The sequence below is a fragment of the Nannobrachium achirus genome (assembly GCF_963921795.1).
Source record: "Nannobrachium achirus genome assembly, chromosome: 20".
Classification (NCBI taxonomy): Eukaryota; Metazoa; Chordata; class Actinopteri; order Myctophiformes; family Myctophidae; genus Nannobrachium; species Nannobrachium achirus.
Genome location: NC_137827.1, coordinates 52,534,079 through 52,822,436, shown reverse-complemented (window position 1 = coordinate 52,822,436; position 288,358 = coordinate 52,534,079). Strand labels below are relative to the sequence as shown.

The 288,358-nt window shown below is 40.4% G+C and overlaps 4 protein-coding genes across 5 annotated transcripts; 3 read left to right on the top strand and 1 right to left on the bottom strand.

Annotated features, from left to right (window-relative positions):
- Nucleotides 1-73,678: 73,678 nt before the first annotated feature.
- On the top strand, nucleotides 73,679-82,733 carry LOC308306239 (GTPase IMAP family member 8-like; the record flags this gene model as incomplete). The annotated part of the gene is made up of 4 exons (XM_080751138.1): nucleotides 73,679-73,700; nucleotides 74,559-75,503; nucleotides 81,395-82,059; nucleotides 82,701-82,733. 4 exons carry the CDS (start codon nucleotides 73,679-73,681, stop codon nucleotides 82,731-82,733), a joined length of 1,665 nt encoding a protein of 554 aa, XP_080607264.1.
- Nucleotides 82,734-96,718: 13,985 nt separating this feature from the next.
- Nucleotides 96,719-121,988, top strand: galcb (galactosylceramidase b). 2 transcript variants are annotated; one of them, XM_080751229.1, is made up of 17 exons: nucleotides 96,719-96,912; nucleotides 98,260-98,328; nucleotides 98,429-98,492; nucleotides 99,925-100,038; nucleotides 101,993-102,132; nucleotides 102,243-102,281; nucleotides 104,656-104,786; nucleotides 106,243-106,398; nucleotides 107,943-108,067; nucleotides 108,601-108,728; nucleotides 110,084-110,173; nucleotides 110,269-110,358; nucleotides 112,000-112,144; nucleotides 114,235-114,415; nucleotides 119,390-119,553; nucleotides 120,153-120,229; nucleotides 121,498-121,988. In XM_080751229.1, the coding sequence occupies exons 1-17, from the start codon at nucleotides 96,766-96,768 to the stop codon at nucleotides 121,645-121,647; spliced, it is 2,010 nt and encodes a 669-aa protein (XP_080607355.1). In that variant the 5' UTR covers nucleotides 96,719-96,765; the 3' UTR covers nucleotides 121,648-121,988. The 2 variants fall into 2 exon arrangements, with proteins under 2 accessions (XP_080607355.1, XP_080607356.1); XM_080751230.1 differs by lacking the exon at nucleotides 104,656-104,786 and adding an exon at nucleotides 102,935-103,062.
- LOC308305465 (oxysterol-binding protein 1-like) lies at nucleotides 115,204-117,471 on the bottom strand (the record flags this gene model as incomplete). Its single annotated transcript, XM_080750261.1, has 1 exon — nucleotides 115,204-117,471. The coding sequence occupies one exon, from the start codon at nucleotides 117,469-117,471 to the stop codon at nucleotides 115,204-115,206; it is 2,268 nt and encodes a 755-aa protein (XP_080606387.1).
- A 2,235-nt stretch (nucleotides 121,989-124,223) lies between the features above and the next one.
- On the top strand, nucleotides 124,224-282,004 carry ak7b (adenylate kinase 7b; the record flags this gene model as incomplete). The annotated part of the gene is made up of 18 exons (XM_080751137.1): nucleotides 124,224-124,322; nucleotides 125,789-125,959; nucleotides 126,647-126,755; nucleotides 127,442-127,536; nucleotides 130,077-130,187; nucleotides 130,328-130,411; nucleotides 130,647-130,735; nucleotides 132,422-132,512; nucleotides 273,835-273,888; nucleotides 274,322-274,471; nucleotides 275,394-275,522; nucleotides 276,489-276,594; nucleotides 277,665-277,793; nucleotides 278,283-278,348; nucleotides 279,458-279,658; nucleotides 280,262-280,482; nucleotides 281,245-281,403; nucleotides 281,966-282,004. 18 exons carry the CDS (start codon nucleotides 124,224-124,226, stop codon nucleotides 282,002-282,004), a joined length of 2,103 nt encoding a protein of 700 aa, XP_080607263.1.
- Between the last annotated feature and the right edge of the window lie 6,354 nt (nucleotides 282,005-288,358).

Sequence of the window (288,358 nt, the reverse complement as noted above, 5' to 3'; positions counted from 1 at the left end):
ACTGCAACCACTGTTATGGATGAAGACCGGAGGAAGTTAGCTAAGAGTTAGCTATTAGCTTCTTTATTTTTTAGAAGCCCGATCTGAAGCTATTTTAGTCGCAAAAAAACTTTGTCGCTGCACTGGGAACACAGTTCAGAGAAAAAGGTCTCTAAAGATGTGAGTTTGTATTGGAGTGGGCGGCGCGGTGCGGCGGCGTTGCCCGATTACGGGCCGATGTAAACAGAATCGCTATATTCCCATAATCATTGCGTTTGAGTCATATTGTCAATGACATGGGTTCTCTTCAGCTCTTTAGTGAACACGAATGACATCTTCAGCTGGGGATACCGATGTCATCGAATCAGGAGAGAGACTAAAAATGTGACCTTGCATTGTGGTCCGGGACATTTGTCCTTCCAAAAGCCCATCAATTGTGGAGGTCCTCCTCACCCTACCCCCAACCAGCATACGCCAATGTTTGAAACAAATCGGATTAAATCTGTGGAGTTAAATCGTGGAGACGACAGACAGTCACCACCTGGCTCCCCTGGGCAGATGCCACCTGCCTCAGCTGGGCGTGGGTGGAAAAACGTACAAAGGAGCAAAGCTAGTAAACAGGGGCGTCACACCAAATTCTGGGCCCTGGGTACAAGGATTCACTGTGGGGCCCCTGTGCTTTAACTATTGAAAAATAGCAGATATACAAGCTCACAGCGCGGCACCGAGTGCCGCGCTGCGAGCTTGTAGATCTGCTATTTTTGAAAAATTGTGAAAATGTGTGCAAGAAACTTATGTTTCTATGTATGTCAGTGATGCTCAAACCTTTTCATGTGAAGGACCCCCCATCTCAAAATATTTAGTTCGAGGGACCCCAGAAGCAAAATATGAGTTACAAGATTTGCGCACATTTTCACGACTTTTCAAAAATAGCAGATCTACAAGCTCGCAGCGCGGCACTCGGTGCCGCGCTGTGAGCTTGTATATCTGCTATTTTTCAATAGCTAAAGTTACTAGGGCCCCTCCACCTTGGGCCCCAGTAACTCAGTCCCACTTTCCTACCCCTTGTGACGCCCCTGGTAAAGACTGACAGGTGGCCGCTTGCATGGAGTGTGTCGATAGTTGAACAAAATACCTTTGATCGGATGAAATAGTAACGCAAATAGATTCAGGCACAAGTTGTGTGGGTGAACACAATATAATAGATACATTTTTAACATATGGTATTAGGACACAGAATTATTTTATCATATTGAAAAATAGCAGATCTACAAGCTCACAGCGTGGCACAGCGTGCCGTGCTGGAAATCTTGGAAAATATATTTTTCACAGCAAACTCAAATCTCTGCTTCCCTGGGGTTCCCTGGATCAACATATTTTGTGATGGGGGTCCGTGGCCAAATACATGACATTTTGGGGGTCATTGACATGAAAAAGTTTGAGAACCACTGATTCAGAAGAAGGATTTAGAAGACATTCATAAAATCAGGTCAAAATATTTGTAAAAAAAAAAATCTACAAGCTCGCAGAGTGGCACTCGGTGGCTCGCTGTGAGCTTGTATATCTGCTATTCTTTTGGATAAAATAATGGTTAAATAATGCGTATAATGCATTCCCAGTCTTAATGCGTTAATCATTGCGCACATTGAAATATAAGGCCGGCCTGTGACGAGCTGGCATTTAAAGTATACAACTATTCTCAGCCTGAATTATGAGAGACCCAGGTTGGTTCTCACTTCTCGGTCTGGGAGTGGAGTGTTTTGCCTCGGCAATGATTTAAGGGGCCGCTTAACCATAGGTAAACCGGCTCATCATTAATTAATTACACCCATTATCATCTACAATCAAAATGGTGTCACATTTTGTGTTTTCTGAAAATGTGGAGAAAAAAAAGGCACCCCCCCACACGCCTCATTACTGTTCTTCGGTCGCAGTTGCTCGTGTTAATTTGCACACGCAATACATTATGTTCCCTGGAACAGTCGAGGGGCACCCCAGTGAGATTAATAAGATACTTCATTATAAATGAAAATGCTTATTAGCACCGATGCTTCCCGGGGAGCCTGGCAATAGTCATATTTCATCAGACGAGCCCCCCGCGAAACACTCCCCTGCTTCCCCACACAGCCAACGCACAGCTGCTGCAGGCCCCCCAACGGAACGCCAGCACCACGAGAGGCAAGGCAATGGAGCCGTCTCCACAACGTCGGCAAGTCAGACTTTCGTAATTAGCGGCGGCAGTAAAAATGAGGCTCATTTTGGTGTGAACGATATAACACAGTCCATTTGACCAAAAAGGAAGTCGGACTTAATATTTATTGTCAATTAAAGCAGCTCTGGGGCTGTGCATGAGAATGGCGTCGCAAATTACACGCCACCAGTCGCTCATTATGCGCTGGGAGTTTGTGACACTTTTGAAAACAGTTCCAACTGCTTAAGCCCATTAAGCGCATAACTTCCTGAAGTTGCGACAGGGGCCGTGGTTTCCAGGGTTGTTAAGTAACGGATTACATGTAACACCGTTACGTAATCAGATTACAAAAAACGTGTAACTTGTAAAGTCCTAGGTTACATTTTAAAATGTGTAATCTGGATTACAGTAACGGAGGTGAATGACGGGGGTTACATGGTGGATTCCATTCTCCCCCTCCCCTCATGAATTTTACAAATAAGTTATAAAAACACCAAACAATAAAATACTCAAGTAGAAATACCAGTACACATTGTCACAGCATCGCTTCAGGGAACAGCAGCATGTTATGCTATGTTCAGTCGTAAGACGGTGGTGCGCATCGAAAATAGCAGATATACAAGCTCACAACGTGTCTAACCGCGACGCATTGTGAATTTGTAGGTCTGCTGACACCATTTCCACCCGGAACGTCTCTCTCTCAGCCAATCAATGACTACTATTTGACGTATCCCTCTCTGTGATTGGCTGGGATACCGGGTCCATTGTAACACGTTGTTGTTGTTTTTACTCTGAGCGTTACGTGGAGAGGTTGGTTGAAAACACTGGGCATTTATTCGTTTTCTGTTGGGGAATAAAAGCTAATAATCTTATTTTGGAACGCTGTTTCTGCCTTTAATTACAATGGCAGCACTGATAAGTTTAACACTAACAAATAGGTTCAGGGACGATTTATGGAATATTTACAACAATCCATCTGAAAGGAAAACTGCACACAAGACAGAAGGAGATACTGATATGATCGATGAAGGCTTACACATGCTGTTTCTACAACGGTAAGCGAAAGGCTGTCCTTATAAAGTTTCCCATAGCATCTGGCTAGTGTTAGCTTCAGGCTAAAGGTGGCTTGTTTAAGCCATTGGTTCTCAAAGTGGGGTCCGGGGACCTACATGGGTCCTTGAGGGAGTTCCAGCCCAGGGAGTCCCCAGCTAATTGATAGTTAGGAACCAAATGGACCCTTATGGGTCTGTAGAGTGTACACAATTTAAATGCACCCCCAGCTAAATGCTAGTTTGGAAACAAATGGACCATGGGTCTGTAACTCTCACTGTGTACAGTGAGAGTTAAAATTAACATTGATTTTACAATATAAATTGGGGTCAGAGATAGAATAAATGGGGGTCCATTGGCTAATAAGTGTCCATTTGGTGGTCCTTGACATGAAAAAGTGGTGTAACTTGGTGGGCGCTGGTTTAAGCTTTGCTTGTTTAGCCTTGGATCAAGACAGTCATAGGTCAGTCTTGTATCGAGGCTGGCTATGGATTGTTATGAGTAAAACATGATTTTATTTTTTATTTTTTTTGATGTGAGAACGGATGCTGGTCATTCTCAGCAAGAGTATGTCAGTGACAGAGGTTGGTTGTTTGCATTGAGAGGCGGCCGACGTCACAAGTGAATGCTTGGAATTGGAAATTAACAGTACAGCACCTTAATATACATATTTCTTATATGCCTACTCTATGTACAGTATACAGTATATATGGACATTAAACATTTGGCCATTGCTTAGAAAGAGAGTACCAGTCATTTGCATATAAAGCTATTAAGTCGTTTTTCTTTATTTTGTTTGTAGGTATACTTTTGCCTTCTGTGTGTACTGTGCCTGCATGCCTATGAATAGGATGGAGAAGGTGTACACTACTGTATTTTAACATCATATGGTGGTACTTGGAGAGAAAAATATTGTCTTGAGTGGTACTGGTAAAAAAATAAGGTTGAGAGCCTGATCTAACCTATTTTCTGAACATGCAGTATTTTGTGTGAATTACAGTATGTGTACAAGTGGTGTTATCCAGTATGCAAATCTTCAAAATTAGATATTTTATGATAATACTGTTATCAGTCATAATAAATCGAGTTTTGCTTAAAAGTAATCCAAAAGTAACTGAAAGTAACCAGTAGTTACTTTTTAAATTGTGGTAATCGGATTACGTTACTGACTACACTTTTTTGCAAAGTAACTTGTAACTGTAGGGGATTCCTTTTTAAAAGTAACCCTAACAACCCTGGTGGTTTCTGGATATGGCTGTGCATCCAGTAGTGCTTTTGTGGGTTTTGTGCTGGGAAAGCCCTGTTCAAACATCCATCCATCCATCCATCCATCCATCTTCAACCGCTTATCTGGAATCGGCTCGCGGGGGTAACAGTTCCAACTGAGACTTCCAGAGTTCCATATACTGAGCAACTTCCTCCACTCCCTCTGGGAGTATACCTAGGCGTTCCCAGGCCAGTTTGGAGATATAATCCTTCCATCTGGTCTTTGGTCTGCCAGTGTCATAAAAGTGACAAGCGCTCATTAGTGATCTCTCGTATCAATGAAAGCATCAAAGACAACTACCTGTTTGATGCCTGTCATAGAGGGGGAGGAGGGAATGTGTTTGTATACTCACAGACGTGTGGGTTCCCCTTGAGCTACCCTGTGTAATAGTATAGGAGGATAACACAATATTGGAAATCCTGTTATCAAGTAGCAACAGCAAAAGATAAAAACAAAAACAAAAAACCTAATTAAAATAGTTAAGCTTTAATTCTGGCACAAAAAAATCATTGTATCTGTACTGTATAATAAATATGCAATATATACTTATGTATATAAACAGTGAATGAATAATAGCCTTTGAAAAGTGACGAGTACGTTCAACAGTTGGCTTTGTCAAAAACAGTCTGTGCAGCAGTGTTGATTTCGTCGACTAAAACTATGACGAAAAATATGTGTCGACTGTGCTTTTTTCACTGACGAAATCTAAATAAAAACTAAATAAAAACTGAGCTGTGATGACTAAAACTAAGACTAATTATATTGACAATTTCGTCAACAAAATAAAAACTAAACTAAAACGTCAGGGAGGAGAAAGTCATTTTATGTTTGGTTGCTCTCAGGTGTTGCTTGCTGAAAATAGCAGATCTACAAGCTCACAACGCGTCGCAGCGCGACGCGTTGTGAGCTTGTAGATCGTCTATTTTCAGCATGCAACCACGTGTAAAATCAGTCATTACGATGCCATCAAGGCCTGCCAAAATCCATTTTAGTTGACTAAATCATCTGAAGATTTAGTCAACTAAAATCTCATGATATTTATTTATCGACTAAAGTTGGACTAAAACTAAAGCTTTTCAGGAGACTAAATTATGACTAAAACTAAATGAGATTTTATTCAAAAGACTATGACTAAAACTAAATCAAAATTTGCTGTCAAAAACAACACTGCTGTGCAGTTATGTAAGCCTCTATAGCATCCACATAATATTTTTGTTAACACGCTGCCAGCAGCATCCTCCTGTCCTTGGTGAGTGCAGATGGTGTTGTTTGTCTGAAGTGTCCTAATTAAAGAGCAGCTTAGAAGTAACGTTGCTTTTCATCAACCCACCAAGTTTACATTCGTTCGACTACATCATAAACATGCATGCGCCGCCAGAAAGGCACGAGACCAAGAGAGTCTTTTGGGTCTCGTTTTTGGGCACTGCAGTAGCGCTTCGACTAGCTATTGAGTAGATTCTATTGAGTAGGCCTATGTTAGTAAATCAATATTTTGTTTATTTTCAACTAAATTGATTTGTCCGATTAACCACTTAAGCCCTTTTGTTGCGACCGTTGGTCGCTACTTAGTATGATTACGACCAGATCCTGTTTGTCACTCAAAATCACTCATTACTTTGTCACTCAAAATCACTCATTAATATGTCACTCTTAATCATTCTTCTGACAATATGACATCACAATATAGCTGACCTGTTCTGACATCACCTCATCCCAGCTCAGCAGAAGGATATAGGATATATGTGACTGGGTCTGGTACTTTGTTCCTTATGTCTGCATTGGTCATTTTTCTTTTTTGTACAGATTATCCAAGTACAGAATCTAAGCTTTCATATGATGTATCATTTGTTGAAATTGGAGCATATTTGATATATGGACATTTTAAACTTGTTGCACCATAAACCCCAAAGTGCTTAAAAAGCCATTTGAATGCCAGGAACATTGACACCTCTAGGTAGCCAGAAGTGGGTGTGACAATGGGAGGGACAATAGGTACTTACCTACACCCCTAAATCACTCCCCCCAAGTCAAACCACACCCACAGTGGTATAGCTGTCAACTTCAAATGTACTTTTATTCCACTACAATTATTTAAAACTACTATTTAGTAGTAGACCTGTGGTAATATATTGTGCTATAGTGCTTGCAGCCATGTCAGAAATAGTGGCCAGTGGTCTTTTCTACCTCCTCCCCTCCTTATATGCTCATCCTGTCATTTTCTCCTTTTTGTAGTTTTTATTTTTCACTAAAATAGTGTATTACAAAAGAAAAAGTTTGTACAGTGTAAAAAAAAGTCTATTACAAAAGAAAGTGTTTACAGTGTACTCTTTAACGTCGGCTACGAAGCTTGCGGAGCATCTGCTGTACACAGCAAATAGTCCAGTCATTATATGAAAAAACCTAAAACAAATTGCAATAGTAGTGTATAGTAAGTGAAGGTAGGTAGGTCGTTTTCAAAACTTTCCCCTGATGGGATTCCTTGGGACTTTTTTTCTCTCACTAAGGACATATTGAGGATACAAAATCAGTTGAGTTTGCTACTATTGCAATTTGTTTTAGATTTAGCCTAATTTTGGCCTAAAATTACTGGACTATAAAGCAGACAGCTAAAGCAGAAACAGTGAAGCACGGTCTTCTACAGTTTGGATCAATGGATTTACACGTTTTCTTTCTTGGGAGCATTAGCAACACAGAGCACTTTTGCAGCACGTTTTGTATTAAGAACGTGGGAAGCGGAGGGCGGGCTTGCAAAACACACTTTTTAGGGCACTCTAGCTCGGACACAGAACGGAGAAACGTTCATGGGCTGCAGCAGACGAGAGACTCGGAGACTGAGATGTGAGATACGCTGTCCATTACGAGAAGATCTGTGGTTTTTCCCGCAGGACAGAGAATGCAGCTTTTCTTTCCTTTTTCTCCCTTCTTCTTGGTCGTAGGCTAGTGTGTTAAGCAGAAGCCTACTATGATTTGTAATGTAAACGCTGAGTAAGTGAGTTCAGAGTCTCTCAGCAGTTTAATGCTAAAAGCCAGTGAAACAAGGAGACGCTTGACGCTATGTCACCAATGAGCCCTTACGAGGCAGGAACGGCTGTGAACCCTCTCGTCTGCATGTAATAAACATAAAATACGGTTCGTTACTCAACAAAACAAAGACGGCGTAAGGGTGATGGAAGCCTACTTTACTTAGTGGGAACACTCAGAAACCCCCACCTCACGTCTAAAATACACTTTAATACACTTTTTTTTACCAGAGAATACACTTTTCCACCGGAGGTTTTAGTTACTCCACACCGCCCTCTACAGATCTTGTCAATAGAAATGTCCATTGCACATTTTGCCTTCCGGTGAAATATTCTGTTATCTGGATAAAAAAGTGTATTTTAGACGCGATGTTGGGAACTCTGAGTGTTCCCACTAAGTAAAGTAGGCTTTCAACTCCCCAAATCCGTCTTTGTTTTGGTGAGTAGCGAAACTGTATCTTTTATTTTCACTACAGACGAGTGAGCGTGTCGCCTGTAATGCCAGCACAAGGACTCATGATGACATAGCGTTTTCAACATGCTGCTTCAATTTTCCACGTTTTCTTTGTGTGTCCGAGACGACCGAGAGCGACTGAGATCACGATGTATACATAAAAAAATACATCCTTCCAGAATACTGTCTTCAGCAAACCGTTAACATTAGCGAGATGAAGTTAGTTACTGTGTAGACTGTTTACAAGCAGATAGCACGCTGTATGGGCGTGCTGAAATACGAGACAATGCATTCCTTAAACCAATCGTGCTCCCGTGAAATCGCTATGCAAATCTAAAGAGCTCAATTCTCCGCCTCCTAAAACAGCAGTAAAACTCTCCTAAAGAAGGCAACTTTGCTACACTAATGTTGCCATATACCGACCTAAACAAAGATATCTTATGGAATGAAAACCCTCTTCTATATTCAAACTGTTAATTATATACAAAAACGAAAAACAACGAAATTTTTAAATCAATCTTATTTTCGCATTTTCTGCCTTGTAAAATTGCCGACATTTGGCCGTTTCCACCAGCCTCGGACACATATATATATGGAGATATAGCCCCATGTGTGGGGAATCCCTGATTTCATCAATTTTGCGAGTTTGTGAAATCTTTGAGAACCACCAAGCTGTAGTGTACTTATCTCTAAGTTATGCCTATACATAATGCCTCAGCTCCGCTCACCAGGCTTTGTTTCAAGTCACAAATGGCATATTGCAGATATGAGTTCTCAACAGACCTGAAGATTAAGGCCCGGCCCTAAGGCCGGCTTTACACTGCAGTCAAATCCAGACCAAATCCGATTTGGTTCTCAAATCTGATCTTTTGGCCCGACTTTTCACACTGCATTTGCAAGTGACACAGATCTGATCTGTGCGTTCTGACTGATTTTAACAGTGTCAGCCCAAAGCTGCCCTGCGTCTACATATCTGCTTTGGTTACCGTGGTAACGACGTTGGCGTCATGACGTCACGTCACAACGTTGACGCTAGTTGATCACATGTTCAGGAAATGCGACATAACAGACAAGAGACAACAAAAACTTTTTCTCTCCTTTTCTTCACTCTTGTGTTTCGCTCTTCTCTCTGGTTGTATCTATTTAGCTCACGTGTTTTCTCTCTCCTCTCTTGTTTTTCTCATGTGCTCAGCGTGCTGTAATATGCGCTGTAATCAAATAGTAAATAATCGCGCTCTGTAATGACGTCGGGGCTCCGCTCTCGGGTTGCGCACTTGATGTGGCTTGCATGTGACCTGCATATAACTCAATGGGGTGGATGTGGTTGCTGCTTTCAGACTGAGTCAGATGTCCTCAGATCCGATATGGATCGGATTTGAAACTACCTCTGGATGTGGTTTTTCAAAATCAGATTTCATGTGACATGAATGTGACCTGTCTGGATTTAGACTATTTTAAAAAAATCGGATTCCACTTTTGAAGTGACTCAGATCTGATTCAGGCTAGATTTCAGTGGCAATGTAAAGCCGGCCTAACTGGGCCCTAACTGGGCCCTAACTGGACCGGCCCGAGGCCCTACCCGGCCTGAAAACGTTGGGTCAGGTCGGGTTTGGAAAGAATTTGAGAACTCTATCACAGAGTATTTGTAATAAAATAATAAAAGAAAACATATTTTCTTTTTTCATTGAGCCCGAGGCCCGGCCCAGCCCGACTAATTAGCATACATTTTAGGCCCTGCCCTACCCTAAATGTTCGGGATGGATTCGGGTATGGTCGGGTTCGGGCAGAATTTGAAAACTGAACTCTAATGCCTGTATCCAAGGATACAACTGAAAACTACAAAGTTCAGAAATGTGCATGACTAAGAACACATTTTCACTGTTGGACAGAAACCTTGTATATTTTTAATGAATGGCCTTTCACCAAAGACTTAACAAAGTTGTTTACATCATTGTTCATAAATAATGCATTAAAAGTACCAAAACATGACCCCTCACCCCTCGATGTCCATGCATATTATTATAAGAAGTATAACCATAACCCCACACTGAACAGGGGATTAAAATATGCTGGAATACAAAACAAAATTATGCATGGTTAATTTAGGGTGGCTAATTTTTGTATATTATCTGTTTGCCGTGTATAGAAATTGTGAAATGGGTGAAAATTATAATGCTAAAGAGAATGTATACTACGGTGATACATTGAATGCAGTAGGGGTGTAACAATATAGTAACTGAATCGAAAAATCTTTTTTAATTTGCAATGACCTACTATATCGATATGCAAAAGCAAATATCGTACCTTTTGGCTCAGTATATGGTATCGTATAGTTTTCCAATGCAAATGTCGTATATGGAAACTAAGCATTTGTGCCTAGTATTTAGCAATTTTAAGAGGGAAAATGAAAAAGAGGGGTCTAATTACTTTTCCATTGCATATAGCTACTCTTGGTCTATTGATAAATGTGTGTAATCTCTTGGTTCATGTCAAGGTGCGGGTTTTTCCATATATTTGCTAAAGAAACACAGTGTTTACTTATTTATATCCATAATAATAGATTTTTACCTTAAAAAAACTGCTCTATTGACACGTTTCATACAGATTTAATTGATAAATAGTTACTATATCGATTTTAAATCATTGAATCGAATCGTATCGTATTGCCATGAATGAACCAATATCGTCCATGTATCGTATCGTCAACCATGTATTGTGATGTGTATCGTATCGTTGTTCAAATGTATCGTTACACCCCTACTGTGCAGCAAATGCATGGAAAAAAAACCCTTACGGGTCCATTTGGAACCGCTTCAAGGAACCATGAGGCTACCTGGACCACATGTTGTCACACACTATGGTGTAGCAGAGTGTTTCCAGTGAGCCAACATGCACAATATCAGCACCCTGACTCTGTTTGACCCAATTGGAACAGACAGAGCCTTAATTAGTATAATAGGTAACACCTGTGAAGGAAGTGGCCCCAATTCTTTCCAATACTGTATGGCTGCAGCTGTCTGTGCATAGATCTACAAGCTCGCAGTGCTGCAAGCTATTTTTCAATAGTTAAAGCACAAAATAATGCGTAATAATGTGTTCCAAGTCTAAATGCCCCTAAACCCCCTCCCCCTATGAAGAACATTCATGGGGGGCCTGCAGTGAATCCTTGTACCCAATTTGGTGCGACACCCCTGTCTGTAATCAATCGTATACTGCAGTGTATGGAAACAAACCCAGGGACCCGTGGGTGGAATACACTGCGAGGTTCGCTCAAGACACACAGATGTTTTAGTCGAAAAAGAGAGCCAAAAGTTTACTCTAAAGAGTTTCTGCGAACAATCTACCGCCGTGGGATCGCGCCGTGTTTGCCGGTATACTTTTTATTTATTTAAGAAGGTTAGATAGAGCAGGTTGCAGTGGCGGGGGTCCATTCATTACTGGCTGCTGCTGTGGGTGTACTGTATGTGGGACAGTGGTCCCATGGGGGAGGGGGGGGGAGCATGAGTGAGCCAACAACAGGGTCACCCAAGGACTTGTTTTTTTATCTGTCTACCTGCGGGCCGCATGGGCATGGAATCAATTAGTGCATTAAGACCGGGAATGCATTGTTACGCGCTATTACTTTAACCATTGTTTTATGCTTTAACTATAAAATAATAGCAGATATAATAGCAGATATAATAGCAGATATACAAGTCAATTTGTACACGATTCTATAAATGTCTTCTAAATCCTTCTTCTGAATCAGTGGTTCTCAAACTTTTTCATGTCAACGACCCCTCCAAATTACATGTATTTGGCCGCGGACCCCCAATCCAAAATATGTTGTTCCAGGGACCTCCCAGAAGCAAATGTTTGAGTTACAAATGTTTAAAAAAAAGAAGAAAAAAAAATCTGATCTACAAGCTCGCAGTGTGGCACTCGGTGCCGCGCTGTGAGCTTGTATATCTGCTATTTTTTATAGTTAAAGGATAAAATAATGGTTAAAGTGGTTCCGGGTCTTAGTGAGTTAGAGATGGCCGCTTGTGAGCAAAGCTTAACTTCCAGAGAAACTTGTTGTTTGTCTGATCTACAGCGGCGATATTCCCCAACCGGTGTGTGTGTGCCCATGGACCAACTGGTGGGGGTTGTTGGAGCTCAGTGGTGGAAAAAAGTACTCATTTCTTATTCGATCGGTAAAAGCATCAATACTGCATTTAACATAGAAATGCTGTGTTACAAGTACAAGTCTGGAATTCAAAATGTACTTGAGTAAAAGTACGACAGTATTGGTATCAAAGTGTACTTACATGCTTGAAAATAGCATATCTACGAGCCCACAACGCACCGATCATCATTATAATGAACCATCTGGGCTCCTCAAAATGTTTTTAGTTTTTCTTTTTTCTTTGGGGGGGGGGGGGGGGGGGTAGAGACTAGAGGATGACATTTGACATGAATTCCCGTGGGTCACGTGATTCCAGTGGGATTCCTGCAGGACGGGAGTCAAATTTGTATTAATGCTGTGATCGGGTCGTGGCGCGAATGAAAAGACAGCGGGAGTGGGCAGGAGCGGGCCGGGCATCATCCCAGACCATTGTCAAACCGCAGAAATAAACAGCACCAGTCACAGCTGCTGCTTTTGGTCTCTTGCATGTCAAAGTACACTCCCGTTCCTACTGAAGCTGATCTACAAGCCTACAAGGTGGCGCGGAAGTAACGCATTGTAGTCTTAGAGATCTGCTATGTTAATATATGTGTTAATATATCACATTCCTACTGCTAATCATACATCAGACATGAGATGCATTGCACGACTCCACAGCGTTTACGTTGAACTGTCTGCAGTGGAGAGAGTTGAACAGAGCGATGGACATGAAACAAGTGTCAAAGTGAACTTTTACATTACTCCAAAGCTGCGGAGATTGTTAACAAAATGTCACATGACGTCCATCATATTGAAGTGGTTTGTTTGGATATCTCAACTCAAGTCAAAACTAAGTGACGCACGCAGCACACACCAGCTGTCGTCGGCGCAACGAGACTATAGAGAAATAGAATAAAAGCCATTTCTACCTTTAAAGATCTTCGACGTTCGAGAAGAGTATGAAAATGTGTCTGCAATATCCAAAGTATGTGCGCCAGGCCGCCAGCCCTGCTATGCTGTTTCATCCTTTAAGGAATACACAATCCCTGAGTAGTGAGTACAGTACAGCGGAGAAAGACAGAAGACAACGACTCCAGGTATGAACTCAAACTGTCTGCGCAGTGCTGTGTAAAGTTGCAGTAATCCTGTGTCTTTGAATGAATATCTGGAGCAATCATCTCCAGCCCTGTATGATTGATTTAATAGGCTACTTTATTATCAGTTTGGGAGGGGAAAAAAGCACAGGAAAGTGACGTCTTCGAACTGCCAACATTATACATTTAAGTTATACATTATATAATAATAAACATGATGTAAAAATATAATCTGCGCGCTACTTTTTCTTTTCTTTTCGGTAGTGGGAGGTGAGCGTGATCCATTCTGAGCAGGAGCGGGATGGGACCTGGAGACTTTGTACAGGAGAGGGACAGGACAGGATTTATTTTTATTTTTTTTTACTCTGGCCCAGGATTGGGACCGGACGGGATTTTTTCTGCGGGAGTGGGACGTGCCGGGGAGTGAAAATCCACTCGTGTGTCATCCTCTAGTAGAGACATATCTGCCAGTGGTGGGTTAGTTTATCAAAGATTTAAGGTACATCAGACCAGAGTTGCTACTCAGGCAGCCGAGTCAGGCTGCCAGCCAGCCTGCCTTCACATCTGACAGCCTGCACTGCCATCCAAAAGTAACCTTCAACAACAAAGCGAGGCCCGAGACGAAGCAGAATCTCTTCACACGCTGGCTTACACATCCAAAAGCTTTTTTGAAGTTGGGAAATGTGTGTATAGGCTATACTGTAGTGTCCCATACGATCTCTATATAACAGGGGTCTTCAACAGGGGGTCCGGGACACCTAGGGGGTCCTCAGAGTTACTACAGGGGGTCCTCCAAATATTTGAGTGATAGATTTTTGAGCGGTGGTCACAACGCTCCTATACGTGGCCGTGTGTGTGGGTCTGTCTGTCTGTCTGTCTGTATGCGTGTCTGTCTGTATGTAGCCTGTATGTAGTACCTTTTGTGACCACACATGTTAAGGGAGGGGCGCTGTTGTTCAGGCCAGGCCAGACACCCACACACACACACACACACACACACACAATATATATATATATATTTTCTTTTTGCTGTTGCGCAGCCTCCACGACCACCGCTCAGTTCACACGGGTGTGATTTTTTTCTCTTTTTTTATATTAACCACTTGAACCCTAGTGTCCATATTTTAGCCAAAAATAGCAGATCTACAAGCTCACAATGCCTCGCAGCACGAGGCATTGTGAGCTTGTAGAGTGGCTATTTTTGGCGAAGAGCTACCATTGGTGTGTGAATGTGGGAAGTGAGGACGCTGGTGTCGACTGTTCGCCGCTTCACTTCTCAATGCATGAATACATGAACCATTGAAAAGCGCTTTGAGCACTTGGAAAAGTGCTATAAAAATGCAATCCATTATTATTATTATTACTTACAGAATGTTTAGTTGTTAGTTCAACAAAAATATACCACTTAGATTACCTTCCAACACTCTGGGTTTCACTGTATAGTATGTCGTGCAAGCAAAGTTTCGCTTCACGTCAATTATCACAGACATGTTTTGAAACAGCAGACTGAGAGAGGCACGTACAGATGTAAGCAAAGCTGCCACATAGCTGTGATGTTTGATGTCGAGCTTAGCCAGCAAGGTGTTCTGCTGCTGCTGAAGAGGTGCGTGCACGCACGCACGCCAAACGCACGCACGCACGCACACACACACACACACACACACACACTCCTTGTACCCAGGGCCCAGAATTTGGTGCGACACCCCTGTACGCACACACACACACTTCGATTACAAACCAGTGCGCCGCACATCCACAGAGCGCCATCCGTGCTTCATTTGTTTTCTTTTGTTGAAACAGCGTCTTGCAATGAGCACGGCTGTGTTTCGCAGGAAACTTAGTCTGTTCTGTTCCCAGTCAACTAAACACTGATCTGATTGCTTGCTCATCGAGCGTGAAAACACTTACACCTGTACTCTCTGCTACCGTCATATCTCTCTCCCTCCCTCTCGTACACACGCACGCACGCACGCACGCACGCACGCACGCACGCACGCACACACACACACACACACACACACACACACACACACACACACACACACACACACACACACACACACACACACACACACGTGCACAGCACACAGCACACTCGCACACAGAGCTCCGGTAAGCACGATTATTTCGTTATATGTTTTTAATTTGCCATATCTCCACTAGTACCTGAATGCATGGGATGGAAGTGTGTGTGTGTGTGTGTGTGTGTGTGTGTGTGTTTGTGTGTTTGTGTGTGTGTGTGTGTGTGTGTGTGTGTGTGTGTGTGTGTGTGTGTGTGTGTGTGTGTGTTTGTGCGCGCATACATAGTATATGGAATCTCTGGAAAGGTTATGGGGGTCCCTGCTTCATCGCTCTCTCTCAACTAAGGGGTCCTTGGCCTGAAAACGTTGAAGACCCCTGTTTGAGGTGTTTGGTATGCTTGAGGTGTTTGGTGTGCTTCTGCTTGCTATAGTCCAGCAATAACAGCGTAACAGAGCGCAAGCGGTGAGGTGGCCGTTGCCGGTGCGTACAATCGATGCTCCTGCTACACACACAGACCCATCGATCCACACAGAACCCCATATACCTAAGCCTGTGTCAACACCACTCTTATTTGTGTTTGTTTGAAGGGATACATTAAGGATCCTCTCAGCTTGGGGACATGAGTGCCTTCGTGTGTGTTTCTGTATGTTTTTCTGTACATCTAGGCTTTTAGCCATGTTTACATGGCTTTTAGCCACACACCTCTCAATTTCACATACAGTACAAATATAGTATAGGCCTATATATATCGTCACTGTCGGGCAGAAACCTTGTATCTCCAAGTTTCAAGTGTGTATGTTTTTTCGTGAAGTAAAGCCCTGCTTCATCAGAAAAGGCTGTCGCACAACTGTAGTGAAAACAGCCGATCTACAAGCACACAACGCCTCGCACTGTCACACAACTGTAGTGGAAACAGCAGATTTTCACTAGTTTAGTTCATCTTTTTAAATGATAGAAACAATCGATTTTGGACATACAAGGTTTCCACCCGACAACGACGATATATAGTGTGTGTGTCTGTGTACATTCTCTCTGCCTATTGAATTGTCTGCCCTTGTTCCAAGCACATGGTACAGTACATTGCTTTTACCTATCAAGGCTGTTCTGGTTACAACAGATGGACTTTAATTTCATTTCATGTTTCTATGACTACATACAGTTTTTAACTGTAGGCAAAGTTAAAAACAAGGCCATTCAATGTGCTTTACATTAATCATTAATACATGATACAGAGCATCAATAGAGTGCAAAATGAACACACAACAGGATATTTGAACACAATAAAAAGTAAAGAAAAGAAAATACTATTAATGAATCCTATAAAAGGCAGTGGTAACAAAGGTTTATGGCTTTGATTTAGAGAAAAATATTCGTAGCAGACCTGCGGTTTTCTGGGAATTTGCTTCAGATATGTGGTGCATAAAAGTTTAACAGAACTGATTGAACAAGAACATAAAACAATTGCTGGGGAGGAACTGGTAAAGTTTAAGTTTTAGATTTTTGTTATGGCGTTAGGTATACTATATACAGTATAGGCCTATAGTTGAAATCTCAAATAATTGATAAAATAGATTTTTCAATGGATTCTGTTACTATTGGGCATGATAAAAACATACAAAGAATTCAGGGGAAAAGAACTACCTAAAAGGCATAACTTTCAAGATGGCGTCCACGATGGCTGCCAAGGGCTAAAAATGCCTATAACTGGGTTTATAGGCATTTCCTCTGCGGGTCTATACGACACATTTGAAAACTTTAGTTACTAGTTACTAAGACTTGAAGCATTACATTTTGCATAACACGGTTCTATTTTGAAAATAGCCGATCTACATGCTGCACAACGCCTCGCAACGCGAGCCATTGTGAGCATGTATCAGCTCAGAAGGAGCCAATACACTTTCCGGCACCGGCACCTGCCGCGGCACTGCCAGAAGTGCCGGCAACAGCCACGGCAATGATTCCTATGCCGCAGCAATTATTCTTAATCCGCGGCGTCTGCCGCATGTTGCGGAGGCTTCTGCCACTGTTGTTGAACCCCCCCCCCCCCCCCAACGATGACCACCAGTGGACCAGCTGCCGGGGACCACCGACACTGCCGCCGTACTGCCGGAGCCGCCGGGGACCACCAGCACCGCCACTTCTGCCGGCACCTATGTGGGGAAATCTTGTTCTTTCGAACGACCGTCATTTCGACAAAGGAGTGTCGGGAGGGTTAGCGACTCACCCCACGGAGGTTAGGTTTAGGGTCAGGGTTAGGGTTCCCACAGAGGTTAGGTTTAGGTTTAGGTTTAGGTTTAGGGTAAGGGTTAGGGTTAGGTTAGGGTTAGGGTTAGGGTTAGGGTTAGGGTTCCCACGGAGGTTAGGTTTAGGGTAAGGGAAGTCCTTCCTAATGGACGGTCAATCCAATGCCAAAGAGTCGCTTCTCCATGCCAAAAGTACAAAAATGATCCGTACTTTTGCGTACATTTGGCAAGGACGGGCGCCAAATGTACGCAAAATCTTCCAAATGGACGCGCCAAATGTACAAAATCTTCCAAATGGACGCGCCATCGTACATTTGGTCCGTCCTTTTGGCTAACATTGAGTCCGGTGCCAAAAAGACGGAGGTGTGCCGACAATCAATGGTCACCGTGGGGCAGCATCGAGTTCCAAAAATACCTTGTCCCATGTCAAATGTACACGCCAAAATGACACTCCCCTCCCCCACATGGGGACAATGGCCAAATGTACACTCCAAAGTGACACTCCCCTCCCCCACCCAATCCTTGATCTTTCCAAAAGCTCTAAGTATGTGTTTTGGTCAAATGTACGCCAACCATGCCAAAAAGACAAATTGGAGGAAAGGTCACGTGAATCACCTGAGACCCAATTTTGACTACGGTTTTGCTTCCACAACCACTATTGACCCTGAAACTCACACCGGGTGATGCTTTTGACAGCCCGAATCAGGTGTCGTTCACCGCTTGTCATTCCGTGGCCCCTGATGCTAAGTGGCTTTTAACTTGAGTCACCCGAGACCCAATTTTGGCTACAGTTTTGCTTCCACAACCACTATTGACCCTGAAACTCACACCAGGTGATGCTTGTGACAGCCCGAGTCAGGTGTCGTTCACCGCTTGTCATTTGGTGGCCCCTGGTGCTGAGTAGCTTTTAACTTGTGCTAAAGTCCACTTTCAAACGGGGCTACCGGCCAGTTATTCTAAGAGGTGGTTTATGAGGCTCTATTCAGATGCCCTGTACATTATCACTTCATTTGATGCTATTGTGGCTGAGAAAATGCAAAGTCAATTTGGCATGGAAATGAATGAGAGTTCATTCCCATGCCAAACGGACAGGACCACTGTGGGCCTTCCGAGACCCCCAGAGAGGTGAAACCACCACAGGGATGCTCTAAATAGAGTCCCGATCAACATATGTCGGAATCTTAACCTCAAACAACGTAGATAAAAAGTTTGGCCTAAATGACCAACTTTTGTTCCAAAGGCTTTTAAGGAAGCCTCTGAGACCATTCGGAGGCTCCAAAGTGAAGCATTTTTTTTCCACGGCAGTTACAAAGCCCAGCACTTAGGGTCTGATTAATGGGCAGGAGGAGTATCGCTGCTGAAAATCTGGGCTCCTCAGGTGGTCTTATGGCCGAGTTACGGTCAAAAAAGGTTTGACCCATCTTTCAAATCTGCCAAATGGACGCAGTCGATGCTCTTTTGCTCCTATTTCTTTTCTGGGCCCCCGAAAGCTACGAAAACGCATGTGCGCTATCTAGGGCTATTGACGAATACTAGAAGCTGGGCCGCCCAGCGTCTAGTCGGCGACCTGGCCAACTCGGAACAATGTAAATAGGGAATGAATGCCCCGCCCTTTAATGCAAACCCCATTATACCTGTTTTCATAGGACCCGTTTTGACCATTTGTCTGCCTGTGTCCATTTTTGCCCATATATGGAGATATCTGTATCTGTCTGTCGGTGTCCATTTTATGTCCATATATGGAGAACACTGCAGTTATAGTTCTGGGTCCATTTTATGCCCATATATGCCCATATATGGAGATATCTGTCTATCTGCATCCATTTTATGCCCATATATGGAGATCTCTGTATCTGTCTGTCTGTGTCCCTTTTATGCCCGTATATGGAGATCTTTGTGATTCTGCATCCATTGTATGCCCATATATGCCATATATGGAGATATCTGTTTATCTGCGTCCATTTTATGCCCATATATGAGATTTCTGTGTTAATGCAAACCCCAATATACCTGTTGTCATAGGACCCGTTTTGACCATCTGTTTGTCTTTGTCCACTTATGCCCATATATGAAGATCTCTGCACACACAGTACCGGTTGCGGAAAACTCTGATGTCAGACTTTATGCCCATATCTGGAGAACGCGCGTGCCGGTGGGAAGAAGGGTTCTCGAGATACGCGGATTACATACATACATACACATTCACAGAGATTTTGTGTTGACTCATGTGGCGTACGTGATGTCAGAGCCTTTTATGAAGTGATGTCACAATGACTCAGCGCTTGCGCCGATTTCCTCCGGAACAGCCTGATGTCAACAATCAGCTCCGCATAAGGAGATTCCGAACGTTTCGCGCCGGTTTCGGAAAACCGCGAGTCGGGTCGGATCGAGGCCTGGCACTGCACTCCGCGCGGCGGCGGGGAACGCGCGTGCCGAATCTGAAGCCGGTGGGACGAACGGTTCTCGAGATACGCGGATTACAAACAAACAAACAAACAGACAGAGATTTGTCGCATTTATAGATAGATAAGGTAACCGGCTGGCATCGTTATCTATCGAGGTTCCAGAACTAGAGACGATTCCGTTTTCAAAAACTTAACATGTAACCCATGCCAAATGGACGTCGGGCCTTCTCGGGACACGCTTAAGCCCCTTTTCTGATCCAACGGATGGTTTGTGGAAATCAAGCTCTGCATATTCTGAAAGAGCATCGAAAGATGATTATATCACTGCAGTTTGGTGCAGATAGCACCTCCAGAACTTTAAAAAATGAGCCCCGACCTTTTGCGGTGTACGGTTGACCTGTCATTTTGGCATGTATGCCATGTCCATTTGGCATGGAAAATGGACTTGGAAAATATTTCAGAGTCTCAACAAAGTGCGGTCCATGCCAAATGTACACAGCACCCATGCCAAACGGACGGGACCACTGTGGGCCTTCCGAGACCCCCAGAGAAGTGAAACCACCACAGGGATGCTCTAAATAGAGTCCCGATCAACATATGTCGGAATCGTAACCTCAAACAACGTAGATAAAAAGTTTGGCCTAAATGACCAACTTTTGTTCCAAAGGCTCTTAAGGGCTAAGCCTCTGAGACCATTCGGAGGCTCCAAAGTGAAGCATTTTTTTTCCACGGCAGTTACAAAGCCCAGCACTTAGGGTCTAATTATTGGGCAGGAGGAGTATCGCTGGTAAGTAATCTGGGCTCCTCAGGTGGTCTTATGTCCGAGTTACGGTCAAAAAAGGTTTGACCCATCTTTCAAATCTGCCAAATGGACGCAGTCAATGCTCTTTTGCTCCTATTTCTTTTCTGGGCCCCCGAAAGCTACGAAAACGCACGTGCGCTATCTAGGGCTATTGACGAATATAAGGTAACCGGCTGGCGTCGTTATCTATCGAGGTTCCAGAACTAGAGACGATTCAGTTTTCAAAAACATAACATGAAGCCCATGCCAAAAAGACGTCGGGCCTTCTAGGGACACGCTTTGGGCCCTGTTCTGATCACACCGATTGTTTGTGGGACTCAAGCTCTGCATATTCTGAAATAGCATTGAAAGATGATTATATCAGTGCAGTTTGGTGCCCATAGCACCTCCAGAACTTTAAAAAATGAGCCCTGACCTCTTGCAGTGTACGGTTGACCTGTCATTTTGGCATGTTTGCCATGTCCATTTGGCCAAGGACCGCACTCAGTTGAGACTTAGAAAATATTTCAAAGTCTCAACAAAGTGCGGTCCATGGCCAAATGTACATGGCAAACATGCCAAAGTGACCTTGTCTTTTTGGCATGTGTGTCATGTACATTTGGCCAAGGCCCACACTTAGTTGAGACTTAGAAAATATTTCAAAGTCTCAACAAAGTGCGGTCCATGGCCAAATGTACATGGCAAACATGCCAAAAATACAAAATGGCGGAAAGGTCGTCTGACTGACCTTGCAACCAATTTTGGCTACAGTTTTGCTTCCACAGCCACTATTGACCTGAAACTCACACCAGGTGATGCCTGTGACCCCGCCAGTCAGGTGTCGGTCACCACCTGTCATTTCGTGGCCCCTGATGCTAAGTAGCTTTTAACTTGTGCTAAAGTCCACTCTCAGAAGGGGCTACCGGCGAGATATTCTAAGAGGTGGTTTATGAGGCTCTTTTCAGAGGCCCTGTACATTATCGCTTCATTTGATGCTATTGTGGCTGAGAAAAGGCAGAGTCCATTTGGCATGGAAATCCATTCCCATGCCAAATGGACAGGACCACTGTGGGCCTTCCGAGACCCCGGGAGAGGTGAAACCACCTCAGGGATGCTCTAAAGAGAGTCCCGATCAACATGTGTCGGAATCGTAACCTCAAATAACGTAGGAAAAAAGTTTGGCCTAAATGACCAATTTTTGGTCCAGAGGCTCTTAAGGCCTAAGACTCTGAGACCATTCGGAGGCCCCAAACTGAAGCGTTTTTTTTTCACGGCAGTTACAAAGCCCAGCACTTAGGGTCTGGTTACTGGGCAGGAGGAGTATCGCTGCTGAAAATCTGGGCTCCTCGGGTGGTCTTATGGCCGAGTTACGGTCAAAAAAGGTTTGACCCATCTTTCAAATCTGCCAAATGGACGCAGTCGATGCTCTTTTGCTCCTATTTCTTTTCTGGGCCCCCGAAAGCTACGAAAACGCACGTGCGCTATCTAGGGCTATTGACGAATATAAGGTAACCGGCTGGCGTCGTTATCTATCGAGGTTCCAGAACTAGGGACGATTCAGTTTTCAAAAACCTAACATGAAGCCCATGCCAAAAAGACGTTGGGCCTTCTAGGGACACGCTTTGGGCCCTGTTCTGATCACACCGATTGTTTGTGGGACTCAAGCTCTGCATATTCTGAAAGAGCATCGAAAGATGATTATATCACTGCAGTTTGGTGCAGATAGCACCTCCAGAACTTTAAAAAATGAGCCCTGACCTTTTGCTGTGTGAGGTTGACCTGTCAATTTGGCATGTATGCCATGTCGATTTGGCATGGATAATGGACAAAGTCCCAACAGAGTGCGATCCATGGCCAAATGTACATGCCCAACGTGCCAAAAAGACACTCGCCCTCTGGTGGACGGACGGCGCCGTTGCTCTTTTTCGCTCCGTTTTTCCCGAAAATGCTGCGCGGCCTGGGGCGGTCCCCCGGGACGCGGCCGGTTGCGTCGCGTGAGGAAAAGGGTCCTCTTTCTCCTGGCCCCGGCCCCTTATTTTTAGCGCCCCCGGAAACGGGGGACGCGCTTGGCTGGCCCGGCTCGACCGGAGGGCCGGGTGCCGAGAATGAATGGAGTCCGGTGCCAGATGGACGCGACCTTTTGGCAGCGTCCTTTTGGCAGGGGGGGTGTCCATTCGGCGAACCTCGCCGAATCGACACCACTTCCCTAACGGCGGGTAAGGGTTAAGGTTAGGGTGTTGAACAGCTGACACGTAGAAACGGCAAGTGCGGCGGATCCGGCAGGTACCGGCAGGTGCCGGCAGGTGCCGGCAGATCCGGCAGGTACCGGCAGGTGCCGGCAGGTGCCGGCGGATCCGGCAGGTACCGGCAGATGCCGGCAGGTACCGGCAGATCCGGCAGGTGCCGGCAGGTACCGGCAGATCCGGCAGGTACCGGCAGGTGCCGGCAGGTGCCGGCAGATGCCGGCAGGTACCGGCAGGTGCCGGCAGATCCGGCAGGTGCCGGCAGGTACTGGCAGGTGCCGGCAGATCCGGCAGGTGCCGGCAGGTACCAGCAGAAGCGGCGGTGCCGGTGGTCCCCGACGCCTCCGGCAGTGTCGGTGGTCCCCGGTGGTCCTCGGCAGAGAGCAAGCGTGATGTGACTGCTTGTTGTAATACATTATTTATGTTTGGTGGTCCAGTGGTCGTGGTGTTGGGGGGTGGGCTCCATGCCGGCCGACTGCCGCTCTGTCCGGCTGTGCCACGGCATAGGAATCATTGCCGCGGCTGTTGTCGGCAAGTCCGGCGACGCCGCGGCAGGTGCCGCTGCCGGAAAAATGCATTCGCTGTCCCTCGCTATTTTCACTATTTCTGCCTCTATTTGACAATTTGGTCAATTTGACTTTTTAAATACCTCTAAAATGTCCTTAAATTGTCACTTTAGAAATGTGAAGATACCCTCTCTACACTTAAGCTTCATGTTGGTGTGTTTACTGTTCAGTGAGAAAACAATGGTGCACAATAATCTAATCATCTGGGGACCACCCAAAATAATTTGGGGCCCCCCCCATGTATGCCATGTCGATTTGGCATGGATAATGGACAAAGTCCCAACAGAGTGCGATCCATGGCCAAATGTACATGCCCAACGTGCCAAAAAGACACTCGCCCTCTGGTGGACGGACGGCGCCGTTGCTCTTTTTCGCTCTGTTTTTCCCGAAAATGCTGCGCGGGCCTGGGGCGGTCCCCCGGGACGCTGTATTTCTTCCTGCCGTCCACTGGGGCTGCTCTCCAGGTTGGTAAGCAGTCAATTAATCATGGCTGGCTGATATTCCCAGACATTTATGTTTATTGCTGAAGGGAAATTCCAGCCAATTACTGTTCATCGATCAAAGGTCTGTGTGCTGGTCAGCTAATTAAGGAGCAGGGTGTGTACGGAAAGGTTGAACGTCACCGTTCATTGGACTTTAGATATTTCATTATTTTGTGTCTTGTAGCACAGACTGGCCTGTATGTAGGGGGGGGCGGCAGTGGCTCAGGGGTAGAGTGGCCGTCATTAGAACACCAAGCGTTCCTGATGGGTTTCCACCCATGCAGTTCGATCCCGGGCTCCCCCAGAGTTATTGTCGAAGAGACTCTGAACCCCTATTTGCTCCCGGTGAGCAGGTTGGTGCCTTGCATTTCTGCGTTTCCTCTGCCATCGGTGTATGAATGGGTGAATGTAATGCACCATCTATGTAAAGCGCCTTGGATAAAGGTGCTATATAAATGCACCGTTTACCATTTATGTAAATGCAATTATTTTTTTCTATAATTTTATCTGTCATTTGCTGGTTTGTGATTTACTTGATTGTGTTCCGTTGTTCTTATACTTTTCTTATACTTCAAGATTGTGGCCAAAGACATTAGTACTTATTTAACCATTTAAACAATATCCGATCTACAAGCACACAATAGCAATGTGCTGTGAGCTTGTAGATCGGCTACTTTCACTATAAGGGAAGGTTGAAAGTGGTTAATTAATGTATGGTTGCAGACAAGAAAGTGTCTCACCCACCTTAACCCCATGTAAGGGCTGTGGAAGATTCACTCACACTAAAGTCATAAAGGAGTTGGAGAAAATGTGCATATATACAAAAGTGGTTTATTATGATAATGGAGTGATAATGTATGTAACATATTTACATGTGGTTTGTTATCAATAAAGATGTCAAAGTCAAATATACAGTTCTGTTATGCAAAGAGCAGCTACAGGTATAGGGAGCATTTTGGCACGTCTATATTGTCTCTGCGCTTAAGCTGCTTAAGAGGGCATGAGCTTTTGACTTGTTGTCCTTCAACAGCTCTTATTGCGTGGTGATTATGACCGCTGTGGACCGCTGTGTAGTTGTTTATCACCGAGCTGTGCTTCGGCAGTCAACACTTTCTGTCAATAAATTAAAGTGCCGCCTTTCAAAAAGAAAAAAAAAAGAAAGAAAGAAAAATCTGGTCCCCTTCACTCTCATTCATCACCTCATCGTCGCACCGCTGAGACACGCTATCCTAGGAACGTGAATCTTATTTTTATAAGAAGCCATCAGGCCGCCCCCCCTTCTCTCCCCCGCCTTTCTTCTTCCCCACCCAGGGACGTGCTGGCCATTGGGAAAAGCGGGACAACTCCCGAACAGCCGGTTCATTCCCGGCCGGTCCAGGCCGGCCATTAGGAAAAAATAAAACATAAAATGTCGGCCTTCGTTCCATTTTGGGGGCTGGGCGGCCAACAAAGTAAATCGTCACTGTCGGGCAGAAACCTCGCATCTCCAAGTCTAAAATGTGTAAATTTTTTCGCAAAGCAAAGCCCTGCTTCATCATACAAGGCCGTCACACAAAAGTAGTGAAAACAGCTGATCTACAGCTGACGGCGTCTAAGCACACAACGCCTCTTGTAGATCGGCTGTTTTCACTAGTTTAAATCATTTTTAAAACGGTTTTGGACATACAAGGTTTCCACCCGACAATGACGAAATAAAACTCATGTAATTGGCCCACTGGCTTGTCACTTGTCATGATCTGAAATGGCAAATCTTTGAGTAGCAGCAGCGCTATAGAGAGAGATCTCTCTCTATAGCGTGCAATGAGGGCCTCTACAACTCTTGTTCCCGGGCTGAATCAGGGGCCCAGCATGTCCCTGCCCCCACCCCTTCTCCTTCCAGTGTCAGGGACGTAGTATTGCACACAGTGCACCAATCATATTGTCAAATGTATTCCCCCGGCAGTGCAGGCGAGCAGGACGGGCCAGCGTAATGAGATAGATCAGTGGTGATGATGTACGCTATAGCCTCTTCCCCGGGCTCCGACGGCACCACGCTTTTGACCTCGAAAGCAATTGAGATCTTCTCCGAGCAAACCCCCGCTCCCTCCCCAACAACCCCCCCCCCCCCCCCCGCCTGTGCCTTCTTAAATGTACTCTCTTTTTATCATCCTTATCAGCAGACTCATCCCTCCTCTCTCTCCTTGTTCCCATTTTGTCAGCGTCATATCTTTGCCAGATATTGAAAATGACGTGCTTAACAACGTATGCCCTTTATACTTCGCCATATGAAGAGTAGAAAAAGAAAATGCCAACATACAAGTTCGCAAAGCGTCTTATCATGATGCATTGTTAGTGTATAGATCTGCTATTTTTGCTATTGGGGAAATTCTTTACATTTCTAAAAAACAGTTTGTCACGAACTTGTTTGACTACCGAATGAATGAATGAATGAATGAATGATTATATTTCCGTGTCTGGCTGCCTTTCGCAGCCCATCCCTTACGGAATTATTCAGACAAAATTTACATAATGTTTTTTTTTTTCCCAGTGCCAACAAGCTGACACAAAAACGAATAAATAAACAAAATAAAGTAATACTGCATACTTAATATCAAAAGTACATCAATAGTTGTTCTGAACGAGAGTGGAGGGCAAGAGAGAGAGAGAGAGAGAGAGAGAGAGAGAGAGAGAGAGAGAGAGAGAGAGAGAGAGGCACAAAGACAGAATGAACAAGAAACAGGACAAGAAACAGACTTGAGTAATAGGTTGGTATGATCCATCACAGTGCCATGACACTACCTGTCAAGTGCCACTGCCTTAATGCCAAAATGTTTGTATAAAAGCTATTCTCAGCTCTTGTATTTCATATGACTTGCCTGAGAGATTTTGCATCAGTGTCCAGTGTGGCTTTCTGTTATTCAATGTTGTTAACTTTGTGTTTGCATCTGGAAGCGTAACAGAGTGGGATGGGTGTAAACATGACCTACAGTAAAACAGTGGGATGAGTGTAAACATGAGTGGAGGAATAATGCCAAGGGAACATTGGTGTAGTGCATCGCTGTGATCACTGATGATATTGTCCATCAGGAAGCATTGTACTGAAAGAGCCAGTGTTTCTCAAAGTGGGGTCCAGTCCAGGAACCCTCATGGGTCATTGATGGGGTTCCAGAGGCCCCCAGCTTATTTAATACAGCATCAAAACCAGTTTAACCCCCTATTTGAACCAATTAGTAACGGGTATAATAGGTGTCAAATGTGAGATTGATTTTCAACCATTTGCAAAAAAAACATTCCCAATGGTATCAAACGAACTATGTCCGTGACGTTAATAGTGGAGTTCAGTGCGCATACGGACATACCGGGCTCATACGGACATACCGGGCTCATACGGACATCATAGGGACATGCATGGGGACAAAGCCAGGCGTATAGCGGTTAGCACCCCCCAAAATCCAAAAGATCTACAAGCTCAGGTTGAGAACTATTTTTGTGCTACTTGATTATATGATTCATAAAAAAAAGACATTGAAATAATAATCACCAGAAAAATCACTCTATTTGACAGCCAGGCACAATTGCCAACAGCGCAACCTTGAGGCTCATCAGCTGCGTTAGGGTAAATAAATTAACAAACAAAACAAACAAACTTGGTCTATCTATTCCAGCCACTTCCAGCTGCAGACTGGCTAATGCCTGGCCCCACAGTACACAATAAAGTCCTCAGTGTTAATCCAACTCTGAGAGTGTGTTTATTTTTTTCTCGTAGGAGAATCTAGAGAGACACAAAGCTGACGGTAGAAATAACCAATAGCATCAAAAAGCTATTGTCTCCGGCCAAACTCGAACAGGGGGGCGTTTCAATGATGTGGTCGACGACGACGCTCTATCCGCTATAAGCTATAGGCACGCCTCGTGAACGAATAGCTGGACGATGTTATTGTGTGTGTAGCACCCCTACTCTGGTACGGGCTAGTGTAGCAGGGGTTAGCTAACTTATTTCTAGGTCCTGAGCAGATAGGTGAAAGACTCACACTGAGACTGTAGGGACTGTACATTTGACCACAGAACAGCTGCTGGCAGATTTATTGCACAAGTTGCCAACAATAAACAAACAGTGGACAGTATATATTTAAATTGGACAAATAGAAATATTACCCCCCAAAAATAAAATAAAGCTCTTTGTTGAAAAATAGAAAAATGAATTGTCTTTGAGAAAAAATAGTGCACTCTACCCGGGTAGTAAAAGTAGAAAACACTTGTGTACTCCTTGTTTTGAATCTTGAGTGAGTATTCCTTGTTTCTGATTTGACTCAATACTTGCGACACTGGTGTCTGAATCAGCTCAGTTCAATTCACTGCAGAATCCCAGAACCGATGCAGTGTGGCCACCACTGCATCCAAACGCTCCTCCTGCAGATCTTCTTCACTGGGTATTAGCTCGCCATCTCATTCAGGGTTGAAACCAGAGTTCCACCAGGACACAAAAACCAATCTGTACATAGTACAGAATGAATAGAATCAGTTAGAATACTATTTTCTCAGTTATTTCTCTCCATATGGTACCATATTAACTTCTCTTCTTTATAAATCAAATCAGTAACTCATTTTTAACCATTACTCATGGATAGGAGTACTGTTATGTTCACATAGTGCTCTATGTCTGTCAGACATGAACAGTAACACTGATTGGCAAAACCACATTATGACAGCTTCACCTTTTTCAAGCATGAAATAAATGAATGAAATGAAATTACATCCATTAAAGGATTTTTATCTTTTTATCTAGTTACCTTTTTACCTTAAACCATGAACTGTAAATTCACTGTTTTTAATCAAAATGAAATGAAATGAATTGCATTTTTAACTGCATCAAATAAATAAATGAAATGCACATAGTGTTCCCTTTTAACATCATGAAATGCATAAAAGTGCTCCCTTTTAGCAGCATAGCATGACTGCAGTTCTACTGCATTGGGCTGAACACAGTAACATAACCAAAAACGTCCTCAAACCAAAACAAATAATGGCAAGATATCAAAAACATAAAATGTAAACTTTCCCAACAATATAACATCACTCCAATTGGTTTTATATAGTATCTTATCACCTTGTGTTGTTTTCTGTAAAACATCCACTCATTGTTCACAAAATGGCTGCTGCCATGTTGGCACACACAACAACAACAACTTACTGGAGTTCTTCAGCAACAAAACACAGAAACTGGAACAGGAACAGGGATCATAGAAGCAGCACTGGATGTACTGCTCATAGAGGTAGTTTCAGCAAGATTTGCACAGAAACAAAGCTTAATTATTTTCGTTTTCAAAACTGAGCAGGAGCTCTCTCTGTCTGTCTTCACTCTAGGAGGTTCAGTGCAGAATGACCGGATTCACCGGAGATTGCGCCCTCTAGTGGTCAACATGTGCATAGGTGTTGACTTGGACCACACAGTTAACCCTTTAGTTACAGCAAAATGCATTGAAACCATAAAATGACAGAAATTACAGAAAAAGAATTAGTGACACCTTATAGGGGTTACACACTCCCCTCTTAAATCAGCATGAGTCCCTTCATGTGCTATAACATTTTGACTCAGATTGTTATAACTTCATGACTGTCATAGTCATCACTGAAGGAATTGAGTGCTTGGTTAAAAGTCTCTAAAAGGCTTTGAGCAAAGGAGATGAGGGGTTTACCCAACTGTGGGTAGTCCAAACGGCCTGGTGCTCGCCGTAGCCTTTCAGATCGGCGTACCGTACGGTTTTCCCCACGGTTTACAGGTAAGTTGTTGGTTTCCTCAGCTTGGGCATCAGGAACTTCAGGAATGTCTATAGTTTCCTCAGCTTGCTCATCATGAACTTCTGGATTATCAATGTCATTTTCCTGTTCTCCATTTCCATTAGTCCCATCATCTAGATCACCCACATCCAGCAAGGGTACATCATCATCCTCCACAGTATCAGGTAGTGTTACAGGGTCTGGCTCAGGCAAGACCTCCCCTCCCCCCAGAGAAGGTTGCTCAGCAGCACTCTCTAACTGGTTATCTCCAGCCACCTCAAGACACGCCTCTGCTCCTTCAACAGGCAACGCAGGCTCATTGTTAGCAGAGGGCTCCACTTGTAGCTGGGTTTGTAGTGTCTCGCCCACTTCATTATCTGTGGTAGGATTGTCAGATATGACCAGCTGCTTTGGGATGTCATATACTCTTGTGAACCTCTCCTCGGTGAGAACTGAGGTTTCCTCAGGGAAGACTGGGTACTCCTCTTCAGACTCAGAATGTTCCTCTTCCTGGGCCTGAGGAGAACTTTGTCTTGTCCTGGGACGACGAATCCGCTTTGGCTGGACTGGTTCATCTTCCTCAGCTTCAGCCAAATGCCCGCATGGCAGCAGAAGATCTCTGTGTAAAGTGCGGATGGGACCATCTTCATCCACCGGTTGGACCATATAAACAGGTAAGTCTCCCATCTGTTTCAAGACACTGTACACAGCAGACTCCCACTTGTCAGCGAGTTTGTGCTTGTTCCGCAGCCGTACATTCCTCACCAGGACTGTATCTCCCACTTCAAGGGTGGATTCTCTGACATTTTTATCAAAGCGCTTTTTATTTCTTTCAGCAACTTTCTTGGAGTTTTCAACGGCTGTTTGATAACTCTCCTCCAGTCGAGACTTGAGGTTTCGCACATACTGCGAGTGGGAAACCCGTGTCCCTTCCCCGACAGGTAAGTTGAATGCAATGTCAACAGGAAGCCTGGGTTGCCTCCCAAACATTAATTCATAGGGACTGAATCCGGTGACCTCGTTCCTGGTGCAGTTGTAGGCATGTGTGAGCGGTTTAACGAAATCACGCCAGTGACTTTTCTCCTTCTCTTTCAGGGTACCCAACATGCCAAGAAGGGTGCGGTTGAACCGTTCAACCGGGTTGCCCCTCGGGTGATAGGGACTGGTTCTCACTTTCTTGATACCCGCTATGGCACAGAGTTCCTTGATAGTGTGGGATTCAAAATCCCTCCCCTGATCACTGTGCAGGCGTTCGGGAAACCCATAATGCACCAGAAACTGCTCCCACAGACACTTCGCAACAGTAGTAGCTTTTTGATCCTTGGTAGGTATGGCTACTGCATATTTCGTAAAGTGGTCTGTGATGACCAGGATATCCTTAGTATTGTGGGAATCGGGCTCCAGCGATAGGAAATCCATGCAGACCAATTGCATTGGCCTACTTGTCTGGATATTGACCAGTGGTGCTGCTTTTTCAGGCGGAGTCTTCCTCCTAACGCACCGGCCACATGTTTTGACCTTGTGCTCAACATCAGCAGCCATTCGTGGCCAGTAGAATCTTGACCTTACTAAGTCAATGGTACGGTCTATGCCCATATGCCCCATGTCGTCATGGAGACATGTGAGTACAGTAGCTCTGAGGGACTCAGGAAGTATGAGCTGATAGACCGTTTTCTCTTCACTTCGACGCTTCCTGTATAGGAGACCATCTCGCATCTCGAGGCGTTTCCACTCCTTGAGCATCAGTTTTAGTTCAGGGGAGTTAGAACCGATGTTCCGGGGTACTTTGCCTCCAGATTCCAACAGCTGAAGGACATACTTAATGGCAGGGTCAGCTTCCTGTCGTTCTCTGAGGTCATCCTCACTGAAGATGGGGACTGTTACTTGACCCAATAGATCTTCGTCACTGTAGACGTCTGGGACAGCGTCGGCATTGAGAGCCAGAGATTCAACCAGCGTCATTGAAGGTAAGTCGTTGTCAGGTTCTTTTATTAGGAGTCGGTGACATAGGGCTGTAACTGCATCTTCAGGTAAGTTTAGATGGTCAGGTGACGATGCTAGATGATGCGAGGTGAACTGTTTTATTCTCTCTCTTTCTTCCAGTGAAGCGTCATCATCAACCAACATGCCATGGGGTCGCCTGGAGAGACCGTCAGCATCCTGATTGCTCTTTCCAGGTCTATACTTGAGGTTGAAATTGAACGTGGAGAGGGCTGCTAGCCAACGATAACTGGCAGAATCTAGCTTAGCTGAGGTGAGTATGTAGGTTAACGGATTGTTATCCGTTACCACAGTGAAGTTGTTACCGTAGAGATAATCTTGGAATTTCTCTAGGATTGACCATTTTAAAGCTAGAAACTCCAGCTTGTGCGCTGGATATCTTGCCTCACTCGATGAAAGGCCCCTACTGGCATAGGCAATGACCCTTGATTGGCCGTCCTGCTCCTGGTATAAAGCAGCACCTAAACCAGTAGTACTGGCATCCGTATGCAGTGTGTAGGGGAGCTTTGCATTTGCGAACCCCAGGATGGGAGAGGATGTCAGCTTCCCTATGATGCATTCAAAGGCTGCCTGGCAAGCAGGTGTCCATCGTTCAGCGAACGGCTCTTTCGGGTTGAAGTATTTCCCTTTACAGGTCGCCACCTTCTGGCCTTTTCTGAGAGGTGGGTAGCCAGAGGTAAGATCGTTTAATGGCTTCACTATTTTAGAATAGTCCTTGACGAAGCGACGGTAATAGCCGGCAAAGCCTAAGAAGCTTCTCAAGTCTTTAAGGGTTTGGGGCCTTGGCCATGTTTTCAGCGCGACAACTTTCTCTGGGTCAGTTTCGACACCATCTCTTGAGACGATATGTCCGAGGTAACGTACGGACGTTTGAAAGAATCTGCACTTCTCGGGAGAGAGCTTGAGACCATATTCTCGTAGGCGTTGGAGAACGTGCAGAAGTCTGGCCTCGTGTTCCTCCAGAGATGCAGAGAACACGATGAGATCATCAAGAAAGACGAGTACCTCCTTCAGGTTAATGTCACCCATGCATCTCTCCATTAGGCGCTGAAAGGTACTCGGCGCGTTGGTTATCCCCTGGGGCATCCGGTTGAACTCCCAAAACCCCAGGGGACAGACAAAGGCAGTCTTGGCTTTGTCACTCTCTTCCATGCCAATCTGGTAATATCCGGACTTGAGGTCCATCACCGAAAACCACTGTGACCCGGTGAGGGCGGAGAATGCTTCTTCAAGGTTTGGTAACGCATAAGCATCCTTTATGGTTTGCGTGTTTAGCTTACGGTAATCGACACAAAGTCGGACATCACCGTTCTTTTTCTTTACCACGACTATGGGTGAAGAGTAGGGGGACTCGGACTCCCGTATCACACCAGCTTCCAGCAGTGTTTTAAGGTGTCTCCTCACAGCCTCATAGTCATTGGGATGTATGGGTCTTGAGCGTTGTTTAAAAGGGGTTTCATCCTTCAGTTTGATTCTGTGTTTGACTTTGGTGGCATGACCAAAATCAAGGTCATGATGTGCGAAAACATCAGAATAACCATTGAGTTTCTCTGTGATTCTCCTCTTCCATTCCTCTGAGAGAGGGGACTTGCCGAAGTCAAACGTCAGAGTGTTGTTTGTAGGCTGACTCTGGGGAGAAGTAGTACTACAACAGTTAACAGTGGCAGCGGTCTTGTCAGGTAAGTTACTTTTTTCAACAATTTTATCAGGAGCATGCAGTTCTGCGACAACACAGTTTGTGGGTAGTGTTATGTCATGGTCTGTCTCGTTTCTCAGCCACACAGACAACTTGTGTTGGGGCTGCTGTGGCAGAGTGATGAGGCAACAGTCAACGAAAATGCCACCAGGTAAGACAGACTTCCTTGGCTGCTCCAGAACTGCCCATTTCTCTGTATTAGCAGGATTTACATTGACCTGGCCTTCCACAGGTACTTTCTCATGTGCAGGAATAACTTGCTGTGGTTTTCCTTTCAGTGTCATTAGGCCTATTTTTCCAGTGGCTTTTAGCTTTTGTCTGAATTCAAGTGCACCAAGGATTTGTTTGTAGCCATGAACAGTTGAAGTGGTCTTTAGAGTGTCGCGTTGGCACTGTTCATCATACAACACATCAAGTAAGTTGGTCCCTATCAGAACAGGTAAGTCACTGTTGGAGCGCAGATCAGGGACAACTAATGCTAAAGTGGTTACTTCGTGTGCACTATCAATAAAGTCTTTAGGAAAACCAATACTGACTTCCACATAGCCAAGGTATGGAACGGACTGACCGTTAGCACCCTCTACATCAAGGAGATTGAACGGCTGGATTGGCTGTTCAGACAGGTGCTCTGTGTAGAATGACTTCGATATTGTGGTCACCTGAGACCCGGTGTCAAGAAGGCAGTTGCACTTTATTCCCGACACAGTCACATCGCTAATGCATTTGTTACCAATTAGCCCTTTTGGTATTTTAGATTGGTGCTTTGTGCTGTGTGAGTAACTTGAAACAGTGTGTTCAACATCTGGTTTGGGACTACTGTTAGTCTTTGTTCCTGTTTGTCCCTCAACAGGAACAGGATTCAGTTTAAAGTTGCCGGGTTTCTTTCTTCCCACAGCCTCTGTTTCTCTCTGAGGTCTTTGCGTTTAGCCTCAACAACCTCAGGATTAGGCTCATTGGAACAGGATGGGGCCATATGTCCATCTTCGCCACAGTTAAAGCAATACCACGGCCGCGGTTTCTTGTTGCCTTTTCGCGCAGCCCGTGGTGGTGTCTCCACAGACTCTGTCTCAGACTCTTGTGCCTTGGGTTTCTTTGGCTTGGCGACCTTGGTGGTAGCCTCTGAAGATTCACCCATAGACGCTTTCAGAGTTGCCAACTGGGCTTGGAGTTGTGCAAGTTGTTTTTGTAATTTCTCATTAGAGTTGTCTTGTACAGCAGATGCTGCTGTGGCTTTCTCATCTGTGTCAGAGTACACATTCACAGTGTTAGACTGCACTTTAGCTTTTTGAAATCCAACATGCTGCTTCATACGGCGGTATTTGGCAGCTTGTTTGTCTTCCTCAGTTCGTACTAAGAGCAACAGCTCAGAGAATGAGGGTGGGGAATCCTTCTGCAGCTGGGACAGCTGAAGGTGAGTGATTAAACTGTTGTCAAAGCATCCCCTGCAGAACTGTTTCAGCAGTTGCCGGTCTGCGTCGCTGGCGGCAATGCCATTCTTCTTGACTACTTTGCTCAATGCAGACTGTAGGCGATGCAAGTAAACAGAGGCCTTTTCACCAGGCTCTGCGTCGGTGGTAAGGAATGCAGCGAAGAGCTCATCAGCATCATCCACAGTGCCGAAGGCTGAGTCAAGAACACGCAGGTACTCACGGGGGCTCGACTGAGGACCCAGATGCTTAACAACGTTCACAGCTGGAGGAAGGAGACTTTCTACTATCCTTCTGACCACATGTTTGTCAGGGATTGTGGTATCACTGAAGTAGAAATCGACATTACTTCGCCAAGTGTCATAATCAACTTCCAGGCTGGGGCAAGGAGTTTTTCCGGAGAAAGGCCTCAACCTGGCGTGCTGTGTTGCAGACATGTCACTGCTTTTTACAATATGCTCAACGACCACTCTTTGTACTTCAGGTGTGCTAATTTGAGCAGTTGACAGCTGGAAGGGTGATCTGGCACCACTAGGTAGGGTCTGTTGGAGTGGGGCTGGGAAATTATCAGCATTCACATTTAAGCGAGTGGTGGAGTGAGTTGGTGTCTGGGCATTCACAGGTACAATTCTACTTCTCTGAGGAGTAGAGGATGGGGTTTGGTGCACTACAACCTCACCCAATCGATCTGGACGGTTCTGTTCAATTCTGGCCAACTCCTCTCGCAGCACTTTCTCGAAGTTTGTGCCACTCAATTTAGCAACGCCTTGCAGCTGAGAAAGGTAAGTTTGGGTTAAACATGAACTAGCATTAGCAGCATAAATGCTAGACAAAAGTTGCACACAGTGAGTAATGTTGGGATCTGAAGAAGGTTTGTTAAGTGGTAAAACACTCTCAATTGCTTCAATAGCTTCACCAGATTTAAACTCAACAACAGCTGTGTTCTGAAAAACAGCATCTGTACTGTCAATGTGAACCACTCTTTCAATGGACCCGTATTGTTTCAAAAAATCAATGGCCTCTTCGTCTACATCAGTACCAGATAGACCACTCAGTAGTACTGAATTGGGCACCTTAATGTTTGCAGATCGAATGGCTTCCATGTTGCATAAAGTGTACAGTCAGAGATATAATGAATTGTGAACAAAAGTGCCAGAGCTGTCCTACTGTATACTGTACAATATCAATTAAGAATCACTGCTCCTGGCTAGCTCGCCACTTTGTGTAGCACCCCTACTCTGGTACGGGCTAGTGTAGCAGGGGTTAGCTAACTTATTTCTAGGTCCTGAGCAGATAGGTGAAAGACTCACACTGAGACTGTAGGGACTGTACATTTGACCACAGAACAGCTGCTGGCAGATTTATTGCACAAGTTGCCAACAATAAACAAACAGTGGACAGTATATATTTAAATTGGACAAATAGAAATATTACCCCCCAAAAATAAAATAAAGCTCTTTGTTGAAAAATAGAAAAATGAATTGTCTTTGAGAAAAAATAGTGCACTCTACCCGGGTAGTAAAAGTAGAAAACACTTGTGTACTCCTTGTTTTGAATCTTGAGTGAGTATTCCTTGTTTCTGATTTGACTCAATACTTGCGACACTGGTGTCTGAATCAGCTCAGTTCAATTCACTGCAGAATCCCAGAACCGATGCAGTGTGGCCACCACTGCATCCAAACGCTCCTCCTGCAGATCTTCTTCACTGGGTATTAGCTCGCCATCTCATTCAGGGTTGAAACCAGAGTTCCACCAGGACACAAAAACCAATCTGTACATAGTACAGAATGAATAGAATCAGTTAGAATACTATTTTCTCAGTTATTTCTCTCCATATGGTACCATATTAACTTCTCTTCTTTATAAATCAAATCAGTAACTCATTTTTAACCATTACTCATGGATAGGAGTACTGTTATGTTCACATAGTGCTCTATGTCTGTCAGACATGAACAGTAACACTGATTGGCAAAACCACATTATGACAGCTTCACCTTTTTCAAGCATGAAATAAATGAATGAAATGAAATTACATCCATTAAAGGATTTTTATCTTTTTATCTAGTTACCTTTTTACCTTAAACCATGAACTGTAAATTCACTGTTTTTAATCAAAATGAAATGAAATGAATTGCATTTTTAACTGCATCAAATAAATAAATGAAATGCACATAGTGTTCCCTTTTAACATCATGAAATGCATAAAAGTGCTCCCTTTTAGCAGCATAGCATGACTGCAGTTCTACTGCATTGGGCTGAACACAGTAACATAACCAAAAACGTCCTCAAACCAAAACAAATAATGGCAAGATATCAAAAACATAAAATGTAAACTTTCCCAACAATATAACATCACTCCAATTGGTTTTATATAGTATCTTATCACCTTGTGTTGTTTTCTGTAAAACATCCACTCATTGTTCACAAAATGGCTGCTGCCATGTTGGCACACACAACAACAACAACTTACTGGAGTTCTTCAGCAACAAAACACAGAAACTGGAACAGGAACAGGGATCATAGAAGCAGCACTGGATGTACTGCTCATAGAGGTAGTTTCAGCAAGATTTGCACAGAAACAAAGCTTAATTATTTTCGTTTTCAAAACTGAGCAGGAGCTCTCTCTGTCTGTCTTCACTCTAGGAGGTTCAGTGCAGAATGACCGGATTCACCGGAGATTGCGCCCTCTAGTGGTCAACATGTGCATAGGTGTTGACTTGGACCACACAGTTAACCCTTTAGTTACAGCAAAATGCATTGAAACCATAAAATGACAGAAATTACAGAAAAAGAATTAGTGACACCTTATAGGGGTTACATGTGCATGTGTGTATCTCCACAAGCTCCTTCAGATGTCTCCTATTGCAGTGGTTCCCAACCTTTTCAGGCCGCAACCCACAAAATAAACACATTTTAACTGGGGACCCCCCACCCTGATCAGCACTAAGAGTTGAGGCATTAGATTTTGCATATCACAGTTCTATTGTGAAAATAGCCGATCTACATGCTCACAATGCCTCGCAACGCCTCGCAACGCTTCTAATATTTGATAATTTGGCCAATGTTTAATTTGTCATTTCAGAAGTATTATAAAGTCCTTAAATTGTCACTTTAGAAATGTGTAGATACCCTCTATAGTCTATACACTTAAACTTTGTTGGTGTGTTTACTGTTGAGTGAGAAAACAATGTTGCACATTAAGTTAATCATCTGGGGACGCCACAAAATAATTTGGGGACCCCACCTGGGAGTCCCGACCCACATATTGAGAACCACTGTCCTATTGCTGACACGGAGAATCCTCTGTAACATGTTGAAGATACAGAAAATCATGAATGGCACAATGGAGACAGGAGCCTGGCAGGGGGAGGAACAGGGAGTCGGTGAGATGGTGGAGTGCAGGAGTGCTTGTGGAGTCGAGGCAGAGGTGGCTGACAACTGGTATAGTATATTGAGTGGGAGGCGGGGGGCGTTAGAAGAACATATCGAGAACAAAAAGGTTGCATTATTGATTGACAAGCACTTCCCAGAGCTTGGGAGAGAAAAATCGGTGTGGAACAGCGTGGCTCCACTGTGCATATTAGAACTCATGTGGCCAGCCTGTGACATCAGTCATTTAACGTCAGTTGTCTGTGACGTATCTTTGACGTGTGGCAATTTTGTTTGCAAGATGTCAGCCCGATTAGAGCTGAAATACAACAGTCTTCTGCTATTCAACTTCAATTATAAAAGCAAAGTATTCAAAACATTTCTCCCCAATAATTGAGGAGAATCATTGAACTTTCATTTTAATTGGCATAATAACTAAATTATTTAGTCAGTTATGCCAACTAATTCCTCCCCACACACGTTTGTCTGTTGTCACTGCTGTTGTATCCTCTTGACTCACCCGCCAGTGAGGAGCCCCCACCGGGAGGATGTAGAGCCTCCGTCCTACTCCTCCCGCCCAGCACTACCTGCTGACAGCTGCCACCCCAGCCCGTAAGAGTACATGCGGTGACAAATATCACCCTCTCTGCCCGGCTTACCTCCCCCAAAACATGGGCCAATTGTGTTCGTATAGACGCTAGACAAAGCCGGATGCATTATATATTTTATGGAGGTACTTCTGCGGCACAGTGTGCATAAGAAAAGTGCAGCTGATCGGTCCAGTGGTTTGCTAGATTAGCTGCAGACACACAGACCGTCACCCTTAAAGGTGATACACCATGCATTTAAAAAGTATTTATGTCATATTGTTTATGTCCCAAAAAACGTTTTTCAAAAGGTTTGAGGCAAAATTACCACTGAGAGCCTCTCTCATTTTTGAATGGCTCTCAGAGCATTTCAGCTGCAGTACCACCTTTGGCCTGAACTGCGCCACCCCCCCCCCCCCCCCCCCCCCCCCAAAATCCTTTTGAAAAAATTTTTTTTTTGAAAAAAACTTTTTTTTTTTAAAAAATATTTTTTTGATTTTTTTTTTTGTGATGACGTCACAATCGGCAGATGACGTCACAATCTGCAGCAAATCTGAACAGCCTGTTTTGAGAACCCGTGGGATACTTTTAACCTTCGCCTTCTCAACTAGACCAGGCAGAGTTCGAGTTATGTGGGAGCCAGTGGGGTCTTAGCTCCCATAGTTAACTCTTATACTGCTTTGAACGTTCCTGTTCGCCCCAATTCTTGAGGTCGAGTAGGGCCAATACGGGCGTTCGTTCGTTTGATGTTTTTTATGGATTATGATAAAAGACGTCCTTGCGCAACTTTTGAATGCATAATTGGTCGTCAGTGTCGTTTTGAGGACAGCCGGAAACCTTTCATAAAAAAAAAAAGTAAACAGACTGTCCTGGCTCCGCCTGCCCAGAGCGACTCTGCACCAGCCTAGCTGCCAGGGGCGTCAATTGGGTATGGCAGGGGTATGCAGCTGCCATACCTTGACAGGGGGAAATAATAAAAAAATACTTTTCATCGTGCCTGTTGCTAAGGTATGGCAACATGACTGGTGTCTTCACCAGACACCAGTCATGTTGCCATACCTTAGCTTGTTCTGAACTGACGCCACTGCTAGCTGCTAGCAGCGTTGAGGGACTATATTGTTTTATGCATCGGGCTGTTAGTAGAGAAAGAGAGAGAGAAACGTTGGTAAAAGCGATCATTTTGTCGGAAATCAGTTGTTTTATAGTATTAGTAGTATAGTAATTGTAGTAGGTAGTAGTATTTAGCAGTACTAGAATATTGAGATGTATTAGGCCAACTCAGCCTCAACTTGCTGGTATCATTCCGCCGAAGTGCGACCCTCCCCCCCTGGCCGGAGCAGCAGCCAGCAGCAGAGCAGATCCACGGATAGAAACAAACTTTGTTAGAATTAGGATTACAAACCTACCCGCGTTGGTGACTCAGGACCAGGCAGCGCCCACGAATGGTGGTGGTGGTCGTGATGATGATCATGATGATGATGATGATGAAGAAGAGAAAAAGATCTCTGTAGCCGTTGGTATTGAAGATAAAAAGATTGAAGATGGTGCCAGTCGCGAAGAACCGGGGTCCAGAAGTGGATCAAGAGCCTCGTGATATTGTGGAAACCGATCCCGACGGAGCTCGACCCCCGTGTAGGATGGATCCCCCCGCCCGGGGGCTCACATCGCCGCAGCAGCAGAGACCCATGTACCGCCGCCACCGCCGCGAAGAGACAGACGAACTGGGCGATTTGGCCAATGAAGAATGGCTTCCGCGTAGAGACCCCTCGGAGAACAGAGGCCACGATTCTACTGTCCAAAGTAAGACTTCCAATCCAGTGCATGTATGTATTGTATAGTTGTATACTGTATATAGTTGTATACTGTGTGATAACAGAGCATCCGTGTGGAACTGGAAGCCTGGGATGGGGGGATGGTCAGTGATCAGTGAGATAGGGTAACGGTTTTCCATTGCGACGTGTTGCCACTCCGACATTGGGATCCGGTCTAGAGCCCGCCTACTGCATCCGGCTATTTACACGTACACATACATGCAAGAAATGTTTCCGTATCCGGACCGGATCAGTAACTTGATCCAAGCAGTTAGGATCCACGTGCTTGGTTTGTTTTTGTCGCTACTCAGGACACACGTGGAGTTCCTATCACGCGCGTGCACGTACCGCGTGTAGTGTACGTGCACTGCACAGCCTACTAGGATTATTTGATGGGAATTTAGGATTTATTGGCTTAGTTTGTGTGTGCGTGCGTACGATGTGTGTGAGAGAGAGGGAGAGGTTTCTTTTTATCGTCATCATCATCATCATCATCATCATCAGTAGCTGATGATGTAGCTTTTCAGTTCAATTCAAAGGAGCTTTATTGGCATGAGAAAACATACGTTTACATTGCCAAAGCAAGTGTTACAAATAAAAACTGTTGAAAATGGGGAACATATATACAGTTGGAGGGAGTACAGCTTTGTGTAAACAGAGCTATGTTGCATTGTGACATTTTATATAGGTATACAGGGTATAAAGGGAATTTCACTGTGACAGTAAATGCATGGTAACTATTTACTATAACTGCATTTTATGTTATATATGAACTTATTGTAAGTCATTTGCTAAATGTCAAAATTGTAAATTGATTTGTTTAGATATAAACTATTTGATATTTTCCTGGCTATGATTTTAGATGATGAGTCGACGTTGATGATGAGCCTACTTCTTCATTTCCACATCGTGGAAAAACAAACTTTTTTCTGTAAATCAGACTTAGCACCATGCACATGCTCACATAGACATCAAAGGGGGCTTGAGCCCCTGCCCTTTTATCCATCTGTAAAAAGTGCCCTCTCCAGACCATGAATGCTGTTTTTACATAATTACTATATATATATATATATATATATATATATATATATATATATATATATATATATATATATATATTTGTGTGGTAAGCAGGAAGTGCATAGAATGTTAGAGAGGCAGGGGTTGACATTTCTAAAACGGCCTTTTGATGAAAATAGTAGGCCCCCAACCTCCACGCATTCTGCTGTGACGCGTTGTGAGCTTGAAGGTGTACTATTTTTCATGTATTTTATAGTAATTATGTATTTGTATAATTTACAGATCGACCATGGGCTCGTGTACGAGTTCAGCAGACCCGGTGGAGCCCTTCCGGAGGAGCCTGGCTGGAGTGAAACAGAATGGAGCCCCAGGCCCTGTGCAGGCTGAATGACACACACGCACGCACGCACGCACGCACGCACGCACGCACACACACATATACACTCTGTACTGTAGACATGTAGTGTCACAGTAGTGTCACAGTGAGATAAAGAGAACCCTGAAAGCTGAAGCAGGATTCAGGCTGAAGCTCATGTCACTGTGTCAATGTTCTGCACTGCTCTTACTACTGCTCTTACTTCTCTTACACACTAAAAGTGTGTAAAAAGACACTTTTTCTTGTTTTTATTTTTTTGAATTTGTTTGTAAACAACCACTGATCATAGGTGTGATGTTACTGAAGCCAGCAATAAAAGGCTAAAGAGAGATTTCTGCCTGAAAATGTATTCTTCACAAAAATGCATTTTTCTCAGCTTTATGTTCTCAAAGAGCTGTTTTTAGGCCACATTCTGCAGCTTCTAGCTAATGAACAGAACAAGATAAAAACTCGAAATCTTTTTCTGTTGCAAAGTAGACATTCTATTCTTCGTTGCCATATAATTGTTGTCTTTATAGTCGAAACCAAATTTCTCCAGTAGGCCTTCAAAGATGAGCGACAATTCTCAATTTAGCTGGCAGTGGATTGAGCTTTTTGTTCAATTCTGTGGCAGTAAAAGAGTTAAAGTATGGGACCCCATAGTCAACAACCCCCTTTGGGGTCTCTTTTTTTCTAAGTGTGTTTTTTTTTTTTTTTTTCTCGTTTTTTTTTTTTTTTTATGTTCCATTGGAAGAATTTATATTATTTATGTTAACTAGATATACTAAATAAACATGTTAGACAGTAAGACTGAACAATGACATCACACCGTTTAATCCTACTATTCATTTTATTATTATAAATCAGGCGCATTTAATGTGGGGTGTGAGTCTTCCTTTACCGTCCGGGTTATAACACACTCGCTGCAATGGTTCCTACCTTTCCCCCAGGGCCGAGGAGGCCCTGGATGCAGACCTACCCAGCTGCGTGGTCTCGCCATGGCCTGGGCATAGGCTAAGCTAGGAACCACTGCATCGAGTCTTTGCACTTCTAGCCACGGCCCGGACGGCAAAGGAAGGCGGACACGCCGGACAGCAACAAAACAACCAAACAAAACAACGCTGTCTTAGCAAGACTGTAGCCTTAGTGTGCCTGTGCCCGTGACAATGTTTTTTTTAGTAAATAAATATGAACCCGACCCGCCTTGTTTTGAGAAAGAAAAATACCCATTTTAGCCGACTTTATGCTACCAGAACGGGAACTTTTGGCTGGATGGCTCAGAGCTCAGATCATCAGATGGAGGAATTGGGAACTGGAGGCTGAGCAATAATGGTGAGTTAATATGAACAGAAAAGACTGCCTGGAGTTGTCAACATAGCCAATGTGAAGCCCGAATTAATATTGTGAAAGGAAAAATATGATTTAATATAGGAAATACCCGTTTTAGCCGACTTTATATCCGCGAAATACCCGATTTAATATGATTTAATATAGGAAAGTACCCGTTTTAGGCGACTTTATATCCGCAATTACCCGAATTACCCTATTCTGGCGGCGCCGAAGGCTCCCATAGCTCTGTGGGTATAACTCGATCACTGAGACCAGGTCAACCTGGTTGTGCCAGACCCCCTGTCTGTCATCATCATTTATGACATCATACCTTTTGTAGGCATGTCATCATCATGTCATCATCATATATACCCTTTATATAGAAAAGGGACAGACCGACATTTGCTTATGTAGGCCTACCCATTTCATGGGTCTGGCAAAAACAGAGAAAGACACATCGGTCAGAAATGGGACTTTGTGAGGATAGAAGGTGCTAGTGGGACCCCAAAAAAAGGTTTTAAAATAGGAAAAGTGAAATTTCATGGTGTATCACCTTTAAAGTTATACCATGTAACTTTTTTTATAAAACAAATCTTAAAATTTTCCTAACTGTTAAATCGCTAAAGTTTTAGAACCCCCACTCTGTTATTTTCAGCTTCTGAAGCCTTCTCTTTATATGTTTTCTATGAGTTGTGAGGGGGGGAGAATTTCCCGGCAAAATGATGTCATCTCCCACATGATACACTACCGGCCAATCACAGCGCCGATCATACACCACCGGCCAATCACAGCGAGTCTTGCTGTCTCTAAAGGAAGTAGCTTCCCTCAGCAACTGTGTTTACATTGGGGAAGGAATCTTGCTTGCTACTCCCTCAATCCTGGTCTAAAAATGATGGGAGACGGCTCTACGGAATCGTATCGGCGAGGCGGAGGTGCTCGCGACGGCCGCGGGGGTCCGCGGACCCCCGTTCCAGTGGTCCGCGGCGACTCCGGCCAAAAAAAGCAATACCGCTACTGACCACTAGTTGAGCAGCTTCCACAGTACAGCTTTAAGCTGCAGACAGCTATAGGCTCCCGTCTTGCAGTAAAAAAAAAAGCACACAAATGAAAGTCTGACCTTGCGCCTCCCGTGCGGTGGAGATGTTCACGAGACGAAGGATAAAGTGAGGCACACGATGTGCCAAGAAAGAGCGCGGGCGGTGATTGAGGTCTGTGAATGGCGCTCCGACTGGAGGGGCGCTTTCACACAACTCGCACATGTAAGGCCTGCTTGTAAATGTAACACTTTGTGTGCGACAACACGCTTTTGTCACAGTGCACTATTCATCAGCGTGGGCACTCTAAAGCACATCTCTCTTTTATGTTTGTCTCTCCTGCTCTCTCGCTCCCTTCCTCTCGACCTCTCTCTACCCCGAGATGGGGGTGAAGGTAAAGAAGCGAGAGACGAAGAAGCGCAGAGAAAGGAGAGACAGAAGCACAGGATTTTTCATCAACAGAGCGAAAGTAGCAGATGGGAAGAAAAGGAACAATGTGACCGTGATGACGACTCACAGAGACGGAGACACGGTGTTCAAGGAGAGATCTTGAGTAATGAATGTGCAGCAAAATCAAATCAACCTTTACATTTACATCAACCCAAGCTGACCATGGTGCTATACCGTACATGGTTAAAACAGAACAATTGAAAGCATCAAAACAAATGCAAACAATTATGCATTAGAACAAAATATGCGAGAGAATTATGTGAAGAATATTCACTCGTGTAGATTGGCAGTTGCACAACAAATGCCAATTTACGTGTGAATATTTTATTGCAAGTGCAAATTTCTGCGTACACTCCGTACAGATTAGCAATTTTACAAATCAATTCTACACGCTCTTGAAAAATACGGTATCTACCTTCATACTGTACGGAAGTGTTTTCTTCTTTACATAGCCTTGTGGTTATGAGATTGAGAGAGTGGCAGAGTAACACAAAGCTCAAGAGAAAATCAGCTAGTCTCGGATACAGCAGAGAAAGGAGGAGGAGCACGGCTGCCGGCAGTGGAAATAGAGTGCATGAAGTATTGGCATTTAACACAGAGGACAAAAACATCACCACTGCCGACAGGATGATGTTCGAGGTAGGCGAGGACTTAATATATCTCGGGGCCCTGGACTGTTTCGACCGGACAGCATCTCAAGGTCCGCAGGGCACTTGCTGGAATGCTCCGCACCGCATGACGGGAGTGTGGGAATCTTAACCTGACTCTGCCAGATGATGGCGTATTGAGTTCCTCATACAGCCTCCACCTGGAACCGCTAAGAGATTGGTGCTGCACCGAACAGCACCAATCTGATTGGTTCCAACCAATCAGCGACCTGGACCTCTATACACGTTATTCCTGGCCCCGCCCCCGGCTTCCTGTTCATATCCTGAAAGAGGCAGAGGTTGAAAAAGCTGGCCTGAAAAACATCATTTGGTTTTATGTTGTCCTTGCATTAAAGTGTCAGTAGTTGGCGTTCTAGGCTCTCAATGTACCTGGATTGCCATGTCTGCTTATAATAAGCAATTTGTGTCTCTAAAAAAATAGTATAGTTGCTTATTGGGCTTACTTTCTAATATTTTTTAAACCAGTGGTTCCCAAATCTTTTCATATCAAGGACCCCAGATTAACATATTTGTCCACAGTCGCAGACCCCCATCTGAAAATATGTGGTGCCAGGGACCTCCACACAGATTTATGTTGTTCAAATTTCTTTTTTTTCCCCTCAATATTTTTTACATAGCAAATATACAAGCTCACAATGTGTCGCAATGTGACACATTGTGAGCTTGCTGATCTGCTATTTTCAATTGTAAATGTAAAGTACATCCTAGTTGCTTCTGTTGGGCTTATTTCTTTGGCAAAATCTGGCAACAGACAATTCTGTGTCACTTCCTTACTTGGGAGGAAGTGAAAAGATGTTTTTTGAAGCAGCACACAGAGAAAAACTCTCTAGCGCCCTCTGTAAAAGAAAATGGCAGCCTACATAGAGAGGGCCAGGAATATGGTGAATAGATCTATCCATGGGTCACAGACAGCAAGGTCAGAGAGAGTGGAATGAGGCTGGGTCAGGCACCTGCAGTAGATTAGAGTTTATCATGATTGATTATTTGTGACGTTATAGAGTAGATAAAGTGTTCATTGATTATATTAATATCTAGCCTAATGACACATCATTGATACTGTAAAGCTTGTAAGAGTCTAGATGTCTACCTAGGACTGAGTAGTTATTGTTTTGGTAAAGCCTATCTTGTTATGGTACAGCTCGTTCCAGAGGCCTTGAAGCCACAGTATAATTCTAGTGTTTGACCATTCTTCTTGGCAGAACTCCTTTACCACTGCCCAGAGTGTTAATTGTATTTCTGTCCATGATATCATGTTATATATAAACTTGACCACACACCACCTAATATAATTGTCTTGTCTCCTCATTTCTCATGATTATTGATTGATCTGAATTCCACCACACACCCAAAACTGGTGGCAAGCAAACAGACACTGTGGGACAGCCACGAAAGGATAGAGACGCACCACCACCTACGCAGATCACCACAGCGGAGCTGACAGCACTGCAGAGCTCAAGACCCAGGAGCGTATGTGGAAGGAAGGCAGCTATTCAGGAGTCCCGAGTTGGTGTTGGCTATGCAACAAGCCTACTTTTCAAACATAGTACATGTATGCACAGATCAATCGTCAGATCTTCCATCTCCACACACATCTCACCAACAGAGCTCAATTCCAAATGAGGAGTTCTCGTCTGGTAAAACTATAATCTTTCTTCAAATGTTTTAGAAAAAAAAACTAAAAGGAAACATTATTAAATCTCTGTATATTTTGTCTCGTGGGAATCCATCTTTGCCCGAGGCAGGCATATCATATGCCTGTGCTCATGGTTGGATAAGTTTACATATACCCATAGCCAATTTTATTCGCAATGACTATGGAGGAAATAGAATTTGACGAGTGCACATGGCTTGAATAAATCAACCTTAACGTAACCATGAATTTCTTATTTACGGCACAATGTAATTAGAACACAAATCCACATAGTTTTAACATTAGTACTCATAACTAGAATCGAATGATGTCAAGTGGCAGTACTTCCATGGCTTGTTGCTGCTGGACTCTGACTCTGCCAAGTCGGGTTGACGTTCTGTCAAAAAGTTTGGCTTAAGAACTTGAGCAATGTCCAAGATTTCACGTGGCGCCGTGGAGAACTGCTCCGGCTAACGGAGGGAGGGAACTGTTTGAAGACGCAGCGTGTGCTGCTGGCTACCGGCCTCACCATTAATTCCATTCATACTCCGTCGTAAGACGGGGCCGCTTGTCGAAAATGGCAGACCTGCAAGCTCACGACGCACCGCGGACGCGCTGCGCCGCAAGCTTGTAGATCTTGTAATTTTTTTAGTCCACCATGCCATTGTGCTACGGAGCATTACTTTGGCATAACACAGCCAATCCTGTAAGCTCTTGAAGGTCATTGTTTTCTGCTCTCTGCTTTCCGAGTTGAACTCAAGTGCCTTCTCCGAAAAGCAGCCGTTTTCGGTGTATGGGGTGCAACAGTAATTGATTAAAATGTTTTTTACTTCATTTTATTTTGTTATACAGTAGCAAAAATGGAAGTTCACAACAACCTCACCAAGTCACACATATTCAAGTATAATTGTAACATAATGAATCAAATTGCATGGAAGTGCACGTATGACTCTAAATATCTTAATATTGAATCAAACAACATTATGAGTTCATTTCATTAAGCGTCCCAAGCTTGGCCAATGACCCAAGTGTGGGACATATACTTACACAAACAGACAAAGCCAGATAGGAGCGGTTAGCACCGCTCAACAACTGTCTGGGGTGAACACAAAAGGCTGAAATGTATGTAGGGCTGAAGTGGCTAATGCATGTACATCTTTTTTTTTTTAGTAATAGCTTAATAATCAAAGAAGTAACTAAAGTTTTCAAATAATCGTAGTGGAGTGAAAGTCTAATATGTGCCTCTCTGAGATGTAGTGGATGAGTAGTAAAAGTATAGACATTTGGAAAGATTAAATTGCACTTAAACACAGTACTTGAGTAAATGTACTTCGTTACTTTACACCACTGCCTCCAGTGCACACATCATGCATACAGACAGAATCGCACGCAGGCAGAGGGTGAAAATATCCCATTTCTCCCAACTCTCAACCTTTAACCCCTGGACAGAGTGCTTTGCCAGTCACTCAGTGCCCGCCTGTAGAACCACACCGGACGGCCTGTCAGGTCCCTCTACTCCCTGCACACTTAGCACCGCTTCTCAAAGTCCAGATCAACATTAAACTGGAAGAGTGTGTGGCAGTGGGTGCAGCGAGTGCCAGGGACGTGCTGGGCCCCTGATTCAGCCCGGGAAAAATAGTTGGAGAGGCCCTCATTGCACGCTATAGAGAGAGATCTCTCGCGCTGCTGCTACTCAAAGATTTGCCATTTCAGATCATGACAAGTGACAAGCCAGTGGGCCAATTACATGAGTTATAGTCCGTCGTTGTCGGGTGGAAACCTTGTATGTCCAAAACCGTTTTTTTTTGTATTTATCATTTTAAAAAATATTTAAACTAGTGAAAACAGCCGATCTACAAGCACACAACGCCTCGCATCGCGAGGCGTTGTGTGCTTGTAGATCTGCTGTTTTCACTACTTTTGTGCGATGGCCTTGTATGATGAAGCAGGGCTTTGCTTTGCGAAAAAACGACAAATTTGAAACTTGGAGATACGAGAATGGAACGAAGGCCGACATTTTATTTTTAATTTTTTCAAAATGGCCGGGAATGAACCGGCCGTTCGGGAGTTGTCCCGCTTTTCCCAATGGCCAGCACGTCCCTGGCGGGTGCACACCATCCCCGCTGTGTGTGAGAGCATTCTGATTGATAAACCATGATAAACCACAAAGTCTCAGAGGGTTTTCCTGCTGTGCTATTAACCCAGTAAGACCTGAGGCCAGGCACGTGCACACATACCGGTACACATCAAAGGAGGCTTGAGCCCCTGCCCTTTTATCCGTCTGTAAAAAAGTGCCCTCTCTAGACCATGAATGCTGTTTTTACTATGGTGAAAGAAACACAAATGCCCTCTTTCCAGTACCTGTGAAGGCATGCAATCAAGAGAACTGCCTTGTCCAAACTCTCCTGAACTTGAATGTAGTATCTTATGTTGAAAGAATTGCCCTCTCTGTGTATAAATCCATGCCGTTATTATGCTTAGTTCAGTGTGGTATCAAGCACTGAACATATAGCCGACCTCCAAGCTCACAACGCAATTTCAGCCCCTGCCTCTCTAACATTCTCTGCACGTCCCTGCCTGAGGCTGATTCTATAAATCAGTAAATGGTGCATCTACAGCGCCTTTATCCAAGGCACTTTACAATATTGTACATTAGATTCACCCATTCCCACACATCCATACATCGATGGCAGAGTAAACCATGCAAGGCACCAACTTGCTCATCGGGAGCCACTAGGGGTTCAGCGTCTTTGCTCAAGGACACTTCGACATTAACTCTAGGGGAGCCCGGGATTGAACTGGGAACCTTCCGGTTGTCAAGCGGCCACTCTACCCTTGAGCCACTGCCGCCCCCCCCCAGTAGTAGTCTCACACCTTGAGCCCCCTATCTGAAAATGTTTAGTGCCAGGGACCCCCCCACCCCCCAGAAGAGAAGATTTTTGTACAAATAAAATCGAAATTATTCAAGATTGTTCAAAAATAGCAGATACAGTATATAGATATTTTTGAGAATCCCCGTTCTAAATCCTAAAAAATAGCTCAAATCTGAAATGACACAGACACTTTCCCGGTTTCAACGGATTAATCTACTGCTCCTCTCTCGAAAATAAATTGAGGTTTGGGTGAAGTAAACAACGGAGTGAAGAAGCCTCGCCATGATTTTTTTTATTTATTTTCTATTTTCCCTTTTTTTTTCCTTTTCATTTCAGGGAATAAAGTATGAAACGATGGCGTTGTCAGCGCGTTGACGAATGACACCGCCGCCGCGACAGAAAGCTGGATGAAACGTACCGCACTGTCTGTCCATCTCGCTGCTTGATTGTTGTGATATTGAAGCGGCTGGGGCGTACTGTACGTTCTCGGTGCGCTCAGACGCCAACTCAAAATCAATAAAGAAATCGTCCCGTCAAAAGCTGGAAAATGAGAAAATATGGAGACCTCGTTCGGTGCCCTTGAGGCAAATAAATAAAACAGATGCTGAAATGTGGGTGTATTAATGAGTTTGTTTTCATTACGTGTGTTCACGGTAGGTTTCTGAAATGCCTCGGAAAGTTAGACCAGAGAGTTTTTTGCTAAATCTGAATATGGAAATACTCTGAGTGCTGTGGACATCAACCACTCAAATATGCAGGAACACAGTAATACACAGTATTATGTATTTACTAATGTCTAATTGCTCGTGATAGCAATGTGGGATTGAATCCTGTAAATTTGAAGCAGTGTATACTCACTGCCAGTGGTGGAAGTATACTACATTTTTACTTCAGTAAAAGTATCAATACTGCCATGTAGAAATTGCAGCATGTCCCATTTCTCAGCTTTTCAACTAAAACTCTACTATAAACATCTTTTGAAACCAGATCTACAAGCTCACAATGTGTGTGTCGCATCGCAACACATTGTGAGCTTGTATTTTCAAATGGACGAAATGTATACAGGGTTGAAGTCTATGGTCGAAGTGGCCCTCCCCACACACACCCATTGTAACTTCAAACTTCATTTCATTTTTTCCATTTTTCCAAATAATTATTAAAAATAAATTAAAAGAGTTATGGAAAAAACACGGCCTGCTCACGTATTAGGAAGGTAAAATGAGTCTCCAGAAAAAATAATGGGTGTTTTTAATGAATCTATCATGGTTAAAATGGAGTTTGAAGTTACAATGGGTGTGTATGTGGAGAGAAGCCCTACCACTGCTCCCTGTTGAAAGTGGAATATCCCTTTAAATACAGTACTAGAGCAAATGTACTTAGTTACTCCACTGCTCACTGTCAATGTCAACTGTAATCAAGATCTGCCCCATCATTTCCCATTAGTCTGTCTGTACTGCACATTATCTGCATGCTGTCATTGTATTTATAAATGGCAGATGTATGACGCTGTTGTCAGGTGGAAACCCTGTATGTCCAAAACAGTTTGTTTTGTTATTCATCATTTTAAAAGTGACTAATAGATGAGTGAAAATAGACGATCTACAAGCACCCGAGGCGTTGTTGTCTTATATGATAAAGCAGGGCTTTACGAGAAGAAGAAAAAATGCAAATTTTAAACTTGGAGATAAGAGGTTTCCAACCGACAGTGACGTTGAGATGCCTAACAAATTCCCCCTCGGGACAACACAGTCCATCACATCACATCTGCACAGGTACCCATTCAAGCATGAGTTGTAACACATACTGTACCGTCACAACCTCCGCCCCAGATTTCTCACATGGCCCTCTTCTAGCGCCACCATCAGGCTGATTTTTGCAAAACAAATTTTTGGACACTGCTCCTACAGATTTTGCCCTAAAATCACGCAAAGCGGTACATAGTATCTCTAAAGTGCATGTCATCAACATGGATCTGTCCCATTTCCCATATTAACTCCTGATTGGCTATGATTGCCTTCTAAAGTTTGTGTATGCGACGTTGCGGTCGCTTATCTCCCGATTAGGGAGTCTTACTGATAGTCAAAACTGAAAACAACTACAATCATTCTCATAAGCTGAGGACAGGCAGTAATGCAGGATGAATCAGCATTGTTAAGAGAGTAGAGTCAGGCACATAAATAAAGGCAGAAAAAACATGACTTATGCAACATTGGTTGCCTAAGACACCTTAGGCAGATTTGCATTTTTAATTTCTTCTTTCCTGAAAACCCTTAAAAATTTGACTCTGGCAATTATGCTATGAGGCTATAACGACATTGAACATCTTGAAATTGATGAGAACTACTGACTACTGATTCAGAAGGCATTTGTAGAAGCGGCCTCAGGACTTAATGGCTTAAAGATTTATTGGGTCCTTTACACCGTCGTTGGACGTGACGTTTCGAGCCTACCGGCTCTTCATCAGTCTGATGGAGAGCCTTGGAGCATGACCCAGTGTTCGGACTTTATTCTCTTGTTAGGCTTTAGCTATTGAAAAAGAGCAGATATACAAGCTCACAGCGCAGCACCGAGTGCCGCGCTGCGAGCTTGTAGATCTGCTATTTTTGAAAAATCGTGAAAACCTTTGTAAATCTTTGAATATATATTTTTCAAAGCAAACTTTTGTAACTCAAATGTCTGCTTCTGGGGGTCCCTGGAACAACTTTAATTTCATGTAATTTTGGGGGGTCCTTGACATGAAAAAGTTTGAGAACCACTGATTTAGAAGAAGGATTTAGAAGACATGTATCCATCTGTTTCCGCAAGAATTTACTGTAGAATTATCTGTGGGACACATCCGGTTAACAGCAGGCATACAAGTTCACGTCGCGTCGCAGTTGCAACCGCTGTGAGCCTGTAGATCACACTCGGCTGCGACTCCGGAAATGCCGGACACCTTCTGCGCAATGCACGATGGGACGTTGGAAACTCGTGGATAGAATCGCGTCAAAATATTCAAAGACTTGCACACATTTTCATTTTTCAAAAATAACAGATCTACAAGCTCGCAGCATGGCACTCGGTGCTGCGCTGTGAACTTGTATATCTGCTATTTTTCAATAGTTTTGATTGATTGATTGAAGACTTTGTTAGAGGTTTGCATAGGAAAAGGTACAGTTTCATGACGGTACAGTTCACTGGTACAAGGTCTACTAAAAGGAGATCCATGAAAAGACTAAGCTTATTTCCACTGGAAACCATTAAAGTATCTCATATAACATTGAATGACAGACGGATAGAACACAGTACTATGCAGTAGATATGTAAATAAAATAAAATGAAAGAACAAAAAAAAAAAAATGAAAACAGTAAGTCTAAACAAACAGAAAGTATATACAAAGAAGGGGCAGGGGAGGGTAGGGCTGGGCTAGGTTTTTTTTTTTTTTACCAGTTGCGAACGGCTGCTATGTTAAAACATAAAATAATGGTTAGTGTGTTTAAAATCGAATGCGACACGGATGCGTTCCAAAAACCAGTACCAAATAAACCACCAGTATTCTTCTGGCCTTCTTTGAAGAGCGGTCATTGATCGAGTTGTCCAACTCAAGTCCCAACCCTCGGATGAGTTTCGATTCAAAGGCCATGAGGGACGGGATGTTTCAGGCGTCTCTGACTCTGTGTCATCCTTGTCCTTGGATCATTTTGAATCCTGTGCAAAGGATCGTTGTTCTCCCTCACGGTTGCTGACAGGAAGCATTGGATGCAGTCTAAAATATAATAGGGACATGTTAACTGCAGTCCCACATTCTTGCATTGTTTTAGCAAGTTTCAATGGAGGCATGTTCAATCCATCAGGTCTATTGAGAGAGCTGAAGTGAATGGCTTTGTCAATAACGCCACTGTCCCATGTGGTCTCTGGCATATTGTGCAGAACCCCAAACGGATTGCACAGGTGCATGTATGCATCACGTCCGACCAAGAGCTGACTAACCTATCAATATGTTTTAATTACGCTTTGCTGACCTGCTAGGTATGTGTTTCTTCATGTTGAAGTGTATTCTACATTCAAACTATTCAGTCTACATTCAAACTATTTCAAAACGTAATTTTGCTTGTAGATCAGCCATTAAAAAAAATCTTGAAATAATGAATGTTTTGGAATAATAATCTAAATCTACCAAGTAACTTTTCAAGTTTTCAAATAGTTAGAATATTTATATCTGAGATGTAGTGGAGTAGAAGTATAATAGGCCAGTCAATCTGAGGTGTGACCCAAAAGAAATTGCAATAGTGGGTTCAAGTTTGGGTCCCTTCACTTACTATAGGCTACAGGAAAAAAATACCCCAATTTTATTTCCTTTAAGTAACATGTGAGGGGTCTAACTAGGGTTTTTTTTCTTTTTTTTTTTTATAATTCTGGATCCATTGCAAGCATTTGTTTTTCACAAAAAACATTCCTCTGGCTAAAAACGGACCCCACAAAACTGAGCTGACCCCAGAAAAGTGACAACTCGTCACTAAACCATAGTTTTGTGGGTCCGTTTTTAGCCCGAGGAATGTTTTTCGTGCAAAACAAATGATTGCAATGGATTCAGAATCATGAAAAAAACCCTAGTTAGACCCCTCACATGTTACTTAAAGAAAAAAAGAATTGGGGTCTTTTTTTCCCCCTGTATAGTAAGTGAAGGAACCCAAACTTGAACACCCTGAATTTACCTTGATCCACTAAGAATATAATGGGAAACCTTTAACATGTTTTTTTGGATGACCTTAGGGATCATAAAAAACCCTGAATGATTACTATTGCAATTTCTTTTGGGTCAGGCCCTTTTTTTTTTTTTTTAGCTTAGATTGACTGGCATATAAGGTGCATCTCAAAGTACAGTAACAGTTACTTAGTTACTTTCCACCAATGTTGCATTTCCAAACTATCCAAGATATCAAGGAACTCCTGTGGATTGCCAGCATATAGTACAGTATGTGCAGACAACATAGTCTGTATGCCCCACCTAGGGTTGGGATGATAAGCGATATTATCGTTTATCGCGATAAAAAACACTCACGATAATCGTATCGTGGAGATTTAATATATCATGATATCGTCCTCCGTTATGCACTGGGATCAATTCACCTTTATTTGCACCCTATAATGGTAAAAGGTACTTATAATATACGTACTTGATACAGTAATTTTTTTCACTCTCTATCAAATGTCTTTGCCAAAAAAATAGCCAATCTACAAGCTCACAGCGCGTCGCGACGGGACGCGTTGTGAGCTTGTAGATCTATTTTTTGGCAAATGTTCCGCCCCAGGATAATGTATTTTGATTATCGCGATATCGTAAATCGCGATTTCTTTTGTCACAATAATCGTGATATGACATTTTCATATCGTCCCATCCCTTGCCCCACCACGGATTGGGTTTGATTCGACACCTGAAAGCTCTGGCTCAGAATATCACCGGATATAGTTCCCTCAAACATTCCTTTCATGGCGGAGAGCTTTGGACATCAAACATATGGATGCAAGGAGTGCTTCGGAAGCAGATGGAGCACTTACTGTATCAATAGCTTCCTTCATCGCATCATCTGCGTAATTAGTAAATAGCCAAACCCAAAATATCTTATGGAAGTGGCATTTGCAGCTGCATGCATCCGCAAGGCCCTAGGACAGCCTTCACTCCAACATTAGATCTGTCCATCGAGGTTTTTAAGTACAATTTAGGCATTTGGCAAGACGCTCTTAATCCAGTGGCAAGGTAAGCACGAGGTGATACATCAAATGCATAGATAGCAATCTAGGATTATAGGAAAACCAAAAAGAACCTACTGTATCATCAGTCTAAACCGGTATAATATCAACAACAACTAAAGATCTGTACATTCAAGCTCAGATTGTGAAATTGTAGATCGGTTATTTTCAAATGGCAAAAATGTATATAAGCTGAAGAGGTTAATGTATGTTTTGTTATAATAATCAAAATCTACAAAGCAACTAGTAACTAAAGTTTTTGAAAACCTTTAATGGAGTAAATGTACAATATTTGCCTCTGAGATTTAGTGAAGAAGATATTACAGTACAGCAAATTGCAAATACTCCAGTAAAGTAAAACAAACAAAAACTAAACTCAAAATTGTGCTTAAGTACAGTACCCGACTAAATGTACTTAGCTACATTACACCACCGGATTCGATGCCCTGTTGCAATTCAGCGTTTGTCAGCCTTCTGATTGGTCCCTGAGACTCCCTGACTGGCCAACCAGAAAAAACCATTCACTTTTTGCTATCGGGGGTGGAGTTTGTGCAGTGGAGAATGTTGAATGTGTCTTTCAAGAACTGTCCGCACTGCGCGACACGGAGTTCGCCCGGTACGGCCGTGGGAGGTGATAGCGACGGCAAGCGATCTCGCTCATCATAACGAATAAGCTTCAACAAACTAGTTCACATGGACCTTATCAATGGTCTAAGAGTCACGATTGGGTACATATAATTTAAATGGGCAGAATTACGAAAAGCCAGCCTATTATGTGAGGAGAACTATAATCAGCCTGTCCTCTTCCTACCCAAGATGCAATGCGCTTTCTTTTTCTATTTCTATTCTCTCTCTGATCCAGAGGATTAAACTAATTAAAACATATATTTTCGGGGGGAAATTACTGTTTTGCTATGTAATTACTGTACCTTTTTCTTCCCTTTTTATTAATATCACGTAGATGTGTTTTTTTTGGTACTTTATATAGCTGTAATGAGGCTATGAAGGAAAAAAAAATCCCATCCACTTCCACTATAAAAGAATCTGCAATAGTGATTCTGTCCCACTGGGATTAAACAAATTAAAACATATATTTTCAGGGAAACCCCCTGTTTTGCAATGTAACTACTGTACCTTTGTCTTCCCTTTTTATTAATATCACCTAGATGTTTTTCCTTTGGTACTTTATATAGCTGTAATGAGGCTATGAAAAAATAAAAAAAATCCCATTCACTGCCACTATAAAACAATCTGCCCAGGGTCAAATGTCCCATCATAGTAACAGGGCAGAATGGGGCGGGATTTGCAAACTAGTGAATTGGGCTTTGCCTTTGTTTGGAACGTGAAACATAAAAGTATAACCTGGCCAGTTAAGTCTGTTAAGTCAAAGCACCAACAGTATTGGCATCATACAGCATACTGTGTAGATTTGCTCTTTTCAATATAGTAAATGTGCAAATAACTGTAAAGTAAAGTTAAGAAACTGAAGCTGTCAAATAAATCTAGCAAAAATGCAATATTTGCCTCTGACATTTACAGTAGAGTATAAAGTATAAAACATCAAGACATTTACATACTCAAAAGCACCTTGAAATGTACTGCACTTGAGTAAATGTACTTACTATTTACAGGAGTCTCTCCTATGCCCTACTGACAGACAGCAATGCTCCACTCTTTCATTGCTCTTAAAATTGTGTTGCCGCCAAACAGCTCGATAAGGCCATATGAACTGGTATTGAGCTGTATGCCAGATACGGTTTCTTCTATTTCTGTCCCTGTGCACTGATGTATTATAGCAAGACTGCCAAAAAGAACATCCTTAAATGTGATTATGGCATTAATATATTATTAATAAAATAATAACACTGAAGTAGCCACAATCACAGAAAAACATGTCGCACCAGTGGTATTATGCCTATTATCCAACAGTTACCAATGCATTCTTCCTTGCCCACAAAGTTTTATTTGACTTAACTGAAGTATACTGGCACATAAGGACAAGAGCGACAAAGCCATGAAAGTTCACTAACTTGCTCTCCCTTTTTGTGGTGCCAGAACTGCAGACAATTACTTTTTTTATCTTTATTTCTTTCTATTTTTTCTATTTTTTATAAAGAAACCTGGCTGGATATAAATGATGAAATTGTATCGTATTGTATTTCCTTCACTGTAGTGGAAGGATGCCAATGTGGTGCCAATACCCAAATGTCACCCTCCTTCTGCAGAGTAACTCTGCCAAATATCACACTCCTCCACTGGCTAAACTATAGCAGAGAGTTTTGCATCATACTGTGTCAAGGCTATCACATATCTCTATCCTTTTGTTTGTAATCTGGAACACAACCACCCTAAGGACTACAAACCATGGATTGACATCTAGACCTAGGCCTACTGCACATACAGTATGAAACTGAGCTGCTACCTTTAAATGCATTTTGAGAAAAAAACAATGCTATTTGTTCCAAAAGCTTTATACCCTGTATATATATGGGGACTGCCCCATGGTCCAAACTCCCGTTGGTCCGAACAACGTCTGCAGGTTAGCTACTCACCAGCGTCGGCAGGTTAGCTACTCACCAGCGTTAGTTTTACTGAGGTTAGGGTTAGGGTTAAGGTTAGGTTTAGGCATAGTTTTACTGAGGTTAGGGTTAGGGTGAAGGTTAGGTTTACAGTAGGTGGTCGGACCAAAGGGAGTTCGAACCAAGGACATGTTACTTATATATAAAATGTCACAATGCAACATAGCTCTGTTTGCACAATGCTGTACCCCCTCCAACTGTATATGCTCCCCATTTTCAACAGTTTTTATTTTATTTGTGGCACTTGCTTTGGCAATGTAAACATGCATTCTCATGCGAATAAGGCTCCTTTGAATTGAATTGAATTGAATTGTAATGAAGCACACACAACATATTGTCAACACCACAGTCTTCTTCACCCAATTCCTGGTCAGTCGCTTCATTTGATTCGGCCCAAGACCGAAATAGCAAGACTCGCCATCTCCGGTTTACTTCACGTATCCGTGTGAAGTGGGTGGACGCCTTTTTTAGGAGACAGGACGGGACGGGAAGCAGGTTGGAGTCTGTTCATTTCCAATGGGAGAGCGAACATGGACAGTGAACACACTTTCTGAACCATTCTTTAGCCCCGTGGTCACTGAACCAAATATTGGACCCGATCATCACAAGCCACACAATATTCCCCAAATTGTCATACTAAAATGGCTTTTCTCAGAGGGACGAATCAAAAGAAAATAGATCCTTCTCTCTCCCAGCAACATACTCTCGCAGGAACCAACACCAGTAAACACAGGGCACGTGCAAGATTTCCATCAGACTCCTCTAGTGGCTCTAATTGAGATTGTGTATCTTCCTAAATTAAAAAATCTTTGATTTGGCTCAGCACTGCAGCAGATTTGAACCTATAAGGAGGCATGCTGCTGACTGATCCAATCAAATGAAGCTACAGGAAACAGACCCGGAACTGGAATCAGATAGCCTACTATGCCCCATGATAGCGATATCAAAGATATTTTATTAATGAAGATAGCTCATCCTCATTGGATCCACTAGAGTGCGACATGGTACACTAATCCTACAAATTGACTCCTAAGTGGGCGCCGGCTCTGACTGCAAATCTCGCGCAGGTCCTGTTTACTGGTGCTATAGATCCCGCGAGAATGTGTTGCTGGGACAGCTAAAGAGCAATAATAAAGTTGATTTTCTCCTTTGTTGTGTCGATGAACAAAGCCACTTTAGTATGACAATTTTGTTAATATTATGTGGCTTGTGATGATCTGGTCCAATATTTAGTTCAGTGAGCATAGCTTCCGAACTATTATTTTGCTCTGTGTTCACGTTAGCTCTCTCATTGTAAATGTATAGACTCCAACCTGCTTCCGCCTCCTAAAAAGGTGTCCCCCCTACGTCATGCAGAAACGGGAAGTACGGGTCTTTTGCACCCTCTTGCTATCGCCCTCTTGGGCGATATGAAGCCGCATTTTGACAAACCCCACCCTGCCAGCGTGTGATTGGCTGAAGTCCCTTTGAGCCGCATTCGGACGCAGAAGCAGTCCCCTGGACAATATTTACTATTCTGTCCCCCATTATATGTAACTCTAACGGCGCTGAGTCAGCTCATGCGACCTTGAACCGCTTGGCACCGGCGACTCGCTTGCTAGCGCTCGCTCGGCAGGGCCTCACGGGGCTCAAGGTCGCCTGAGACGGCGCGCCACCGTCATGGATAATAATTATACTTTATCGCCAAAAAAATAAAAAGTTGTCCGCCTTGGCAGAAAACAAGTGGCACAAGCAGGATGCAAAGGCAGCGTGCATGGATTGGGAGTGCAGTGACTAGTCCACTAAGCCACTGAGGCTGGTGCTAGGAAGGGGCATTCCTTTTGTATTAGTAGGCTAGGGGAAGAAAAGCCTCGCGTAGGGGAGGAGCCTTGCACGGTTGTCAAAACAACGCCAGCCAATCACAGCGCGTCTTTTCCAGGGCTTGTCAAAATGCGTAAATGCGTCTCTCTTTCGCTATTATGCTACTATGCCACCTTCTGGAAACCCGGAAGGACAGTTGTCCACGATAACATTCACGCTCATTATCATGGATCTCTCTCAGTGCCAGCCCACAGAAAAGGCAACAGTATATCCTGACCAACACCAAGAGGAGAGGCTGCTGTGTTCAATCAGTAAAGTATTTTTAATTAAGGATTTTCTTTTTTTCAACAGAGGCAGCTTGGGAGAGGGAACAAAAATGTTCTTCCCAAAACGGGGTAGGTCCAATAACACACAGAGTCTTTCAGCAGTAAACATCAGAGGTTGCATAAAGGAAGATGGACAATCCATTAAAAAGGATCTCAATTCAATCCATAACCTTCAGTAATAGTGGAGTGTGCAGCTTACTTGCCGACTATGCGACCCCCCTCGCCAAGGAGAGTGAGCCTCTGACTTGTGATGAGGCGAGCTTCAGTTTGTAGGCTGATGTAGGCCGATAGCTGATCAGAACACAGGTGCCGTCACTTGTTAATCAGACACAGCAGTCATCATTTTCATTCACAGCTGATTGAAAAGGTACGCTCAATCACTATCTGCTCACTCTGCTTATGAATAGTTGCTGTCTAAAGCAGTGGTTCTCAACCTGTGGGTCGGGACCCCCAGGGGGGTCCCCAAATTATTTTGGGGGGTCTATAGATGATTAACTTGTATGTTAGCTATTCCCACCATAAATGATTATTTGAAACCGTAAAGTTATTAAATATGTCAGACATTTCTTTGTATATTTAGGTTATTTGTCATATCTGCCCTGTGCAAGTTCAAAGCCAAAAAAGCCAAACTGATACATGTTTTGTTTCCCTCGAGGGGCCTGGCCCCGGTCTGTCACGCCGGGAAAAAACAAGTACTCCTCGTTCCACTTTTCATAACTGTAACTGGCATGATTTGGCACCAACAGGAATATGGTTTGATTAATCCAAAAGTAGAACAACATAGTAAAATGTCAATGTAGTTAATAAAGGACATAATAAGCATGGATTTACAAGACAATCTCAATCATCTCATCAATAATACCAGAACGCACAGCTGTGGAGACTCCACCACTTGCAGCTCAGCTGGTGCAGTGAAATGACTGATAGCAGGAAGGGTACAGTTGTATGCATCCTGGAGATGCAGGGATGCTTAGTTTAATGCATCCTTTATTAAAAGTATGTGTCAGGGATGCAGGATGCAGGGCTAGTAGCATCATGGCTGGTCTCACTACTGTCTACATCGACTTCTCACGTTTGATTTTATTGCCTATCATTTTTGCCTCTAATGATATGCATAAAATGTTAAATTAAATGTTCTTGTATGTGTGAAGTTTAGTCGATTCATCGATTTATTATCTTGGAGGTGGGCCCTGAACCAATCTCGGAGGCCGATGTCTTTAAAGCATTTTCTAAGGTTGACCACATGGGCCCAATGGGCTCCTCCTGACCACACAGCTGCTCTAGTATCCTTTATTGGCAGCTTTCACGAGTGACCGCACACCTCAGGCAGCGGGCCTGTAATGAGGGCACATAATCACACTGGCACCAATTAACAGGGGGCACATCCCAGGGCGCGCACATTGGTATTGGCATGGTATCCTTTGTATATTCCGGTGGTTCACAGCCTTTTTCTGCATCAGGGCCCACTTGAACATCTCTAAATGTTTTACTTATGTAAAAGCAGCAATACCACAATATAAAAATACTCTGTTACAAGTAAAGGGCCTGTGTTGGGTAAAAGTGCAAGTATTGGCATCAAAATCTACTTAAAGTACCCAAAGTAAAAGTATTACATGTTTGAAAATAGCAGATCCAGCAGATTGACTATTTTCAAATATCCAAGGTATAAATTAGGGATTAAGGTTAATGCATATTTTATAATATAATAATGTATATCTGAAAAGCAACTAGTAACTAGTTTTCAAATAAGTGAGTAACAGTACAATATTTTCCTCAAAGATGTACTGAAGTAGAGAAGTACCTAACATGGCTGGATGGCTGGGCCGTGTGTATTATCAGAGAATTGTATATCTTAATGACAAATCAACCAATAGTGTTCCAACTTGGATCAACTATTTATCTGTACCCACAGGTTAGGAACGGCTGCTCTATTCTAATAAAAATAACAGTCTAATAATAAAGTCTATCCTTTCCTTTCCTCTCCTCTCCTCTATAGTCTTACACAGTGCTTACATAATTCCACATATCCATTTATCACCCTGTCATTCATGCTATGACGTATATAGACCAGATTTGTATGAATGTACAGGCACACACCTGAGATATATTCTAAGCTCCTGTGAACATTAACATTCACACAGGGGCAGACAGCTGAGACGTGCGAGAGCAGAGCAGGAACTAGGTCCTCCTGCAGGGTGATTCCAACAGGGACCTCATACTCCTCACTGGGACAGGCTGGGATGGGATGGGATGGCAGCAGCAGCTGAGCACACACATGCATGACAATAATCCAGCTCCTAGGCATAGAAACATGCTAAGCATAGTTAACATGCTTCTGCAATAGGCTCCATACACAGCAACCATATTGGAGAGAGATTGTGCCTCTTCCACGTGCTACCAGTGATACTAATGAAGGCTCTGTTCCATTTAGTGTTGCACTTCTTAAAACTTAATTTCAAAGACCATCATAACTCTGAGAGTGTACTAAATGGAAACAAATGGACCCATAATAGTTCCATTTGTACAATCTCTGAGTTAAATACACACGCCATTTGGAACATCCTCAATGGACATTCAACCCAGAGTCAAGTCAGTCAAAGGGTCAAACTCGTTCTTCTGCTATACCACCAAAATGTGGAACGCCTTACCGAAGACCTTAAAGGAGTGTGGATCCCTATAGCATCTTTTAAAATTGCCCTGAACAACCACTTACAGGCGGCAGCCGTTGTAACTGGCGTTGTAACTGGCAATAAGAAACCTAACCTTTTGCACAGTTTTTGTTTTTGTTTTATTTTTATTTTCCTTTTTTTTCCTGACTATACAGTATCTACTGCATAGTTCTGTGTTCTATCCGTCTGTCATTCAATGTTATATGAGATACTTCAAAGGTTTCCTGTGTAAATAAGCCAAGTGCTATTCTAGGATCTCCTTTTAGTTGACCTTGTAGAGTCTTCTTCCTACTCCTCCCACCCAACACTCCCCACTGAGAGCCGCCCCATGCAGCCTATAGGAGTACACGCAATGACCAATATCACTCTTCCCCGCCCCCGGCTTCCCTCTCCCGAACAGGGGCCAAATTGTAGCATCACGTTAGCTATAGCCGATGTGTTTCCCTTCAACCCAAATGCATAAATAAATACATTAACAAAAAAAATTACCCACTGCAGCACAAAACCATTTCTTTTTCAGGTGCTTCCCGCAGCTACGGCGGCAGAGGCCCCCAGTGTGCATGTGGCTCATCATGTGTGACGCATTGCACTGCGGTAGGGAGGGAGACAACGCTGCGCGCTGTAGGGGCCTTCTCTCCCTGCGGACCTCCCTGCTCAGCACACTCCCAGGGGGATTAGACAAATCACTCCCCCGTCCTCCCCATCTCAGCTTCCCCAGGGAGCCTGTCACACTCTCGCCGGCAACCCCAAAGCAGCTAGCAGCCACCGTGTCACCCCTCACACAGCACGAGTCCTCTCGCGTTGCCATGTATCTTTTTTAGACCTTCCCCGAGCGTGTGGTGCCTGACTCGGTATGTACACAGCAAAGTCCTGCGGCGTTATACCGGTAGCTCTTTTCGGCTGCTAAAACCAAGCAAGCCGTTGCCATGGAGCGTATTTTCACAGCTTCTGAATTCGTTTCCACGCGCTACAGCTCAGATTGAGATAAGGTTCTAAGGAGCCCTGCGCAAGAGTAGGCTACTAATCATTCTGGGAACCCAGAACTAAGAAACACTTTAATTTAGTTTTTCTGCAGATCTACAAGCTCGCAATGCATCGTGTTGAGAGACGTTGCAAGCTTTTTAGATTGGCTATTTTGCCTTGTTTAATAAAGTTTCAGGTTATGGAAGGTTATGTGTTACCCTAGTAGTCAGGTTAACTCTGAACAAAAGGTCAATTCTTACACTCTTTACACAAATTAACACAATTTAATTGCGTATAGGAGCATGCAGATAAACGATCCGGTGAAGCTGCGTCTGTCATTGACCGACTCCTGTACTCCGAGTGGTCTCCCAGTGTGGTGTGTACCGTGCAGTAATTACCATCGATGTGAAAGGCCGGCCCGTTTGCGGTGTGCTTGCAAACGCATTAACTGGACTGTGTGAGATTGATTAGACCAAAAAGCGTCCATTTTGAGCACAGACCTCAAGAAGGTATACGCATACCCTTTTTTATAGTAATTACATTTACATTTTAGGCCGTCATCTAGAATGACTCCCAGCGAGTGCAGCTGTAGAATAAGTTTAGGTTCCTGGTACAGCAACACCGCGAGCGACTAATGGTGAAATATCACCGAGTGCTGTGTAAAACGGTAACCCTATCTGGAAAGCAGACAGAAATAGCAAGAGAAAGTCACCAGAAGCCTGTGCCGTTCACACTCGATTATCTTTAAACCTCAAATACCTGGAACGCGCCCAAGTCGCGTTAGATTTTAACCTCTTTAACCGTTATTTTATGCTTTACCATGCTTAACCATTAAAAAATAGCAGATATACAAGCTCACAGCGCGGCACCGAGTGCCACGCTGTGAGCTTGTAGATCTGCTTGAAAAATCGTGAAAATGTGTGCACGTCTTTGAATATCTTTGCCCCGATCTTTGACCCTACTTCCAAATACTTCCTCTAAATCAGTCGTTCTCAAGCTGCTATTTTTGAAAAATCGTGAAAATGTGTGCACGTCTTTGAATATCTTTGTCCCGATCTTTGACCCTACTTCCAAATACTTCCTCTAAATCAGTCGTTCTCAAACTGCTATTTTTGAAAAATCGTGAAAATGTGTGAAAGTCTTTGAATATCTTTGACCCGAATTCCTCTAAATCGTTCCTCTAAATCAGTGGTTCTCAAACCTTTTCATGTCAAGGACCCCCCAGAATTACAGGTATGTGGCCGCAGACCTATTTTTCAATAGTTAAAGCATAAAAAGCATAAAAGAATGATTAAAGTGGTTAAAATCGAACGCGACTCGGGCGCGTGCCAGGTATTCGAGGGTTAATGCAGAGAGAGTGGAGACAGGTCGAGCGCTAGCGCTGGTTTGGGGCATTTGCATGGGTTTGGGTTTGACAAACTCCTCGCTCTGGTAAGAACCAGCCGGTAATGTGAAAAAAATAAATATAAAGTGACAAATGTACAACTTTCTGCGAAGAGCCGAAAGTATGGAAAATGTCAAAACAAATGAGAGTCACGGGGGTGAGCGCAGTTTTTTTTTAAAGCCGCGAAGCAGACTGCCTGCCTGCCGAGGCGTTTCTTACAGGTTCTGAAATGTCATATTATGCAAATGCTTTGTAATTTCACCTACTGCTCTTAAAACCTTTTCAGACACTTCAGGCATACACAAATGTTCCCTCCTGAAAAACTAGAAAATCGCAAAAGTTGACCAAACCGCAGCTTGCCTGTTAGGATTATATAATGTGGGATTACGTAAAATGTTATTAGTAGTATTATTAGTAGGTAGCTATAGTATAATATGCTACAATAACATTTTCAAAGACAGTGGCTCAAAACAGCTCAACATCAACTCACCAAAACCAAAGTATACTAGAGAAATGAACAGGTCTCTCAGTGAAGCAAACTTATACTTTAACAGATGAGAAAATGTGATAAGCATCTAATCTGACTTAGAATGAAAATTGCATCGAGTAATGAAAATACCTAATGAATCACTCGCTTAACTTAATACTGAACAAGCTACAAGCTTTTCATATCATATCTCCATAGATAACAGGGGGGAAATCTAGGCTCAGACAGGAATTATAAAGATGAGGAAAGGGAGGCTGTACTACCTTTGTCTAACACTGCATCTTATGTGATCCAAGCAAATTGCAAGGTACTGCAACTCAGGCACATTTATAAGTGGCAAGATACTGATTGATTGATTGATTGAAGACTTTATTAGAAGTTTGCATAGAAAAAGGTACAGTTTCATGACGGTACAGTTCACTGGTACAAGGTCAACTAAAAGGAGATCCTAGAAAAGAATAAGCTTATTTCCATAGGAAACCATTGAAGTATCTCATATAACATTGAATGACAGACGGATAGAACACAGTACTATGCAGTAGGCCTAGATATAGTAAAATAAAAGTACGTTTTATGTGGTACGATACAGAACATGTTTAACTTAAGTGGGTTGAAGGCATCTTGGACTGTGGTGCAAATCAACAGTAAAGTCTGCCTAGCCTCAAGTCGTTTTTTTAATAGAGTTTTAATTGGAATATTCAGAGAGGAAGACCGTCTAATAAGTGCTGGTAATGGATCAAAGTGCTGCCCAAATTGAATTCCTTTGTGGAGGTGGCCATTTTTTTCTCCTCCCAAATGTGCATAACATGCACATGGGGTAGAGTAAATACAAACGCATTCAGCCTCTTTGAAAATTATCGGTGACTCCTGCAGACAGCGGACGCGTTGAGACTGCAGAGAGTGCTCCAATGAGCCAATCAGTGTCACACAAGTTTAAATTGAAAATCCTGGACATTTGAATGAGCATCGTCAGCATGCGTGTGTGTGCGCGTGCGTGCGTGTGTGTGTGTGTGTGTGTGCCTGTGTGTGCGCTTGTGCATGCATATGTGTGTGGATGTGGGTGTGCATGAACAGAGAAATAAACAGTCACTTGAGGTGGGTACTGGAGCTGCCGTCGACATTATGCTCAGACAACACTGACATCTAGTGGCAGGTCCCAGTAACTTCGCTCCAACAAACAAATGTAGCTAAATTGTCATGACTCATCATGATATTGTGTTATGTTGTTGTTGTTGTTGTTGTTGTTGTTTTTCAATCAATCAATCAATCAATCAATCAATCAATCAATCAATCAATCAATCATCCATCTTTAATGTCCACACCACTGAGGCCAATGGAATTTGCTTTTGGTAGGGTATGGTGGGCAAGCTAAATTCAACATTGTCAGTGGTATCAAACATAGGCAGATATCAACCTCTCATTACACAACAGGAACGGATCCCACAGACAGAATGCACAAAAAAGCCTAGTACAGAGCTCTGGGGGACTACGGTAATGACTGTATAGGGTTTAAAAAGAAAATAAACAATGAGTCATAAAAAAAAGAACTGTTGCTTCATACAAGGATGTACAAGTCCTTCCTGTGTACAGGTCAGTAGGCTAAATGTCAGTGTTTAATTTTGTCGACTCAAAGTATGACGAGAAATTCTCGTCGACTTCCTTTTTGCACTTACAAAAACAAAATAAAAACGAAGCTAAGATGACTATAGGACTAGGACTAAATATATTGACAATTTCATTAACAAATAAAAACTGGACTAACATGTTTGGTAGAGAGTAGTGGAGAAGAGTATCCAGTAGAAATAAGTCATCACAGGTGCACGCGGGCGTCACAGACCGAAAATAGCTGAGTCGCGTCTATTTCCGGCACGTAGCTATTTGGATGCCATCACGGCCTGCCTGGCAAAACATGTGACGACTAAAATGTTATGAACTTAAACTAGCGTAAAAGTAAAACATTTCAGGTGACTGACTAACATGACAAAAACCTTTTTATTCAAAAGACTATGACTAAAACTAAATCAACATTTACTGTCAAAGTCAACACTGGTAAATGTGCAGGTCTCTCAAGGAAGCGATTTATTTGTTGTGGCTTTTGTCCAACATACTTAACATTTCTTTTGCTTTGTTCCACCGTGTACATATGTTACGTAAGGAGCAAACAGGCATTTCAGGTACTTCTGTGGGCATGAATGACGGTGAAAGCATGTTCCGACTGACTGGAAATAAGCACACCGCGACAGACTCACCACATCACCAGTTCTCAAAGTAGGGCCCGGGGACCTCTGGGGGTCCTTCACAGGGTTATCCCAACAACATAAAATACATATAGCATCAAATCAGTTTCCTCCCCAAAATCCTGGAAATGTTTGAATATTTTAGAAACATTTTAGTTATCACAAATCTTGTATGGGGGTCCCTGGCACAAAACCTTTTAAGCTGGGGATCCCGCAGCCAAGTGCATTAATTTGGGGGTCCTTGAGATGAAAATGTTCGAAAAAAAAAAAAAAAAAAATGAGACCTAGCCAAAACCATTGTAAGAAAAGATAAAAACAGAATTACATAACAGTATATTAACTGATAAAACCCATAAATCTCTTAGAAAACATCATTTAAGCTCTCCAAAGTTTGCCCAGCAGACATAAGGGGATTCCAGACGGTACGCGGTCACCGCCTGCTAGTAATTCATTTTCAATGAGAGGCGGGCGGTTTTTTCGTCCGCGCAGCGAAGTTTAGAGGCGGCGAGGCGAGCGGGCGCAGTCCCGTGAAAATCCCCGCGAGCGTGCTCGTTTGTGCATGCGTACGCGGGCGGTGAGAGATGGATTGTGTTCATCTTTGTGAAATACCGCGCAGCGTTTACTCAAAGAGCGAGTGTGTTTGTGTATCACCACGGCGCGGTCCTCGCAGATCCAAGCGGGAGCCCCGGCGGCAACCGCTGTCCGTCTGTAGAGCGCCATATTTTATTGGCTAATTGTTAGACTTTCTGCCAAGTCTCTACACAGCACTGTAGGCCTACTCAGTGGTGGAAAAAGTATTAAAATGTTTTACTTAGGCCTAAGTAAAATGTCAATACTGCAATGTAGAAATACTCTGTTAGGGTACACACACGCCAAAATACCTATGAGAGTGGAATCCGCGTTCCGCCAATGCATTTCAATGGGAAGGGGGCAGTTTCATTATTTATGCTGGAGCTCCGGTTTTCCCCTACTGTCCAATCGGGTGAGTCAAAGGTGGATTGGGGAGGGTTCTTGAAGTGACTGACAGGCGCGTTGCTGCTTGAATGTGCTCGCTGCGTTTTTAGTCAGCAGCGCACAAAAAGAGTTTATCCGCTGGCAACCATATTTTGGTGTGTGTGCACCCTTACAGCTAGGTAAACGTCCCAAATAATAAAAAAAAAATACTTGAGTAAAAGGACAAAGGTATTGGTATCAAAATGTACCAAAAGTAGACGTTTTTAGATGTATAAAAATCTTGTTGTGAGCTGGTGATCGGTTATTTGCAGGTGGTCGAAATGTATAGGGTTGAAGTGGTTTTGTAATAATAATCTAAATCTACAAAGTAACTAGTAAAGTTTTCAAATAATTGTAATGGAGTAAAAGTACCATAGTTGCCTCTGAGATATACTGTAGTGGAGTAGAAGTAAAAGTAATGGAAATGGAAATCGGAACAACTCTAGTAAAGTAAAACTACCTCAGAATTGTACTTAAGTACGGTACTTGAGTAAATGTACTTAGTTACTTTACACCACTGTTCTTCTAAAATAGAGCAATCCTTGCACCAACCAGAAGCCCTGTAATGCCAGCAGTGGTGGACAACGTACTCAACCATCAGTACTTAAGTCAAAATACTCCTGGTCAAATATCACTCAAATACAAGTGACAGTTGAAAAGTTTTCCCTGTGGGATCAGTAAAGGTTTTAAGATAATGGCACACCCACACACACAGACACGCAGGACATTCGTGCCTGGCTGAGCAATGTAGCACCTACAAAGTCTCTCTCCCTCAACTAGGGGAGGCATGTGGCTCAGGAGGTAGACTGGCCGCTTGGGATCCGGAAGGTCCCCAGTTCGATCCCGGGAGTTAGTGTGGAAGTGTCCTTGAGCAAGACTCTGAACCCTTAGTTGATGAGCAAGTTGGTGCCTTGCATGGTTTCCTCCGCCATCTGTATATGTGAATGGGTGAATGTAATGTGCAATCTCTGTAAAGCGCCTTGGATAAAGATACTACTGTATATGAATGCATCATTTACCATTTAACTAATGAGGTCTGTGGCCTGACAAAAAAAACAACCTATAAATATAGCAATTTCTTACCAAAACATGAATCAGCTTACGTCTATATACACAAAGGAAAAGCAAGCACGCAGAGCTATAGCCCACTGTGACATTAGGCCATGCCAGCACTCCAGCATTTAAAGGTACGGGAGGGGGTGCTTTCGGTTGGCAGGCTGCGAGTGCCTGACAGGTGGATGCACCTGCGGTAGTGATGGATCCTGCAACACCGAACACATTGGCACAGCGTGAAGACGGACAGATAACACGACAGCCTCGACGTTATCGAAGCAGGTGGTTATTCAGCAAATCCCCTGTGAACCTACGGAGAAGACGCAGAGACACTTTATCGAACAAGGACGACCGTTTGGTCTCTCTCTCTCCCATACAGATGGGATGGGGGTTACTTACAAAGTAAAGAAAAAAAGAAAGAAAAATAAAACATTCAGCGAACAAAGTTGCTGTGTACCGTTGTTTCCTGTTGAGCTTGGCACATTTCCTGGGGCAAGCTGCCCAGATCACACATGTCACACAGGTCTTCTTATTTTTTCACTCTCAAAAAGCACCTGCAATGTAGTGCATTTGAAACTAGAAGCAGTGCTCTTCCGAGCACAGGTCTCCACCAGGCCAGGCAGCCTGTTATAGCGCCACCATAAGGCTGATTTGAAAAGTTTGATGTGGCATTTCTTCCTCAGCCTAGTGGGAATGTGCGTGCACAATTTCACAATAAGTGGAGTTATAGGTGAAAACATGAATCGGCCTGTTATAGCGCCACCATGAGGCTGATTTGATTTTTCTTAAGTGGCATTTATTCCTCTGCCTATTGGGAATGTGCATGCACAATTTCACCAAAATCGCACACTGCGTTCAGGATTTCAGGCATTTTATTCAAAACTGACCAATCCTGCAAACTTTGAAAGCCAGTTTTAGCCAATCAGGATGGAATATGGAGAATCTGACACATCCATGTCGATCACATGACTGTAGAGATACTGTCTACTGATTTACGTGATTTTTGGACAAAATCTGTAGGAGTACTGGCAAAAGTTAGTTTTGCAAAAGTCGGCCTCCTGGTGGCGCTAGAACAGGCCCATGTGACATATTTGGGGCAGAGGTTCTGAATTGGTATCGAGGGAGTGTGTGTGCACAGTTTGGCAGCGACCGGGCCAACGGCGCCGGAGATTAGCTGGTAACGGACAAACGGACGGACGGACGCACGGACGCACGCACGGACGGACGGACGGACGGACGGAGGGGAAAACATACTCTCCCTCAGCCTTCGGCTGGTGGAGACAACTACACTCCACTGCTCTCCATTCCAACATGTCTCCACTCCGACAGTGACTTCTTATTGTCGGAGTGGAAACACTTTCACAGAGGTTAGGATTAGGGTTAGGGATAGGGATAGGGTTAGTGTCGGAATGGAGACATGTCGGAAAGGAGACATGTCGGAATGGAGACATGCACTCGAAACTACATTGCAGTGCACATCATGGGGTGATCACTGCTTGCACCCTGTGAACTGTTTTATTCTTATTTTAGTTTATTTTTTGTTTATTTCGTTGCTGAGTGAGGTCAGCAGACAAAGTGAAGTGACTGAGATGTAAAAAAAAAAAAAAACCTGGGTGAAATGTGCCAATCTCTTGAATCTCAACAGGAAACATCGGTATGTGTAGTCTTTTGCTAAAGACAATATTTGCACGTCCAATTCGTTCAGATGCAGGTGTGTTGGACGGTGACAAATGAAGCAATCATGAACAAACATTTAAGAACAATAATCCCACGCTCTGAGCAAGAGCTGAGTGTTGATATGAAATGCACAGTTGATAAGAAACTGGACACGCAGGAACCGAAATACACAGAACGGAAAACAATGTTTTTTGACAGTTTACAGAACTAGGTGTCACGCCGCCGTTCCAACCGATATGTTTGAGTGTCGGGGGATTTATGTAGCCGTGGTCGGATCTAAGTAGCCAATTTGAATATAATGTGTAGGATGACTGTGTAATGGTGAATCTGGCAGCCAGCAGCACCTGCTGTGATTTCAATCAACTCCCTCTCCTCACACTGCTGGAGAATCCCAGCGGGACTGCCGTTTTGTTTGGCAGGGCAGTTCCTTCTTGACAGCAATATTGATCAATGCTATTGTGTCATTGTCTTTGTGAATGATATAACTGAGTGAACTGATTATCACTGAGTGATTGACAAACATGCATATACTGTACATACTGTATATTTGTACAGCTGTCAAAAGGATAACACACACAAGCACTACAAAAACAATAACTCTTTGCCTTTTGCTTTGCCTTTTGCCAAGGCCTCAGTTGGAACTTGGGAAATAAACATTTCTTCTCTTTTGCTTGGTTAAAAAAAAATAAAAAAATGAAATGCATCGCCACTGTGGTCCTTTGAGTGCAACAAGTGTGTGTAAACTGATTGCCACGTGTTTGAGGCGGGAATACGTCATGTGTTTCACGTGTTCCATGTTCCAAGCAGTCTCTTGATGCATCAGATTAGATGTGTATTTGGATAGGACAGTGTAGAGAGAAGAGCCGCTCACGAGGTATGACACTGGGAGTCAGATTCAAACATGATTAGTGCACTACCTGGTAGTTCTGTCACACTCATTACATAATTGACTGGTCGAACTTCCTTGAGCTTATCAGAATTATGTTTGCATGATCCTTAGAAGTGTTTCCATTCATCTGTATAATAAGAACCATAATTTCCGAAAAGCGGATCTATAAACTCAACGCATCGCGATGCGATGTCTTGTGCACTTGCAAACATATATTCATTTATTTATGTATATGTTCCAATGTCAAAAACAGAACTCATTAGTCATTTGTATGACTCATCATCAACTACAATGTCATGACCTTCCGTGAGAGCCCTACTGACTGGTTGAGCTACCAGGCACTCCTACAGATTTAATCTTTGACTGACTTGTGTAATACAAACGTGATAATGACACCAGCCTTCATTCCTTAATCAAGAGCATGACAAACAGTATGTGGGCAAACTGCAGTGGCTCATGTGCATCTTGCATCTACAAGCTGTGAGCTTGTAGATCGGCTATTTTCAAATAGCCTATGTATAAAATAGGGCTTAATTGATTAATGCATGTTTTCCAAAATAATCGTTTATAGGCTATCTTCAAAGTAACTAGTACGTAAAGTTTCCAAATAAATGTAGTGGAGTAAAAGTGCAATATTTGAATCCGAGATTAAAAGTAAAGTAAGTAAAAGGATTGGAAATTAGAAATACTCAAGTAAAGTACAAATATCTCACAACTGGTAATACAGTACTTTAAGTAAGTGTACTTAGTTACTTTACACCACTGGTGTCACGTGTTGGGGGAAGTGCTCCTTGTAAAGGAAAATTCCTATCTTGACAACCGGAGAACCGCCCTGTGTGAAGAAATCTAAAGTATTCAAAAGTACGAGGAAATAATTGTTACTTCCAAAGGAGACTACTGTACACATGTGACACAACTGTACTTGTGCTTGTGGATTTACAGTAACTGCAGGTTTTTAAAATGAGTGGTGTCGTCTACGGAGGTAGGTCTGACTTAATTTTTTACTGACAATTGTTTCATGTAATAATTTAATGGGATTTCAAGAGAAATTAATCTAAAGACTACGATTTGTTTGTGTTATATCAAGGGTCTTCAACAGGGGGTCTGGGACCCCTAGGGGGTCCTCAGAGTTACTACAGGGGGTCCTCCAAATCTTTGTGTGATAGAAACATTTTTTATATTAATCACTTGAACCATAGCCTCCTTATTCTGAGAACTTTGGCCAAAAACAGCAGATCTACCAGCTCACAACGCCTCGCAGCTCCAGGCATTGTGAGCTTATAGATCTGCTGTTTTCGGCAAAGACGTTTGGTGTAGAGGGGAAAAAGAGTAGGCTAAGTACAGAGTGAAACAATGAAACTATAATGGAATCTATTTAAAGGTTGTGGAGGTCCCTGCTTCATCTCTCTTTCAACTAAGGGGTCCTTGACCTGAAAACGTTGAAGACCCCTGTGTTATATGATTGACACATTTACTACTAAGAAAGGAATTGTGAGCCAAATTAATCGTGTGGTACAGTATCTTTTTCACTGTATCAACATCCAATACGACCAAAAACAAAAGGAGTGTTTATAGGTGTTTATACTGTAGTTATTGGTACCGTAGACTTGCACATACACAAGCAGGCTATCATGTTCCGCCAACTTATTATCATAATCTGCTTCCTACACCCAGAATGCCATCAAAAACTAATCTTGACATAAAACATATATTCAAAATTCAAAATGTCCAAACTTTCTCCAGGTGAGATCAAGATTTCTTTTTTGGGGATATGCGAGCAACATTACTTTTTCTGACACAGCCACACCATTATGACAAAGGGTATATTTCTGTCTGACAGGGCATGGAGGGATATCAGAGTTCTATGAACGGAGGATTGTTTTGGTTGGGAAGACGGGCGTGGGGAAGAGCGCGGCGGGAAACACCATCTTGGGGCGAGAGGCTTTCGAGTCGGAGCTGTCCCCGTCTTCCCTGACGTCTGTGTGCAAGAAGGCCAAGGGAGAGGTTGACGGTCGGAGGGTCGCCGTCATCGACACGCCGGGCCTGTTCGATACGAATCTCTCCCAAGAAGAGGTGCTGAGAAGGATCAAGATGTGCATCTCGCTGTCGGCTCCCGGGCCTCATGCCTTCCTGGTGGTGATCCAGCTGGGGAGGTTCACGCAGGAGGAGAAGGACACGGTCGAGATGATACAGACCACGTTCGGCGAAGCCTCGGCCAGGCACACCATGGTGCTGTTCACCCACGGGGACAAGCTGAAGAAACAGACCATCGAAGACTTCGTCTCGGAAAGCGAGGACCTGAGAGGGATAGTCCGCATGTGCCACGGACGATACCACGTCTTCAACAACGAGGTCAAAGACCATGGGCAGACCTCCGGGCTCCTCGACAAGATCGACAGGATGGCCATGGACAACGGAGGCATGCACTACACCAACGAGATGTTCGTGATAGCGGAAGACGCCATCGAAAAAGAGAAGGCCAGACTCATGAAAGAGTCTGAGGACGAGAGGCAAAAAGAACTGAACGACTTGCGAGTGAATCTCGCGGGAACGCTCCTCCACAAGGAGGAGAAGGTCGTACATCGCCGGTACGAGTCCAAGGCCAGGGCCCATGCCGAAAGGTCAAACGATTTTGTGAAAGCTCCCATCATCGCGGCCGCGGCGGCGGGTGGTGCCACCATCGGCTTTTTGCTGGGCATCTGCGGAGGCCCGATTGGCATGGCGGTGGGGACGGCGGTCGGGGCGGCCTTTGGTGCTGCCGTCGGTGCGGTGACCGTGGCCATCAGTGTCTCTGATAAATGCAGCGTGCAATGAGAGAATCAAATTCACTTTGCCCGTTCATCATTTGTTTAATTTAGCAAGCGCAAGCAACAGTCCGGGCAAGAGCAGCAGGAAGAATGACAAACTGGGTGGGCTTAAGTAGTTGGCAAATGATCAGCTGACTGCCACGTAGGGCATACATGTGCCCCCACCTTCACTTAATGCGGCCCGCAGGTTAATATTGGAATACTGATATATTATTGATTTCAGCTGTTACAATTCCAACCATTCAAACACGACTCACTTTAATTACTTCAGTCTATATTAGTAGCTTAGTATTTTTATGTCCAATGTATTTGAATTTAAGTTCATGAAGTTAGCATAAGAACAGTCATATGAATGCATTTGAAATTAAATAAAAAATATAAATTTCAGGATTCCAATTAAAATAGCTAAAAATAATTCCGGATTCCAATTCAAAAATAGCAAAAATAGCAGATCTACAAGCTCAAAACGTGTCACGCTGTGATGCGTTTTGAGCTTGTAGATCGGCCATTTTTGCTTTGTATGCATTGTGCCCTCTCCATCATCAAAGTTGCCCACCCCTGACGTAGGGTCTGGCTTAATAGGGAGCAGTAGTGCCCTTATACAACTGCAATGCAGTGTAACCTCTCGAGTATACCTGACTGAACTAACTTCGTAGGCTTCGCATGCTACGTGTCATTTATTTGATATATAATATATAATATATAATATAATTATTATTCATACTATGAATCCAGTAATCATGGTATAAACCTGTTTTATGTGCATACAAAGTACTACAGCATAAAGTGCATTTGAGTGAGGCTTGCCAACGCATTAGTTTTAAAAGATGGTTTTAATAGATATCTTTGAACTGAAATCAAATTGATTTGGAAAGAACACGAAGAGGGAAAAAAGCACATATCCCTTTAAAATGAATCCAGTAAAACCTGTCAGTGCGTTCAAATTAGGCTGGAAAGTGACAGAAATCTTCTCTTATCTATGATGATGCAAGAAAGTGCAATCCCAGTTGCTGAGCAGACTGCCAAGACAAGGGTGTGAGGAAAGCTACAGTAAGCCTGTACATTGAATAATCGAAAACATTGAATACAGTAGTGAAAAAAAATTATATCGATAAGTGTCGGTTACTGACCAAATTACTATGGTCATGATTGAGCAAGAGGCCTAATATCTGATTAAAGAAAAGTAAAATATCCATCTCAGGAGAAAGACTGAGAAACCACTGAGGCCGTTGCATTTCTCTGGAAAATGCAATAAAAGTGATTAGGGCTGTCACGATATGACATTTTACATGACGATTAATTGTCACTAAAATAATTGGCGATTAACGATTTAATTGTGTTTTTGTCGTTGATAATTACATTTCTGTTTGGCTTTTAGGCTTTGAAGTTGTACATGGTAGATATGACACACAAGCCTAAATATACAAAGAAATTACTGACATATTTGACAACTTACTACTTAAAAAATAACTTTGATAGTGGAAATAGCCGATCTACCAGCTCACAACGCGTCGCGATGCGACGCGTTGTGAGCTTGTAGATCTGCTATTTCCACTATTTCTGACATTTTTCAACATTCACGATTATGACGATTATGACAAAATAATTGCGATAATGTCAAATAATCACGATTAGACGATTATGTAATAATTGTGACAGCCCTAAAAGTGATGAGAGAACGTGTTTGGTCCTTGAAGGGGATCCAGAGGGTCCTCAGCAAAATTACTTATTAATAAAGCGTCACCATCACTTTAACCTTAAAAGGCTATTTTGAGAATAGCCTGATCTACAAGCTCTCAACTCGCCACTATGTGATTGTGTTTTTGAAAGGTTTTAATAACACAAGTGTTGCGTGAGGGTCCCTGGCACAAAATATTTCTCAAATGGCACACACCTACCACTGTTCATTTTAGGATTACTTTGAAGGAACTTTATGGCCCGGCCTCTACAGTAATTACATTTCATAGCAGGGGTCTTCAACGTTTTCAGGCCAAGGACCTCTTAGTTGAGAGAGAGATGAAGCACCCCACATAACCTATATTTAACCACTTGAACCGTCAATACTTAATTTTTCCCCTCTACACCAAACCTCTTTGCCGAAAATAGACAATCTACAAGCTCACAATATGCTATTTTTGTCTAAAGTACTCAGAATTTGGACACTGGGGTTCAAGTGGTTAATATAAAAAAGGAGAAAACAAGTTTTTATCACACACAGATTTGGAGAACCCCCCGCAGTAACTCTGAGGACCCCCTAGGGGTCCCGGACCCCCCTGTTGAAGCCCCCTGTTTTATAGTCATCAGCTCATTACCAATGTGTGTATATAGCCTGCAATAAGGCAGGAACCTGCTGGCTGTTCCTGAGTGGAAGCTGAAGACTATGGGCCCTATTATCGTCCATGCCTAAACTCTTTTGCCATTTTTTTACTATTTTGAAAACAATATATAATAATTCAAATATTTCAAATGGCTAATCTACAACAAAGCTCACAACATGTCGATGTAGATCGGCTATTTGAAGTATTTATTTTTTATTTTATTTTTCAAAATAGTAAAAGATGTCAAAGATGTTTAGGCATGGACGGAAATATAGCTCAAAGTCTTTGTTGAACGGGCTTCTAAAGTCTGGAACCATCTTTCTGAGGAGCTCAGGCTTGATAAATCACTTCTTAAAATGCATTTTATTGAAAGACCTTTCCATGATTTAAAAATGTGTTGTTATTGTTTGATTGTATTTCTCACTGCACTTTATATTTTATCGATTGTATGCATGTTTTTTTGTTTTTCTTTTCATTCTGTTGCTGATTTTATAAATTCTCTTCTATTTTTTGAATATTATTTTATGTTAAAAACTTTAAAAAATCATTATAATTAGGCTAATGTATATCATAACTCTACGGTAATTCAAATCTTTTGTGATGATTTAGTTTAAGAACATACATAATGATCAATAAATACATGTAAAACATTTATGTTTGAATTGTTTATTGAGAACTAGTGACTAGTTTAGACTTTTGAAACTCAGGTTGGCTTGCCCAAAGATGCTCAGAAATCAGTCAGAGGGAAGGTGTAGTGTGCCATCTAGTGGCTGAATGGTGTCTATGCAGTAACACCTTTAAATAGTTTTGGCTCTCTTCTCTGCTGTGTTGGAATGTTGGCAACATTGTCAGCCAACGCTGCAGGGTTGCATCAAAGCCTGCATTAGCTGTGCAGGACAGACTAATGGCTCGTTTACACCGCCATACAAACACATTATGAATCAGGCTTAAATCGACCAGGTTCTCATAATGACAATGTCAAGGGTACTATGAAGCTTTGTTTGTTTATTCAGCACAAACTGTGAAACTGTGCATGTGTGCTGGCGCTCAACACATAAGTGTCTTAAACTCATTGTATTCTGTATACATTGCCAAATTGGCTGTGCTGCAGGCTCCCACAATGGCCACTATGCATGCACTAATTGTTTTTTGAACAAATACATATACATATGGTACTGTATAACCAACCTCTATATTCTATACCATTATCCTGCAAGGTAATTCACCTGTTAAACAAACAAATACACATTTTGTTTTGTAATGATAGAAGCAGCCTATGTATGTTTTTCTATGATGTCATTAATTGTGGTCAAAAGTTCTTCATATTATGAGATGTCTACATTTATGATACCATGCAAAGCATTACATAATTCAATACTATTTTTCTTTAAAAACAAATTATAACAGTTTGGAACCTCAAATATGGAGTAGGCCTAATATAAGTATTGCCTCGCTCCCCCCTTTTTCGTTTCTATTTTGCATAGACAAAAAATATATGAAGAATTTGTGACTAGTCATCTTTAAAATGTCAGAATACTGCATTAATAATGCCACCCGCCATAAGGCATTTGGTGCTTTTATAACTGTGAGGTTTTAACAAAGGCAGGAAAAAGAGAATGAGTCTCCGAGTGTACAGAAACACAGTGGGAGGATAGCCTGGGAACCTGCTGAATCTGCTAGCTCGTTTTCCATTTGCTGTCTGGTGGTGCAGCCAGGCTAGTGGGAGGAGAGGGCATCACAACACACTAAAAGAAGGCTTATACTAAAAGGTTGTTCCATCAATGGTAAAAGCAAAACTTAAGGCTGATGCTTGCTGGTTGGGCGCCAGTCGAGCTCCATAATCACCAAGACTATAGCAGATCTACAGGCTCAGACACTGCGACACGTTCTGAGCTTGTGAAAAACAACCCTGCTAAAGAACCAAAAATACACACACCCCATCGGGCCTGTTATTTCTGCAGATCAGATTGTTCTATACACGACACAGAGAGGGCGGACCGCTTGAGGGGCCCTTCTGATCAAATCATTTTATCATTCATGAGTGTAAAATAGCTGACATCCTATCAAACGCAAAATACTGTATCATTCACTGAGTCAACCTGCAACCGACAAGCTTGTTCGATAGGACATAAAGAAGAAAACAGTCGCAATACAAGGGACAAGTCCATGTCGCTCTACAGTGGTTTTCAAAGTGGGTGACGGGGCACCCTGGGGTGCCGCGACGGCAGTCCATGGGTGCCGCGAGATCATTTGATAATATTTGGAATTTATTTGGACACTTGAAAAAATATTTAGTCTCATTTAAAACTTGAGGTACAAAGATATTTTCAGTCAATTCTAACCAAAATGGCTATTATCTCAACGCTTTCCTCGCAACATAATCACTAAAATATCGTCACTGTCGGGCAGAAACCTTGTAGTCTATCTCCAAGTTTCAAATGTGTACGTCTTTTTGGTAAAGCAAAGCCCTGCTTCATCATACAAGACTGTCTCACAAAACTAGTGAAGCGAGGCGTTGTGTGCTTGTAGATCTGCTGTTTTCACTAGTTTAGTACATTTTATAGATGATGAATACAAAGCGAACGGTTTTGGACATACAAGGTTTCCACCCGACAACAACAATATGTTATTAAATATAAGGTGCTGGGAGTGAAAATTATAATGTAGGGGTGCCTCGGATTAAACAAATATTTATGGGGTGCCCTGAGACAAAAAAGATTGGGAACCCCTTCTCTACAGTACTGTAGCCATCGATTGACACATTGCTGATGAACAGCGACACGCCATACCATTTTATACAGGGATAAAATATAGTAATTACTGTATAAGAGAGCTCAGCAGCATGCAGAGCCTGACCAAGTCTCCACAGAGGCAGTACTGTATATCTTAAGACCAGTGGTTCTCAGTGTGCACCGATAGTACAAATGGACCAATTTGGTTCCCTTTGAACACTCCTAGAGTTATAGGGGTCCTTGAAATTAAAACGTTTGGCCATTATACCCACTCTGCGGAGCCAGTGATAGATGTGAGCGTGAGGAGATGGAACATAGAATGTGAGTTGCGTTCTACAGTGTTGCATTCTCTTCGTTCCATTTGTTGTCTTCACATTGTACATTACATTCCGTCACTGCATTATGCAACAATGGCATGGCAAGCTACATTGTGGTTGACAAATGAGTTGTGATGTTGCTCTTGTACAATACTGTCCTGTCACACATTTTTCACAACGAGAAAGAGGTCGCATTGCCAAATACTGTACATGGCAGTGTAACAAATACATGATTCAACACACAATTCGTTGGTTGAATTTACATAAAATATTGAGCGGAAAACCATTAAAAAAGATCAATAATAATAACAATAATAATACTAATAATAAATAAATCAAACACACACACACACACACACACACACACACACACACACACACACACACACACACACACACACACACACACACAGTTTGTGTGTTTTGTCAACAGCTATTAAAATAGGTCTTAAGCTGTTAAAACGGGGGAAACTCTCAACTCATTCTTTTCATCTTTATACAGGATCCAGAAAGCCGAAAAGCGCCAACGAGCTACGAATCATTCTAGTTGGGAAGACAGGAGTGGGGAAGAGCGCCTCTGGAAATACCATCTTGGGCTGGGAAGCGTTTCTATCCGAGCTATCCCCGGCCGCCAAGACCAAGGAATGCAAGAAGGCCAACGGAGTGGTCGACGGACGCAAGGTCTCCGTTATAGACACCCCAGGCCTGTTTGACACAGAGCTAACCCAGGAGGAGGTGCTGAGAAGGATCGAGACATGCATCTCCCTGTCTGCTCCCGGTCCACATGCCTTCTTGGTGGCGATTCAACTGGGGAGGTTCACGCAGGAGGAAAGGGACACAGTCAAGATGATTCAAGCTATGTTTGGCAAGGAGTCAGGCAGATACACAATGCTGCTTTTCACGCACGGGGAGAGGCTGAAGAGGCAAACGATTGAGGAGTTTATTTCGAAGAGCGAGGAGTTGAAAGAAATCATTCGGAACTGTCACGGGCGGTACCACGTGTTCAGCAACGAGGTGAAAGAGCCGTCGCAGACCAGGCAACTCCTTCATAAGGTTGATCAAATGGTCGTGGATAACGGCGGCGGGGGCCACTACACCAAAAAGATGTTCAGAAAGGCAAAGAAAGACAGCAAAAAAGAAAGGAAGAGGCTTTCAAAAGACTCGCAGGTAAAGGAGAGGCAAGGGGAGACGGATCTGAAGGCAGAAGATGAGAGAGAAATGTATTATTCAGCAAGAGGGTCAAGGCGACGGATTCACAAAGACACATGCCTTATACAATAAGCCACAGGTTTTGCCATGTCCCCAGTTGTTGTAACTGCTCTATTGCTATATGATTTCCCTAATATATACTTTCACTTCAGCAAACCCGATATTACAAGTTGTTTTGTATGCTACAATTTGTTTTGAATAATACTAGAAATAATATACAATGCATGGTAGCCTACTACTCTTGACTGTTTGTTTCGTGGACTTTATTGATATACTCTAGTCTAGGGCTACCGCTGTATATATTTTCTTAATTAAACTTAAATGGGACATATTGCCTGTTCTCTTTCCACTTCAATATTCAATACTGTACGTAGTTCAAATTAAGTTACGTTTGGCTCAATGAACACAGCAAAGGGAATGGTGTTTTCTTTTTTTTAACAAAAGGGCAGCAGTACAATTTAAACATCACAACCACTATTCATCATGACACAGCAAACATTCATATTCATATCGCTATTGCGGTCAGCATAAGGCGCACAGCAACACTTGCATGAGAATGCTGCTCATGACCTACAGTTTGTTATTCCACACCACTGCAGCTTCCCAGATCAGAGGCCAAGAATAAGTGGTGATCCAGATATAAGATCCAAACTAAACAAGTGCCCTAAACCAGTGGTTACCGACCTTTTATCTGCCAGGGCACACTTTCCATAGTTAAAAGATCCCAGGGCACACCTAGATATAGCCTACAGTGTGGCTATTTTCTAAATGTTTGCCCCATTTTTATATTATTTTACAATTTGGCCAATGTTTTAACAGTTTTTTATATAGTTTGTTGATCACTTTTGATGCCGTAATGGTCTTTTTTCTTTTCTTTCTTGAGGTATTAAAAAAGGTTTAAAGTCCTTAAATTGTGACTTCACTGTCAAATTTCAAAGGGCACACCAAAGGTCTGCGTTACTCTGGTCGAGAAACACTGCCCTAAACAAAAAATACAAATATGGGTCCATCTGTTTCTTTCAAAAACTACACATGAGCAAGCAGGTTTTGGCACCAATGGAAATATATTATATTTATGAAATATTACAGCACGATGTTTAAAACATACTATGTATCAGTGTCACATTATGTGCATGTGACACTGATATGTGTACAGTTTATTCTATGAATTGATTGGCGAAAAAGAAGGATAAAAAGGGGGGGGGCATATTATGTCATCTTTCTGACTTCTTCAATAATTGTGTAAAAGTGATGGCAGGGGTGAGACTTTGAAACCTATGGGCCTCCGGGCTATAGATCCCCTCGTCAGCACACACACATTTTAACCATTTATTTATGTCCATACAAAGGTGATGCATACAAGGACACAGATATTATAGGTGCAGTAAAGTTACATTACAAAATCATGGTATGTGTCTTCATGATACAATAGCATGTCACTTGGTACTCTACGGGTATAAGTAGCAGCGTCTCCGCCATATGTGGCGGCTGCCGATTATAGCGGAGACGGCACAATACTTTGCCAGCCTTTTTGCCTCTTTTTTGGGCATCCCAAGTTGTTGAAACCCTCTAACAACCAGCCTGTGGGTATATGTCCTAGGCCAGTGGTTCTCAACCTTTTCAGGCTGTGACCCCCCAAATAATCACATTTTAACTGGGAACCCCCCACCCTGACTAGCACTTTGTATAACACGGTTATATTGTGAGAATAGCAGATCTACATGAAGCATGTAGATCGGCTATTTTCACAATGTCTGCCTCTAATATTTGAACATTTGGCTAATGTTTAATTTGTCATTTTAGAAGTATTAAAAAGTCTGTAAATTGTCACTTTGGAAATGTGCAGATACCCTCTAAAGACTTTATGTATGTTTACTGTTGAGAGAGAAAACAATGTTTCACATTAAGTTAATCATCTGGGGACCCCTCCAAATAAATAGGCGACCCCCCTGGGGATCCCGACCCCCAGGTTGAGAACCACTGTCCTAGGCTGCCAAATCTTTATATTACAAAAGAGTAAGTGATCTACTTCCGGGTCATGTATCGCTAACTTAAATACCAAACCACTTGGCCAAGATGTACTACATATGTACTAAATATAGCTTAAAAATTCAAACACCCATGTCACCTTTGCAAGATGTCGTTTACAAACCTCTGTATACAGTTGTATTCGTTATTACCCTCATATTTTGCCTCTGTATAAAATAGTCCGCCGGTCAAATATGTCCGACCGGAAACGTGCGCTGCGGCACAATAGTTCCGCCACAATAGTTCCGCCACAATAGTTCCCCCCCCAATTTCTTTTTTTTTTTTTTTTACGTTTTTTTTTTTTTTTTTTTTTTTTTAACTAGATGTGAGCGGCCCGAAGGGCCGCGACCCTCTAGTATAAATACAAATAGTCTGCACCCAACTCTGATGGTATGTAGGAGTGGTTGGCATTTAATTACCGTGGTCATGAAAGCTTCCTCTAGGCTAAGGTCAAAGGTGCTGCTCTCTCTAAGGGTGTAGCCACATATGCGTAGAAAAACTTGCAGCTCCCATCCACTCTCATGTTAAAAGAATAACCCGGAAGAGGTCTTTCATCTTTCTTTTAACATGGGAGTGGAAGGGAGCTGCAACTTTTTCTACGCATATCTGGCTACACCCTAATACAGACACCTACATGGACACTTCATCAACCACAACAACATCTGTTGTATTAGCTGTCAAGGATGCAAAGATGTCCGAGTTATCACAGAGATGAAACATGGATGGAATGACACAGGAATGTTTGTGCATTCTCACTGAGGGTGCATGATATTTTGATAACACACACACACACACACACACACACACACACACACACACACACACACACACACACACACACACACACACACACACACACACACACACAGAAGAAAGAATGGGCCTACATCAATCATAATGAACTAATAACGCCACCCTATCCTTCAACTAAGTAGCAGCCAAAACATTGCAGACATACTACAGATTTGTATCACCCCTCAATTACAAATGAGCATTTGGAATTAAAGCTCAAAAACCCCAGCATGAACTTCAGCCTTCAATTCCAGAGCCAGAAACAACAGTCACTGAAAGCCAAGTCATTGAGTTCTGATAGGCAATAATACAGCAACACTTGAGTCACATTAGTATGCATTACACAGCATACAACACAAGCAGCATCAGCAAAGAAAGAGAGAGAGAGTGAGAGTGCGTGCGTGCATGTGTGTGTGTGTGTGTATGTGTACGTGTGCGAGAGAAAGAGGTGTTGATCATATGAACCAATACAGCCACCCTATATCACAACTTCAACAGCAGCCACAACATATTTGTTATGTCAGAACACAACACCTCTACGTTAAACTTTAAAAGGTAACACATAGCAAACAATACACACAGGCTACCTGAAGTGACCACATAATGTATACAACGTACTGTACTGTATACACACCATCCATCACAACTGACTACAAGCAGCCACAACATAGTGTGTTGCTCACACCAGCCTTCATTTCAGAGCTGGAAAACAGTCAATGAACATTTTTTCATTCATTGGCTCCCAAAATGACAGCAATACAGGAGCAGCGCCTGAATCACTTCAGCGTTCACAGCATATCGTTGTTGTCGGGTGGAAACCTTGTATGTCCAAAACTGTTCGTTTTGTATTTATCATGTTTAAAATGATTTCAATTAGTGACAATAGACGATCTACAAGCACACAACGACTCGCGGTGCGAGGCGTTGTGTGCTTGTAGATCAACTATGTTCACTAGTCACTAGTTTTGTGTGACAGTCTTGATGAAGCTAGGGCTTTACTTTCAGAAAAAAAAGAAAAGCGTACAAATTTGAAACTTTGAGATACGAGGTTTCTGCCCGACAGTGACATACCGGTACACACAACACAAGAACCAGCAGCAAAGAAACAAAAAACAAGGTGCCTACTTTGAGCAGTCTTCATCATTAGTGTACAGCAGGGCCCTCTATCTCTCTCTCTCTAGGCCGTCCTCAGACGAGCCCTCCAGCGCCGTCTCCAGTGATCTCCATGTTGTATGTAATCACCTCTGTTTTCTTGGCATTTAGACCAACCTTGGCACACTCTGTCTCCCCTTGGTCAGGAGAAGTGGTGCCACTGCCTGCTCCACATGGACAGATAGCAGGCAGTACAACAGGGAGTTGTCTAGGCCTATAGGTGTCACAGTGAAGCTCTTCCAATCCTATAATGAAGAGGAAGGGGGTGACTCAGTGAGAACGTTGTTGTCATCTTGAATGCAAAACTTTAGAGACTATATTTGTCTGAGTCCAGTGGTACCAGTTCGTACCACTGGTTCGTATTCGTTCATTGGCTCCCAAAATGACAGCAATACAGGAGCAGCCTGAATCACTTCAGTGTTCACAGCATATCGTTGTTGTCGTGTGGAAACCTTGAATGTACAAAACCGTTTGTATTTATTTTTTAAATGATTTCAATTAGGGAAAGTAGCTGATCTACAAGCACACAATGCCTTGCACCGCGAGGCGTTGTGTGCTTGTACGTCGGCTACAGGGGCGCAGGAGGCATTTTAAAAGTGAAGGGGACACATCTGGGAGGTATGTGCGCGCGCATAGCGCGCGCGAAAAATTTTGGGGTATCCCCCCCACTTTTGGTGATATCCCCCCCACTTTTGCCCCGAGGAGGAGGGGACATATCCCCTCCACTTGAGCTGAATTACACAGTTGTTTTACGCAGATTTCAAGGCATTTTTTTTTCTTGTTACTGTATCCCCCCCACAGTAACAAGAGGAAACGTAACTTAAAATGTGTTGACAAACGAAATTGCATTTCCATTATGCATCTGTTCAAAGGTACTTACATTGTTGCTTGATTTAAAGAACGACGTTATCGTTTTTTGGTTTTTTGACTGAGAATGATGTGAGACTAGCCTACAGACACCAGCAGCAGGTCCAGCACCTGCAATGACGGTCTCCTTCTGCCACTGCCTGCCTGCTTGTCACTATCGCGTTGCATTAATTAAACTCATTCAGAACAGCTGAGCTGAGCTGACTGCACTGCACTGGTGGGACTGTGCCTCTAGAGGGCAGTAATACGCCTTGAAATGAGAACTACTCAGGGCCCAATTAAGAAGGCGGTAATTAACGCCCGTGCTAAGGAGATACCGACTGCCGACGATCGCGTTTGACGCATGAATAACGCTCAGCAGCTGATTATGTGATTTGCGATGATCGTAATTGTGCGCTCACCACGTGAAAAATTATTCATGGGTGTGTTTTCATGGAAACGTGTGAGGAAACCGATGGCATGACCGCTGTAGGTACATTCACCACTCAGAAGCTTGTCCGTCATTCCATTTAACTGGCATAAAACCAGAGGATGGGGGGGCTAATGCTTATTCACATATCACAGTGATATCATGCTTGTAAATATCTCACACTCAATAAGGTCTGTTTTATTAGAACCGACATTGTTTGCGTATAGAGAAAAAAAGGCGAGAAAGAGAGAGAGAGAGAGAGAGAGAGAGAGAGAAGGCTATATTAATATAATACTTTTTTTTGTCACGTCCACATATCTATTTGTCTCTCTCATCTCATGCCAGCGTGTCAGTGTGACATAGGCTGGCCTTGTTGAGTGAACAATGGACGCATAGTGGCCTATTAATTAATAGGCTACGGAACGGCGGCCTCCTGCCAAAAAAAAAGGGAATCTGATGGAACCAGTAGCCTAATTAAACGAAATAAAACATATCCCACCTGATTTAGTTTGATATTGAGTACAGTAATAATAAATACATTTCATTTATTATTTAGAAATTTACATTTGTAAAATTAGACCAAAAATTACAGAGATGTAAAAGAATAGGGCTGTTTAATTACTTAATTCAGCGCCTAGGTAATGGCAGCCAGACGGCTGCTGCATGTCCTTGAACTGTAGCACATAGGCCTACTGTACATGTGTGTGTCCGAAAAAAACATATTTAGACTTAAAAGCTGTCAACATGCCATGTATAGCCTATAGTGCTTCGAGAGCTTTTTTTCTTTTCTTATTTGGCTAAATTGGCATGACGCATCGCGATCAGCGATCACGCATCTATATGAAGCAAAGCAAAACTGCAGATTGATTCCTCATAGATCGGGCAATTATGAAGCGATTTTAAAAATTTAAAGAGCTCCTGAACACTGGAGGGGATATCCCCCCCACCCAAAAAAAGTGGAGGTGTTAATCCCCCCCGTCCCCCCCTACCCCCTGCGCGCATGGTCGGCTATTGTCACTAGTTTTGTGCGACAGTCTTGTATGATTAGATGAAGCAGGGCTTTGCTTTATACGAAAAAATAGAAACACCTACTGATTTGAATCTTTGAGATACAAGGTTTCTGCCCGACAGTTACGATATACAACACAAGCACCAGCAGCAAAGAAACAAAGAATAAGGTGCCTACTTTGAGCCGTCTTCATCAGTAGTGTACAGCAGGGCCCTCTCTCTCTCTAGGCCGTCTTCAGACGAGCCCCCAGCGCCGTCCACGATGCCCTCGCGGTCGATGCGTGCTTGTTGATTCCCATAGCACATCAGTCTGCTGGATGGGAGAACCTGGTGTCGATGCCAGTGACAGGCCAGCCTTGATAGCCCCCCATACAAATAGCATTCTGGTGCAGCACCAATCCAGGGACTTCTGTAGTGCAGGCTTCAGAGGCCAGCATTCACAGCCGCATAGAAGAACGGTCTTTGCAGTCGCTAAGAAGGGGATGAGATTGCATTCAGAGTAAGGCTGGGCAATATATCGAAAATGTACCTTCATCGAGGTATCACATGCAAGGTACATAGCGGCGAAGACAGCTTGAAATGAGATAGGCCTATTGGTATATGTGTCAAATTAATTAAGAGACACACTATGCATGCAAGCACATGCACAAAAAGCAGTCCATCTGTAACCAGGTGTGGTCATTTCAATGAAACCATTGTTAGAAATGAGGCATTTAATTTCTTTACTCTATGTGTACTGTGCAGTACATGCATGGATATGCTATTCATTATCTGGGTTATAGGCAGGCAGTGGACCTAAACTCCTAAAGCACAAAAAAATTAAAAACAATGCAATTGTTTTTACTAATATTGTGACGTGAGTAATATCGATATTGAGGTATTCAACGACGTTATCGAATATCGAGCCTTAATTCAGAGGCAGCCCTCTGTGCCCTTGTGCTTTCCTCACTTTATTTCTTTCAGTGCATTACCTTGTGTTAATAATGTGTGCACAAAAAAGGTGTATTAGTGTAATTGTTTCTCTTCTCTATTTTCCCCCCTCCATCCTGTGGCATTTATCAGCATGTGTGCTTAGAATCTGACTAGTGTACGCCTATGTCTAAAACAAATTAGAGATTAAATCGAAATCAACACTTGCTCACAATGTCACATTACCAATGATGGATTCATTTACTGAAACACTTCATGTTCATGCCAAGCAAGCAGTGTTGCTTTTAATGAAATATTGGTCTGTTGATCTACTGTACCAATCCTGGTTTCCACTAGGTGGGACCAGAGTCATGCTCATGATGACAGGGTTTTGGGTTTTAGTAAGCAGACTCTCTTGTTGACAGCTGGTGCTCTTATTCAGAGTATTAAATATGAGGATTCATACAAGGTCATTTGGTGTTGTGCCAACTAACAACCCAACAAAACATCATCATACTTAGATATAGGCCTATAGGGTGTGCCAAATGTAGTTCTAAGAGCGGCCATTTCTTGGGTAAACACAGCCTTACACAGGTGTTCTGATTAGACTATAGCATTAGTTCTATGCAATCAAACAATTGAAACACCCGTGTTTTGACCCAAGAAATGGCCGCTAAGGACTACAATGACGTAGCCGTTGGCACACACAATAGGACCCATGCACGCAGCAGCACCAAGTTCAAGCACAGGGTTAGAAATAGAATAATAATAACAACTGGCCTTTTGTTAATTATATTTTTTTCAGTGATGCAAAAAGTACTCACACGTTTTACTTAAGTAAAAGTATCAATACTGCAATGTAGAAATACCACAATAAAATAAAGTAAAAAAAGAAGTCCAGAATTCTAAATGTACTTGAGTAAAGGTACAAAAGTAGGCTATTGGTATAAAAATATAGGCTACTTAAAGTAGGCCTACCTAAAGTAAATATAGGCTACTCAATATGCAGAATGTCACATTTCACAATATTTCAAATTCAAATGTAGGCCTATATAAATATTTTGAAAATAGCAAATCTACAATAATAATAATAATAATAAAACTTTATTTGTATAGCACCTTTCATGACATGAAATGCAGCTCAAAGTGCTTTACAGAGCATAAAATGAAGCACACGTGCTTAACAGAGAAAAAGTAAAATAGAAATAAAAAATACATAAAAAAGAGATAAGTAAAATGATTACAATAAAGCAAGAAAAAATAAAAGCATAGAACATTGAAGAACAATTTCAGAGCCGTGCGGACGTCAATAGCAGCATAGGGATTAAAAAATTTAGCTAAAAGCAAGAGTAAAGAAATAGGTCTTGAGCTGTGCTTTAAAGCTATCCACCGAGGCTGCCTGTCTTAGGTGTAGTGGTAGTTTATTCCAAGCTGTCGGTCCATAGAAGCAGAAAGCTGCTTCACCATATTTTTTATATGTCATTGTTGGCACCTCAAGTAGGTCTGCACTAGAGGACCTGAGTGGGCGGGTTGGAACATATCTATGCAGGCAGTTATAGAGGTACGAAGGTGCCAGACCATTTAGAGCTTTATAAACAAGTAAAAGAATTTTAAAATCAATCCTAAAAACAACCGGGAGCCAGTGTAGCGACGCTAAAACTGGAGTAATATGTTCTCTTATCTTAGTTTTTGTTAAAACTCTGGCTGCTGCATTTTGAACAAGTTGTAATCTGTCAGTTGTTTTCTTTGGCAGACCAGAGAGAAGTGCGTTGCAGTAATCAAGCCGAGAGAAAACAAAAGCGTGGATCAGCGTTTTTGCATCGTTCAGCGACAGATAAGCTCTAATTCGCGCAATATTTCTAAGGTGAAAGAAGGCAATCTTCGTGACATGATTAATGTGTGTATTAAAATTTAATTCAGCATCAATGATCACCCCCAGGTTCTTAACAGAGGTGTTATTTTCTTTAGCCAGGTTACCAAGTCTATTTATTATTGATTCTCTCTGGGCAGTAGAACCTATTATGAGAACTTCTGTCTTGTCCTCATTTAGCTTGAGAAAGTTCTCACTCATCCAGCATTTTATGCTGGACACGCACGTCAGCAATGGGTCTAGAGCACAGGGGTCGTCCGTAGCCACCGAAAGGTACAACTGGGTGTCATCAGCATAGAAATGGAAATTCACACCGTGAGCGGAAATAAGTTCTCCCAGCGGCAGTATATAGAGGGAGAATAATAAAGGACCAAGAATCGAGCCCTGTGGAATACCAGAGCAGATGTTGTGTTTGTTTGACTCGAAGTCAGCTAGATTAACAGAGTAGCTTCTGCCTGTCAGATAAGAGCAAAACCAGGACAGAGCTGTACCTGACAGTCCTACCCAGTGTTCGAGACGTTGTATTAGAATTGTATGGTCAATTGTGTCAAAAGCCGCCGATTGGTCCAGCAGTAGGAGAACGGACACATCTTTGTTATCAGCAGCCACCCTAAGATCATTAATAACTTTTAAAAGTGCAGTTTCTGTGCTGTGTCCTTTCCTGAAGCCGGATTGGAATTTGTTGTGCACCTTATTGTTCTGCAGAAACACATCCAATTGATGAAAGATAATTTTTTCTAGGACCTTGCCCAGAAAAGGCAAATTAGAGATGGGTCGATAATTATCCAGCACGGACGGGTCAAGGTTGGGTTTTTTGAGTAAGGGTTTAACTACAGCCGTTTTCAGTGAGTCTGGAAAGACACCTGATTGTATAGAGCTGTTTACTATTTTTAGGATATCTTCAATAACACAGTCTACAACCTCTTTAAGAAACGGCGTGGGTATTGCATCCAGCGAGCAAGAAGACGATGTCATTTGCGATATGGTTTTACGAAGTTCCTCTTCATCAATTGCACAAAATGATACTAGGCTCCCCCTAGATTTATCGATGCTTTTACACATGGCACCATTAACCGCATTTGCATTTGTGACAGTATTATTCGTAATACCAGCTCGAATGTTAACAATTTTGTTGTCAAAGAAGGATGCAAACTCATTACACTTTGCTTTAGAGGCAGGGAGTGACTGCTTGTAGGACTGGGGGGGGTTTAAAAGGCATTCAATGGTAGAGAATAAGACCCTAGCATTGTTCTTATTCTCATTAATAATTCCGGAAAAATAGGCCTGCCTAGCCAGACGCATGGTTTTATTATAGGTGGCTGTTGACGCCTTAAATATCTGTAGGTGGATAGTTAATTTATTTTTTCTCCAAGCTCGCTCTGCTCTGCGGCATTGTTTTTTGAGTGAACGTATATGATCGTTTATCCAGGGTGTTACTTTGGAATTATATTTCTTTTTAGTTTTCATAGGAGCCACTATATCCAGAGCTGACTCCAATTTAAGATTAAAACGTTGAACCATATCATTTACTGAGGGAATATCAGGAAGGCGGGGTGCACACGCAAGAAGGCTGGCAAACTCTTCTGCTGCCGAGGAACCGAAAAATCTCTTTTTTATAGTATATTCTCTATTGTTTTTTTCTAGATCAGAGACAGTCATATTAAAACACAGTAAATAGTGGTCTGATAAATCAGGCTTAGCGATAATCCTGTCCATAGAAATATTTAGCCCTTTAGAGATCACAAGATCAAGGGTGTGGCCTTGATTGTGGGTTGGCCCGGTAACATGCTGATCAAAATCAAGGGAATGCAGTAACTGTAAGAAACTCATAGCTGTAAGATCAAGTTAGCTGTAACTACCTGTTACAGCTTGATATAGTTGTAGAATATCAAGTTAGCTTGATATTCAAAGGATGAAAAACTTCCAAAGGACAGGCACTTGAATTTAAAAATGTCAGAGAAAATGTATGCCAAGCCTCCGCCTCTTTTTCCTTCGCGCACTGATTGAATAAAGTGATAGTTTGGTGGGCAGGCGACGCCAAGTGCAAAAGCTCCATCGTTGCCCAGCCATGTCTCTGTTAAAAAGATTATATCTAATTTCTCTTCACAGATTATATCATTTACAGAGGAGGATTTGTTTAAAAGTGACCTGATGTTAAAAAGTGCCAGGTTTATTTTATGACATTTTACTGTACTATAGCCCCTACAGGGAATGTAAGTTAAGTTAGCTAAATTAGCAGAGCCACTGCTTATCCTGGACTCTCTATTTGAAATTACAGTAGAAATGTTGTGAGCCTGCTTAATAAAAGCGCTTGAAGGAGCATCGGGTCCAGATACGTTAGTTGCTGGGTATAATGGACCCAGCTGACATCAACGGCTAAACGTATTGTCCAGCTGGGAGGCCTGGGTCTTCTGTCGTTGTGGTCGTGGAGGGATGGGTGGGGGCGAAAACACCCAGGCCACAGATTTCTGGGGCACGGCCGGGGCAATTTCAGGCGTTTTCAGGGATGGTGGTTGTGGTGCCGGGCGTTTGTCCTGTGGTGGTTGTGCCGCCGGGCCATTGACCGTGTGTCTGGCCGGGGTCATTTTTAACGCAGTGTTAATGAGTTCATTCATTCCATTCGTGAATTCTAGAAGAGGCATTGGAGATAGGGAGAAAGAGGAGGATTGGGGTGATGGGGCGGTTGTACCCGCCCCCTCCTCTTCCTCTGTCAACTCTCCGTTGTCAGTTGCCAGTTCACTTTGCTCACTGTTCGGGCCAGCCACGGCTGAAGCAGGGAATCCACAAAACTCTTCTTCATTACTGTCCTCTTCGAACATTTCCCTGAGTGACTCCAACTCTGCATTCATTCGTCTACAAGCCCACAATGGTCGCACCCCATTAGTAAACATTTGAGTAGGCCTACGTTTTCCACCACTGGTTAAAGCACTGTAAGCAGCTATAATTACATAGAGGCTACTAACCCACCTGGAAATGCCCAGCGCCATTTGTTGTCGTCAATTTATCCAATGTCCAATGAATGACACATGCACATTTTTATTTAATTTAATTTTTTGCTTAGGCCTTCAGCTGCAGTCAAACAGTGGAACCTTACATTATTTATTATAGGCCTACTTCACGGAAATGGAGCGTGTCAAACTAAAATACACAACTCACCACTCCAGCAGGAGGGGCGGCGGGGCACAAAAAGTGGAGTCTTTGAAGTGGGCGACAGAGTGTTGGAAAAAGTAGCCTATAGGCCTACTCAAATATTTTACTTAAGTAAAAGTATCAATACTGCAATGTAGAAATACTCTTACAATTAAAAACAAGTCAGGAATTCACTTGAGTAAAAGTAGGCCTATACAACTTATTGCTATCAAAATATAGAGTAGGCCTACCAAAAGTAAAAATAGGCTACTCGACATGCAGAATGTTCCATTTCACAATATCTCAAATTCATAATAATTATAATTATAATTCCATGTAGGCTATTATAGGCCTATAGGCTTATTCTTAAAATAGCAATTCTACAAGCCCACAATGCGTCGAAGACTCGAACCATTAGTAAACATTTGAGTAGGCCTACCTTTTTCCACCACTGGTTAAAGCAGTGTTTAAGCAATTAATTAGGCCTAAGCGCCATTTGTCGTTGTCAATTTACCTTCTCTTTGAGTCCAATGACATGACGAAGCTTTTCTTTCTTTTGCTATAGGCTACTTCAGCTGCTATCAAGCGTCCATGTCTCGTGGAAACATACATTATTATGCCTAGGCCTACACTTCAAGTTCTTAGCCTATTTTAAATGGAAACGGAGCGTGTCAAACTCACACATCTCTCCATCTCTCCTGTCCACTCCAGCAGGTGCACCGTGGGGGGTGGGGCGCGAAAACTGGAGTCTTTGAAGTGGCCGACAGTGGTGGAAAAAGTACTCAAATATTAAATATAGCCTATCAAAAATAAGAATCAATACTGCAATGTAGAAATACTCTGTTACAAGTAAAAGTCCGGAATTACAAATGTAGGCCTACTTGAGTAAAAGTACAAAAGTGTTGGCATCAAAATGTACTTAAAGTAGGCTACCAAAAGTGGTTTATGTAATGTAGGCCTAGGTATTCATGGGTTGCATTTGTAGTCCTAAACTGGAGCACCGGACATATTGAGGACCAACACAGGTGTTCAATTTGTCTGATTGGCATAGAACCAATGTTCTATGTTAATCAAAACACCTGTGTTGGTCCTCAAAATGGCTGGTGTAGGACTACGAATGCAACCCATGATATGAATACTTTACACCACTGGTGGGCGAACTGCTTTCAGTGTTGCCAGATTTTGCGAGAGAAACAAGCAGACATGGTCTTCGAAAACAGGCCCAAAAGAAGAGACAATGCCTAGGCCTATGAAAAAGAATAAGTCCAGGCAGTGACAGTGCATTTTACACAAAAAAGCTTGCATAGGTGAATTGGTCAAACTTCACAGGGGGTTACACAAAAGATAAGTGTTTTGGATCGACACACTGTAGCCTATTTTTGATTGCTCACTGATGTTGACATATCATCAGCGTGTGGGTTATATAACGCTTTTGTCTCTCCATTGCTGTGATTGCATGCAATATCACAACCTATAGGGTGTGCCAAATGTAGTTCTAAGAGCGGCCATTTCTTGGGTAAACACAGCCTTACACAGGTGTTCTGATTGGAGTAAAGCATTAGTTCTATGCAATCAAACAATTGAAACACCTGTGTTTTGTCCCAAGAAATGGCCGCTAAGGACTACAATGACGTAGCCGCTGGCACACACTATAGGCTAGAAAAGACACCAAAATTAAAGTTGCATTGCTGTGATGTAAATATTTTAATATATGAATAAAATGTTAATACAAAATAAGTTACACAATGAGGTGGTTGTAACTATTTGGTGTCTCTGCTCTTTAATTGAGAGATGATCCTTTGTCCTGGATCGTGAAGAAGTAGACAGACTCTTCACACTTGAGCAGGAGACCCGGGTTCAACTGAGATTTGGGGCATTATGCCTCGAATTGTACTTTGCTGATGTGAGAATGAAAGCTTTCATTTTGTGGAAAACACTGCCATCGTGTGACTGTTTCCTTTATTGCACGAGCTCCTGACCATCAACCACAGCTACAGCTACTACTGCATATGAGTGTACTGTAAATACACAGGCACACACAAATTAATTGCATATCGGCCAATTGTCTCTTCTGTTCCAAATGGAACTTCCCGAACAATAATTACTTGTTGTAATGTTGTAATATGCACGTGGTTTGGGGTGGTCACATGACATAAATCTGCATTTGAATGATCCCATGGGCCGCAGGGACGGTTCGCTGTGATTGGCTACTTTCCGTTCAGATTAAACTATTTTTACAAGGTCACATTTCATAAAACTAGTAACAACTAAACATATTGTTTACACAAACTTTTGTTTTAATAGACAAGCGACATTACATACATTCTGATAATAATCGTTTCCCTGGCAACCAGCTAGCCAATCAAAACGTGACTATCGTTTCTCTGGCAACCAGCTAGCCAATCAAAACGACTGTACCTCCGGACAATGGGATGTAGCGGTATGTACGTACACAGCGAGTCACTGTAACTCCAGTAGAAGTTGGCAGCAGCAGGACAGGATGATCCCTCTATCACCAGCTGCCCTCCTCCAAGCTGTGTTATTAGTATCCTTCCAGTTGTGTGCGTGTGCAGAGAGCTACGTGTTGGACGATAAGGGCGGACTGGGACGAGTGTTTGACGGGATCGGAGGTCTGAGCGGCGGAGGGGTGAGAACCATAGAAACACTACACTTCCTGGTTCCACTTTCTCTGTTTATGTACACCAGTGTTTCTCAAACTTGTCTTTCACATGTCAAGGTCTCCCCTCGCTCCCCTTAACCCTGACAGTGTACAAATGGACCTTACTTACTTAGCAGCATGACAAGCTACAACACTGGTAGCCTACTGTGTAGAGTAGACCAGTGGTTCTCAAAAGCCCCTTTTCCACTGACATGGCCCTACACCACACCACTCGACACCGCCCACTTGTGTTAGGTTATCCACTACAAGAACCTGGGTAGAGTGGTGTGAAAGGGGTACTAAAAAGTATCCAATCCAGAGTAGGTCTCTGAGATAGGCCAAACAGGGCCAAACACTTCATAATGACTGATCACTCACTGAGTTTTCATTTAGACCACCAGGGTATAGTTATAATATATGATAATTGATAATAGATTATATTGTGTTATAACGACTATTATAATCTCTTATAGTGTATTATAGTTATCATAGTAGTAACATTAATACTGTATAGTGTATTATAATGACACTTATAATCCATTATAGTGTATTATAATTAGGACAGTTGTAATACCAATTTATATTGTATTATAATCACAGTTAAACGGGTCAATTTGTTTCTTACCGATAGGGGTATTTTTGTGTGATAGAAAATGTAGATATTTTTATGTGGTGCAGTGTGTGGTGAGGTGTAGTGTTGTGTAGTGTGGTGCTAAAACTGCAGTTGAAGTGGGGTCCACTCCGCAGGAACCCTCAGGGGGGCTTCTTGAGGGGTTTATGGACAGGTCTGTAAATCTAAGAGTATAGGCCTACTAAATGGAACCTTATGGACCATTAGGTCCATTAGGGTCCATATGTGTACACCCTCAGAGTATTGACATTTAAAAGTTTGATAACCAGTGGTGGACCGTAACTGAGTAAATTTACTTGAGTACTGTACTTAAGTACAAATTGCTTTACGTAGTGGCATCCTAGTTTCTTGAGGTGGACTCTATGTATCTCATATAACATTGAAAGACATATAGAACACAGTAGGCTACTTTGCATAGGGAATTGTCAGTAACAAAAGGGGAGAAAATAAAAAGCAGTCATAAGAAATAAAACAACAAGGGAAAAAGAAACACAAATAATGAAGTGAAATTAGGGATATTTACAAAGGAATTATCTCTGCATTCTACAGTATGTACTGTACGTGATTGCCTCCCTCTGGATAAGAGAATAAGGATGTTAAATGCCTACATTGTACTATGTACACCCTACAGGTGTATCAATTCTGCATTGATTATCACAAGAAGTATAACATATATTTTTTGTCACTGTCTTTCATTCATACAGGCGACGTCTCGTCTGCTCATCAACTATGCCGAACCATACCGCAGCCAGATATTAGATTACCTCTTCAAGGTACAGTGTGATGATCAGACTTTATGGGAATATTATATTCCTCCGTTACAATATTTAAAAAAACATATGTTCTTTTTTGTATTTTACTGTATACCTGCAGCCAAACTTCGGGGCTGCTTTGCACATACTGAAGGTGGAAATCGGAGGAGATGCTCAAACTACTGGTGAGATGAAGTTTAGACATACACATGTCTATACGTTATTCATTGTTTTGCAGCTGCAGGTATCTGGGTTATGAGGCCACTGTACATGTCATAAACTATGGGATAGTGTCAAATGATACTGCACTGACTGACTGAGTTTTTATTCCACTGGTTTTATAAACAGTAAAGTGATGTATTTTCTGAATTTACCTGAGCGTTCTAGTCTTTAAACTTAATTATTACCGATTATAACATAACCATTATTACCCATTATTTCCCCCCAAAAATCTCATTGTACATATTTTGTCAAAGCACACATTGTAATATCCATATTGTTGTCACAGTAGCGACACCGAGTTATTTGATATTATATATTATTTATATCTGATATGATATCGCTCAGCCCCACTATTATTACGTAAGTGTGCATCTGGAATGATAATATGTTGACCAGTGTATTTTAGTTTATGTTGTATGGCCTATGCAACAGATACCAAAGCCATATACTTTAACCAACACCAATGTTGCATCCAGTTAGCATCAGCATTACTAAGGAATGTTGTGTCGGAATTACAGTTACAGTATTTTGGCCACAATCTACTTGTATTATCTTGTTGTATATGTATTGCGCTTGTTAGCACAGTCTTGCGGAACAAGCCACGGCAACATTTCACTGCTCGTATCTGTGAGTGACCCCTGTTGATTGTTGATTCGTCTTGTATTGTATTCAGGGATAAGATCGACCTGATTGATATATTTATACGGTCTGTGTCAAATGCCCCATGACTAAATTAGTATTGATCTTAGTATTGACTTCATTCGAGTATCTTACTGTTTCACCTGACATACAGTAAGTCAGGGTTGTCCAAAGTACGGCCCGATGACAAATATTATACAGCCTGCGGCTTCATTCCTAAATTGCACTATAAACTGCCCGTCAAACACTGTCAAACAAGAATATTTTATAGTATAATTTGTCAAGATTCCATGTTCCCTGTTGTCTCATTTTGAAAGCGTCAAAGAAGGCTATTTTGTAACATTTCTTACCATGCACGTCTGGTTACATTTGGTCATGTGAGTTATTTGTGTTTTAGTCAGAGCACAAACCTGACAAAAGACGATATTGGTGATGATAGTTAAATAAAATATTATGATTGCAATGCATGTGTATGTGACTTTGTTATGGTCAGACCGAAAGTACATTTTGTCAATATAGTCGTCCCTTCAAGTTTTTTGTTTTGTTTTCTAATGTGGCTCCCTTTGAAAAAAGTTTTGACACCACAGTGCAACAAGTGATATACCGTATTGTCATTATCAACATACTGTATGCCAAATGTATATCAATCAAGGGTCCTTGGCTCGAAAAAGTTTGACATCTGCTGTATGCTATCTAAGCAGAGAGCACACTTGGTTAAAATAATTAAACCTTTTTCTTTTATCATTGTTTCTTTAGATGGAACAGAGCCATCTCACATGCACTATGAGAACGATGAGAACTTCTTCCGGGGGTATGAGTGGTGGCTTATGAAAGAGGCTAAGAAGAGGAATCCAAACATCACATTAATAGGTTGGCAAAAAATGTAATATAAAAAAGTGTTCTGCAGGTTGTTGCCTATGTTCAATTTACCCCCAACTTAAGAAGCCAAATTGAGCAAATTAAAGCTACTGTATATACTCTGACCATAATCATTGCCATAGATGAAGTGTTTGTTCAGTAACAGGGGACTCCCAGTCTCTCCAGCCCTCTCGTAAACAGAAAGGTGGGACTCCTACTGTATTTTCAACCCCCAATTTAGGCCATGGCTACACGGAGCTGGATATTTCATATATCCAGGTTTTTCAGATATCCACATAGAAAAATATCTAGGTCCGCACGGAGCTGGATATTTCATATATCCCGGTTTTTCAGATATCCACATAGAAAAATATCTAGGTCCACACGACAAAGATATCTAGGTCTAACAAGCACAAACACAGTAAAGTCTTCAGAGATATCCAGGTTCCATGTCTACACGGATCCAGTGAATCAGATATTTTTCAGTGTCTCCACTTATTTATCCGGATTGAAAAATATCCAGATTCATGTGGCTGCAAGCCCCAACAGCACCAAAAAATGTCTAGATTCACAAATATCTAGCTCCGTGTAGCCATGGCCTTAGTCTAGCTCGTAATCTCACTTGCCTATCCTGTATCGTGTATTGAGTTCTATATACTAGACCAGGGTTCCCCAATTAGTTTTCGCCAAGGGCCGAATTATGTCTAGGGTACCAATCCGAGGGTCACAACATTGCGGGTGGCGACGGCGGCGTTCCTGCTACTCCAGCGACAATTCAGATATAGGCCTACTAGTGCAGTGTTTCCCAAGCATTGTGCAGCGGACCTTTGGTGTGGCCTTTGAAATTTGACAGTGAAGTCACGATTTAAGGACTTTTAAAACCTGTTTAAGACCTCAAGAAATAAAATAAAATAGACCATTACAGCATCAAAAATAATAAACAAACTATATCAAAACTGGTAAAACATTGGCCAATTATAAAATAATATAAGAAAGAGGCAAACATTTTGAAAATAGCCACACACTATATATCTAGGTGTGCCCTGGGATCTTTTGGCTATGAAAAGTGTGCCCTGTTTCATATCGCACTCAACTTTTTTTTCCTTTTTTTTACTGGGGTTGGTGGGGGCTGGACAGAACCCCCGCGGCCCGTGGGCCGCCTATTGGGGAACCCTGTACTAGACTATATTCTATTAGCCTGGGATCCAGTCTGCTTCGCTATGTTTGCTGGATGTTTTTTCTCACTCGCTTCAAGTCTGGAAAGCCTCCTATATGCATGCACAAACAAGTTCTGATTGGTCCGTAGGTCCAATACTTGATAAGCAAAGTGAGAACAACAGATCCACGGAACATAGTGATTCAGGCTGGATCCCAGGCTGATATTCTATTACACTATTCTATACTCTATTATAAGTGGTCGCAAGTCTGGTTGTTCTTTAGCCGTTGTTTGAGTTGGCCTTTGAAGGTTTTGAGGGGCCAAAGGGCAGAAGCACAAACTCTTCATGTAAAACATGGGTAACAACACTGACTATTTTTTGAGTCTGTCTTAGTGTGCTGTGGCCTGCTCATAAATAGACTGCTGAGAGGGGAGTTGTCTTACCCCTATGATCTTCCCTGCAGTCTGAGCCAATCTGAACAATTTGGACCTTACATGAAAAACAGGCATGTGGCAGTTCCAGCTTAGGCTGCCTTTAATGGACATTTAGACATTTTTGTCTATGGTGGACCTCGCTCGCAGTCCCCTCTCTGACCTAGTGCTGTGTACAGTGTCTCTATTTTGTGGATGAATTCGGGCATTTGTAGATAAAACATGCACGTTTGTGTGTGTGTGTGTGTGTGTGTGTGTGTGTGTGTGTGTGTGTGTGTGTGTGTGTGTGTGTGTGTGTGTGTGTGTGTGTGTGTGTGTGTGTGTGTGTGTGTGTGTGTGTGTGTGTGTGTGTGTGTGTGTGTGTGTGTGTGTGTTCAGGTTTGCCTTGGGCCTTCCCTGGCTGGGTAGGCCATGGGACGAACTGGCCTTACGACTTCCCTGACATCACTGCCTCCTATGTGGTGTCCTGGGTCATTGGAGCCAAGCAGTACCACGATCTGGACATTGACTATATCGGGGTGTGTATCTCTCGATCTCATCCGTACGCTACTTACTCACTATAACTGTCATTATTGTGGACAAGAAGAACTTGTCCCCCCTCACTAATACACCCTTTCATCAAATCTAGATTTGGAATGAGCGGAACTTTGACAGCAAGTACATAAAGGTAAATATATCACCCTGTAATATATATCTTTTCCTCCATAGATGTAATCATGACATTTCACTATACAGCAGGGGTCTTCAACAGGGGGTCTGGGACCCCTAGGGGGTCCTCAGAGTTGCTACAGGGGGTCCTCCAAATCTTTGTGTGATAGATTTTTTTTTCTCTTTTTTTATATTAACAACTTGAACCCTGGCGTCCATATTCTGAGAACTTAAGCCAAAAATAGCAGATCTACAAGCTCGCAACGCCTCGCGCTGCGAGGCTTTGTGAGCTTGTAGATCGGCTATTTTCGTCAAAGAGCTTTGGTGTAGAGGGGAAAAAGAGCATACTAAGTACAGAGTGAAATATCAAGTTTATTAAGTATTGACGGTTCAAGTGGTTAAAATATCTGAAAACACAAATTGACATGAATCCAAAATGCACTGAAACTATGTGGTATATATGGGTTGTGGGGCTCCCTGCTTCATCTCGCTCTCGACTAAGGGGTCCTTGGCCTGAAAACGTTGAAGACCCCTGCCATACAGTATACTATAATAGCTTGGTGTTTTTTTAACAGAAAAATAAAAATAAAAACAGCCACAAACATTTGGTTATATTCCACAACTCTCGGTAGCTGCGTTCGCTTGAGGGCATCATGTCATTTGTCACTGAAGGTGCTGAGGGACACGTTGGACAAAGTGGGCCTAACGGGGATTGGCATCATCGCGGCGGACGGCGATTGGAGCATCTCAAACGCCTTGTCCGTTGACCCCTACCTCAACGATGCCGTTGAGGTGGTTGGGTAAGTAACAGATGGGGAATTCAGCGTGCTCGGAAGTGGTCACAAGGCTTCATTCACACCGAAATCCGAACTTGGTCAATATGACTCACTGTGATAATCACTTTAACCCATTTAGGCCTGAACACATTATGACGCAATATGTTATGCATTAAATATAAAAAAAATAGCAGATATACAAGCTCACAGCGCGGCACCGAGTGCCGCGCTGCGAGCTTGTAGATCTGCTATTTTTCAATAGTTAAAGCATAAAACATTGCGTCATAATGAGTTCAGGCCTAAATGGGTTAAAGTCATTGTGAGTCCTGATTACTGATTTCCAGATCTTGTGATGCACTGAATCAGAACGGTTTTGTCGTGACTAGTGGGTGCGTCATTGGAGTCGTTTAGCAGATTGGACTTTAGGCAATCTAGGAAGTTATACTTATTTGCATCTTTTGTCGATCAAAACATAGCTGAATGTTTGTGGCTGTTTTTTTCTTTTTCTTTTGGTAATTATAATATGTCGACTCATAACTCATAACCTGCAACTGTGCATGCTTTTTATATCATGATTTTGTGCATGCCACAGTTGTTGTTTTGTTTTTGCATGGTATTGAGATTACAGTACATATACCTGACTTTCACTCATCAGTAGCTAATATCTTATAACATATTAGGCATGGGATGATATGGAAATTACATTTCACGATTACTGTTGCCAACAATTATTGTGATTAAAGGACAACTTTAGTTTTTTACAACAAGGGTTCATATTTTAGATTGTAATTAAAGAATATAAAAAAATAAGTGTTAAAATTATTTCATTTACTTCTTTCTATTGTTTTAGAGATTCTTATTTCAGTGGTTGGGGGCATGCGTACAAGTGGCTAAATATGTAATTTTACACAGAATAAGCCCATTCCCAAGATACAAAGCTACCTTTCATGGTTGGATGTGACTTATGGGGGCTAGTAGTGTTACTGTAAATAGCAATAAAGAAACTGCTGGCTTATTGTGTCTAAAAATACATATTTATCCACTTGTACGCATGCCCATGCTTACGCATGCCCCTCATTTTAGCACGCCGGTAAACACGATAAAACAATAGAACGAAGCAAATGAAAACATTTTAACACTCACTTTTTCTTTTCTCTAATTACAATCTAAAATATGAACCCTTGTTGTAAAAAAACAAAGTTGTCCTTTAACAATATTATCGCCTTAATCAAAATATGCTTAAATCTTAAAATGGCATTTTTGTTAGCCACTTGGACCCCCAGCATCCCTCTCCTGGTTGGTTGCGCACACCAAAAAATATGCTGATCTACTTGAAAAACTGGTCCGTTTTTATCAAGTATAGAAGATTTAAGTGGTGCTAAATTTGCAGCTCAACAAACGCTAATTCATCCTCCTAGTGTATGACGGGACAATTTCACGATCAATGAAAATATCTTCGATACAATTATTATAATTATTTTGATCACGATAATAACGATTATTGTCCCATCCCTGTAAACCCATAGCCAATGAAGCTATCATTTCGTCCCTCCTCAACCGTTGTCTCTCCTCTTGTGTCCTGCCTGTCACTGTGTGGTGATGTGTATGCTACTGTAGCTGCTGCGCTACACTCTGGATAAGAGTGGCTTGGAGAGGGTCAGAATCATAGCCAGCGATAACCTGTGGGAGCCCATCTCCCTGTATGTGCTGCTAGACCAGGAACTCAGCACGGCTGTAGACGTGATAGGGTAGGACACCTTTCTGTGTGCCATGGACCTACTGTTTGCACCCCAGTTGTCTTGTCTGTCTCCGTACAGGATCCCTGGCTATTAAGCCAAATATACCTTCATACATTATAATTGCCCCCCATAACTAACATGTAACATTAAAAATACCTTAAATACCCGTCGCAAGTTGATGATTTGGCCTTGTGTGGTCTATCCCTATGGAATTCATGGAATACATGTGAAAATAAAAACATAAAATATTGATTTGATGCTATTAACCTTATGAAGTAGCTTTTTTTTTTTTTTTTTTTCATTTATTTTTCTTAAATTCCACAGGGAATTCCCACAAATGACATCAACTTAGGACAGGCATTGAGTGAAAGATTAGCTATTCCTCAGGAAAGGCAGGAAGCACATGTTGACTCCATAGCTTAGTGAACAGTGCCCTCTAGTGTCCAAAATAGGGAACTCCTCAAATCTCTTGTCTGCAGCTTTCTATGCAAAAGAATGACTCTTGTCATATTTTGTCTTACATTTTAGTTATCCACCTGTTTCCGCGGGAATTTACTGTAGCATTATCTGTGGGACACTTCCGGAAAACAGCAGACATACAGGCTAACGTCGCGTCGCAGATGCAACCGTTGTGAGCTTGTAGATCACACTCGGCTGCGGCGCTGGAAGCTGCCACACACCTTCTGCCCAATGCAAGATGGGACGTTGGAAAGTTGTGGATAGAGGACAATTATAATGTATTAAGGCGTATTTGGCTTTGTTAGCATGGGATCCTTTTAATCTTTGGGTACTAACATCGCCAAACTTACAGCATCTCGGGCATCTCTAACCAGATGTTTGGCTGCCTGTTAGATATTGTTTTTTTGATGTTTGATTACGTGCAAATGCTAAAACCCAGTTGATCCTTTTTTGATTCGAGCGCACGGTCTGTAACTTGCAATAACACTATTTCTCTTTGTGTGTGTGTCTCCCTTCACACCCTGTGTGTTCATACATTTGTCAATATTCTGTGTTTTGGTCCAAAAAGAGATATTCTCAAAATAAGTGAAATAAGTACATACAATAAATCATTATTTGCAACCATTAAGTAAATGGTCAAAGTACCTATGTTAACACTCTTGTTGTTTTAAATTGTAATTTTTGAAAGTGTGGTTGCCTCTGCAGGGCAAGCAGACTAGACACACACTTGGGCCATATGTTAAATCGACCGGCTTCATCAGGAATCAATTCCTTGCATTTTGCTAAGAGAGATAACGTTTCATAGTTTAATTTATAAACATAAACACAGACGTAATATTGCTTACTTCAATGGTTAGCACCGCTCTAATAGGGACTGACGATATAGACGGATATATAGATATTTGCAAGTGTGACTCGCATCACGACAACCACACTTTGTAGTATCTTTAGATGTTGTGTGTTGTGTGTGTGTGTGTGTGTGTGTGTGTGTGTGTGCCCCTCCCAGGGCCCACTACCCAGGCACCACCACGGTGATGGCGGCCCTGAAGACCCAGAAGAAGCTGTGGTCCTCAGAGGACTACAGCACCTTCAACGACGAGGTGGGTGGAGGATGCTGGGCGCGCATCCTCAACCAGAACTACGTCAACGGACTCATGACCGCGTAAGTGCACCAGGTACACTACATACACATGAACTCACTTTTAAAGGGATAGTTCACCCATAAAATGTAACATTTCCTATCGAATTTCCTATCGATTACTCACCCCATGGAGACTTGAATCCATTCATTCATGGATGGATTATTTATTCATTTATTTATATTATTAGCACCGCGAGCAAGCTCACAGCTTGAGCTTGTATATCTGCTATTTTTCACTAGTTAAAGTATAAAATAATGGTTAAAGTGGTTAAAATCTAACGTGACACAGTTCGTTCCAGGTCTAAATGGGTTAATATCTTGACAAAAATGATCCACAAGCTAACGATGTTGTGAGGCGTTGTGAGCCTGTAGAGCTGCTGTTTTGGCATAGGGTTCGTGTGGTTAAGGGCTGTCCACCCCAAGCACTATAACCATAATTATAACTATAAAGTTCACCACGCTTGTTGTTGTAGTTGTGGTGTCTGTGGACATCCACTTGGAAGGGTCCTTAAAGTTTGTGTGGACAGCCCTTTACTCTTTTGTCCATAATCACAAACCCTTTTTGAGCGGTGGTCACACCGTCTCCTATACGTGGCCGTGTGTGTGGGTATTCGTCCGTCCGGCCGCCCGGCCGTCCGGCCGTGTATGTAGCCTCAAGCCTGCAGTACCTTTTTTGACCACACATGTTAAGGGAGGGGCGCTGTTGTTCACACACACACACACACACACACACACACACACACACACAGGGGGAAGGGTGGGTCAGCATGTGTGGTGAAGTATTATTATTATTAACAAACTGAATGTTTTAGGGTCAAATAAATTAGAGTGTGTGAAGAAACTACAGCATTGTAAAGCACACTAACCCCGCTGCACCCACCCAGTAGTGCTGTTGCACAGCCTCCACGACCACCGCTCAGTTCACACGGGTGTGATTTCTTATGTACTGGACAAGCTGTAAACAAGTGTTCAAAATACACACAATACACTAGAAGACGGATCCTTTTTGGGTCGGCAGATATCACACGGAAACTGCACTCAAACAGGCAAGCATTTCAGCTTGCATACTGCCTTACATTATACTGTAAAGTTTTGTTATGATGCTTTGATTCCGTTGCACTCTAGTCAGAAGCCATAAAGGCTATATGCAATGAAAATGGGAAGGTGAGGTACAAGTAGGAACTCTTTACGTAACTTTGAAAATGACAGCCACACTGGTTTTACCTTTCTTACCTTTCTCCTCTGACACTTTTGTAACAATGTTTCTGACACCTATTCTCCAAAATAACAAGGTTGGAAAGTACTTGCTTGCAGTGGCATTAAAAACTGTAAATAAAAAATAAAAAATCTACCTCACATTATGTCAATCATGTTTGCACACTGCCTCCCATTTCGTATTTACTTTCGGACCAGGGTAGATTTTTTTTCTCTCCAGATTTTCTCCTCTCTCTCTCCTTGGCCTGAACATTTTTTTTAGTGAATTTCGGTTTCCAAAACGCAACGAAAAAAACTCAGCAGCGTGCAACCAGCTTCACTGTCTTTTGTTTTGTTGTTGTTGTTCTCAGAACTATATCATGGAACCTGGTTGCCAGCTACTACGAGGACCTGCCGTTTGGCAGAGATGGGCTGATGACGGCAGAGGAGCCGTGGAGTGGCAGCTACGCGGTGGAGTCTCCCATCTGGATTACAGGTCTCCACAGCCACCTTATTCCTGTGAATCGTGTTGGGGGGGCTACCGTTAATTGAATTAATCAACTTAATTGATACACACACAAACACTCAATTGTGAAAATCTACAAGATATCAACCCACGATGCGACGTATGTAAGCCATTTAACATGAGAGGGAGTGGGTTGTTGGCTGATTTACCACTGGGTCAGGGTTGTGGCACGAGGCGAAGCCGAGTGCCAAACAACCCACGACCCTCGAATGGTAAATTGCTTTTCTACCACTTCTACCATATAAATGAAAGAAAACACAGTTGTAACTTGCAAGGTTATTTAGTTTTACAACTGCAACACAACAGTGGGCGGGGTCCATGAGCCAACTCAAGGTTGTTGACTGATTTACCACTGTTTTAAGCCAATCAGAATCCAGTATCTGAACATGTGACCACAGCAAGTGGTAGAATGTGAGCTTTTTGATGGGCTACCGTTTTACGGTGAAGTATAAATAAGCTTAAATACAACGGAAATCTGTTTGTACTGTATGTTGTCCTTCCAGCCCACACCACCCAGTTCACCCAGCCAGGGTGGAGCTACCTGCAGACTGTGGGACATCTAGCGCACGGTGGCAGTTATGTGGCTCTGACCGACGGCAAAGGAAACCTCACCGTTGTTATTGAAACCATGGCAAGTTAATATGTTTCTCAGTTAAAGCTGTAACTTCATAATGTTTCGCTCTCGGTCTCCTGTGCAAGTGCTGCCATGTTTTTATCTCTGAACTGATAGAGCCTGCCCGCTTGCTCTTGGTAGAAATTGATTTATTTTTTTTAAAATTGGTTTCAAACCAGGAACAGTGTCAAAGGGCGTGTGCAACCTAGACCAGGGGTTTTCAAAGTGGGTGACGGGGAACCCTGGGGTGCCGTGACAGCAGTCCAGGGGTGCCGCGAGATCATTTGATAATATTTTGAATTTATTTGGACACTTGAAAAAATATTTAGTGTAATTTTAAACTTGAAGTACAAAGTTATTTTCTGTCAGTTCTAACCAAAATGGCTATTATCTCAACGTTTTCCTCGCAACATAAACACTCAAATATAGTCACTGTCAGGCAGAAACCTCTGTCGCACAAAACTAGTGAAAACAGCCGATCTACAAGTACGCGAGGCGTTGTGTGCTTGTAGATCTGCTGTTTTCACTAGCTTAGTAAATTTTATAGATGATGAATACAAAACGAACGGTTTTGGACATACAAGGTTTCCACCCGACAATGACAATATATGCCATAAATATAAGGTGCTGGGAGTGAAAATTATACTGTTGGGGTGCGGGTTAGGGTTAGGCATTTAATTCACACAAATAGTTTCAAAATACAGCTTTAAGGTCTTCCTGACTAATTTGATAGGGCTGGGCAATCTGGACAAAATCAAATATCACAATGTCTTTAGGCAAATCCCTCGATATCGATATTGTGATAACATTTTATTGTGTTGATAACATTAATTTCCTGTTTACATTTTCCAATTATTCCAAAATAGTATTGTTATTGGAAACGCTTTGGCACTTTTTGAAAGAACAAGATCAGGCTTAAGTGATTAACACCAGGACACTGTAATGCCAGTCACATTCACACCAGTGTGAATTTGATGTGCAATAACCAGAGCATAGTTCTTGCAATCATTAAATACGCTAGGCTGAAATCATTGAAGTTTACTTTGGAGGTTTAAGAGAATGTGTAAGTTGTTTGTTATTACTTTACATTCATTGCCCGCATTTATTGACACCAGCAAGAGATGGCTTTCAGAGGCAGTCCTTGGTCTTTTCAAGCAATTTATCTTTTATATCCTTATTTCAGTTAATTTCATTATTTTGTATGTAAATCCCCAATTGGCAGTGTTAATTAATATGTTTTTCTAACAGATGCAAATGTCTCCTCATCGAAAGAATAATAAGCAAGAAAACCAATTTGCGTTCCAATGTCAAGATGTCGCACAAGCACACAGGCTTCCTGATGTTTTCTTGTTTCTTTCATTCCCTCTCAACAGACTCATGATCATTCAGTCTGCATAAGACCTCCGCTCCTGCCCTTCAATGTCACGTCCCAGAATGCAACATTCCAGCTGAAGGGCTCCTTTGTAGGTATCTCTCTGCTCTCCCCCCAGACCGTGGGCAGTTGTTGATTGACGCACGCGTGCCCGTCTTATGCAAGCGCTCTTCTTTTCGCTCGCAGGCATCCATCAAGGAGCTGCAAGTGTGGCAGTCGAGGTTCGACTTCAAGACAAAGAAGCCCACCTTCTTCAAGAAGCTCCCCCCACTGAAGGTAAAGGACTCGGGGTGTGGGAACGGTTACGAGAATGCAACCGGCATTGAACTGCGGCCTTGAGACTGCTGTTTAAAGGCATCTAAAGCAGTGGTTCTCTAACGTTTTGTCTCGGGTCACCCCTGTTAATAACTTTTCCATCCACGGCACCCCTGAATTGCATCCTTATTTATGTCCATGGCAAAAACCTGAATATACACCCTGTTCTAGCAAGAAGTGGTGTATTGTTCCTAATAATGTTAAGCATGAACAACAAAAGACAATATTTATCCTTTACGGTTAACCATGATAATTGTTTATGCATCTCGATAATTGTTCATGCATCTCACTCACATTACGCTCTATTCTGTGCGATTTGTAGTCTCTAACGACTGCAACTCAGTAACTTGTGTACAAATGGAACCAAATGGACCACAGGTGGAGAATCGCTGATCTAAAGTAAAACACCTCTGGCGAAAGGCTTTGTGACGCCTCATCACCCTCTGTTGTCTGAGAAGGAACTCTGCATGCCGTCTGTCCTCTACCATAGTTCACACTAGGGCATTCACCAAATATTCGAATATTCGAATATCAAAGTCATTATTCGACGTTGTTCACCGAAGTCGAATATTCGCTTTTTTTTATTATTATTGTTTTCTCTTTAAGAAATACATATAGTTTATAAAGCTTGGCTAGATAGGAAGTCATAAGAATGAGTTGTCAATGAATTTGTTAATGCTCTATACCAGGGGTTCTCAAACCTTTTTAGGCCGTGACCCCCAAAATAAACACATTTGAACTGGGGACCCGCACCCTGACTAGCACTTGGAATTGTAGGGATTACATTTAATGTGACTCGGTTCCGCAGATAAATATTGCAGATCTACATGCAGATCTATGCTCACAACGCCTCGCAACGCGAGGCGTTGTGAGCATGTAGATCTGTTCGCCTCTTGCTTACTTAACCCATTTTGTGCCCCAGAAATTAACGGATTAAAATGTCCACGATGCCTCTCTCAGGCTGCATTCACTAGCGTTGTCTTATTTTGAAGGCCAGAAGTCCATAGCGTAAACACTTCCGGTCTGACGTCATCACGTCCTTCACCGGAATCGATCATTGTTTACGTGGTGTAATGGCGGATCGGATCAGTGCTTTTCAACATGTGTTATATAAGCGAGCATCTGCCTCCATCCTCACTTTGAAAGTGTTGTTTTGAGATAATGGACATTAAAGATGAGATTCCCCGTCTGCCTCAATGTTATGGGATTACTATTTTGTGCTCGTGGATCCGTGATGATGATAAATCAGCGAGGGAGATCGTCTCGGGACCTTCCGCGCATGTACCCGGTAGGATAACCGCCGTTACAGTAATATATTACTTTTCGCGAGATATCTCTGGAATGGCACTGCGAACATCAAAGGGAATTTCGCGAGATATCTCGGGAATGGCACTAAATCGGTTAATATTTGACAGTTTGGCCAGTCCTGTAGAATATTCGACTATTCGAATACTTTGAGGTAGAATAATTCGAATACTAAAAATCACTATTCGTGAATGCCCTAGTTCACACCAAACTGTCTACCGATGTTCCTACTGAGAATTGACGCGAGGTGTTTTCTTTTTCTCCTTGTCTTCTTTCCGTTAATGGTGGCTGTGGCAGCTTCTGGACGGCTTGTTCACCTTGAGTCTGGACGTGGATGAAGTGTACACCATCACCACCGTCACCTCGGGCCAGAAGGGGAGTTACCCTGACCCACCGCCCTCCGCACGCTTCCCCAACGTCTATAAGGATGACTTCAACGTTGGTAAGGACTGGGGCTGTCACGATTAATGACATTTTATGTGACGATTATATATTTCTTTTTTCATAAATGAATGCCTTATTTCAAGGGTTTTCAAGGGTCCGGGACCGCTAGGGGGTCCTCAGAGTTACTTTAGGGGGTCCTCCAAATCTTTCTGTGATAGAAACCTTTTTTATATTAACCACTTTTTATATTAACCACGTGAACCCTAGTGTCTTTATAAAAATAGCAGATCCACAAGCTCACAAGGCCTTGCGCTGTGAGGCGTTGTGAGCTTGTAGATTGGCTATTTTTGGCAAAGAGGTTTGATTTAGAGGGGAAAAAGTGCAGACTAAGTACATAGTGAAAGGTCAAGTTTATTAACAGTTCTACTGCCAGATGTTATTATTTATTTATTGGGGCTGGTGCCAGCAAAAAGCAGCTTACCTTTGCGATGTTATAGAAAATCATCTATTGATTCTTTCTAAACTAATTCATTTTACAATAGACTCTCAAATGTGTACTGCCAAACTGACGGCAGAGGGCAGCCTTTTGCAATAATTAATGTGAATTGGGCCGCTCCGCTTGCCATACATTCAGAGCATAGAAATGCATTTTCTAGATCAGATCCACAGAAAACAGCCAGGAAGTGATTTGGGACCCCTTATTTCTAATGTGCGGTGGATTTTTGAGAGCAGCGTTACGGGAGATGTTTTTACTGTACACGGCGACGCGACCCCTCATCAGCTTACAGTCATCAGACAAGGTAAAAAGAACGAGCCGTATTGGCAACGACCTGGGTTGAAAATTGGGGCAAACGGGAACGTCCGAAGCAGTAAAAGAGTTAAGTATTGACGGTTCAAGTGGTTAAATATCTGAAAACACAAATTGACATGAATCCAAAATACACTGATGATTGTGCTGTCAAACAATGAAACTATATGGAATCTATGAAAGGTTGTGGGTCCCTGCTTCATCTCTTTCTCAAACAAGGGGTCTTAGGCCTGAAAACGTTGAAGACCCTACGTTATACTTACCTATATGACAATGTTGCGCAAAAGTAGCGAAAATAGCAACCTGGTGCATCCATGCTGTGATCTTATCGCTCTGCTTGGCTATTTCTCCTACTTTTGAAACTTTTGAACGAGTTTGCCTAATGATGTCCAAAAGTGGGACACCAGGTTGAAAGAGGTCTTTCTGGGTTGTATAAATATCTAACCAATGAAAAGTTTTAACGAGAGCATGTGACTACTGTAAGAACATTAGATCCATTGTGATGCAGGTTATTTATTTGTTTCCATTTCCTGAAAAGTAGATTTTTTTGGACATGCAGGGTTTCCACCTAATCATGACAATATGCTATACTAGTAGCATTAGGCACACAGTACAGTTACGAGTGTATCGTATCAGTAGATGGTATGTATTAAAGGAGTAGCTCACCCCCAAAATGACTTTTTTCTATTGATTAGTCACGCCGTGGAGACTAGAGTTCAATAATATTTTTAGTTTTTTGTCGCATTCTAAGACAATAATGTGATAACAATAAATTTACCCCATCCAGAATCAATGGGGGTAAATTTACTCTAATCAAATTTTTGTCTTAGGAATGTGACAAAAACCCAAAAAATATTGTTGAACTCTACTCTCCATGGCATGAGTAATCAATAGAAAAAAAGTCATTTTGGGGGTGAACTACTCCTTTAAGGCTGGGTGATATTAGGAAAACCTTCGATATTCGATAACGTTGTTGACTACCTCGATATTATTCACAATATCAGTAAAAACAATTGCATTATATAGCTTTTAATGTTTTTTCTGCTTTAGGTCCACTGCCTGTCTAACCCAGATAATGAATAGCATATCCATGCATGCACATTGCACAGTACATACAGAATAAAGAAATAATTAAATGCCTTATTTCAACAACAATCCAACAATGTTTTTTGAAATAACAACACTTTGGTTACAGATGGACTGTTTTTTTGCATGTACTACGTAAATGCATAGTGTTTCGATATATTGCCCAGCCTTAGTATAGATGCCCAAAAGGCAACATAAACTCTACCAAAATCTCTACCAAATCTCCCTCTTTCTCCGGTGTCAACCCTCTGCAGTCAATCCGGCTTTCTCAGAGGCCCCGGATTTTGCCGACCAGACGGGCGTGTTCGAGTACTTCATGAACCTGACCGACCCGGGGCCGCACGTCTTCACCCTGCGCCAGGTGCTCACCCAGAGGCCCGTTACCTGGGCCACAGACGCCGACCAGACCATCAGCGTCATTGGAGACTTCAAGTGGTGAGATTATTGCGACCGTAGGTCGGAGTTTACTGTCAGAACCGTCACAGCTTGTCTGTATCTGTCCGGATGGACGGCTAACGCCTGACACTGTGGTTCCCCTGACACATCACTGTGACATCACAGATGACATCACAGTGATGTCATATACTCAGAGCAGGGATCTCCATATATGGACATAGAAGGGATTGTATGTTGTGATATCATGGGAACCACTCTAACAGAATATATTTTATGCCCACATATGGAGATCCCTGATTTCATCAATATTAAGCCCATATCTAACAGGATTTCATATGGGAATGCCCAGCACATATTATCTGTGTAGAGTTCCGATATACTCTCTGGCCAGACGGCCAAGACATGGCGCGACCTCGCCCTACATATATGTAGGTATTTGGTATTTGAATTTGTAAGTATTGAGGTACAGTACAACATTTTTATCGCACAGCCCCAGAATGTAAAGAAATAAGTGTTGCGCTGTAATTAAAATCGTCCATTATAAAACGAAGGACGATTTACTTTTCAGACAAGTGGGCATGACCCTTGGGCAAGTAGAACATGACCTCTACTTGCCCGATAGGCAAGTGCCTCTGAGACCTTAGTGTCAACCCCTGAAGCTTCACAAGTTTTCAAATCAGCCTGGCTCTAGATCAGGCTGCTTTACGTTTTGACCGCAAGTCTTACAATAAAAAAAACATTTCAAAATTCCCGTGAAATCCAGGCTCGGGGCAGCAAATAGTTATTGGACAGTGTTTCTGACCCTCTTCTCGGGTCCTAGATCCAGCTCATTCAGCTTTCTCAGTGGAAGAGAGTGTGACGCGATTCGACGACGAGTAGATGTCAGGGCACACGTCCCACTTGCCCTGGTCCTTGGCTTCCCAGTAGCCGCCTTTGTAAACGTACATGGACTCTCCGGATACGGGATCGTCGATCTTCTCGAACCAGGTGGCGCTATAGTTCTCCTGGCAGGCGACGCGTTGCTTCTCCTCCAGCCTCTGCTTCTCGGCGTTGGCCCTGTCCCAGTGGCCGGCCTCCATCAGCCTCTGGTCGGGCCGCCGGCGGCTGTCCGTCGGCGCCACGCCCTCCTCGGACTCGTTGAGCGTCAGCGCCAGCGAGGAGAAGTGGTACATGTCGGCCGCTCCCTCGGGCAGAGGGATCATCCTCCACAGCTCTTTGGCTTTGAGCGTCTTGTAGACGGTCCTCGGGTTGTCTTCGGCGTCGTTCTCTCCTTTGCTGATTTGCGCCACCTTGGAGAACTCCATCTTCTCGCCCCAGTTTCCCGACAGCACGTAGTGGACCGTGCCGTACTTGTCCGTTACCACACCCGTCACCTTTCTGTTGATGTCTCTGGAGAAGTAGCTGTAGGGAGCGAACTTGAGGCTGCAGCGGTCTCCTGTCCTGTGGTTCACCACCTCCGTCTCTCCCGACTGGTAGATCCAGAGTCTTCCCACGATGATATTATGCACTGTGGTGGTGACTTTCTTCCAAGAGTAGTGGTTGTTGCTCCTCTCGAAGAGGCATTGGATGGGCCCCAAGGGCATGACGGACAGATACTTTCCTCTAAACTTGCTGGCGATGGTGATGGTCTGCCTGAGGGTCCAGCCTCTCTCGGAGGTGGCGTGGTGGGCGGCGGCGGGCGGGTGGTGGCTCACCTGCTCGCAGACCGAGCGGTAGCCGCACTCCCGGAGCCGGTCCAGCTCGAAGGTCTCTCCCAGCAGCGGGTTGAAGGGCTTGCCCGTGCGGTGCACGGTGGTGGAGTAGGAGGACACGGTGAAGGCGGCCACGTAGCACATCTGCTCCAGCGAGTCCTGGCACTGGGCGGCCTTGTCCAGCAGCTCGTGGTACTCCAGGTCCTCGGACAGGCGCTGCAGCATGGAGAGGGGCTCGTTGAAGTGCACGGGCATGGGGATCTTGGAGAGCTCCTTGTTCATGCAGTTCTTCATGAAGCCCCAGAGGGAGAGGGGGTAGTTGGGCTTGTCCGGGATGCGCGTCCTCCGCTGTCTCACCGGCTCCACCTCCAGGGCCCACAGGGACTCCTGGTCGGTGGGCAAAGACTGCTCGTCAAGCGACCGGTCGTACATCACAAGCTCGCCGCCAGTCCCGCTGACATTACCGTCAGACCTCACGTGGGTGTCAGCAGGGACCGTGACCAACTCTACAGGGTCCTGCATGGCGTCAAAGAACTCGTTCTCGTCGTCCTCGTCACTGACATTGCCCTCCCCTAAACTGCCATAACCCTTGCTGTCCCCGACAGGGTCACTGAGCGAAGGGGCCGGTGTTGGTGCTGTAGCTCCTCTGACGGCTCTCTCCAAGTGGTTGTGCTGCTTGGCCAGCTGCTGCAGAGTGCCTTCCAGTCTCACCCTCTGGTCTCTCTCCGCTTGCAGGGCCTTCTGCCAGTGCTTACTGTGGGTCTGGGCCAAGGACAGGAAGTCCCGGCTAGCGTTGATCATGGCGTTGGAGGCGATTCTGAACAGCGTGGCTCTCTCCGACGCCTGTCTCAGCTTGTCTCCCGCGTCCTCCCCCTCGCCGACGTCCTCCAGCTCTGACAATGCCTTTTGCAGCACAGAACCTTGCTTGGCAATGAGGTCGTTGCAGGTGCTGAGGTCCTCCACCTTGCTGGCCAGCACGCGTAGCGACCACGGGGGCTCAGAGTCGGGGCTCCCTCCGCCGTTTCCATCGGCGCGGGGTTGCGTGGGACAATCGTCACCCGAGTCATCGGACTCTGCCTCCGTGTGGACAGCTTTGAACTTGGCCAGCTCTAGGGCTGTGATCCAGCGTTGACGCTCCACCTCCGAGCTGGCCTTCAGGTGGTAGGTCTCCGCGCCGGTATTGGAAATGACAAAGTTGCAGGAGTCTTCCACGGCAATGGTGGCCCTGCTCAGATTGATCGCCCTCCGGCAAGTATGGCCCATCTCTGCCTGGGTCCTGTAGTAAGACAGGAGGCCGTTGATCAAAACAAACCATCGTCGCTGGTAGCCTCGTACGTAGTTGGTCCATTTGAAAAGCCAACCCTTGTACGTGTCCTCAGGGATGGCAATGGGCGGCTCGGACATTTACAGATTTTCAATAAATAAATCTCCGGTAATGAATCAATTGTGTGCTCTTGAGTAAAACATGTTAAGTAGCCGCAGACTACAAGCGGGTCACACTAACGTGCGCTAGCAAACTCTAGTACTCTTTATCATGGAGTACATGGAGGTCAGTCTATTGTATGAGTCATCGATGACATCGGTGCCATGACGTCAGTAACCTCCAGGCTTATTAGGACACAAGTAGGCACACACACAAATTCCTGGAATTTTATATGCAGATCAACCAGTGGAAAAATGTGGCATGAAGTGCCATGTTATTAAGTTATTTACTGCTATTAACTCTTTCTGTGCCGATCCCGAACTAGTTCGGCTTTATTTCAATCCAATACAATTTTTTTTTAATTAATTCACTTACCCCGAGCTGCTTGTAGAGTCGTGGGTGGTCCTGGCTCGCTAGCCGCTAGCCAGCTAGCCATTCTACTCTGTCCGACGATATATTCCATTAAAAATGGTTTAAAATACATTTTTGAGCTCCCCAATGTTCACCCAATGTTCGGCGCCGCTTCCGATGAGTATACCAGTGTGCCGATCCCGAAGTAGTCCGGCTTTTTTTAATTATATGAATAAAATGATAAGAGGCCTTCTGAAGCCTGGCCTGATTTTTCTAGCTACTAGCCGAAAGCTAGCAACCTCCCGGCCGGCCGTTATTTGCGAACGAAATCGCCAATCTCCGCCTAATCCAATGAAAGACCACATCTTTGAAGGCTTATATCTCTGGATTGTGTCTTTAGGGAAGCGGCGCGAGGTTTATTTACGGCGAAATCGCCCAAAAATGATCTTTTAGATGACAAAATGGGAATAGCCATTCTGTTAGCATTATCATCTGGGAACTTTCCATGACGTGCATGAACGTGAGCACGTGAGGTCCTGGAAGGTGAGGTCCTGGAAGCTAAAGCGCTCGCCTATGAGAGATACCCTGGCATTCTATGGCCCCTAGAGGGCGCTGGCACAGAATGAGTTAAAAAACATCGACTTTCGGGGTTGACTGCCACGATGTCCTTACCTTTTAATGTGGGTTGGCAACTCTGCAGAGTGCCAACTTATCGACCCACATACATACAGACGGCACCGAACAGCATTGATCACAGTACTTGCACGCTCTGCTGGCGCACAAGTAGGCCATATACTGTATGGCCACGAGTGCACAAGGAGCAAGTTGGTACCTCAATAGAGTGCAGTCTAGATCCACTGGCAACGCGTCACTTATCGCATGGGTGAAATGGCTCCTGCTCCTCCCTCCATCTCTCTCGCTGAGTGAGCTCTGGAGGGCTGATGTCATACATAACCTCCCTCGCACACTGATCGAGCTCTGGTCTGATATCACACAAAACAGAAACTGTAGCTTAATAACGCTGATCTAATTATGCTGACTTGTGCTGATGTCCCTGCCACTCTCCCGTCCGCGACTACAGAGCATCTAGACAAGACAAACAGTTAAATTGAACGTTTCTGTAAGCCCAAAACCTCAAAAGTCCATTGAGTTCAATGGACATTTTCTGTCCCTTTTCTGACTGGACAATATAATGGATTTGAGGATTGACAATATATTGGCAACCACACTTGCAATTTCCCAGAATTTAACCTTTCTTTAATTTCTCTATATATATATTAATAATATAAGCACCTGGCCCTAATTCAAGTTAAATCTGATCGAAATCCTTGTGGTGCATTGTATGTTGTATAATTGCCATATACGCTCTCCAATTATGAATATATAATATCATGTTTAAAGATTTGAGCATTGTTTTAACCTCATGTTTGCAGCCTTGTGCATGTTGTTGTAAGCCCAGTCGTGCAGGGTGCTTCCAAGATGTACATACAGTAAGTAGAATGCACCAGATATTAATCAAACATGGTTTGTTGTTTTTTACATTCTCAGGCAGAACCTGACCGTCTCATGTGACGTTTTGATGGAAACGGTCAAGACTGGCGGCGTGTTCATCGCTGCCAGGGTGGACAAGGGTGGCCAGTCCATCCGCAGTGCCAGGGGAGTTTTCTTTTGGGTTTTCGCAGACGGCTCCTACAAAGTCACCAACGACCTGGGTTAGTAATGCTGTATGCCAGGTGTCTTCAACAGAGGGTCCGGGACCCCCAGGGGGTCCTCAGAGTTACTACAGGGGTCCTCCAAATCTTCCAATCCTTTTTTATATTAACAACTTGAACCCTAGTGTCCATATTCTGTAGCCAAAAATGGCAGATCTACAAGCTCACAACGCCTCGTGCTATTTTCGGCAAAGAGGTTTGGTGTAGAGGGGAAAAAGAGCAGACTAATTACAGAGTGAAAGGTCAAGTTTATTAAAGATTGACAGTTCAAGTGGTTAAATATCTGAAAACACAAATTGACATGGATCCAAAATACACTGATGATTGTGCTGTCAAATGATTAAACTATATTGAATCTATGAAAAGGTTGTGGGGGTCCCTGCTTCATCTCTCTCTCAACTAAGGGGTCCTTGGCCTGAAAATGTTGAAGACCCCTGCTGTATGCATTTGGGTCCATCAGACTTTGCACAAATAAAGTTCAAGCCTTGCTTGCATTCCAGACTGTGAAGGGTGATGTTCTGTATTGCGGGGTGCATCCTTGATCAACATTCACACTTTTGATGAATGATTAACGCTGTGCTCCTCTCTTCCCTCATTAGCGGGTCAGACTGTGCTTGCTGAGGGCCTGTCTGGCACCAGAGCATATGGCTGGCACACGTTAACACTCACAGTCAAAGTAAGTTCATACACCCCTCATGGCCGCTCATTCCTGTTTTTGGTTTTGGGTTTTGTTGTAAGTTTTCTTGTGGGAATTTAAAATAGTTTAAAATGTACTGCTATTTACAGTAAATGCCACCACTTTTCCCATTTAATGTTTCAGTGTCATGCTTTTTATAAATTAAGTGGTGTTCACTGCACTTTGTACTTACGTGTTAATGACTGCAGCTACTTTAACAATTATTTCCATTTGTTGATAAATTGGATTAAGCTTCTATAAAATGTCAGACCCAAATATAATGTGTCCACGACCTAGCCATAAACGATAACACTCGTAAGAGGACTTTTTATTGTGTAGACATTTTCACACTTACAAGGTTATAACGACCAGAGGCAATTTAGACTGTTGGCAAGCCCATTTGAGCCCCTAACTGCTCCAAACGTGTACAAATGCAAAATATAAGGCACCTGCTCCAAGTGTAATCTATCCGTCAGAAAGCTCTCCGGAATGTGTAAGTCCATATTTTTTCAATCAGTTTTACTTCAGCTTGTCTCCAGGGGCGCCACAAGGAGGGAAAGTTGGGACTGAGTTACCAGGGCCCAAGGTGGAGGGGCCTTCATTATTTTATACTTTAACTCTTGAAAAATAGCAGATATACAAGCTCACAGCACGGCACCGAGTGCCACGCTGCGAGCTTGTAGATCTGCTATTTTTGAAAAGTCGTGAAAATGTGTGCAAATCTTTGAATATATGTATTTTTTAAGCGAACATTTGTAACTCAAATTTTGCTTCTGGGGGGGTCCCTGGAACGAAATATTTTGAGATGGGGGTCCGTGGCCAAATACATATAATTTTGGGGGTCCTTCACATGAAAAAGTTTGAGCACCACCAAGGATTTGAAATATTCAAAGACTCAGTGCCCCGCTGTGAGCTGTGATCTGCTATTTGTCAATAGTTAAAGCACAAAATAATGCGTAATAATGCATTCTCAGTTCCCCTTATGAAGAACATACATAATTCAGAATTTAGTGCAACACCCCTGCTTGTCTCCTTGCTTTTCCTGAACGGTCACCCCCAGAATAGGGACGCTAGGACTAGGGTTAATGTGGTTGAGGTGCCGGCTACTGGGGAATCAGATTATTTTAGACCTAGATATCTTTGTCGTGTGGACCTAGATATTTTTCTATGTGGATATCTGAAAAACCGGGTTATATGACATATCCAGCTCCGTCTGGCCTAGGCCTTATGTCACAATTACATTTCCTTTCTTCCTTCCTCTCTCCCAGGGCCAGTATGCTTCAGGCTTGCTGAACGGTTATCCCTTGTGGAAGAATGCTGTGGTGGTGTCGCCCAACCACGGCTGGGCAGCCATAGGAACACACTCCTTTGAGCTGGCCCAGTTTGACAACTTTGCAGTGGAAGCGGAATCCACTTGACGGCGCGATTGTATCGTTGTGAATATGCCTTGACGAAATTAATTTATTCACAGCATTAATTCCTCTTTTACACCCTTTTAATGTGATGAAAACTACCTGAGGTGGATCTATTTTTATTTGTATTTTTTATTACAAAGCGGGGGAATTGTGATTTGTGAATATGGGTTTATGAAAAACGAACACTGGAATGTTCAGGGGATTATGCCAAAAAATAAAACATTTTTTTTTCCCTTTCTGAAATGAAGGACTTGGATGAAACTTTTAAAATGAATTCTTACTGAAGATTAATGTGTTTTTGCATTTTTAATTGTTTTTGTTTTGAATAAAGTGATTTTTCTTAATGTGTGTTTTGTCAAGACCAAGTCCGATGGGTGCCCAGTCCGAGTCGAGACCAAGTGTGGGAGGGGGTCGCGTCCAAGTCGAGACCGAGACCAACGGTCTGTAACTCTTGAGTGTGTACACATGGACATGTAGGGTCCATTTGGTCCCATTTGTACACACTCAGAGTTTCCAGGGTCCTTGACAATAAAGTAAAAATCAAACCTCGGTTCGAAGTGAAGCGGTGGACAGATAAAACCTCTATTCTGAATGTATTTGAAGCTTGACCAATCCTCAAAGTATCCATTCATCTAACCGGGAGGGACATCGACATTTTGCTTTTTGAAAAAGCCTATTCATTCTGGACTGATATTTTACACGTACGGGACAGGAAAAACCTGTTCATTCTGGCCTGGAGTGACCATATATGGACATAAGGTAACATAATTTGTGTTTTTGAAAAACCCTGTTCATTCTGGACTGAGATCACCATATATGGTAATTAAACGGACATTCTGTGGGACAGGAAAAACCTGTTCATTCTGGCCTGGAGTGACCATATATGGACATAAGGTAACATACTTTGTGTTTTTGAAAAACCCTGTTCATTCTGGACTGAGATCACCATATATGGTAATTAAACGGACATTCTGTTTTTGAAAAAGCCTGTTCATTCTGGACTGAAATGACCATATATGGGCGTGATACACACAAAGCCATTCATTGGAAGCGGTTTTCACCGCTTCAAAAAAGTTTGAGAACCACTATACTATACTAATGGACAGGGGTGTCACAAGGGGGAGAACAGTGGGAATGAGTTACTAGGGCCCAAGGTGGAGGGGCCTTAATTATTTTATACTTTAGCCATTGAAAAATAGCAGATATACAAGCTCACACTGCGAGCTTGTAGATCTGCTATTTTTGAAAAGTCGTGGAAATGTGTCAAGCTCACAGCGCGGCATATCTGCTATTTTTCAATAGTTAAAGCACACAATAATGCGTTCCCAGTCTAAATGCCCCTATGGGCAACATTCATGGGGGGCACGCAGTGAATCCTTGAAGCCAGGGCCCGGAATTTGGTGTGACACCCCTGCTATTATATGGGAAAATGGAAACAAATGAAATACAAAAAAGAATTATTAAAAATAAATGAAAAAAGTTGTGGAAAAAACACGGCCTGCTCACATATTAGGAGGGTATTATGAGTCACCAGAAAAGATAATGGGTGTTTTAATGCATCTATCATGGTTAAAATTAAGTTTGAAGTTACAGTGGGTGTGTGTGGGGAGAGGCCCTGGGCCTGTAGGGCCTGGTAACATTTACATAAAATATCTAAATATTGAATCAAGAACATTAAAAACTGTTGAGGGTGTTCATAAAAGCCTGATTAGACGATACAATTACCAAAAGTTTTTTTGAAAGTGAAATATCCCTTTACGTTAAAGTATCAATACTGCAATGTAGATGTAGCAGTTACAAGTAGATCTGGTATTCAAAATTGACTTGAGTAAAAGTACAAACGTTGTGGTATCAATGTACTTAAAGCACCAATAGTGAAAGTAGGCTACTCATTGTGCAGACTGTCCCATTTCAAGTTTTCAAATGTACAAACTTATTTTGAAAATGGCTATTTTCAAATGGTCAAAATGTTATACATGGCTGAAGTGGTTAATGTATGGTTTGTAATAACTAGGAACGAAACTTGTCATAAATGTAGTGGAGTAAAAGTACACAATTGTCTCTGAGATGTATAGTGGAGTAGAAGTAAAAGTAGGCCTATTGAAAATGGAAATGGCCTACTCTACAAATCCCTCAAAAGTGTACTTATAAGTGCGGTGCTTAAATAAATATTAAGTAAATATACTTGCACCACTGCTCTGGTCTATGTCAGTGGTTCTCAACCTTTTCAGGCCGTGAACATGTAGATCAGCTATTTCCACAATTTCTGCCTCTTAACATTTGAAAATTTGGCCAATGTTTAATTTTTCATTTAGTGGTATTAAATTGTCACTGGTGTACAGATAGCCTCATACACTTAAATTGTGTTGATTTGTTTACAGTTGAGTGAGAAAATATTGTTGCACATTAAGTTAATCATCTGGGGACCCCCGAACATAATTTGGGGACCGCCATGGGGGTCCCGACCCACAGGATGAGAACCACTGGGCTGGGCGGGCTGTGTGTGATCTGATCTCCACGGTGACGGTGCGTTCACAGAGCAGCAGGTGGTTGCATAGCAACGGAGAGACGCTAAAAACATGGCGGAACGGCAGGTGGACAGTGGAGTGAAACAACACGGTGCAAAGAGAGTTTTCATCAACAATCTAGATTCCTATGCATCCAAATGTATTGCCAAGGTAAGCGTGCAACGAGTTGGAGTAAATCAACAAGGTTTCTGTCAGCGGTGATAAGTACACATCAGTTGCTCTTGCATTGCCTGTTTGTCAGTGGTGGACTCACAACAAGCCTAGCCTACTACAAGTCTGGTTGACTTGAGTAGAAGTAGGCAGCTACAAACGTATTGGTATCAACATGTAGGCCTACTTAAAGTACCAAAAGTTAACAAAGTACTCATTATGCAGAATTTCCCATTTCATGTTTTCAACTGTATAAAAGCGACACCTTGTGAGCTTGTAGATCTGCTATTTTCAAATGGCTGAAATGTAGCCTATATTATAGGGCTGAAGTGGATGTATGTTTTGCTGGGGGGCGTGTTCCTCCACCCGCATCATCAGCACCCCAATCTGAGTTCCCAGAGGTAATTTTTTCCGCCACTAGGTGGCGAAAACTGAAAATTCAGCACCCACATAGGGGCTTTTAAGCCGTGACATCATTTTGTAGGCAGAGGAGAATCTGCCCCCAGAGCATTTTCTGTCCCTCGCTATTTCAAAAAACAACGACTAAAAAATAACGACTAAAGTATAATTCTAACACTTTCCTTTCAACAACAAAGAGAAGAAAAATGTGTAAATAGTAAAAATAGTAAAAAGATTCACGGAAACTGGGGGCAGAAATTCTCCTCTGCCTACAAAATGATGTCATACTTAACAGCCCCTGGTGAGTTTGCATGTTCTCCCTGTGTCTCCTTGGGCATAGGCCCTCACACAAAAACATGCAGTAGTCCTGGTTTCTATACTACCTCCCCCTAGCCAGCCGGGTGCTCCCCAATGTCCCCTGGCGTGGCAGGGGGAGAGCGGAAACCAGGACTACAGGTTAGGTAGTCACCGGGTGAGAAAAATGGGTTGCAAAAACCGTGGGATAAAAAAACATAAAAAAAAAATAAAAAATAATAAGGTAAACTCATCTAGTGGAGTAAAAGTACAATGTGTGTCTCTGACATGTAGGGTAGGCCTATAAGTAAAAGTATTGAAAATTGGAAATACTCAAAGAACAAATAGGCTACCTCAATATTGTACTTAAGTACATGTAGGCCTACTTTGCTTGTACTTTCTTCCACCACTGTTTGTGTGGATAGTATATTTATATGTAGGCCTATTTCATACAACTTAGAGAGGTTTGAATATTGGTTATTTAGTTAAGCAGCATCATATGCCCGCTGAGAAACATGCCTTTTGATTGATTGATTGATTGTTGATTGGGTGTTCACTTTATTAACAGTATAGTTTGCAAATAGTCTGGAAATATTAGGAAATACTCAAGTAAAGTACAAATAACTCAAAATAGTACTTAAGTAAATGTACTTAGTTACTTTCCGACGATGCTTACACCAATCTGGCTAGCCATAGTCAAAGAAAATGGAAAAACAGCGCCCTCTCTGTTTTGTTACTGTCTTACACTATACCTTCAATTCCCTTTGGGACAGGTCCTGTCGTCCTGTGTGGTCGGAGCGTCTCTGCTCGGGGACGGGGAGGGGGAGGGGGACGTGGGGGAGCAGGACGACCCCTCCAGGCCAGGACAGGACAGATTCCACATCGTCGGGACCGTTTCCAACCAGTCTGCAGAGAAACACCAGCATGTTCTGGAGCAGTACTGTGTAAGTCTGACATTCTCCAGTTTGATTTGATGCATTAGACCACTGGTTCCAAAACCTTTTTAGCTCAAGACCCACAAGAGAAATTAGACGTTATTCCCCGGGACCCGTAGTGAAAACTTCAAAGTAGTGAAAACTACTTCCTACATTTGGGGCCTACTTTCTAAACTTTAGTTTTTATTTATTTATGGAAATTATTTTTTTTGTTTAAATATTTTTAAATGTCAGAAACAGGAAAAAAATGAGATATTTTTAGAATTTGTAGTCACGACCCGTACAAATTGCTCTGCGACCCAAAGATGGGTCCCGGCTCACTGTTTTGGAAACAGTGAGCATTAGAGTATTAGAGCATTAGACTACCACAGATCCCCATTTGATGTTTTTAGATTGTTTGTTTGTTCTTCATCTCTGGGACCCCACGCTACACTGTAAAATCCAGTGTTTATTTAAGTCCAGCAAGCAGCTGTCTCTCGTGAGAATGTACAAATGTACGCATGTGGAGGATTCTTCTGTGTAGAGTGGTTACTTATTTCTTTGTCATTTAGCTCATTCAAAGCTTGCTAACAAAAGATACTTTGTGTGTGCGTGCATGTGTGCGCGTGTGTGTGTGTGTGTGTGTGTGTGTGTGTGTGTGTGTGTGTGTGTGTGTGTGTGTGTGTGTGTGTGCGTGTGCGTGCGCATGCATTCCAGCAACCGGAAAGGCCGGAGCTTCTCCGGCAACTGATGAATTGCGATGTCATCATCTACAACGTTACCCAGCATGCCGAGCAGGTGGATGAAGCCTCCTGGGCCGTCTCAGGTACGGAGGGGCAGACAGAGCATCAAATGCCTTGCCCGAGGGTTTGGCTGCTTAGACTAATACTCAGGGCCATGGGGGGGGGGGGGGACTCCCCTCTGGCTGACGGCTAGACACTAGACAGGCTGTTCCATGTTTCATCATGTTCTGACTTACATCATGTCTGTTCCCCCGTAGCTAGTGATTCTCAAACATTTTATTTATTCATTATCATTCCCAGTTTGGTAAGCATTATAGGACACAAACCGTCCGCAAAGTTTGGTGTCATTTGAAGTGTAACTTAGGGTAATTTAATGTGTAACACTGTTTTCTCACTCAACAGTGAACAAACCAACATAAAGTTTAAGTGTATAGTGGTACCGGTATGTGCACATTTCTAAAGTGGCAATTTAAGGACTTTAAAGACCTTTTTAGTACACTGGTCAAATTGTAAAATTTTAGAGGCAGACATTGTGACAATAGCAGATCTACATGCTCACAACGCCTCGAAACGCGAGGCATTGTGAGCATGTAGATCGGCTATTTTCACAATGGAATAGATCCAGTCAAACTAAATGCAATGCCAACTCCTACAATTCCAAGTGCAGGGTGGGGGTTCCCCAGTTCAAATATGATTATATCGGGGGTCACGGCCTGAAATGGTTGAGAACCACTGTCTGAATGTGTGCATGTGTGGTTGTTGTTTCCAGCCCTCCATAATGACATGAGCAGGTTCAGTGGTCCAAAGACGTTCATCCTCATCTCCACTGTGATGACATGGGCCCTCAGCAAGCCTGTGGATCCTGTGAGTACATGTAGAGCTACACTGCTCTGAATCAACAACAGTACATTGGTGGTGGAAAAAGGGCTATTGATGTTTTACCAGACCATTCGAACCCCAGCACGCCCCTATTCGAATACAGTCAAGAACGCTCGCCCCAAAACACACTCGACTCGCCCTGGCCGGGGCAAATCTGGCAACCTCAGATTTGGTCGCCACTAGGTATTCTTAAACAGGATAACCTCAGTAAAACTATGCGGAAACCTAATACAAGAACTGGGGGGGGGGGGGGGTCTGTGAAAAACATGGGGGTGAATGTGTTTTGGGTCGAGTGCTCCTGGCTGTTACCCCCTATCCTGGGGAGAATATTCGCAAGAAATAGCAGATCTTTAAGCTCACAAGACGTCGCAAAGGGATTTGGTGTAGAAGGGCAGGGTAAAAGTAGTAATACCACAATATAGCAAATACTCAGTTACAAGTAAGGGCCCTCTATTCAAAAGGTTACTTGAGTCAGTGAAAAGGTATTGGCATCATAATGAGAGTGTAGATCAAATATAGGGTGAAATAAGTGGTGAAATAGATTTTGATGCTATATTAAAAACCTCTTGAGCCCCATTGCCCCCGCCGGCGGGGGCAAAAGGTGTTGACCTCTGAACAGCTGTCAATAAATAGAGACCAAATCAAACTACAATTTCTTTGTTGATTATTGTTACAGTGGTCCTACAGCATAGTAATCAGCTGCCATTGTACTTTTCATCCATACATTACTCCTATTACAGTATTATTACTACTTATTGTTACTCGTTTTTATCATTTTTCACCCTATACTTTAACATTACTAATATTACAGCACTACTCTCACTAAAACATCTGTAGAGTTTACATAGTTTGCAATATATTCATACAATTTTGCCTATCAATTGGTGACACCTTGGTGAACAATTTTTCTATTCGCTATATATGTTTTAAATTAGGTCTTGAGGCTCATTCACTATTCAGAAGGCAAAATTTCCATAGGCGGAGGTCTTTTTCAATCATCTTTTCCTTGGTAAATGATCACAGCAGGACAATTTGGTCAGAGAAATGTGATGTTTTACACTGCATTTGTGAATTTTCAGGGGTTAGCTGACATTTGGTGAGTCAAGAGTAGCCACAATCATGGTAGTTTTGTGTCCACAACTGTTCCAATTTGGGCATACATTTTAGGCGGATTTTTCCCTTGGACCCCCCTGGGGCTTAACACATCGGGTGCCCACGTGGTGTCTACACGCCAATCTCTTTGATGTCTCTGGACGCCCAGCCCCAGTGCCCACGACGCGTTTGACGCGTTTTACAATACTGTAGTTACTGTACATTGCTACCGCAATGAAGGCTCTACCACTGTGATCAAACGCCAACAATATGGGAAAAACACTACATTTCCCAAAATGCAGCGCGGTACATGTGACCAGGATGTGCAGTCTCCCTGCAGCCAATCACAAGCTTCTGTTCCTATCCTGCACTGCACTCTATCGTCCTCCCCTCGCAGGCTAGCACGACTCGTATGTATCTTGGATACTAGTATTTTCCCAGTAACGGAGTCTCGGCGGAGATACACGTAACATGGCGGATTCTTCTCCTAGTCTAGCTTTTTCAATCACCATGTTCAATGCGCGGTCCTTTCTACCTACCGTGACACAAACGCTGTGGCCCAGGTTTGATAAAAAGATGTCCTGACTGAAAGAAAACTTTATCGTAAAAATAAACAGGACATCCGTGGATTACATTTACTCGTATCATGGATACTATTTTCCCAGTGACGCTGCGGAGGTAACGTAACATGGCGGATTCCTCTCCTGGTCTAGCTTTTTCAATCACCATGTTCAAAACGCGACCCTTTCTACCGCCCGTGATACACACGCTGTGGCCCAAGATTGGTAAAAAGCTGTCCTGACTGAAAGAAAAGAACATCGTGAAAATAAACTGGACATACTTGGATTACATTTACTCAACGTATTACGGATACTTTTTCCACGAAGCGAAGGTACGTAAATGACGTGTTGCCATGGAGACGATGGGCCCCTGTGAGGGTAAACCCTGAATTAACGTGGGCATCCGATGTGTTAAGAGGTTAAAGATGGGGTGCCATAATGTGTCCCCTCCGAAAACATGATGATCAGGTATTATGATTTTTCTCCAAAAAAGTGTACAGAAAGTGCTAAAGTTATGTTTTATATGGCCACACCCACCAGTTCATTAAGTATGCCTGGTTGTCAGTGGTGGTGACCCAGCTGAAGTTGGATGTATTGTAAAAAGGGGGGGGGGGGTGATTTTATGATGTCATTAAATCAGTGTTTTTCGATTGGGCCTTTTGACTAAGAGGCTTTCAGGAAGAAACCAAAAATACACAGGGAAGGCAAATGTGCACATTATAACCCCACCCGCTGGTCTATTAGAGTAATGTTAACTCCATATAGACACATACAAAACCGAAAAAAGTACACAAGTATTGCACCACCTCTTGAACATGTTGTCCCTGGGCTGGAACCCCCTCAAGGAGTCCACGTTGTTGTGTTGTGTAACAGGAGGACGTGGACATCCCATTCACTGACGAGGACTACCGCAGGAGAAGAGCACATCCCAACTTCAAGAGGCACATCGACCTGGAGAAGCTGGTGGTGAAAATGGGGAAAACGGTAGGTTTGGGTTCCCTGCTCCATAGTTTGACCATACTGTACTTTGAAGCCTTTGTGTATTATGAGTACTGTCTGCACCCGGCTGTACGTCTGTTTGTTAATTTTCATTATAGATATATTATTTTTGTATTTATTTCCAGAAAAGGACGTTGTTCTCAACTTATGTTGTGGCATCAGGACTTACTTATGGAATGGGGGAGCAAATCTTCCACTTCTTTTTCAAGGTATTTACCTGTCTGTCTGTCTGTCTGTCTGTCTGTCTGTCTGTCTGTCTGTCTGTCTGTCTGTCTGTCTGTCTGTCTGTCTGTCTGTCTGTCTGTCTGTCTGTCTGTCTGTCTGTCTGTCTGTCTGTCTGTCTGTCCGTCCGTCTGTCCGTCTGTCTGTCCATCGTTTCCTTTATTTATGTGTATTTTATTTTATTTTATTACATGTTAATTTGACTTATTTCCATGTTTCCAGACGTCTTGGCTGGGGCAGGCTCCAGTAATACCCGTCTTCGGTGAAGGAACCAACATTGTCCCCACCATTCACATCAGCGACCTGGCAAGGTGAGTCCAAGTCACAGTGTATTCCTCCGAAAAAACAAAAAGTACAGTCGCGTACGCCAACCAGGGCTGGACTGGGAATCTGGAGAAAAAAAGTTTCTATCACTCAAAGATTTGGAGGACCCCCTGTAGTAACTCTGAGGACCCCCTGGCCTAGGGGTCCCGGACCCCCTGTTGAAGACCCATGTACTAATAGAGCGTCCCACAAAAGCATCAAAAATAGCAGATCCACTAGTGCGTTTTGAGCTTGCAGATCTGCTACTTTTGCTGTCTTTGAATTTGAATCCTGAAAAGTAACAGATTTGGACGTGAGTTTTCCACCGACTAGAGACGTCTAGACAACTACAGTATTACCATCCTGATCTGGAGTCTAATTAGTTTTCCTTTATATAATATAATGGCTCATTGAGTCAGTTTTGCTACAGTAGTAAACTTAGAAGTGCTTTGGTGTGTAATATTTCAATGTAAGCTCAGCAATTAGGGGTGTAACGATATAGTAACTGTATCGAAATATCGTTTTTAACTTAAAAAATCGAAGTATATCGAAATGAAAACAGCACAAATCGAATCGTATCGTTTTATTTTGTATCGTATCGAATCGGCAGTGCAAAGAATCGATTGTATCGATACTACCTACTTGTGCATTATATTTTGCATTTTTAAGAAGAAAAAAATAAAAGGAGGGTTTTAATTACTTTTCCTTTCCATATAGCTACACTGGTCTATCGATAAATGTGTGTAATCTCTGGGTTCATGTCAAGGTGCAGGTTTGTCAATATACAATGACCATGTATTTGGCAGATAATCACTGTGTTTACTTATTTATATCCATAATAATACAAGTTTCCCTTAAAAACATGCACTATCCACACCTTTCACACAGATTTAATTTCTTTGCTAAATAGTTACTATATCGATTTTAAATCATTTAATCGAATCGTATCGTATCACCATGAATGAACCAATATCGTCCATGTATCGTATCGTCAACCATGTATCGTGATATGTATCGAATCGCTATTAAAATGTATCGTTACACCCCTATCAGCAATGCTCTCTTTGCGAAGGGTTGAAGGTTGGTGCTTTCACTCAGGTAACCGGGAAGTTAATAAGTGGTTATTACCTGCAGCTCATCAGGTTGGGAGGATGAGTAGAGGTACTTGGGGCGCACGGGGGTGGGGGGTGGAGATGGAGGAGGTGGGGGGTGGGAGTTCAATCTTGGGTGGGGGGTTTCTTATTTTTCACTTCTTCTGGCTTTCTTGCCTTTTTCTCTTTTTTTCTCAACTTTCCTCTATCTCTCTTTCTTTCTCTAGCTTCGGGGGTTAGGGGTATAGAGTAGCTGGGAAAAGGAAAAAAAAAAAAGAAAAACCACAAAGAAAGCACCAACCTTACTTTAAGGTCAACTCAAGATGTTTTAAGAAATGAACATACTTATATGCTCAATGTAATTTATTGCAAATGTCGAAGGTACAATGTAAAATATGCATGGTATGTAAATTAATAACTATGTGAGAAATTTGTGGAATAAAGTGTATTAAAAAAAAAAAAAAGTATTACCATCCTGATAAGCTACCATACGTGACTGAGGCTGGTCTGCTGAAACCTCACACCTGACAGCGTGAATCCATCAATCTTTTTCCATAATAATATCATAATTATAATAATATTCTCATTTATTTGTCTCCAAAGTGTGATCCAGAATGTGATCGACCATAAACCCAACACCTACTACCTGCTTGCAGTGGATGATTCCAAGAACACCATGGAGGACATTGTTAAGGTGCGTTTATACATACCGAATCAGGGGTCTTAAAAGTTTTTATTATTATTATTATTTTTAGGTCAAGGAGCATAGCTCATAGAGAAATTAAGCGGCGACCCCCTCATAATTGATACAATTATGTTGCAGCGCAAGGTGCTGTGAGCATTTAGATCTGCTATTTTCTGCTACGTTCGCCATCACACAAAGACTTGGCAGACCACCTGTAGTTACTCTGATGACCGCCTATAGGGGTCCCCTAATGAAAACCCCTGCTATATTATAACATTTGCTACTGAATTGTAATGCTATAATGCCTCTAATGCCTTTTCAACTTCCAAGCTTCAAGTTTACGCATGATATGAATGAAAATTGGTCAGTGTGTGAACGAAGTGCAGCGGCGGTAGCTTCAGAGCAGTGGTGGCTGAGTGGTTAGTGTCCACACCTAGGACTCCGGAGGCCCCAGAGGTCGCAGATACAATTCCCCACTCCAGCCACCACTGCTCCCCTTCCCCCTTGCGCTCCTTGTGGGCATCACTGGGTTGAGTTCAGCTGGGTTAAAGCTGATAAAAAAAGCAGCTGGGTTGTATATCTGAATTTCCCTCGCGGGAGGAGTAGGTAACTATCAACTATCAGTGGATAGAGTGGTCGTCTGGTAATCAGGCGGCCACTGCGTTATTAGTGAGAATAATTTAGAGAAGCTGAATAGACGATGCGTCAAATAGCCGATGACTATGTCATTTCACCAGTGTTCTTTTACAAGTTAGCCTGATATCGTGTTGGGTGGGTGGGACACTTTGTCATTGATTGGTCTGTGTCATTAAAGGCCAATCATTGTCATTGTAATGGTGATGTGTCATTGGCCAGTGATTTGTCTATAGCTTTTACATTCACATGTAATTCTTGCCTGGTTAATAAACCAGACCAAAAACAACAACACCCCCTGGCGGTAGTGGTGTTGTAGTATGGTCTGGAACCGATCCATTGAGATTCTATTTCCTCAACCAAGGGTTGGCCAATCAGGGTTGTATGCTTGGGGCACGTGGTAATTGGGGCTCGCGTCACTAGGCTTTAGCCCGCCCCCAGAAATGAAAGCTCTTCCTGAAATCCCAAACTTTCTTCCCAAAACGAAGTGTGTGATAGAGGCTGGCAACGCCAGGCAAATGTAATTCAGTCTGTGAACATAACAAGTAGGCAAATTAGGTCCTAGTGAATGACAACAGACAGGAATGTATCTTATTTTAACAATTTTTATCAAGTTCAAGCATAATCCAACTCATTCAGCTACTTTATTGTGTTTGTTTTCACACATCTGTAATGAAAAAGCCCATATACATTTCATGTTTATCGTTTATCAATTGTATTAAACAACTAGAATGGTTGCTCAGTACATATCTGCACCAGGCCTGGTATATACGATATATACAGTATCACATAATTATGCATCACGTTGCAGTGTTTTTGTGGGTGTTCTGATGTGTTTTCAGATTATCCTTTCTACTGTAACTCTTGTCACACTGTTCGCAGCGATAGGGTTTCTCTTTCACATGTGTGCGTTCATGACGTTGTAGATTTCCTGAAGTAGTAAAACTCTTTCCACATTGACTACAGTGTAAGGGTTTAAATCCTGTGTGTACTAGCTTGTGAACATTTAAATTACTCGAGTGACTAAAAGCCTTTCCACACTGTTCACGGTGATATGGTTTCTCACCAGTGTGAATTCTCTGGTGCTTTATTAATTCTGGTGTATTTTAAGGTAGGTCTTTGTGGTGAAGTGTTTTCCACACTGATCACATCCATAGGGTTTCTCGCCAGAAGGATGATGCAACACTGGATTGGAAACAAAGACAAAGAGTAGATAGTTGAGAAGATGACATGATTTAGGATTTCATTAACAACATTAATTCAACCAATGATAACAAAAAATTATCAATTACATACTAAGTTAACTAGCGATTACAAAATAATCCACAACAGACAACATCTCCAAATGCATATAATTACATTTTAATAAAATAGTAAAATTCGCAGTATTACTGAAAACACTTGGATTTTAAAGTGATGCAACACAAGAACAAAATGTGAGATATTAGAAAATACTAAATGTAACTAATACAAATCTAACCTACAATAAAGTTACAGAACAAATGAACAGACAAACAATCAAAGTATAACTTACATATATCTTGGGGGTCTTTGGGTTCCTCCTGTTCATCAGAATTGTTCCTGGTGCAGTCTAGAAAGTTCATCTTCACCAGAAGTCTGGAGTCCACAGTCAGTTCTGGTTGAAATTATTGATATCCTGGAGGAGTTGTGGAGACATTACAACTACACACTCTTCTTATACTAGATGGAGCACAACCTGCTTCAATGATTGGCCAAAGAGGAGAACAAAATAACCATCTGTTCACCAATCACAACATACGTGACTCTTTAAGTTCAGTCTTCCTACACTACTTTCATTAAGTGTGAACATTGATATAAAAATAGTATTGTAAAGATTAAAAGTCACCTAATTAGTGGGAACTAATACATATATACACACAATTAATACATTGATCAAAATATAAGTTAATTAAATACATACTTCATTTAGCTACTCATCCCTCAGGAAGGAAGTTGGGTGTGCCAATATATTGATGGGTACATGATAATGGGTTGTTATGCTCAGGGAATGAATTGTTTCCGTTCTTTATTGCAGGATGAACTGGTGACACATGGGATTGTGGTCAGCAGAGTTTTTAGTTTCAATATGTTCAAGTGCCTTCCTTATTTGTAATGTACAGCTTTTACCTTGTTGATGACCGCATACCCCTTCCCTACTTTATTAGTGTGTGCAGTGGTTTATTGGTGTGTGCACAAGTTAAGTCGCAGTTCCTCACTATTTACAATGTGATTTACCTCAGACAGTGCCTTTAGTGTGCAGTGTTATTATTGCCCCAGTCCATCAATGATAGTAGACGGTTTCATATGCTTTTTCACCTCTGTTGTCTTTACAGTTGTAAAGCTTATTGTTCACACAAAAGCCTCTGTCCATCTAATCAATCTTGTGTGGGGAGATTTATTTGGTCATAACAGTAACAGAGTCAATGTATTGATTCAGGTCTCCCACCCTGTAATTAGGAGTGGTGTAGTCACTTTAATTCATTCAACAGTATTATCAGTGTCCATCTGGTCACATAAATACAAATTCTACTCCTCCCTTTCACAAATGATGCCTTAGTTCAGGCAGATATACTTGAGAGGTTCACACTGTAAAGTACTCTGTGGGTGTATTCAGTGTTGAAAAAGAGCCATACGTCATGTGCTGACGTGTCAATCACCTGGCCAACTGGGCGGGTATTTAAGGTCACCTCAGAGTCTGTATTCATCCTGTGTTCCCTCTGCGTATGCTTCTGGTTTGGTTGCACCACCAGTGTGCTCTGCTATTAGTTCTGTTCCTGGGGGGTTGTTTATTAGCGTTATTAGTGAGAATCATTTAGAGAAGCTGAATATACAATGCATTAAATAGACGATGACTATGTCAGTAATTTCAAGTGGGTGTGACACTTTGTCATTGATTGGTCTATAGCTTTACCATTTACATGTAATTCAGTCAACCTGCTGTGAATATCTTAACTTTTAGTCATAAGAAATGTAAAACTTTCATATTGTGGTTAATGTCATTCCATTTTGATTTTGAAATGGCATAAGAATGTTTTAGTTATGAACATTGGTGTAGTGTGAACAGTAGTGTGTCTGATTTTAAATCTGAGTCTTTTCTTTGTATACATTTGTTTAAATATTTTTCTGGAAAATATATGCTGCTATTTGTCCCAAAAGTGACATAGTTCAGTTTACACAATGCTGTACCCCCAACTGTAAAGGCTATGAACAGTTTTATTATATTTTGACTCTTGCTATGTAAAGGTACTTGAGAAATGCCAATACACTCCTTTGAATTGAATTGTGTAATGATGATGGCTCATTGGTTAGTGATTGGTCTATAGCCTTTACTTTCAAACTGTATTGCAGTCAATGAACATAACAAAGGGACATCAGGTAGGTCCTACTAGTAAATGACAACAGACAGGGATGTATCTTATTTGAACAATGTTTATTAAGTTCAATTATAAAAATCCAACTCATTCAGCTACTTTATTGTGTTTGTTTTCACACATCAATTATGAAAAAGTGTAAATACATTTCAGTTTATCTTAACACTTTATGAATTACATTGAACAACTGATGGTTGCTCAGTACATATCTGCACAATGCCGGATGCACAATGTATGACTCCATATTTGGACATGGTTTTGGTGTACTCTGACCCAATTGGCCTTCAATATAAAATGAACCTTAAAAAGGTAAAATATCCATATTATGAAAATAGACAGGATGTGGTCTGTCCAACAGTTTACTGACTGCATACAAACACACACGGGTAAAAAAAAAAAAAAAAAAAAATCTCAGCCCTTGTCATCAGCCTAGTGGCGTTAACACTAGAAGAAGATGTATACAGTATCACGTTGCAACGTTTTTGTGGATGTTCTGATGTCTTTTCAGATTACTTTTACTACGGAAACTCTTGTCACACTGTTCACAGTGGTAGGGTTTCTCACCAGTGTGAATTCTCTGGTGTATTTTAAGGCCGGATATTTGAGAGAAATGTGTTCCGCACAGAACACATCCAAATGGTTTCTCACCAGTGTGAATTCTCTTGTGCTGTATTAGTTCAGCATCCATCTTAAATTTGCTCCCACATTGGTCACAGTGGAATGGTTTAATTCCTGTGTGAATTCTCTGGTGTATTATAAGATTGGACAATTGAGAGAAATGTGTTCCACATTGATCACATCCATATGGTTTCTCTCCAGTGTGAATTCTCTGGTGCTTTATTAGATCAGCATTTGTCATAAACTTGCTCCCACACTGGTCACAGTGGTATGGTCTTTCTCCAGTGTGAATTCTCTGGTGTCTTTTAAGGCTGAACAATTGAGAGAAATGTGTTCCACACTGATCACATCCATATGGCTTCTCACCAGTGTGAATTCTCTGGTGCTGTATTAGTTCAGCATTTGACTTAAACTTGTTCCCACACTGGTCACATCCATGGGGTTTCTCACCAGTGTGAATTCTCTGGTGTGATTTAAGGCTGGACATTTGAGAGTAATGTGTTCCACACTGATCACATCCATAGGGTTTCTCTCCAGTGTGAATTCTCTGATGTCTTTTAAGGTCTGCCTTTAAAGTGAAGTGTTTTACACACTGGTCACAGCTGTGGTGTTTAGGTTTAGTCAAGCTTCTTTTTTCATTTACGGCTGACAGGACAGGGAAGCCAGAAGGATGATGCAACACTGATTTGGAAACAAAGACAACGAGTAGATAGTTGAGAAGATGACATGATTTAGGATTTACGTTGGCCTCTAAAGTCAACGTTAATTTAACTAAGGATAACGAAAAATAGTCAATGACAGACTAACACATGATCTTTATCATACATAAATAGACAATTGTAATGAATTTCCTTTGGTAGTGTATAGTCAAAGCTAAGTTAACTAGCGATTACAAAATAATCCATGACAAACACCATCTCCAAATGCATATAATTACATTATAATAAAATAGTAAAATTAGCAGTATTACTGAACACACTTGGATTTTAAACAAACAACAAAATGTGAGCTATTAGAAAGGACTAAATGTAACAAATACAAATCTAACCTACAACAAAGTAACATAACAAATGATCAGACAGACAATCAAAGTATAACTTACAAATATCTTGAAGGTCTTTGGGTTCTTCCTGTTCATCAGAATTGATCCTGGTGCAGTCTAGAGAGTTCATCTTCACCTGAAGTCTGGAGTCCACAGTCAGTTCTGGTTGAAATGATTGATATCCTGGAGGAGTTGTGGAGACATTACAACCACACACTCTTCTTATACTAGAGAGCCTGAGGTGGAGCCACTAACTGCTTCAATGATTGGCCAAAGAGGAGAACAATAGAACCATCTGTCCTCCAATCACAACCTACGTGACTCTTTAGGTTCAGTCTTCCTACACTACTTTCATTAAGTGTGAACATTGATATAAAATAGTATTGTAAAGATTAAAAGTCACCTAATTAGTGGGATCTAATACATCATACACATAATTAATACATTGATCAAAATATAAGTTAATTAAATACATACAATTGTTCAATATGTTAGTGCCTTCCTTATTTGTAATGTACAGCTTCTACCTGGTTGGTGACCGCATACCCCTTCCCTACTTTATTAGTGTGCAGTGGTTTATTGGTGTGTGCACAAGTTAAGTCGCAGTTCCTCTCTATTTGCAATGTGATTTAGCTCAGACAGTGCCTTTAGTGTGCAGTGTTATTATTGCCCCAGTCCATCAATGATAGTAGACGGTTTCATATGCTTTTTCACCTCTGTTGTTTAAATACAGTTGTAAAGCTTATTGTTCACACAAAAGCCTCTGTCCGTCTTATCAATCTTGAGTGGGGAGATTACTTTGGTCATAGCAGTAACAGAGTCAACGTATTGATTCAGGTCTCCCATCCTGTAATTGGGAGTGGTGTAGTCACTTTAATTCATTCAACAGTATTATCAGTATCCATCTGGTCACATAAATAAAAAATTATGCCTTAGTTCAGGCAGATATACTTGAGAGGTTCACACTGTAAAGTACTCTGTGGGTGTATTCAGTGTTGAACAAGAGCCATACGTCATATGCTGACGTGTCAATCACCTGGCCAATTGGGCGGGTATTTAAGGTCACCTCAGAGTCTGTATTCATCCTGTGTTCCCTCTGCGTATGCGTCTGGTTTGGTTGCACCACCAGTGTGCTCTGCTATTAGTTCTGTTCCTGGGGGGTTGTTTATTAGCGTTATTAGTGAGAATCATTTAGAGAAGCTGAATATACAATGCATTAAATACACAATGACTATGTCAGTAATTTCACCAGTGTTCCTTCGCAAGTTAACCTGATAACTTGTTGGGTGGGTTTGACACTTTGTCATTGATTGGTCTATATCTTTACCATTCAAATGTAATTCATTCAAAGTATTGCTTAAGGATGGAGTTCCATTGTCATTAAAGACCGTCTTTGTTTTGTCTTTGTAATGATGATTGCTCATTTGTTAGTGATTGGTCTATAGCTTTTACATGCACATGTCATTCAGTCAATTAAGTAGTGTGTGGATACATTCACATTATACTTTACAATGTGTGGCCTTTCAGGACAACTTAATTTACATTTATGATTAGAGAACAAATACAAAACAAGATATATGAGTAAGTTGGCTAAGTAGGTCCAAATAGATAACAGCCAGTTCTTGTTGGCAAAGATAGGGGGAGTATTGAAGGCTTTGCCTATTGTAGGATCACTAGACAGAATGTGCCAATGTTGTTTTAAATAATTTGCTTAATATTTTGAGAAACAGGAGAAAAAGTAGTCGACAAAATAATAGATTGACCAGTAGTGGCAGTAGGGGGCTTGGGGTGAGACCGGTTCTATTCAAAGGCTTAATTCTAGACATACAATTCTTGAGAGTGACATCATCATACCCCTTTCTTTAAACCTGGCATTCATCTCTGAGGCCTGTCTCTCACATTCAGCCTCATTGCTACAGATTATTTTTAGTCTCAACATCTGACTGTAGGGTAACCCTTTTTTTAAATTAGAAGAGTGGTGAGAAATGTGTGTGAGATGTAGGCCTGTCCTCTAAAAATCGACGAATCGACGCGTCGTTTTAAGCCCCGGGAATCGACGCCAATTGATTGAGTCGAAGCGAAAATATATATATTTTTTATATCACCAGTTAGCCTACTGCGGTGTAACCTCGCATCACCAGGCTTTAACTGCGGTGCACTGCTGGACTGGTGTCATGTACTTCCAATGAGACGTAGCAATTGGCGAACAGTTATTTATTGTCTCGCACCAGCGTCGGGTTGAAAGTGAGACGGAACGGCCAGAACGGTTCAGAACCGCCGCTTCGTTAAAACATTCGGAGCCGCCAGTGTTCCGTTAAGAGGAGGAAGCAAGTGAGCACGCTGTCAGAATCCCATATTAAATAACCTCCTGCCACAGCACAAACGCACGTCCACGAAGTAAACAATCTTCTAAAGTCAAATTAACATACACAAGTGTAGGCTACAAGTTACATTTTCTAATTAAAGTGCTTCTGAATTGTTCCAGTGTTGTAATCCATAATGAATGATTGTGTTTCGCTGTGTTTGCGTCCATGACATGTCCACTGCTGGCTCTAGCTGGGAGCTATGCCTCCACCTTTTTATGATCAGTTTCTGAAATGAATCCGTTCTCGACACTGACTCATTACTCTGTCAGTGCTCTGTGTCCCGCGACTGCGGACTGGATCCCATCGTTCATTTAAAAGAGCCGTTCAAGAGAGGGGAATCGTTCGCGAATGTCTCATCTCTACTGCTCGCTGCAGAGAGACGGGGCAGAGTTGAAACAGCGGAGATGTTTTATTTGTTTTAATGGTGTGTTATAACTCTATGGTTGTACACTGCTATGCAGATAACATTTGTGCTCGCGCACCGATATCACCGAAAACACGGTGTATTCAATTAATCTCTTAATGTATTATGTTGACGTGGTTTAAAGCAACACTTTTTTTTTTCTTTTTTTTTTTTTTACACAAAGTAGACTATAAAACGATTCGTCGACGCGTCAGATTAACCCCCGCGACTCGAATCGACTTCATAAATCCTGAGTCGAGGACAGCCCTAGTGAGATGATGTTGGCCTGGACAACTCAACTGTCCTCATTGTTTAATTGTGGTCTCGTTGAAAGCGAGCAAACCCAATCTGGATGTTTTTGATGACATAATATTCAGACACAAATCACAATGTTAACACTTTCTTTCATATTGTGGTTAATGTCATTCCACTTTAAATTACATAAGAACATTTTAGTTAAGGATCATTAAAATATAAACTTATATTGTATAATGATCATCTGATTCTGACATGATTACATTACATATATTGTTTTGTTAACGACAGTATCCTCTGTTAAATGAAGCAGGACAAAACCTTACTTTATAGATTTACACACCAATTTAAGTTCAAACATGCAGGTAAATGATACAATATTCTGTTCACTCATATAAGACGATGTGACTAAAAGAGTGATTTCATGTTGTGTCATGTTCTCTGAGCTGTCACAGGATTTATAGATGTGTGATGTCTCCTGGAATGGAACACTAGATAGATATGTATCATATGACACATATTGATACAATGTTTACACACTTGTAAAGGTCAGCTCTTGTTCATTGTTTTCTAAAAATGGGCTTTTCATCGTGTACTATTTAAATCTTTTTTAAATAGATGCCGCTATTTGTCCCAAAAGTGACTTCATATGCTGTAGTGACACAGCGTAATATAGTTCAGTTTACACAATGCTGTACCCCCAAGTGTATACAAACAGTTTTATTATATTTTGACTCTTGCTATCCCAACACACTCCTTCGAATTGATTTGTGTTCAAGTTTTATTAGAAAATATAACAGCATGAGAACTTTGATGTTTCTTACAATTCAGCCCAATAAGACAAGAGGACAGCTCTATTACAAAAAAAAAGAAAAATCATCACATATCAAAATACAACAATAAAAACGTTTCTATTACCTCTGGTAAAGCTTGTATACTCTTGGGAGAAACGACATCGAGGGCCTTTGTGTGTGACAGGTTGTGTGAGTGTCCTCCCATTTTGTTTAGGTTGTAGCGACTTGTATTTGCAGACAGGCTCTGAATCATTGGACTGGTCCCTTCTCTCAGTAGAGTGGCCTCCTCTCTCCTCACCTCCAGAGTAAGGAAGGAATTAGTTGGTATCCCAATGATACAGTCTTATGATGATGTCTCATTGGTCAGTGATTGGTCTATAGGTTTTACATACAAAATATATTGCAGTCAATGAACATAACAAAGGGACATCAAGTAGCATAAATAGATGCTGCTATTTGTCCCAAAGGTGACTTTATATGCTGAAGTGACAAAGCGTAATATAGTTCAGTTTACACAATGCTGTACTCCCAAGTGTATACAAACAGTTGTATTATACTTTGTCTCTTGCTATGGCAATGTAAACGTATATGAGAAATCCCAACAAACTCCTTCGAATTGATTTGTGTTCAAGTTTTATTAGAAAATTTAACAGCATGAGAACTTTGATGTTTCTTACAATTCAGCCCAATAAGAGAAGTGGACCGCTCTATTAAATAAAAGAAAAAGAAAAAGAAAAATCATCACATATCAAAGTACAACAATAAAAATGTTTCTATTACTTCTGGTAAAGTCCCAGTCCTAGTAAATAACAACAGATAGGGATGTATCTTGTTATTTCAACAATGTTTATTAAGTTCAAGCATACACATCCAACTCATTCAGCTACTTTATTGTGTTTGTTTTCACACATCAATTATGAAAAAGCTTATATACATTTCAGTTTATCTCAACAGTTAGAATTGAATTGCATCAGTACATATCTGCACCAGGGCGGATGCACAATGTATGACTCCATATTTGGACATGGTTTCAGCGTAATCTGACCCCATTGACCTTCAATATAAAATGTACCCTAAAAAAAGTAAAATATCAATGTTACGAAAAAAGGCAAGGTGTGGTCCAGCAGTTTACTGAACGCATACAAACACACAAGGGTAAAAAAAATAAGAATATGAAAGAATCTCAACCCTTGTCATCAGCCTAGTGGCGATAACACTAGAAGAAGATATATACAGTATCACATTGCAGTGTTTTTGTGGATGTTCTGATGTCTTTTCAGATGACCTTTTATACTGAAACTCTTGGCACACTGTTCACAGTGATAGGGTTTCTCACCAGTGTGAATTCTCTGGTGCTTTATTAATTCTGCATTTGTCTTAAACTTGCTCCCACACTGGTCACAGTGGTATGGTTTAATTCCTGTGTGAATTCTCTGGTGTATTTTAAGATTGGACAATTGAGAGAAATGTGCTCCGCACTGAACACATCCAAATGGTTTCTCACCAGTGTGAATTCTCTGGTGATTTATTAATTCTGCATTTGTCTTAAACATGCTCCCACACTGGTCACAGTGGTATGGTCTTTCTCCAGTGTGAATTATCCGGTGTCTTTTAAGATGGGACAATTGAGAGAAATGTGCTCCACACTGATCACATCCATATGGTTTCTCACCAGTGTGAATTCTCTGGTGCCGTATTAGTTCAGCAACCGTCTTAAACATGCTCCCACAATGGTCACAGTGGTTTGGTCTTTCTCCAGTGTGAATTCTCTTGTGTGTTTTAAGATGCGATAATTGAGAGAAATGTGTTCCACATTGATCACATCCATAGGGTTTCTCTCCAGTGTGAATTCTCTGGTGCTGTATTAATTCAAAATTTGTCTTAAACTTGCTCCCACACTGATCACATCCATGGGGTTTCTCACCGGTGTGAATTTTCTTGTGTCTTTTAAGGCCTGCCTTTGTAGTGAAGTGTTTTACACACTGGTCACAGCTGTGGTGTTTAGGTTTAGTCAAGCTTCTTTGTTCATGTACTGCTGGCAGGACAGGGAAGCCAGAAGGATGATGCAACACTGGATTGGAAACAAAGACAAAGAGTAGATAGTTGAGAAGATTGCATGATGATTTAGGATTTAAGTTGGTCAATGTTAATTTAACTAATGATAACACAAAATAATCAATGACAGACTAACACATGATGATGCAACACTGTATTGAAAAAAGGAAAATGAAAGACTACATAATTTAGGAATTTAACTTTACATTATGAATCGTTTCTTGACAACAATCTTAACACACAATTTAACCCAATTGTAATACATTTCCTTTGGTATTGTATAGCCAAAGCGAAGTTAACTAGCGATTACAAGATAATCCACAACAGACAACATCTCCAAATGCATATAATTACATTATAATAAAAATAGTAAACTTAGCAGTATTACTGAACACACTTGGATTTTAAAGCGATGCAACACAAGAACAAAATGTGAGATATTAGAAAGGACTAAATGTAAGTACTACAAATCTACCCTACAATAAAGTTACAGAACAAATGAACAGACAAACAATCAAAGTATAACTTACATATATCTTGAAGGTTTTTGGGTCGCTCCTGTTCATCAGAATTGATCCCGGTGCAGTCTAGAGAGTTCATCTTCACCTGAAGTCTGGAGTCCACAGTCAGTTCAGCTTGAAATGATTGATATCCCGGAGGAGTTGTGGAGACATTACAACTACACACTCTTCTTATACTAGAGCCTGAGGTGGAGCCACAAACTGCTTCAATGATTGGACATAGAGGAGAACAAAAGAACCATCTGTTCACCAATCACAACCTACGTGACTCTTTAGGTTCAGTCTTCCTACACTACTTTCATTAAGTGTGAACATTGATATAAAAATAGTATTGTAAAGATTAAAAGCCACCTAATTAGTGGGAACTAATACATACATACACATAATTAATACATTGATCAAAATATAAGTTAATTAAATACATACAAACATTTAGCTACTCATCCCTCAGGAGGGAAGTTGGGTGTGCCACTATATTGATGGGTACATGATAATGGGTTGTTATGCTCAGGAAATTAATAGTTTTTCGGTTCTTTATTACAGGATGAACTGGTGACGCATGATATTGTGGTCAGCAGAGTGTTTAGTTTCAATATGTTCAAGTGCCTTCCTTATTTCTAATGTACAGCTTTTACCTTGTTGATGACCGCATACCCCTTCCCTACTTTATTAGTGTGTGCAGTGGTTTATTTGTGTGTGCACAAGTTAAGTCGCAGTTCCTCACTATTTGCAATGTGATTTAGCTCAGACAGTGCCTTTAGTGTGCAGTGTTATTGTTGCCCCAGTCCATCAATGATAGTAGACGGTTTCATATGCTTTTTTCACCTCTGCTGTTTAAATATGGTTGTAAAGCTTATTGTTCACACAAAAGCCTCTGTCCGTCTTATCAATCTTGAGTGGGGAGATTACTTTGGTCATAACAGTAACAGAGTCAATGTATTGATTCAGGTCTCCCAACCTGTAATTGGGAGTGGTGTAGTCAGTAATTCATTCAATTCTGGCTTTAAACACATTTTAAATCTGAGGCTTTTCTTTGTGTACATTTGTTTAAATCTTTTTTGTGGAAAAAGGATGCTGCTATTTGTCCCAAAAGTGACATAGTTCAGTTTACACAATGCTGTACCCCCAACTGTATAGGCTATGAACAGTTTTATTATATTTTGACTCTTGCTATGGCAACGTAAATGTATGTGAGAAATACCAACACACTCCTTTGAATTGAATCGTGTAATGATGATGGCTTATTGGTTAGTGATTGGTCTATAGCCTTTACTTTCAAACTGTATTGCAGTCAATGAACATAACAAAGGGACATCAAGTAGGTCCTAATAATTAACAACAGACAGGGATGTATCTTATTTCAACAATGTTTATTAAGTTCAATTATAAAAATCCAACTCATTCAGCTACTTTATTGTGTTTGTGTCCACATATCAATTATGAAAAAAGCGTATATACATGTCAGTTTATCTTAACAGTTTATCAATTGCATTGAACAACTAGAAATGGTTAATCAGTACATATATGCTCCAGGCCAGGTGCACACTCTAAGACATAGAAATAACAACAGACAGGGATGTATCTTATTTCAACAATGTTCATTAAGTTCAAGCATAAAAATCTAACTCATTCAGCTACTTTATTGTGTTTGTTTTCACACATCACTTTTGAAAAAGCGTATATACATTTCAGTTTATCTTAACAGCTTATGAATTGCTTTAAACAACTAGAAATGGTTAATCAGTACATATCTGCACCAGGCCAGGTGCACACTCCAAGACTCCATATTTGGGCATGGTTTCAGTGTACTCTGACCCCATTGAATATAAAATTAACCCTAAAAAGTAAAATATCCATATTATGAAAAAAGGCAGGATGTCGTCTGTCCAGCAATTTACTGACCTCATACAGACACACGGGTACAAAAAAATTCACACCCAATGTGAAGTGAGCGGTGGTCGTGCTTGCTCAACGTCTTCAGATTTGAGTCTAGGATGTACAGGCTATGCTACACACACACGCTGAGGAAAAAGGCTACAGACATATGATGATGACATCATTAGACAGACATGATGCCACGTACACACATTTTGCTATGTCAAAACGCTGAGGAAAAAGGCTACAGACACACGCACAGCCACGTATAGGAGTGGTTTACCACCGCTCAAAAAAAAAACATTAGAAAGAAAAGAATCTCAGCCCTTGTCATCAGCCTAGTGGTGATAACACTAGAAGAAGAAGCAGTATCACATTGCAGTGTTTTTGTGAATGTTCTGATGTCTTTTCAGATAACCTTTTATACTGAAACTCTTGTCACACTGTTGACAGTGATAGGGTTTCTCACCAGTGTGAATTCTCTGGTGTAGTTTAAGGCTGGATATTTGAGAGAAATGTTTTCCGCACTGAACACATCCAAATGGTTTCTCACCAGTGTGAATTCTCTGGTGCGTTATTAATTCTGCATTGGTCTTAAACATGCTCCCACACTGGTCACAGTGGTATGGTCTTTCTCCAGTGTGAATTCTCTGGTGTGTTTTAAGGTGGTCCTTCTTAGTGAAGTGTTTCCCACACTGATCACATCCATATGGTTTCTCTCCAGTGTGAATTCTCTGGTGCAGTTTTAATTCTGCATTTGTCTTAAACTCGCTCCCACACTGGTCACAGTGGTATGGTTTAATTCCTGTGTGAATTCTCTGGTGTGTTTTAAGATGGTCCTTCGTAGTGAAGTGTTTCCCACACTGATCACATCCAGTGTCCAGTCTCCAGTGTGAATTCTCTGGTGTGTTTTAAGATGGGATATTTGAGAGAAACGTGTTCCACATTGATCACATCCATAGGGTTTCTCTCCAGTGTGAATTCTCTGGTGCTGTGTTAATTCAAAATTTGTCTTAAACTTGCTCCCACACTGATCACATCCATAGCGTTTCTCTCCAGTGTGAATTCTATGGTGCTGTATTAGGTCAGCATTTGTCTTAAACTTGCTCCCACACTGGTAACAGTGGTATGGTCTTTCTCCAGTGTGAATTCTCTGGTGTCTTTTAAGGCTGGACAATTGAGAGAAATATGTTCCACACTGATCACATCCATAGGGTCTTTCTCCAGTGTGAATTATCTGGTGTCTTTTAAGGTCTGCCTTTGTAGTGAAGTGTTTTACACACTGGTCACAGCTGTGGTTTTTAGGTTTAGTCAAGCTTCTTTTTTCATTTACGGCTGGCAGGACAGGGAAGCCAGAAGGATGATGCAACACTGAATTGGAAACAAAGACAAAGAGAAGATAGTTGATTAGATTACATGATTTAGGATTTAAGTTGGCCTTTAAAGTCAACGTTAATTTAACTAATGATAACACAAATAATCAATGACAGACTAACACATGATGATGAGACACTGGATTGAAAACAGGAAAATAGAAAATGAAAGATTGTATAATTTAGGAATGTAACATTACATTATGAATTTTTTTCATACATAAATGCACAATTTAATCCAATATTACTTAATTCTATTTGGTATTGTATAGTCAAAGCTAAGTTAACTAGCGATTACAAATTAATCCACAACATACATCATCTCCAAATGCATATAATTACATTATAATAAAAATAGTAAAATTTGCACACTTGAATTTTAAAGTGATGCAACGCAAGAACAAAATGTGAGATATTATAAAATACTAAATGTAACTAATACAAATCTTACCTTCAACAAAGTAACATAACAAATGAACAGACAAACAATCAAAGTATAACTTACATATATCTTGAAGGTCTTTGGGTTCCTCCTGTTTATCAGAATTGTTCCTGGTGCAGTCTAGAGAGTTCATCTTCACCTGAAGTCTGGAGTCCACAGTCAGTTCTGGTTGAAATGATTGATATCCTGGAAGAGTTGTGGAGACATTACAATTGCACTACTACTCTTATACTAGAGAGCCTGGGTGGAGCCACAAACTGATTCAATGATTGGCCAAAGAGGAGAACAATAGAACCATCTGTCCACCAATCACAACCTACGTGACTCTTTAGGTTCAGTCTTCCTACACTACTTTCATTAAGTGTGAACATTGATATAAAAATAGTATTGTAAAGATTAAAAGCCACCTAATTAGTGGGAACTAATATATATATACACATAATTAATACATTGATCAAAAATATAAGTTAATTAAATACATACAAACATTTAGCTACTCATCCCTCAGGAAGGAAGTTGGGTGTTCCAATATATTGATGGGTACATGATAATGTGTTGTTATGCCCAGGACATTTGTTGTTTTGGTTCTATATTGCAGGATGAACTGGTGACACATGGCATTGTGGTCAGCAGAGTGTTTAGTTTAAAATATGTTCAAGTACCTTCCTTATTTGTAATGTACAGACAGCTTCTACCTGGTTGATGACCACATACCCCTTCACTACTTTATTAGTGTGCAGTGGTTTATTGGTGTTTGTGTGCACAAGTTAAGTCACAGTTCCTCACTATTTGCAATGTGATTTAGCTCAGACAGTGCCTTTAGTGTGCAGTGTTATTATTGCCATCAATGATAGTAGACGGTTTCATATGCTTTTTCACCTATGTTGTTTAATAGGCAGTATTGCGTTATAAGGAAAAGTGCTTAGAAAATGAATTTCGTTCCCACGTCTGGGCACTACTCATTCAATGCATTTTTGCATAGACAATACCCTTGTGGACTTTGGGTTAAAAGTTCTCCGCACGAAACCTGCACGACTTTTGTCACCAGCCAGATTTGTATATAAAAGTGGATAACAAAAAACGAAAATCTTGTGCTACTGTTTTTGCTTGTAAAATATACTATATTGATTTTGGCAACACACAATCTTTCTCAAATGTCATAAATACATCTACTTAACATCTGAAACAAGTATTGGTGCCTTTGTATTCTCATAAGTGAATTTAGATCGTGAAATATAGCAAATGTGTTGAAGAAAACGCCTCAATGTACAGTATGTGATTGGCACCCAGCAAAATGAAACATACACAAAGTAAATTTAGCTAAAAGCTTATGTCTCATACATAAGACATCTCACAGCCAACTGTGTAATGAAAGGTACCTTGGCCAGAAATGGATGAACATCAATCAAACTGCTATCACACCCCCCTAAATTGGAAAAAATCCCAAAATGGACAAGACTATAATAAATGCACAAAAGGTCATGTCAGGTATAAAATATGTATTTAAGTACCACAGAGTGTCCCAACATCTGTCATTTGTAGGCTACATCAAGACACCCCCAACTAGTCTCGCGAGGCCAGACTGTTGCCTCTGTGATTTGGGCAAATGCTCCCGGCATACAGTCTGGCAAACGGAAATAGAAACGATGAGTGCGAGATAAAGCGGATGTGGCGCAACCGCTCCCTTGGTGCAGTAGCAATAACATGTCCTACTGGAAGCGTTATGTCTCCTTTTAATATTTCTGGGGGCGTTATTTTGTCTTTCTCTGGTGTTGTTGGTGTTACCTCCATGATGTTTTCAAAAATGTTCTTAACCTATACACCCATAACAAGAATAGGCCGCTCGAATGACTTTGTCTGAGCTATTGTGTTTCTGTTATGTTTCCAATGGGACTACCAGGGGACTACAGTTCAGTGCAGCACTGGCTACTTCTGATACTCGCCGTTCGGGAGCTGCCGTTCCAGACTCCATATAGCATTCGGAGATTGTGGAATAGTTGTCTGGCTACGCGAGACTACCCCCCAACCAAAACAAAAACGCATACAAATGTTGGCAGCATAAGTAAACGTAAGGCTGTGCTGTGACAAAATACAGCAAATGTTAAGCTTTTTCCTCCCTCATGTATGTATTGCATAAGCAAATCTTGAAATAAAACAAGTATTTAGCAAATTTTACATGCTGACATGGTGCGTATATTACTCATCCCTATCACGTTCATCCAGGGGTCATCAATATAATATAATATCTGTGACATTTTGGCATAGTAGGAGTCCAACCAGTACTAGTACGCCCTTAACTCTGAGATTGTACAAATGGAACCAAATGGTGTTATGATAATTCAGGGCTTGCTCTTCTATGTGTTTCTGGTATATATTATTGTCATTTAGTATGTCAGTGGCAAAAAAGATATTTCAACATAAATCTCCACCAAAAGCCAGCATGGTGATGAGTGACCCTTTCTTAATCAGAGTCATCATTCCAGTTCTGGCACTCCGTTTCCGACCTGTTCTGGCACTGAAATAAATCAGTACAAGACAGTCTTGCAGACATACTGTACAGGTTTGCTTGTCTTCAACTATAGTGAACAACATGCAAAACACTTCCTTGGCATCAGCATTACAGGTATATGTCTGTTCCAGTAGCATGTCAAAAGAAACACTACTGTTGTGGCTGCCATCTGCTTGTCAGCCAACAAATACACCTGCCATCAGTGCTTCATGTACCTCTGAAGCTGTTTCCGGTAATTTCTTCATCAAGGTAAAGATTGCTGCCCGTACTTGTAGTGGCCTACTAAAGTGAGGTAGGGTAGCATTCTTGCTGATTCACAGAGATGTCCTGTCCAGTCACCTTCCCGCTCGTAGTAGATAAACCTTTGGAGAATATCTGAAATCACCAGGAAGTTTGCACAGAGGACTGCAGTTGGTTGCCCATTGAATGATTCCTGAAAAGCAGTAGCTGATCTCCTAGGACTGCCATCTCTGGATGCCTCATCATTTCTAACTTCTGCCAGTTATCTCTTTTTCAAACAGGACTTTGAGGGCATGTAAAGTTTGGTAGTATTATGTCTTTTCAACAAACATCTTCTTGACAGTTCCTTCTCGACAAAGACTTGCTGCAACAAGCAGATCATCTGCCCCTGCATCCCTGATAATCTTGCAAATAGCCTTCATGTTCAGTAGTTGTGAGCTTGGTGGAAGCCTCCCAGCAACAGGACTACATTGCCAAACTCATCTTGGTGCTGTCTGATCTCCAGTGATAATTGTGTACTTATGTAGTGAAGAGTCGTTTCATCTCTTTTCTGAGGACAGAAGGATCAGTTGACGATGCTGGGATGAGTGGAAGGTAGCCAATAATGCTAGCCTGTGGGTGAAAGTTTACACAGAATGCTGAAAAGCCAGGTAAACCAGCTTCTGCATCTGGAGGAGCATTCAGCAACTGTGATGTTGGAAGCTATTCTACCTAGAGTAGGTGCCACACAAGTAAAAGGTCTTCAGCCAAGCCATCTGAAGAAGTCTTTAGAATCTCCAACCTCCCAGTGCTCAGGAGACCTGGACATCTGTCTGTCTTTGCTTGCTGACAAGAAACACTTGGGAGTAGGTGGTTCAGCAATGTGATGAATTAAAAATGTCATCTTTAAGATACATTTAGCTGTATGTACGTTTTCTCTGATTTTTCTCTGCAATCATCCCCACAACTCTTGATAGAGGTAAAACTGACCAAATGTGTTCATATTGCTTTTGTCATAACAGCCAGCTGTCACTGTAAAAGTCATAGTAAAGCTCTCGGGTGGCGGGTGGCGTCCATCTTGGAAATATGTAAATTAAGATCCAGACACACCCAATCATGAAGATAAGTATTCCATTGAGTTTCTCTTGCTGTGAAATCCAAATAGACACCAAGTTTACTTGTCATTATAACAAAATCACTACATTGAAGCGTTTCCTTCAACAAATTTGCTACATTACATGATCTAAATTTGCATATGAGTATACTAAGGCACCAATACTTGTTTCAGATGTTAGGTAGATGTATTTATGACATTTGAGAAAGATTTTGTGTTGCCAAAATCAATATATAAAATTTTACAAGCAAAAACAGAAGCACAATATTTTCGTTTTTTTGTTATTCCCATTAAATACATTTCTGGCTGGTGACAAAGATTGTGCAAGTGACACGCGGAGAACTTTTTGTTTCTTACTTAACTCATTGACTGCGCCGCCACGAGTTTCCCGAGTTATTTCCATTGTCTGAGGCTGCGTCGCCCGAGTTTCACGAGTTGGGGCTGTTTTCAAGGTTTATGCAAAAGTACACTTTCCCCTAGCCTGTTACAAAATGTCATGTTTCTATGATAAAAGGGTGGTTAAAAATCACACATCAAAGTCAGCTTGTTTGAAAACAAAGGAGAAATCGACCTCCCCAGTCCCCATGACCCAAAGTGAACTCATTTATCAGGACACGCTTCAGTTCTGCCGACACAGTGCGGCGCGGCCGCAGCAGTGGTGAAACAAAACTAGCAGATCTTCAAGCAGACCATTCTGCATGAATCAAAAACATTTTCACTTGAAAAGCTGTGACCTGCTGCACTGGGTCACCCTAACTCTAACCCACACACAGCTCTTTACCCACACAAAAAAGTTCAAAGTTTCTACAACAAAAGTTTACCAAAACGGTAAGACCCAGCAAGAAAACAATGGCTACATCAGAGCCTCGTAGCAACCGCCCGGCCTCTCAGGCCTCTCTATACCAAAACAAGCCAACACAAACACATCAACAACACAGCAACACCTCCCAGATGAAAGCATTGACAAATCAACACTCAAAGTGTTATAAAGGTTTCAACATAAACTTACCTCAGTGTGATGAGGAGAGCGTTGGTGTAACACACACACACACACAGAGAGAGACAGATAAGTCCAGTGCCGTTTAGTGTCAGTAGATCAGTAATCCTATAGTTTCATTCGTGTAGTTTTCTTTTTCTGTTTGTGAGCGGGTTTCATGCCCTCACCACGGCACAGCAAGCGCCCGACGGCTAGCCATGGTTCGCCGGTCGCCTCTGATTCTGGTTCCCGTCGCGAACCAGCCCGATCCCTGGACGCGGGCGAGGGGCTAGTGGGCCTCCATCGAACCCCGGTCCTGGTCAGATCACCATGGATGCCTTTCTAATCGCCAATTTGCCCCGTCCGGAGACGGATACGGAGTACGAGACGGATGAGGCGGCGCCGCCGTCCCAACAACACACACCACGGGCAGACATGGCTCCACTGCCCGCACTCCTCACGCCGGAATCGGTGGCTTGCGTGAGGCCACGCGAAGAACGCTCTGCCATGCCCATGTCGCCGAGAGATAACATCGAGACGCTCTCCCAGTCCCAGAGTGAGATGTATGTATTATCCATATCATTGATCCATTCAAAAACAGCAGATAGCAGTCAATGCAAGTTCACAGCGCATCACTTTGTAGCCTACTTTCCTGACTAACTAACTTTCGCTAAATTATTCACTCGATCAAATGATGTGTACACTGTACAGCTCTGTGTCCGATGCAGATGATGTCATCGGCAGCACTGATGATTGTCAGAGCAGTATAATCAGAGAGTGGTGTCACCGCGGGGTCAGAAACAGCGCTGGTCACGTGGTTCATTGTCACTTTACACCTCATAGACTTCAATGCATTTTGTAAACTTCCGGTTGGCCGTTTATCACTATACGCCAATAGATGTGTGCGTAGAAGACCTGGCCCCATGAAGTGAACGGGAGTGACGCAACTCTCCATTCTAGGGCTCTGATGATTGTGAGTGGCACCCCCGGAGAGCAACACGCAACCGCAAAGACGACCCTTTCTATGCGCGTAAGTTGTGCACATGCAGCACACATTGCGCGCGCGTGCACAGACACACACACACACACACACACACACACACACACACACACACACACACACACACACACACACACACACACACACACAGTATATTCTGTATAATGTATTTATTTATTTAGATGAGTAACTAATCGCTCTGGGTCTACTAAATGCCTAAAACATTTCCCATGTCAATATGTTCAAAATAAAACAGCATAATGGCAAATATAAATGTATTTTTCTGTTCAAGTTATTCTAGTCAAGGTATTGATGTTTTGTCATTACCCATAACAGTAAAATACATATTCCCATTTTCACCATGCAGTACCCCTGCATACCCATAGTACACATACAACCACAGCAAACCTTTATGTATCTCATATAGCATTGATGCTTTTCACACACACACACACACACACACACACACACACACACACACACACACACACACACACACACACACACACACACACACACGGAAACAGAACTTTTCATTCAATTTGAGGAGTAAATAATGTATTTTATTTTGGTATGCGTTTTCAGAAGCTGATCAAGGAAGTGCTTCTCTGTCAGGCACTGGGACACAGAGACCTTCAAGCAAAGGAACAGGCAAAGGTAAGATAAAAATAATGATATTTTATATATATATATATATATATATATATATATATATATATATATATGTGTGTGTGTATATATGTGTATATAAATATATATATATATATATATATATATATATATATATATATATGTGTGTATATATATATATATATATATATATATATATATATATATATATATATATATATATGTGTGTGTGTGTGTGTGTGTGTGTGTGTGTGTGTGTGTGTGTGTGTATATATATATATATATATATATATATATGTGTGTGTGTGTGTGTGTGTGTGTGTGTGTGTATATAGGAGCTCCTGAGCTTCACCGAAGCCATTGTCGAAGCCTGGTGCACCCCGCGACCCACCCAACCCCTCTGGCCCGATCCTCGGAGTGTGAGGAGGTCAGCCCATGTCCCTGAGAAGATACCGCCCAGACCACGAAGGAGAAACCCTACAAGGGTCTGCTACATCTGCAGCAAAATACATAAGAAAAGGAGTGAGACCTCATTCTACTGCCCTCTGTGTCTTGTGCCTTTGCACAGGAGGCTTTGTTTCGAACGGTACCACGCAGAGATTGACTATGAGCATGCAAGCGGTGCTCGACGTCGACGATAGACAGACACATTTTGATGACATGAGTGTAGACATACTGTGTACCGATTTGTGTGATTTTAGGGCAAATTCTGTAGGAGCAGTGTCCAAAAATGTGTTTGAAAAAATCGGCCTGATGGTGGCGCTATATGGGACAGATCCATTTTGATGACATGAGTGTAGACATACTGTGTAGCGATTTGCGTGATTTTAGGGCAAAATCTGTAGGAGTAGTGTCCAAAAATGTGTTTTGAAAAATCGGCCTGAAGGTGGCGCTAAATGGGACATATCCATGTTGATGAGATGAGTGTAGACATACTGTGTACCGATTTGCGTGATTTGAGGGCAAATATTGTAGGAGCAGTGTCCAAAAATGTGTTTTGCAAGAATCGGCCTCATGGTGGCGCTAGAAGAGGGGCATGTGAGAATTGATGGGTGGAGGTTGTAGGTTGGCAGGCAAGGAGTGTGTGTGCGAAATTTGGCATGGATCGGGGCAACGGTTGCGGAGATACGATGTGACGTGCAAAAGTGTGACGTGTGACGGACGGACAGACAATGTGCCCATTACACTGTAAGAAAATATTGTTTTTGTTTCAAATCATAAAGTAAGCATCTGATGTAATAAATAAAGAGCTGTGAGTAAAAAAAAATGAGTTGTTTGCTTGAAAAGAGACCATTCACAAAAACTTCTTTTTCTCCAGTTGTTATTCTGAGAGGGCTTGGTTTTGGTGAAACAAGGGTTTTCAAATGGCTATAACTAAAGAAGTGTACATGATAAAAACATAATTATTTTTTCTGTGGAAACTAGAAGTTATCCTCTTTCAGCTGGGCCATGGCATGACATAGTCATCATTAGACAGAATAAAAAAAAAAATGGTAAACATGGTAAAAAATCAAGAAATGCTTGGCAACCTAGCTTGATAGTTCACTTTTAATGGTGGCAGTCAATGAGTTAATATCAATAGATCTTTCCAATGAAGCAAAGTTTATGTAGTGCCCATGGGGCGGGAATGAAACCGAACAATACCAGCCACGCAATACAGCCTATAAAGGACAACTTTGTTTTTTTACAATAAGGGTTCATATTTTAGATTATAATTAGAGAAAAGAAAAAGTGAGTGTTTTCATTTGCTTCGTTCTATTGTGTTTACCATGCTAAAATGTGGGGCATGCGTACGCATGGGGGCATGCGTACAAGTGGCTAAATATGTCTTTTTAGACACAATAAGCCAGCAGTTTCTTTATTGCTATTTACAGTAACACTTTTAGCCCCCATAAGTCACATCCAAACATGAAAGGTTGCGTTGTATCTTGGGAATGGGCTTATTCTGTGTAAAATGACATATTTAGCCACTTGTACGCATGCCACCAACCACTGAAATAAGAATCTCTAAAACAATAGAAAGAAGTAAATGAAATAATTTTAACACTCATCTTTATATTCTTTAATTACAATCTAAAATATGAACCCTTGTTGTAAAAAAACTAAAGTTGTCCTTTAAATACAGTTGTAAATCTTATTGTTCACACAAAAGCCTCTGTCCGTCTTATCAATCTTGTGTGAGGAGATTTATTTGGTCATAACACTAACAGAGTCAATGTTTCCCACCCTGTAATTGGGAGTGCTGTAGTCACTTTAATTCATTCAACAGTATTATCTGTGTCCACCTGGTCACATGAATAACAAATACTACTCTATTCACAAACAATGCCTTAGTTCAGGCAGATATACTTGAGAGGTTCACACTGTAAAGTACTCTGTGGGTGTATTCAGTGTTGAACAAGAGCCATACATCATATGCTGACGTGTCAATCACCTGGCCAATTGGGCGGGTATTTAAGATCACCTCAGAGTCTGTATTCATCCTGTGTTCCCTCTGCGTATGCGTCTGGTTTGGTTGCACCACCAGTGTGCTCTGCTATTAGTTCTGTTCCTGGGGGGTTGTTTATTAGCGTTATTAGTGAGAATCATTTAGAGAAGCTGAATATACAATGCATTAAATAGACGATGACCATGTCAGTAATTTCACCAGTGTTCTTTCACAAGTTAACCTGATAACGTGTTGGGTGGGTGTGACACTTTGTCATTGATTGGTCTGTAGCTTACCATTCACATGTAATTCATTCAAAGTAGTTCTTAAGGATGTAGTTCCATTGTCATTAAAGAACCGTCATTGTCATTGTTTTGTCTTTGTAATGACGATGGCTCATTGTCAGTGATTGGTCTATAGCTTTTACATGTAATTCAGTCAGTTAAGTAGTGTGTGGATACATTCACATTATACTTTACAATGTTTGGCCTTTCAGGACAACTTAATTTACATTTATGATTAGAGAACAAATACAAAACAAGATATATGAGTAAGTTGGCTAAGTAGGTCCAAATAGATAACAGCCAGTTCTTGTTGGCAAATATAGGGGGACTATTGTAGGATCACTAGACAGAATGTGCCAATGTTGTTTTAAATAATTTGCTTAATATTTTGAGAAACAGGAGAAACAGTAGTCGACAAAATAATAGATTGACCAGTAGTGGCAGTAGGGGGCTTGGGGGTGAGACCGGTTCTATTCAAAGGCTTAATTCTAGACATACAATTCTTGAGAGTGACATCATCATACCCCTTTCTTTAAACCTGGCACTCATCTCTGAGGCCTGTCTCTCAAATTCAGCCTCATTACAGATTATTTTTAGTCTCAAAATCTGACTGTAGGGTAACCCTTTTTTTAAATTAGAAGAGTGGTGAGAAATGTGTGTGAGATGATGTTGGCCTGGACAACTCAACTGTCCTCATTGTTTAAGTGTGGTCTCGCTGAAAGCGAGCAAACACATGTTAACCTCATTATTTGTTTATTTATATATATCAAGTTCTCCTCAAAACTTTGGCACCTATCTACTCCTACATACTTACACCGAAAAACATCATATAAAATGTAATGTGTTGAGCTTACTGTGGAGACGTGTGTGCTATTACCTTTTACAATAATTGGCCAAAGGGTGGCGCTGTAGGAAGCCTTTGAAAATGCAAACTTTAAACGGGTATAGCTCATGCTCTCTGCATATCTTACATTTTAGACATAGTAAAGAAATGTCCCCAATCTGGATGTTTTGATGACATAATATTCAGACACAAATCACAATGTTAACACTTTCTTTCATATTGTGGTTAATGTCATTCCACTTTAAATTACATAAGAACATTTTAGTTAAGGATCATTAAAATATAAACTTATATTGTATAATGATCATCTGATTCTGAAATGATTACATTACATATATTGTTTTGTTAACGACAGTATCCTCTGTTAAATGAAGCAGGACAAAACCTTACTTTATAGATTTACACACCAATTTAAGTTCAAACATGCAGGTAAATGATACAATATTCTGTTTACTCATATTAGACGATGTGACTAAAAGAGTGATTTCATGTTGTGTCATGTTCTCTGAGCTGTCACAGGATTTATAGATGTGTGATATCTCCTGGAATGGAACACTAGAAAGATATGTATCATATGACGCATATTGATACAATGTTTACACACTTGTAAAGGTCAGTCTTGTTCATTGTTTTCTAAAAATGGGCTTTTCATTGTGTACTATTTAAATCTTTTTTAAATAGATGCTGCTATTTGTCCCAAAAGTGACTTTATATGCTGTAGTGACACAGCGTAATATAGTTCAGTGTACACAATGATGTACCCCCAAGTGTATACAAACAGTTTTATTATATTTTGACTCTTGCTATGGCAATGTAAACGTATATGAGAAATCCCAACACACTCCTTCGAATTGATTTGTGTTCAAGTTTTATTAGAAAATATAACAGCATGAGAACTTTGATGTTTCTTACAATTCAGCCCAATAAGACAAGAGGACAGCTCTATTACAAAAAAAAAAGAAAAATCATCACATATCAAAATACAACAATAAAAACGTTTCTATTACCTCTGGTAAAGCTTGTATACTCTTGGGAGAAACGACATCGAGGGCCTTTGTGTGTGACAGGTTGTGTGAGTGTCCTCCCATTTTGTTTAGGTTGTAGCGACTTGTATTTGCAGACAGGCTCTGAATCATTGGACTGGTCCCTTCTCTCAGTAGAGTGGCCTCCTCTCTCCTCACCTCCAGAGTAAGGAAGGAATTAGTTGGTATCCCAATGATACAGTCTTATGATGATGTCTCATTGGTCAGTGATTGGTCTATAGGTTTTACATACAAAATATATTGCAGTCAATGAACATAACAAAGGGACATCAAGTAGCATAAATAGATGCTGCTATTTGTCCCAAAGGTGACTTTATATGCTGAAGTGACAAAGCGTAATATAGTTCAGTTTACACAATGCTGTACTCCCAAGTGTATACAAACAGTTGTATTATACTTTGTCTCTTGCTATGGCAATGTAAACGTATATGAGAAATCCCAACAAACTCCTTCGAATTGATTTGTGTTCAAGTTTTATTAGAAAATTTAACAGCATGAGAACTTTGATGTTTCTTACAATTCAGCCCAATAAGAGAAGTGGACCGCTCTATAAAAAAAAAAAAAAATCATCACATATCAAAGTACAACAATAAAAATGTTTCTATTACTTCTGGTAAAGTCCCAGTCCTAGTAAATAACAACAGACAGGGATGTATCTTGTTATTTCAACAATGTTTATTAAGTTCAAGCATACACATCCAACTCATTCAGCTACTTTATTGTGTTTGTTTTCACACATCAATTATGAAAAAGCTTATATACATTTCAGTTTATCTCAACAGTTTATGAATTGCATTAAACAACTAGAAATGGTTGCTCAGTACATATCTGCACCAGGGCGGATGCACAATGTATGACTCCATATTTGGACATGGTTTCAGCGTAATCTGACCCCATTGACCTTCAATATAAAATGTACCCTAAAAAAAGTAAAATATCAATATTACGAAAAAAGGCAAGGTGTGGTCCAGCAGTTTACTGAACGCATACAAACACACAAGGGTAAAAAAATAAGAATATGAAAAAATCTCAACCCTTGTCATCAGCCTAGTGGCGATAACACTAGAAGAAGATATATACAGTATCACATTGCATTGTTTTTGTGGATGTTCTGATGTCTTTTCAGATGACCTTTTATACTGAAACTCTTGGCACACTGTTCACAGTGATAGGGTTTCTCACCAGTGTGAATTCTCTGGTGCTTTATTAATTCTGCATTTGTCTTAAACTTGCTCCCACACTGGGCACAGTGGTATGGTTTAATTCCTGTGTGAATTCTCTGGTGTATTTTAAGATTGGACAATTGAGAGAAATGTGCTCCGCACTGAACACATCCAAATGGTTTCTCACCAGTGTGAATTCTCTGGTGATTTATTAATTCTGCATTTGTCTTAAACATGCTCCCACACTGGTCACAGTGGTATGGTTTAATTCCTGTGTGAATTCTCTGGTGTATTTTAAGATTGGACAATTGAGAGAAATGTGCTCCGCACTGAACACATCCAAATGGTTTCTCACCAGTGTGAATTCTCTGGTGATTTATTAATTCTGCATTTGTCTTAAACATGCTCCCACACTGGTCACAGTGGTATGGTCTTTCTCCAGTGTGAAATATCTGGTGTCTTTTAAGATGGGACAATTGAGAGAAATGTGCTCCACACTGATCACATCCATATGGTTTCTCACCAGTGTGAATTCTCTGGTGCCGTATTAGTTCAGCAACCGTCTTAAACATGCTCCCACAATGGTCACAGTGGTTTGGTCTTTCTCCAGTGTGAATTCTCTTGTGTGTTTTAAGATGCGATAATTGAGAGAAATGTGTTCCACATTGATCACATCCATAGGGTTTCTCTCCAGTGTGAATTCTCTGGTGCTGTATTAATTCAAAATTTGTCTTAAACTTGCTCCCACACTGATCACATCCATGGGGTTTCTCACCGGTGTGAATTTTCTTGTGTCTTTTAAGGCCTGCCTTTGTAGTGAAGTGTTTTACACACTGGTCACAGCTGTGGTGTTTAGGTTTAGTCAAGCTTCTTTGTTCATGTACTGCTGGCAGGACAGGGAAGCCAGAAGGATGATGCAACACTGGATTGGAAACAAAGACAAAGAGTAGATAGTTGAGAAGATTGCATGATGATTTAGGATTTAAGTTGGTCAATGTTAATTTAACTAACACAAAATAATCAATGACAGACTAACACATGATGATGCAACACTGTATTGAAAAAAGGAAAATGAAAGACTACATAATTTAGGAATTTAACTTTACATTATGAATTGTTTCTTGACAACAATCTTAACACACAATTTAACCCAATTGTAATACATTTCCTTTGGTATTGTATAGCCAAAGCGAAGTTAACTAGCCATTACAAGATAATCCACAACAGACAACATCTCCAAATGCATATAATTACATTATAATAAAAATAGTAAACTTAGCAGTATTACTGAACACACTTGGATTTTAGTTGTGCAACACAAGAACAAAATGTGAGATATTAAAAAGACTAAATATAACTAATACAAATCTAACCTACAACAAAGTTACTGAACAAATGAACAGACAAACAATCAAAGTATAACTTACTTATATCTTGAATGTCTTTGGGTTCCTCCTGTTCATCATAATTGTTCCTGGTGCAGTCTAGAGAGTTCATCTTCACCTGAAGTCTGGAGTCCACAGTCAGTTCTGGTTGAAATGATTGATATCCTGGAGGAGTTGTGGAGGCATTACAATTACACACTCTTCTTATACTAGAGAGCCTGAGGTGGAGCCACAAACTGATTCAATGATTGGCCAAAGAGGAGAACAATAGAACCATCTGTCCACCAATCACAACCTACGTGACTTTTTAGGTTCAGTCTTCCTACACTACTTTCATTAAGTGTGAACATTGATATAAAAATAGTATTGTAAAGATTAAAAGCCACCTAATTAGTGGGAACTAATACATATATACACATAATTAATACATTGATCAAAAATATAAGTTAATTAAATACATACAAACATTTAGCTACTCATCCCTCAGGAAGGAAGTTGGTGGGTACATGATAATGTGTTGTTATGCCCAGGAAATTTGTTGTTTTGGTTCTATATTGCAGGATGAACTGGTGACACATGGCATTGTGGTCAGCAGAGTTTTTAGTTTAAAATATGTTCAAGTGCCTTCCTTATTTGTAATGTACAGCTTCTACCTGGTTGATGACCACATACCCCTTCCCTACTTTATTAGTGTGCAGTGGTTTATTGGTGTGTGTGCACAAGTTAAGTCGCAGTTCCTCACTATTTGCAATGTGATTTAGCTCAGACAATGCCTTTAGTGTGCAGTGTTATTATTGCCATCAATGATAGTAGACGGTTTCATATGCTTTTTCACCTGTGTTGTTTAAAGGACAACTTTGTTTTTTTACAACAAGGGTTCATATATTAGATTGTAATTAGAGAAAAGAAAAAGTGAGTGTTAAAATGTTTTCATTTGCTTCGTTCTATTGTGTTTACCATGCTAAAATGTGGGGCATGCGTACAAGTGGCTAAATATGTCTTTTTAGACACAATAAGCCAGCAGTTTCTTTATTGCTATTTACAGTAACACTTTTAGTCCCCATAAGTCACATCCAAACATGAAAGGTTTTATCTTGGGAATGGGCTTATTCTGTGTAAAATGACACTTGTACGCATGCCACCAACCACTGAAATAAGAATCTCTAAAACAATAGAAAGAAGTAAATGAAATCATTTTAACACTCATCTTTATATTATTTAATTACAATCTAAAATATGAACCCTTGTTGTAAAAAACTAAAGTTGTCCTTTAAATACAGTTGTAAAGCTTATTGTTCACACAAAATCCTCTGTCCGTCTTATCAATCTTGTGTGAGGAGATTTATTTGGTCATAACACTAACAGAGTCAATGTTTCCCACCCTGTAATTGGGAGTGCTGTAGTCACTTTAATTCATTCAACAGTATTATCCGTGTCCACCTGGTCACATGCATAACAAATACTACTCTATTCACAAACAATGCCTTAGTTCAGGCAGATATACTTGAGAGGTTCACACTGTAAAGTACTCTGTGGGAGTATTCAGTGTTGAACAAGAGCCATACGTCATATGCTGACGTGTCAATCACCTGGCCAATTGGGCGGGTATTTAAGGTCACCTCAGAGACTGTATTCATCCTGTGTTCCCTCTGCGTATGCGTCTGGTTTGGTTGCACCACCAGCGTTCTCTGCTATTAGTTCTGCTCCTGGGGGGTTGTTTATTAGCGTTATTAGTGAGAAGAAGCTGAATATACAATGCATTAAATAGACGATGACTATGTCAGTAATTTCACCAGTTAACCTGATAACGTGTTGGGTGGTCATTGTCAATGTCATTGATTGGTCTGTAGCTTTACCATTCACATGTAATTCATTCAAAGTAGTTCTTAAGGATGGAGTTCCATTGTCATTAAAGAACCGTCATTGTCATTGTTTTGTCTTTGTAATGATGATGGCTCATTTGTCAGTGATTGGTCTATAGCTTTTACATGCACATGTAATTCAGTCAGTTAAGTAGTGTGTGGATACATTCACATTATACTTTACAATGTTTGGCCTTTCAGGACAACTTAATTTACATTTATGATTAGAGAAAAAATACCCAATACCCAAGGAGTTGTGGAGACATTACAAAAAATGTCATCTTTAAGATACATTTAGCTGTATGTACGTTTTCTCTGATTTTTCTCTGCAATCATCCCCACAACTCTTGATAGAGGTAAAACTGACCAAATGTGTTCATATTGCTTTTGTCATAACAGCCAGCTGTCACTGTAAAAGTCATAGTAAAGCTCTCGGGTGGCGGGTGGCGTCCATCTTGGAAATATGTAAATTAAGATCCAGACACACCCAATCATGAAGATAAGTATTCCATTGAGTTTCTCTTGCTGTGAAATCCAAATAGACACCAAGTTTACTTGTCATTATAACAAAATCACTACATTGAAGCGTTTCCTTCAACAAATTTGCTACATTACATGATCTAAATTTGCATATGAGTATACTAAGGCACCAATACTTGTTTCAGATGTTAGGTAGATGTATTTATGACATTTGAGAAAGATTTTGTGTTGCCAAAATCAATATATAAAATTTTACAAGCAAAAACAGAAGCACAATATTTTCGTTTTTTTGTTATTCCCATTAAATACATTTCTGGCTGGTGACAAAGATTGTGCAAGTGACACGCGGAGAACTTTTTGTTTCTTACTTAATATCAATAGATCTTTCCAATGAAGCAAAGTTTATGTAGTGCCCATGGGGCGGGAATGAAACCGAACAATACCAGCCACGCAATACAGCCTATAAAGGACAACTTTGTTTTTTTACAATAAGGGTTCATATTTTAGATTATAATTAGAGAAAAGAAAAAGTGAGTGTTTTCATTTGCTTCGTTCTATTGTGTTTACCATGCTAAAATGTGGGGCATGCGTACGCATGGGGGCATGCGTACAAGTGGCTAAATATGTCTTTTTAGACACAATAAGCCAGCAGTTTCTTTATTGCTATTTACAGTAACACTTTTAGCCCCCATAAGTCACATCCAAACATGAAAGGTTGCGTTGTATCTTGGGAATGGGCTTATTCTGTGTAAAATGACATATTTAGCCACTTGTATGCATGCCACCAACCACTGAAATAAGAATCTCTAAAACAATAGAAAGAAGTAAATGAAATAATTTTAACACTCATCTTTATATTCTTTAATTACAATCTAAAATATGAACCCTTGTTGTAAAAAAACTAAAGTTGTCCTTTAAATACAGTTGTAAATCTTATTGTTCACACAAAAGCCTCTGTCCGTCTTATCAATCTTGTGTGAGGAGATTTATTTGGTCATAACACTAACAGAGTCAATGTTTCCCACCCTGTAATTGGGAGTGCTGTAGTCACTTTAATTCATTCAACAGTATTATCTGTGTCCACCTGGTCACATGAATAACAAATACTACTCTATTCACAAACAATGCCTTAGTTCAGGCAGATATACTTGAGAGGTTCACACTGTAAAGTACTCTGTGGGTGTATTCAGTGTTGAACAAGAGCCATACATCATATGCTGACGTGTCAATCACCTGGCCAATTGGGCGGGTATTTAAGATCACCTCAGAGTCTGTATTCATCCTGTGTTCCCTCTGCGTATGCGTCTGGTTTGGTTGCACCACCAGTGTGCTCTGCTATTAGTTCTGTTCCTGGGGGGTTGTTTATTAGCGTTATTAGTGAGAATCATTTAGAGAAGCTGAATATACAATGCATTAAATAGACGATGACCATGTCAGTAATTTCACCAGTGTTCTTTCACAAGTTAACCTGATAACGTGTTGGGTGGGTGTGACACTTTGTCATTGATTGGTCTGTAGCTTACCATTCACATGTAATTCTTTCAAAGTAGTTCTTAAGGATGTAGTTCCATTGTCATTAAAGAACCGTCATTGTCATTGTTTTGTCTTTGTAATGACGATGGCTCATTGTCAGTGATTGGTCTATAGCTTTTACATGTAATTCAGTCAGTTAAGTAGTGTGTGGATACATTCACATTATACTTTACAATGTTTGGCCTTTCAGGACAACTTAATTTACATTTATGATTAGAGAACAAATACAAAACAAGATATATGAGTAAGTTGGCTAAGTAGGTCCAAATAGATAACAGCCAGTTCTTGTTGGCAAATATAGGGGGACTATTGTAGGATCACTAGACAGAATGTGCCAATGTTGTTTTAAATAATTTGCTTAATATTTTGAGAAACAGGAGAAACAGTAGTCGACAAAATAATAGATTGACCAGTAGTGGCAGTAGGGGGCTTGGGGGTGAGACCGGTTCTATTCAAAGGCTTAATTCTAGACATACAATTCTTGAGAGTGACATCATCATACCCCTTTCTTTAAACCTGGCACTCATCTCTGAGGCCTGTCTCTCAAATTCAGCCTCATTACAGATTATTTTTAGTCTCAAAATCTGACTGTAGGGTAACCCTTTTTTTAAATTAGAAGAGTGGTGAGAAATGTGTGTGAGATGATGTTGGCCTGGACAACTCAACTGTCCTCATTGTTTAAGTGTGGTCTCGCTGAAAGCGAGCAAACACATGTTAACCTCATTATTTGTTTATTTATATATATCAAGTTCTCCTCAAAACTTTGGCACCTATCTACTCCTACATACTTACACCGAAAAACATCATATAAAATGTAATGTGTTGAGCTTACTGTGGAGACGTGTGTGCTATTACCTTTTACAATAATTGGCCAAAGGGTGGCGCTGTAGGAAGCCTTTGAAAATGCAAACTTTAAACGGGTATAGCTCATGCTCTCTGCATATCTTACATTTTAGACATAGTAAAGAAATGTCCCCAATCTGGATGTTTTGATGACATAATATTCAGACACAAATCACAATGTTAACACTTTCTTTCATATTGTGGTTAATGTCATTCCACTTTAAATTACATAAGAACATTTTAGTTAAGGATCATTAAAATATAAACTTATATTGTATAATGATCATCTGATTCTGAAATGATTACATTACATATATTGTTTTGTTAACGACAGTATCCTCTGTTAAATGAAGCAGGACAAAACCTTACTTTATAGATTTACACACCAATTTAAGTTCAAACATGCAGGTAAATGATACAATATTCTGTTTACTCATATTAGACGATGTGACTAAAAGAGTGATTTCATGTTGTGTCATGTTCTCTGAGCTGTCACAGGATTTATAGATGTGTGATATCTCCTGGAATGGAACACTAGAAAGATATGTATCATATGACGCATATTGATACAATGTTTACACACTTGTAAAGGTCAGTCTTGTTCATTGTTTTCTAAAAATGGGCTTTTCATTGTGTACTATTTAAATCTTTTTTAAATAGATGCTGCTATTTGTCCCAAAAGTGACTTTATATGCTGTAGTGACACAGCGTAATATAGTTCAGTGTACACAATGATGTACCCCCAAGTGTATACAAACAGTTTTATTATATTTTGACTCTTGCTATGGCAATGTAAACGTATATGAGAAATCCCAACACACTCCTTCGAATTGATTTGTGTTCAAGTTTTATTAGAAAATATAACAGCATGAGAACTTTGATGTTTCTTACAATTCAGCCCAATAAGACAAGAGGACAGCTCTATTACAAAAAAAAAAGAAAAATCATCACATATCAAAATACAACAATAAAAACGTTTCTATTACCTCTGGTAAAGCTTGTATACTCTTGGGAGAAACGACATCGAGGGCCTTTGTGTGTGACAGGTTGTGTGAGTGTCCTCCCATTTTGTTTAGGTTGTAGCGACTTGTATTTGCAGACAGGCTCTGAATCATTGGACTGGTCCCTTCTCTCAGTAGAGTGGCCTCCTCTCTCCTCACCTCCAGAGTAAGGAAGGAATTAGTTGGTATCCCAATGATACAGTCTTATGATGATGTCTCATTGGTCAGTGATTGGTCTATAGGTTTTACATACAAAATATATTGCAGTCAATGAACATAACAAAGGGACATCAAGTAGCATAAATAGATGCTGCTATTTGTCCCAAAGGTGACTTTATATGCTGAAGTGACAAAGCGTAATATAGTTCAGTTTACACAATGCTGTACTCCCAAGTGTATACAAACAGTTGTATTATACTTTGTCTCTTGCTATGGCAATGTAAACGTATATGAGAAATCCCAACAAACTCCTTCGAATTGATTTGTGTTCAAGTTTTATTAGAAAATTTAACAGCATGAGAACTTTGATGTTTCTTACAATTCAGCCCAATAAGAGAAGTGGACCGCTCTATAAAAAAAAAAAAAAAAAAATCATCACATATCAAAGTACAACAATAAAAATGTTTCTATTACTTCTGGTAAAGTCCCAGTCCTAGTAAATAACAACAGACAGGGATGTATCTTGTTATTTCAACAATGTTTATTAAGTTCAAGCATACACATCCAACTCATTCAGCTACTTTATTGTGTTTGTTTTCACACATCAATTATGAAAAAGCTTATATACATTTCAGTTTATCTCAACAGTTTATGAATTGCATTAAACAACTAGAAATGGTTGCTCAGTACATATCTGCACCAGGGCGGATGCACAATGTATGACTCCATATTTGGACATGGTTTCAGCGTAATCTGACCCCATTGACCTTCAATATAAAATGTACCCTAAAAAAAGTAAAATATCAATATTACGAAAAAAGGCAAGGTGTGGTCCAGCAGTTTACTGAACGCATACAAACACACAAGGGTAAAAAAATAAGAATATGAAAAAATCTCAACCCTTGTCATCAGCCTAGTGGCGATAACACTAGAAGAAGATATATACAGTATCACATTGCATTGTTTTTGTGGATGTTCTGATGTCTTTTCAGATGACCTTTTATACTGAAACTCTTGGCACACTGTTCACAGTGATAGGGTTTCTCACCAGTGTGAATTCTCTGGTGCTTTATTAATTCTGCATTTGTCTTAAACTTGCTCCCACACTGGGCACAGTGGTATGGTTTAATTCCTGTGTGAATTCTCTGGTGTATTTTAAGATTGGACAATTGAGAGAAATGTGCTCCGCACTGAACACATCCAAATGGTTTCTCACCAGTGTGAATTCTCTGGTGATTTATTAATTCTGCATTTGTCTTAAACATGCTCCCACACTGGTCACAGTGGTATGGTTTAATTCCTGTGTGAATTCTCTGGTGTATTTTAAGATTGGACAATTGAGAGAAATGTGCTCCGCACTGAACACATCCAAATGGTTTCTCACCAGTGTGAATTCTCTGGTGATTTATTAATTCTGCATTTGTCTTAAACATGCTCCCACACTGGTCACAGTGGTATGGTCTTTCTCCAGTGTGAAATATCTGGTGTCTTTTAAGATGGGACAATTGAGAGAAATGTGCTCCACACTGATCACATCCATATGGTTTCTCACCAGTGTGAATTCTCTGGTGCCGTATTAGTTCAGCAACCGTCTTAAACATGCTCCCACAATGGTCACAGTGGTTTGGTCTTTCTCCAGTGTGAATTCTCTTGTGTGTTTTAAGATGCGATAATTGAGAGAAATGTGTTCCACATTGATCACATCCATAGGGTTTCTCTCCAGTGTGAATTCTCTGGTGCTGTATTAATTCAAAATTTGTCTTAAACTTGCTCCCACACTGATCACATCCATGGGGTTTCTCACCGGTGTGAATTTTCTTGTGTCTTTTAAGGCCTGCCTTTGTAGTGAAGTGTTTTACACACTGGTCACAGCTGTGGTGTTTAGGTTTAGTCAAGCTTCTTTGTTCATGTACTGCTGGCAGGACAGGGAAGCCAGAAGGATGATGCAACACTGGATTGGAAACAAAGACAAAGAGTAGATAGTTGAGAAGATTGCATGATGATTTAGGATTTAAGTTGGTCAATGTTAATTTAACTAACACAAAATAATCAATGACAGACTAACACATGATGATGCAACACTGTATTGAAAAAAGGAAAATGAAAGACTACATAATTTAGGAATTTAACTTTACATTATGAATTGTTTCTTGACAACAATCTTAACACACAATTTAGCCAATTGTAATACATTTCCTTTGGTATTGTATAGCCAAAGCGAAGTTAACTAGCCATTACAAGATAATCCACAACAGACAACATCTCCAAATGCATATAATTACATTATAATAAAAATAGTAAACTTAGCAGTATTACTGAACACACTTGGATTTTAGTTGTGCAACACAAGAACAAAATGTGAGATATTAAAAAGACTAAATATAACTAATACAAATCTAACCTACAACAAAGTTACTGAACAAATGAACAGACAAACAATCAAAGTATAACTTACTTATATCTTGAATGTCTTTGGGTTCCTCCTGTTCATCATAATTGTTCCTGGTGCAGTCTAGAGAGTTCATCTTCACCTGAAGTCTGGAGTCCACAGTCAGTTCTGGTTGAAATGATTGATATCCTGGAGGAGTTGTGGAGGCATTACAATTACACACTCTTCTTATACTAGAGAGCCTGAGGTGGAGCCACAAACTGATTCAATGATTGGCCAAAGAGGAGAACAATAGAACCATCTGTCCACCAATCACAACCTACGTGACTTTTTAGGTTCAGTCTTCCTACACTACTTTCATTAAGTGTGAACATTGATATAAAAATAGTATTGTAAAGATTAAAAGCCACCTAATTAGTGGGAACTAATACATATATACACATAATTAATACATTGATCAAAAATATAAGTTAATTAAATACATACAAACATTTAGCTACTCATCCCTCAGGAAGGAAGTTGGTGGGTACATGATAATGTGTTGTTATGCCCAGGAAATTTGTTGTTTTGGTTCTATATTGCAGGATGAACTGGTGACACATGGCATTGTGGTCAGCAGAGTTTTTAGTTTAAAATATGTTCAAGTGCCTTCCTTATTTGTAATGTACAGCTTCTACCTGGTTGATGACCACATACCCCTTCCCTACTTTATTAGTGTGCAGTGGTTTATTGGTGTGTGTGCACAAGTTAAGTCGCAGTTCCTCACTATTTGCAATGTGATTTAGCTCAGACAATGCCTTTAGTGTGCAGTGTTATTATTGCCATCAATGATAGTAGACGGTTTCATATGCTTTTTCACCTGTGTTGTTTAAAGGACAACTTTGTTTTTTTACAACAAGGGTTCATATATTAGATTGTAATTAGAGAAAAGAAAAAGTGAGTGTTAAAATGTTTTCATTTGCTTCGTTCTATTGTGTTTACCATGCTAAAATGTGGGGCATGCGTACAAGTGGCTAAATATGTCTTTTTAGACACAATAAGCCAGCAGTTTCTTTATTGCTATTTACAGTAACACTTTTAGTCCCCATAAGTCACATCCAAACATGAAAGGTTTTATCTTGGGAATGGGCTTATTCTGTGTAAAATGACACTTGTACGCATGCCACCAACCACTGAAATAAGAATCTCTAAAACAATAGAAAGAAGTAAATGAAATCATTTTAACACTCATCTTTATATTATTTAATTACAATCTAAAATATGAACCCTTGTTGTAAAAAACTAAAGTTGTCCTTTAAATACAGTTGTAAAGCTTATTGTTCACACAAAATCCTCTGTCCGTCTTATCAATCTTGTGTGAGGAGATTTATTTGGTCATAACACTAACAGAGTCAATGTTTCCCACCCTGTAATTGGGAGTGCTGTAGTCACTTTAATTCATTCAACAGTATTATCCGTGTCCACCTGGTCACATGCATAACAAATACTACTCTATTCACAAACAATGCCTTAGTTCAGGCAGATATACTTGAGAGGTTCACACTGTAAAGTACTCTGTGGGTGTATTCAGTGTTGAACAAGAGCCATACGTCATATGCTGACGTGTCAATCACCTGGCCAATTGGGCGGGTATTTAAGGTCACCTCAGAGACTGTATTCATCCTGTGTTCCCTCTGCGTATGCGTCTGGTTTGGTTGCACCACCAGCGTTCTCTGCTATTAGTTCTGCTCCTGGGGGGTTGTTTATTAGCGTTATTAGTGAGAAGAAGCTGAATATACAATGCATTAAATAGACGATGACTATGTCAGTAATTTCACCAGTTAACCTGATAACGTGTTGGGTGGTCATTGTCAATGTCATTGATTGGTCTGTAGCTTTACCATTCACATGTAATTCATTCAAAGTAGTTCTTAAGGATGGAGTTCCATTGTCATTAAAGAACCGTCATTGTCATTGTTTTGTCTTTGTAATGATGATGGCTCATTTGTCAGTGATTGGTCTATAGCTTTTACATGCACATGTAATTCAGTCAGTTAAGTAGTGTGTGGATACATTCACATTATACTTTACAATGTTTGGCCTTTCAGGACAACTTAATTTACATTTATGATTAGAGAAAAAATACCCAATACCCAAGGAGTTGTGGAGACATTACAACTACACACTCTTCTTATACTAGAGCCTGAGGTGGAGCCACAAACTGCTTCAATGATTGGACATAGAGGAGAACAAAAGAACCATCTGTTCACCAATCACAACCTACGTGACTCTTTAGGTTCAGTCTTCCTACACTACTTTCATTAAGTGTGAACATTGATATAAAAATAGTATTGTAAAGATTAAAAGCCACCTAATTAGTGGGAACTAATACATACATACACATAATTAATACATTGATCAAAATATAAGTTAATTAAATACATACAAACATTTAGCTACTCATCCCTCAGGAGGGAAGTTGGGTGTGCCAATATATTGATGGGTACATGATAATGGGTTGTTATGCTCAGGAAATTAATAGTTTTTCGGTTCTTTATTACAGGATGAACTGGTGACGCATGGGATTGTGGTCAGCAGAGTGTTTAGTTTCAATATGTTCAAGTGCCTTCCTTATTTCTAATGTACAGCTTTTACCTTGTTGATGACCGCATACCCCTTCCCTACTTTATTAGTGTGTGCAGTGGTTTATTTGTGTGTGCACAAGTTAAGTCGCAGTTCCTCACTATTTGCAATGTGATTTAGCTCAGACAGTGCCTTTAGTGTGCAGTGTTATTGTTGCCCCAGTCCATCAATGATAGTAGACGGTTTCATATGCTTTTTTCACCTCTGCTGTTTAAATATGGTTGTAAAGCTTATTGTTCACACAAAAGCCTCTGTCCGTCTTATCAATCTTGAGTGGGGAGATTACTTTGGTCATAACAGTAACAGAGTCAATGTATTGATTCAGGTCTCCCAACCTGTAATTGGGAGTGGTGTAGTCAGTAATTCATTCAATTCTGGCTTTAAACACATTTTAAATCTGAGGCTTTTCTTTGTGTACATTTGTTTAAATCTTTTTTGTGGAAAAAGGATGCTGCTATTTGTCCCAAAAGTGACATAGTTCAGTTTACACAATGCTGTACCCCCAACTGTATAGGCTATGAACAGTTTTATTATATTTTGACTCTTGCTATGGCAACGTAAATGTATGTGAGAAATACCAACACACTCCTTTGAATTGAATCGTGTAATGATGATGGCTTATTGGTTAGTGATTGGTCTATAGCCTTTACTTTCAAACTGTATTGCAGTCAATGAACATAACAAAGGGACATCAAGTAGGTCCTAATAATTAACAACAGACAGGGATGTATCTTATTTCAACAATGTTTATTAAGTTCAATTATAAAAATCCAACTCATTCAGCTACTTTATTGTGTTTGTGTCCACATATCAATTATGAAAAAAGCGTATATACATGTCAGTTTATCTTAACAGTTTATCAATTGCATTGAACAACTAGAAATGGTTAATCAGTACATATCTGCTCCAGGCCAGGTGCACACTCTAAGACATAGAAATAACAACAGACAGGGATGTATCTTATTTCAACAATGTTCATTAAGTTCAAGCATAAAAATCTAACTCATTCAGCTACTTTATTGTGTTTGTTTTCACACATCACTTTTGAAAAAGCGTATATACATTTCAGTTTATCTTAACAGCTTATGAATTGCTTTAAACAACTAGAAATGGTTAATCAGTACATATCTGCACCAGGCCAGGTGCACACTCCAAGACTCCATATTTGGGCATGGTTTCAGTGTACTCTGACCCCATTGAATATAAAATTAACCCTAAAAAGTAAAATATCCATATTATGAAAAAAGGCAGGATGTCGTCTGTCCAGCAATTTACTGACCTCATACAGACACACGGGTACAAAAAAATTCACACCCAATGTGAAGTGAGCGGTGGTCGTGCTTGCTCAACGTCTTCAGATTTGAGTCTAGGATGTACAGGCTATGCTACACACACACGCTGAGGAAAAAGGCTACAGACATATGATGATGACATCATTAGACAGACATGATGCCACGTACACACATATTGCTATGTCAAAACGCTGAGGAAAAAGGCTACAGACACACGCACAGCCACGTATAGGAGTGGTTTACCACCGCTCAAAAAAAAAACATTAGAAAGAAAAGAATCTCAGCCCTTGTCATCAGCCTAGTGGTGATAACACTAGAAGAAGAAGCAGTATCACATTGCAGTGTTTTTGTGAATGTTCTGATGTCTTTTCAGATAACCTTTTATACTGAAACTCTTGTCACACTGTTGACAGTGATAGGGTTTCTCACCAGTGTGAATTCTCTGGTGTAGTTTAAGGCTGGATATTTGAGAGAAATGTTTTCCGCACTGAACACATCCAAATGGTTTCTCACCAGTGTGAATTCTCTGGTGCGTTATTAATTCTGCATTGGTCTTAAACATGCTCCCACACTGGTCACAGTGGTATGGTCTTTCTCCAGTGTGAATTCTCTGGTGTGTTTTAAGGTGGTCCTTCTTAGTGAAGTGTTTCCCACACTGATCACATCCATATGGTTTCTCTCCAGTGTGAATTCTCTGGTGCAGTTTTAATTCTGCATTTGTCTTAAACTCGCTCCCACACTGGTCACAGTGGTATGGTTTAATTCCTGTGTGAATTCTCTGGTGTGTTTTAAGATGGTCCTTCGTAGTGAAGTGTTTCCCACACTGATCACATCCATAGGGTTTCTCTCCAGTGTGAATTCTCTGGTGTGTTTTAACTCATTGAGTGCCTATCCCGAATTAGTTCGGGATATATTATCGTATCCCAGAGTGCCTATCCCGAACTAGTTCGGGATATTAAAAAAAAAAAAAAAAAAAATTTTTTTTTTTTGAAAAATTTTTTTTTGAATTTTTTTTTTTGGACCCCATCAAATCTAGTGAACATGATTTCAATCGCGATTTTGCATGTTCCACCCCCATACAACCCCATCTAACATACAGGGCAGCCATGTTTGTTTACATAACATGTAAAACATAATGGCGATTATCTCAAGAATGCCTGAACGGATTTCCAATCGGATTTTTTTGTTTGAAAGCTGTGAACAAACTGCACAAATCCACTCCAATGCAATCCAGGATTGCATTGGATTTTTTAGAGCTCATTCTTCTCTGTTTTTTTCCCATGCATGAGGTGTGCAAGGTTTAATCATGGCTAAGTTGACGAAAATAAGGCTTCTAAAATGCTTGGTAGCCAATAGCTAACTTCAAGCTAACTTCATCCTCTTCCTGTACATGCACAAAGGAAAGTGTTCAGGCAAGTCATGGCTGCAGGGCTTCTGCATATACCAGCATATCTCTATGGGATTTTCTATGGCCACTGGGCGCCCTCTAGTGGTGAAAGGGGTGGCACTAAATGAGTTAAGATGGGATATTTGAGAGAAACGTGTTCCACATTGATCACATCCATAGGGTTTCTCTCCAGTGTGAATTCTCTGGTGCTGTGTTAATTCAAAATTTGTCTTAAACTTGCTCCCACACTGATCACATCCATAGCGTTTCTCTCCAGTGTGAATTCTATGGTGCTGTATTAGGTCAGAATTTGTCTTAAACTTGCTCCCACACTGGTAACAGTGGTATGGTCTTTCTCCAGTGTGAATTCTCTGGTGTCTTTTAAGGCTGGACAATTGAGAGAAATATGTTCCACACTGATCACATCCATAGGGTCTTTCTCCAGTGTGAATTATCTGGTGTCTTTTAAGGTCTGCCTTTGTAGTGAAGTGTTTTACACACTGGTCACAGCTGTGGTTTTTAGGTTTAGTCAAGCTTCTTTTTTCATTTACGGCTGGCAGGACAGGGAAGCCAGAAGGATGATGCAACACTGAATTGGAAACAAAGACAAAGAGAAGATAGTTGATTAGATTACATGATTTAGGATTTAAGTTGGCCTTTAAAGTCAACGTTAATTTAACTAATGATAACACAAATAATCAATGACAGACTAACACATGATGATGAGACACTGGATTGAAAACAGGAAAATAGAAAATGAAAGATTGTATAATTTAGGAATGTAACATTACATTATGAATTTTTTTCATACATAAATGCACAATTTAATCCAATATTACTTAATTCTATTTGGTATTGTATAGTCAAAGCTAAGTTAACTAGCGATTACAAATTAATCCACAACATACATCATCTCCAAATGCATATAATTACATTATAATAAAAATAGTAAAATTTGCACACTTGAATTTTAAAGTGATGCAACGCAAGAACAAAATGTGAGATATTATAAAATACTAAATGTAACTAATACAAATCTTACCTTCAACAAAGTAACATAACAAATGAACAGACAAACAATCAAAGTATAACATACATATATCTTGAAGGTTACATATATCTTTGGGTTCCTCCTGTTTATCAGAATTGTTCCTGGTGCAGTCTAGAGAGTTCATCTTCACCTGAAGTCTGGAGTCCACAGTCAGTTCTGGTTGAAATGATTGATATCCTGGAAGAGTTGTGGAGACATTACAATTGCACTACTACTCTTATACTAGAGAGCCTGGGGTGGAGCCACAAACTGATTCAATGATTGGCCAAAGAGGAGAACAATAGAACCATCTGTCCACCAATCACAACCTACGTGACTCTTTAGGTTCAGTCTTCCTACACTACTTTCATTAAGTGTGAACATTGATATAAAAATAGTATTGTAAAGATTAAAAGCCACCTAATTAGTGGGAACTAATATATATATACACATAATTAATACATTGATCAAAAATATAAGTTAATTAAATACATACAAACATTTAGCTACTCATCCCTCAGGAAGGAAGTTGGGTGTTCCAATATATTGATGGGTACATGATAATGTGTTGTTATGCCCAGGACATTTGTTGTTTTGGTTCTATATTGCAGGATGAACTGGTGACACATGGCATTGTGGTCAGCAGAGTGTTTAGTTTAAAATATGTTCAAGTACCTTCCTTATTTGTAATGTACAGACAGCTTCTACCTGGTTGATGACCACATACCCCTTCACTACTTTATTAGTGTGCAGTGGTTTATTGGTGTTTGTGTGCACAAGTTAAGTCACAGTTCCTCACTATTTGCAATGTGATTTAGCTCAGACAGTGCCTTTAGTGTGCAGTGTTATTATTGCCATCAATGATAGTAGACGGTTTCATATGCTTTTTCACCTATGTTGTTTAATAGGCAGTATTGCGTTATAAGGAAAAGTGCTTAGAAAATGAATTTCGTTCCCACGTCTGGGCACTACTCATTCAATGCATTTTTGCATAGACAATACCCTTGTGGACTTTTTGTTAAAAGTTCTCCGCACGAAACCTGCACGACTTTTGTCACCAGCCAGATTTGTATATAAAAGTGGATAACAAAAAACGAAAATCTTGTGCTACTGTTTTTGCTTGTAAAATGTACTATATTGATTTTGGCAACACACAATCTTTCTCAAATGTCATAAATACATCTACTTAACATCTGAAACAAGTATTGGTGCCTTTGTATTCTCATAAGTGAATTTAGATCGTGAAATATAGCAAATGTGTTGAAGAAAACGCCTCAATGTACAGTATGTGATTGGCACCCAGCAAAATGAAACATACACAAAGTAAATTTAGCTAAAAGCTTATGTCTCATACATAAGACATCTCACAGCCAACTGTGTAATGAAAGGTACCTTGGCCAGAAATGGATGAACATCAATCAAACTGCTATCACACCCCCCTAAATTGGAAAAAATCCCAAAATGGACAAGACTATAATAAATGCACAAAAGGTCATGTCAGGTATAAAATATGTATTTAAGTACCACAGAGTGTCCCAACATCTGTCATTTGTAGGCTACATCAAGACACCCCCAACTAGTCTCGCGAGGCCAGACTGTTGCCTCTGTGATTTGGGCAAATGCTCCCGGCATACAGTCTGGCAAACGGAAATAGAAACGATGAGTGCGAGATAAAGCGGATGTGGCGCAACCGCTCCCTTGGTGCAGTAGCAATAACATGTCCTACTGGAAGCGTTATGTCTCCTTTTAATATTTCTGGGGGCGTTATTTTGTCTTTCTCTGGTGTTGTTGGTGTTACCTCCATGATGTTTTCAAAAATGTTCTTAACCTATACACCCATAACAAGAATAGGCCGCTCGAATGACTTTGTCTGAGCTATTGTGTTTCTGTTATGTTTCCAATGGGACTACCAGGGGACTACAGTTCAGTGCAGCACTGGCTACTTCTGATACTCGCCGTTCGGGAGCTGCCGTTCCAGACTCCATATAGCATTCGGAGATTGTGGAATAGTTGTCTGGCTACGCGAGACTACCCCCCAACCAAAACAAAAACGCATACAAATGTTGGCAGCATAAGTAAACGTAAGGCTGTGCTGTGACAAAATACAGCAAATGTTAAGCTTTTTCCTCCCTCATGTATGTATTGCATAAGCAAATCTTGAAATAAAACAAGTATTTAGCAAATTTTACATGCTGACATGGTGCGTATATTACTCATCCCTATCACGTTCATCCAGGGGTCATCAATATAATATAATATCTGTGACATTTTGGCATAGTAGGAGTCCAACCAGTACTAGTACGCCCTTAACTCTGAGATTGTACAAATGGAACCAAATGGTGTTATGATAATTCAGGGCTTGCTCTTCTATGTGTTTCTGGTATATATTATTGTCATTTAGTATGTCAGTGGCAAAAAAGATATTTCAACATAAATCTCCACCAAAAGCCAGCATGGTGATGAGTGACCCTTTCTTAATCAGAGTCATCATTCCAGTTCTGGCACTCCGTTTCCGACCTGTTCTGGCACTGAAATAAATCAGTACAAGACAGTCTTGCAGACATACTGTACAGGTTTGCTTGTCTTCAACTATAGTGAACAACATGCAAAACACTTGACTTTGGAATCAGCACACTGTCCTGTAAATATGTTGAGCAAGGATGATGTGGTCACTGTAGATGGGTTTGTGTCCACTGCTGACATGGTGTGGGTTGGAGGGGTGGAGGTGGAGCATAGACTTGAGCTCTGCAGACTGCAGAGACAGGGCTGAGTGTAATGCCATCCAGACTGCTTGCTTCCTTGGCATCAGCATTACAGGTATATGTCTGTTCCAGTAGCATGTCAAAAGAAACACTACTGTTGTGGCTGCCATCTGCTTGTCAGCCAACAAATACACCTGCCATCAGTGCTTCATGTACCTCTGAAGCTGTTTCCGGTAATTTCTTCATCAAGGTAAAGATTGCTGCCCGTACTTGTAGTGGCCTACTAAAGTGAGGTAGGGTAGCATTCTTGCTGATTCACAGAGATGTCCTGTCCAGTCACCTTCCCGCTCGTAGTAGATAAACCTTTGGAGAATATCTGAAATCACCAGGAAGTTTGCACAGAGGACTGCAGTTGGTTGCCCATTGAATGATTCCTGAAAAGCAGTAGCTGATCTCCTAGGACTGCCATCTCTGGATGCCTCATCATTTCTAACTTCTGCCAGTTATCTCTTTTTCAAACAGGACTTTGAGGGCATGTAAAGTTTGGTAGTATTATGTCTTTTCAACAAACATCTTCTTGACAGTTCCTTCTCGACAAAGACTTGCTGCAACAAGCAGATCATCTGCCCCTGCATCCCTGATAATCTTGCAAATAGCCTTCATGTTCAGTAGTTGTGAGCTTGGTGGAAGCCTCCCAGCAACAGGACTACATTGCCAAACTCATCTTGGTGCTGTCTGATCTCCAGTGATAATTGTGTACTTATGTAGTGAAGAGTCGTTTCATCTCTTTTCTGAGGACAGAAGGATCAGTTGACGATGCTGGGATGAGTGGAAGGTAGCCAATAATGCTAGCCTGTGGGTGAAAGTTTACACAGAATGCTGAAAAGCCAGGTAAACCAGCTTCTGCATCTGGAGGAGCATTCAGCAACTGTGATGTTGGAAGCTATTCTACCTAGAGTAGGTGCCACACAAGTAAAAGGTCTTCAGCCAAGCCATCTGAAGAAGTCTTTAGAATCTCCAACCTCCCAGTGCTCAGGAGACCTGGACATCTGTCTGTCTTTGCTTGCTGACAAGAAACACTTGGGAGTAGGTGGTTCAGCAATGTGATGAATTAAAAATGTCATCTTTAAGATACATTTAGCTGTATGTACGTTTTCTCTGATTTTTCTCTGCAATCATCCCCACAACTCTTGATAGAGGTAAAACTGACCAAATGTGTTCATATTGCTTTTGAACAGCCAGCTGTCACTGTAAAAGTCATAGTAAAGCTCTCGGGTGGCGGGTGGCGTCCATCTTGGAAATATGTAAATTAAGATCCAGACACACCCAATCATGAAGATAAGTATTCCATTGAGTTTCTCTTGCTGTGAAATCCAAATAGACACCAAGTTTACTTGTCATTATAACAAAATCACTACATTGAAGCGTTTCCTTCAACAAATTTGCTACATTACATGATCTAAATTTGCATATGAGTATACTAAGGCACCAATACTTGTTTCAGATGTTAGGTAGATGTATTTATGACATTTGAGAAAGATTTTGTGTTGCCAAAATCAATATATAAAATTTTACAAGCAAAAACAGAAGCACAATATTTTCGTTTTTTTGTTATTCCCATTAAATACATTTCTGGCTGGTGACAAAGATTGTGCAAGTGACACGCGGAGAACTTTTTGTTTCTTACTTAATATCAATAGATCTTTCCAATGAAGCAAAGTTTATGTAGTGCCCATGGGGCGGGAATGAAACCGAACAATACCAGCCACGCAATACAGCCTATAAAGGACAACTTTGTTTTTTTACAACAAGGGTTCATATTTTAGATTATAATTAGAGAAAAGAAAAAGTGAGTGTTTTCATTTGCTTCGTTCTATTGTGTTTACCATGCTAAAATGTGGGGCATGCGTACGCATGGGGGCATGCGTACAAGTGGCTAAATATGTCTTTTTAGACACAATAAGCCAGCAGTTTCTTTATTGCTATTTACAGTAACACTTTTAGCCCCCATAAGTCACATCCAAACATGAAAGGTTGCGTTGTATCTTGGGAATGGGCTTATTCTGTGTAAAATGACATATTTAGCCACTTGTACGCATGCCACCAACCACTGAAATAAGAATCTCTAAAACAATAGAAAGAAGTAAATGAAATAATTTTAACACTCATCTTTATATTCTTTAATTACAATCTAAAATATGAACCCTTGTTGTAAAAAAACTAAAGTTGTCCTTTAAATACAGTTGTAAATCTTATTGTTCACACAAAAGCCTCTGTCCGTCTTATCAATCTTGTGTGAGGAGATTTATTTGGTCATAACACTAACAGAGTCAATGTTTCCCACCCTGTAATTGGGAGTGCTGTAGTCACTTTAATTCATTCAACAGTATTATCCGTGTCCACCTGGTCACATGAATAACAAATACTACTCTATTCACAAACAATGCCTTAGTTCAGGCAGATATACTTGAGAGGTTCACACTGTAAAGTACTCTGTGGGTGTATTCAGTGTTGAACAAGAGCCATACATCATATGCTGACGTGTCAATCACCTGGCCAATTGGGCGGGTATTTAAGATCACCTCAGAGTCTGTATTCATCCTGTGTTCCCTCTGCGTATGCGTCTGGTTTGGTTGCACCACCAGTGTGCTCTGCTATTAGTTCTGTTCCTGGGGGGTTGTTTATTAGCGTTATTAGTGAGAATCATTTAGAGAAGCTGAATATACAATGCATTAAATAGACGATGACCATGTCAGTAATTTCACCAGTGTTCTTTCACAAGTTAACCTGATAACGTGTTGGGTGGGTGTGACACTTTGTCATTGATTGGTCTGTAGCTTACCATTCACATGTAATTCATTCAAAGTAGTTCTTAAGGATGTAGTTCCATTGTCATTAAAGAACCGTCATTGTCATTGTTTTGTCTTTGTAATGACGATGGCTCATTGTCAGTGATTGGTCTATAGCTTTTACATGTAATTCAGTCAGTTAAGTAGTGTGTGGATACATTCACATTATACTTTACAATGTTTGGCCTTTCAGGACAACTTAATTTACATTTATGATTAGAGAACAAATACAAAACAAGATATATGAGTAAGTTGGCTAAGTAGGTCCAAATAGATAACAGCCAGTTCTTGTTGGCAAATATAGGGGGACTATTGTAGGATCACTAGACAGAATGTGCCAATGTTGTTTTAAATAATTTGCTTAATATTTTGAGAAACAGGAGAAACAGTAGTCGACAAAATAATAGATTGACCAGTAGTGGCAGTAGGGGGCTTGGGGGTGAGACCGGTTCTATTCAAAGGCTTAATTCTAGACATACAATTCTTGAGAGTGACATCATCATACCCCTTTCTTTAAACCTGGCACTCATCTCTGAGGCCTGTCTCTCAAATTCAGCCTCATTACAGATTATTTTTAGTCTCAAAATCTGACTGTAGGGTAACCCTTTTTTTAAATTAGAAGAGTGGTGAGAAATGTGTGTGAGATGATGTTGGCCTGGACAACTCAACTGTCCTCATTGTTTAAGTGTGGTCTCGCTGAAAGCGAGCAAACACATGTTAACCTCATTATTTGTTTATTTATATATATCAAGTTCTCCTCAAAACTTTGGCACCTATCTACTCCTACATACTTACACCGAAAAACATCATATAAAATGTAATGTGTTGAGCTTACTGTGGAGACGTGTGTGCTATTACATTTTACAATAATTGGCCAAAGGGTGGCGCTGTAGGAAGCCTTTGAAAATGCAAACTTTAAACGGGTATAGCTCATGCTCTCTGCATATCTTACATTTTAGACATAGTAAAGAAATGTCCCCAATCTGGATGTTTTGATGACATAATATTCAGACACAAATCACAATGTTAACACTTTCTTTCATATTGTGGTTAATGTCATTCCACTTTAAATTACATAAGAACATTTTAGTTAAGGATCATTAAAATATAAACTTATATTGTATAATGATCATCTGATTCTGAAATGATTACATTACATATATTGTTTTGTTAACGACAGTATCCTCTGTTAAATGAAGCAGGACAAAACCTTACTTTATAGATTTACACACCAATTTAAGTTCAAACATGCAGGTAAATGATACAATATTCTGTTTACTCATATTAGACGATGTGACTAAAAGAGTGATTTCATGTTGTGTCATGTTCTCTGAGCTGTCACAGGATTTATAGATGTGTGATATCTCCTGGAATGGAACACTAGAAAGATATGTATCATATGACGCATATTGATACAATGTTTACACACTTGTAAAGGTCAGTCTTGTTCATTGTTTTCTAAAAATGGGCTTTTCATTGTGTACTATTTAAATCTTTTTTAAATAGATGCTGCTATTTGTCCCAAAAGTGACTTTATATGCTGTAGTGACACAGCGTAATATAGTTCAGTGTACACAATGATGTACCCCCAAGTGTATACAAACAGTTTTATTATATTTTGACTCTTGCTATGGCAATGTAAACGTATATGAGAAATCCCAACACACTCCTTCGAATTGATTTGTGTTCAAGTTTTATTAGAAAATATAACAGCATGAGAACTTTGATGTTTCTTACAATTCAGCCCAATAAGACAAGAGGACAGCTCTATTACAAAAAAAAAAGAAAAATCATCACATATCAAAATACAACAATAAAAACGTTTCTATTACCTCTGGTAAAGCTTGTATACTCTTGGGAGAAACGACATCGAGGGCCTTTGTGTGTGACAGGTTGTGTGAGTGTCCTCCCATTTTGTTTAGGTTGTAGCGACTTGTATTTGCAGACAGGCTCTGAATCATTGGACTGGTCCCTTCTCTCAGTAGAGTGGCCTCCTCTCTCCTCACCTCCAGAGTAAGGAAGGAATTAGTTGGTATCCCAATGATACAGTCTTATGATGATGTCTCATTGGTCAGTGATTGGTCTATAGGTTTTACATACAAAATATATTGCAGTCAATGAACATAACAAAGGGACATCAAGTAGCATAAATAGATGCTGCTATTTGTTCCAAAGGTGACTTTATATGCTGAAGTGACAAAGCGTAATATAGTTCAGTTTACACAATGCTGTACTCCCAAGTGTATACAAACAGTTGTATTATACTTTGTCTCTTGCTATGGCAATGTAAACGTATATGAGAAATCCCAACAAACTCCTTCGAATTGATTTGTGTTCAAGTTTTATTAGAAAATTTAACAGCATGAGAACTTTGATGTTTCTTACAATTCAGCCCAATAAGAGAAGTGGACCGCTCTATAAAAAAAAAAAAAAAAAAATCATCACATATCAAAGTACAACAATAAAAATGTTTCTATTACTTCTGGTAAAGTCCCAGTCCTAGTAAATAACAACAGACAGGGATGTATCTTGTTATTTCAACAATGTTTATTAAGTTCAAGCATACACATCCAACTCATTCAGCTACTTTATTGTGTTTGTTTTCACACATCAATTATGAAAAAGCTTATATACATTTCAGTTTATCTCAACAGTTTATGAATTGCATTAAACAACTAGAAATGGTTGCTCAGTACATATCTGCACCAGGGCGGATGCACAATGTATGACTCCATATTTGGACATGGTTTCAGCGTAATCTGACCCCATTGACCTTCAATATAAAATGTACCCTAAAAAAAGTAAAATATCAATATTACGAAAAAAGGCAAGGTGTGGTCCAGCAGTTTACTGAACGCATACAAACACACAAGGGTAAAAAAATAAGAATATGAAAAAATCTCAACCCTTGTCATCAGCCTAGTGGCGATAACACTAGAAGAAGATATATACAGTATCACATTGCATTGTTTTTGTGGATGTTCTGATGTCTTTTCAGATGACCTTTTATACTGAAACTCTTGGCACACTGTTCACAGTGATAGGGTTTCTCACCAGTGTGAATTCTCTGGTGCTTTATTAATTCTGCATTTGTCTTAAACTTGCTCCCACACTGGGCACAGTGGTATGGTTTAATTCCTGTGTGAATTCTCTGGTGTATTTTAAGATTGGACAATTGAGAGAAATGTGCTCCGCACTGAACACATCCAAATGGTTTCTCACCAGTGTGAATTCTCTGGTGATTTATTAATTCTGCATTTGTCTTAAACATGCTCCCACACTGGTCACAGTGGTATGGTTTAATTCCTGTGTGAATTCTCTGGTGTATTTTAAGATTGGACAATTGAGAGAAATGTGCTCCGCACTGAACACATCCAAATGGTTTCTCACCAGTGTGAATTCTCTGGTGATTTATTAATTCTGCATTTGTCTTAAACATGCTCCCACACTGGTCACAGTGGTATGGTCTTTCTCCAGTGTGAAATATCTGGTGTCTTTTAAGATGGGACAATTGAGAGAAATGTGCTCCACACTGATCACATCCATATGGTTTCTCACCAGTGTGAATTCTCTGGTGCCGTATTAGTTCAGCAACCGTCTTAAACATGCTCCCACAATGGTCACAGTGGTTTGGTCTTTCTCCAGTGTGAATTCTCTTGTGTGTTTTAAGATGCGATAATTGAGAGAAATGTGTTCCACATTGATCACATCCATAGGGTTTCTCTCCAGTGTGAATTCTCTGGTGCTGTATTAATTCAAAATTTGTCTTAAACTTGCTCCCACACTGATCACATCCATGGGGTTTCTCACCGGTGTGAATTTTCTTGTGTCTTTTAAGGCCTGCCTTTGTAGTGAAGTGTTTTACACACTGGTCACAGCTGTGGTGTTTAGGTTTAGTCAAGCTTCTTTGTTCATGTACTGCTGGCAGGACAGGGAAGCCAGAAGGATGATGCAACACTGGATTGGAAACAAAGACAAAGAGTAGATAGTTGAGAAGATTGCATGATGATTTAGGATTTAAGTTGGTCAATGTTAATTTAACTAACACAAAATAATCAATGACAGACTAACACATGATGATGCAACACTGTATTGAAAAAAGGAAAATGAAAGACTACATAATTTAGGAATTTAACTTTACATTATGAATTGTTTCTTGACAACAATCTTAACACACAATTTAACCCAATTGTAATACATTTCCTTTGGTATTGTATAGCCAAAGCGAAGTTAACTAGCCATTACAAGATAATCCACAACAGACAACATCTCCAAATGCATATAATTACATTATAATAAAAATAGTAAACTTAGCAGTATTACTGAACACACTTGGATTTTAGTTGTGCAACACAAGAACAAAATGTGAGATATTAAAAAGACTAAATATAACTAATACAAATCTAACCTACAACAAAGTTACTGAACAAATGAACAGACAAACAATCAAAGTATAACTTACTTATATCTTGAATGTCTTTGGGTTCCTCCTGTTCATCATAATTGTTCCTGGTGCAGTCTAGAGAGTTCATCTTCACCTGAAGTCTGGAGTCCACAGTCAGTTCTGGTTGAAATGATTGATATCCTGGAGGAGTTGTGGAGGCATTACAATTACACACTCTTCTTATACTAGAGAGCCTGAGGTGGAGCCACAAACTGATTCAATGATTGGCCAAAGAGGAGAACAATAGAACCATCTGTCCACCAATCACAACCTACGTGACTTTTTAGGTTCAGTCTTCCTACACTACTTTCATTAAGTGTGAACATTGATATAAAAATAGTATTGTAAAGATTAAAAGCCACCTAATTAGTGGGAACTAATACATATATACACATAATTAATACATTGATCAAAAATATAAGTTAATTAAATACATACAAACATTTAGCTACTCATCCCTCAGGAAGGAAGTTGGTGGGTACATGATAATGTGTTGTTATGCCCAGGAAATTTGTTGTTTTGGTTCTATATTGCAGGATGAACTGGTGACACATGGCATTGTGGTCAGCAGAGTTTTTAGTTTAAAATATGTTCAAGTGCCTTCCTTATTTGTAATGTACAGCTTCTACCTGGTTGATGACCACATACCCCTTCCCTACTTTATTAGTGTGCAGTGGTTTATTGGTGTGTGTGCACAAGTTAAGTCGCAGTTCCTCACTATTTGCAATGTGATTTAGCTCAGACAATGCCTTTAGTGTGCAGTGTTATTATTGCCATCAATGATAGTAGACGGTTTCATATGCTTTTTCACCTGTGTTGTTTAAAGGACAACTTTGTTTTTTTACAACAAGGGTTCATATATTAGATTGTAATTAGAGAAAAGAAAAAGTGAGTGTTAAAATGTTTTCATTTGCTTCGTTCTATTGTGTTTACCATGCTAAAATGTGGGGCATGCGTACAAGTGGCTAAATATGTCTTTTTAGACACAATAAGCCAGCAGTTTCTTTATTGCTATTTACAGTAACACTTTTAGTCCCCATAAGTCACATCCAAACATGAAAGGTTTTATCTTGGGAATGGGCTTATTCTGTGTAAAATGACACTTGTACGCATGCCACCAACCACTGAAATAAGAATCTCTAAAACAATAGAAAGAAGTAAATGAAATCATTTTAACACTCATCTTTATATTATTTAATTACAATCTAAAATATGAACCCTTGTTGTAAAAAACTAAAGTTGTCCTTTAAATACAGTTGTAAAGCTTATTGTTCACACAAAATCCTCTGTCCGTCTTATCAATCTTGTGTGAGGAGATTTATTTGGTCATAACACTAACAGAGTCAATGTTTCCCACCCTGTAATTGGGAGTGCTGTAGTCACTTTAATTCATTCAACAGTATTATCCGTGTCCACCTGGTCACATGCATAACAAATACTACTCTATTCACAAACAATGCCTTAGTTCAGGCAGATATACTTGAGAGGTTCACACTGTAAAGTACTCTGTGGGTGTATTCAGTGTTGAACAAGAGCCATACGTCATATGCTGACGTGTCAATCACCTGGCCAATTGGGCGGGTATTTAAGGTCACCTCAGAGACTGTATTCATCCTGTGTTCCCTCTGCGTATGCGTCTGGTTTGGTTGCACCACCAGCGTTCTCTGCTATTAGTTCTGCTCCTGGGGGGTTGTTTATTAGCGTTATTAGTGAGAAGAAGCTGAATATACAATGCATTAAATAGACGATGACTATGTCAGTAATTTCACCAGTTAACCTGATAACGTGTTGGGTGGTCATTGTCAATGTCATTGATTGGTCTGTAGCTTTACCATTCACATGTAATTCATTCAAAGTAGTTCTTAAGGATGGAGTTCCATTGTCATTAAAGAACCGTCATTGTCATTGTTTTGTCTTTGTAATGATGATGGCTCATTTGTCAGTGATTGGTCTATAGCTTTTACATGCACATGTAATTCAGTCAGTTAAGTAGTGTGTGGATACATTCACATTATACTTTACAATGTTTGGCCTTTCAGGACAACTTAATTTACATTTATGATTAGAGAAAAAATACCCAAAAGATATATGAGTAAGTTGGCTAAGTAGGTCCTAATAGTGTAAAAAAAAACATCACAAGGATGCAGCTGGGACGTATCATCAGTGATGTAGCCTGGGGTCGACGGGTGTTTCGGGTCTCGCAACATCATACACCCTCGCCCAGGTGACCCAGCCGGGGTTGATCAAGTCCCGACTTACGTCCCAGTAGCTATCCACGATCAGTCCTATTAGGGAAAGACAGGGTCACTCAATGTGCAGCACCGGAACTACTCTGCCAGGATTGGGGAGCCATTCTGGCGCGTGGAAGAACTAGGCTCTATGGGTTGACTCCTGGCCGGGCTCCTCCTACGTCTTACCAGGTCCTCTCCTGCTCTCACCAGGTTCAGAACCTGTGCGTTGCACCAGACCCCAATCCAAACATTCCATTCAGCTGCTGCAGTTGAATGGCCCTCCTAAAGGCCTCACCGTGGATTTGTTGGGCTTCTTCCTCACGGAAGACACAGGCTGGGGCGCTAACCCAACCTGCTCCCGGGTGCCGTCTAAATTCCGGCCGTCAACCGAGTCTCCGGTGGTCACCAAACTATTCCTGGTTGTCACATAGTCTATTCCTATGAGCCACTATAAATAGAACTAATAGTGTAAAAAAACATCACAAGGATGCAGCTGGGACGTATCATCAGTGATGTAGCCTGGGGTCGACGGGTGTTTCGGGTCTCGCAACATCATACACCCTCGCCCAGGTGACCCAGCCGGGGTTGATCAAGTCCCGACTTACGTCCCAGTAGCTATCCACGATCAGTCCTATTAGGGAAAGACAGGGTCACTCAATGTGCAGCACCGGAACTACTCTGCCAGGATTGGGGAGCCATTCTGGCGCGTGGAAGAACTAGGCTCTATGGGTTGACTCCTGGCCGGGCTCCTCCTACGTCTTACCAGGTCCTCTCCTGCTCTCACCAGGTTCAGAACCTGTGCGTTGCACCAGACCCCAATCCAAACATTCCATTCAGCTGCTGCAGTTGAATGGCCCTCCTAAAGGCCTCACCGTGGATTTGTTGGGCTTCTTCCTCACGGAAGACACAGGCTGGGGCGCTAACCCAACCTGCTCCCGGGTGCCGTCTAAATTCCGGCCGTCAACCGAGTCTCCGGTGGTCACCAAACTATTCCTGGTTGTCACATAGTCTATTCCTATGAGCCACTATAAATAGAACTAATAGTGTAAAAAAACATCACAAGGATGCAGCTGGGACGTATCATCAGTGATGTAGCCTGGGGTCGACGGGTGTTTCGGGTCTCGCAACATCATACACCCTCGCCCAGGTGACCCAGCCGGGGTTGATCAAGTCCCGACTTACGTCCCAGTAGCTATCCACGATCAGTCCTATTAGGGAAAGACAGGGTCACTCAATGTGCAGCACCGGAACTACTCTGCCAGGATTGGGGAGCCATTCTGGCGCGTGGAAGAACTAGGCTCTATGGGTTGACTCCTGGCCGGGCTCCTCCTACGTCTTACCAGGTCCTCTCCTGCTCTCACCAGGTTCAGAACCTGTGCGTTGCACCAGACCCCAATCCAAACATTCCATTCAGCTGCTGCAGTTGAATGGCCCTCCTAAAGGCCTCACCGTGGATTTGTTGGGCTTCTTCCTCACGGAAGACACAGGCTGGGGCGCTAACCCAACCTGCTCCCGGGTGCCGTCTAAATTCCGGCCGTCAACCGAGTCTCCGGTGGTCACCAAACTATTCCTGGTTGTCACGTAGTCTATTCCTATGAGCCACTATAAATAGAACTAATAGTGTAAAAAAACATCACAAGGATGCAGCTGGGACGTATCATCAGTGATGTAGCCTGGGGTCGACGGGTGTTTCGGGTCTCGCAACATCATACACCCTCGCCCAGGTGACCCAGCCGGGGTTGATCAAGTCCCGACTTACGTCCCAGTAGCTATCCACGATCAGTCCTATTAGGGAAAGACAGGGTCACTCAATGTGCAGCACCGGAACTACTCTGCCAGGATTGGGGAGCCATTCTGGCGCGTGGAAGAACTAGGCTCTATGGGTTGACTCCTGGCCGGGCTCCTCCTACGTCTTACCAGGTCCTCTCCTGCTCTCACCAGGTTCAGAACCTGTGCGTTGCACCAGACCCCAATCCAAACATTCCATTCAGCTGCTGCAGTTGAATGGCCCTCCTAAAGGCCTCACCGTGGATTTGTTGGGCTTCTTCCTCACGGAAGACACAGGCTGGGGCGCTAACCCAACCTGCTCCCGGGTGCCGTCTAAATTCCGGCCGTCAACCGAGTCTCCGGTGGTCACCAAACTATTCCTGGTTGTCACATAGTCTATTCCTATGAGCCACTATAAATAGAACTAATAGTGTAAAAAAACATCACAAGGATGCAGCTGGGACGTATCATCAGTGATGTAGCCTGGGGTCGACGGGTGTTTCGGGTCTCGCAACATCATACACCCTCGCCCAGGTGACCCAGCCGGGGTTGATCAAGTCCCGACTTACGTCCCAGTAGCTATCCACGATCAGTCCTATTAGGGAAAGACAGGGTCACTCAATGTGCAGCACCGGAACTACTCTGCCAGGATTGGGGAGCCATTCTGGCGCGTGGAAGAACTAGGCTCTATGGGTTGACTCCTGGCCGGGCTCCTCCTACGTCTTACCAGGTCCTCTCCTGCTCTCACCAGGTTCAGAACCTGTGCGTTGCACCAGACCCCAATCCAAACATTCCATTCAGCTGCTGCAGTTGAATGGCCCTCCTAAAGGCCTCACCGTGGATTTGTTGGGCTTCTTCCTCACGGAAGACACAGGCTGGGGCGCTAACCCAACCTGCTCCCGGGTGCCGTCTAAATTCCGGCCGTCAACCGAGTCTCCGGTGGTCACCAAACTATTCCTGGTTGTCACATAGTCTATTCCTATGAGCCACTATAAATAGAACTAATAGTGTAAAAAAACATCACAAGGATGCAGCTGGGACGTATCATCAGTGATGTAGCCTGGGGTCGACGGGTGTTTCGGGTCTCGCAACATCATACACCCTCGCCCAGGTGACCCAGCCGGGGTTGATCAAGTCCCGACTTACGTCCCAGTAGCTATCCACGATCAGTCCTATTAGGGAAAGACAGGGTCACTCAATGTGCAGCACCGGAACTACTCTGCCAGGATTGGGGAGCCATTCTGGCGCGTGGAAGAACTAGGCTCTATGGGTTGACTCCTGGCCGGGCTCCTCCTACGTCTTACCAGGTCCTCTCCTGCTCTCACCAGGTTCAGAACCTGTGCGTTGCACCAGACCCCAATCCAAACATTCCATTCAGCTGCTGCAGTTGAATGGCCCTCCTAAAGGCCTCAACGTGGATTTGTTGGGCTTCTTCCTCACGGAAGACACAGGCTGGGGCGCTAACCCAACCTGCTCCCGGGTGCCGTCTAAATTCCGGCCGTCAACCGAGTCTCCGGTGGTCACCAAACTATTCCTGGTTGTCACATAGTCTATTCCTATGAGCCACTATAAATAGAACTAATAGTGTAAAAAAACATCACAAGGATGCAGCTGGGACGTATCATCAGTGATGTAGCCTGGGGTCGACGGGTGTTTCGGGTCTCGCAACATCATACACCCTCGCCCAGGTGACCCAGCCGGGGTTGATCAAGTCCCGACTTACGTCCCAGTAGCTATCCACGATCAGTCCTATTAGGGAAAGACAGGGTCACTCAATGTGCAGCACCGGAACTACTCTGCCAGGATTGGGGAGCCATTCTGGCGCGTGGAAGAACTAGGCTCTATGGGTTGACTCCTGGCCGGGCTCCTCCTACGTCTTACCAGGTCCTCTCCTGCTCTCACCAGGTTCAGAACCTGTGCGTTGCACCAATAGTTAACAGGACAAAGTTCAAGCAGAACATTTCAACTCATTCAGCAATTGATTTTGGACACAAACATCCAGTCCAGTCAATGGAACAACAGAACCACTGTATTCACTCATCCTAACAAAATGTTAGTCTAATTCATCAATGTCTTGTCTACTTTCACCATACTGATACATGCTACACCTGCTATGAATATCTTAACTTATAGACATGTACATTTGTCTTTCATATTGTGGTTAATGTCATTCCAATTGGACTTTAAATGGCATAAGAATGTTTTATTAACTATATTGTATAATGATCATCGGCCATTGTTTTTTTTTTGTTTAGTTTAGTTTATTTGATCATCATATTTTCATACAGGTCATACATTCATATAATCATTGTTACAGGTGATCAAAAGGAATAGGCTGAAGCTGAAAGCTTGTGAATGCCTATCCTACATGTTCATGAATTAAGACATTGATTAGTTATAAGTGTTCAGATTATTATTTATTTTTTTTCCAAAAAAAAGAGAAAGAAAAGAAAAAAGAAAAAGAAAAGAAAGAAGAAAAGAGAAAAAAAGAAAAAAAAAATGAAAAACTAAAAACAAAATGTATAAGGAAATAGACTTGATACATTCCATAATAATAACAATTCAAGAAAACAATTGCTTGTTTAAAATTGAGTTCCCACCTTAGATCGTAGCCACCCTCCCTATCACTAAACATGTTAAGAATGTTAGCTGGAAGCAGTTTATTTCTTGCTTTGAACATCATTTGAGCAGTTTTGAACTCTACTAGGTCAGGAAGTTTCAATGTACAAGACCTCAAAAATAGATTATTAGTGTGTTCATAAAACCCCACTTTATGTACTATTCTTATTGCCCTTTTTTGTAATATATGAAGGATGAATATTACTACTGTATGTGTTTCCCCACACTTCCAGGCAGTTTTGTTAAAAATTGTTTTTGTTTTGTTAAAAAAAGTATCCCCTGTTAAATGAATTAGGACAAAATATGACTTTATATATCACGTTTACACGCCAATATAAGTTCAGAAATTCAAGTAAGCGATTACTCTATGAGTGAACAATTTTCAGTTTACTCATATTCGACTATGTGACTAAAAGGGTGATTTCATGTCGTGTGATGTTTTCTCTGAGCTGGCATAGGATTTATAGATGTGTGATGTCTCCTGAAATGGAACACTAGATAGATATGTATCATATGACACATACTGCTACAATGTTAACATACTTGTAAAGGTCAGTCTTCGTCATTGTTTTCTAAAAAAGGAACATTGGTGTAGTGTGAACAGTAGTGTGTCTGGTTTTAAACACATTTTAAATCAGAGACTTTTCTTTGTATAAATGTGTTTAAATATTTTTTGTGAAAAAAAGATGCTGCTATTTGTGCCAAGTGACATAGTTCAGTTTACACAATGCTGTACCCCCAACTGTATAGGCTAAGAATAGTTGTATTATATTTGGACTCTTGCTAGGCAGTGTAAAGGTACTTGAGAAATGCCATCACACTTGTTTGAATTGAATTGTGTAATGATGATGGCTCATTGGTTAGTGATTGGTCTATAGCCTTTACTTTCAAATGGATTGAAGTCAATGAACATAACAAAGGGACATCAAGTAGGTCCTAGTAAATAACAACAGACAGGGATCTTATTTCAACAATGTTTATTAAGTTCAAGCATAAAAATCCAACTAATTCATCTACTTTATTGTGTTTGTGTCCACACATCATTTATGAAAAAAGCGTATATACATTTCAGTTTATCTTAACAGCTTATCAATTGCATTGAACAAATAGAAATGGTTGCAGTACATAACTGCACCAGGCCGGGTGCACAATCTAAGACTCCGTATTTGGACATGGTTTCAGTGTAATCTGACCCCATTGACCCTAAAAAAGTAAAATATCCATATTATGAAAAAAAGCAGGATGTGGTCTGTCCAGCAGTTTAATGACCTCATACAGTGTTATCACCTATAGTGACGATAACACTAGAAGAAGATATATACAGTATCACATTGCAGAGTTTTTGTGGATGTTCTGATGTCTTTTCAGTTGGCCTTTACTACTGAAACTCTTGTCACACTGTTCACAGTGATAGGGTTTCTCACCAGTGTGAATGCTCTGGTGTAGTTTAAGGCTGGATATTTGAGAGAAATGTTTTCCGCACTGAACACATCCAAATGGTTTTTCTCCAGTGTGAATTCTCTGGTGCTTTATTAAAGCTTCATTTGTCTTAAACATGCTCCCACACTGGTCACAGTGGTATGGTTTAATTCCTGTGTGAATTCTCTGGTGTATTTTAAGAATGGACAATTGAGAGAAATGTGTTCCACATTGATCACATCCATAAGGTTTCTCACCCGTGTGAATTCTCTGGTGCTGTATTAATTCAGCATTTGTCTTAAACTTGCTTCCACACTGGTCACAGTGGTATGGTTTAATTCCTGTGTGAATTCTCTGGTGTATTTTAAGGTCGGTCTTTGTAGTGAAGTGTTTTCCACACTGATCACATCCATAGGGTTTCTCACCAGTGTGAATTCTCTGGTGTGTTTTAAGGTTGTATAATTGAGAGAAATGTGTTCCACATTGATCACATCCATAGGGCTTCTCACCAGTGTGAATTCTCTGGTGTGATTTAAGGCTGGACATTTGAGAGTAATGTGTTCCACACTGATCACATCCATAGGGTTTCTCACCAGAGTGAATTCTCTGGTGTCTTTTAAGCTGTGCCTTTGTAGTGAAGTATTTTACACACTGGTCACAGCTGTGGTGTTTAGGTTTAGTCAAGCTTCTTTGTTCATTTACTACTGGCAGGACAGGGAAGCCAGAACGATGCTGCAACACTGGATTTTGAAAAAAAGAGTAGATTGTTTGAGAAGATTAAGATTTAAGTTGGCCTTTAAAGTCAACGTTAATTTAACAAATTATAACAAAAATAATCAATGACAGACTAACACATGATGAGACAACACTGGATTAAAAACAGGAAAATAGAAAATGAAAGATTACATAATTTAGGAATTTAACTTTACATTATGAATTGTTTCTTTACGTTATCAATCTTTATCATACATAAATACAACATTTAATCCAATTATAATTAATTTTCTTTGGCATTGTATAGTCAAAGCTAAGTTAACTAGTGATTACAAAATAATCCACGACAGACAAAATCTCCAAATGCATATAATTACATTATAATAAAATAGTAAAATTAGCAGTATTACTGAACACACTTGGATTTTAAAGTGATGCAACACAAGAACAATATGTGAGATATTAGAAAAGACTAAATGTAACTAATACAAATGTAACCTACAACAAAGTAACATAACAAATGAACAGACAAACAATCAAAGTATAACTTACATATATCTTGAAGGACTTTGGGTTCCTCCTGTTCATCAAAATTGTTCCTGGTGCCTTCTAGAGAGTTCATCTTCACCTGAAGTCTGGAGTCCACAGTCAGATCTGGTTGAAATGATTGATATCCTGGAGGAGTTGTGGAGACATTACAACTAAACACACTTCTTATACTAGAGAGCCTGAGGTGGAGCCACTAACTGCTTCAATGATTGGCCAAAGAGGAGAACAATAGAACCATCTGTCCACCAATCACAACCTACGTGACTCTTTATGTTCAGTCTTCCTACACTACTTTCATTAAGTGTGATCATCTGACATAATTAAATTAAATATATTGTTTTGTTAACAAAAGTATCCTCTGTTAAATCAAGCAGGACAAAACCTTATTCACGAATTTAAGTTCAGACATGCAGGTATGATAAACAATATTCTGTTTACTCATATTAGACAATGTGACTAAAAGAGTAATTTCATGTCGTGTCATGTTCTCTGAGCTGTCACAGGATTTATAGATATGTGATGTCTCCTGGAATGGAACACTAGATAGATATGTATCATATGACACATACTGATACAATGTTTACAAACTTGTAAAAGTCAGTCTTGTTCATTGTTTTCTAAAAATGGGCTTTTCTTTGTGTACTATTTAAATCTTTTTTTAAATAGATGCTGCTATTTGTCCCAAAAGTGACTTTATATGCTGTAGTGAGTAGTGACACAGCGTAATATAGTTCAGTTTACACAATGCTGTATCCCCAAGTGTATACAAACAGTTTTATTACAGTTTGACTCTTGCTATGGCGATGTAAACATATATGAGAAATCCCAACACACTCCTTTGACTTGATTTGTGTTCAAGTTTTATTAGAAAATATAACAGCATGAGAACTTTTATGTTTCTTACAATTCAGCCCAATAAGACAAGAGGACAGCTCTATTACAAAAAAAAGAAAAATCATCACATATACAAATACAACAATAAAAACGTTTATATTACTTCTGGTAAAGCTTGTATACTCTTGGGAGGAACGACATCGGGTGCCTTTGTGTGTGACTCACAGGTTGTGTGAGTGTCCTCCCATTTTTTTTAAGGTTGTAGAGACTTGTATTTGCAGACAGGCTCTGAATCATTGGACTGGTCCCTTCTCACAGTAGAGTGGCCTCCTCTCTCCTCACCTCCAGAGTAAGGAAGGAATTAGTTGGTATCCCAATGATACAGTGTTATGATGTTGTCTCATTGGTCAGTGATTGGTCTATAGGTTTTACATTCAAATGTATTGCAGTCAATGAACATAACAAAGGGACACAAGTAGGTCCTAGTAAATAACAACAGACAGGGATGTATCTTATTTCAACAATGTTTATTAAGTTCAAGCATACAAATCAAACTCATTCAGCTACTTTATTGTGTTTGTTTTCACATATCAATTATGAAAAAGCTTATATACATTTCAGTTTATCTTAAAGTTTATCAATTGCACTAAACAACTAGAAATGGTTGCTCACAATGCACAATGTATGACTCCATATTTGGTGGTTTCAGTGTAATCTGACCCCATTGACATTAAATATAAAATTAACAAAAACTCCTTGTCATCAGCCTTGTCATCAGCCTAGTGGCGATAACACTAGAAGAAAATATATAGACTACAGTATTCATTAGACCCCCTGGTGTGATTTTTTGAGAAATGATGTATTTTCTATGTATTTGTTTGTTTTCTCTTGGAGGCTGCCAACTTTTGGTCAAAAGTGTCAGTTAAAAAACACAGATACTAAGTATGTCACAGTATCAACTCCTCCCCTAATTACCATTCACCCAACACTGTGGGGTGTGGCTAACTTCCGCTGGGTCACCACCCACCATGACATCCATGCATACTTAATGAACTGGGGGTGTGGCCACATAAAAACCCAATTTTAACTCTTTCTGTATCCTTTTTTTTCTAGTATAATCATAATACCTGATAATTATGTTTTAGAGGGGGGGGGAATCATGGCACCACCTCTTTAACATACAACGAGGTACAGCAAATGTTACTGAGATGATGTTGGCCTGTGTTTAATTGTGGTCTCGCTGAAAGCGAGCAAACATATCTTATCCTCATTATTCCTTATCCTCAAAACTTTGGCACCTATCTACTCCTACTAACTTACACCGAAAAACATCATATAAAATGTAATGTGTTGAGCTTACTGTGGAGACTTGTGTGCTATTACTTTTTACAAAAATTGGCCAAAGGGTGGCGGCAAACTTTGAACAGGTATAGCTCATGCTCTCTACATACCTTAACTTTTAGATGTAGTAAAGAAATCCCAATCTGGATGTCTTTGATGACATAATATTCAGACACAAATCATAATTTTAACACTTTATTTCATATTGTGGTTAATGTAATTCCACTTGGACTTAATTACATAAGAACATTACTTAAGGATCATTAAAATATTATCATATATTGTATAATGATCATCTGACATGATTAAATCACATAGTGTTTTGTTAACAACGGCATCCCATGTTAAATAAAGTAGGACAAACCTTACTTTATAGATTTACACACCAATTTAAGTTCAGACATGCAAGTAGATGATAAACAATATTCTGTTTGCTCATATTAGACTATGTGACTAAAGGAGTTGTTTCATTTCATTGTTTCTCTGAGTTGTCTCAGGATTTATAGATGTGTGATGAAATGGAACACTAGATAGATAATGTATCATATAACACATATTGCTACAATGTTTACAAACTTGTACAGGTCAGTCTTTAAAGTCTTTACAGTCTTTAAACACAACTTAAATCAGAGGCTTTTCTTTGTTTAAATCTGTTTAATTATTTTTGTCCCAGATGTGACATATTTCAGTTTACACAATGCTGTACCCCCAACTGTATACACACAGTTTCATTATATTGTGACCCTTGCCATGACTCCATATTTGGACATGGTTTCAGTGTTATGTAAACGTATATGAGAAATGCCAACACTCTCCTTTGAATTGAATTGTGTAATGATGATGACTCATTGCACTCTCCTTTGAATTGAATTGTGTAATGATGATGACTCATTGGTCAGTGATTGGTCTATAGCTTTTACATTCAAATGTATTGCAGTCAATGAACATAACAAAGGGACATCAAGTAGGTCCTAATAAATAACAACAGACAGGGATGTATCTTATTTCAACAATGTTTATTAAGTTCAAGCATACAAATCAAACTCATTCAGCTACTTTATTGAGTTTGTTTTCACAGATCAAATATGAAGAAGCTTATTCATTTCGGTGTATCAATTGCACTAAAGAACTAGAAATGGTTGCTCATTACATATCTGCACCAGGCCAGGTGCACAATGTACAGTATGACTCCATATTTGGACATGGTTTCAGTGTTATCTGACCCCATTTACCTTCAATATAAAATTAACCCTAAAAAAGTAAAATATACATATTATGAAAAAAAAGCAGGGTGTGGTCTCTCCAGCAGTTTACTGACCGCATACAGACACACAAGGCAAAAAAAAAAAGCTCAGCCCTTGTCATCAGCCTAGTGGCGATAACACTAGAAGAAGATATACAGTATCACATTGCAGTGTTTTTGTGGATGTTCTGATGTCTTTTCAGATTAGCTTTTATACTGAAACTCTTGTCACACTGTTCACAGTGATAGGGTTTCTCACCAGTGTGAATTCTCTGGTGTAGTTTAAGGCTGGATATTTGAGAGAAATGTGTTCCGCATTGAACACATCCAAATGGTTTCTCACCAGTGTGAATTCTCTTGTGCAGTATTAATTCTGCATTTCTCTTAAACTTGCTCCCACACTGGTCACAGTGGTATGGTCTTTCTCCGGTGTGAATTCTCTGGTGTGTTTTAAGGTTGGATATTTGAGAGAAATGTGTTCCGCACTGATCACATCCATAGGGTTTCTCACCAGTGTGAATTCTTTGGTGCTGTTTTAATTCTGCATTTGTCTTAAACTCGCTCCCACATTGGTCACAGTGGTATGGTCTTTCTCCAGTGTGAATTCTCTTGTGTGTTTTAAGGTGGTCCTTCTTAGTGAAGTGTTTCCCACACTGATCACATCCATATTGTTTCTCTCCAGTGTGAATTCTCTGGTGCTGTATTAATTCAAAATTTGTCTTAAACTTGCTCCCACACTGATCACATCCATGGGGTTTCTCACCGTTGTGAATTATCTTGTGTCTTTTAAGGTCTGCCTTTGTAGTGAAGTGTTTTACACACTGGTCACAGCTGTGGTGTTTAGGTTTAGTCAAGCTTCTTTGTTTATTTACGGCTGGCAGGACAGGGAAGCCAGAAGGATGATGCAACACTGAATGGGAAACAAAGAGAAGATAGTTGATTAGATTACTTGATTTAGGATTTAAGTTGGCCTTTAACTCAGTTACTGCCAAATTAAATATGCCTTCTAATGGCTATATTGCCATTAAATCTCGATAGACTTCCATGTAATTTATAGTGCACAGATCATGCACGCCCATGCACAGATCATGCACCATGTTTGTGCAGGCTGTTCACAGCTTTAAAAAAAAAACAGATTGGAAATCCGTTCAGGCATTCTTGAGATAATAGCCATTATGTTTTACATGTTATGTAAACAAAGATGGCTGCCCTGTATGAAAGATGGGGTTGTATGGGGGTGGAACATGCAAAATCGCGATTGAAATCATGTTTTTTTTTGTTTTTTTTTAAGAAGTAAAAGTCGATTTAAGTCGTTTGGCAGGGAAGTCCATAGTAAGATAGTTGATCTGAAAGTCGTTTGGCACTGTATGAGTTTTAAAGTCAACGTTAATTTAAAGGAGCTATAGTCAACTTTTTCATTGTAGGGCCGGCACTTTGTTTACATCCTAGTCTATAGAATAGAATGTAAACAAAGTGACGTTCTGACAATGGCCAAAATGATTATTTTATCATTATTTTACGCTTTTTGTGGTCATTTTTGAATAGAAACACATATATGAAGCTTATTTATTTATAAAATATTTTCGAAACATTATTTTTATTTTAGCATCCGTTTTTCAAGAAAAAGTTGACTATAGCTCCTTTAACTAATGATAACAAAAATAATCAATGACAGACACACATGTGATTATGCAAAACAGGAACATAGAAACATTACATAATTTAGGAATTTAATGTTACATTATGAATCGTTTCTTGACAACCATCTCTATCATACATAAATATTGTAATTAATTTCCTTTGGTATTGTATATTCAAAGCTTAACTAGCGATTACAAAGCTGTATTACTGAACACACTTGGGTTTTAAAGTGATGAAACACAAGAACACAATGTGAGATATTAGAAAATACTAAATGTAACTAATACAAATCTAACCTACAACAAAGATACAGAACATACAAACAATCAAAGTATAACTTACATATATCTTGAAGGTCTTTGGGTTCCTCCTGTTCATCATAATTGTTCCTGGTGCAGTCTATAGAGTTCATCTTCACCTGAAGTCTGGAGTCCACAGTCAGTTCTGGTTGAAATGATTGATATCCTGGAGGAGTTGTGGACTACATTAGTACACACTCTTCTTATACTAGAGAGCCTGAGGTGGAGCCACAAACTGATTCAATGATTGGCCAAAGAGGAGAACAATACAACCGTCCACCAATCACAACCTACGTGACTCTTTAGGTTCAGTCTTCCTACACTACTTTCATTAAGTGTGAACATTGATATAACAATAGTATTGTATAGATTAAAAGCCACCTAATTTGTGGGAACTAATACATATATACACATACTTAATACATTGATCAAAAATATAAGTTAATTAAATACATACAAACATTTAGCTACTCATCCCTCAGGAAGGAAGTTGGGTGTTCCAATATATTGATGGGGACATGATAATGGGTTGTTATGCTCAGGGAATGTGTTGTTTTGGTTCTATATTGCAGGATGAACTGGTGACACATGGGATTGTGGTCAGCAGAGTTTTTAGTTTAAAATATGTTCAAGTGCCTTCCGTATTTGTAATGTACAGCTTTTACCTGGTTGATGACCACATACCCTTTCCCTACTTTATTAGTGTGCAGTGGTTTATTGGTGTGTGCACAAGTTAAGTCGCAGTTCCTCTCTATTTGCAATGTGATTTAGCTCAGACAGTGCCTTTAGTGTGCAGTGTTATTATTGCCCCAGTCCATCAATGATAGTAGACTGTTTCATATTATGCTTTTTCACTTATGTTGTTTAAAGGACAACTTTGTTTTTTTTACAATAAGGGTTCATATTTTAGATTGTAATTAGAGAAAAGAAAAAGTGAGTGTTAAAATGTTTTCATTTGCTTCGTTCCATTGCTAAAATGTGGGGCCACTTGTACGCATGGGGGCATGCGTACAAGTGGCTAAATATGTCTTTTTAGACACAATAAGCCAGCAGTTTCTTTATTGCCATTTACAGTAACACATCTAGCCCCCATAAGTCACATCCAAACATGAAAGGTTGCGTTGTATCTTGGGAATGGGCTTATTCTGTGTAAAATGACATATTTAGCCACGTGTACGCATGCCACCAACCACTGAAATAAGAATCTCTAAAACAATAGAAAGAAGTAAATGACATAATTTTAACACTCATCTTTATATTCTTTAATTACAATCTAAAATATGAACCCTTGTTGTAAAAAACGAAAGTTGTCCTTTAAATACAGTTGTAAAGCTTATTGTTCACACAAAAGCCTCTGTCCGTCTTTTCAATCTTGTGTGAGGAGATTTATTTGGTCATAACACTAACAGAGTCAATGTTTCCCACCCTGTAATTGGGAGTGCTGTAGTCACTTTAATTCATTCAACAGTATTATCCGTGTCCACCTGGTCACATGAATAACAAATACTACTCTATTCACAAACAATGCCTTAGTTCAGGCAGATATACTTGAGAGGTTAACACTGTAAAGTACTCTGTGGGTGTATTCAGTGTTGAACAAGAGCCATACGTCATATGCTGACGTGTCAATCACCTGGCCAATTGGGCGGGTATTTAAGGTCACCTCAGAGTCTGTATTCATCCTGTGTTCCCTCTGCGTATGCGTCTGGTTTGGTTGCACCACCAGTGTGCTCTGCTATTAGTTCTGTTCCTGGGGAGTTGTTTATTAGCGTTATTAGTGAGAATCATTTAGAGAAGCTGAATATACAATGCATTAAATAGACAATGACTATGTCAGTAATTTCACCAGTGTTCTTTCCTAACCTGATAACGTGTTGGGTGGGTGTGACACTTTGTCATTGATTGGTCTATAGCTTTACCATTCACATGTAATTCATTCAAAGTAGTTCTTAAGGATGGAGTTCCATTGTCATTAAAGAACCGTCATTGTCATTGTTTTGTCTTTGTAATGATGATGGCTCATTGTCAGTGATTGGTCTATAGCTTTTACATGTAATTCAGTCAGTTAAGTAGTGTGTGGATACATTCACATTATACTTTACAATGTTTGGCCTTTCAGGACACCTTAATTTACATTTATGATTAGAGAAATAATACAAAACAAGATATATGAGTAAGTTGGCTAATAGGTCCAAATAGATAACAGCCAGTTCTTGTTGGCAAATATAGGGGGATTATTGAAGGCTTTGCCTATTGTAGGATCACTAGACAGAATGTGCCAATGTTGTTTTAAATAATTTGCTTAATATTTTGAGAAACAGGAGAAAAAGTAGTCGACAAAATAATAGATTGACCAGTAGTGCCTTTGTGTGTGACAGGTTGTGTGAGTGTCCTCCCATTTTGTTTAGGTTGTAGCGACTTGTATTTGCAGACAGGCTCTGAATCATTGGACTGGTCCCTTCTCTCAGTAGAGTGGCCTCCTCTCTCCTCACCTCCAGAGTAAGGAAGGAATTAGTTGGTATCCCAATGATAGTCTTATGATGATGTCTCATTGGTCAGTGATTGGTCTATAGGTTTTACATACAAAATATATTGCAGTCAATGAACATAACAAAGGGACATCAAGTAGCATAAATAGATGCTGCTATTTGTCCCAAAGGTGACTTTATATGCTGAAGTGACAAAGCGTAATATAGTTCAGTTTACACAATGCTGTACTCCCAAGTGTATACAAACAGTTGTATTATACTTTGTCTCTTGCTATGGCAATGTAAACGTATATGAGAAATCCCAACAAACTCCTTCAAATTGATTTGTGTTCAAGTTTTATTAGAACATTTAACAGCATTAGAACGTTGATGTTTCTTACAATTCAGCCCAATAAGAGAAGTGGACCGCTCTATTAAAAAAAAAAAGAAAAATCATCACATATCAAAGTACAACAATAAAAATGTTTCTATTCTATAGTCTGTATTCATCCTGTGTTCCCTCTGCGTATGCGTCTGGTTTGGTTGCACCACCAGCGTGCTCTGCTATTAGTTCTGTTCCTGGGGGGTTGTTTATTAGCGTTGTTAGTGAGAATCATTTAGAGAAGCTGAATATACAATGCATTAAATAGACAATGACTATGTCAGTAATTTCACCAGTGTTCTTTCCTAACCTGATAACGTGTTGGGTGGGTGTGACACTTTGTCATTGATTGGTCTATAGCTTGGATACATTCACACTATACTTTACAATGTTCGGCCTTTCAGGATAACTTAATTTACATTTATGATTTGAGAAAAAATACAAAAAAGATATATGAGTAAGTTGGCTAAGTAGGTCCTAATAGATAACAGCCAGGGATATATCTTAACAATGGACAAAGTTCAAGTGGAACATTTCAACTCATTAAGCTATTGATTTTGGACACAAACATCCAGTCCAGTCAATGAAACAATAACCACTGTATTCACTCATTCTAACACAAATGTTAGTCTAATTCATCAATGTCTTGTCTACTTTCACCATACTGACAGATGCTACACCTGCTATGAATGTCTTCACTTTTAGACATAATAAATGTAAAACTTTCTTTCATATTGTGGTTAATGTCATTCCATTTGGACTTTAAATGGCATAAGAATGTTTTAGTTATGGATCATTAAAATATTAACTATATTGTATAATGATCATCGGCCATGATTAAATCACATATTGTTTTGTTAACAACAGTATCCTCTGTTAAATTAATTAGGACAAAATCTTACTTAATAGATCACTTTTGCACACCAATTTAAGTTCAGACATCCAGGTAATTTACAGTTTACTCATATTAGACTATGTGACTAAAAGGGTGATTTCATGTTGTGTCATGTTTTCTCTGAGCTGTTACAGGATGAATATATGTGTGATGTCTCCTGAAATGGAACACTAGATACATATGTATCATATGACACATACTGCTACAATGTTTACAAACTTGTAAAGGTCAGTCTTCATCATTGTTTTCTAAAAAAGGAACAGTGGTGTAGTGTGAACAGTAGTGTGTCTGGCTTTAAACACATTTTAAATCTGAGGCTTGTCTTTGTATAAATCTGTTTAAATCTTTTTGTGGAAAAAAGATGCTGCTATTTGTCCCAAAGGTGACATAGTTCAGTTTACACAATGCTGTACCCCAAACTGTATACGAACGGTTTCATTATATGTTGACTCTTGCTATGGCAACGTAAACGTATGTGAGAAATGCCAACACACTCCTTTGAATTGAATTGTGTAATGATGATGGCTCATTGGTTAGTGATCGTTCTATAGCCTTTACTTTCAAATGTATTGCAGTCAATGAACATAACAAAAGGACATCAAGTAGGTCCTAGTAAATAACAGACAGGGATGTATCTTATTTCAACAATGTTTATTAAGTTCAAGCATAAAAATCCAACTCATTCAGCTACTTTATTGCGTGTGTTCTCACAAACCAATTATCCTCGGGCATCGCGGCAAATGAGTTAAGTTCAAGCATAAAAATCCAACTCATCCATCTACTTTATTGTTTACACACATCAATTATGAAAAATACATTTCAGTTTATCTCAACAGTAGGAATTGCATTAAACAACTAGAAATGGTTGCTCAGTACATATCTGCACCAGGCCGGGTGCACAATGTATGACTCCATATTTGGACATGGTTTCAGTGTAATCTGACCCCATTGACCGTCAATATAACATTAACCCTTAAAAAAGCAAGTACAATATTCATATTCTCAGAAAAAGGCAGGGTGTCTGTCCAGCGGTTTACTGACCGCATACAGACACACACAGGTAAAAAATATAAGAATAAGACAAAAAATCTCAGCTCTTGTTATCAGCCTAGTGGCGATAACACCAGAAGAAGATATATACAGTATCACATTGCAGAGTTTTTGTGGATGTTCTGATGTCTTTTCAGATTACATTTTATACTGAAACTCTTGTCACACTTTTCACAGTGATAGGGTTTCTCACCAGTGTGAATTCTCTGGTGTATTTTAAGGCTGGACATTTGAGAGAAATGTGTTCCGCACTGAACACATCCAAATGGTTTCTCACCAGTGTGAATTCTCTGGTGAATTTTTAATTCTGCATTTCTCTTAAACATGCTCCCACACTGGTCACAGTGGTATGGTTTAATTCCTGAGTGAATTATCTGGTGTTTTTTAAGGCTGGATAAATGAGAAAAATGTGTTCCACACTGATCACATCCATAGGGTTTCTCACCAGTGTGAATTCTCTGGTGCTGTATTAATTCAGTATTTGTCTTGAACTTGCTCCCACACTGGTCACAGTGGTATGGTCTTTCTCCAGTGTGAATTATCTGGTGTCTTTTAAGGTCGGTCTTTGTAGTGAAGTGTTTTCCACACTGGTCACATCCATATGGTTTCTCACCAGTGTGAATTCTCTGGTGTAGTTTAAGGCTGGATATTTGAGAGAAATGTGTTCCGCACTGAACACATCCAAATGGTTTCTCACCAGTGTGAATTCTCTGGTGTTTTATTAATTCTTCATTTGTCTTAAACATGCTCCCACACTGGTCACAGTGGTATGGTTTAATTCCTGTGTGAATTCTCTGGTGTATTTTAAGGTGTTGTATATGAGTGAAGTGGTTTCCGCACTGATCACATCCATAGGGTTTCTCTCCAGTGTGAATTCTATGGTGTATTTTAAGGTCTGCCTTTGAAGTGAAGTGTTTTACACACTGGTCACAGCTGTGGTGTTTAGGTTTAGTCAAGCTTATTTGTTCATTTACGGCTGGAAGGACAGGGAAGCCAGAAGGATGATGCAACACTGGATTGGAAACAAAGACAAAGAGTAGATAGTTGAGAAGATTAGACGATTTAAGTTGGCCGTTTAAGTCCACATTAATTTAACCAATGATAACACTAAATAATCAATGACAGACCGACACATGATGATGCAACACTGGATTGAAAACAGGAAAATAGAAAATGAAAGATTACATAATTTAGGAATCGTTTCTTGACAACAATCTTTATCATACATAAATACACAATTTAATCCAATTGTAATTAATTTCCTTTGGTATTGCATAAATTAACTAGCGATTACAAAATAATCCACGACAGACAACATCTCCAAATGCATATAATTACATTATAATAAAAATTGTAAAATGTTCTATACTACTGAACACACTTGGATTTTAAAGTGATGCAACACAAGAACAAAATGTGAGATATTAGAAAAGACTAAAGGCTCATTTCCACCGGCAGCGATAACGATGACGATAACGATTTAAAAAAGTGGGTTTTCAATTGAAGTGGATCGGCAGCATCCACCCAACACCGATAAAGACAACGATAGCCGACAACTACATCGTTAGGATCAACAACGATGTGGTTAAGATCACAGTGATATGGAACTGGGTCTCTGACAAACAGCTCGCGATGCGCACTGAGCGAGCGGCTGTTGTTAATTGACGCCTCTTCACATTGATGTCCGATAACTTTATCGGACATAAATGTGAAGGCATAATTATCGCTGTGATATTTTATGGCTATCGTCATCGTTATCGCTGCCGGTGGGAATGATGAGCCTTAAATGTAACTAATACAATTCTAACCTACAACAAAGTTACAGAACAAATGAACAGACAAACAATCAAAGTATAACTTACATATATCTTGAAGGTTTTTGGGTTGCTCCTGTTCATCAGAATTGTTCCTGGTGCAGTCTAGAGAGTTCATCTTCACCTGAAGTCTGGAGTCCACATCATACACCCTCGCCCAGGTGACCCAGCCGGGGTTGATCAAGTCCCGACTTACGTCCCAGTAGCTATCCACGATCAGTCCTATTAGGGAAAGACAGGGTCACTCAATGTGCAGCACCGGAACTACTCTGCCAGGATTGGGGAGCCATTCTGGCGCGTGGAAGAACTAGGCTCTATGGGTTGACTCCTGGCCGGGCTCCTCCTACGTCTTACCAGGTCCTCTCCTGCTCTCACCAGGTTCAGAACCTGTGCGTTGCACCAGACCCCAATCCAAACATTCCATTCAGCTGCTGCAGTTGAATGGCCCTCCTAAAGGCCTCACCGTGGATTTGTTGGGCTTCTTCCTCACGGAAGACACAGGCTGGGGCGCTAACCCAACCTGCTCCCGGGTGCCGTCTAAATTCCGGCCGTCAACCGAGTCTCCGGTGGTCACCAAACTATTCCTGGTTGTCACATAGTCTATTCCTATGAGCCACTATAAATAGAACTAATAGTGTAAAAAAACATCACAAGGATGCAGCTGGGACGTATCATCAGTGATGTAGCCTGGGGTCGACGGGTGTTTCGGGTCTCGCAACATCATACACCCTCGCCCAGGTGACCCAGCCGGGGTTGATCAAGTCCCGACTTACGTCCCAGTAGCTATCCACGATCAGTCCTATTAGGGAAAGACAGGGTCACTCAATGTGCAGCACCGGAACTACTCTGCCAGGATTGGGGAGCCATTCTGGCGCGTGGAAGAACTAGGCTCTATGGGTTGACTCCTGGCCGGGCTCCTCCTACGTCTTACCAGGTCCTCTCCTGCTCTCACCAGGTTCAGAACCTGTGCGTTGCACCAATAGTTAACAGGACAAAGTTCAAGCAGAACATTTCAACTCATTCAGCAATTGATTTTGGACACAAACATCCAGTCCAGTCAATGGAACAACAGAACCACTGTATTCACTCATCCTAACAAAATGTTAGTCTAATTCATCAATGTCTTGTCTACTTTCACCATACTGATACATGCTACACCTGCTATGAATATCTTAACTTATAGACATGTACATTTGTCTTTCATATTGTGGTTAATGTCATTCCAATTGGACTTTAAATGGCATAAGAATGTTTTATTAACTATATTGTATAATGATCATCGGCCATTGTTTTTTTTTTGTTTAGTTTAGTTTATTTGATCATCATATTTTCATACAGGTCATACATTCATATAATCATTGTTACAGGTGATCAAAAGGAATAGGCTGAAGCTGAAAGCTTGTGAATGCCTATCCTACATGTTCATGAATTAAGACATTGATTAGTTATAAGTGTTCAGATTATTATTTATTTTTTTTCCAAAAAAAAGAGAAAGAAAAGAAAAAAGAAAAAGAAAAGAAAGAAGAAAAGAGAAAAAAAGAAAAAAAAATGAAAAACTAAAAACAAAATGTATAAGGAAATAGACTTGATACATTCCATAATAATAACAATTCAAGAAAACAATTGCTTGTTTAAAATTGAGTTCCCACCTTAGATCGTAGCCACCCTCCCTATCACTAAACATGTTAAGAATGTTAGCTGGAAGCAGTTTATTTCTTGCTTTGAACATCATTTGAGCAGTTTTGAACTCTACTAGGTCAGGAAGTTTCAATGTACAAGACCTCAAAAATAGATTATTAGTGTGTTCATAAAACCCCACTTTATGTACTATTCTTATTGCCCTTTTTTGTAATATATGAAGGATGAATATTACTACTGTATGTGTTTCCCCACACTTCCAGGCAGTTTTGTTAAACATTGTTTTTGTTTTGTTAAAAAAAGTATCCCCTGTTAAATGAATTAGGACAAAATATGACTTTATATATCACGTTTACACGCCAATATAAGTTCAGAAATTCAAGTAAGCGATTACTCTATGAGTGAACAATTTTCAGTTTACTCATATTCGACTATGTGACTAAAAGGGTGATTTCATGTCGTGTGATGTTTTCTCTGAGCTGGCATAGGATTTATAGATGTGTGATGTCTCCTGAAATGGAACACTAGATAGATATGTATCATATGACACATACTGCTACAATGTTAACATACTTGTAAAGGTCAGTCTTCGTCATTGTTTTCTAAAAAAGGAACATTGGTGTAGTGTGAACAGTAGTGTGTCTGGTTTTAAACACATTTTAAATCAGAGACTTTTCTTTGTATAAATGTGTTTAAATATTTTTTGTGAAAAAAAGATGCTGCTATTTGTGCCAAGTGACATAGTTCAGTTTACACAATGCTGTACCCCCAACTGTATAGGCTAAGAATAGTTGTATTATATTTGGACTCTTGCTAGGCAGTGTAAAGGTACTTGAGAAATGCCATCACACTTGTTTGAATTGAATTGTGTAATGATGATGGCTCATTGGTTAGTGATTGGTCTATAGCCTTTACTTTCAAATGGATTGAAGTCAATGAACATAACAAAGGGACATCAAGTAGGTCCTAGTAAATAACAACAGACAGGGATCTTATTTCAACAATGTTTATTAAGTTCAAGCATAAAAATCCAACTAATTCATCTACTTTATTGTGTTTGTGTCCACACATCATTTATGAAAAAAGCGTATATACATTTCAGTTTATCTTAACAGCTTATCAATTGCATTGAACAAATAGAAATGGTTGCAGTACATAACTGCACCAGGCCGGGTGCACAATCTAAGACTCCGTATTTGGACATGGTTTCAGTGTAATCTGACCCCATTGACCCTAAAAAAGTAAAATATCCATATTATGAAAAAAAGCAGGATGTGGTCTGTCCAGCAGTTTAATGACCTCATACAGTGTTATCACCTATAGTGACGATAACACTAGAAGAAGATATATACAGTATCACATTGCAGAGTTTTTGTGGATGTTCTGATGTCTTTTCAGTTGGCCTTTACTACTGAAACTCTTGTCACACTGTTCACAGTGATAGGGTTTCTCACCAGTGTGAATGCTCTGGTGTAGTTTAAGGCTGGATATTTGAGAGAAATGTTTTCCGCACTGAACACATCCAAATGGTTTTTCTCCAGTGTGAATTCTCTGGTGCTTTATTAAAGCTTCATTTGTCTTAAACATGCTCCCACACTGGTCACAGTGGTATGGTTTAATTCCTGTGTGAATTCTCTGGTGTATTTTAAGAATGGACAATTGAGAGAAATGTGTTCCACATTGATCACATCCATAAGGTTTCTCACCCGTGTGAATTCTCTGGTGCTGTATTAATTCAGCATTTGTCTTAAACTTGCTTCCACACTGGTCACAGTGGTATGGTTTAATTCCTGTGTGAATTCTCTGGTGTATTTTAAGGTCGGTCTTTGTAGTGAAGTGTTTTCCACACTGATCACATCCATAGGGTTTCTCACCAGTGTGAATTCTCTGGTGTGTTTTAAGGTTGTATAATTGAGAGAAATGTGTTCCACATTGATCACATCCATAGGGCTTCTCACCAGTGTGAATTCTCTGGTGTGATTTAAGGCTGGACATTTGAGAGTAATGTGTTCCACACTGATCACATCCATAGGGTTTCTCACCAGAGTGAATTCTCTGGTGTCTTTTAAGCTGTGCCTTTGTAGTGAAGTATTTTACACACTGGTCACAGCTGTGGTGTTTAGGTTTAGTCAAGCTTCTTTGTTCATTTACTACTGGCAGGACAGGGAAGCCAGAACGATGCTGCAACACTGGATTTTGAAAAAAAGAGTAGATTGTTTGAGAAGATTAAGATTTAAGTTGGCCTTTAAAGTCAACGTTAATTTAACAAATTATAACAAAAATAATCAATGACAGACTAACACATGATGAGACAACACTGGATTAAAAACAGGAAAATAGAAAATGAAAGATTACATAATTTAGGAATTTAACTTTACATTATGAATTGTTTCTTTACGTTATCAATCTTTATCATACATAAATACAACATTTAATCCAATTATAATTAATTTTCTTTGGCATTGTATAGTCAAAGCTAAGTTAACTAGTGATTACAAAATAATCCACGACAGACAAAATCTCCAAATGCATATAATTACATTATAATAAAATAGTAAAATTAGCAGTATTACTGAACACACTTGGATTTTAAAGTGATGCAACACAAGAACAATATGTGAGATATTAGAAAAGACTAAATGTAACTAATACAAATGTAACCTACAACAAAGTAACATAACAAATGAACAGAAAAACAATCAAAGTATAACTTACATATATCTTGAAGGACTTTGGGTTCCTCCTGTTCATCAAAATTGTTCCTGGTGCCTTCTAGAGAGTTCATCTTCACCTGAAGTCTGGAGTCCACAGTCAGATCTGGTTGAAATGATTGATATCCTGGAGGAGTTGTGGAGACATTACAACTAAACACACTTCTTATACTAGAGAGCCTGAGGTGGAGCCACTAACTGCTTCAATGATTGGCCAAAGAGGAGAACAATAGAACCATCTGTCCACCAATCACAACCTACGTGACTCTTTATGTTCAGTCTTCCTACACTACTTTCATTAAGTGTGATCATCTGACATAATTAAATTAAATATATTGTTTTGTTAACAAAAGTATCCTCTGTTAAATCAAGCAGGACAAAACCTTATTCACGAATTTAAGTTCAGACATGCAGGTATGATAAACAATATTCTGTTTACTCATATTAGACAATGTGACTAAAAGAGTAATTTCATGTCGTGTCATGTTCTCTGAGCTGTCACAGGATTTATAGATATGTGATGTCTCCTGGAATGGAACACTAGATAGATATGTATCATATGACACATACTGATACAATGTTTACAAACTTGTAAAAGTCAGTCTTGTTCATTGTTTTCTAAAAATGGGCTTTTCTTTGTGTACTATTTAAATCTTTTTTTAAATAGATGCTGCTATTTGTCCCAAAAGTGACTTTATATGCTGTAGTGAGTAGTGACACAGCGTAATATAGTTCAGTTTACACAATGCTGTATCCCCAAGTGTATACAAACAGTTTTATTACAGTTTGACTCTTGCTATGGCGATGTAAACATATATGAGAAATCCCAACACACTCCTTTGACTTGATTTGTGTTCAAGTTTTATTAGAAAATATAACAGCATGAGAACTTTTATGTTTCTTACAATTCAGCCCAATAAGACAAGAGGACAGCTCTATTACAAAAAAAAGAAAAATCATCACATATACAAATACAACAATAAAAACGTTTATATTACTTCTGGTAAAGCTTGTATACTCTTGGGAGGAACGACATCGGGTGCCTTTGTGTGTGACTCACAGGTTGTGTGAGTGTCCTCCCATTTTTTTTAAGGTTGTAGAGACTTGTATTTGCAGACAGGCTCTGAATCATTGGACTGGTCCCTTCTCTCAGTAGAGTGGCCTCCTCTCTCCTCACCTCCAGAGTAAGGAAGGAATTAGTTGGTATCCCAATGATACAGTGTTATGATGTTGTCTCATTGGTCAGTGATTGGTCTATAGGTTTTACATTCAAATGTATTGCAGTCAATGAACATAACAAAGGGACACAAGTAGGTCCTAGTAAATAACAACAGACAGGGATGTATCTTATTTCAACAATGTTTATTAAGTTCAAGCATACAAATCAAACTCATTCAGCTACTTTATTGTGTTTGTTTTGTTAGAAGTTAGAAGATTAGACGATTTAAGTTGGCCGTTTAAGTCCACATTAATTTAACCAATGATAACACTAAATAATCAATGACAGACCGACACATGATGATGCAACACTGGATTGAAAACAGGAAAATAGAAAATGAAAGATTACATAATTTAGGAATCGTTTCTTGACAACAATCTTTATCATACATAAATACACAATTTAATCCAATTGTAATTAATTTCCTTTGGTATTGCATAAATTAACTAGCGATTACAAAATAATCCACGACAGACAACATCTCCAAATGCATATAATTACATTATAATAAAAATTGTAAAATGTTCTATACTACTGAACACACTTGGATTTTAAAGTGATGCAACACAAGAACAAAATGTGAGATATTAGAAAAGACTAAAGGCTCATTTCCACCGGCAGCGATAATGATGACGATAACGATTTAAAAAAGTGGGTTTTCAATTGAAGTGGATCGGCAGCATCCACCCAACACCGATAAAGACAACGATAGCCGACAACTACATCGTTAGGATCAACAACGATGTGGTTAAGATCACAGTGATATGGAACTGGGTCTCTGACAAACAGCTCGCGATGCGCACTGAGCGAGCGGCTGTTGTTAATTGACGCCTCTTCACATTGATGTCCGATAACTTTATCGGACATAAATGTGAAGGCATAATTATCGCTGTGATATTTTATGGCTATCGTCATCGTTATCGCTGCCGGTGGGAATGATGAGCCTTAAATGTAACTAATACAATTCTAACCTACAACAAAGTTACAGAACAAATGAACAGACAAACAATCAAAGTATAACTTACATATATCTTGAAGGTTTTTGGGTTGCTCCTGTTCATCAGAATTGTTCCTGGTGCAGTCTAGAGAGTTCATCTTCACCTGAAGTCTGGAGTCCACATCATACACCCTCGCCCAGGTGACCCAGCCGGGGTTGATCAAGTCCCGACTTACGTCCCAGTAGCTATCCACGATCAGTCCTATTAGGGAAAGACAGGGTCACTCAATGTGCAGCACCGGAACTACTCTGCCAGGATTGGGGAGCCATTCTGGCGCGTGGAAGAACTAGGCTCTATGGGTTGACTCCTGGCCGGGCTCCTCCTACGTCTTACCAGGTCCTCTCCTGCTCTCACCAGGTTCAGAACCTGTGCGTTGCACCAGACCCCAATCCAAACATTCCATTCAGCTGCTGCAGTTGAATGGCCCTCCTAAAGGCCTCACCGTGGATTTGTTGGGCTTCTTCCTCACGGAAGACACAGGCTGGGGCGCTAACCCAACCTGCTCCCGGGTGCCGTCTAAATTCCGGCCGTCAACCGAGTCTCCGGTGGTCACCAAACTATTCCTGGTTGTCACATAGTCTATTCCTATGAGCCACTATAAATAGAACTAATAGTGTAAAAAAACATCACAAGGATGCAGCTGGGACGTATCATCAGTGATGTAGCCTGGGGTCGACGGGTGTTTCGGGTCTCGCAACATCATACACCCTCGCCCAGGTGACCCAGCCGGGGTTGATCAAGTCCCGACTTACGTCCCAGTAGCTATCCACGATCAGTCCTATTAGGGAAAGACAGGGTCACTCAATGTGCAGCACCGGAACTACTCTGCCAGGATTGGGGAGCCATTCTGGCGCGTGGAAGAACTAGGCTCTATGGGTTGACTCCTGGCCGGGCTCCTCCTACGTCTTACCAGGTCCTCTCCTGCTCTCACCAGGTTCAGAACCTGTGCGTTGCACCAATAGTTAACAGGACAAAGTTCAAGCAGAACATTTCAACTCATTCAGCAATTGATTTTGGACACAAACATCCAGTCCAGTCAATGGAACAACAGAACCACTGTATTCACTCATCCTAACAAAATGTTAGTCTAATTCATCAATGTCTTGTCTACTTTCACCATACTGATACATGCTACACCTGCTATGAATATCTTAACTTATAGACATGTACATTTGTCTTTCATATTGTGGTTAATGTCATTCCAATTGGACTTTAAATGGCATAAGAATGTTTTATTAACTATATTGTATAATGATCATCGGCCATTGTTTTTTTTTTGTTTAGTTTAGTTTATTTGATCATCATATTTTCATACAGGTCATACATTCATATAATCATTGTTACAGGTGATCAAAAGGAATAGGCTGAAGCTGAAAGCTTGTGAATGCCTATCCTACATGTTCATGAATTAAGACATTGATTAGTTATAAGTGTTCAGATTATTATTTTTTTTTTTCCAAAAAAAAGAGAAAGAAAAGAAAAAAGAAAAAGAAAAGAAAGAAGAAAAGAGAAAAAAAAAAAAAAATGAAAAACTAAAAACAAAATGTATAAGGAAATAGACTTGATACATTCCATAATAATAACAATTCAAGAAAACAATTGCTTGTTTAAAATTGAGTTCCCACCTTAGATCGTAGCCACCCTCCCTATCACTAAACATGTTAAGAATGTTAGCTGGAAGCAGTTTATTTCTTGCTTTGAACATCATTTGAGCAGTTTTGAACTCTACTAGGTCAGGAAGTTTCAATGTACAAGACCTCAAAAATAGATTATTAGTGTGTTCATAAAACCCCACTTTATGTACTATTCTTATTGCCCTTTTTTGTAATATATGAAGGATGAATATTACTACTGTATGTGTTTCCCCACACTTCCAGGCAGTTTTGTTAAAAATTGTTTTTGTTTTGTTAAAAAAAGTATCCCCTGTTAAATGAATTAGGACAAAATATGACTTTATATATCACGTTTACACGCCAATATAAGTTCAGAAATTCAAGTAAGCGATTACTCTATGAGTGAACAATTTTCAGTTTACTCATATTCGACTATGTGACTAAAAGGGTGATTTCATGTCGTGTGATGTTTTCTCTGAGCTGGCATAGGATTTATAGATGTGTGATGTCTCCTGAAATGGAACACTAGATAGATATGTATCATATGACACATACTGCTACAATGTTAACATACTTGTAAAGGTCAGTCTTCGTCATTGTTTTCTAAAAAAGGAACATTGGTGTAGTGTGAACAGTAGTGTGTCTGGTTTTAAACACATTTTAAATCAGAGACTTTTCTTTGTATAAATGTGTTTAAATATTTTTTGTGAAAAAAAGATGCTGCTATTTGTGCCAAGTGACATAGTTCAGTTTACACAATGCTGTACCCCCAACTGTATAGGCTAAGAATAGTTGTATTATATTTGGACTCTTGCTAGGCAGTGTAAAGGTACTTGAGAAATGCCATCACACTTGTTTGAATTGAATTGTGTAATGATGATGGCTCATTGGTTAGTGATTGGTCTATAGCCTTTACTTTCAAATGGATTGAAGTCAATGAACATAACAAAGGGACATCAAGTAGGTCCTAGTAAATAACAACAGACAGGGATCTTATTTCAACAATGTTTATTAAGTTCAAGCATAAAAATCCAACTAATTCATCTACTTTATTGTGTTTGTGTCCACACATCATTTATGAAAAAAGCGTATATACATTTCAGTTTATCTTAACAGCTTATCAATTGCATTGAACAAATAGAAATGGTTGCAGTACATAACTGCACCAGGCCGGGTGCACAATCTAAGACTCCGTATTTGGACATGGTTTCAGTGTAATCTGACCCCATTGACCCTAAAAAAGTAAAATATCCATATTATGAAAAAAAGCAGGATGTGGTCTGTCCAGCAGTTTAATGACCTCATACAGTGTTATCACCTATAGTGACGATAACACTAGAAGAAGATATATACAGTATCACATTGCAGAGTTTTTGTGGATGTTCTGATGTCTTTTCAGTTGGCCTTTACTACTGAAACTCTTGTCACACTGTTCACAGTGATAGGGTTTCTCACCAGTGTGAATGCTCTGGTGTAGTTTAAGGCTGGATATTTGAGAGAAATGTTTTCCGCACTGAACACATCCAAATGGTTTTTCTCCAGTGTGAATTCTCTGGTGCTTTATTAAAGCTTCATTTGTCTTAAACATGCTCCCACACTGGTCACAGTGGTATGGTTTAATTCCTGTGTGAATTCTCTGGTGTATTTTAAGAATGGACAATTGAGAGAAATGTGTTCCACATTGATCACATCCATAAGGTTTCTCACCCGTGTGAATTCTCTGGTGCTGTATTAATTCAGCATTTGTCTTAAACTTGCTTCCACACTGGTCACAGTGGTATGGTTTAATTCCTGTGTGAATTCTCTGGTGTATTTTAAGGTCGGTCTTTGTAGTGAAGTGTTTTCCACACTGATCACATCCATAGGGTTTCTCACCAGTGTGAATTCTCTGGTGTGTTTTAAGGTTGTATAATTGAGAGAAATGTGTTCCACATTGATCACATCCATAGGGCTTCTCACCAGTGTGAATTCTCTGGTGTGATTTAAGGCTGGACATTTGAGAGTAATGTGTTCCACACTGATCACATCCATAGGGTTTCTCACCAGAGTGAATTCTCTGGTGTCTTTTAAGCTGTGCCTTTGTAGTGAAGTATTTTACACACTGGTCACAGCTGTGGTGTTTAGGTTTAGTCAAGCTTCTTTGTTCATTTACTACTGGCAGGACAGGGAAGCCAGAACGATGCTGCAACACTGGATTTTGAAAAAAAGAGTAGATTGTTTGAGAAGATTAAGATTTAAGTTGGCCTTTAAAGTCAACGTTAATTTAACAAATTATAACAAAAATAATCAATGACAGACTAACACATGATGAGACAACACTGGATTAAAAACAGGAAAATAGAAAATGAAAGATTCTTTACATTATGAATTGTTTCTTTACGTTATCAATCTTTATCATACATAAATACAACATTTAATCCAATTATAATTAATTTTCTTTGGCATTGTATAGTCAAAGCTAAGTTAACTAGTGATTACAAAATAATCCACGACAGACAAAATCTCCAAATGCATATAATTACATTATAATAAAATAGTAAAATTAGCAATATTACTGAACACACTTGGATTTTAAAGTGATGCAACACAAGAACAATATGTGAGATATTAGAAAAGACTAAATGTAACTAATACAAATGTAACCTACAACAAAGTAACATAACAAATGAACAGACAAACAATCAAAGTATAACTTACATATATCTTGAAGGACTTTGGGTTCCTCCTGTTCATCAAAATTGTTCCTGGTGCCTTCTAGAGAGTTCATCTTCACCTGAAGTCTGGAGTCCACAGTCAGATCTGGTTGAAATGATTGATATCCTGGAGGAGTTGTGGAGACATTACAACTAAACACACTTCTTATACTAGAGAGCCTGAGGTGGAGCCACTAACTGCTTCAATGATTGGCCAAAGAGGAGAACAATAGAACCATCTGTCCACCAATCACAACCTACGTGACTCTTTATGTTCAGTCTTCCTACACTACTTTCATTAAGTGTGATCATCTGACATAATTAAATTAAATATATTGTTTTGTTAACAAAAGTATCCTCTGTTAAATCAAGCAGGACAAAACCTTATTCACAAATTTAAGTTCAGACATGCAGGTATGATAAACAATATTCTGTTTACTCATATTAGACAATGTGACTAAAAGAGTAATTTCATGTCGTGTCATGTTCTCTGAGCTGTCACAGGATTTATAGATATGTGATGTCTCCTGGAATGGAACACTAGATAGATATGTATCATATGACACATACTGATACAATGTTTACAAACTTGTAAAAGTCAGTCTTGTTCATTGTTTTCTAAAAATGGGCTTTTCTTTGTGTACTATTTAAATCTTTTTTTAAATAGATGCTGCTATTTGTCCCAAAAGTGACTTTATATGCTGTAGTGAGTAGTGACACAGCGTAATATAGTTCAGTTTACACAATGCTGTATCCCCAAGTGTATACAAACAGTTTTATTACAGTTTGACTCTTGCTATGGCGATGTAAACATATATGAGAAATCCCAACACACTCCTTTGACTTGATTTGTGTTCAAGTTTTATTAGAAAATATAACAGCATGAGAACTTTTATGTTTCTTACAATTCAGCCCAATAAGACAAGAGGACAGCTCTATTACAAAAAAAATAAACGTTTATATTACTTCTGGTAAAGCTTGTATACTCTTGGGAGGAACGACATCGGGTGCCTTTGTGTGTGACTCACAGGTTGTGTGAGTGTCCTCCCATTTTTTTTAAGGTTGTAGAGACTTGTATTTGCAGACAGGCTCTGAATCATTGGACTGGTCCCTTCTCACAGTAGAGTGGCCTCCTCTCTCCTCACCTCCAGAGTAAGGAAGGAATTAGTTGGTATCCCAATGATACAGTGTTATGATGTTGTCTCATTGGTCAGTGATTGGTCTATAGGTTTTACATTCAAATGTATTGCAGTCAATGAACATAACAAAGGGACACAAGTAGGTCCTAGTAAATAACAACAGACAGGGATGTATCTTATTTCAACAATGTTTATTAAGTTCAAGCATACAAATCAAACTCATTCAGCTACTTTATTGTGTTTGTTTTCACATATCAATTATGAAAAAGCTTATATACATTTCAGTTTATCTTAAAGTTTATCAATTGCACTAAACAACTAGAAATGGTTGCTCACAATGCACAATGTATGACTCCATATTTGGTGGTTTCAGTGTAATCTGACCCCATTGACATTAAATATAAAATTAACAAAAACTCCTTGTCATCAGCCTTGTCATCAGCCTAGTGGCGATAACACTAGACTACAGTATTCATTAGACCCCCTGGTGTGATTTTTTGAGAAATGATGTATTTTCTATGTATTTGTTTGTTTTCTCTTGGAGGCTGCCAACTTGTGGTCAAAAGTGTCAGTTAAAAAACACAGATACTAAGTATGTCACAGTATCAACTCCTCCCCTAATTACCATTCACCCAACACTGTGGGGTGTGGCTAACTTCCGCTGGGTCACCACCCACCATGACATCCATGCATACTTAATGAACTGGGGGTGTGGCCACATAAAAACCCAATTTTAACTCTTTCTGTATCCTTTTTTTTCTAGTATAATCATAATACCTGATAATTATGTTTTAGAGGGGGGGGGAATCATGGCACCACCTCTTTAACATACAACGAGGTACAGCAAATGTTACTGAGATGATGTTGGCCTGTGTTTAATTGTGGTCTCGCTGAAAGCGAGCAAACATATCTTATCCTCATTATTCCTTATCCTCAAAACTTTGGCACCTATCTACTCCTACTAACTTACACCGAAAAACATCATATAAAATGTAATGTGTTGAGCTTACTGTGGAGACTTGTGTGCTATTACTTTTTACAAAAATTGGCCAAAGGGTGGCGGCAAACTTTGAACAGGTATAGCTCATGCTCTCTACATAACTTAACTTTTAGATGTAGTAAAGAAATCCCAATCTGGATGTCTTTGATGACATAATATTCAGACACAAATCATAATTTTAACACTTTATTTCATATTGTGGTTAATGTAATTCCACTTGGACTTAAATTACATAAGAACATTTTATTTAAGGATCATTAAAATATTATCATATATTGTATAATGATCATCTGACATGATTAAATCACATAGTGTTTTGTTAACAACGGCATCCCATGTTAAATAAAGTAGGACAAACCTTACTTTATAGATTTACACACCAATTTAAGTTCAGACATGCAAGTAGATGATAAACAATATTCTGTTTACTCATATTAGACTATGTGACTAAAGGAGTTGTTTCATTTCATTGTTTCTCTGAGTTGTCTCAGGATTTATAGATGTGTGATGAAATGGAACACTAGATAGATAATGTATCATATAACACATATTGCTACAATGTTTACAAACTTGTACAGGTCAGTCTTTAAAGTCTTTACAGTCTTTAAACACAACTTAAATCAGAGACTTTTCTTTGTTTAAATCTGTTTAATTATTTTTGTCCCAGATGTGACATATTTCAGTTTACACAATGCTGTACCCCCAACTGTATACACACAGTTTCATTATATTGTGACCCTTGCCATGACTCCATATTTGGACATGGTTTCAGTGTTATGTAAACGTATATGAGAAATGCCAACACTCTCCTTTGAATTGAATTGTGTAATGATGATGACTCATTGCACTCTCCTTTGAATTGAATTGTGTAATGATGATGACTCATTGGTCAGTGATTGGTCTATAGCTTTTACATTCAAATGTATTGCAGTCAATGAACATAACAAAGGGACATCAAGTAGGTCCTAATAAATAACAACAGACAGGGATGTATCTTATTTCAACAATGTTTATTAAGTTCAAGCATACAAATCAAACTCATTCAGCTACTTTATTGAGTTTGTTTTCACAGATCAAATATGAAGAAGCTTATTCATTTCGGTGTATCAATTGCACTAAAGAACTAGAAATGGTTGCTCATTACATATCTGCACCAGGCCAGGTGCACAATGTACAGTATGACTCCATATTTGGACATGGTTTCAGTGTTATCTGACCCCATTTACCTTCAATATAAAATTAACCCTAAAAAAGTAAAATATACATATTATGAAAAAAAAGCAGGGTGTGGTCTCTCCAGCAGTTTACTGACCGCATACAGACACACAAGGCAAAAAAAAAAAGCTCAGCCCTTGTCATCAGCCTAGTGGCGATAACACTAGAAGAAGATATACAGTATCACATTGCAGTGTTTTTGTGGATGTTCTGATGTCTTTTCAGATTAGCTTTTATACTGAAACTCTTGTCACACTGTTCACAGTGATAGGGTTTCTCACCAGTGTGAATTCTCTGGTGTAGTTTAAGGCTGGATATTTGAGAGAAATGTGTTCCGCATTGAACACATCCAAATGGTTTCTCACCAGTGTGAATTCTCTTGTGCAGTATTAATTCTGCATTTCTCTTAAACTTGCTCCCACACTGGTCACAGTGGTATGGTCTTTCTCCGGTGTGAATTCTCTGGTGTGTTTTAAGGTTGGATATTTGAGAGAAATGTGTTCCGCACTGATCACATCCATAGGGTTTCTCACCAGTGTGAATTCTTTGGTGCTGTTTTAATTCTGCATTTGTCTTAAACTCGCTCCCACATTGGTCACAGTGGTATGGTCTTTCTCCAGTGTGAATTCTCTTGTGTGTTTTAAGGTGGTCCTTCTTAGTGAAGTGTTTCCCACACTGATCACATCCATATTGTTTCTCTCCAGTGTGAATTCTCTGGTGCTGTATTAATTCAAAATTTGTCTTAAACTTGCTCCCACACTGATCACATCCATGGGGTTTCTCACCGTTGTGAATTATCTTGTGTCTTTTAAGGTCTGCCTTTGTAGTGAAGTGTTTTACACACTGGTCACAGCTGTGGTGTTTAGGTTTAGTCAAGCTTCTTTGTTTATTTACGGCTGGCAGGACAGGGAAGCCAGAAGGATGATGCAACACTGAATGGGAAACAAAGAGAAGATAGTTGATTAGATTACTTGATTTAGGATTTAAGTTGGCCTTTAACTCAGTTACTGCCAAATTAAATATGCCTTCTAATGGCTATATTGCCATTAAATCTCGATAGACTTCCATGTAATTTATAGTGCACAGATCATGCACGCCCATGCACAGATCATGCACCATGTTTGTGCAGGCTGTTCACAGCTTTCAAAAAAAAACAGATTGGAAATCCGTTCAGGCATTCTTGAGATAATAGCCATTATGTTTTACATGTTATGTAAACAAAGATGGCTGCCCTGTATGAAAGATGGGGTTGTATGGGGGTGGAACATGCAAAATCGCGATTGAAATCATGTTTTTTTTTGTTTTTTTTTTAAGAAGTAAAAGTCGATTTAAGTCGTTTGGCAGGGAAGTCCATAGTAAGATAGTTGATCTGAAAGTCGTTTGGCACTGTATGAGTTTTAAAGTCAACGTTAATTTAACTAATGATAACAAAAATAATCAATGACAGACACACATGTGATTATGCAAAACAGGAACATAGAAACATTACATAATTTAGGAATTTAATGTTACATTATGAATCGTTTCTTGACAACCATCTCTATCATACATAAATATTGTAATTAATTTCCTTTGGTATTGTATATTCAAAGCTTAACTAGCGATTACAAAGCTGTATTACTGAACACACTTGGGTTTTAAAGTGATGAAACACAAGAACACAATGTGAGATATTAGAAAATACTAAATGTAACTAATACAAATCTAACCTACAACAAAGATACAGAACATACAAACAATCAAAGTATAACTTACATATATCTTGAAGGTCTTTGGGTTCCTCCTGTTCATCATAATTGTTCCTGGTGCAGTCTATAGAGTTCATCTTCACCTGAAGTCTGGAGTCCACAGTCAGTTCTGGTTGAAATGATTGATATCCTGGAGGAGTTGTGGACTACATTAGTACACACTCTTCTTATACTAGAGAGCCTGAGGTGGAGCCACAAACTGATTCAATGATTGGCCAAAGAGGAGAACAATACAACCGTCCACCAATCACAACCTACGTGACTCTTTAGGTTCAGTCTTCCTACACTACTTTCATTAAGTGTGAACATTGATATAACAATAGTATTGTATAGATTAAAAGCCACCTAATTTGTGGGAACTAATACATATATACACATACTTAATACATTGATCAAAAATATAAGTTAATTAAATACATACAAACATTTAGCTACTCATCCCTCAGGAAGGAAGTTGGGTGTTCCAATATATTGATGGGGACATGATAATGGGTTGTTATGCTCAGGGAATGTGTTGTTTTGGTTCTATATTGCAGGATGAACTGGTGACACATGGGATTGTGGTCAGCAGAGTTTTTAGTTTAAAATATGTTCAAGTGCCTTCCGTATTTGTAATGTACAGCTTTTACCTGGTTGATGACCACATACCCTTTCCCTACTTTATTAGTGTGCAGTGGTTTATTGGTGTGTGCACAAGTTAAGTCGCAGTTCCTCTCTATTTGCAATGTGATTTAGCTCAGACAGTGCCTTTAGTGTGCAGTGTTATTATTGCCCCAGTCCATCAATGATAGTAGACTGTTTCATATTATGCTTTTTCACTTATGTTGTTTAAAGGACAACTTTGTTTTTTTTACAATAAGGGTTCATATTTTAGATTGTAATTAGAGAAAAGAAAAAGTGAGTGTTAAAATGTTTTCATTTGCTTCGTTCCATTGCTAAAATGTGGGGCCACTTGTACGCATGGGGGCATGCGTACAAGTGGCTAAATATGTCTTTTTAGACACAATAAGCCAGCAGTTTCTTTATTGCCATTTACAGTAACACATCTAGCCCCCATAAGTCACATCCAAACATGAAAGGTTGCGTTGTATCTTGGGAATGGGCTTATTCTGTGTAAAATGACATATTTAGCTGTGCACGTGTACGCATGCCACCAACCACTGAAATAAGAATCTCTAAAACAATAGAAAGAAGTAAATGACATAATTTTAACACTCATCTTTATATTCTTTAATTACAATCTAAAATATGAACCCTTGTTGTAAAAAAAAGTTGTCCTTTAAATACAGTTGTAAAGCTTATTGTTCACACAAAAGCCTCTGTCCGTCTTTTCAATCTTGTGTGAGGAGATTTATTTGGTCATAACACTAACAGAGTCAATGTTTCCCACCCTGTAATTGGGAGTGCTGTAGTCACTTTAATTCATTCAACAGTATTATCCGTGTCCACCTGGTCACATGAATAACAAATACTACTCTATTCACAAACAATGCCTTAGTTCAGGCAGATATACTTGAGAGGTTAACACTGTAAAGTACTCTGTGGGTGTATTCAGTGTTGAACAAGAGCCATACGTCATATGCTGACGTGTCAATCACCTGGCCAATTGGGCGGGTATTTAAGGTCACCTCAGAGTCTGTATTCATCCTGTGTTCCCTCTGCGTATGCGTCTGGTTTGGTTGCACCACCAGTGTGCTCTGCTATTAGTTCTGTTCCTGGGGAGTTGTTTATTAGCGTTATTAGTGAGAATCATTTAGAGAAGCTGAATATACAATGCATTAAATAGACAATGACTATGTCAGTAATTTCACCAGTGTTCTTTCCTAACCTGATAACGTGTTGGGTGGGTGTGACACTTTGTCATTGATTGGTCTATAGCTTTACCATTCACATGTAATTCATTCAAAGTAGTTCTTAAGGATGGAGTTCCATTGTCATTAAAGAACCGTCATTGTCATTGTTTTGTCTTTGTAATGATGATGGCTCATTGTCAGTGATTGGTCTATAGCTTTTACATGTAATTCAGTCAGTTAAGTAGTGTGTGGATACATTCACATTATACTTTACAATGTTTGGCCTTTCAGGACACCTTAATTTACATTTATGATTAGAGAAATAATACAAAACAAGATATATGAGTAAGTTGGCTAATAGGTCCAAATAGATAACAGCCAGTTCTTGTTGGCAAATATAGGGGGATTATTGAAGGCTTTGCCTATTGTAGGATCACTAGACAGAATGTGCCAATGTTGTTTTAAATAATTTGCTTAATATTTTGAGAAACAGGAGAAAAAGTAGTCGACAAAATAATAGATTGACCAGTAGTGCCTTTGTGTGTGACAGGTTGTGTGAGTGTCCTCCCATTTTGTTTAGGTTGTAGCGACTTGTATTTGCAGACAGGCTCTGAATCATTGGACTGGTCCCTTCTCTCAGTAGAGTGGCCTCCTCTCTCCTCACCTCCAGAGTAAGGAAGGAATTAGTTGGTATCCCAATGATAGTCTTATGATGATGTCTCATTGGTCAGTGATTGGTCTATAGGTTTTACATACAAAATATATTGCAGTCAATGAACATAACAAAGGGACATCAAGTAGCATAAATAGATGCTGCTATTTGTCCCAAAGGTGACTTTATATGCTGAAGTGACAAAGCGTAATATAGTTCAGTTTACACAATGCTGTACTCCCAAGTGTATACAAACAGTTGTATTATACTTTGTCTCTTGCTATGGCAATGTAAACGTATATGAGAAATCCCAACAAACTCCTTCGAATTGATTTGTGTTCAAGTTTTATTAGAACATTTAACAGCATTAGAACGTTGATGTTTCTTACAATTCAGCCCAATAAGAGAAGTGGACCGCTCTATTAAAAAAAAAAAGAAAAAAAAGAAAAATCATCACATATCAAAGTACAACAATAAAAATGTTTCTATTCTATAGTCTGTATTCATCCTGTGTTCCCTCTGCGTATGCGTCTGGTTTGGTTGCACCACCAGCGTGCTCTGCTATTAGTTCTGTTCCTGGGGGGTTGTTTATTAGCGTTGTTAGTGAGAATCATTTAGAGAAGCTGAATATACAATGCATTAAATAGACAATGACTATGTCAGTAATTTCACCAGTGTTCTTTCCTAACCTGATAACGTGTTGGGTGGGTGTGACACTTTGTCATTGATTGGTCTATAGCTTGGATACATTCACACTATACTTTACAATGTTCGGCCTTTCAGGATAACTTAATTTACATTTATGATTTGAGAAAAAATACAAAAAAGATATATGAGTAAGTTGGCTAAGTAGGTCCTAATAGATAACAGCCAGGGATATATCTTAACAATGGACAAAGTTCAAGTGGAACATTTCAACTCATTAAGCTATTGATTTTGGACACAAACATCCAGTCCAGTCAATGAAACAATAACCACTGTATTCACTCATTCTAACACAAATGTTAGTCTAATTCATCAATGTCTTGTCTACTTTCACCATACTGACAGATGCTACACCTGCTATGAATGTCTTCACTTTTAGACATAATAAATGTAAAACTTTCTTTCATATTGTGGTTAATGTCATTCCATTTGGACTTTAAATGGCATAAGAATGTTTTAGTTATGGATCATTAAAATATTAACTATATTGTATAATGATCATCGGCCATGATTAAATCACATATTGTTTTGTTAACAACAGTATCCTCTGTTAAATTAATTAGGACAAAATCTTACTTAATAGATCACTTTTGCACACCAATTTAAGTTCAGACATCCAGGTAATTTTCAGTTTACTCATATTAGACTATGTGACTAAAAGGGTGATTTCATGTTGTGTCATGTTTTCTCTGAGCTGTTACAGGATGAATATATGTGTGATGTCTCCTGAAATGGAACACTAGATACATATGTATCATATGACACATACTGCTACAATGTTTACAAACTTGTAAAGGTCAGTCTTCATCATTGTTTTCTAAAAAAGGAACAGTGGTGTAGTGTGAACAGTAGTGTGTCTGGCTTTAAACACATTTTAAATCTGAGGCTTGTCTTTGTATAAATCTGTTTAAATCTTTTTGTGGAAAAAAGATGCTGCTATTTGTCCCAAAGGTGACATAGTTCAGTTTACACAATGCTGTACCCCAAACTGTATACGAACGGTTTCATTATATGTTGACTCTTGCTATGGCAACGTAAACGTATGTGAGAAATGCCAACACACTCCTTTGAATTGAATTGTGTAATGATGATGGCTCATTGGTTAGTGATCGGTCTATAGCCTTTACTTTCAAATGTATTGCAGTCAATGAACATAACAAAAGGACATCAAGTAGGTCCTAGTAAATAACAGACAGGGATGTATCTTATTTCAACAATGTTTATTAAGTTCAAGCATAAAAATCCAACTCATTCAGCTACTTTATTGCGTGTGTTCTCACAAACCAATTATCCTCGGGCATCGCGGCAAATGAGTTAAGTTCAAGCATAAAAATCCAACTCATCCATCTACTTTATTGTTTACACACATCAATTATGAAAAATACATTTCAGTTTATCTCAACAGTAGGAATTGCATTAAACAACTAGAAATGGTTGCTCAGTACATATCTGCACCAGGCCGGGTGCACAATGTATGACTCCATATTTGGACATGGTTTCAGTGTAATCTGACCCCATTGACCGTCAATATAACATTAACCCTTAAAAAAACAAGTACAATATTCATATTCTCAGAAAAAGGCAGGGTGTCTGTCCAGCGGTTTACTGACCGCATACAGACACACACAGGTAAAAAATATAAGAATAAGACAAAAAATCTCAGCTCTTGTTATCAGCCTAGTGGCGATAACACCAGAAGAAGATATATACAGTATCACATTGCAGAGTTTTTGTGGATGTTCTGATGTCTTTTCAGATTACATTTTATACTGAAACTCTTGTCACACTTTTCACAGTGATAGGGTTTCTCACCAGTGTGAATTCTCTGGTGTATTTTAACCCTTAAGTGCTGTTCGGGTCATTTTGACCCGTTTTACATTTTCATTTGGAAAAAAAAGGTAGAAGTTAAAAATGTTTCCACCTGAAACTCACTGGCCTTAAAGATTCTTCTGAGATGAACATGTAAAAAAAATATTTTTGCACTACACCCATGCTACACCCCCCTCATATTTTTTGAACCTTAAGTGCTGTTCGGGTCATTTTGACCCGGAAGCACAGAAATACACAGTATTATGCCAAAACACAGACACACAGTCACCCCCACTTCTAACACCCCCCTTCCGAAGCCCCATTCCGAACCCTCCCCCCCTTCCTATAAGCATGAGCAATATTGCCCAGTATTAAATGAAGTCGTTTTTTTTACATGGATTTCAGCTAAATCAGTAAAAACGCCTAGCTCTTTCAGTGTTTAATGTGATATAGCAAAGCAGAAATGCAAACATTTACCAAATATATCATATGAATTGTTTGGTATTGAGTCAAAGTCAATGTATCATGATGATTTGTTAAGTTAAAATTTATATTAGTGTTGTTTTTTTTAAACCAAATATCCACCGGGTCAAAATGACCCGAACAGAACGAAGGTGTAGTGAATCTGAACAGAACTTAAGGGTTAAGGCTGGACATTTGAGAGAAATGTGTTCCGCACTGAACACATCCAAATGGTTTCTCACCAGTGTGAATTCTCTGGTGAATTTTTAATTCTGCATTTCTCTTAAACATGCTCCCACACTGGTCACAGTGGTATGGTTTAATTCCTGAGTGAATTATCTGGTGTTTTTTAAGGCTGGATAAATGAGAAAAATGTGTTCCACACTGATCACATCCATAGGGTTTCTCACCAGTGTGAATTCTCTGGTGCTGTATTAATTCAGTATTTGTCTTGAACTTGCTCCCACACTGGTCACAGTGGTATGGTCTTTCTCCAGTGTGAATTATCTGGTGTCTTTTAAGGTCGGTCTTTGTAGTGAAATGTGTTCCGCACTGAACACATCCAAATGGTTTCTCACCAGTGTGAATTCTCTGGTGTTTTATTAATTCTTCATTTGTCTTAAACATGCTCCCACACTGGTCACAGTGGTATGGTTTAATTCCTGTGTGAATTCTCTGGTGTATTTTAAGGTGTTGTATATGAGTGAAGTGGTTTCCGCACTGATCACATCCATAGGGTTTCTCTCCAGTGTGAATTCTATGGTGTATTTTAAGGTCTGCCTTTGAAGTGAAGTGTTTTACACACTGGTCACAGCTGTGGTGTTTAGGTTTAGTCAAGCTTATTTGTTCATTTACGGCTGGAAGGACAGGGAAGCCAGAAGGATGATGCAACACTGGATTGGAAACAAAGACAAAGAGTAGATAGTTGAGAAGATTAGACGATTTAAGTTGGCCGTTTAAGTCCACATTAATTTAACCAATGATAACACTAAATAATCAATGACAGACCGACACATGATGATGCAACACTGGATTGAAAACAGGAAAATAGAAAATGAAAGATTACATAATTTAGGAATCGTTTCTTGACAACAATCTTTATCATACATAAATACACAATTTAATCCAATTGTAATTAATTTCCTTTGGTATTGCATAAATTAACTAGCGATTACAAAATAATCCACGACAGACAACATCTCCAAATGCATATAATTACATTATAATAAAAATTGTAAAATGTTCTATACTACTGAACACACTTGGATTTTAAAGTGATGCAACACAAGAACAAAATGTGAGATATTAGAAAAGACTAAAGGCTCATTTCCACCGGCAGCGATAACGATGACGATAACGATTTAAAAAAGTGGGTTTTCAATTGAAGTGGATCGGCAGCATCCACCCAACACCGATAAAGACAACGATAGCCGACAACTACATCGTTAGGATCAACAACGATGTGGTTAAGATCACAGTGATATGGAACTGGGTCTCTGACAAACAGCTCGCAATGCGCACTGAGCGAGCGGCTGTTGTTAATTGACGCCTCTTCACATTGATGTCCGATAACTTTATCGGACATAAATGTGAAGGCATAATTATCGCTGTGATATTTTATGGCTATCGTCATCGTTATCGCTGCCGGTGGGAATGATGAGCCTTAAATGTAACTAATACAATTCTAACCTACAACAAAGTTACAGAACAAATGAACAGACAAACAATCAAAGTATAACTTACATATATCTTGAAGGTTTTTGGGTTGCTCCTGTTCATCAGAATTGTTCCTGGTGCAGTCTAGAGAGTTCATCTTCACCTGAAGTCTGGAGTCCACAGTCAGTTCTGGTTGAAATGATTGGTATCCTGGAGGAGTTGTGAAGACATTACAACTACAAACTCTTCTTATACTAGAGAGCAAGGGGTGGAGCCACTAACTGCTTCAATGATTGGCCAAAGAGGAGAACAATAGAACCATCTGTCCACCAATCACAACCAACCCGACTCTTTAGGTTCAGTCTTCATTTCAACACTACTTTAAGTGTGAACATTGATTTAATACAATTGTAAAGTTAATTCAGACCAACATTTATCTATACTCATCTCTTTCACAACACCATATAATTATGAAGTGGAATGTTCTTTTTCTGAACAGGAATAATTGAATGAAATATTACGAATGAAATATTACGAATTATGAAAAAGATAGCAGGCTTACTTATTAACCATGTGAATTGCTAATAATGTAATCGATCTGATTTTTAAGCATAAACAACACTTTGTAACGATTTTACAATGTCAACACTATATACATTTCATTTACTGGTGTTAACATGAATCAGAACATAAATAAGATGACATATAGACTAGATGAGACCTAATCAATAACACCAACCAAGAATGTGCACATTGAAAAAAAAAAACTAAATCAAAGTGCTGCTCCTCCCAACAACATTCATTGAGTGTTTTTTTTCCCCTAAAGAGAACAAATTAATGCGATATAAAATATTCAAAAAACAGCCCACATGTCCAACGTTTGCATTAGAAAGGTAATTTCTAATGCAAAACAAGACATGTTAGATGAGCTATATAGAACTCAGTGGAGTATAGGTGTGTATTAGCGTTAAGACACTAGTAGTGCATGAGAATCATTTAGAGAAGCTGAATATACAGTGACTCTGTCAGTCATTTCACCAGTGTTCTTTCACAAGTTGGTGTGACACTGTGTCATTGATTGGTCTATAACTTTACCATTCACATGCAATTCAGTCTAAGTAGTGCACAAGGATGGTGTTCCATTGTCATTAAAGGTCAGTCATTGTCATTGTTTGTTTGGTCTGAAAAGAACAGTAGTGTGTAATGGCAATGGCTCATTGTTCAGTGATTGGTCTATATCAACACAGCTCTGATCAACACAATCCTGAGTTATTTCTTGTGTTCAATCTTTGTTTTGAGATATTTTAGTATTTCAGCATGACTAGTGATGCAGCATTATGCATCATATGACGCATCATGCATATGATGCATGAAGGAATATGATGCTAACGAAGAAATTAGTTGGTATCCCAATGATGCAGTGTTAAAATGTTTCAAAAATATATATTTTTTCTCAATATTTTTTAAATAGCAAATATACAAGCTCACAATGGGTTACGTGTCTCTTTTCCGACATGTCCCCTTTCTTACATGTCTCCTTTCCGACACTAACTATATCCCTAACCATAACTCTAAACTTAACCTCTATGGAAGTGTTGCCACTCCGACAATAAGAAGTCAATGTTGTTATGGAGATACATCCCTGTTGCAATGTGACACATTGTGAGCTTGCTGATCTGCTATTTTCAATTGTAAATGTAAAGTAGTATATCCTAGTTGCTTCTGTTGGGCTTATTTCTTTTATTAAAAAACACCACAGCTGTGACCAGTGTGTAAAACACTTCACTTCAAAGGCAGACCTTGGCAAAATCTGGCAACAGACAATTCCGTGTCACTTCCTTACTTGGGAGGAAGTGAAAATATGTTTTTTTTAAGCAGCACACAGAGAAAAACTATCTAGCACCCTCTGTAAAAGAAAATGGCAGCCTCCTAGAGAGGGCAAGGAATATGGTGATTGGTGAATAGCTTTTACATTCAAATGTATTGCTGCAGTCAATGAACATAACAAAGGGACATCAAGTAGGTCCTAGTAAATAACAACAGACAAGGATGTATCTTGTTATTTCAACAATGTTTATTAAGTTCAAGCATAATGCAATTTCAACTCATTCAGCTACTGTATTGTTTGTTTTCACAGATCAATTATGAAAAAGCGTATATACATTTCAGTTTATTTTAAAGTTTATCAATTGCACTAAACAACTAGAAATGGTTGCTCAGTACATATCTGCACCAGGCCGGGTGCATGATGTATGACTATTTGGACATGGTTTCTGTGCAATCTTACCCCATTGACTTTCAATATAAAATTAACCCTAAAAAGTAAAATATCCATATTATGAAAATAGGCCGGGTGTGGCCTGTCCAGCAGTTTACTGACCGCATACAAACACACAATGGTAAAAAAAAATCTCAGCCCTTGTCATCAGCCTAGTGTTAATAACACTAGAAGATATATACAGTATCACATTGCAGAGTTTTTGTGGGTGTTCTGATGTCTTTTCAGACTACCTTTTCTACTGAAACTCTTGTCACACTGTTCACAGTGATAGGGTTTCTCACCAGTGTGAATTCTCTGGTGTAGTTTAAGGCTGGATATTTGAGAGAAATGTGTTCAGCACTGAACACATCCAAATGGTTTCTCACCAGTGTGAATTCTCTGGTGCTTTATTAATTCTTCATTTGACTTAAACATGCTCCCACACTGGTCACAGTGGTATGGTTTAATTCCTGTGTGAATTCTCTGGTGTCTTTTAAGATTGGACAATTGAGAGAAATGTGTTCCACACTGATCACATCCATAGGGGTTCTCACCAGTGTGAATTCTCTGGTGATTTATTAGTTGAGTACCTGTCTTAAACTTGCTCCCACACTGGTCACAGTGGTATGGTCTTTCTCCAGTGTGAATTCTCTGGTGTATTTTAAGGTCGATCTTTCTAGTGAAGTGTGTTCCACACTGATCACATCCATATGGTTTCTCACCAGTGTGAATTCTCTGGTGTGTTTTAAGATGGGATAATTGAGAGAAATGTGTTCCACACTGATCACATCCATAGGGCGTCTCTCCAGTGTGAATTCTCTGGTGTGTTATAAGATCGGATAATTGAACGAAATGTGTTCCACATTGATCACATCCATAGGGTTTCTCTCCAGTGTGAATTATCTGGTGTATTTTAAGGTGGTGTATACGAGTGAAGTGTTTTCCACACTGATCACATCCAGAGGGCTTCTCGCCAGAAGGATGATGCAACACTGGATTGGAAACAAAGACAAAGACTAGATAGTTGAGAAGATTACATGATTTAGGATTTCATTAACAACATTAATTTAACCAATGAAAACAAAAAAATAATCAATGACAGACTAACACATGATGATGCAACACTGGATTGAAAACAGGAAAATAGAAAATGAAAGATTACACAATTTAGGAATTTAACGTTACATTATGAATTGTTTCTTGACAACAATCTTTATCATACATAAATACACAATGAAATAGTAATTCATTTCTTTGGTATTGTATAGTCAAAGCAAAGTTAACTAGCGATTACAAAATAATCCACAACAGACATCTCCAAATGCATACAAGTACATTATAATAAAAATAGTAAAAGTAGCAGTATTACTGAACATACTTGGACTTTAAAGTGATGCAACACAAGAACAAAAACACAATGGTCACAGTGGTATGGTCTTTCTCCAGTGTGAATGCTCTGGTGTGTTTTAAGATGGGATAATTGAGAGAAATGTGTTCCACACTGATCACATCCATAGGGTTTCTCTCCAGTGTGAATTCTCTGGTGCTGTATTAATTCAAAATTTGTCTTAAACTTGATCCCACACTGATCACATCCATGGGGTTTCTCACCGTGTGTCTTTTAAGGCCTGCCTTTGTAGTGAAGTGTTTTACACACTGGTCACAGCTGTGGTGTTTAGGTTTAGTCAAGCTTCTTTGTTCATTTACGGCTGGCAGGACAGGGAAGCCAGAATGATGATGCAACGCTGGATTGGAAACAAAGACAAATAATATATAGTTTGAGAAAATTAAGATTTAAGTCAAGTCAACGTTAATTTAACAAATTTAACAAAAAATAATCAATGACAGACTAACACATGATGATGCAACACTGGATTGAAAACAGGAAAATAGAAAATGAAAGATTACATAATTTAGGAATATAATGTTACATTATGAATTGTTTCTTTAGGGTATCAATCTTTATCATACGCAAATACACAATTTAATCCAATTGTAATTATTTCCTTTGGTATTGTATAGTATGTAATGTAATTAACTAGCGATTACAAAATAATCCACAACAGACAACATCTCCAAATGCATATAATTACATTATAATAAAAATAGTAAACTTAGCAGTATTACTGAACACACTTGGATTTTAAAGTGATGCAACACAAGAACCAAATGTGAGATATTAGAAAAGACTATATGTAACTAATACAAATCTAACCTACAACAAAGTAACAAAACAAATGAACAGACAAACAATCAAAGTATAACTTTACATATATCTTGAAGGTCTTTGGGTTCCTCCTGTTCATCTTCACCTGAAGTCTGGAGTCCACAGTCAGTTCTGGTTGAAATGATTGTTATCCTGGAAGAGTTGTGGAGGCATTACAACTACACACTCTTCTTATACTAGAGAACCTGAGGTGGAGCCACTAACTGCTTCAAGATTGGCCAAAGAGGAGAACAAAAGAACCATCTGTCCTCCAATCACAACCTACGTGTCTCTTTAGATTTCAGTCTTCCTACACTACTTTCATTAAATGCGAACATTGATATAAAATAGTATTGTAAAGATTAAACGTCACATAATTTGTGGGAAATAATACATACATACACATAATTAATACATTGGTCAAAATATAAGTTAATTAAATACATACAAATAATTAGCTACTCGTCCCTCAGGAAGGATTGTGACGGGTACATGATAATGGGTTGTTATGCTCAGGGAATTAATTATTTTGTTTCTATATTGCAGGATGAACTGGTGACACATGGGATTGTGGTCAGCAGAGTTTTTAGTTGCAATATGTTCAAGTGCCCCGTAATGTACAGCTTCTACCTTGTTGATGACCGCATACCCCTTCCCTACTTTATTAGTGTGCAGTGGTTTATTGGTGTGTGCACAAGTTAAGTCGCAGTTCCTCGCTATTTGCAATGTGATTTAGCTCAGACATTGCCTTTAGTGTGCAGTGTTATTATTGCCCCAGTCCATCAATGATAGTAGACTGTTTCATATGCTTTTTCACCTCTGTTGTTTAAATACAGTTGTAAAGCTTATTGTTCACACAAAAGCATCTGTCCGTCTTATCAATCTTGTGTGGGGAGATGTATTTGGTCATAACAGTAACAGAGTCAACGTATTGATTCAGTTCTCCCGCCCTGTAATTGGGAGTGGTGTAGTCACTTTAATTCATTCAACAGTATTATCAGTGTCCATCTGGTCACATAAATATAAATTCTACTCCTCCCTTTCACAAATGATGCCTTAGTTCAGGCAGATATACTTGAGAGGTTCACACTGTAAAGTATTCTGTGTATACTCGGTCTATTCAGTGTTGAACAAGAGCCATACGTCATATGCTGACCACCAGTGTGCTCTGTTATTAGTTCTGTTCCTGGGGGGTTGTTTATTAGTATTATTAGTGAGAATCATTTAGAGAAGCTGAATATACAATGCATTAAATAGATGATGACCATGTCAGTAATTTCACCATTGTTCTTTCACAAGTGGGTGTGACGCTTTGTCATTGATTGGTCTATAGCTTTACCATTTACATGCAATTCAGTCAAACTAGTGCATATGGATGGAGTTCCATTGTCATTAAAGAACCGTCATTGTTTTGTCTTTGTAATGATGATGGCTCATTGGTCAGTGATTGGTCTATAGATTTTACATGCGCATATAATTCAGTCGGTTAAGTAGTGTGTGGATACATTCACATTATACCTTTAAATGGTAAATGGTGCATTTATATAGCGCTTTTTATCCAAAGCGCTTTACATAGATTGTGCATTACATTCACCCATTCACGCACACATTCATACACCAGTGGCAGAGGAAACCATGCAAGGTACCAACCTGCTCACCGGGAGCAATGTGGGGTTCAGAGTCTTGCCCAAGGACCCTTCGACATTAACTCAGGGGGAGCCCGGATTCGAACTGGGAACCTTTCGGGAACCCTTTGTGCTCTAATAACGGTTTCTCTACCCCTGAGCTATGCCGCCCCACAATGTTTACAATGTTTGGCCTTTCAGGACAACTTATTTTACATTTTTGATTTAAGAAAAAATACAAAAAAGATAAATGAGTAAGTTGGCTAAGTTGATCCTAATAGATAACATCCAGGGATATATCTTAACGATGGACAAAGTTCAAGCAGAACATTTCAACTCATTCAGCTATTGATTTTGGACACAAACATCCAGTCCAGTCAACGGAACAACAGAACCACTGTATTTACTCATCCTAACACAAATGTTAGTCTAATTCATCAATGTCTTGTCTACTTTCACCATACTGACACATGATACACCTGCTATGAATATCTTAACTTTTAGACATAAGACATGTAAAACTTTCTTTAATAGTGTGGTTAATGTCATTCCATTTGGACTTTAAATGGCATAAGAATGTTTTAGTTATGGATCATTAAAATATTAACTATATTGTATAATGATCATCGGCCATGATCAAATCACATATTGTTTTGTTAACAACAGTATCCTCTGTTAAATGAATTAGGACAAAATCTTACTTTATAGATCATGTTTACACAACAATTTAAGTTCTGACATTCAGGTAAGCGATAAACAATTTCAGGTTACTCATATTAGACTGTGACTAAAAGGGTGTTTTCTCTGAGCTGTCACAGGATGTATAGATGTGTGATGTCTCCTGAAATGGAACACTAGATAGATATGTATCATATGACACATACTGCTACGATGTTAACAAACTTGTAAAGGTCAGTCTTCATCATTGTTTTCTAAAAAAAAAAAGGAACATTGGTGTAGTGTGAACAGTAGTGTGTCTGGCTTTGAACACATTTTAAATCTGAGTCTTTTCTTTGTATACATCTGTTTAAATCTTTTTGGTGGAAAAAAGATGCTGCTATTTGTCCCAAAAGTGACATTGTTCACACAATGCTGTACCCCCAACTGTAAAGGCTATGAACAGTTTTATTATATTTTGACTCTTGCTATAGGCAATGTAAAGGTACTTGAGAAATGCCAACACACTCCTTTGAATTGAATTGTGTAATGATGATGGCTCATTGGTTAGTGATTGGTCAAATGTATTGCAGTCAATGAACATAACAAAGGAACATCAAGTAGGTCCTAGTAAATAACAACAGACAGGGTGGATCTTATTTCAACAATGTTTATTAAGTTCAAGCATAAAAATCCAACTCATTCAGCTACTTTATTGTGTTTTTCACACATCAATTATGAAAAAGCTTATTTACATTTCAGTTTATCTCAACAGTTTATGAATTGCATTAAACAACTAGAAATGGTTGCTCAGTACATATCTGCACCAGGCCGGGTGAACGATGTAAGACCCCATATTTGGACATGGTTTCAGGGTAATCTGACCCCATTGACCTTCAATATAATATTAACCCTAAAAAAGTTAAATATCAATATTATGAAAAAAGGCAGGGTGTGGTCTGTCCAGCAGTTTACTGACAAACAAGGGTAAAAAAAATAAGAATACAAAAAAATCTCAACCGTTGTGATCAGCCTAATGGCGATAACACTAGAAGATAATATACAGTTAAAGTATCACATTGCAGACCCTGTGGATATTCTGGTGTCTTTCAGATGGCCTTTATGCTGAAACTCTTGTCACACTGTTCACATTGATAGGGTTTCTCACCAGTGTGAATTCTCTGGTGTAGTTTAAGGTTTTATTATATTTTGACTCTTGCTAGGCATTGTAAAGGTGTGAGAAATGCCAACACACTCATTTGAATTGAATTGTGTAATGATGATTGCTCATTGGTTAGTGATTGGTCCATAGCCTTTACTTTCAAACGTATTGCAGTCAATGAACATAACAAAGGGACATCAAGTAGGTCCTAGTAAATAACAACAGACAGGGTGGATCTTGTTTCAACAATGTTTATTAAGTTCAAGCATAAAAATCCAACTCATTCGGCTACTTTATTGTGTTTGTTTTCACACATCAATTATTGATTTTAACAGTTTATGAATTGCATTGAACAACTAGAAATGGCTGCTCAGTACATATCTGCACCAGGCCGGGTGCACAATTTATGACTCCATATTTGGAAATGGTTTTGGTGTAATCTGACCCCATTGACCTTCAATCCTAAAAAAGTAAAATATCCATGCTATGAAAAAAGGCAGGGTGTGGTCTGTCCAGCAGACCATACAAACACACAAGGGTAAAATAAAAATCACATTGCAGTGTTTTTGTGGATGTTCTGATGTCTTTTCAGATTACCTTTTATACTGAAACTCTTGTCGCACTGTTCACAGTGATAGGGGTTCTCACCAGTGTGAATTCTCTGGTGTAGTTTAAGGCTGGATATTCGAGAGAAATGTGTTCCGCACGTAACACATCCAAATGGTTTCTCTCGCGTGTGAATTCTCTGGTGTGTTTTAAGATATGAAAATTGAGAGAAATGTGTTCCACACTCATCACACCCATATGGTTTCTCTCCAGTGTGAATTCTCTGGTGCAGTATTAGTTCAGCGTCAGTCTTAAACTTGCCCCCACACTGATCACAGTGGTATGGTCTTTCTCCAGTGTGAATTCTCTGGTGTATTTTAAGGTTGTGTATATGAGTGAAGTGTTTTCCACACTGATCACATCCATATGGTTTCTCACCAGTGTGAATTTGCTGGTGCCGTATTAGTTCAGCATTTCTCTTAAATTTGCTCCAGTGTGAATTCTCTGGTGTATTTTAAGGTCGATCTTTCTAGTGAAGTGTGTTCCACACTGATCACATCCATATGGTTTCTCACCAGTGTGAATTCTCTGGTGTGTTTTAAGATGGGATAATTGAGAGAAATGTGTTCCACACTGATCACATCCATAGGGCGTCTCTCCAGTGTGAATTCTCTGGTGTGTTATAAGATCGGATAATTGAACGAAATGTGTTCCACATTGATCACATCCATAGGGTTTCTCTCCAGTGTGAATTATCTGGTGTATTTTAAGGTGGTGTATACGAGTGAAGTGTTTTCCACACTGATCACATCCAGAGGGCTTCTCGCCAGAAGGATGATGCAACACTGGATTGGAAACAAAGACAAAGACTAGATAGTTGAGAAGATTACATGATTTAGGATTTCATTAACAACATTAATTTAACCAATGAAAACAAAAAAATAATCAATGACAGACTAACACATGATGATGCAACACTGGATTGAAAACAGGAAAATAGAAAATGAAAGATTACACAATTTAGGAATTTAACGTTACATTATGAATTGTTTCTTGACAACAATCTTTATCATACATAAATACACAATGAAATAGTAATTCATTTCTTTGGTATTGTATAGTCAAAGCAAAGTTAACTAGCGATTACAAAATAATCCACAACAGACATCTCCAAATGCATACAAGTACATTATAATAAAAATAGTAAAAGTAGCAGTATTACTGAACATACTTGGACTTTAAAGTGATGCAACACAAGAACAAAAACACAATGGTCACAGTGGTATGGTCTTTCTCCAGTGTGAATGCTCTGGTGTGTTTTAAGATGGGATAATTGAGAGAAATGTGTTCCACACTGATCACATCCATAGGGTTTCTCTCCAGTGTGAATTCTCTGGTGCTGTATTAATTCAAAATTTGTCTTAAACTTGATCCCACACTGATCACATCCATGGGGTTTCTCACCGGTGTGTCTTTTAAGGCCTGCCTTTGTAGTGAAGTGTTTTACACACTGGTCACAGCTGTGGTGTTTAGGTTTAGTCAAGCTTCTTTGTTCATTTACGGCTGGCAGGACAGGGAAGCCAGAATGATGATGCAACGCTGGATTGGAAACAAAGACAAATAATATATAGTTTGAGAAAATTAAGATTTAAGTCAAGTCAACGTTAATTTAACAAATTTAACAAACAATTATCAATGACAGACTAACACATGATGATGCAACACTGGATTGAAAACAGGAAAATAGAAAATGAAAGATTACATAATTTAGGAATATAATGTTACATTATGAATTGTTTCTTTAAGGTATCAATCTTTATCATACGCAAATACACAATTTAATCCAATTGTAATTATTTCCTTTGGTATTGTATAGTATGTAATGTAATTAACTAGCGATTACAAAATAATCCACAACAGACAACATCTCCAAATGCATATAATTACATTATAATAAAAATAGTAAACTTAGCAGTATTACTGAACACACTTGGATTTTAAAGTGATGCAACACAAGAACCAAATGTGAGATATTAGAAAAGACTATATGTAACTAATACAAATCTAACCTACAACAAAGTAACAAAACAAATGAACAGACAAACAATCAAAGTATAACTTTACATATATCTTGAAGGTCTTTGGGTTCCTCCTGTTCATCTTCACCTGAAGTCTGGAGTCCACAGTCAGTTCTGGTTGAAATGATTGTTATCCTGGAAGAGTTGTGGAGGCATTACAACTACACACTCTTCTTATACTAGAGAACCTGAGGTGGAGCCACTAACTGCTTCAAGATTGGCCAAAGAGGAGAACAAAAGAACCATCTGTCCTCCAATCACAACCTACGTGTCTCTTTAGATGTCAGTCTTCCTACACTACTTTCATTAAATGCGAACATTGATATAAAATAGTATTGTAAAGATTAAACGTCACATAATTTGTGGGAAATAATACATACATACACATAATTAATACATTGATCAAAATATAAGTTAATTAAATACATACAAATAATTAGCTACTCGTCCCTCAGGAAGGATTGTGACAGGTACATGATAATGGGTTGTTATGCTCAGGGAATTAATTATTTTGTTTCTATATTGCAGGATGAACTGGTGACACATGGGATTGTGGTCAGCAGAGTTTTTAGTTGCAATATGTTCAAGTGCCCCGTAATGTACAGCTTCTACCTTGTTGATGACCGCATACCCCTTCCCTACTTTATTAGTGTGCAGTGGTTTATTGGTGTTTGCACAAGTTAAGTCGCAGTTCCTCGCTATTTGCAATGTGATTTAGCTCAGACTTTGCCTTTAGTGTGCAGTGTTATTATTGCCCCAGTCCATCAATGATAGTAGACTGTTTCATATGCTTTTTCACCTCTGTTGTTTAAATACAGTTGTAAAGCTTATTGTTCACACAAAAGCATCTGTCCGTCTTATCAATCTTGTGTGGGGAGATGTATTTGGTCATAACAGTAACAGAGTCAACGTATTGATTCAGGTCTCCCGCCCTGTAATTGGGAGTGGTGTAGTCACTTTAATTCATTCAACAGTATTATCAGTGTCCATCTGGTCACATACATATAAATTCTACTCCTCCCTTTCACAAATGATGCCTTAGTTCAGGCAGATATACTTGAGAGGTTCACACTGTAAAGTATTCTGTGTATACTCGGTCTATTCAGTGTTGAACAAGAGCCATACGTCATATGCTGACCACCAGTGTGCTCTGTTATTAGTTCTGTTCCTGGGGGGTTGTTTATTAGTATTATTAGTGAGAATCATTTAGAGAAGCTGAATATACAATGCATTAAATAGATGATGACCATGTCAGTAATTTCACCATTGTTCTTTCACAAGTGGGTGTGACGCTTTGTCATTGATTGGTCTATAGCTTTACCATTTACATGCAATTCAGTCAAACTAGTGCATATGGATGGAGTTCCATTGTCATTAAAGAACCGTCATTGTTTTGTCTTTGTAATGATGATGGCTCATTGGTCAGTGATTGGTCTATAGATTTTACATGCGCATATAATTCAGTCGGTTAAGTAGTGTGTGGATACATTCACATTATACCTTTAAATGGTAAATGGTGCATTTATATAGCGCTTTTTATCCAAAGCGCTTTACATAGATTGTGCATTACATTCACCCATTCACGCACACATTCATACACCAGTGGCAGAGGAAACCATGCAAGGTACCAACCTGCTCACCGGGAGCAATGTGGGGTTCAGAGTCTTGCCCAAGGACCCTTCGACATTAACTCAGGGGGAGCCCGGATTCGAACTGGGAACCTTTCGGGAACCCTTTGTGCTCTAATAACGGTTTCTCTACCCCTGAGCTATGCCGCCCCACAATGTTTACAATGTTTGGCCTTTCAGGACAACTTATTTTACATTTTTGATTTAAGAAAAAATACAAAAAAGATAAATGAGTAAGTTGGCTAAGTTGATCCTAATAGATAACATCCAGGGATATATCTTAACGATGGACAAAGTTCAAGCAGAACATTTCAACTCATTCAGCTATTGATTTTGGACACAAACATCCAGTCCAGTCAACGGAACAACAGAACCACTGTATTTACTCATCCTAACACAAATGTTAGTCTAATTCATCAATGTCTTGTCTACTTTCACCATACTGACACATGATACACCTGCTATGAATATCTTAACTTTTAGACATAAGACATGTAAAACTTTCTTTAATAGTGTGGTTAATGTCATTCCATTTGGACTTTAAATGGCATAAGAATGTTTTAGTTATGGATCATTAAAATATTAACTATATTGTATAATGATCATCGGCCATGATTAAATCACATATTGTTTTGTTAACAACAGTATCCTCTGTTAAATGAATTAGGACAAAATCTTACTTTATAGATCATGTTTACACAACAATTTAAGTTCTGACATTCAGGTAAGCGATAAACAATTTCAGGTTACTCATATTAGACTGTGACTAAAAGGGTGTTTTCTCTGAGCTGTCACAGGATGTATAGATGTGTGATGTCTCCTGAAATGGAACACTAGATAGATATGTATCATATGACACATACTGCTACGATGTTAACAAACTTGTAAAGGTCAGTCTTCATCATTGTTTTCTAAAAAAAAAAAGGGAACATTGGTGTAGTGTGAACAGTAGTGTGTCTGGCTTTGAACACATTTTAAATCTGAGTCTTTTCTTTGTATACATCTGTTTAAATCTTTTTGGTGGAAAAAAGATGCTGAACAGTAGTGTGTCTGGCTTTAAACACATTTTAAATCTGAGGCTTTTCTTTGTATACATTTGTTTACATATTTTTTTTGTGGAAAAAAGATGCTGCTATTTGTCCCAAAAGTGACATTGTTCAGTTTACACAATGCTGTACCCCCAACTGTAAAGGCTATGAACAGTTTTATTATATTTTGACTCTTGCTATAGGCAATGTAAAGGTACTTGAGAAATGCCAACACACTCCTTTGAATTGAATTGTGTAATGATGATGGCTCATTGGTTAGTGATTGGTCAAATGTATTGCAGTCAATGAACATAACAAAGGAACATCAAGTAGGTCCTAGTAAATAACAACAGACAGGGTGGATCTTATTTCAACAATGTTTATTAAGTTCAAGCATAAAAATCCAACTCATCCAGCTACTTTATTGTGTTTTTCACACATCAATTATGAAAAAGCTTATTTACATTTCAGTTTATCTCAACAGTTTATGAATTGCATTAAACAACTAGAAATGGTTGCTCAGTACATATCTGCACCAGGCCGGGTGAACGATGTAAGACCCCATATTTGGACATGGTTTCAGGGTAATCTGACCCCATTGACCTTCAATATAATATTAACCCTAAAAAAGTTAAATATCAATATTATGAAAAAAGGCAGGGTGTGGTCTGTCCAGCAGTTTACTGACAAACAAGGGTAAAAAAAATAAGAATACAAAAAAATCTCAACCGTTGTGATCAGCCTAATGGCGATAACACTAGAAGATAATATACAGTTAAAGTATCACATTGCAGAGTTTTTGTGGATATTCTGGTGTCTTTCAGATGGCCTTTATGCTGAAACTCTTGTCACACTGTTCACAGTGATAGGGTTTCTCACCAGTGTGAATTCTCTGGTGTAGTTTAAGGTTTTATTATATTTTGACTCTTGCTAGGCATTGTAAAGGTGTGAGAAATGCCAACACACTCCTTTGAATTGAATTGTGTAATGATGATTGCTCATTGGTTAGTGATTGGTCCATAGCCTTTACTTTCAAACGTATTGCAGTCAATGAACATAACAAAGGGACATCAAGTAGGTCCTAGTAAATAACAACAGACAGGGTGGATCTTGTTTCAACAATGTTTATTAAGTTCAAGCATAAAAATCCAACTCATTCGGCTACTTTATTGTGTTGGTTTTCACACATCAATTATTGATTTTAACAGTTTATGAATTGCATTGAACAACTAGAAATGGCTGCTCAGTACATATCTGCACCAGGCCGGGTGCACAATTTATGACTCCATATTTGGAAATGGTTTTGGTGTAATCTGACCCCATTGACCTTCAATCCTAAAAAAGTAAAATATCCATGCTATGAAAAAAGGCAGGGTGTGGTCTGTCCAGCAGACAATACAAACACACAAGGGTAAAATAAAAATCACATTGCAGTGTTTTTGTGGATGTTCTGATGTCTTTTCAGATTACCTTTTATACTGAAACTCTTGTCGCACTGTTCACAGTGATAGGGTTTCTCACCAGTGTGAATTCTCTGGTGTAGTTTAAGGCTGGATATTCGAGAGAAATGTGTTCCGCACGTAACACATCCAAATGGTTTCTCTCGCGTGTGAATTCTCTGGTGTGTTTTAAGATATGAAAATTGAGAGAAATGTGTTCCACACTCATCACACCCATATGGTTTCTCTCCAGTGTGAATTCTCTGGTGCAGTATTAGTTCAGCGTCAGTCTTAAACTTGCTCCCACACTGATCACAGTGGTATGGTCTTTCTCCAGTGTGAATTCTCTGGTGTATTTTAAGGTTGTGTATATGAGTGAAGTGTTTTCCACACTGATCACATCCATATGGTTTCTCACCAGTGTGAATTTGCTGGTGCCGTATTAGTTCAGCATTTCTCTTAAATTTGCTCCCACACTGGTCACAGTGGTATGGTCTTTCTCCAGTGTGAATTCTCTGGTGTATTTTAAGGTCGGTCTTTGTAGTGAAGTGTTTTCCACACTGATCACATCCATATGGTTTCTCACCAGTGTGAATTCTCCGGTGTGTTTTAAGGTGGTCCTTCTTAGTGAAGTGTTTCCCACACTGATCACATCCATATGGTTTCTCTCCAGTGTGAATTCTCTGGTGCAGTTTTAATTCTGCATTTGTCTTAAACTCGCTCCCACACTGGTCACAGTGGTATGGTTTAATTCCTGTGTGAATTCTCTGGTGTGTTTTAAGATGGTCCTTCGTAGTGAAGTGTTTCCCACACTGATCACATCCATAGGGTTTCTCTCCAGTGTGAATTCTCTGGTGTGTTTTAAGATGGGATATTTGAGAGAAACGTGTTCCACATTGATCACATCCATAGGGTTTCTCTCCAGTGTGAATTCTCTGGTGCTGTGTTAATTCAAAATGTGTCTTAAACTTGCTCCCACACTGATCACATCCATAGCGTTTCTCTCCAGTGTGAATTTTCTGGTGCTGTATTAATTCAGCATTTGTCTTAAACTTGCTCCCACCGTGATCACATCCATGGGGTTTCTCACCTGTGTGAATTTTCTTGTGTATTTTAAGGCATGCCCTTGTAGTGAAGTGTTTTACACACTGGTCACAGCTGTGGTGTTTAGGTTTAGTCAAGCTTCTTTGTTCATGTACTGCTGGCAGGACAGGGAAGCCAGAAGGATGATGCAACACTGGATTGGAAACAAAGACAAAGAGTAGATAGTTGAGAAGATTGCATGATGATTTAGGATTCAATGTTAGGAGGTCAATGTTAATTTAACTAATGATAACACAAAATAATCAATGACAGACTAACACATGATGATGCAACACTGTATTGAAAACAGGAAAATGAAAGACTACATAATTTAGGAATTTAACGTTACATTATGAATCGTTTCTTGACAACAATCTTAACACACCCAATTGTAATTAATTTCCTTTGGTATTGTATAGTCAAAGCGAAGTTAACTAGCGATTACAAAATAATCCAAAACAGACAACATCTCCAAATGCATATAATTACATTATAATAAAAATAGTAAACTTAGCAGTATTACTGAACACACTTGGATTTTAAAGCGATGCAACACAAGAACAAAATGTGAGATATTAGAAAGGACTAAATGTAAGTACTACAAATCTACCCTACAATAAAGTTACAGAACAAATGAACAGACAAACAATCAAAGTATAACTTACATATATCTTGAAGGTTTTTGGGTCGCTCCTGTTCATCAGAATTGATCCTGGTGCAGTCTAGAGAGTTCATCTTCACCTGAAGTCTGGAGTCCACAGTCAGTTCAGCTTGAAATGATTGATATCCCGGAGGAGTTGTGGAGACATTACAACTACACACTCTTCTTATACTAGAGAGCCTGAGGTGGAGCCACAAACTGCTTCAATGATTGGACATAGAGGAGAACAAAAGAACCATCTGTTCACCAATCACAACCTACGTGACTCTTTAGGTTCAGTCTTCCTATACTACTTTCATTAAGTGTGAACATTGATATAAAAATAGTATTGTAAAGATTAAAAGCCACCTAATTAGTGGGAACTAATACATACATACACATAATTAATACATTGATCAAAATATAAGTTAATTAAATACATTTAGCTACTCATCCCTCAGGAAGGAAGTTGGGTGTGCCAATATATTGATGGGTACATGATAATGGGTTGTTATGCTCAGGAAATTAATAGTTTTTCGGTTCTTTATTGCAGGATGAACTGGTGACGCATGGGATTGTGGTCAGCAGAGTGTTTAGTTTCAATATGTTCAAGTGCCTTCCTTATTTCTAATGTACAGCTTTTACCTTGTTGATGACCGCATAACCCTTCCCTACTTTATTAGTGTGTGCAGTGGTTTATTTGTGTGTGCACAAGTTAAGTCGCAGTTCCTCACTATTTGCAATGCGATTTAGCTCAGACAGTGCCTTTAGTGTGCAGTGTTATTGTTGCCCCAGTCCATCAATGATAGTAGACGGTTTCATATGCTTTTTTTCACCTCTGTTGTTTAAATATGGTTGTAAAGCTTATTGTTCACACAAAAGCCTCTGTCCGTCTTATCAATCTTGAGTGGGGAGATTACTTTGGTCATAACAGTAACAGAGTCAATGTATTGATTCAGGTCTCCCACCCTGTAATTGGGAGTTGTGTAGTCACTTTATTTCATTCAACAGTATTATCAGTGTCCATTTGGTCACATAAATAAAAAAAAATCTACTCCTCCCTTTCACAAATGATGACTTAGTTCAGGCAGATATACTTGGGAGGTTCACACTGTAAAGTACTCTGTGGGTGTATTCAGTGTTGAACAAGAGCCATACGTCATATGCTGACGTGTCAATCACCTGGCCAATTGGGCGGGTATTTAAGGTCACCTCAGAGTCTGTATTCATCCTTTGTTCCCTCTGCGTATGCCTCTGCTTTGGTTGCACCACCAGTGTGCTCCATTGTCATTAACGGTCAGGTATTGTCATTGTTTGGTCTGAAAAGAACAGTCGTGTGTAATGATGATGGCTCATTGTTCATTGATTGGTCTATAGCTTTACCATTCACATGTATAGTGCACATGGATGGTGTTCCATTGTCATTAAAGGTCAGTCATTTTCGTTGTTTGGTCTTAAAAGAACAGTAGTGTGTAATGATGATGGTGTTTGGTGATTGTTCAGTGATTGGTCTACATTCACATTCTACTAGTAAGTAGCACATTATTAGTGTGGTTCACTGTCATTTAACAGGGTCAATTTAACTGTTTTGACACTAAGGAACATTAACCATGGCTTAGTCAACAATTTTAGTATCTATACTTGTAATCCAGTCAATAAGTAGACCTTGTACACATCGTTGTAGTCCATTTGTTCTGCTCTGTTAACATACAAAGAGGTGAAGAGAAGCAAACCACACTCACGTTTTCATTAAGAGTCTTTTTTAATAGTGGAACAGCAGCAGCAGTAGTCAGGAGGAGGACAGACGTGTTTCGGCCCTTAGGCCATCATCAGTGTTACTGAGTAACATGCAGCGGAAGTGACGTATATATAGATAACATGGTATTGTTGATTATATGAAATACAATACAGCTGTGTCGCATTATCAAATGACAATACTAAATCGAAAAATAAAAAACAAACATTCATTGTTTAGGAAAGTAGAAAAGAACAAATCCCACAGAGAATACACACAAATACATTTATAGAAAACAGTTTAGTATTAATTCTTTATTTAAACCTTTAGGGAACTCTGTGTTCATGTAGTGGATCCAAAATGCCTCTCTTTGTAATAGCAACCGGTCTCTGTCTCCTCCTCTCTTAAGGGGTTTAACTAATTCTATACCTTGGAACTTCAATGTACAAATATCATGTCCTGTGTCATTAAAATGTCGAGCTATAGGGGATTTTTCAACTTTGGTTCTGATGTTACTTTTGTGTTCTGTGATTCTAGTTCTCAATTCTCTCGTAGTTTTTCCTATATAACAAAAACCACAAGGACATTTGATAAGATATACTACATATTTTGTCTTGCAAGTAATTCTACCTTTTACTTGGATATTTTTACCTGTGTGAGGGTGTACAAAATAATCTCCTTTTATCATCGCATTACAGTAAGACAACCATTACAAGGATAGTTACCTGAGGGTAGTGGACATAAAATGTAAAAGCTGAGTATTAATGTAATTTTTGACCAAAGTATCTGTTAGGTTCTTAGACCTCTTGTTGGCAAAGATAGGTGGAGTACTGAAGGCTTTGCATATTGTAGGATCACTAGAGATAATGTGCCAATGTTTTTTTTTTATAATTTGCTTAATATTTTGAGAAACAGGAGAAAAGGTAGTCGACAAAATAATAGATTGACCAGTGGCAGTAGGGGGCTTGGGGGTGAGGAGACCGGTTCTATTCAAAGGCTTAATTCTAGACATACAATTCTTGAGAGTGACATCATCATCATACCCCCTTTCTTTAAACCTGGCACTCATCTCTGAGGCCTGTCTCTCAAATTCAGCCTCATTGCTACAGATTATTTTTAGTCTCAACATCTGACTGTAGGGTAACCCTTTGTTTTTAATTAGAGTGGTAACTAGAGAAATGTGTGTGAGATGATGTTGGCCTGGACAGCTCAACTGTCCTCATTGTTTAATTGTGGTCTCCCTGAAAGCGAGCAAACACATGTTATCCTCATTATTTGTTTATTTATATATATATATATATATATATATATATATATATATATATATATATATATATATATATATATCAAGTTCTCCTCAAAACTTTGGCACCTATCTACTCCTACATACTTACACCGAAAAACATCATATAAAATGTAATGTGTTGAGCTTACTGTGGAGACGTGTGTGCTATTACTTTTTACAACAATTGGCCAAAGGGTGGCGCTGTAGGAAGCCTTTGAAAGTGCAAACTTTGAACAGGTATAGCTCATGCTCTCTGCATATCTTAACTTTTAGACATAGTAAAGAAATGTCCCCAATCTGGATGTTTTGATGACATAATATTCAGACACAAATCATTATTTTAACACTTTATTTCATATTGTGGTTAATGTCATTCCACTTGGACTTAAATTACATAAGAACATTTGAGTTAAGGATCATTAACATGTTAATGATTAAATCACATATATTGTTTTGTTAACAACAGTCTCCCCTGTTAAATGAAGTAGGATAAAACCTTACTTTATAGATTTACACACCAATTTAAGTTCAGACATGCAAGTAAGTGATAAACAATATTCTGTTTACTCATATTAGACTATTTGACTAAAAGAGTGATTGCATGTTGTGTCATGTTTTCTCTGAGCTGTCTCAGGATGTATAGATGTGTCCTGAAATTGAACACAAACTTGTAAAGGTCAGTCTTCATCATTGTTTTATAAAAAAAAGGAACAGTGGTGTACTGTGAACAGTGGTGTGTCTGGCTTTAAACACATTTTAAATCTGAGACTGTTCTTTGTATACATCTGTTTAAATCTTTTTTGTGGAAAAAAAGATGCTGCTATTTGTCCGAAAGGTGACATAGTTCAGTTTACACAATGCTGTACCCCCAACTGTATACGAACAGTTTATTATATTTTGACTCTTGCTATGGCAAGGTAAACTGCCAACACGCTCCTTTGAACTGAAGTGTGTAATGATGATGGCTCATTGGTTAGTGATTGCCTTGGTCTATATCCTTTACTTTCAAATGTATTGCAGTCATTGAACATAACAAAGGGACATCAAGTAGGTCCTAATAAATAACAACAGACAGGGATGTATCTTATTTCAACAATGTTTATTAAGTTCAAGCATAAAAATCTAACTCATTCAGCTACTTTATTGTGTTTGTTTTCACACATCAATTATGAAAAAGCGTATATACATTTCAGTTTATCTTAACAGCTTATGAATTGCATTAAACAACTAGAAATGGTTAATCAGTACATATCTGCACCAGGCCAGGTGCACACTCTAAGACTCCATATTTGGGCATGGTTTCAGTGTACTCTGACACCATTGACCTTCAATATAAAATTAACCCTAAAAAGTAAAATATCCATATTATGAAAATAGGCAGGATGTCGTCTGTCCAGCAGTTTACTGACCTCATACAGACACACGGGTAAAAAAAATCACACCCAATGTGAAGTGAGCGGTGGTCGTTTTTGCATAACGTCTTCAGATTTGAGTCTAGGATGTACAGGCTATGCTACACACACACGTTTTGCTATGGCAAAACACTGAGGAAAAAGGCTACAGACTGATGAATATATTATTTGTAAACAACAACACCTTCTTATTCCCATATGAGATACAATAATCCATCACACAGAAATAAGACAGGAGAGTGATCAGAGTGAGAATGGAATGTTTACTATGGAGAGAGAGAATTCAAGACAAAGGTACAACAGAATAATCAATGGTTCGTGCTCTCTCTGACATATTATGTTTTGACATGAGTATACGTATGGTCATTTCATCAGTCAGTGGATGACGTTTCAACAGTAAATAGGATATGTTTCTTGTCCACAAATAACAAGACTAAGTCCATATACAGGGTTCCTGGGGGGAGAGGTGTCCTTGCTGGTGTCTAGATGACACCAAATGTCCCTTAGAATGCCTTAGAATACCAAAACAATTCTCATTGTTTTAGGAACAGGCTCCATGGCAGTAGATAAGGCCTGATTTCTACCAGACGAGACCTTGTGGGTACTGTACATGACATGAGTATACAGGACACAGTCACTGTGTCTTAGGGTTAGGTGGTCAACAATATGTATTGATAAAAAGATGATATGAACCATAACAAAATACCTATCAATATCCACCGGCTGGTTAATATTGATCTTTTTATCAAATAGATCAACAAAAGAAAACAAAATAGGCAAACAGTGGGATGAAAGATGGTTAGGGTTAGGGTTAAAACATTTCTTCAATAGCTTCAATAGCAAAAGGAACTGTAATTATCGTTAGGGTTAGAGTTGACATGAAAAGCATGACATTAATGACAAAATGTTATCATGTTTACACATAAATGAAATAACCCCTTGTAATCAGATTGATAAGTCACAAGATTAGTTGATCAGTCTTCCCCTGCAACCTGTTCAAAAGAAAACAAATAGAAGAATATAAGACCGAATAAAAATAAAAAGGGGTCCATCAGTCCATAAGTCCTCGATATGATGAGGGCTAGAGACAGAGCAAAGTCCAAGGATCGAGTTGAGGTCTTGTTGGAGATGGGTCGGAGATGGGCGGAGACGGGTCGGAGAGTGGAAGTGGGGTTCTTTAGGTGGGTTTCAGACAGCTCCTACGGACAGAAGCTTGCGGCAGTTCACTAATATCGGTACAATGGATTCTTCAGTCATAATTATAGCGGCTTAATTCTTCGACAGTGCGCTTTCAGAATACTCACAGGCCCGGGAGGCAATGGCCTCCCGCTGTGATGATGGCGCGTTCGCACTGTCCTTTGGCCTCTGGTGGTTCCTCGGCACCGCCTGTCGTCCGTCGGGCCTAGAGGATGACAGGGCTTGGCGGCAGGTCACTTGTATTTCAACAATTTACAATCATAATTTCTCCACCTAGATGTTTCTCTTCACAGTGCATTTCCGTTACTCACCGACAACCAGAGCATAGCTCTGGTCCTGCGGTTGATTGGCTCATGCACTGGTGGCCCATCGTCTGTTGGTGGTGCCCTTTTCACTCTCCACCCTCTGTCTTTCTGTCTCCGCTGTGGTGTTGTCATGGATAGCCCTTAGGTGTTGAGTGGCTGTAAGCCATTCTGATAGTCTGTTTGTGTTGGGCTTGTGTGGGACAACAGAAGGATTAACGCACACAACACAAACATACTCAAAACATACAAAGTTTTAAAATCAAAAGTTTCAAAATCAAAATTAAACGTTAAACAACGAAAATCCAAGCATAAGCATACAGTAAAATTCAAAACATACTCCAAACAATCAAGCATATTCCCCCCCTCTTGACACAAGGTGTGGCAAAAAAATGTTGTTGATGTTTGGGGCTAAATGGATAAAATAATAAAAAATTAAAATACATTTTTAAACCACAGATTTATAATCTGTTCACAGTTCTTCAATTATTCAAAACTTTCAAAAAAAAAATCAAAAATGACTTAAAATCATAAGATACTTACATCTTCTGTCAGTGTCAAATGTTACTTAGTAGGCCTACCAGTAAGACACCCAAAGAGGACCTTGGCTTAATCAGCCATCGGAAGTTCCAAACAAGGATTGTGGGTAATCGAGTCTTTTTAAAATGTTTCATAACAGTACCAGAATGGAACATCAACAAAATACTTTAGACAGTAAACAATCAGAATGTTGATGAAATCAGCAGAAAGGAGGACAAAACATCTAACACTTACTCACACATATCCGCCATGGCCATGGCACAGTCACACACGCTCACGCACGCACAGGCCCGAGAGGGAGTAAAGTGTCCGAGCCTCTTCTGTAACATAGGCACCGTATAAACAGGGCCCCTTTGACATGAGAACACAGACAAAAGGTTTAAATAAAAATAAAAGATAATAATAATAACAAAATAAATAAAATATAATTAAATGGACACCAGCCCCTCGGGAAGCAAAACAAAAAGAACGGCTCCACCGGACATGGTGCCCCTTTCCCAACAAAGGAGGACAGAGAAAACCGGCCAAAATAAAATGTAAATAAAACATGAAATCAAGCCAAGGTCAAGTCCGTCAAGTCCAATAAAAATAAATAAAGTAAAAAAAGAATCCCTACCACCTGTCATTGATGGGAAAAAAAAATATTAAGACGTTAGGGGCATCACATAGAAACATTCAAATAAACCCAAGCGTTGGTTGTTATCAGTACGAGTGTAGTCATAACAAGAGCGAATGAGATCCCTTTTGAGAGAGAGAGAGAGAGAGAGAGAGAGAGACACCAAAAACCAAGACCAAAGGTCATATGTGCATACAGTACTGTATGTAACCAGCCACCCGAAGTTTATAACGACCCCCACAGTTTCTTATAATAAAATAACACATAAGCCGTGCCAGCCTATAAGCAGCGTAAGCGGCTCACGCGAGCAGCAGGCATTGAGCAAGCAAGCATAAGCCAAGCACATATTGTACAGTATTGTACACAGAAGTAGCACCGCTGACTTCATACTTGGTTTGATTTTCCTGCTTTCATAATAGACAAACGAAAGTTGTAACCAGAGGAGAAAATGGGATTAAAACACCCGTACATACAGTACATGTATCCATGTAGACAATATCTCATACATTTACACACGTGGGTCAGTCAGTTCAGAGGTCATCATTCAGAAGGGGGCTTCTTTAGTTCCAGTGGTCATGTTTATTTAAAATGTTCTTGGGAGCGCTCACAGAGTTGGATAGAGAGTCTCTGAGATAAAAAACTCCTTTTTTTTAACACCTCAGCTGGCTTAAGACGGAAATAAAAATAAAATAAAATAAAAATAAGAATGAGACTAAAGACAAAACCAGACATGTATGTGACTTCTCCTCCAAAGACAGGAAAAACCTCTGTCTTTCACCTTAAAATAACCACAGCTTTTCTTATGTGATTAATGAGTGTTGGGCTAATTAACACCGGTCAAAAGATTTCCATCCGATACAGGCAAAACCTCTGTACTGGGAATCCTCCAAAGACAGGAAAAACCTCTGTCTGGGTCAAAATAAGTCCACTTCCCCTCTAAAGACAGGAAAAACCTCTGTCTTTTACCCTTTTTTTTAGAAACAGAAACAACATCTGATTCTGTGGACTTAATGAAATCTTCTGTTAATAACACCAACTGGGGACTAGCATCAACCGTGACCACCGGCGGCTATGTCCAAATTCTTCAGAACCAGGCAAACCCTCTGATTCTGGTAAACAATGTACAACAAAAAGCAACAAAACAATAGACTAAAAACAACATTAAACAACTGCAGCAGTGTTGAGAGCTAGCTAGACTCTCAAGACAGCAGGTACAAATCTTTAAGTACTGGACACCTCTGTGATTTACAGTGCAAAAGGGCATGAATAGCCTACAATCAAAACTGAGAAATAGATTAGAAAGTTAAGGTGTAGAAAACCACCTCGGAACTTCAAAGACTTAAAAAGAATAACACGACCGATTTAATGGCTGTTTTTAACAGGGCCGCAGATATTAAGTAATTTGTAAGGCAAACCGGAACGCCGAAACAACGGAATTTGGAACACATTATTTAGGACACAGGGGCCTCATGGACAAGGTTAAATCATGGAAACAGCAGATCAACTTAAACAGGTTTTTTTTCTTTTTCTTTTTTTCTTTTTCTCTGAGCCTTTGACTTCCTGGGCCATATTAACCTAGCCTGGCAGTGTGTGAGTTGTATTACCTGGGTGGTGTCCTGGTTGGCTCTGCTGTCGGCTTGCCCCTTTCCCAATTTGAGTGACATTTATAATAAAACAGTGAGCTCACATGCCAAGGTGGGCAGAAAAGAGTCCTAGGGGTCCACCGACAGCAGGTTCAATCGGGTCCACACCTTGAGAAAGTGGAGAAGGAGTCATTTTAGTCCTGTCTTAACTTAACTTGTCAGCTACATTATATATATATATATATATATCTTTTTTTTAACATTATTAGAGGCATTCAAGCCAATTACTTTACCAGAACAGAGATGGTCAAAATACGGTCTAAGAAATAACATATTGCTTCTGACTCCCTCACTCTGCTTCGCGACGGCAAGCGAGGGAGTGAGAGGTGTAAACTTAAACAGCTCATTCGGAACCAAAAGAGACAGATAACAGAGACTAACTTTCCTACCCTCCTGATAACCGGGTCAAGCCCAGTCCCACACGAGGACTGAGAGGATGTGTCTTGGAAAAAGACAACAAAACGGTACCGAAAGAAAATAAAGTTTGAAAATCACAGAAATAACGACCGATAAAATGACCACCTACTGTTATCCAAACGCAGATAAGGGTTAATTTACGACGCGTGTCAAACCAAAACATAATTAGGAGTTATCTGACTCCTCCGACGGGGAGAACAATAATTCATCATTAATTCAAAATTCAAAGACACAACACGTAATGTTACAGGGACCAACCGTAAAATATATAGGATTAATAAAAAGTATTTACAAATGTTATAATTTAAAAGAATGTTATAATGAATGGTGTCTCTGGTCCTACTGTATTTCCCCTATGTTGGGCTGGCACAGACAATAGCCTATGATAGGATGTGTCCGAGCGATTTATGTGTTTAATCAAGTGAAGGTAAAATAGACTGAGCAATACTAAAACATTATTTAGCCTTGTCCGACTCCCTGAAATATCAAAAATCAAAACAATAATTCAAACTGAGAAGCGACTCGTTGCACAGATAACTGAAGAAAACAATATACTTATCTTAAAATATTATTCCGGTCACCAATGGTGCATAAAGATCCGTCCTCGGACCGTGGAGCATGCAATCAGAAAACCATGTGTCCAGCGGTCCAGTGGCGGATGTCCAAGCAGGGAATGTTAAATAAATTGTAGGCCTACTGTTGTCAAAATAATAACCTTGTCTGAAAACACAGTAAACTTCCAAACTCACAGCTGGTTCTTTTATACGTGGTGTAACACTGTTCCACCGGGGGAGAGAAAGTGTACCCAAATCGGCTTAATAAGCCACGGTCACTTGTCCATCCATCGGTCGGTCAACATTACATCAGTATGCGGCGACGTAGGACCATTTTGATGAATATATTATTTGTAAACAACAACACCTTCTTATTCCCATATGAGATACAATAATCCATCACACAGAAATAAGACAGGAGAGTGATCAGAGTGAGAATGGAATGTTTACTATGGAGAGAGAGAATTCAAGACAAAGGTACAACAGAATAATCAATGGTTCGTGCTCTCTCTGACATATTATGTTTTGACATGAGTATACGTATGGTCATTTCATCAGTCAGTGGATGACGTTTCAACAGTAAATAGGATATGTTTCTTGTCCACAAATAACAAGACTAAGTCCATATACAGGGTTCCTGGGGGGAGAGGTGTCCTTGCTGGTGTCTAGATGACACCAAATGTCCCTTAGAATGCCTTAGAATACCAAAACAATTCTCATTGTTTTAGGAACAGGCTCCATGGCAGTAGATAAGGCCTGATTTCTACCAGACGAGACCTTGTGGGTACTGTACATGACATGAGTATACAGGACACAGTCACTGTGTCTTAGGGTTAGGTGGTCAACAATATGTATTGATAAAAAGATGATATGAACCATAACAAAATACCTATCACAGACATTATGATGATGACATCATTAGACAGACATGATGCTACGTACACACATTTTGCTATGGCAAAACGCTGAGGAAAAAGGCTACAGACACACGCACAGCCACGTATAGGAGTGGTTTACCACAGCTATTAAAAAAAAACATTAGAAAGAAAAGAATCTCAGCCCTTGTCATCAGCCTAGTGGTGATAACACTAGAAGAAGAAGCAGTATCACATTGCAGTGTTTTGGTGAATGTTCTGATGTCTTTTCAGATAACCTTTTATACTGAAACTCTTGTCACACTGTTCACAGTGATAGGGTTTCTCACCAGTGTGAATTCTCTGGTGTAGTTTAAGGCTGGATATTTGAGAGAAATGTGTTCCGCACTGAACACATCCAAATGGTTTCTCACCAGTGTGAATTCTCTGGTGCTTTATTAATTCTTCATTTGTCTTAAACTTGCTCCCACACTGGTCACAGTGGTATGGGTTTTCTCCAGTGTGAATTCTCTGGTGTGTTTTAAGATGGTGTATATGAGTGAAGTGTTTTCCACACTGATCACATCCAAATGGTTTCTCACCAGTGTGAATTCTCTGGTGCTTTATTAATTCTTCATTTCTCTTAAACTTGCTCCCACACTGGTCACAGTGGTATGGTTTAATTCCTGTGTGAATTTTTTGGTGTGTTTTAAGGTTGGACAATTGAGAGAAATGTGTTCCACACTGATCACATCCATATGGTTTCTCACCAGTGTGAATTATCTGGTGCTGTATTAGTTCAGCCTCCGTCTTAAACTCGCTCCCACACTGGTCACAGTGGTATGGTCTTTCTCCAGTGTGAATTCTCTGGTGTCTTGTGTATATGAGTGAAGTGTTTTCCACACTGATCACATCCATAGGGTTTCTCACCAGTGTGAATTCTCTGGTGCCGTATTAGTTCAGAATTTCTCTTAAACTCGCTCCCACACTGGTCACAGTGGTATGGTCTTTCTCCAGTGTGAATTCTCTGGTGTATTTTAAGGATGGTCTTTGTGGTGAAGTGTGTTCCACACTGGTCACATCCATAGGATTTCTCACCAGTGTGAATTCTCTGGTGTGTTTTAAGGATGGTCTTTGTGGTGAAGTGTTTTCCACACTGATCACATCCATAGGGCTTCTCGCCAGAAGGATGATGCAACACTGGATTGGAAACAAAGACGAAGAGTAGATAGTTGAGAAAATTACATGATCTAGGATTTAAGTCAACATTAATTTAACCAATGGGAGAAACAAAATCAATGACAGACTAACATGTTATGATGCAAAACTTTAATGGACTTTAATGTTACATTATTTTTTGACAACAATCTTTATCATACATAAATACGCAATTTAATCCAATTGTAATTCATTTCCTTTGGTATTGTACAGTCAAAGCTAAGTTAACTAGCGATTACAAAAAAATCCACGACAGACGACATCTCCAAATGCATCTAATTACATTATATGCAATAGTAAAATTAGCGGTATTACTGAACACACTTGGATTTTAAAGTGATGCAACACAAGAACTAAGGGTGAGATTTTAGAACATACAATTACAAATACAAACCTAACCTACAACAAAGCAACATAACAAATGAACAGACAAACAATCAAAGTATAACTTACATATATCTTGAAGGTGTTTGGATTGCTCCTGTTCATCAGAATTGTTCCTGGTGCAGTCTAGAGAGTTCATCTTCACCTGAAGTCTGGAGTCCACAGTCAGTTCTGGTTGAAATGATTGACAGAAGGAGCCAATACACTTTCCGGCACCGGCACCTGCCGCGGCACTGCCAGAAGATGCCGGCAACAGCCACGGCAATGATTCCTATGCCGCGGCAATGATTCCTATGCCGCAGCAGTCGGCACTTCTGGCAATGCCGCGGCAGGTGCCGCTGCCGGAAAATGCACTCGCTGTCCCTCCACATTTTGCTATGTCAAAACGCTGAGGAAAAAGGCTACATACACACGCACAGCCACGTATAGGAGTGGTTTACCACCGCTCAAAAAAAAACATTAGAAAGAAAAGAATCTCAGCCCTTGTCATCAGCCTAGTGGTGATAACACTAGAAGAAGAAGCAGTATCACATTGCAGTGTTTTTGTGAATGTTCTGATGTCTTTTCAGATAACCTTTTATACTGAAACTCTTGTCACACTGTTGACAGTGATAGGGTTTCTCACCAGTGTGAATTCTCTGGTGTAGTTTAAGGCTGGATATTTGAGAGAAATGTGTTCCGCACTGAACACATCCAAATGGTTTCTCACCAGTGTGAATTCTCTGGTGCTTTATTAATTCTGCATTGGTCTTAAACATGCTCCCACACTGGTCACAGTGGTATGGTCTTTCTCCAGTGTGAATTCTCTGGTGTGTTTTAAGGTGGTCCTTCTTAGTGAAGTGTTTCCCACACTGATCACATCCATATGGTTTCTCTCCAGTGTGAATTCTCTGGTGCAGTTTTAATTCTGCATTTGTCTTAAACTCGCTCCCACACTGAGCAAGCACGACCACCGCTCACTTCACATTGGGTGTGAATTTTTTTGTACCCGTGTGTCTGTATGAGGCCAGTAAATTGCTGGACAGACGACATCCTGCCTTTTTTCATAATATGGATATTTTACTTTTTAGAGTTAATTTTATATTGAAGGTCAATGGGGTCAGAGTACTCTGAAACCATGCCCAAATATGGAGTCTTGGAGTGTGCACCTGGCCTGGTGCAGATATGTACTGATTAACCATTTCTAGCTGTTTAAAGCAATTCATCTTCATCATTGTTTTCTAAAAAAGGAACAGTGGTGTACTGTGAACAGTAGTGTGTGTGGCTTTAAACACCTTTTAAATCTGAGGCATTTCTTTGTATACATTTGTTTAAATGTTTTTGTGGAAAAATATGCTGCTATTTGTCCCAAAAGTGAAATGGTTCAGTTTACACAATGCTGTACCCCCAACTGTATACAAACAGTTTCATTATATTTTGACTCTTGCTATGGCAACGTAAACGTATGTGAGAAATACCAACACACTCCTTTGAATTGAATCGTGTAATGATGATGGCTCATTGGTTAGTGATTGGTCTATAGCCTTTACTTTCAAATTGTATTGCAGTCAATGAACATAACAAAGGGACATCAAGTAGGTCCTAATAATTAACAACAGACAGGGATGTATCTTATTTCAACAATGTTTATTAAGTTCAATTATAAAAATCCAACTCATTCAGCTACTTTATTGTGTTTGTGTCCACATATCAATTATGAAAAAAGTGTATACATGTCAGTTTATCTTAACAGTTTATCAATTGCATTGAACAACTAGAAATGGTTAATCAGTACATATCTGCTCCAGGCCAGATGCACACTCTAAGACTCCATATTTGGACATGGTTTCAGTGTACTCTGACCCCATTGACCTTCAATATAAAATTAACCCTAAAAAGTAAAATATCCATATTATGAAAAAAGGCAGGATGTCGTCTGTCCAGCAGTTTACTGACCTCATACAGACACACAGGTAAAAAAAAAAATCACACCCAATGTGAAGTGAGCGGCTAAGTAAGTCCTAATAGATAACAGCCAGGGATATATCTTAACAATTACAACAACAGTATCCCCTGTTAAATGTATTAGGACAAAACCTTAGATCATAGATTTACACACCAATTTAAGTTCAGACATTCAGGTAATGATAAACAATATTCTGTTTACTCATATTAGACTATGTGACTAAAAGGGTGATTTCATGTCGTGTCATGTTTTCTCTGAGCTGTCTCATGATGTATAGATGTGTGATGTTTCCTGAAATGGAACATTAGATAAATATGTGTCATATGACACATACTGCTACAATGTTTAAGCACTTGTAAAGGTCAGTCTTCATCATTGTTTTCTAAAAAAAAAAAAGGGAACAGTGGTGTAGTGTGAACATTGGTGTGTCTGGCTTTAAACACATTTTAAATCTGAGACTGTTCTTTGTAGATATCTGTTTAAATCTTTTTTGTGGAAAAAAAAGATGCTGCTATTTGTCCGAAAGATGACATAGTTCAGTTTACACAATGCTGTACCCCCAACTGAATGTACACTGCCAACACACTCCTTTGAACTGAAGTGTGTAATGATGATGGCTCATTGGTTAGTGATTGGTCTATATCCTTTACTTTCAAATGTATTGCAGCCAATGAACATAACAAAGGGACATCAATAGATCCTAATAAATAACAGACAGGGATGTATATTATTTCAACAATGTTCATTAAGTTCAAGCATAAAAATCTAACTAATTCAGCTACTTTATTGTGTTTGTTTTCACACATCACTTTTGAAAAAGCGTATATACATTTCAGTTTATCTTAACAGCTTATGAATTGCTTTAAACAGCTAGAAATGGTTAATCAGTACATATCTGCACCAGGCCAGGTGCACACTCTAAGACTCCATATTTGGGCATGGTTTCAGAGTACTCTGACCCCATTGACCTTCAATATAAAATTAACCCTAAAAAGTAAAATATCCATATTATGAAAAAAGGCAGGATGTCGTCTGTCCAGCAGTTTACTGACCTCATACAGACACACGGGTACAAAAAAATTCACACCCAATGTGAAGTGAGCGGTGGTCGTGCTTGCTCAACGTCTTCAGATTTGAGTCTAGGATGTACAGGCTATGCTACACACACACGTTTTGCTATGGCAAAACGCTGAGGAAAAAGGCTACAGACATATGATGATGACATCATTAGACAGACATGATGCTACGTACACACATTTTGCTATGTCAAAACGCTGAGGAAAAAGGCTACAGACACATGCACAGCCACGTATAGGAGCAGTAACACCGCTCAAAAAAAACATTAGAAAGAAAAGAATCTCAGCCCTTGTCATCAGCCTAGTGGTGATAACACTAGAAGAAGAAGCAGTATCACATTGCAGTGTTTTTGTGAATGTTCTGATGTCTTTTCAGATAACCTTTTATACTGAAACTCTTGTCACACTGTTGACAGTGATAGGGTTTCTCACCAGTGTGAATTCTCTGGTGTAGTTTAAGGTTGGATATTTGGGAGAAATGTGTTCCGCACTGAACACATCCAAATGGTTTCTCACCAGTGTGAATTCTCTGGTGCTTTATTAATTCTTCATTTGTCTTAAACTTGCTCCCACACTGGTCACAGTGGTATGGTCTTTCTCCAGTGTGAATTCTCTGGTGTGTTTTAAGGTGGTCCTTCTTAGTGAAGTGTTTCCCACACTGATCACATCCATATGGTTTCTCTCCAGTGTGAATTCTCTGGTGTGTTTTAAGATGGTCCTTCGTAGTGAAGTGTTTCCCACACTGATCACATCCATAGGGTTTATCTCCAGTGTGAATTCTCTGGTGTGTTTTAAGATGGGATATTTGAGAGAAACGTGTTCCACATTGATCACATCCATAGGGTTTCTCTCCAGTGTGAATTCTCTGGTGCTGTGTTAATTCAAAATTTGTCTTAAACTTGCTCCCACACTGATCACATCCATAGGGTTTCTCTCCAGTGTGAATTCTCTGGTGCTGTATTAATGCATCATTTGTCTTAAACTTGTTCCCACACTGTTCACATCCATAGGGTTTCTCACCAGTGTGAATTCTCTGGTGTCTTTTAAGGTTTGCCTTCGAAGTGAAGTGTTTTACACACTGGTCACAGCTGTGATATTTGGGTTTAGTCAAGCTTTGTTCATTTACGGCTGGCAGGACAGGGAAGCCAGAAAGATGATGCAACACTGGATTGGAAACAAAGACAAAGAGAAGATAGTTGATTAGATTACATGATTTAGGATTTAAGTTGGCCTTTAAAGTCAACGTTAATATAACAAATGATAACAAAAATAATCAATGACAGACTAACACGCGATGATGCAAAAACTGGAAGGAAAATAGAAAAATTACATAATTTAGGAATGTAATGTTACATTATGAATTATTTCTTGACAACCATCTTTATCATACATAAATACACAATTTAATCAAATTTTAATTAATTTCCTTTGTATAGTCGAAGCTAAATTAACTAGCAATTACAAAATAATCCATGACAGACAACATCTCCAAATGCATATAATTACATTAATATAAAAATAGTAAAAATAGCAGTAATACTGAACACACTTGGATTTTAAAGTGATGCAACACAAGAACAAAATGTGAGATATTAGAAAAGACTAAATTTAACTGATACAAATCTAACCTACAACAAAGTGACAGAACAAATGAACAGACAAACAATCAAAGTATAACTTACATATATCTTGAAGTTCTTTGGGTTCCTCCTGTTCATCAGAATTGATCCTGGTGCAGTCTAGAGAGTTCATCTTCACCTGAAGTCTGGAGTCCACAGTCAGTTCTGGTTGAAATGATTGATACCCTGGAGGAGTTGTGGAGACATTACAACTACGCACTCTTCTTATACTAGAGAACCTGAGGTGGAGCCACTAACTGCTTCAAGATTGGCCAAAGAGGAGAACAAAAGAACCAGCTGTCCTCCAATCACAACCTACGTGTCTCTTTAGGTTCAGTCTTCCTACACTACTTTCATTAAATGTGAACATTGATATAAAATAGTATTGTAAAGATTAAAAGTCACATAATTTGTGGGAAATAATAGATACATACACATAATTAATACATTGATCAAAATATAAGTTAATTAAATACATACAAACATTTAGCTACATTTAGTCCCTCAGGAAGGATTGTGACAGGTACATGATAATGGGTTGTTATGCTCAGGGAATTAATTATTTTGTTTCTATATTGCAGGATGAACTGGTGACACATGGGATTGTGGTCAGCAGAGTTTTTAGTTGCAATATGTTCAAGTGCCCTGTAATGTACAGCTTCTACCTTGTTGATGACCGCATACCCCTTCCCTACTTCATTAGTGTGCAGTGGTTTATTGGTGTGTGCACAAGTTAAGTCGCAGTTCCTCGCTATTTGCAATGTGATTTAGCTCAGACATTGCATTTAGTGTGCAGTGTTACTATTGCCCCAGTCCATCAATGATAGTAGACTGTTTCATATGCTTTTACACCTCTGTTGTTTAAATACAGTTGTAAAGCTTATTGTTCACACAAAAGCATCTGTCCGTCTTATCAATCTTGTGTGGGGAGATGTATTTGGTCATAACAGTAACAGAGTCAACGTATTGATTCAGGTCTCCCACCCTGTAATTGGGAGTGGTGTAGTCACTTTAATTCATTCAACAGTATTATCAGTGTCCATCTGGTCACATAAATATAAATTCTACTCCTCCCTTTCACAAATGATGCCTTAGTTCAGACATATATTATTGAGAGGTTCACACTGTAAAGTACTCAGTGTTGAACAAGAGCCATACGTCATATGCTGACGTTTCAATCACTTGGCCAATTGGGTGTGTATTTAAGATCACCTCAGAGTCTGTCATTCATCCTGCGTATGCCTCTGGTTTGGTTGCACCACCAGTGTGCTCTGCTATTAGTTATGTTCCTGGGGGGTTGTTTATTAGCATTATAGTGAGAATCATTTAGAGAAGCTGAATATACAATGCATTAAATAGACGATGACCATGTCAGTAATTTCACCATTGTTCTTTCACAAGTGCGTGTGACGCTTTGTCATTGATTGGTCTATAGCTTTACCATTTACATGTAATTCAGTCAAACTAGTGCATATGGATGGAGTTCCATTGTCATTAAAGAACCGTCATTGTCATTGTTTTTTCTTTGTAATGATGATGGCTCATTGGTCAGTTATTGGTCTATAGCTTTTACATGCGCATATAATTCAGTCGGTTAAGTAGTGTGTGGATACATTCACATTACAATGTTTGGCCTTTCAGGACAACTTATTTTACATTTTTGATTAGAGAAAAAATACAAAAAAGATAAATGAGTAATTGGCTAAGTAGATCCTAATAGATAACAGCCAGGGATATATCTTAACGATGGACAAAGTTCAAGCAGAACATTTCAACTCATTCAGTTATTGATTTTAGACACAAAAATCTAGTCTAGTCAATGGAACCACAGAACCACTGTATTCACTCATCCTAACACAAATGTTAGTCTAATTCATCAATGTCTTGTCTACTTTCACCATACTGACACATGCTACACCTGCTACGAATATCTTAACTTTTAGACATAAGAAATGTAAAACTTTCTTTCATAGTGTAGTTAATGTCATTCCATTTGGACTTGAAATGGCATGAGAACGTTTTAGTTAAGGATCATTAAAATATTAACTTTATATTGTATAATCATCGGCCATGATTAAATCACATATTGTTTTGTTAACGATAGTATCCTCTGTTAAATGAATTAGGACAAAATCTTACTTTATAGATCACGTTTACACACCAATATTCAGACATTCAGGTAAGCGATAAACAATGTTCTGTTTACTCATATTAGACTATGTGATTAAAAGAGTGATTTAATGTCGTGTCATGTTTTCTCTGAGCTGTCTCTGGATTTATAGATGTATGATGTCTCCTTAAATGGAACAATATTTGACACATACTGCTACAATGTTTACACACTTGTAAAGGTCAGTCTTCATCATTGTTTTCTAAAAAGGAACAGTTGTGTAGTGTGAACAGTAGTGTGTCTGGCTTTAAACACATTTTAAATATGAGGCTTTTCTTTGTATACATTTGTGGAAAAAAAGATGCTGCTATTTGTCCCAAAGGTGACATAGTTCAGTTTACACAATGCTGTACCCCCAACTGTAAAGGCTATGAACAGTTTTATTATATTTTGACTCTTGCTAGGCAATGTAAAGGTATGTGAGAAATGCCAACACACTCCTTTGAATTGAATTGTGTTATGATGATGGCTCATTGGTTAGTGATTGGTCTATAGCCTTTACTTTCAAACGTATTGCAGTCAATGAACAAAACAAAGGGACATCAAGTAGGTCCTAGTAAATAACAACAGACAGGGATGTATCTTATTTCAACAATGTTTATTGTCTCAGGGTTCTTGAAGATCAAGAGTCTTGGTCAAATACTTCTGTTGGTTTCTGCACTGATCATCTATCTATAAATGCGAGAAGTCTCTGCGTGTCTGTCTGTCTGTCTGTGTGTCTGTAATCCGCGTATCTCGAGAACCGTTCGTCCCACCGGCTTCAGATTCGGCACGCGCGTTCCCCACCGCGGCACGGAGTGCAGTGCCGGGTCTCGACCCGACCCGACGCGCGGTTTTCCCGAACCGGCGCGAAACGTTCGGAATCTCCTTATGCGGGGTTGATTGTTGACATCAGGCTGTTCCGGAGGATATCGGCGAAAGCTCTGACTCATTGTGACATCACTTCATAAAAGGCTCTGACATCACGTACGCCACATGAGTCAACAAAAAATCTCTGTGAGTGTGTATGTATGTATGTAATCCGCGTATCTCGAGAACCGTTCGTCCCACGGGCACGCGCGTTCTCCATATATGGGCATAAAATGAATGCCCCCATATATGGGCATAACATGGATTGCAGACAGACAGATACAGATAAAATGAATGCCCCCATATATGGGCATAAAATGGATTGCAGACAGACAGATACAGATATCTCCATATATGGACATAAATGGACAGAGGCAAACAGATGGTCAAAGATCTCCATATATGGGCATAAAATGGACGCAGACAGACAGATACAGATATCTCCATATATGGGCATAAATGGACACAGGCAAACAGATGTTCAAAACGGGTCCTATGACAACAGGTATAATGAGGTTTGCATTAAAGGGGGAACCGGCACTGTGTCTGCAACACAGTTGGAGGCACAGACAGATACTCCATATATGGGCATAAAATGGACGCAGATAGACAGATATCTCCATATATGGGCATAAAATGGACCCAGAACTATAACTGCAGTGATCTCCATATATGGACATAAAATGGACGCCGACAGACAGACAGACAGATACAGATATCTCCATATATGGGCATGGACACAGGCAGACAGATGGTCAAAACAGGTCCTATGAAAACACCCACTGAGCATTTTGAGGTTTATTAGTTGCCTAATAGTGGTGTTTTTATCTTCTACACCACGCGTTGAAAATCAGTGTTGTAAAGGTCTAGATTTGCAATTTTTTGCTAGTTGTTTAGTCGGCTATATTTACACGGGTTGCTACACTAGACCACTATTAGTCGGATACAAAAAGTCTACATTTCGCCGTTAGCGGCCGTCGAAAGTAGTGAAAAGTAGGGCGACGGTGAGATTCGATCCAATGATCTCTGGCACTCAAGTGGGCGACGCTATCCATTGGGCCATCAGTGCTGATATGATAGCATAGACTTGGCCGTATTAAAAGGTGACATTGCCCACCTGTGTTCATTTTAGGGTAGTGCGCATTGTTGAGGAAACGGGCGCCTAATAAGCCTATAGCGATTACAATTGTTTTGTTTAATCAATACGTATTGAATGATGTGGCGGCGCCGCGGCTGTGTTTGACTGTGTGTGTTGCTGTCAGAAATGTAATTCAGAGTAGCATGCTGTCTGGACGTTTCCACTTTACAGTGAGTGACTACACACAATCACGGTAATTAATTAACACTCTACCGGCTTCGCGCCTTATAAGGATAACTTTTACATGGTCTAAAGATAGTCGTTGAAATGCTGTATTTAAAACGACTACACCCAGACCGTCCAGACGTATACCTTATAGTGATGAATGGCTATTAAAATAATTTTACACCAATATTTGGCTATCAGTTCTGCAACGTGCAGTTGTTTTTTAAATAAATATTTATTAAAACAGGGATTAACTTCAATTGTCTAAATTCTGTCTAAATATAAACGTAGATACGCCGACTATACTTAGTCGGCTAAATCTCGGCTAGATCTAAACTATACTTAATAATGATCAACGGATATTATAATTATGTTAGTCCAATATTAGGAGATCAGTTAAGCACCTTACTGTTGTTTTTTTAATAAATAGTTATCGAATTATGGAATAAATTGCAAAGTATATTTTCGGTGTGAATATAACCGGATTCTAGCTGGTTGAAATGATGGCTAAAAAATAACTAGTCGTGTAATATCCGACTATTGCTCAGTGGGCAGGTATAATGGGGTTTGCATTAAAGGGCGGGGCATTCATTCCCTATTTACATTGGCTTCTAGTTTATACAATTCAGCTGTGTTTGCTCGTGTCATCATGATGAGGTCATAAATCAGCCATGCCCAAATATAGATTTTACGGGTTTACATGCTTACTCAGTTATTCGTTATGTTAAAGTCCTATGACGTCTATGATATCTGACATCATCATACATACATTCCCCAGGCCCTGTAAAAAAACATGGTTGCTATGGTAAACAGTTGGTTGCTAGGGTAAACAATTGGTTGCTAGGGTAAGAAAACATGGTTGCTATGGTAAACAATTGGTTGCTAGGGTAAATAGTTGGTTGCTAGGGTAAAAAAAACATGGTTGCTGTGGTAAACAGTTGGTTGCTAGGGTAAACAGTTGGTTGCTAAGGTAAAAAACATGGTTGCTATGGTAAACAGTTGGTTAGTAGGGTAAACCTTCAATGATTTTGACATCTTGTTACTAATCTGTCGGTAGATAATGCCGGTCTTATATAAGGGTCATTTGTGTACGGTGTGATGTCATACTGATGTCAGCAGTGTGACGGGAGATAAATATCTCCCGATTAGGGAGTCTTACTGGTGTGGATCTTCTGATGTCTTTTCAGACTACATTTTATACTGAAACTCTTGTCACACTGTTCACAGTGATAGGGTTTCTCACCAGTGTGAATTCTCTGATGTAGTTTAAGGCTGGATTCACTCATCCTAACACAAATGTCAGTCTAATTCTTCGATGTGGTTAATGTCATTCCATTTGGACTTTAAATGGCATAAGAACGTTTTAGTTAAGGATCATTATTACTTTATATTCTATAATGATCATCGGCCTTGATTAACAGTATCCTCTGTTAAATGAATTAGGACAAAATCGTACTTTATAGATCATGTTTACACACCATTTTAAGTTCAGGCATTCAGGTAGGCGATAAACAATTACTCATATTAGACTATGTGACTAAAATGTCATGTTGTGTCGTGTTTTCTCTGAGCTGTCACAGGATTTATAGATGTGTGATGTCTCCTGAAATGGAACACTAGATAGATATGTATCATATGACACATACTGCTACAATGTTTACAAACTTGTAAAGGTCAGTCTTCATTGTTGTTTTCTTAAAGGGGGCCTTTCTTTGTGTACTATTTAAATGTTTTGTGGAAAATAGATGCTGCTATTTGTCCCAAAAGTGACTGCAAACGTATAGCTATTTTTTTTTTTCATAAAGTTTTATATGCTGCTGTATATACAATGGCACAACGTAATATAGTTTACACAATGCTGTACCCCCAACTGTATACAAACAGTTTTATTATATTTTGACTCTTGCTATAGCAATGTAAACGTATGTGAGAAATCCCAACACACTCCTTTAAATTGATTTGTGTTCAAGTTTTATTAGAAAACATAACAGCATGAACTTTGGTGTTTCTTACAATTCAGCCCAATAAGACATGAGGACTGCTCTAGTAAAAAAATACATAAATTCTATTACTTCTGGTAAAGCTTGTATGCTATTGGGAGGAAGGACATCAGGTCCCTTTGTGTGTGACTCACAGGTTGTGTGAGTGTCCACCCATTTTTTAGGTTGTAGCGACTTGTATTTGCAGACAGGCTCTGAATCAATCATTGTCCCTTTTCTCAGTAGAGTGATCTCCTCACCTCCAGAGTAAGGAAGAAATTAGTTGGTATCCCAATGATGCTGTGTTACGTCTCAATGGTTAGTGATTGGTCTATAGGTTTTACATTCAAATGAACATAAAAAAGGGACATCGAGTAGGTCCTAGTAAATAACAACAGACAGGGATGTATCTCAACAATGTTTATTAAGTTCAAGCACACAAATTTAACTCATTCAGCTACTTTATTTGGTTTGTTTTCACATATCAATTGTGAAAAAGCTTATATACATTTCAGTTTATCTTAAAGTTTATCAATTGCACAAAACAACTAGAAACGTTTGAGTACATATCTGCACCAAGGCGGGTGCACAATGTATGACTCCATATTTGGACATGGTTTCAGTGTAATCTGACCCCATTGAACTTCAATATAAAATGAATCATAAAAAAAGTAAAATATCCATGCTATGAAAAAAGGCATAGTGTGGTCTGTCCAGCAGACACACACACACAGGGGGAAAAAGCTTAAACTTGCTCCCACACTGGTCACAGTGGTATGGTCTTTCTCCATTGTGAATTATCTGGTGTCTTTTAAGGTCGGTCTTTGCAGTGAAGTGTTTTCCACACTGATCACATCCATAGGGTTTCTCTCCAGTGTGAATTCTCTGGTGTGTTTTAAGATTGGATAATTGAGAGAAATGTGTTCCACATTGATCACATCCATAGGCTTTCTCTCCAGTGTGAATTATTTGGTGCCGTATTAGTTCAGCATTTGTCTTAAACTTGCTCCCACACTGGTCACAGTGGTGTGGTCTTTCTCTAGTGTGAATTCTCTGGTGTGTCTTAAGGTTGGCCTTCTTTGTGAAGTATTTCCCACACTGATCACATCCATAGGGTTTCTCTCCGGTGTGAATTCTCTGGTGTGTTATAAGATGGGATAATTGAGAGAAATGTGTTCCACATTGATCACATCCATAGGGTTTCTCTCCAGTGTGAATTCTCTGGTGCTGTATTAATTCTGCATGTGTCTTAAACTTGCTCCCACACTGGTCACAGTGGTATGGTCTTTCTCCAGTGTGAATTCTCTGGTGTATTTTAAGGTCTGCCTTTCTAGTGAAGTGTTTCACACACTGTTCACAGCTGTGGTGTTTAAGTTTAGTCAAGCTTCTTTGTTCATTTGCGGCTGGAAGGACAAGGAAGCCAGAAGGTTGATGCAACACTGGATTGGAAACAATGGATTGGAAACAATTACAAAATAATCCATGACAGACAACATCTCCAATTGCATATAATTACATTACAATACACATAGTACAATTAGCTGTATTACTGAACACACTTGGATTTTAAAGTGATGCAACACAATAATATAAGATATATGAGATATTGGAAAAGACTAAATCTAACTAATACAAATCCAACCTACAACAAAGTTACATAACAAATGAGCAGACAAACAATCAAAGTATAACTTACATATATCTTGAAGGTCTTTGGGTTCCTCCTGTTCATCAGAATTGTTCCTGATGCAGTCTAGAGAGTTCATCTTCACCTGAAGTCCACAGTCAGTTCTGGTTGAAATGATTGATATCCTGGAGGAGTTGTGGAGACATTACAACTACACACACTTCTTATACTAGAGAGCTGGAGGTGGAGCCACTAACTGCTTCAATGATTGGCCAAAGAGGAGAACAATAGAACCATCTGTCCACCAATCGCAACCCACCCAACTCTTTGGGTTCAGTCTTCCTTTCAGCACTACTTTAAGTAAGTGTGAACATTGATATAAATATACAATTGGAAAGTTAATTCAGACCAACATTTAGCTACTCTACTCATCTCTTTCACAACAACGTATCATTATGAAGTGGAATGTTCTGTTTCTTAACAGGAATAATTGAATGAAATATTACTCATTAAAAATATAGCAGGCTTACTTATTAACCATGTAAATTGCTAATGTGATCGATCTGATCTTGATGTAATGATTATTGAGCATTAAAAACACTTTGTAACCATTTTACAATGTCAACACTATATTCATTTCATTTTCTGGTGTTAACATGAATAATGACATAAACAGAATGACATATAGACTAGATGAGACCTAATAAATAATACCAACCAAAAGTGTGCACATTGAAAAAACTGTATCTATTGAAAAACGAAATCAAAGTGCTACTCCTCCCTTTCACGACAACATTCATTAAGTGGGATTTTTATTTCCTAAAGACAACAAATCAATGCAACATAAAATATTCAGAAAACAGCCCACAGGTTCAACTTTTGCATTAGAAAGGTACAAGACGTGTTGGATGAGATATATAGAACTCAGTGGAGTATAGGTGTTTATTAGCGTTAAGACACTAGTAGTGAGAATCATTTAGAGAAGCTGAATATGACTCTGTCAGTAATTTCACCAGTGTTCTTTCACAAGTTGGTGTGACACTGTGTCATTGATTGGTCTATACTGCCCTACAAAGGCAGAGTGCAGTAACTACGTTATTTGTGTCAAATTAGCCTTTTAGTTATTTGGGTCAAATTAGCCTTCATGATATTGGTGGATGAGCAATTAGCTCAAGACCAGATATACAATCAGTGTAATATCACTTAAATGCCTTTATCTCATTTGGCTGATCAGCTGTAACACTTTTAAACCCATTTTTTGTTGAAATTCAGTAACATAGTTACTGCCTTTGTAGGGCAGTATGGGGCTGTTAAGTATGACATCATTTTGTAGGCAGAGGAGAATTTCTGCCCCCAGTTTCCGTGAATCTTTTTACTATTTTTACTATTTACACATTTTCTTCTCTTTGTTGTTGAAAGGAAAGTGTTAGAATTATACTTTAGTCGTTATTTTTTTCTCGGATCTGTTGAAATAGCGAGGGACAGAAAATGCTCTGGGGGCAGAGTTCTCCTCTGCCTACAAAATGATGTCACGGCTTAAAAGCCCCATAGCTTTACCATTCACATGTAATTCAGTCAAAGTAGTGCACAAGGATGGTGTTCCATTGTCATTAAAAGTCCTTGGCATTGTTTGGTCTGAAAAGAGCAGTAATGTGTAATGATGATGGCTCATTGGTCAGTAATTGGTCTATATCTTTTACATTCACATTATACTAGTAAGTACAGTCACTACATTGCCATATCAACACACATGAGGGCTTGTTGTAAAGGTGTGGATCTACTGAAATCAGCAATACCATGTGTAAAGGTAGCATGACACTCGTGGATTTATATCACTAGAGGTATATGGTGTCCCAAATGCTGGTTAAATGAAGCTGCCCTAATATCCTGACCGCTCATCACGTCCTTCTGCTGGCTGAAGTTGAAACTGAGTTCCCCCCCACGGAACTAACGCATGTTCTCCCTCTACGTCTCCTCCAGGCCATCGCCTCGGTGCTTGGGCCAGGAAAGATCCAGAAACTTCCGCCCGACGAGGCCTTCCTCATCTGAGACCTGAATGTACGTTCCTCATTCCAGTTTTCAACTCCAGAGTGCTTTCATTTGGTTACATTCTGCACACTCTCAGAGTTACAAATAGATAAACATTAAGCATGTGACTTTACTATGCAGTCTGTAGCTTAATCCATTAAGACCTGGAACGCATCAGTGTCACTCTGTAGCTATTAAAAAAATAGCAGATCTACAAGCTCACTGCGTGGCACCGAGTGCCACGCTACGAGATTGTAGATCTGCTATTTTTGAAAAATATTGAAAATTGAAAAAAAGTCTTTACACGCATTTGGCCGCAGACCCCCATCTCAAAATAATATGTTGTTCCAGGACCCAAAGAAGCAGAGATTTTAGTTACAGAAGATTGCTTTGAAAAATATTCATAGTATTAAAAACAGTTATTTTCTCCTCCTGTCAGCAAATGGAGGTGGACTCCATGCTGGTGAGCCTCCGCATGGAGGCCGTCTACGCCAAGGAGCACTTCAACGTGCGCTGGGTGAGCGAGGCGGGCTTGGTGGACAACATTGACCTGGTGGTGGAGGAGTACAAGCACACCAGAGGACTGTTGGTATGTGACACCCCCACACTCACAGCACACTCTCACAGCTCAACACATTCACCGCCATTGACGTATAATACAGTACACACCAGGTGAGTGTTCAGTTGGACTGCTGTAGCAGTCCTCTCACGTCTTATTTTACCATTGAGGCATTTAGCAGACGCTCTTAATCCAGAGCGACATACAATAGTAATCCAGGATAAACCAAGAAACCTATTGCGAGTCTAACAGTAGCTCACAAAGCGCCGCATTGTGAGCTTGTAGATCGGCTATTTTCAAAATATTTGCACACATTTGAAAACTCGTGAAATGGGACATTCTGCATAAAGACTACGTTCTACTTTTGGTACTTTAAGTGCATTTTGCTACCAATACTTTTGTACTTTTACTCAAGCAAATTTAGAATTCCGTTCATCCACTTCTACAGTAACAGAGTATGTCTACATTGCAGTATTGATACTTTTACCAACTGTATGTGAGCACTTTTCCCACCACTGTTTATATCTATAAATGACACGTGCACGCATGCAAACAAATGCACACACACACACACACACACACACACACACACACACACACACACACACACACACACACACACACACACACACACACACACACTATATATATTTACATCACTTGTGGGGACATTACATAGACTTCCATTCATTTTTATGCAAGTCCTGTGGCCTTACCCCAACCTCAACCCTAACCCTGACCCTAAACCTAACCCTAACCGTTGTGGGGACCTACTATTTTGTCCCCCCACTGCCAGAGGTCCCCTGCAGGTGACTGTGTGAACATGCGTTTAGTCCCCATAAGTATAGCTAGACAAACTCACGCAGGCACGCACGCACGCAGGCACGCACGCACGCACACACACTCCACACCATGTCATCCGTTACTGAGTGTTGCCCATGCTCCCTTGCAGCCCATCCGCCTGTGTGTCCTGGGCCCCCCAGCGGTGGGGAAGAGCACGCTGTGTCAGAACATCTGCCGGCACTACAGGCTGCACCATGTCAAGCTGCAGGACACCATCCAGGAGACCCTCGCACACCTGGTCCGTCACTTCTGTTTTTCTTAAGTCTTAAAAGTCCTTAAAGCAGGGGTCTTCAATGTTTTCAGGCCAAGGACCCCTTAGCTGAGAGAGAGATGAAGCAGGGACCCCCCACAACCTGTTAATAGATTCCATATAATTTTATTGTTTGATCATCAGTGTATTTTGGAATCATGTGATTTTATGTTTTCAGATATGTAACCAATTGAACCGTCAAAACTTTAATTTTCACTACCTTATTTACTAACCCTCTACACCAAAGCTCTTTGCCGAAAATCTTTCAAGAAAGAAGCAAGGAAAAGTGAAAAAGTAGCTAACTTTGCATTATGTATCTGCAGAGAAAGACCTAGCAAAAACAAGAAGGGAGAAACTAGGAACTATCCAGAAGAGGGGCAAAAATACAAAATTTCCATGCAGTATATACACCCATTTATTACACGGCTGGGCTGAATGCTTGATTCTGATAGGTCAATCGCTGAAATCAGCAATATTAGGCATTGCCTAATCAAACTTTATGGCTCAGAGCACCTGCTGCACGTTGTATCCAACATGAGAGCCATGTAAACAAAAACACAGTGTCATTTACAACTAAACGTATCTCTAGAAAAATATTTGAAGCGAGAAATGGACGACGCAGTAACAGAAAATGGATTCTATTTGACACTTCCTTTGACACGGCCATGTTGCACTGGGGGAACGCCCAGAAATACTTTCACTACTGTAAGCAAGGAAATACTTTGTTTTGTTTTTAGTTTTTAGTCAAATTATTAATATAATTATTAAGTAGCCATGTAATAAGCGGGATAACGTCTGCCTCAGCGGTCATTATCGAGTGATAAGATTGCTCCGTGTCGGGGCCAAATCAGCCTGTCGGGATCTTATCGCTCGATAATGACCACTGAGGCAGACTTTATACCTTACATAGTGTATGACGGTATAATGTAGACTCGCGTCCTTCATTCCCTCCAGGAAGCTACGGTGACAGGTGCAGACCCAGAGGAAGACAACGAGGACTCCATAGCAGCAGCCCAGGAGTTGCTGGACACACTGAAGGACAGCATGGAGCAGAATGGAGGTACAGCAAGCAGCTCTACAAGCTCACATGTTGCACTGACTGGGACACATTGTGAGCTTGCAGATCTGTGATGTTTGCCATGCTAGTATAAAATAGGATGGTTTATAAGTTGTTATATAGTGGTTGTGTACCTCATTGACCGGGGTCCTCCAGGGCTCTGTGTGTGGCCCCCTTCTTTTGTCCCTCTGCACCAAATCTCTTCCCCCAAGATATACGATCTAGCTCACAACGTGTTGTGTTGAGACACGTTGTGTGAGCTTGTGGCTCCGTTTTCACCCAATGTTCACCCACTTTTGGCAAATCCTCTATAACGACACGCCCAGAATAGGTGCTGCGGATTCATTTGGTCAAACCAATTAACAAAAGTTCAGGGGGAAAGACCATTTAGGTTAAATAAGCTTTATTGACAAGAATGGCAGCATACATACAACAAAGACAGCGCATGATAAGCAGCATACTGAAGCAGCATATAAATGGCATAAGCAGAAAGGCGTGATATATGCGGCATATCTAAACTACAAGCGGAACCTTAGAGTGGCCATGGATTCGGCCCTCGGATCAATGTACCGCGGCCACGATAAATGTTTACGCTATATTGTGGTTTAAGCTCTCCGCGGTCACATGATCCGAGACCCCCAGCAGGGATAAGCCTAATCCAGAGGTGGAGTTGGGGAAGGAGGTGGGGCAGCGTTGAGTTTAGCAACTGAAACTAAGCAGTGGTAACTCTCCTAAAGTATTCTGGAGGGGGCCGGGGGGTACTAGCCCCCGCCCACCTGGGGCGCGCTGTCAACCCCTAGCTCCTCCCCCCTGAACTGGCTACGTCATACTTCCTGCGCTAAATATAACAGGAGAGGACCAGAAATGTAATGAGTCGCGACGCAGTGTGAGCTTGGAGGTCGGCTATTCTCGGTTTGCAAGACATCGTCGCACGACTGAGTATGAATCAGGCTTGAATCAGGAGATCCAGATGCGTCAATTGGGTATCCAGTCATACCTTAGCTTTTGCTGAACTGATGCCACTGATGAGATCATCTTTCCTACGTTCCATGTACGTTGTTGTGTGTCGTTAGGGCGTCTGGAGGAGCAGCATGTGATCAGGGTGATGAGAGACAAGCTGAAGTCGCCAGGCTGTAGGAACCAGGGCTTTGTCCTGGACGCCTTCCCCAAGACCTACGAGCAGGCCAAGGAGCTCTTCTGTGGTGAGGTGTCCATATATCCCACTCCTTTACACTTCACTTTAAAGAGGAACATATTGGGTTTTTAATACTTTATTGCAGGTTCGTACAATACATGTTATTCATTTCAAGTTTTCTTCGGGAATGGCTTTCCTGCAGTACTCCTGAATCTACATACTTTTACACTTCATGTATTTCTTTTATCAAAGAGGATATCTAATTCAATACGGAATAGGCTATACAAAACTGTTACAAAGTTTTATTCTTATTTAGTTTTTTCAAGTTTGCCTCCTCAAATGGCCTAATTCTAAATAGTTTGACCCCAACCCTATGCACATAACATACAGTAACACAATGCACAAGTGTATACTTTTACAAATGCAGGCAGCTGGTTGAGTTATCTACTGTATACAGTTACACCCACATGCACACGTTAAAAAACTTGCAGCGCTATATTTCTTTATTGCGCCTCATTATATAAAAATCACAAGGTCTTTTTTTTCTCTCCATTAGCTGAAGAGGACGAACCAGAAGACACTAAATCCAAGGTCCCTCCCCACAACAAGAACATCATCCCTGGTGTGTCTGTCCTACCTCATGCCATAACCTACTGGATTTAAAGTAGGGCTGTGTAACACCAGAAGAGTTAAGGGGGTTCCACACTACGCGCGGTCACCGCCTCCTAGCAATTCATTTTCAATGGGAGGCGGGCGGCTATTTTGGCCGCGCAGCGAAGTTTTGGGGGCGGCGAGGCGAGCGGGCGAGGTCCCGTGAAATCCCCCGCGAGCGTGCTCGTTTGTGCATGCGTACGCGGGCGGTGAGAGATGGATTGTGTTCATCTTTGTGAAATACCGCGCAGCGTTTACTCACTGAGCGAGTGTGTTTGTGTCTCGCCGCGGTGCGGCCACCGCTGATCCTAGCGGCAGCCCCGACGGCAACCGCCTGTAGTGTGGAGGGCACCTTATACATTTGGTTCAATACTATCGTTACCAAGGAAACCATTAGCTCCTAGCATTTTGGTATGTTCTTCAAGATAAAGATTATCTCAACAAGTACAAATCTTCTACTGGCAAACCCAGATCCAATTCCATTCAAGCAGAGCATTGTAGCTCGACTGCTGCTGGGCTTTTTCTAAACAACATGGTGCCCGCAGAATACATACGCCCCATTTTTATCCACCTGTTTCCGCGAGAATTTACTGTAGCATTATCTGTGGGACACTTCCGGAGAACAGCAGTACTCACGTTGCGTTGGAAGCTGCCGCACACCTTCTGCGCAATGCAAGATGGGACATTGGAAAGTTGTGGATATGTCTATGCGTCAGATTGTATGTTCTGGCTCTATGCACAGCAGCCATATTAGAAAGAAATTGGGCCACTTCCTTACTTCCTTCACAAGTGTTACGAATGATACTAATGAAGGTTCATTCTGGTCAAGAGTCAGGGTGCTGATATTGTGCATGTTCGCTCACTGGAAACACTAAGAGTGACCCTCATGGTTCCTGGATGGTGTTCCAAATGGCCCCTTATATAAGGGTCCATTTGGTTCCATTCGTACACTCTCAGAATTACGATGGTCCTTGAAATTAAAAGGTTTGAGAACCACTGTGCTACTAAACTAAACAGAGCCTTCATTAGCATCATTTGTAACAGCGGTGTTACACCTATTGTGCTATGTGTCTCTTCCAGACTGTGTGTTCTGCCTGGACGCGTCGGACGACCTCCTGAAGGAGAGGGTGGTGAACCTGCCGGAGAGCCTGGTGCAGCAGAACCCCGCCTACAGCCAGGAGATGTTCCTGAGGCGGCTGAGTCGCTACCGAGAGAACAACGTGGAGGACGAGACCGTGCTCAACTACTTCGACGAGCTGGACGTCCCACTGCAACACATGGGTAACAAGTCAGGGGTGTCGCACCAAATTCTGGGCCCTGGGTACAAGGATTCACTGCGGGCCCCCCATGAATGTTCTTCATAGGTGGATGGGGTTTAACCCATTAGACTTACGCATTACGCATTATTTTGTGCTTTAACTATTGAAAAATAGCAGATATACAAGCTGACAGCACGGCACAGAGTGCCGCGCTGAGAGCTTGTAAATCTGCTATTTTAGGAAAATCGTGAAAGTTTTTTGAAAAACCTATGTATCTATGTCAGTGGTGCTCAAACTTTTTCATGTGAAGGACCCCCAAAATGATATTTGGCCACAGATCTCAAAATATTTAGTTCCGGAGACCTCCCAGAAGCAAAATATGAGTTCGAAATGTTCGCTTAAAAAATACATATATTCAAAGATCTGCAGACATTTTACGGCTTTTCAAAAATAGCAGATATACAAGCTCACAGCGCGGCACTCGGTGCCGCGCTGTGAGCTTGTATATCTGCTATTTTTCAATAGCTAAAGTATAAAATAATTTAGGCCCCTCCACCTTGGGCCCTAGTAACTCAGTCCCACTTTCCCCCCCCCCCTTGTGACGCCCCTGTCTCCTCCTCTACAGAGATCACTGGCAGCGATGACCCCGCCTACACGCTGGTGACCCAGAGGGTCATCCAGACCGTGGGGCCGCCCAGGAACTACGGGCGGAGCAGCCAGGAGGTGGAGGAGGAGGAGAGGAGAGCGGCAGACCAGAGGCTCCAGCAGCAGGCCCAGGAACGGGCCCACACGGAGCGCATGGAGGCAGAGGAGGCTGAGCAGAGCGCCGCCCGCTGGGAGGAGTGGGTAGGTACACTACAGTGCTGGAAAGTAACACCAAAGTCAAGTACATTTACTTCAGTATTGGACTTAACACACTTGGTGCCAAACACAAGTTTCCCGAGTTTTGGCCGTATGTGCCCCTGTGAATAATTTTTTGTTGCACTCCCTACTTCCTAATTCTGGTTTAGCATGCATGTTTGACTCCCAGAACAACTCTATCTTTCAAACATGGCAGCCATGTTTGTTTACATTTGAAGAAAACACTATAGCCTCTATCTCTTGTCTTTCCAAGCGGATTTTTTTGTTTGAAAGCTGTGAATGGCGTAGACATGTGTGGTGCATGATCCATGCATGACCTGTGCATCATTGTGCACATTAAAAGGTAAGAAAATTATGGCAATTGACTACATTAGTCGATTTTAATCCACCTGTGTGTTACTGGAATAACTCCACTACATGTCAGAGTCAAATATTGTACTTTTTCCTCCACTACAATTATTAGAAAACTTTACTTACTACTTTGTAGATTTGGATTATTATTAAAAAACATATGTACATTGCAGTGACTTACAGCGGTCAGCCATGCAGCAATTCTGGCGGTTTTCAATGTTGAGTCCTTTTCGTCACACGCATCACACAATTACAGTAGTGTGTGCTTTAGTTCCAGAATCAACCACATTTTATTCGTACTAGCAGCCTACAGTAGCAGTGTTTTGAGCCTAACAGTGTGTGTGTGTGTGTGTGTGTGTGTGTGTGTGTGTGTGTGTGTGTGTGTGTGTGTGTCAGAGTAAGAAGCTTGCAGAGGTGAGGCTCCAGGAGGAGGCCCTCCTGGAGGCGCGCTCCCTGCCCATGAGGAGCTACCTGATGGACAACGTCATCCCCACCCTCACACAGGGCCTCGTCCAGGTCTGCGCCGCCCGGCCCCCCGACCCCCTGGAATATCTGGTAACAACCCCTCCCTCCCCTGTTCTTTGAACCCATTTAGACCCTGTGGTAAATGGTAAATGGTGCATTTATATAGCGTTATCCAAGGCACTTTACAGAGATTGTGCACTAAATTCACCCATACACACACACACACGCACGCACGCACGCACGCACGCACGCACGCACGCGCGCGCGCGCACGCACGCACGCACGCACGCACGCACGCACGCACGCACGCACGCACGCACGCACGCACGCACGCACGCACACACACACACACACACACACACACACACACACACACACACACACACACATTCATACAACAATGGCAGAGGAAACCATGCAAGGCACCAACCTGCTCACCGGGAGCAACTATGGGTTCAGAGTCTTGCTCAAGGACTCTTCGACATTAACTCAGGGGTAGCCTGGATGGGAACCCTTCATAAATGTAAAATTCAAATCTGTGCCCCTGCAGTGCCTTACGGCTACAGGGTTGATCTTCAACAGGTTTTTGAGTGACAGTGAGAGCATTTGTCTGATTGTTTTTCTTTTATTTTTTGCATTGTTCTCCTTTCAGGCGGAGTACCTGTTCAGGAACAACCCCCTGAACCAGTGAGATCACAGCAGACATCCACTCTCCGTCAGGATCCCTCTCTCCCTTTCAGACCACCTTACAGGTCGGACTAGATTCCTATATAGCTGAGCAACGCCAAGGTTATATAGCTGAGTAACGCCAAGGTTCTTCATTTTTGTATGATCCAAGAAAGTGATCCTCGACCGCTTAAATTTCAACTAGAAGGATGCTATTGGAAATTGCAAGTGTGGTTGCCGTGACGTGAGTCACACTTCCAAATATCCCTGTATCTGTCAGTCCTTGTCCCTATATTTGAGTGGCGCTAACCATTCCGTCCATGTCCCTCTTATGCCCATATATGGAGATCCTTGATGCCATCAATATTAAGCTCATATCTTGGAATGCCCATATATGGGCATACATACTGTGTCAGTGCCATGTGGTCTATGATGTCATCTCCATATTTGGGAAAAGTTACATTTGTAATTAAAGTCGATTGAGAAACATAATTCACAAATAATCTATGTCTAAATTAAACTATGTAACATATCTCTTAGCGAAATACAAGGAATCGATTCCCGATGAAGCCTGTCGATTTGACATATGGCCCAAGTGTGCCACCAAAACTGTGGGAGGAGTAGCGCGGCAAAACAAAATTTAAAAAACAAAATGTAGTCTCTTGATACGGTATCTTGACTTACCGACCAATGAAATCAATGCAATACGGAGGAGGGGTGCGTCTAACTTTTGAAAATCAACAGAAACAGTGGAGGGAGGGGTGGCTGTGGCTCACCATAGTTCTTAATTGCTCCCTTTGAACTTCAAAAGGGCTCCGAACTGCAGTCATTGATTGAGCCATACAAGTGTCGAATAGCTCGTTAGTGATTTTTCTCTCTAATCAATGAAACATCAAAGACAATGACCTGTTTGGTGCATGTCATTGAGGGGAGGGGGAGGAGGGAATGTTTTGTGTGCAAAAGTCAAACACAACCCCTCCCACCAGATCTCTTGTGATTGGGAATTTCACATTTTAAATCCCCTCCCCTTTTCAATCAAATAGAATGGGGACAACTTCAGACTCAAGCTCCAGCGTAGTCTGAAATCAGGCTAGGGCAACCACACTAATAATGATCTCAGGCTTGATTATGCATTAGGCCCTGGACCCCCAATATCTCTGGTCTGTAAGATCCTACAGTATGAATGGAACCAAATGGTTCTATTCAGAGTTACACATGCCCGTAAGGGTCCACTGGGTTCCGTTTGAACACCCAGTTTGGTTCCTAACTATTCATTATTTAACTATTCATTATTTACCCTCAAGTTACCTATAAGAGATAGTGACTGTCATGACAAGCATGCAGGATTTGTGTAATGATAAATAGCCACGCAGTCTAGTTTAGGAGGACTTATTTTAATGAATAAAATATGAGTTTAACCGGTCTGTATCATGGTAGAGTAGTTAATCGGTCTAGTACATCTGCAGTGGTTGGAGAGGTGGTCTACATACTCTTCCATTGAGACCCTGATGTCGGGTATAACACCTGATTGAAAAGTAGCTCATATGCTGTATGATATTGTTGTGGTGGGCAGTACAGCCCTGTGACACCTTGTTATGTGACCAGCTGTGATGTGGAAAACAGTTACCCATAGATTTGAGCTACCCCCTAGTCTGATTGGATGTGCACGTTAATGTCATTGGCTGCACCTGTGTACTGCTGCTAGTTTTGATAAGGGGTGTCAGCTTTTCCTGTTCAGTCTCCCGTTCTGTGCTAGAACAAGAGGACCCGAGTGCTATAGAACACTCACCTATTACCAGCAACTAATGCTACGATGTGTTATTGTCATCCTGACCTGACCAGCGATATCATAAAGCAACTGTATTCACCTGCGTTCCTAAGTAAAGTCTGCTAAAATGAGGAATCCTTGTTGTGCCTTCATTACCCCACTCCTCTACACCCAGCAGCACGACAACATCTACCCATGGCCCAATCTGAGTTCCCAGAGGTTCTTTTTTTCGCCACTAGGGGGTACCCATGGCCAGGCTGGGGTTCTGTCTTGAAAGAGCGGTAGAAATATATTGTCGTTGTCGGCTGAAAACCTTGTATGTCCCAAACCCTTCGTTTTGCATTTATCATTTTAAAAATGATCAAAACTAGTGAAATCAGATGATCTACAAGCACACAACGCCTCGCACCGCGAGGCGTTGTGTGCTTAGATCTGCTGTTTTCACTACTTTTGTGCGACGGCCTTGTATGATGAAGCAGGGCTTTACTTTGCGAAATAACGTACACATTTGAAACTTACATTTGATACGAGGTTTCCACCCGACAACGACGATATGTTCCCTCATGCGGGAGACCTGGCGTTGAATCCTAAACCTACAGACTTCAGGCCGGGTACACATTTTAGTGTATGGGAGGGGCTTACAGTACATGACACAGTATGTAGCAACATATTTGTTTTTGTAGGCTAATTACTGATTTAGGCCTAACTATAGGTTAGGCCTAAATGGGTTAAAAGGTCTCATGAAGACATTATGGGGTCTCATTTATTCTGCTCGTAGGTGTCTATGATCATGATAATGAGGACGGACTTGTTCAACGACCAAATGACAGGCATGTTTTTCCTTTAATGGAATCTGTGGCTTGAACAACTATAAAAAAACGTCTTTGTTCACTCTTTGCTTTATACTACGGCTGACGTGTGATAAATACAGTCATTTTAAAAAAAAAACGATAATTGATTTGCTTTATTTTCTTTGGAAAACACTTTATTACACACATGTTCTATCCTTCTACCCTCAGACACTAGACCAGGGGTCTTCAACGTGTCCAGGCCAAAGAGCCTATAGTTGAGAGAGAGAGATGAAGCAGGGACCCCCACAACCCACGGATACCATATAGTTTCATTGTTTGACAGCACAATCATCAGTGTATTTTGGGTTCATGTAAATGTGTGTTTCCAGATATTTAAAGACCACTTAAACCGTCAATACTTAATAAACTTGACTTTCACCCTGTACTCTTTTTTTCCCCTGTACAGAAAACCTCGTTGCCAAAAATAGCCGATCTACAAGCTCACAACGCCTCGCTGCTAGATAGATCTGCTATTTTTTGGCTAAAGTTCTCAGAATATTAAATAAAGGTTTCTATCAAACAAAGATTTGGAGGACCCCCTGTAGTAACTCTGAGGACCCCCTGTTGAATACCCCTGCACTAGAGACAGCATAATTCAGCTTTTTTTATATAAATACATAAAAACCTTAAGGGGTCTTTAAGAAGTGCCACTGTATTTCAGCCGCCTCAGCCCCCCCCCCCCCCCCCCCCCCCAACTCACGCTGGGACCTTGATTAGACGTGATTTGTAAGCGTACCATTTCTCGCGCCCCTGTTGCCTGTTACGCGGCTTTGTTTGTGCACTCATGCGCCCGGCCATTACTTAAAAGCGCCCCGAATAACAGGATGAAAGTGCACGTGAAGCCAAAAGCTAATTAGGAAGTTAATTTGCGTAATGAACTCGGGGTGCGCTTAGTGAACTCCAAAGTAGACTCACTCGGGTCATAATTGCCTTGATTTGGCTCGCGATTTCCATGAAGGATATAAGTGTTACCAATGGCGGCTAATTTGCGACTCTCTCTCCCTCTCTCTCCACCGGGCACGTGCACACATATACATCAAAGGGGGCTTGAGCCCCTGCCCTTTTATCCGGCTGTAAAAAAAAGTGCCCTCTCCAGACCATGAATGTAGTTTTTAATATGGTGAAAGAAATGCAAATGCCCTCTTTCCATGCCATACCTGAAGGCAGCGTTCAAGAGAATTGCTTCTCACTCTCTGCCCTCTCTATTTAGAAATCCATACCGTACACCACCATGTCCAGTATTGACTTGATCACAGGGACGTGCTGGGCCCCTGATTCAGCCTGGGAAAAAGAGTTGGAGAGGCCCTCCTTGCGCGCTATAGAGGCTCTCTATAGCGCTGCTGCTGCTACTCAAAGATTTGCCGTTTCAGATCATGACAAGTGACAATCCAGTGGGCCAATTACTGTACATGAGTTATATTTCGTCGTTGTCGGGTGGAAACCTTGTATGTCCAAAACCGTTTGTTTTGTATTTATCATATTTTTAAAAATGATTTAAACTAGTGAAAACAGCCGATCTACAAGCACACAACGCCTCGCGTTGCAAGGCGTTGTGCTTGTAGATCTGCTGTTTTCACTACTTTTGTGCAACGGCCTTGTATGATGAAGCAGGGCTTTGCTTTGCGAAAAAAATTATACATTTGAAACTTGGAGATACAAGGTTTCTGCCCGACAGTGACGATACTTTGTGGCCGCCCAGCCCCCAAAATGGAACGAAGGCCGACATTTTATTTTAATTTTTTTCCTAATGGCCGGCCTGGACTGGCCCGGGAATGAACCGGCCGTTCGGGAGTTGTCCCGCTTTTCCCAATGGCCAGCACGTCCCTGCTTGATCATGTTGACTTCTTGTTTAGTTGAGTGTAGCCTCGGGATCCAGACTTTTCAAGACAGAAAAGCCTGGGATAGCGCCCCTGCAACTGGGGCTCACAACATTTTAATTGTATATAAAATATATTGTCGTTGTCGGGTGAAAACCTTGTATGTCCAAAACCGTTTGTTTTGCATTTATCATTTCAAAAATGATTTAAACTAGTGAAAACAGCCGATCTAGATCTGCTGTTTTAACTAATTTTGTGCGGCGGCCTTGTACGATGAAGCAGGGCTTTACTTTGCGAAAGAACGTACAAATTTGAAACTTGGAGATACGAGGTTTCCACCCGACTGACGATATGTAGCTGTTCACTTATCTTATTTTACTTCAGTATTGTTCATGTGAACTGTTTGTTTAGGATTATCCACTATAATTATATAATCACTATGATTTATCACTTTACCGCGGATCACTTCCTCATTTAGCCTACTCAAAGCGGACAGCAGCAGGAGTCATGTCACCCTCAGCTTCCATTCTGAGACGCCGGAGGAGCCGACGATATCCGTCGGGGCCGTAGAATGTCCGTGTTAGGTTAGACTAAGTTGAGTGTGGCATCAAGCACCGAAAACTTTAAATGTTTTCACCAAAAGGCCCTTTTAGAAATTTCAGCTCCTGCCTCTCTAACATTCTCTGCACGTCCCTGCTCTCCCCCCCTCCCCCCTCTCTCTCTCCCTCTCTCTCTCCCTCTCTCTCTCCCTCTCTCTCTCATGTTGCCACTCGCGAGTCCAAAGTGTACATAATTGGTTGCGGCAGAACACCCAAAGTATTCCGTTGTACCTACTTCATCACCACATGGGGAAATCAGTCGGGTCTCTGTTTGGGAACGTTGTGACGCAAGGCGCTGCAAGACAATTTCAGTACAACAACCTGGAGGCTTTGCAGTGACTAATTGATAAATGAGACGAGCTCCTCGACGCCGGAACACGTCCAAACATGCTTGTTTACACCTTCGTCTGAATACAAAACGAGGAGGATTTAGATTTATAGGCAAGCGAGAAACAGACGTCCTTATGCGTGTCCTCGTCCTTTATTTTCATGCCACCGCCACAGAATAATGAGTCGGTGAGTGAGTGCGTTAGAATGTAGCATATACCGGTAGTTCAATGTCCCACTGCTGCAACATCCCCATGTGTACTTGTCTGTATATATATCTCACATTGTATAGAAAGAAATATTGCTAATAATTGGGCTATACTGTACTGTTGAAGTGGCCTAAATTGTTTCTAGGTCAGTGGCACATTTGTATAGCTCAATGAATCAACTTAGATATAGAACAATATTATATACCCTATAATATACTGCCCTCTGACTTGCCTAACTACCCTTCATAGTCCAATGCAGTGGTTCTCAACCCCATATTTAATATGCATGAGGTCCACGGACCCCCATTTAATGTGATACTGTAGGCTAATCTCTGAGACCCCAATCTACACTAGGAAATCCTCAGTGTTATTTTAACACTGAGAGCGTGAAAATGGACCTGTATGGGTCCATTTTGGTCCTCTCAGAGTTGCAGACCTTTAAGGGTCCGTCTGGTTTCTAACTATCTATTATCTAAGGACCCCTGTACCCCCCCAACGTTCAGAACCCCTAGTCCAGGGGTTCCCACACTTTTTTTTAACTACTTTTAAATTCTACCAAGATCTACCAACCAAAAACTGGCTAGCCGGTCGCTGATAACATTTACCTGAGGGGCTTTGGAATAGCCCTTCGAAATGGAAATAGTGGGGGCAAAAGAAAAAAAGCCTTCGGCCCATTATGTAGCCTATGGAAGTGGTAGGTTTTCGGGTTCTTTGGCTTTTATATAAACAAGGAGTTTTGTGATTTTTGTTGACAAAATATGTTTTATATATTTTAATTGGTTATTTTTCATGTGGTCTATACTGTACC

Coding starts and splice junctions, on each gene's coding strand:
- galcb (XM_080751229.1), top strand. CDS start 96,766: ATGATCCCTCTATCACCAGCTGCCCTCCTCCAAGCTGTGTTATTAGTA. Junction 96,913..98,259: donor GAGGTCTGAGCGGCGGAGGG/GTGAGAACCATA, acceptor TCATTCATACAG/GCGACGTCTCGTCTGCTCAT. Junction 120,230..121,497: donor CGTTAACACTCACAGTCAAA/GTAAGTTCATAC, acceptor CCTCTCTCCCAG/GGCCAGTATGCTTCAGGCTT.